The 214,561-nt window shown below is 43.7% G+C and overlaps 32 protein-coding genes and 1 long non-coding RNA gene across 63 annotated transcripts; 12 read left to right on the top strand and 21 right to left on the bottom strand.

Annotated features, from left to right (window-relative positions):
* Window positions 1-1,282: 1,282 nt before the first annotated feature.
* On the top strand, window positions 1,283-27,705 carry LOC6605097 (serine-rich adhesin for platelets). Of its 10 annotated transcripts, XM_032717297.1 has the most exons (14): window positions 1,284-1,580; window positions 8,234-8,788; window positions 11,266-11,512; window positions 11,797-12,045; window positions 12,124-12,367; window positions 12,483-13,432; window positions 13,490-14,423; window positions 22,413-22,827; window positions 23,447-23,614; window positions 24,390-24,542; window positions 24,697-24,734; window positions 25,654-25,675; window positions 25,964-25,972; window positions 26,423-26,516. In XM_032717297.1, the coding sequence occupies exons 2-14, from the start codon at window positions 8,291-8,293 to the stop codon at window positions 26,426-26,428; spliced, it is 3,933 nt and encodes a 1,310-aa protein (XP_032573188.1). In that variant the 5' UTR covers window positions 1,284-1,580; window positions 8,234-8,290; the 3' UTR covers window positions 26,429-26,516. The 10 variants fall into 10 exon arrangements, with proteins under 10 accessions (XP_032573191.1, XP_032573188.1, XP_032573189.1 ...); XM_032717298.1 differs by lacking the exon at window positions 25,964-25,972; XM_002029902.2 differs by lacking the exons at window positions 1,284-1,580; window positions 8,234-8,788 and adding an exon at window positions 9,881-10,743 and having other exon boundaries at window positions 23,447-23,599.
* A 107-nt stretch (window positions 27,706-27,812) lies between these two features.
* LOC6605095 (insulin-like growth factor-binding protein complex acid labile subunit) lies at window positions 27,813-30,547 on the top strand. Its single transcript, XM_002029900.2, has 3 exons — window positions 27,813-28,130; window positions 28,334-28,740; window positions 29,216-30,547. Exons 1-3 carry the CDS (start codon window positions 27,914-27,916, stop codon window positions 30,248-30,250), a joined length of 1,659 nt encoding a protein of 552 aa, XP_002029936.1. The 5' UTR covers window positions 27,813-27,913; the 3' UTR covers window positions 30,251-30,547.
* Window positions 30,391-31,670, bottom strand: LOC6605094 (ATP synthase subunit b, mitochondrial). The gene is made up of 3 exons (XM_002029899.2): window positions 31,557-31,670; window positions 31,012-31,340; window positions 30,391-30,931 (listed from the first exon to the last, which is right to left on the bottom strand). The coding sequence occupies exons 1-3, from the start codon at window positions 31,582-31,584 to the stop codon at window positions 30,557-30,559; spliced, it is 732 nt and encodes a 243-aa protein (XP_002029935.1). The 5' UTR covers window positions 31,585-31,670; the 3' UTR covers window positions 30,391-30,556.
* Window positions 31,671-31,998: 328 nt separating this feature from the next.
* On the bottom strand, window positions 31,999-34,668 carry LOC6605093 (N-alpha-acetyltransferase 60). 2 transcript variants are annotated; one of them, XM_002029898.2, is made up of 6 exons: window positions 34,042-34,666; window positions 33,713-33,833; window positions 33,469-33,633; window positions 33,185-33,405; window positions 33,005-33,115; window positions 31,999-32,906 (listed from the first exon to the last, which is right to left on the bottom strand). In XM_002029898.2, the coding sequence occupies exons 1-6, from the start codon at window positions 34,056-34,058 to the stop codon at window positions 32,774-32,776; spliced, it is 768 nt and encodes a 255-aa protein (XP_002029934.1). In that variant the 5' UTR covers window positions 34,059-34,666; the 3' UTR covers window positions 31,999-32,773. The 2 variants fall into 2 exon arrangements, with proteins under 2 accessions (XP_002029934.1, XP_032574733.1); XM_032718842.1 differs by having other exon boundaries at window positions 33,185-33,633; window positions 34,042-34,668.
* A 241-nt stretch (window positions 34,669-34,909) lies between these two features.
* Window positions 34,910-38,183, bottom strand: LOC6605092 (integrator complex subunit 7). Its single transcript, XM_002029897.2, has 2 exons — window positions 36,594-38,183; window positions 34,910-36,538 (listed from the first exon to the last, which is right to left on the bottom strand). Exons 1-2 carry the CDS (start codon window positions 38,061-38,063, stop codon window positions 35,003-35,005), a joined length of 3,006 nt encoding a protein of 1,001 aa, XP_002029933.1. The 5' UTR covers window positions 38,064-38,183; the 3' UTR covers window positions 34,910-35,002.
* Window positions 38,184-38,374: 191 nt separating this feature from the next.
* On the top strand, window positions 38,375-41,156 carry LOC6605091 (nibrin). The gene is made up of 4 exons (XM_032718038.1): window positions 38,375-38,468; window positions 38,533-39,348; window positions 39,406-40,940; window positions 40,997-41,156. The coding sequence occupies exons 1-4, from the start codon at window positions 38,450-38,452 to the stop codon at window positions 41,075-41,077; spliced, it is 2,451 nt and encodes an 816-aa protein (XP_032573929.1). The 5' UTR covers window positions 38,375-38,449; the 3' UTR covers window positions 41,078-41,156.
* LOC6605090 lies at window positions 41,058-42,263 on the bottom strand. Its single transcript, XM_002029895.2, has 2 exons — window positions 42,144-42,263; window positions 41,058-42,076 (listed from the first exon to the last, which is right to left on the bottom strand). The coding sequence occupies exons 1-2, from the start codon at window positions 42,223-42,225 to the stop codon at window positions 41,115-41,117; spliced, it is 1,044 nt and encodes a 347-aa protein (XP_002029931.1). The 5' UTR covers window positions 42,226-42,263; the 3' UTR covers window positions 41,058-41,114.
* A 254-nt stretch (window positions 42,264-42,517) lies between these two features.
* LOC6605089 (triadin) lies at window positions 42,518-43,789 on the top strand. The gene has a single exon (XM_002029894.2). It carries the CDS (start codon window positions 42,593-42,595, stop codon window positions 43,715-43,717), a length of 1,125 nt encoding a protein of 374 aa, XP_002029930.1. The 5' UTR covers window positions 42,518-42,592; the 3' UTR covers window positions 43,718-43,789.
* A 658-nt stretch (window positions 43,790-44,447) lies between these two features.
* LOC6605088 (sialomucin core protein 24) lies at window positions 44,448-47,165 on the bottom strand. The gene is given in 3 exon segments (XM_032719797.1): window positions 44,448-45,815; window positions 46,822-46,943; window positions 47,064-47,165. Coding segments are annotated over 2 exon segments (795 nt in total). The 5' UTR covers window positions 46,895-46,943; window positions 47,064-47,165; the 3' UTR covers window positions 44,448-45,093.
* Window positions 47,166-47,567: 402 nt separating this feature from the next.
* On the top strand, window positions 47,568-50,938 carry LOC6605087 (sorting nexin lst-4). Its single transcript, XM_002029892.2, has 3 exons — window positions 47,568-48,462; window positions 49,222-49,874; window positions 50,337-50,938. Exons 1-3 carry the CDS (start codon window positions 47,710-47,712, stop codon window positions 50,626-50,628), a joined length of 1,698 nt encoding a protein of 565 aa, XP_002029928.1. The 5' UTR covers window positions 47,568-47,709; the 3' UTR covers window positions 50,629-50,938.
* Window positions 50,939-52,280: 1,342 nt separating this feature from the next.
* On the bottom strand, window positions 52,281-56,956 carry LOC6605086. The gene is made up of 2 exons (XM_032719796.1): window positions 52,840-56,956; window positions 52,281-52,760 (listed from the first exon to the last, which is right to left on the bottom strand). Exons 1-2 carry the CDS (start codon window positions 56,550-56,552, stop codon window positions 52,697-52,699), a joined length of 3,777 nt encoding a protein of 1,258 aa, XP_032575687.1. The 5' UTR covers window positions 56,553-56,956; the 3' UTR covers window positions 52,281-52,696.
* A 733-nt stretch (window positions 56,957-57,689) lies between these two features.
* LOC6605085 (uncharacterized protein KIAA1841 homolog) lies at window positions 57,690-60,795 on the top strand. Its single transcript, XM_002029890.2, has 5 exons — window positions 57,690-58,638; window positions 58,704-59,643; window positions 59,704-59,941; window positions 59,995-60,220; window positions 60,281-60,795. The coding sequence occupies exons 1-5, from the start codon at window positions 57,725-57,727 to the stop codon at window positions 60,630-60,632; spliced, it is 2,670 nt and encodes an 889-aa protein (XP_002029926.1). The 5' UTR covers window positions 57,690-57,724; the 3' UTR covers window positions 60,633-60,795.
* A 254-nt stretch (window positions 60,796-61,049) lies between these two features.
* Window positions 61,050-63,007, bottom strand: LOC6605084 (ubiquitin-conjugating enzyme E2-22 kDa). Its single transcript, XM_002029889.2, has 3 exons — window positions 62,591-63,007; window positions 62,221-62,373; window positions 61,050-61,973 (listed from the first exon to the last, which is right to left on the bottom strand). The coding sequence occupies exons 1-3, from the start codon at window positions 62,651-62,653 to the stop codon at window positions 61,590-61,592; spliced, it is 600 nt and encodes a 199-aa protein (XP_002029925.1). The 5' UTR covers window positions 62,654-63,007; the 3' UTR covers window positions 61,050-61,589.
* Window positions 63,008-64,858: 1,851 nt separating this feature from the next.
* LOC6605082 (ribose-phosphate pyrophosphokinase 2) lies at window positions 64,859-77,544 on the top strand. Of its 6 annotated transcripts, none has more exons than XM_032719731.1 (9): window positions 64,859-65,003; window positions 67,085-67,310; window positions 71,935-72,118; window positions 72,794-72,862; window positions 74,856-74,966; window positions 76,303-76,427; window positions 76,492-76,690; window positions 76,754-76,888; window positions 76,963-77,544. In XM_032719731.1, exons 2-9 carry the CDS (start codon window positions 67,093-67,095, stop codon window positions 77,053-77,055), a joined length of 1,134 nt encoding a protein of 377 aa, XP_032575622.1. In that variant the 5' UTR covers window positions 64,859-65,003; window positions 67,085-67,092; the 3' UTR covers window positions 77,056-77,544. The 6 variants fall into 6 exon arrangements, with proteins under 6 accessions (XP_032575622.1, XP_032575621.1, XP_032575623.1 ...); XM_032719730.1 differs by lacking the exon at window positions 64,859-65,003 and adding an exon at window positions 66,149-66,352; XM_032719732.1 differs by lacking the exons at window positions 64,859-65,003; window positions 72,794-72,862 and adding exons at window positions 66,150-66,352; window positions 74,110-74,133 and having other exon boundaries at window positions 74,868-74,966.
* On the bottom strand, window positions 75,114-76,285 carry LOC6605083. Its single transcript, XM_002029888.2, has one exon. It carries the CDS (start codon window positions 76,094-76,096, stop codon window positions 75,281-75,283), a length of 816 nt encoding a protein of 271 aa, XP_002029924.1. The 5' UTR covers window positions 76,097-76,285; the 3' UTR covers window positions 75,114-75,280.
* Window positions 77,545-78,042: 498 nt separating the features above from the next.
* Window positions 78,043-80,439, bottom strand: LOC6605081 (tubulin alpha-4 chain). The gene is made up of 2 exons (XM_002029886.2): window positions 79,991-80,439; window positions 78,043-79,513 (listed from the first exon to the last, which is right to left on the bottom strand). The coding sequence occupies exons 1-2, from the start codon at window positions 79,991-79,993 to the stop codon at window positions 78,128-78,130; spliced, it is 1,389 nt and encodes a 462-aa protein (XP_002029922.1). The 5' UTR covers window positions 79,994-80,439; the 3' UTR covers window positions 78,043-78,127.
* LOC6605080 (metallophosphoesterase domain-containing protein 1) lies at window positions 80,333-82,144 on the bottom strand. Its single transcript, XM_002029885.2, has 2 exons — window positions 81,905-82,144; window positions 80,333-81,471 (listed from the first exon to the last, which is right to left on the bottom strand). Exon 2 carries the CDS (start codon window positions 81,461-81,463, stop codon window positions 80,561-80,563), a length of 903 nt encoding a protein of 300 aa, XP_002029921.1. The 5' UTR covers window positions 81,464-81,471; window positions 81,905-82,144; the 3' UTR covers window positions 80,333-80,560.
* A 136-nt stretch (window positions 82,145-82,280) lies between these two features.
* On the top strand, window positions 82,281-129,330 carry LOC6605074 (protein furry). 10 transcript variants are annotated; one of them, XM_032719726.1, is made up of 29 exons: window positions 82,281-82,592; window positions 89,662-91,256; window positions 91,317-91,657; window positions 91,728-93,115; window positions 93,185-93,416; window positions 93,484-93,666; window positions 95,610-95,753; window positions 96,968-97,135; window positions 97,201-97,350; window positions 97,422-97,591; window positions 97,673-97,827; window positions 97,904-98,014; window positions 98,082-98,236; window positions 100,425-100,588; window positions 117,682-117,801; window positions 117,865-117,998; window positions 118,080-118,178; window positions 118,249-118,383; window positions 118,449-118,620; window positions 118,693-118,798; window positions 118,863-119,198; window positions 123,313-124,891; window positions 124,954-125,460; window positions 125,818-126,444; window positions 127,082-127,129; window positions 127,225-128,184; window positions 128,248-128,493; window positions 128,552-128,918; window positions 128,978-129,330. In XM_032719726.1, exons 1-29 carry the CDS (start codon window positions 82,538-82,540, stop codon window positions 129,160-129,162), a joined length of 10,632 nt encoding a protein of 3,543 aa, XP_032575617.1. In that variant the 5' UTR covers window positions 82,281-82,537; the 3' UTR covers window positions 129,163-129,330. The 10 variants fall into 10 exon arrangements, with proteins under 10 accessions (XP_032575617.1, XP_032575609.1, XP_032575614.1 ...); XM_032719718.1 differs by lacking the exon at window positions 127,082-127,129 and adding an exon at window positions 126,698-126,727 and having other exon boundaries at window positions 128,981-129,162; XM_032719717.1 differs by lacking the exon at window positions 127,082-127,129 and adding an exon at window positions 126,698-126,727 and having other exon boundaries at window positions 82,538-82,592.
* On the bottom strand, window positions 101,861-117,084 carry LOC6605079 (galanin-like G-protein coupled receptor npr-9). Its single transcript, XM_032719729.1, has 7 exons — window positions 115,747-117,084; window positions 110,753-110,895; window positions 110,012-110,238; window positions 109,461-109,582; window positions 107,519-107,637; window positions 107,339-107,409; window positions 101,861-102,493 (listed from the first exon to the last, which is right to left on the bottom strand). The coding sequence occupies exons 1-7, from the start codon at window positions 116,395-116,397 to the stop codon at window positions 102,396-102,398; spliced, it is 1,431 nt and encodes a 476-aa protein (XP_032575620.1). The 5' UTR covers window positions 116,398-117,084; the 3' UTR covers window positions 101,861-102,395.
* LOC6605077 (serine protease 1) lies at window positions 119,279-120,162 on the bottom strand. The gene is given in 2 exon segments (XM_002029882.2): window positions 119,279-119,730; window positions 119,733-120,162. Coding segments are annotated over 2 exon segments (792 nt in total). The 3' UTR covers window positions 119,279-119,368.
* Window positions 121,082-121,935, bottom strand: LOC6605076 (serine protease 1). The gene has a single exon (XM_002029881.2). It carries the CDS (start codon window positions 121,933-121,935, stop codon window positions 121,129-121,131), a length of 807 nt encoding a protein of 268 aa, XP_002029917.1. The 3' UTR covers window positions 121,082-121,128.
* Window positions 122,193-123,031, bottom strand: LOC6605075 (serine protease 1). The gene has a single exon (XM_002029880.2). It carries the CDS (start codon window positions 123,023-123,025, stop codon window positions 122,246-122,248), a length of 780 nt encoding a protein of 259 aa, XP_002029916.1. The 5' UTR covers window positions 123,026-123,031; the 3' UTR covers window positions 122,193-122,245.
* Window positions 129,331-129,365: 35 nt separating the features above from the next.
* Window positions 129,366-131,130, bottom strand: LOC6605073 (peptidyl-prolyl cis-trans isomerase D). The gene is made up of 4 exons (XM_002029878.2): window positions 130,890-131,130; window positions 130,556-130,800; window positions 130,039-130,359; window positions 129,366-129,969 (listed from the first exon to the last, which is right to left on the bottom strand). Exons 1-4 carry the CDS (start codon window positions 130,969-130,971, stop codon window positions 129,466-129,468), a joined length of 1,152 nt encoding a protein of 383 aa, XP_002029914.1. The 5' UTR covers window positions 130,972-131,130; the 3' UTR covers window positions 129,366-129,465.
* Window positions 131,131-131,771: 641 nt separating this feature from the next.
* LOC6605072 (odorant receptor 67b) lies at window positions 131,772-133,646 on the top strand. The gene is made up of 10 exons (XM_002029877.2): window positions 131,772-131,937; window positions 131,998-132,097; window positions 132,160-132,298; window positions 132,359-132,553; window positions 132,620-132,724; window positions 132,779-132,947; window positions 132,999-133,104; window positions 133,166-133,267; window positions 133,322-133,477; window positions 133,530-133,646. The coding sequence occupies exons 1-10, from the start codon at window positions 131,801-131,803 to the stop codon at window positions 133,584-133,586; spliced, it is 1,266 nt and encodes a 421-aa protein (XP_002029913.1). The 5' UTR covers window positions 131,772-131,800; the 3' UTR covers window positions 133,587-133,646.
* On the bottom strand, window positions 133,627-136,743 carry LOC6605071 (probable RNA-binding protein 19). Its single transcript, XM_002029876.2, has 4 exons — window positions 136,591-136,743; window positions 134,286-136,540; window positions 134,105-134,227; window positions 133,627-134,043 (listed from the first exon to the last, which is right to left on the bottom strand). Exons 1-4 carry the CDS (start codon window positions 136,624-136,626, stop codon window positions 133,704-133,706), a joined length of 2,754 nt encoding a protein of 917 aa, XP_002029912.1. The 5' UTR covers window positions 136,627-136,743; the 3' UTR covers window positions 133,627-133,703.
* Window positions 136,744-136,971: 228 nt separating this feature from the next.
* Window positions 136,972-145,840, bottom strand: LOC6605070 (laminin subunit gamma-1). Its single transcript, XM_002029875.2, has 10 exons — window positions 145,777-145,840; window positions 143,426-143,814; window positions 142,977-143,110; window positions 142,784-142,911; window positions 142,101-142,715; window positions 141,269-141,680; window positions 138,617-141,202; window positions 138,222-138,558; window positions 137,864-138,164; window positions 136,972-137,802 (listed from the first exon to the last, which is right to left on the bottom strand). The coding sequence occupies exons 2-10, from the start codon at window positions 143,618-143,620 to the stop codon at window positions 137,591-137,593; spliced, it is 4,920 nt and encodes a 1,639-aa protein (XP_002029911.1). The 5' UTR covers window positions 143,621-143,814; window positions 145,777-145,840; the 3' UTR covers window positions 136,972-137,590.
* A 914-nt stretch (window positions 145,841-146,754) lies between these two features.
* Window positions 146,755-163,151, bottom strand: LOC6605068. The gene is made up of 19 exons (XM_002029873.2): window positions 162,578-163,151; window positions 156,734-156,870; window positions 156,621-156,661; window positions 156,056-156,346; window positions 155,700-155,827; window positions 155,305-155,409; window positions 154,787-154,975; window positions 154,578-154,708; window positions 154,217-154,327; window positions 153,527-153,621; window positions 153,367-153,463; window positions 153,213-153,305; window positions 152,895-153,050; window positions 150,892-152,830; window positions 149,408-149,512; window positions 149,154-149,335; window positions 148,915-149,091; window positions 148,538-148,860; window positions 146,755-148,467 (listed from the first exon to the last, which is right to left on the bottom strand). Exons 1-19 carry the CDS (start codon window positions 162,806-162,808, stop codon window positions 146,900-146,902), a joined length of 6,099 nt encoding a protein of 2,032 aa, XP_002029909.2. The 5' UTR covers window positions 162,809-163,151; the 3' UTR covers window positions 146,755-146,899.
* Window positions 158,131-159,198, bottom strand: LOC6621479 (MORN repeat-containing protein 5). Its single transcript, XM_002045590.2, has one exon. The coding sequence runs from the start codon at window positions 159,082-159,084 to the stop codon at window positions 158,218-158,220; it is 867 nt and encodes a 288-aa protein (XP_002045626.2). The 5' UTR covers window positions 159,085-159,198; the 3' UTR covers window positions 158,131-158,217.
* LOC6605065 (serine protease 1) lies at window positions 159,375-160,185 on the top strand. The gene has a single exon (XM_002029870.2). It carries the CDS (start codon window positions 159,378-159,380, stop codon window positions 160,134-160,136), a length of 759 nt encoding a protein of 252 aa, XP_002029906.1. The 5' UTR covers window positions 159,375-159,377; the 3' UTR covers window positions 160,137-160,185.
* Window positions 160,316-162,169, bottom strand: LOC6605061. Its single transcript, XM_032717293.1, has one exon. It carries the CDS (start codon window positions 161,588-161,590, stop codon window positions 160,451-160,453), a length of 1,140 nt encoding a protein of 379 aa, XP_032573184.1. The 5' UTR covers window positions 161,591-162,169; the 3' UTR covers window positions 160,316-160,450.
* An 846-nt stretch (window positions 163,152-163,997) lies between the features above and the next one.
* LOC6605057 (capon-like protein) lies at window positions 163,998-207,951 on the bottom strand. 6 transcript variants are annotated; one of them, XM_032717292.1, is made up of 10 exons: window positions 207,706-207,951; window positions 201,596-202,232; window positions 179,811-179,882; window positions 179,136-179,231; window positions 178,909-179,076; window positions 172,208-172,412; window positions 169,320-169,426; window positions 168,400-168,570; window positions 168,200-168,322; window positions 163,998-165,746 (listed from the first exon to the last, which is right to left on the bottom strand). In XM_032717292.1, the coding sequence occupies exons 2-10, from the start codon at window positions 201,695-201,697 to the stop codon at window positions 165,474-165,476; spliced, it is 1,317 nt and encodes a 438-aa protein (XP_032573183.1). In that variant the 5' UTR covers window positions 201,698-202,232; window positions 207,706-207,951; the 3' UTR covers window positions 163,998-165,473. The 6 variants fall into 6 exon arrangements, with proteins under 6 accessions (XP_032573183.1, XP_032573182.1, XP_002029898.2 ...); XM_002029862.2 differs by lacking the exon at window positions 163,998-165,746 and adding an exon at window positions 166,197-167,955; XM_032717290.1 differs by lacking the exon at window positions 163,998-165,746 and adding an exon at window positions 166,197-167,955 and having other exon boundaries at window positions 207,545-207,938.
* On the top strand, window positions 191,224-192,176 carry LOC116800894. Of its 2 annotated transcripts, none has more exons than XR_004361655.1 (3): window positions 191,224-191,305; window positions 191,369-191,693; window positions 191,764-192,176. It is a non-coding gene; the product is annotated as an uncharacterized LOC116800894 (long non-coding RNA). The 2 variants fall into 2 exon arrangements; XR_004361656.1 differs by having other exon boundaries at window positions 191,224-191,337; window positions 191,392-191,693.
* Window positions 207,952-211,170: 3,219 nt separating the features above from the next.
* Window positions 211,171-212,901, top strand: LOC6605056. The gene has a single exon (XM_032717967.1). It carries the CDS (start codon window positions 211,171-211,173, stop codon window positions 212,899-212,901), a length of 1,731 nt encoding a protein of 576 aa, XP_032573858.1.
* The last annotated feature ends 1,660 nt before the right edge of the window (window positions 212,902-214,561 follow it).

Raw genomic sequence — 214,561 nt, 5'->3', positions numbered from 1 at the left:
AATTGCAGATAAAGAAAACGTAAACCCTTCTGATATGCATTAAATCATTTAAATATTAAATGATATTGTTAATATCCAACCATAATACCTTTTAAGCTTATTAAATTTATTATTAAGCATATTATTGGATTTTTTTTGCAGTTTTTTAAAGAAAAGAAAAAGATTATTAATATTTATTTATCTACAAGTATATGGTATATAGTATATATCTTTTAATAAAGTGTACTAGTTCAACTCATTGAGTTAATTCTTCCCTAGGCTCTAATTATGAAGTACACTTAAATCAATAATGTTGCAGTACAACTACAAATATTGGCCATTATGATATTTTCTCCGCCTGCAGGCACCACAAACACAAACGCAACGCGGCGCCTTTGAAAGATGAGCGAAAATGGATCTAGTAGTAATAGGAGAGTGTGGTGAACGGTGAATGGGGCAGTGAATGGTGGGTGGTGCCTCGTTGGGCGCGGTGGGTGGCTGGGCGGAGAAAGTTGACTGGAGAGATGGGTGGTGTGTGAAGAGCCACATGGCCGGCAACTCGTGCACTTTAGTTTTTGGCTTGCAAGTGTTGTTCCTATTTTTTTATGACACTTGACGCTTAGCCAAGCCATTCGGTGGGTGGTTCGTCGGATCCCATTCTGCTTGGTGGGTGGTGGGTGGTGGGTGGTGGGTGGTGGGTGGTGGGTGGTGGTGTGGGTCGGTTGTTATGGGCTGGTGCCGAACCCCTGAGCTGCTGGTTGGCAACGTTTTCCGTCATTGTTCGGTTTCCTTTTTGCACCTTTTGCCTGCACGGTGACTTCATACGGTTTGCCTTTTCCTGCATTGATAAGAAAGTGCTTTTTAATAGCCCTACACTCGGATATTTGTACACAAAGGGAAAAGGTGTATAGACTGCGGTGTCAAAGGGCGGATTTGATTGAATTTGATTGTGCATATGAAATGGCAATGGAGTTGCATTGTTCGGTGTCTTAGCTACTCGAATTTTGTAATTAAAAAGAGCAAGGATTTCCCTTATAAGGGAGTTTAATTGAAACATATATTTCGGTGCTTACTTATATGGCTTTATGGCTAATAGTAAGTATTTTCCTGAACGCATAAACAATGGTCTGTGAATCACAATTTATTCACTTTGTTTTTCTCTCAGCACCAGAAACTGTGGAGCTGAAAGCCCAGCTGGTTGGTTGGTTGGTAAGAGAGCGAGCTTTTCTAACGATCGCAGCTTTGTAGATTTAGATTCTTGGCTGCTCGGGTCTCGGTCTCGAGTCTTGTGCGTAGTCCGCAGTCAGTCGCTTTCGACGCTTTTGGCTATTAATAACAACAGCAAATATGACGCGACTCTCATGACTGGCAGTGTAGTTATGACCAGAAAAAAAGGGAAAAACTAATCGCAAAATTCAAGGTCGCGCTGTGAAGTAACAAAGAAAACCAACAGGTGGTAGTTAACTAATACTGTGCCAAAGTGTCAAATCAAGTGCCCCGCAATACTACAAAGTGCTCTCGAGAATTTCAATTTAATTACGAGCTCCACGGGCTCCAAAACACATATATGTATGTGTGCACAGCGATAAGATAAGGCAAAGGTGGGTCTGCGGGTGAAAAATGGCAATTTGCATGCCGAGACAAATCTGCGGCTGAAACTGACACTCTAACTAACCCAAAAACACACAGCGAAACTAAGCTATCGATGTACAAAAGTACACTGGAAATAGCGCGCGAATTCAGTATTTCCATTCAAACAGTGGGCTATTTTCTTATTTGTGAGGTAAATTTCTATTATAAGCGGAGTGGGTCAATGCAAAGATAAGCGAATGAAATTCCTCATCGATGCCCCATTTTTTTAGCTGTGCAGTTACCATTCACTTGAATACTTTCGTGTTCCTCTCGAATGGTGGTGCATGCATATTAGATATCTGGTAACAGATTCGAGCCACCACAAATCCGCACATGCTTCTTGTTGGCCCATGGGCCTGGGCGCAAAGTCAATGAGCGTGGCATAATTGTTTAAACAAGAACAACTGGCGGAGTGCTTCTGGGCATACAAATCGATTGCCATGGCAAATATCAAGCATACGAACCGTGCGCCCACTGCGCTAGCTTCCTGCTAATGCCAAAATGTGTGCAAAACGAATATAATGTATAATTAAAACTAATTTGATGACACTCACACTCGTCTCTCGAAAGACGAACTTAACCGGGCCCAAATGGCAGAAGGGGGATTCCTGCCAATTGCGTAATTATTATGTGCACAACACATATGGCTCGTTACACTGACGATGAGTTGTTGTATGTGCGTCGTCTTCGTCGCTCTGTGTTTATATAAAAAGAGTTTTTTAAGTACGCAAATTGACAAACAAACGCAGGCGAAGACGACGGCAAAGGCAACAATTTGCAATTACCGGGCCTCGAATTAAAGCCCATTGTACCACCAAAAAACCGAACCCCACCAACAACGCAATGAAATACAAACTGCACGCTCTGTTGATGGCTTTAATCGGGAGCGAGAGGACAGCAAAAGCTGTAAGCCATGTTAATAAAGACTAAATAATAATTAAGTGGCGAGCATTTTGGTTGCCTTGGATATGAGTGGAAATGCTCGAAATGCTTGAAATGGCCAAAATGCCCATTGCCAGACTGCATTTATGACCCGGTCACTTAATCACTGCATGCAAATAAGCCCAAGACGAACTTATCCTCAACTCTGTTCAACCCACAACTTCAACCCCCTACCAAAACACTCACCATAATCCCATCCAAAACTTTCCACCCACACCAACGACCTTGCCACATCACTTAAAGGCTTAAACCTTTGGCTTCTCATATTCAGTTCACGTATCGCCTTATTTCGAAAGTCTTTAGTCGCCTGCAGGCCATCTTCTACTCGCTGCTGATTCAAGTTTGCTCGAACAATTTTCGGTGAATATCAAATAAAGTCCAGCAGTCAGTTGCCAATGTCCGGTAATCAGTCCCCGAAATCTAAAGGCATAAAATCATATGCATATAGGAGCCAAGCTAATTATTAGCATACTAGCAGGCAATTTTCGAATGTGCAGAGAATTTAATTAATTTAAACGAAAGGCCTTCCAGCGTTTTACGCTCACGAAACATTCTGCAATAATATTTAATGATCGGTGACTGATTAGACTTCAGCATTGCATTTATTTAAATGAAACTGTGCACTACTATATATTTCTGGCTTAATTAAGATCATTTCAAATTTTTAAAAGAAAAATACTAAGTAATAAACACTTTTCTAGCCCTTTCCAATGTGGAACAATAAACTATCAAATTTTTCCAAACTCAAAACAAAATGTTCTTGGACATCAAAAATCGTAAATTAAATTAAATATTGATTATGAATTTGTTTAAATTTTTTAAAGTTTTTTGATTCCCTCTAGAATAGAATATAATTTATTGTTAAAAACCTTCGCCTTTCATTACTTTTTTTATAGCGAATGCATTGAGCGAAGAACGGATTGCGTCAATCCAACGAATTCAAGCCCATCGAGAATACTAGAATAATTGATCCCCCCTTGATTCTTTGTCATTAGTCCTTTGAGGCTCAGGATTCAGGACCAATCAATGTCAATTCCGCCCGATGTCATCCAGGTACAGCACAGTGGCTCAATAAATGTGCCCGGTGATTTCACTCATCTATGCAAAACAATCTTTTGCACGCAATTCATGCCGCCAAAGCCAGCCAGCTGCATTCAGCCGCCTTTCAAAGGCCAAAACCAGGCTAAAAAGTGTAGAGCAAGGGGGGCTGATGTTCGGCTGTAATTCATTCATATGCATTCACTATGTGGCACTCATCAACATTCGGTTCACACATGCTGGGGAATATGGGCTTCCGGATGGGGCCAGAACCAGATGTTGCCTAGCGCCCTGTTCTCCAAATTTTTCGAATCACTCGCTCCTGCTGCATTGCGCATACGCCGCGTGTGCAGCACGGGGTTTTTGAAAATTTCCAAAGGGGCAACGAATGGGGGCTCAGTGCCCTTCTTTCCCATTAATGTGCTTATTTCCCCACTTGCCGAACTATGGATTCCGCTTCTTTGGCAAGTTTTGCATTGGCAAACGCTTCCTTTGCTCCAACTCCTGTTGCATGCTCGCTGCGAAAATAATATTAAAATTTATGATGACAAACTTTCAACGCCAGCTGCAAAGATTTGCAAAGCCCGAAAAAAGAAATGAAAATAGAAAAAAAAAAGAAAAACGTAACGAAACGTAACCGACAGGCGCTAGCATAAAAAATACCAGAGCTTCTAGGATGCCCAAAAAATGCTACGACCAAACATACATTTTTTATTAATACATATTCCTATGCATATATGTATATATATATACATATATTTATGTGCGAGCTATATAGATGTATGCATGCATATATTTTCTACGTTTGACAATTCATGGGAGAGTATCGGTTTATATCGAGGCAAGCGGACGCTTTCAATATTCGCCCAGCTTTGAGCTTACTTTTTCCATTTCCCAGTGTCATTTTTGAAAAATTGATTTATGGCCAATAGTGAATGGGCAAAGGGGGGTTAAAAGGGGGCTGGGGTTGTTCGCAAAAAACCTATCAAGTGTCTACTGCCGCTCCTCCTTCGCTATGTTTGCTTTGGTTTCGGCCATACATTTTTCCGCTGAAGGCTTTTGAGCCATCGACAGCCGCAGCCAAAGTTGCTCAATAACCAAGCATATAGATCAGTTTTTAACAATCCACTGTCCCCTGGTATTGCTTTAAGTCATTTTCACTGCGTGCTTTTCTTTTTTTTTCCACTTGCTCGGTCGATAAATTGCTGAATTGTTCGTTTGGCGGTGAGCGTTGCATGCACAACTTTTTTGGTTCTTAAATAAAATGAAATAAATAAATTGTCTTTTCGATGAGAAAAGACGCAGCGAAACCATTTTAAGCATAACAATTTCCTTCGAATTTTCCAATTTTTAAACCAATTTTTCGGCATACATTTTGGCTTGAACTACGCTCCTGATTTCCATTGAAATGTTTGCCAGCAGACAAAATGAGCCGTCAATTAAAACGTTTCACACAAAAACTGGCGAAAACAAGAGTTGGCGGTCGCTCAAAAAAGGGTTGAATGAAAATTGCTCATTTTTGCGCATTTCAAATGGAAATTATTTCGCCTTCGCCGCTGTTGAATGCAAAATTGCCAGCTGGATTTTGCCTCCAATGCCGCAGACAGTTATAGTGTTTTACTGTAGTGCGTTGTAATTAAGCGTTGACTTGTTCAATTACCAAAATGCAATTGCTTTCGGCGGCAGAAAAGCCGCAAATGTCCGCGTGAATTGCCAGAAGTTTTACGGTGACCAGGAGGCCAACAGGACAAAAGGACGAATGGACGTCAGAACGACAGGACGAACTTCCTGAACGTATCTGGCACCTGTAGCGACTTGTATCCGCGTCAATTTGCATTAATGGCGTGGAAAAGGGGGCGGGCCGACAGGCGGGGCGTGGCAAAAAAGAGCGTTGCATGCTAAAATAAGTTGGCCTTCTTCTTGTTTGCCGCTGTCAGCGTTGCACAGAAAAAAGAAAGGAATAAAGAGAAAAGCAAGTTTTTGTTTGCATTAAAATTGTCAGCGGTGGCAACTTTGGTGAGGTTTCGTTTTAATCATGGCACAAAACTTTGCCCCCGCCAGCGGAACTTACTGGATAGAAGATCCTCCCTTTCTCTTCCCATTTGCAACGCATGTTGCCACCAAACATACCATTCCAAGTCCTTACACACTTTTACAAATTGGGTTTTAAGGAAGCGCCACAAAACAAAGGACATTTGGCGAATGTAAATAGTTTAATTCTTGCAATGTCCTTTGGCGTAATGCGTACTCAGTTTTTAATTAAATGAAAGGCTTAAATTTAAATTCTTTGACCCCTTCACTTCATTTTATTATAGTTTTTAGTACCACATCTCTTTGACACCAATAATTCTTAATTTTTTAAAGCAAAGCCGCACCTTAATCCCCGCCAAGGAGCTCGTAATCCCCTTTCTTGTGATCCACCACCATTCCACTCCGTGTATTTTTTCGTTGCCTGGTTGCACAATTAAAATGCATGGACCATTGCGAACCGAAGTGTTGTAAGCGAGCAGCTGTTGCATGCCACATCGATTCGAAATGGGCAATGGTTATGCTTATGCATGAGCCACGCCTGCTGGTGGGGCGAGCGGTGTGAGGAGTAGGGTAGGCGAAACCGATGGCACATCCGCAGGATATCCTTGCGACCCAGAAGGGAAAATGCCAACCCATTTGGCCAATCTTGGGCATTACTTGAGGTCGCTCGCTGCAGTCTATTTGGCCAACAATCGGAGTTATTTATGAGCATAATTACCTGCGCTGCAGCCATTTGCATATGCGTCCAATATCTTGTGGATCTCGTCTCGTCGGGATTTATCCCTCGCGCATACAAAATGTTGCATTAGGAGCGTAACCAAAACCAAAACAGTTACAAGCTAACAGCACCTGATTTTCCTTTTCCTTTGCCTTTGGCTTATTAAATGGAAGAGTAACAAGTGAAAACTCGCACAAAACAAACTGCAAAATTGCCTCATTATGTGAAAAGGCAGCAAATAAAAGTTGGCAGTTAGCACAAAAGAGCCACGTTGCTTTCAGTTGGTTGGGGTTGGAGGTGGGCGTTTTTGGCGGGGGAGGGAGGCGTGGCACTGAAAATTTATGCAGCACAAAGCCGTGGCAAATGTAAGTAAGCCAAACGACATAAGCAGGCATAAACACAGCTGGATCGACTAAAAATGTTGTAAAACACAGCAGATGGAATACTCTACCAAATGGAGATTTCGTAAAAAATATCTCTCTTTTTTCTTTTGAGTTCTTTTTTATGTTATTAGCTAACTTCACTTCAATTTTTCTATTCAGTAAAACCTTTTGTATTATAAGGTTTCATAAATTCTGTTTAAGTAAACAATAAACTTAAATTTACTTTGAGTAAATGCATTTAACATCCAAAAACATCGCTCTATATATACATATAAGTATGTCCCCCGGGTCACGTGATGATGATGATTGTTTTGGTCATGGATTTCTTAAAGAACTACTTTTATGACGAAGCCATAGAGGCGAAGTCCATTCGCACGTAAAATATATTTACCTACCAAATAAGCCCTGTCACTCAGATGGCATTGGCAAAATGCATTTCCTGCTTAAATTCATTATTGAACAAATGGTGTTATCGAGTGGTGGCGAAGCCGGCGACCTAGTGGATATGGCTCGAACCGGCGCGAAGGACCAAAGGCACAAAGGGCAGCCCCATTGAGTGCACCGACGCGTCGACGGCTCCCGGTGGGTGTAAATTTTGTTATGCGGCAAATACGCCATAAAGCTACGGAGCAGTAGCTCCAGGATGAGGACCAGGATAAACACGAGGAAGAGGATAACCAGGGGGTAGGGGGTTGGTGAGATCCCTGCTTGCAGCCCAGGTCTTCAGTTTTCCCAAAGGCTGCCTGCATTTGCGTGAATACGTATGCCTTTTCCCTCTGTTAACCGTCCCTATGTTTTACTCCCCTCATTCGCACAGTGCATTCGGAGGTATGAAAGAAGTTTGGGTCCGTGCCCGGATCCCGGATCCTGGGGTTCGTCCGTTCCCACTCGTCCGTGTTGTGCATGTGCGGCACTCTAATAAAATTTAATAAAAAACGTGCAGCGCGGCATAATGCAATGGCAATGGACTAGCCCAAGGGGTTTGGTGTTCGGGGCACCGGTTTGTTATTGGGTTTGGGGTTTCGTTGGGGCAGTTGTGGGGGGTGTTGTTTGGTGGCTTGGCGGTACAGGTGTATCATTACCAGCACGCCAACCGCAAGCCAGACAAGCTCACAGCATATCAATATGCCGTGCGGGGAGATTCTTATGACCAACCTACTCATTTGAATCTTCTCATGAACTCATTTCTATGTGGAAAAAAAACCAAGTCTTTTATTGAATTTTCATGCAATTTCATCCAATTCAATAGTATACCTTAAAGGAAAGATATTGTATCTAAAATATAACATAATAATAAACCTTTAAATCGTACACTTCAGAAACATAAAGGGTTTCTATTGATTTGATTGACATTTTACTTCAATCTTTGACCCATTTAAGCAAGAGCTATTGTTTTTCATTATTCAATTGTCAGTATGATAAGGAAATGACAGAAGTTATTACGACTTGAGAAGCCCCAAATCGCTGACGCATTTTGGTAATATTATGTTGTTATTTTTTCTTTTTGCAGTTCGAAGAGAAGGAGAATTTCGCGAAGCAGGAGGAGCACAAGACCACAAAAGATGCCATGGGCAAGTGTGTCTCCCGGCAGTCGGCTCCGCTCCACGAACTCGCATCCCCAGGCGCGCAGCATCATCAATCTGTATTGACAATCGCACTGTCCCACGAAGATTTGGCCCAGGCACACAAAATCTGGCAACGGTTGACAGGGAGTAATGAATACATTGCAGCCGGGCCAACCTCCCAGCAGGAGGAGGAACCCTTTTATTACACTATAAGCCGGCAAAGGCAACCGGAGCAGCAGCAACAGCGGGAGCAGGAGCTGGAGCAGGCCGTGTTGCACATCGAGTCCCTTTACAATGATGCCGCCATCGCCCCAGCGGAACCAGTGACATCAGCCAGCGAACCGGAGTACTCCACTTGCCAGGAATTCCTGCTGCACGAACTGCTGCAGGTCATCGAGGAGCATGCAGCCACCACCTCCGCGGCCAACCACATCCTGAATCAGTCCCGAATCAGGCCAGAACCTCAATTACCCGTCGAGAACAACGGCTGGCTGGCGTTGGTGAGTAATATTGATAAATGTTTACAACTCACTTGAGGCTTCTGGCGAAGCACCATCAATGAGTTGCGTGCTCCGGGCGGCAAAAGTTGATTCTGGCGAAAAGGTGGTGCCACCGATTGTGGGTCAACAATCTATTCTGCTGCCAGACTATTGTCAGTCTCGATAGCCATTGTTTCGGGACGAAAGTGAAATAGGATTGCTGTGGGATGTTCTAAAATAAACATAACGAAATCCAAACTCAAATGGTAGTGTAAAGAAAATATTCACTACTAAAAGTTTTGCTTAATATATAACTTTATCTACCTATTTTCTGACTAAACATGTAACAAACTCAATTATAAGGAGTCAGTACATTTTGTATGCATATATAAAACTCAATGTAATGAGGACATTTAGGTTTAACAACCCAAGGCCTCGATTCACTTTCTCGAAACACTTGCCACCGCCTTTCCCTTCGAATTTTTGGCTTACATATTCATATTCCTTTTCTCCCAAGGCTTATTACAAGGTAATTTAACATAAACAAGCTAGTAGGTGAGAGAGGAGGAAATGGCTGTCAGAAATGGCCCCCTCGCCACATATCATCTTTCATACTTAAACGAAGCACTTTATCCCTTCCTTCCCATCAGCAATTGACCTTAACCAAATTTTATTTTACTTCGCTAATGTCTCAGGGGGCTTATTACACCTGAATTTTACATGATTCACTAAATACACGTATGAAAGAAAGGAAAATCAAGCCTAAACAACATTGTCACAATTTAAAATATTAAATGTAAAGACATATTATCCTTATGCACTTAATTGATAACATGTGCTGTATTCAACGCTGTATTTACCATATTTGTTTACTGAAAAGGATTACTATTTAAGGTTAAATTATACCTTTTTCTAAAAAATTCTGAACGAGTTTTGTAATTGTTTTCTATGTTTAATATTTTAGGAATTGTAAAAGTGTCATTACAGTATCTCTTGTACATAAATTTTGGTTCTGTTCCCGACTAAGCACTATATCAGCCGCTAGGTGGCGCTATAGTAAACCACCCCCGATTTTCGACGATTTTCTGCGAACAGCCACTTGTTTTTCCTTTCTCCGCGCATGAGCGAACACTGGGAAACTCTCTCCGACTCTCTGTCTATTTTCCATTTTCACCCCCTGTGGTCAAGCTGAAAAGAGTATAACGACCAGACCCACCACAAGAACGTAGGGAAACCCAATTGCTCCGTGAGAATTTTCAGCTCGCCATTCAATTTTCCGTTTGCCGTGCTTTCGCAAGTGAAAATTCGTCGCCACTCTGCCGCAGCAGAAAAAACCTCAGCAAAACTATATAGAAAAAAAAAAACAGCAAAACTAACAACAAAATCAGGAAAACAATAGCAAATAGAAACGTGTCATTCAATTGCGAAAAACGTTTGCATAACGTGAGGCGTTGAAAAGTGCGAGCAATCTGCGAAAGATTTTTCCAGCAAACCGTTTGGATTTTCAAGGACCCCCGTGTGGGTGTACCACTGGCAGGTACTCGTTGTGTATCTGTGTGTGCGGATCAAGTGCAATTATAAATGGCGTAATGTGTGCGCCGTGGTGGCCGTGTCATGAACATAGCCGAACCAGTGCATCCTAGAGTGGACCTATACTGTACCAGGATCAAGACGACTCCGCGGGGGCGCAGCAAACGGACGGAGGCTCGCCGGAAAAGCGAGTTCCTTCGCCGACAACACGCAAAATGGATGAATGCGACAACCCAGTCGTCGTCTCACTAGGAAAACTCGCATCGCAGCAGCTGAACGAGGGGGTCGCCGAGCCGAGCGCGGAAAATTCGGATCAGGAGCAGGCACTTTGTGACTACAAAGAGCCGAACATCGATGATAAGGAAGCACTCCTCGAGCAGGACCTTCACAAATCATCAGTCGAGGAGGACGCAGCCAACGACGCGGAAGTCGAGGCAGTCATCATGGTACCGCAAGAAAATATACAATTTTGAATAGCCATTCGGAGATTAGTTATGTAGAAAAATTGGCTTTTTAGAAAAACACACACATCGCAATAATATCTCATAGATAGTTCCTTGTTTCGGATAAAGTATCTCGTTAAAGTTTCTTTCTGTCTTCGTATAACTATTGTGTTAAATTTGATTGCCAAGTTAAATTAAGTGAATCCTACGTAAATTCTCGTATTTCTCGATACAAGCCATTCAAATACATCTCGTATATAGGCTACCATATTGATAATAATCATGATTCCATGAAAAGTATCTCGCAGATATGTAGTTATTGTTCGTAGAACCGAGTGACTCATGTAGTTAGCTAATAGTTGTGTATGCTATTGTGTGTTATCTCTTGTTAGGGAAGTCCTCGAGGCTCCTTTGTTTCCATGTGCCTCTCATCTGTGCTGACCCGATTTGCAAATGTGTTTCGCTTTCATCCTAATCGCTTTTCCTCTAACCCCTTTGCCTCCTCCATTTTTTCCGTGTTCCCAGGGACAGGCGGAGAGCAAGAAGCAGGGCAGCAAGTCGGGTCGCCGCCAGCACAATGGCAACGGAAATAGTAATGGCAATCCCACGGAGGCGATGGAACAGAATCAGACGGTGCACACCAAAGGCACCGCCATGTCCTTTGGCTTCCGCAAAAAGCTCAATGGGACGCCCAAGAAGTTCAAGAAACTCCTGGAAGGCGGCGACAAAAGCGCAACTCGCACAGACACAAAGGATGACAACGGAAATGCAGGTGGGTGGCGTGCACCATTTTCTTGGTAATAATAATTGCACATATTACTAACCGGGTGGTTAAATACCATTGTGACTTAGCCACCCTTATTTTATAAAAGAGCATTTGGTTTATTTTCTCTAATTGGGGAAAGTGTAGAAGCTAAGGCCTTGTTAAATGACAAAAAAAAGCGACCAAGCATTATGTCTTTTTAATTTGGCGACAATTTGGACAATTTAACAATGGGTTGACATGCCAACAATTCATCGGAATCGTCTCCTTTCTACTCCTCTTCCTTGCACCAGCTGTTCCCATTCACTTCGAGAAAGTAGGCGCCGCCGCTGTCCAGAAAGCTGGGACTTTGGCGACAGGTGCGGCCGGCGGACGTTTCGGTTATCGTGGGGCGGTGCCACGCCCCTCCTCTGCAGGCTTCACTGCGCCCAGTGAAGATTCCGAATCGGAATCGATGGCCAATGCCCAGAACAATATCAACAACAACAATAACAATAATAATGGACGTGGAGCGGAGAATGGTCCGGTGTTGGTGAGCAATTGTGAGTATCTGCTGGTTGCAAAAATAAAATAGAACTTTCATCCAATCAAATACGAAACTACATTCGATTTTTCCGCAGTGAAACGCCGCTCCAAGAGCGCACACGCCGGACGATCCGGCGATGGGGAGCCCAAAATAGCCCAGCCCAAGACGCTGACGTTCAACCTGAATCAGAACACCACCATCGAGTACCAGCGGCGTCAGTTCTTCGGCGAGATCGCGGACGAAACGTCGGGTTCCGGATCCGGATCGGGAACGGGATCGAGAGCCATGCAGCCGAGATATAACTACAACAACCTGGCCAGCATGCATGCCAATGTCATGTGAGTAACCCGGATACAGGATATACCTCATATATTCGAATGATTCTAGAAAACAAAAAAAAAGTAACTGGAAGCCTATGTAAGGAGAATAAACCAATTTTCTGTACTTTTCCAGAGTTCGCCCCACACCGCGACCCACTCCAGCCAGCTATGCCAAGTTCACCCTGCAGACAGTGAGCCTGCCCAGGCCGGAGTACCCGGTGGCCATCAGTTTGACAGCCACCACACCAACCACGCCCAGCAGCAGTGTGCAGTCACCCGTGCCCGCCCATTCGACAGGTGCCAGGGCCAAGGACATTTCGACCAGTTCCAGGCAACATCCTTTGACTTCAGTCCATGTCCAACCACAGTCGCGTCATCTTGACCAGAAGAGCGTGAAGCAGCTAACGAATAACTCCACGCGACGAGGATTCTCGGGAAGCAGGGAGATTAGCGCCGATTCTGGGATAGCCAGCATGGACATGGCTTTGGACAGCAGTTCGGGCAGCTCGGTGGGTTCCAAGCGGAGTCGAAGCAGGCCAAGAAACCTGAAGATGGTGATGAGTGGACGGCACACTTTTGAGGTGCGCGATGCGGATGATCCGCCATCCAGTGAGTCCAACTCGTTTGTGGAACCGTTGGCATTGCCAAAGTTACCCACTGATGGCAGTCAGAGTATTCCACTGCCATTACTGGGCTTGGTGCGATCCAATACGGTGTTGAGTCGGGAGTCTTACGAGCGACGTCAGGCGGAAACTCCAGGTTCCCAGGATCAGCAGGAATCGGAAAAACCCAAGACCAGCGGCTCCGATGAAAGCGAGAGTGTGGATGAAGAGAAACTTTACTTGGATTCGTCCACCTCCGAAAAGAGTGCCAAACATCAGAGCCAATCGTCAGTGGCCTCCACTTGGCGTCACCAGGCGGGTGAATCTCTGGCCGCCCAGGATTGCAGCAGCATGAGCATGAGCATCAGTAGCGACACCCATGCCCCCGAAAATCCACGCGATAATGACAAGGAGGAGGACATGTCCTTGGGCCTGGATGAGATCAGTCTGATCAACACTGACATGCAGTTTAGCACAATCTGTAAGTGTTTCGTTTGGTTCTTGGCTTTATTTTTGAATAACCTTTAATCCTTACCAGCTTCAATGACGGAAACTCCACCCAAAGTGGGTCAGGAGTCCCTGCTCAATCTCCACCTGGTGGACAATCGGGAGGCAGGCACCTCGCGTCCGCGCTCCTTCAACAATGCTCTTAATGAATCCAAGTTTGCCGAGCTGGCTCTGGCCAGTAGTAGTTGCCTCCTGTTGGATGATGAGACATCGCCCACAGATAGTTTGGTCAGCAGCACCGAGGATTCCGAGGAGGCGGGTGGCAAGTTGCAAAAGCACAAGCTCAATGAGGAGCGTCAGCAGAAGGATATCGATGACATCGACATAGATGATATTTCACCGGTTCTAGAACTGGATCTGGATCCTCCAGGTGGACGAAGTCCCATTTCACCCGGCACTCCCACTCATGCATCTCATTCCCTTTCTTTGGGTTCGGATTGTGGAAATCTCATAGATGATGAGATTGCCGATCAGCCAGCTCTGCTGTGCAACAGTGAGGCCCATGAGGTGGCCACCGATACGCCCACATTGATGGAAACCCTCACCCACACGCAAACAGGATCCCTGAGATCCTTGAAGAGTCAGTCGAAGGCACGTACCGCTTTGCAGCAGGCCATCGAGTTGAGTTTGCGGACTCCGGCAGCGGTGCGAAAGGCAGTTATGGATCGAGCCGAATCCTTGGATACTCTATCGCCCTGCGAATCCATTTGCTCCGATGACCTGATGATGGACTTCGATATGAACAGCAGCGTGGACTCCATCGATCACATGGCCAATTCAACGGGACGCAGTCGCAGTGGCTCGGATCTTCACAAGATTGGTGGTCAGGAAATCGATCCCATGCAGGCGGAAACTGAGGCGGAACTTCTATCCGAGTTGGAGCGCAGGGGCAGTGATGTGATGAAGGAGCTCAATACTTTGCTGCGAGGAAGGAGGCAGCGCGGAGGACCAAGGGAGAGGATTAGGTGAGTTCTGACTTAAGTTTAATAGCTAGAATGGTTCTATATTGGGATTACTTCATTAATCAAGGAGTAATCAAACCTAAAGTGCATCTTAAAATGTTCGAAGTGAACCATTTCGAGAAATGGGTCAAAAAGGTCGAGAGTTTATACCATATAATATATATTTCAAATGACCTCTCGTAACTCAGTATCTGAACTACAAATTGACCTGAAAATGTGGTTTCACGCTCTCAGAAACCAATCCTGCCACACCGAATTTCTATCTGATAAAAGCATTTCAGTTTTTTGGAATAATTTCCATTTTCCCCTGCCTATGCAAAGCTAATTGAATTGGCTGCATCGGGTCAGAAATGCGCTGGCGGTATCGCTTTGAATTGCCTTTGATTTGGTTTTATTAGCTCTTCAGTTGGCAGTTGGCCAGCGAATGTTGGAATATTATTAAGTGCATTTTCCCGGTAGTTCCCCCTCCTCCCCTCCCAACACAATTTCACTCGAGGTGCTGCAAATCAATCAGCAGCCTCTCCCCTTTTTTAGCGCAGGTTGCCTCTCTCTTTTTGGCTGCCCGACAAATTTCCGCCGGCCGGTAAGTGATTACTCAAGTTAGCCCTAGAAAGGCAGAGATATACGACTAACTTCGAAGTAGCACATAAATTAAATCAAAATTAAAAGAAATCTTAAAAATAGTTTCAAATTTTACAATAACTTTTTTCGTTTTAAATTCCATTAAATCAATTAAATAAATATGCAAGTATATAAGTAGAAACTTCCTACACTTTTAAAAATATAGTAACCATTAAATCACCTGCTCCAACCTGGTGTTAATGTAATTTAACATGCAAATCCAGAAACATTCAACCATTGATTTAACGACCAAAACAAACAGAGAGCGAATCCGACGTGTTTGCCTGTTTGTCTACTCGGATGTGTTTGCCAAAAGGGCACTCTGGGGTTAATCAAATGCAATTTACTTTGGCCAGCTCACAGCTTTGGCATGGCACGCCCTTATCCCCCCTTCCCCCCTTGGGGACTGCCCCCTTTTATTTTAAGGGTAAATGGAAATCGAAATGGAAATTGAAATTAGCCCAAAATTAGACAGACATCAGTGGGAAAAAGGACAGGTTGGAACTCACAGGTTCGCCTTTATGTTTGCTGAAGTTGCCAAAGGTTACGCTGCTCCGTTGGCGTCTCCATCATCCCACTCGACATTCCCATTGCAGTTTCCGTACCGTTGTTGGTTCCAATTGCCGTGTTTTAGCGCCGGCTACCAGAAAGAGAAGGGGCTATCCATTGGGGCATGTTTATGGGCCAAAAAGTGCTGCAGCCAGCAACTGCAACAACTGCAACTCTTCGTGGGCCTGGTGCATTCTGGGCGAAGCCAAAGACGCGACCAAACGGCAACGGCACTTGGCATTTCCAATTGTCTATGCCTCCCCCCCATCACCACATTCCCATTTCACTGCACTGGCAAAATATTAAATCTATTAAAATATAAATATTGTTGCATGCACGAAGCATTAATACATACATTAATACATTGTATGCATACCTTCTATACCACGCACAACTTTTTCTTTTAATATTTTTCTTCTATTTAATTTTCTTCTCTTAATAATCCAAAGTTAGTTAAGTTAGTTTAAACTATATGTCAATGTCTAAGATTGTTTTCAATTCAAAGCTAAACGAATCAGCTATTTTTAGTTCAAAGAGCTATTGTTAACTTTTTGTTCTCCGTGTGGCGTTCCCGTCTCCATCTATGCGAGCTCCAGACTGGGTCTTGGCTTTCTGGCCAAATCGTGGTCGTAGTTAAGATAACATTTTGACTTTGGCCAGAGACTTGATGGCGAGTGCCGCATTCTTTTGTCATGGCAACGAACCAGCGCAACAGTCACAACAGCAAACAGCAAAAAACAGCAATTCCAGCAACAACAACCGGCAACGGCACGACATCCACATCGATGGAGTTGTTTTCTGGCTCTAACCAAAAGTTGGGAAAAACTTTATTGCTAGGAAAAATCAATTGTCTGGCTAAAAGGCTGGTTAATATGTATATGTGTGTATGTGGTATGTGAACCTGTTTCGCAGCCAACAGCCAAATAACTGCAAAACGCCGCTGGCCATGGCTAAATGTGTGGCTGCGGTTTAACCTGTCACTCGATGGATCCAATAGATGCGCCTGCGTCGGGACATTGGCTTTCCTTTTACTTCAGTCTCCAGCCGACATTAGAAGGCCAATTTCGAAGTAGCCAGCTGCAGATACTTGCAGATAAAAAAAAAAAAACAACAAACCAATCACATGCAAAACCGCACTTGTGGATTAACCTTGAGACTGGCTTAGCCGCTTGGCCAGTGCATGAGTCATTACCTCCATCGCCTGCTCCCTGCCCTTCCAGCATCCAAGAAAGTGCTGAATAAGCCCACTCAATCTGAGTTATTATGGCCTCTCAGTCAATCCGCTCACGCGGATGCAACAAGAGCCCCATTGTGATCCCCAATCTAGAGATACCGGGCGCATAAATATTATGGCTGCTGATGCCGCTGTTGCTCTGCCTCCTTCCTTTCTTTCTACATTTTTCATTCAGCTAACATCGTCTAACGGCTGTGCCACACACTCTAAGAACATTAACAAAAGCGGCCCATACCCACACGGTCAACTCTTTCGGCCCACCAGCAACATTCTTAACACTCGCTCATGTTGCTATTGCAGGCGGCGATGTTGCTAATATTGCTAGTTGATGTTGCTGGTGCTGTTGTTGCTGGCGGAAACGGTGGGAAAACGGAACATTGGTAACAACAGCTAACAATTACAGTGGGGTTCATAACAGAAATGTTATTGATTGTTAAAGTTTGCAAGAAGTTCCGATTAATTAATTGATTTATGTTTCCATATCAAAATAAATAACGTAAAATAAGAAGAAATTAAAAGTAAATAGCCTTAGAAAGATTTAGTAACTAAAAGCTCAATTTGTATTTGTCTTTAATTGCTAAGATCAGGAAACTCTTGGTTGCGACTTCCTCTTTAGCCCCTTGAGTTATTTTCCTTTTAAGGAAGTAACGTACTTTGGCTGACATGAAATCTTTCAGCCCACTGTCGCGTTCCATTGCCATATAATACCACTCCATTGCCACTTGAGCGGTGGCTCCAACTTCGATTTCGGCTCCAGTATTAAACAAGATCTCAAAGCGTGCGGTTCGGTGCGGTTTATGAGTACTGTGCGGCCAGCTGTGCGAAATAATAAATTATATTCGTAATCCCATATCATTCCATCAGCAATATCGGTTTGAAAAAGCGCCGCCAATAAAGGCAATTGTAAATTGGTAAATTGTGCAAGAGCCGTTGTTCAAAAAGCGCGTGGGAGTTATTGCGTAGACCCATTTAATTGCGTTGTTAATAACCGAAACAAAACCAAAAATCCAAAAAAAAAAAAGGCTATAATAACCAAAAGCAAGAGCCAGTGACCGCAGGCAGTCGTCGCCTCGAGTGATACGCACTGTTGCCTCTTCCATGCCACAGATACATCTACTGCCTACCCATCCAAAGCTACAGACTCGGATACAGATACAGATTCAGCTGCAGATTCAGATACATATAGGCGGTCCAACGCCGACGCCAGCGAAAAACAACCAGCATTCATAACAAAAGACACGCCGCGGGCACAAGTGTCAATGAAACGAGCGTTTTGCCTGGGATACTTTTGGCATTTGGCCTAGACCCGCAGATTCGAGTGAGTAAAAAAGAGGTACGGTGGAGCTCCGATATCATGACCCTAAATAAACAAAGTATTTCCTAGTAATGGAAAAGTTCTACTGAATTGTCACCTATATTTTATTATTATTATTATCTACCAGTAGATAACAATATCAATATGTGTAGTGAGTATGATGGTTTCAGTTACTGTATTTCAACTGTCGCTGAGAACCGAAGTATGTACAATAAGTATTAACGAATGTGGCAGGGCTAACAATGGCATACAGAAGCTACCAAAAGCCCAGAAACCTTAGCCAAGTGGTAGCCAAAGTGGGTGATGATTTCCGCTGTTAGCTTTGCGTAATTCGATATGCAACCAGGGGGCAAAAAAAAAAAGTAAAACAAAAACTGTAGGGAAGGGGTAGGCCCAACACAATGGGGCTAAAAAAGTGTGTCACATGCAAATGCAGGCAACGTTTGGAAAATCTTTTGGAATTTGATGCCATAAAAGTAACAATTACAGATATCAGGCACATAAAGAAGAAAAAAAGGGGGCAAGATGCGGGGTTTCGGGGGTCGAGGTGCCCCCTTTTCTGTCTTTCCAGCCACTTCAAGTTCAGTTGCATTTGCGACGCGTTCAGGTTTTGGTTACGGATACGAGTACGGGTTCCCATCTCCATCGCATCGCATCGTCATCGCCATGCATAATTCAACAGAATGTTTGCCACACAAACTACGGACATAACATACCATCGAGTGCAAATACAGATACAGATAACTCGGCTGCTGCTCCAGCCTACCATCCTATCTACCTGTCTGCCTCGAAAGTGCTCCCCAACTCCAAATTCCCCAGTCCCAAACACACACTCTGGGCATATCCCCATCTTAACCATCGTTGATCATCATCCTCGACTCACACACTTGAAAAAAATAACTAGAATTGTTATACTAAGAACAACAGGGGATTCAATAACATTGAACATCTTGAAGATAATGCATTCAAGTTCATAGTTTGAAGACTTGGGAAAAACAGATGCTGTATTTAAGAAAGTTCTATTACCCAAAAGTATTGTCATTAGAATAAATTTGATCAGCAGTATTGACCTTTTAAAGAGGGCATACGTGAGTTAAACTTTCAAAAATAGACGAACTGTCCTTAACTGATCTTAAATGGTAATCTTCCAACCAAGATCTAGTATTTCTCTGCGTGGAGAACGGAGAACCCTGCGCAGATACACACCGGATTCTCATCAGAGGCGGTCGTGTGAGAATGTTGGTTATTTCTTTATTTTTTATGGCCATTACCATTACTTGCGTGGATGGCAGCTCGCGCCCTCCCTCTTCAGGCCTCTAATGAAGCTGCCTTTCCATTTCCACTTCCCCTTCCTATGTGTATGTACGTATATAAGGATGGGTACCATACCATACCATACCATACCATACCATACCATCTATGTGCAGCTCCAAAAGGTCTGCGACTCTATGACAAATGACGTTTTGCCGCACAAATTGATAAGTACCGTTGGGAAGTGAAGTTCGAGTAGTGCATGTCAACGCCTCAGCTCCGTGGATCGCTTTATGACTATGATTATGATTACTTGTCATTGTTGGATGTCGACTGTTAACTGATGCAGCTAGCCAAGTGAGCCAACTGAGCCAAGTTAGCCATGTTAGCCAAGCGACAGTTGCCGTTGGCAGTGGCGCGTGTGCAGCCACAAATGAGGCACATTTGTAATAAATGTGTAGAAAGGTAGCTGAAAAGCAGGTGCGTAGCCATGGGGCTATTTTCAGGGGTTCGCTGCTCAGTTCTGTGGAAGACCTTATCGCCAGAAAAGAGAATTATGTGCTTAAATATTCAGCACGTAATGTTATTAAGTAGTATACGAAAAGCTATCTAGATCTTATTTACAAATTTCGTGGTAAGTGAGTTACTTCAACATTCACATGTATTTAAGAGCTATCAAAGGTACTATATAATTATCTTACGTTTTATTTATAGCTTTAATTGCTAGTCTAATTTTTATATTTACCAGCAAACTTCCTTGGATTGAATATTCCAGCATTGGCAATATCTCCAAATGAATCAGTTGATTAATGGTCTATATATATCGTTACCCCCTTCACTGCTCCCCTGTTGTTATTTCCTTATATGAACATACATATAACTCCATTTGCTGCACTTGTTGCAATGACAGGCATTTTGTCGTCTGACAATCGGTTTGTTTTTACTTTATTTTTTTTTGTTTAGAGTTCGAAATATCCGGCAGTGCCGTCTGTGGAGTTTTGCTGAATTGAGTTGTGCAAAGTACTCGTATTGTTTTGATTTCGGTGAATCTCTTCAGACCTCAATTCTGCATTCATATTCATATTCATACTCGTAGTACAAAAACCGCATAAAGTTGGCGTGCAAAACTCACAAAACATGTGGAATTTAGTGGCTGGTGTGTGTGGGATTTTGGAAAGTGTATTTTGTGTGTTTTATGATTTGGACATAATGTACACTTTAATTGCTTTTTTGTTTGGAAACACACGAGTGAGTTCATTTGAACTCTTGCTTGATTTTGCAAATGTACCGAAACTGTTTATTAACTACAACAGCTATTGGCATTTAAAGTGTTTTTAATTTACGCAAACTAATGGCATTAGGCCAATAAGCAATTGTGGTTGAACTAATAAATAAAAGTCATAAAACTTAGTTAGAATATGTGTATAAATCGGTTTCCTTTCAATTAGATAGTATTTGATATAGTATCTTACCTGATGCAATTCAAAACCATCGCAGCGGGAAATTTGCTTTTAATTAAAATGAAAAAGTGCTGAGAGCCTTCATAAAAAATGCCGACAAACTCCATCATCTAGCGGTGAAAATAGAAGGGCTCCACGGAACAATAAAAGATGCTTTCGTACTTTCATCGCCGCTCTAGATGAGCTGAAAATTGTTCACAGTCCATTTCGTGCGATTCGCGATCATCTTAATGTGGCCATAAACAAAGTTCACCGATTCAAAATATTCAAATTGCGCTGTGCCAGTTCCCTGGGGGCCAATTACTCTTGGATCTTCAGTTAGCCACGTGAACTCGGCTAATTAAGTTAGTGCAAACGAAAGTCTCACAGATTCCGTGGGATGCTCATATTAATTTTTATTGTCGTAATGGATCCACCAAACTAATATATAGTTATAATTGCTGGTTTTAAAGGCAGTATAGCTATTAACCTTCTCACATACTCGTACAAGCGTTTATAATCGAATGAGCTAACCAATTTTGAATGATTTTTCCTTTTGTTTGGCTTTTTGTTACCGTTTTCAACAGTTTGTTTAAATTATGCCGTGAAACTTTTGAAACTGCGCATGTGTAAGAGCTGCCCACCATCCCCCCTTTGCCCCCCCCCCCCCCCCTGCACTTTTTGGGCGTCTGCAACACGCAACAGTTGACTTTCACCAGCTGAAAGGCAGACGCGTCTGTGGATTTATTTCCAGCATTCATGTCGTGCAGGTTACCTCGCCACCTGACCCCCAATCCCCCATTCCCCCCTGCCCATCCCAGCGATCCAAACCATCTTAATGACCCATTGACAACTGTGGAGCCGAGCATTACTCCTTGGGCCAGGCCCTAATCAATGGCATTTCACTTTCATTGCGACCGCGTTAATTGAAGCTGGCTAAATAATTGCAAAACTCACCCCCAAGACTGATCTTACACTTGACAAATTAATTGCTAACAAAGCATTTAATTAAATAAATGTTACCAATTCTATACAATTCTATACATTACAATATTAATTACATGAAAAGTTTTAGAAGTTTGCTTCATTTGAAAACTAAGCCACAAGTTCTATTATATATATAGCATTTGATTTATCGAACTATATACCGACTTTGCCAAGTGTATTGGGGTCTGGTCTACAAACTCTCCACACAGCTGTTGGTGGTCTGCGCATGTCGCGATTGTGTCATTCCCGCAGAGCAACAACATGGGGCACTAGAATCCAAAGATATTCGATTTGTCAGCTTGGACGATGTCGGAGGCGGATTCCGCCAGCAAGTGCTCGCCCAGTGGAGTGCGAAGGGTTCGGACGGATCTGAAGACGTCGGAGAATCGATTCCTGGGCAGCCAGCAGCGGACCAGCTCACCCATGACCATCAAGCAGCGACACATCCACTACCACTATGCCACCTTTATGGCCAGCAGTGCGCCGCAGGCCCACGAAACATATCACAGGCACTCTATTGGATACTACCTATAAATAATTACTATGATATTGGTTTTACTGCTCAATTAATTAATAATGATGATACTTTTTTTCAGCGCCCAATTGCCTGCGCGTGCCACCAGATTGCTGAACCGCTCACGTCTGCAGGACCAACAGCTCGCCGGCAACGATTCGGATAACAGCTTGAGGTCATCCCACAGCGGCGGAGCTTCGGCGGCGGCCAGGAAGCGCAGCACGGCCAACTCAAGGACCTCGTCGGGCTCCACGGCCAGCCTGCCCCGTCAGCGTCACCTGCAGCAGCAGCATCTGGGATTGGGTGGCGGAGCAGGAGGTGGAGGTGGAGGTGGTGGAGCCACTGCGTCCGGTACATCCACCCAGAGGTGCGGGGGAGAGCTGCACAGCTCGTCGGACGATCTAATGTTGTATGACAAGTCCTTCCGCAATGCGATGATCCAGGATGTGCTGCAGTTCAAGAAGCAGCTGCTCCGACTGCGGCGAATACTCCAGGAGGTATGTTGGGGCTATATATAAACATTATGTATGATTAAATTGCTAAACAAATGGGGAGAAACAATAAACTTCACTCAACATGATAACAGAAAATCTGAAAATAATGCCAGTATGTCTCAATAACTTTCAAATGTTAATTTTAAACATAAGTTTATGCGTTCTTTTTCAAAATTTATATCTAAGATTTATTAAAAATCTGTTCAATGAGCCATAATTATTTTAGTAAATTTCAATTGTTCCTGAATTTATGTAAATATAGATAACATCTTTATCTTTCAATCTTTTCTTACTTCATGTAGATATTATAATTCAATCTTTCCCGACTTCCTGTAGAAACAGATAACATCTTTAAGTTATTATATCTAAATTACTTAGCTTAGGTACATTCATAGTTTTTCCTTTAAATTGCACTTTTCTTTTCCGCACATTTCCATGGCACACCCATCATAATCATCCACACTCACCATTCACTTGCACACCAAAGCCCCAAAAGGAGCCAGATTTTGATTTGAAGCTGGTACGTCGCTGACTCCATTTAGTTGTGCCCAAGGCAATATTTGCGTGGGAGGATTAGTGATGAGTGGAAAGTAACCTACTGGTTTTCATTGCCTCTCCCCAGACGGAAACGCTCAATCCCTTCGAGAACGACAACGTCCAGCTGTTCGCCGCCTGCGGATTGGATAGCAAGCAGCTGAATGACATCGATCTGGCCAGCCTGACCTCGTCCACGACGGAGGATCCGCTCCAGGAGCTATCGGATCTACGTAGACAGGTGGTTTACCTTCAGGTATTTGCACGTTTTTTGCATTTCGTTTGCTCGTTAAGCCGGGGGAACACGAAAACTGGGTCTCACAAATCGATCCGATCCAATTCGATCCGATGGATATCGATACGATTCGAAGCAGGACAAGAATTTTCTATCGCATTTTTACTATCTCGCTGTTGTTCTTTAATCTTTATTACATACACGGAATCTTACTCCGTGTAGCATGTTAAATACCCAATCATGAGAATACTATAACCATGCTTATTGTATATCTATCTTCAAATACAACATATACATTTTATATAAATACAGTCATAGTTTCGTGTTGATATTGCACTTTTACTTGATACCGAACACAGATCATACAAAAATCCTATAAATGAAAAGATCTTTCTTTCTTAGTATCAAAGGAGCAGAAGATTTAAATATTTAATCTGCTCCTTTGAATAGTACACTCCTTTATATACATTGTTAATAGCTGTTTAGTTTAACTATATGCTTTGATTCAGACAAAAAAATTGGCTTCTGAGTAAACCAAAAGAAGAAGCTCTTACATAAACTAATCAAAGCATGACAGTCTTCAAAGCCAAAAACTAAGCCAAGTTAGCATTTTGCCAACCTGCATATACATATATATATATATAGATATGATTTTCACACTCTCTGGCTTAGATACGTATAACCACTAGTGACCTTTCATGGCTCGCTCCACAAGAGTGAACTGACATTTACTGATCTCTGCCTCTCCATCTTACCTCCCAATCCAATTCCCCTGTCCAATCGCCTGCTCATCCAGGGTCAAGTGGACGATCGTGATCGCACCATTCGCCTGCAGCGCGATCTCATCGAGCAACTGGAGGCCGAGAAGAGGCAGAAGGCTTCGCATGGACCTGGATCTGGCGGGGATCAGGCCAAGGAGCTCATCAGCATGGCCACCCAAACGGAGCGGGTAAGTTTGGCCAACGCCACCGTGTAATATATACATACATATCATATGTGTTTGCACAACATTGACTAACCGAAGGCTATCGTCAATTGCAATTACAATTACGAATACAATTTCAACTTCAATTTCAATTCCAATTCCGATTCCACTTTCACAGACACGACCACTTGCCATTGGTGCGGAGGGTTTGTCCAGGTAGGCAAACTTTCATGTTTCAATTTCGATTTCGGCCATATATGTACTTACTGCATTATTTACCTGTTTCGCTATTATTTCGTTACTGCATTTTATTGTGTTTCGGTCATTTGGTGTAATACTTGTAATTTTTGGGGGCTTTTCATCAACCGCAGCTGCTTGGCCGCAAACTAACAAAACTAATACAAAACGCTGCCGCCTGTTGCAGCTCGTTAATGTTGCAAGTGCACTTGGGGAAAAGTTGAAAGAAGTTAAATAACATCTTGTTATTACAAAGTAAACAAAAGAAAGTAATATTTAATAATGTTAACTTTAAATGGGATAAGCAGCGCAGCAACATATGTTGATAAATCTTAAAACTGTTAACTATAAATGTGCAACAATCTACAAGCTGTCAATGCAAAAGATACTTCTTTTATTTTATTTCCAGTAAATTGATATTTCATTCTATTAACTTAAATATATTTATTTTTATTTTTGAATAAGTTAAAATCAATTAAGTTTGATTTTTTGCGTGTAGTTGCTGCTGTTCAGTTGGTGTTGCAAGTTGCAAGCTGCCGTTGCTAGTTGCTGCTGGAATCGGTTTCGGCTGGCTTCACGCTCCGCTGGCATGCAAATCAGTTGGCCACTTTTTGCGGCTCTTGACGTTAATGGCAGCAAATTGCAATTGGAGCAGTCTAATTAGGGCCGATTCTGCAGTAGCTGCAGCTGAAAGCTGCAAATCTTCAACATCGAACGTGGCAGCAACAGGAGGCGGTATTACCATTTTGTTCAACTCTAACTAACAATAGACCAGATCTCGCCCCGATTAACCCATCTGAAAAATTCTTTCTTTCCCACTCGCAATGCTCCCATGGAATTTACAAACATATACACTGAAACAAACACCTTTTTCCACTCTAACCATTCCGCTATTTAGACTACAATTTGGGGAGCAACAGGTACTATTTTGTGATTTCATCCTAGCCATCATTGTGCTGTGTGCCATCAATCTTATATGTATACTACACCTAAGCTACAACTGTATAGATAATTGTAATTCGTGCACTTGAGAAACTAACCCAATGCCCAAAAGCATCCACTAACTACCATCAAATGATACCCAACTAAGCTTTAATCTATCTAAGATAACCGAGTTACTAAGCTTAGCTTTAAGAACGTTACTAATTTGTCACTGAAAATTTAACACTGTTTGTGAAACGTTTTAATTGCATGCGGCAATTAAATAGAGTCCCAAGGTAATGCAAACTAAAAAATAAATAAACCACACGTCGAGAAGATGGGTTGGGTCGAAAGAAAAATGTAACCTCGATGATTCAGATGAGTCATGAATCATAATGAATCATGAATCATAAGTAAGCACAGTTGTTACCCCAAAACGGGATTTTGTGTAAATATAAGCCAATGCAGTCTAGAATATATTTAAAATTCCAATTAAAAAGTTGAAATAAAAAACAACCTGTTAGCAACTATATCTTTTAGTAAATCCAAGTACAGATATTTCTAAATATTAAAATAAAACTTGTTTTAAAATTTGTAGAAAATTAAAAGCAGTTTAAATAGGTTTCCTTCCCATCTTCTCAACATTACTAATTTTTTTTGGCATGGAAAAAAGGCTAATGGTTCCTCTCTAGAAAGTAAACTATTATCCTGGAACTGCCCACTAATCCCCATCTCTCTGTCCGCAGAAGTAAGCCCGAATATACCAGTTATACCACGCACTTTCCGATGCTCCACTTGCACGATTCCACGCTGGCAGCCACCACGATAATCCGTCATCACCAGAGCAACCACCACCAGCATGAGCAGCTCCAGCAGCAGCAGCAGCCGGAGAAATCCTGTCCAGCTCTTAGCCAGACCCGCCGGCACACCATTATCTCCACCACGCTGACCAACTACAATCAGCAGCTGGCGGCGGCATTTCCCGATGCCACGCGACGCTCCTCCATCGGCTGGGATACCACAGCGACCACGCCAACGCCGCATGGCAACGCCTCCAAGCCGGTGAGGATTACGCTGATCGGCGAGGCACTGCCGCTGCAGAGCAAGTCATCAACCGGTTCGCTATGCTCGTCATCATCATCGTCGTCGTCCAACTCATCATCAACATCCTTGTTGGCCCAAAATGCCAATGTGGTCAAGATGCGCTATCCCAATGGCTGTCAGAGTGTCAAGAACGGATCGAGTGCCCATTATCAGCCGTTGTACAACAGCAACAAGATGACAAGCCCAACCGTAACTATAGTCTGATTTGGATACCAGTTTTCAGTTTACAGTTATCGAACCCACAACTAATTTGTCTTCTGACTGGCGCTCCACATGGAAGCACAGAATTCATAATTGTGAAAATAGACCTAGTACAAGATCTTAATTATTGTAAGCGCCAATGTATTTGCATCTTAGCCAAGAGAAGAGCCCCGGAAAAGCAGTTTAGTAAAATATTTTCGTATTAAGCATACGTACTTTAAATATCTCCATATAAGTAATATGTGTATGTCCATTGCTTCAATATAATGTTAAACTTAAATTTAATCGTCTTTCTGCTGGCTTAGTTTTGGCTTCCAAATGAAACTTTGTTAGCCAGATAAACATACATTTAATAACCGCCAATCTGAGCATTTTCAAGAGCCTCCAAACGGAATAATACCCATTAGCACAAGGGCTATATACTCTTTGCATATGTATAATCTAAAGTAGATCCTAGTTAATTTTCCATTGTTACTTGTTTTTGCCTAAGTTTTAGTCTAAGCTAGTGAGTTTTTCTTGTTTCAATATTCCCATAATTTGTACAATATGTCTAATATGTCCAATCTCGCTAAAGAGGAGCAACATTGATAAGAGCAAAACAGAATATTTTTTCTCCAAGAGCACAATAATGGTCAAGTAATAACCGATATTATATAACGCATACTGTATGTAAACCACTATTAAAGTTATAGAATGTACCTATCAATAGAGAAAGATAAACTAGCGTGTGTGCGTGTGTTTGTGTTTGATTTGGAGGCATTTCACAGCTGTTGAGTGGATGGCCCTCTGCTCGAGATCCCATTGATGACGCCCCAAACCGGCTTGGAGCCCACTACCTCCGCCTCCACCTCCATCCAAACTGGATTTGCATTTCCATTCGCATTCTGCGGCTGTTCGCGGATCCTCAGTTGAGAACGAACTCTGGAGCAGGAATGTCGCCAACTGCCAACTGGGTTCTGTCGCTTTTGCTGTGCCTTCTCTGCGTGGGATTCCCCATCCTGCATGGCGCCGATCTCTGCCAGCCCATCGGCTGGCGCAACTTCCAGTGCAACGAAGTCGCCTCGCTGCAGGATCTGGTGGACCTGGGCGCCGAAAACTGGCATACTCTATCCATACGGAATGTGCAAACGGAACTGGAGGTGGGATCAGGTGAGGTCGGAAAAGAGGGCTAGGTTTCACTAAGGGTTTAGTCGGGATAATTAATGATGAAGCAATAATGGAACATAACTTAAGCTCTTCATCTTCACAAAGCGCAACATAATTGCTATTCCTATAAATAGTTGCTTCCATGAAAGCCAAACCAGTTTGGATTTTCCATATCATGGACTTCCTTTACTAATAAACCATTTTAGGCGAAAATGCCGATCACTTGGCCAACTTACTAGACCTGGATCTGACTGGAGCGGCTCCGATAAATGTGCATACCAGCGGCTTTTCCATTCTGCCCAATCTGCGGCAACTGAATCTCAGTGGCTGCGGTCTCGTTGACATCCGGGGAAATCACTTTGCGCCTGAGTCAGCGCTCCAGCGGATCGATTTTAGTCACAATCAAATGGAGCTTCTGGATCGCGACTTTTTTGGCAATCTGAGAAAATTGATTTATGCGAATTTTTCGCACAATGCACTCAAGCAATGCGATCTGCCGCACATGCCACTGCTAAATCGACTGGAATTGGGGCACAATCGATTGGTGAATGCCACTTTCGGAGTTTGTCCACAGTTGCAGGAGTTGATTTTGAATGACAATCAACTGACGCAGGTGAGTAGAACCCTTACTAAGGAATTAAGTAATTCAAAACTTGAATTAGCATTGATAATATAATCTTCTATATATGGAAGCCATCGGCATCTTTTGATCAGCTCAGCTTCATTTTGAACTTTCCATTTGACCGCATCGAACTTTAATAATGTTAATGTGTACTTAGTTGGATTGGCATATCAATTTGTTAAATTGGTCATGGTGATCTGTGGCATTTTGATCGAGTTGTAAAATGACAGTTGCATATGGGTTATAAAATTTAAAATTTAAAAGTCATATTTGAAAACAGTAGCATTTAAAAGGCAATGAGAAAATCGATTCTAATTTTAAAGCTGATCAAAATATTTGCCAACCTCTTTTCTCACACGGCGGAAATTGTTTTGTAAACAAAGTTTAATGATTTTTAAACTGAGAAAAAAAATGTAAACTTTCTATGAGTTGATAATAAGAAATTTTCAATTTTTCTTCCTGTCAGTTGGACGTGAATGCCTTTCGTGGACTCCATGGTCTGCTGGAGCTGCAGCTCAGCGGGAATAGATTGAGCTCCATTGGCCTGGAAACCTTTCAGCCGCTCGCCCAGCTGCGAAGGTTGAACCTTTCCCAAAACACCCTCGATGCACTGCGTCCAAATGTGTTTGGAGCTGTTCAGAACTTTGTGTTGCATCTGCAGCAGCTGGATTTGTCCGGCAATCGCATCCGCCTGCTGTTCGACAACCAGTTCCGAGTGCTGGCCAGACTGCAGATGCTGGATGTGTCCAGGAACAGCATCGCCAGCCTCAGTCCCGGTCACTTTGTGGGCTTGGGCTCACTAAGGAAGCTGTTTCTGCAGTACAATGCTATATTGGAAATCAAGCCGGCCACCTTTGCCGCCCTGCTGAGCCTGGACACCTTGGATCTGTCGTACAATAACCTGGAATTCCTGGAGGAACAGATCTTTGGAGGCAACACCTTGCCGCGCATGCGAAGGCTCAACCTGAATGGCAATCGTATGAAGCATCTGCATCCACTGGCTTTCTCATCGTTGCCATTTTTGGAATACCTAAAACTGGGTCACAACGAACTGAAATCCTTGGACGTGCGCATGTTTGCACCCATGCGGCGTCTTCAGAAGCTCCACTTGGGTCACAATCTGCTGGAGGAGATCAACCTCGATGTGCTGGAGAGCCTGAGTAGCGTGCAGGAGATCCTAGTGGACAACAATCGCCTTACCTTTCTGTCCAAGGTGAATGTGAGCTTCCCGAACCTTAAACGCGTGTCTATCGAGGGTAATCCCTGGCAGTGTCCTTGCTTCGTGAAGCTCCAACGCTGGCTGGCCACCAGAGATGTGGTATATCTGCGCGATAACACGGGCTACTACAAGGGCGAACGACCCCTGTGCATAGTGACCAATGTGGACTACTGCATCCAGAATTTGCAGGCGGTACGCCGCCTGGGAATTTTGGGCGATTTCCAGGGGGAGCAGGTGGAGGCGGATGCTTTCGACGACGATGCCAGTGCAGCTCAAGACTGATAGTTATGTTTGCTACCATTTACTCGTAGTCTTAATCAAAACTATTTACCTAGACTAAATAAAACCGTGCCAAAGTGGGAAAACCCTAAAAGATACCACTTTGTTTGCCCTAGGATATGCCAGCAAAACGCTCTTAAATTTAAATACGAACACTTTAAATATAACACCAAATTGCACAAAAGATCTTTTCAGACACGGACATTTTGAAGATATATTGGATCGATTTATCATCTTTCGGGCATATTCATGGTTCCGGTGTCTCGAATGGGTTTTAATTTACAAATAAACAACTAAAACTCGAATCGTTTAGGCAGACTTGACGCGCAGGGCCAGAGCGCTCAGATCGGCGATGCACTTGTTGAGAGTCTCCTTCTCCTGCTGGGGCGAGATGCTGGCCAGCACGTTGGTGGTGATCCAGTTGACCATGTGCTTCTGGCTAAGGCGACGCTCGACGTGGCGGCACTCCACCTGGTAGTCGAGACGGCGCTTCACCTCCGAGTACACATTCATGGCGCGCTCACGGAACGCGGCCTCCAGCTGCAATGCAATGTTCTCCTTCTTGGCCTCCATCAGCAGCAGGGCACCGTCGGCGCGCCACTGCTCCTTCTTCTCGGCCTCGATGGCGTCGGAGAGGACCTTCAGCTCAGCCTCGCGTCCCTCCTTCCACTCAGATTCGATTTTCTGCGGCAGAGATAAGTTAAATTAGCGGTTGGGTTTTGGGTATATATGTATCCCATGATGATAATCCAGCTAATACTCACATCGATCTCGCCATCAGCCCACTTGGCGATGACCGGGCCGAGCTTCTTGACGGCAATGACGGCCATGATGCCGAGCGACAGACCGCTGTAGTACTCGTGCTCCATGACGTAGATCTCCTTGGAGCAGAGATAGGTGATCAGACCCACGCCGAAGGTGTAGGGTCCGGTGACACCGGTCTTGTTGTAGAAGAACTGGAACCACTCCTCGGGCAGGAATCCCAGACGGACCTTGCCGGGATGCTCGGGGCGCTGGCGGCGCTCGATGGCTCCGCCAGGAGCGGCAGCAGCGGCTGCAGACCGGGTGGCGGCCACGGTCAAGGGGCGCTGGGCTGTAAGTGCAGTTCACCATTTAGTTGTACGCTACATTTTAGTTGCAAAAAATATCCATTGCGAATGGGTGGTGATTACATAAACCACGATGTCCGACGACTTTGCAATGCCGTAACAATTTTCACGGTCATTCGCGGCCGGAGATTCACTTGCCCACCTCGATATTTGCGACCACGGATTAGCTTGGCAGCTATTGGCACGGTTTGCGGGTTTACCTGTTAGAAGAGCGGCTCTCGAGAACATTTTCCAGGCAGTTGCGACGAATTTATGCTACTAAATTCACCCGAAATTGTCAGTTCACAATAGTGACAGGTTAGGAGAGCGTTGCCAGATCAACCGCTTGTCAGCCCGGTTTTACAACACTGGCGATGTGTGCCCCATATTTAAACTTTTCAAAATAAAAATTTATTTTTTTGAAATTGTATGTTTATAACTTTTATTTGTATTTTCAACTTCTTTTAAACTTATTTTTATGATATTAATTTTATATATAATCGAGTGTTTGGCAGTATTAAACCATTGTAAACCACTGTTTACATATTTAAAAGTCGAAGTTGGAATATAAAAAGCTTAAGTAGAATAAGTTAAAAATTAAACAGCCAAATTGTATAGCCATTTTACAATGCTTAAGATTAAAACGGAAAAAATACCTCGTCATAACTTTACAAGTTTTTATTTTAAAAAATATTATAATTTGCTAGATAAATTGTGCCTAAAGTAATCAGATTTAGTTGCGAAACAATATGCATTAAAATACTTTTACAAAATACTATAGAAACAGCGAACGGGGCTTGAATTTAAATGGTTGGTTTGGGTCTTCAACTGGATAGATATTCTTGCCATTTAACATTAATTTGTTTCTCAGTTCAAAGCTATTTACGTGCAGATTTCATAAATTAAGCATTAAAGCATGAGCATCTTTGTTGTTTGACTTCGCTAAACTAAATGACTGTCTTGTGCGTGGAACTTAAAACTTAGGAAAAACATACACACAGGCTACATTCAAAAGAAAGGGGGGCTAATTCCAAATCACTCGGTTACAGCTCGATTCAAACAAAACATTATACGACTATTTACAGCAGTGGTGAACAGATAGATATCTTTTAAAACGTAATAATACACTTAGCGAACTATGTTACAACTTTCAACTTATGCCTTTGATGTTGTTCTTTGCTAGATCTTCTCCTTCTCCTTCTCGTCTCACATTTTCTCTATTAGCTTCCGTATAAAATTCTGCGGAGGTGTTGCCTAACATTTATAATGAAGGTGTGTCTGTCTGTGGTGGTGATTGGGTGCCATAGTACATATAAATGTTTGTGTTTCTGTTTATGCTCGACGGGATGACATAATGCGGCGGACACACTCATCATCGCCCTCAAAGTGCTCGTGTGTCTAGGAAGCACTGGCCAGTGCTGTGTGCTGCGGTCGAGATTCACTCGATGAAGTTGAAGCGAGTGAGCAGCCTGTGGTAGAACCACCGCACCACCTGCTGGACTCGTCCGGCCAGCCAGGCGCACAGGCTGCTGGTGTGGCGCACCTTCGACGCGTAGTGCTTGATGTGATCTGTGCAGTAGAGAGTTAAGAGGGCAACCAAAAGTACAGCGAAATCATAGAGAGAAAAGCGATACAGCCTAGGGCGTATAGATATTTTGAAAAAGGATATAATAGTGTCCAGGGTGGATGGCCGCCGTTAATGTAGTTCACATAGGTGAATCCGTCCTTGCCCTTGCCCCGTATATTGTAGTAGTAGGGCAGGAATGAGTGAAGCGTAAATCTAAAAAGACAAAAACAGTTTGCACACTATTAATAGAACAAGGCCACGACGACAGAGGTGGTTGAATACCTTCTCTTCTCGTAGAAAAATATGGCAGGTTGATTGGTGGTCAGCGTGTGCAGGAAGATCGCCTTCACCGAATGCCGCTCGGCCGTCGTCAGGTGGTTCATTAGCGCGTCCAGCAGCAGCGATCCGATGCCATTGCGTCGATGCGAACGATGGACGCCCAGCGACAGTATATACCCGACATCGGCGGAACGACCCATCGAGTCCGGCAGGATGCCCTTGTCCTGCATGGGAAAACCGCTCAGCCTGGTGTACAACTCATCACTATCACTCATATTGGCTATTACCTCCTTGTTCACATTTCGATAGGGTTTGATTTCGGCAACGATTAAACCAATTATGGCCAGATTATATACAGCTGCCAGCGCAAAGAAGCGCGTGCTTGAGGTAATATCCTCATACCATGATAGTGGATAGTCGATTGGAAACCATTCTTGGCACAGCTGTCGCACCTACACACACACGATCATCACATGGAGATGCAAATGTGGGGGGATTATCTGCATTAGCTGATGAACTTCATTCACTCACCTCCGTCAGGTCGTCGGGTACCAGGAACCTTAGCTGCACATCGTTAATCGAGCACAGCGGTACGTGTTCGCAGTCCACACGCGTACTCTCGCTACTGGGCGGCGCACTGTGTTTGTTGTAGCTGCAATGGTATGATAATGTTTCATGATCCTCATGTATTAGTCAAGCCACAAGGCGGCGAAACATCGAGTTCCCTTGCATAATACCGCCGAATCGCCGTCAATAGATAAACAAAAGCCGCCCATTGACGGGGCTCCGGTGTCCGCATAAGCAGGAAATCCGTGTGCAGCCCGACTGATAACCAAATAGTTATATGTACGTATACTCACAGTGTGAATTGTGCCATCCTATTGCAAGGGGGGGTGCTGCTGCTGCTGCTGCTGCTGTTGATGGTGCTCGTGCTCCTCCGTTCCCACTGCCACTGCTGCTGCTGCTCTGTCCAATTAGAGCAATTATGTCCATTTATTGCAGCACCACCGCCACCGCCGTTGCCGCCTGAACAGGTTAAGCGCGGAATCTTGACCAACGGAGCCTTCTCCTCCGGGTGAGTGATTCGTATTTCGTATTCGTTTTCGGTTTGGTGCGTGTTTTTGGGTGTGCGCTCAATTGGCTTTAATTAACATTTACATTGAGCTGGAGCATAGAGCTTGGAGCACGGAGAGTGGGGCAGCCGGATCATGTAGGAACCACTTGTTCTCGCTGGTGTGCGGGTGCTCCGCTGATTTTGATTTTGGTTTTGAACTGGACTTTTGGGTCTCAAGTGGAATCGGTGGATCTTTGGGGGGATGGGAGAATCCCTTATAACGCTGGCCAGGTGGTGCTGATGCACTGGTGGTGTCGGTGTCGCATGCCGCTGCTGCTGCCCGCTGGTCACAATTCAGTTGGCCCGCGATGATTCCTCATTTGTCCTAATTTATTCTCCAAGTCAAAAAGAATTAATGAAAACAAATCAGCAGTAGTGAGACCGCACTTGGGCCTTTCAAACATACCACGCGATGGAGGTGGACCCACCTGTTTCGATAGTATCGATACATTGTCTAATTCGAAGTGCATTTAACACTCCAATTGGATTTTAATGTTCATGTTTTTCAAATATAAAATTATTTTTAATTTTAATTTAATTTATTTATTCGCTGATATATATTAAAAAAAATTGACATTGAAGAAAACACCATTTCTTGATCAAATACGTATATTTTCATTTTTAATTCATTTCGGATGTTATGCTTAAACTAATAATATTTTTTTAAATATTTAACCTTAAGACATATAAAAACCCGCATCTATGGTTCAAAACCTCCTCGTCTGTCCCACCGCCTGAGAAGTGCTCGGCGCTGGAGCGCCCTGCTTGCTAGGATCCTCCAGCACCCGCACAACCATCGAGGATTTGGGGCCAGTGCACCAGGTAATACCATTCTCGTCTACCACGAATGTTTCCAGCGTCACCTGGAAGTGCCCGCCATTGGAGATGGGCAACAGGAAGCTGCCGGAGAGGAAATCGCGCTGGGGCTTTACAATCTGATTAAGGGTCACAGTATCGTTGGCGCCCTGCTTGGGCAGCTCTTGCGAGGATCGCGGTGGCGGCGTTATTAGCTGTGAGGTGAGGCTCAATTGAACGGACTCCACGCGGCGGAAGTGTTTCTTCTGCTTGCTGAAGTGCTGCAGGACACCCTCGACCTTTATCACCAGATTACTGCCCGACTGGACATTCACAGGTTCGGTGGCGCTCCTTGGCTGCGGACTCACCGATAGCTTGATCTGTGTGGACTGCAGGATCTGGAAGAAGTAGCGCGGCAGGCAGAGAGGTGTCTTCGTTATGATCTCGATCTGCGCAATGATGACATCCAAATGCCGGTTACTAATGGTCTTGGCATTGGCCGGCTCTTGTGGAAGGTTTTTCTGCATCTGTTCCATGCGCTGGCAACTGGCGGCGAAGTAGCGTGTCTCCGGGTGATCGCCTGTGGTTAGAAATACAGGGGGTTCCGGAGGTGTGGCGTAGCAAATCGACTCGATGATGTGGGCGAAAAGAGCGCACTGAAATTCAGCCACCTCCAGAAACTCCAGCGTCACGTGATCCGCATCGAATGAGGACTTGTACAGCCTAGCGTAAGTTTCCTCGCAGGCCTTTAGTGCCTTCACCAGCTTGCGCAACTGGTTCGTGACATGACCAAACTTCTGCAGATAGTCGCGCGAGTTCTGGGCCAAACTGCCAGCTATTGCCGGTGGCGGCACAATCACCTGGGCATTCTTTACGGTCACAGCCAGGTGAAGGGTCTGCAGGAATTGCGCCCTTATCTTCAAATACTCTAACTGAAAGGTACACGGATGCTGGGGCGAGGAACCGGCTCGCAGGCTAGCCAGCGCTTGCTGATATAGATTGCTAGCCGTTTCCAAGCGCTTCATCAGCGTCATTAAAGGATCCGGTGCCACCTTTGGTGCATAATTGTCCCGCATGTAGGCGTATTCCAAGCCATAGTTAAGAATGCACTCCGCCTGCGAGATCTGCGACAGTGCCACCAGGAAATAGTGCATATGATCGCTGATCACAATCTGGGAGACCTTGGTATAAATGTGAGCAGCCACATAGTGGTGACCATAGCGACTAGCGGTGCGTGCAATCCTATACAGCGTCCAGCAGTTAAGCCTACCGAGGCACTTCTCAAAGCACTGAACAACCTTTTGCGGCAGGTAACAGCCCATGGTGGTTTGGAGCACCAGAGAACTCAGGATCTCCACGCTGCGCAACTGCTCTTCGCAGTTCTCCTGGTCGATAATGGTGTTCAGCTTGTGCAGAATGAGCGGCAAACGAGCTAGCATGGGATTTACCTGTGATTAGAGACAATTAGAAATTGTTGCATAGATGTATTAATGCAGTAGATACCTTGGGCGGGGGCAACTCATCGATGTCCATCGCGTTGTCGTCTCCTATCAAATCTTCTGCGGTGGAAAAGGCGTACTTACGCAGCTGAAAGTGCTCACAGAGACCCGCCAGTGCCTCGCACATAAGTTCCGCATTCGCTGGCGGATAGGCACCCTTATCGCCCAGGGTACTGGTCACGATCCCGATGAAGGATGTTCCAAATTCAGCGTTGGCTTTAGTGATCCTTATACCGTATGTCAGCACCCTACGCAGATCGCGGGTGCACTCCGCCCGCTTGGCCGTGCAAAGGAGCAGTCCTTCCATGTGCAGGTTGACCATATGAAGAATATCGTCCACCTGCTCGCCGCTGCCCTTCTTTTTAAGGCCAAATGCCACTAGAACCGACAAAACTGCCATGGCCTGAGTGGCGGTGGTGTAGTCGTCCAGCTTGCTAATGCACTGGATGCACAGACGGAGCAGGGCTACGCGATGCTCGCGAAGCAGCTGCTGGCAGGTAAGCGGGCACTCGCTTAGCTTCAGTAGGATTGAGAGGAAGAGGAACTGCTCCTTGGAATTGGTACACAATTCGAAACGATCAATGAGCGCTTTGATGGCTGGCTTGGGCCAGGCATGAACGCTTTGGCGTCCGGCCAACTCGTTGAAAGATCGCAGCACCTGTATGCGCACGGGTGTTCTTAAGTCCTGCATGAAATCCAGCAGAACATCCAGCTGGCCGGGCACTCCCACCAGCGTTCGTGATGACAATTGAGTGAGCGTGTCTATGATGGCCACCACGAAGCTCTGGGCTGGATATTTTGGCAGCAGATCCATGCACAGTCTGCTGACCAGTGAGGCTGTGGTAGCCTCGTGATGCATGTGTCGCAACACGGGAATCAGGAGCAGCTTCATTGGCACCGGCACCTGAAGCGATTCGATCATGTCCGAAATCTTGGCGCACATGCTGATGGCAAAGGAACTGGACTGGGCGGCAAAGCAGCTGCTAGCATAGATAGCAGCCTCCACCTCGATGGTATCGTGGCTATCCAGAGCACGTCGAATGGCATGATGAACCTGTTGCTTCTCGGGAATCACACGGGAAACGGCGCCCAAGGTGCGGAGGAGGAGAGCACGCGCCACCGGATCGTTGGAGTGCATCACCACAAAGATACAGCGCACAAAGCTGTCAATGTTGAGGATCTTGTCCAGATGATTCTCGCTCTGCTGGCAAACACGAAGCACCCAGAAGCGCAGTAGATTCGATCCGCTGACAAAGTAATCGGCCAGCTTGATGAACGACGAGTTGATGAGAATGGGAAACGGATACTTCTCGAAGAGGCGCGGAAAGCGGACGACCGCCTCGCACTGGATTCCTTGCTTGGTGCTCCGCAGCCCCTTGTCCAGTTCCATGAGCACCGCATTCGAGTCGTGCTCATTTTCGTTAAGGAAGCTCTCATTGAAGGTGCTGACGCGGGTGCCGGTCAGGTGAGCCATGGTTACAGGTGTCCTCACTCACATTTATCGCAGATAAATAGTGTTTATTGAGTTTTTCATTAGCAAAACGACACAAAAACAAACCGGCTGCAAATGCTTCTTCTTGCTAATTTGTCGTTCTTAGGAAACTACGGTATCATTGCAGCGATAACTGGTCACTTAACAGTAAAAAAACGATTGAATCCAAAGTCTATAAGTTCATTCTCGACCGTTAATAAAAATCAATTTGAGAAACAACTATTAACTTAGAAAATTATGTACATTCCATTATTAATTGTAGCCTAGCCAATTATTCTCGCTCCTTCTTTGTCTCTGTGTAGTTAGTTTGCACATCTGCTAAGGTCACACTGCTCGTGATTTGTTGAATTTGTGAATGTTTTGAAATTATGTTTGTTTTGACTAAAGGCACGTAAAATGGTCTAAAGCACAGAGATTATTAGTTTATTAACTTTTAAAATACCCTTTATAGATGACGAAAAGCTTGTGTTGTTTCCTGGTAAAAAGGTGTACACCATTGGTCGCCTGGCCACGGATTTAATTGTTGCGCAGGACCTCAGTATAAGTCGCAATCATGCCCAGCTGCTCATCCAAACGCAAGCGGATGGCGATGACTCCCTGCATATCGAGGACCTTGGCTCCAGATATGGCACCTTCATTTTCCCTAAGAATTCCCAAAAGCCGCGCAAGGTGCCTGCCAAAACATCGACTCCATTGCCTGTGGGCACACGCTTGCGATTTGGCGCAAACATGAGCATTTGGCAGGTAACCCAACTGAAGTTGGTCACAACTGTCTCCGCATTGACGCGTCCCGAGGTCCAGGAGCTCACGAAGATGCTTGAACCCATGGGCGGCACGGTCACATCGAACTGGACCGACGAGTGCTCCCATCTCACCATGAACGAAGTTTCGGTGACCGTGAAACTACTGCACGCTATGCTCGAGAATAAGCCGATTGTGACATTCCCCTACTGGCGAAAGATGCTGCAGGCAGCGCAGAGCATCCATGTCAAGGAGGGATGGCCACAGCCGGAGGATTACCAGCCCACCAACATAGATGTCACCTGGCGTCCCGAGCGTACCCGTCTCTTCGCCGGCAAGACATTCGTCTTCATGAATCGCAAACACTTTGATATGTACGGATCAGTGGTGCAGAAGGCTGGAGCCACATGCAAGGACATCAATTCGGGTGTCCGCAAAACATTCCTAACAAAAAGTGATGTGATAGTCATACAGTATGTGCCTTCATCGCAGTCCCAGGCCACTGAATCAATCAATAGTATACAAGGTAGGTGTAAATATACTGCCACATCACATTATAAATATATATAATTCTTATTTTTAGATATTCTGGAGCAGAATGGTCGACGTATTATCCAGGAGTACGAGATTGGCATGGCACTAATACATTGCTCTATAACAGAGTTCTGCAACCCAACGCACAAGTTCATCTCCGATTCATTGCCCACCACGGAGTCTGTAACTTCCTCGATGGCCTTTAACTCTTCGATCATAGTGCCCAACACGGAACGCGACTCGGCGCAATCCAATGCCACGCCCATTTCCGAACTGGTGGTGCCAGAGTCAATTGAATGTGAAATGGAACCAAATGCATCTAAGCCTAATTCAGAGCCCCAAGCTTCCTTGCGTAAGCGGAGTCATGCCTCAACAGTTGACTCCTCGGATGAGGAGAAGAAATCAACATTGTCTAAGCGAGCTAAATCGGAGATCGCTACGAAACTGACCATGAAATCAAAGAATGCCATATTGTTGGACTCGTCTTTGGAAGAAGATGTGACACCAGCTCCGGCGTTTGCTCCAGGTCAACGCGTAACAAGTCGGAGCAAAGCCATCGCTGAGGAGAAATCCGTACATCCATCTGTTCCAGCTGCGAGTAAACACATAACACGAAAGACCAAACAGGTTTTTTGTGTCGACTCATCGGATGAGGAGAACGAAAATGCTCGAGAATCAAAAGAAACGCCAGCTCCAACTATCCCTTCGCTGGCGAAGAAGAAAACGGAAGCACCAGCTGCCACCAGGATTTCACCACGACTCAATGGGAAATCATTGGCCACAAATATTACCAACCAACAGGCTGACAAACATGCAGTGCCTCAAAAACGTCCTGTTTTATCGGTGACCTCGTGTGACGAAGAAGATGAAGGGGACCTATTTCAATTCCGTAAATCTCCACAGAAGCAAACAGAGTCTGTGGTTCAGCCAAGGTCCGCAAGCAAAAGCCAAGCACCTGCCAGAATCAGTGTAGTTGACTTTCTAGAGAAATCACAGGCACAAGAACCAGCTCCAGTGCCACCCCAATTGGAGTCTCAATCCCAGACACAACCGCGCAAGCGTTTACGCCTTGAGCTGCTAAACGAAAGCGACAGCGATGATTGTGATAATCTTTTTAACTTTGCAGACAGCAAAAAGAAACGAAAGACGCAAGAGGTTCAGAAAAATGATGACTCCACCGATGGCTTGTTTAACTTCAACTCTGAAAGACCGTCTGATCATGATGACGAGGATTCCCGGTTAACCGAACCCTTTGTACCCGAAACAGAAAGCAAGAAGCAATCCAAGTACATAGTGGCACCGCGTAGAGATAGGCCCAAGAAAGTGGACATCAGTGGTTGGTTATCGTGTAGCAGGCTAAACGATGATATCAAATCCGAAATAGATGCGGACTCAGTTAAGATGGAAACCTCTATTAAGGCGGATCCAGATGAGGAGCAATGGCTGGCCGCCATGAAAGACAGCATTGAGGTGCGCATGTGCAACTTAAACATTGTCATTCGCTCCCAGGAGGAAGTGGATGCTTCTCTTGAGGATTCTGTGAACAAGCATGGCGGCCGCAAGAACTTTAAGAAGTTTGTTAAGGTGAGTCTCGAATTAACAAATATTTAAACGATTTAATAATTGTGTACCTCTGTTAGACCAAAAATCCCCATCCCCAAAAGCGAATTGTGGCGCTTAAGAGTCTTCGGCTGGCTGATGGTATGGTAACCTGTGTTTAATGTCGTGCCCAAACGTAATTAATCGTCGCTTGTGAAGTTACTTTATTTTGTTAACAATAAACCTGCGAAATATGCTCAACGCCTTTTCGGGCTCCTTGGACAACTTGCGCTGGAACAGCGTTTGTGCGGCCAGCCACTCGTGCTTGGCAATCTTTCGGGTAAAACAACTTTCTGGAGGAGGATTCAGTTTCCTAGCTTGCGACTCGCGTTCAATGAACTTCTGTGCATCCGCCACCGTAGCCAGAACGTCTTCATTGAATGTGGGTTTCTTTGCATCTTGAACGGGTGTTCCCTTCCTGGCAATTATGGTGCCCACATCAGATTTGGCCACCAGTTTGGCTTTTTCCACTTTGGTGACGACCTTTTTCGGTTTCAGGACTATGTCTGGTGTTTCGTCTTTCTGCGTTTGGTTATTAGTTCTCATTGGAGGTTCTAATCTGGCAGGAAGCTCTTGATTATCCGCCAGAAACTTGTGCTTCTGCACCTGCGGATAGTTGGCAACCTGAGGGCGCAGCTTGTTGTAAAGTGTGGCACTTTTGCCGGCCTGCAAGGAGCTCAGCTTGCTTAACTTGGCAATGGCAGCGATTAGCAGTGTGGTGAATTCCATGAAGAAGTTGTTGCGCAGGAGTTGAGTGAAGTATGCGGCTGCACTGAGGCAGCATTCCCTGATCCGCTCGTGCAGATGATAGAAGCCCAGGAGACGCACCAAAATAAACTCAAAGCTACTTCGCGTGGGCATGGCTCCACCCAAGTCCTCATCGCACACATCCGGCAGCGCACCGCGAAAGTTTTCCAGATCTCTGGCCAAATCCAGGCGCAGCAGGCGGCACAGAGCCGCATTAAGTTTGCAGACGGAACGAAACCCGGGCATATTTCGGAAGGAGTTCTTCCGGCGTGCCATTAGTCGTCCAATTAATGCCGCCGTCTCCTCGAAATCCTTGGCATCCGGTTCGGACAACTGTTGCAGGAACCTGTTGATGACCACGAACACATTTTTTGCTGTTTGGAAGGAGAAGAGATCCATTGTTTTTGTGATTGTTTCCACTTGCCAAGGGTATCAACATACCGAAACTCGTATCCTTCACTAGCAGCGTCACCAACGGAGGTTGTTTCAATTTAAAGTCATTCCAAAAGAATTCATTTTCCATTTTCCTGTTGCGGTTTGAAAATTCTAAATAAAAGAAACTGTCCGTCAGAGCTGTTTGTTTTTTTATAGCTAGATTTTGTTGTATCGGAATTAGACGAAGTCCATAGCGCCAATACAAAGTATCGGTATATATTTATGGTATATATAGGCTATGCTATATATTTTGCAACTTAATTCCATAAAAACTTTATATTTTCATTAATTATTTTATTATATATACACTTTCGTTTGGATTTTGGTAACCAGATTGTCATCACTAATTCTAGCTGTGATTAGTTGGGCCTTAGTTTTTTTTAAGATCTGGTCACACCGCCGTTCACACGTGCAAGTTGAATTCCAAAGGAAAACATTTAATTTTCCGGTAAAACATGAAGATAAAGCAGGTGGAAAGTGCATCCGAGGAGGAGGAAGTGCAGTTCGAAGACTCCGAGGCTTCCGACGAGGAGGAGCTGCAGGCAGAGGACTCCGACGAGGAGCAGCGGCAGGCGGAGGACTCCGAGGACGAAGATTCCGATGGATCCGAACTGGATCTGGACGCCAGTGACACCGAATCCGATGAAGATGATGGTGAGGAGGAAGATACAATCAAACCACAGCCCAAAAGCCGTGCCGAGATTATCGAAGAGAACATCCACACCAAGTACGAGCAGTTAAAGGGCACCCGGCTGTATGTCCGGTTTCCACAAAAACTGCCCCTGGATGTGGAGGAATTCAATGCCAAGGTGAAGGCTCTGCATCCACTGGTTCTGAAGTCCACAAAGCCGCGTCAGAAGCATGCACGTTTCTGCCTCGTCAATTTCAAGTCGAAGGAAGATCGCGACCAGGCTTTTAAGGATATCAAAGCTTCCATCAAAACGGATGAGAAGCACAAGGGTTTATTCGTATCCCTGCCTAAAACGGATTCCGATGATTTTGTCAACGAGCTGGTGACCCGCAAGCAGACATCCATCGTGAACAAACGCACCAAGGCCCTGATGAAGCGTGCTACTAAGAAGGTCCTCACCAAGGGTACCTTTACATCGTCCGTGGTCATTACAAATCTGCCAAAGACCAGTTCGTTGGCCCAGGTGCGCCAGCTGTTCAACGACCAGGCAGTGGACATTCAAATACGACCGGGCAAGGGTAAATTCCGAGACTACAGCACGGCGACCGTAACCCTGCCAACGACCCACGATGCACGCAAGGCCATCAAGGAGAAGCACAGCCTGGCGGGCACGCCACTGGTGTTGCGCTTCAACACTCAGAAGAAGCGGAGCTCTAAGAATAAGCTCAAGCAGAAGGCCGAGAAAGGGAAACCCCCAGAGAAGAAAACACTAAGTCAGAAGCAAAACGCTAAGAACTCCAAGGCGGAAAAAGGGGAAGCAGCTATAATTAAGAAACCAGAAGTAAATACTAAGCAACAGCCGAAGGAAAACCTGAAAAGAAAGTCGCCCAAGGAGAAAACACCTAATATTAAGACACCCAAGAAGTTAAAGAAACTAACCGCAGAATAGTGTAGTTAATGTTTGCTAATTTAAATAAAATTCCCCCTTTTGATTGACCATTAATTAGGTGTAAAAAACAAATATGAAACGTGTTTCAATCGTAGATTCTAGTTTACAGTGGTAGTTAATACCGTAAAAAATGCAGTTTAAATTTTTGAAATATTTATTATCGTACACGATATACAGACATAGATATTTATATATATATATAGATATATATATAATTTTTAGTAAGCCGGCTGAGTGATTTACTGGATATACATTGATTGGTTACTTTAGCTTATATACTTATGAGATTTTCCTGTGCAAAGAGTGTTCGTTCATTCGCGTAAACTTGACGGGCTTATGTGATCGATTTTTAGCTTCAAATGTGTATTAATCCAACAGCAAGCGCGGTAGGGTTAGGTAAACGTAATTCATATGTATAGTTTCCATTCTAGTACAAAATATTCAACATTTGCGTGTATGCATTAACATGGGGCTTCCATCAAATCTCGAATAGAAATCTACTACAGCAGTATACAAACGTGTGTTTACATTTGTTTATATCGCATATAAACGCATATCAACCGTGCACCGCACTCCGTAAATCCTGTTGCTGTGCATCGTTAGTCGCTATATTGATTTTTTGATACTACGGACCCCGGGAATGGCGGGGTGAGCAGAATCGATAGAACAAGTGGGCAAAGACCGGAGAAAAAAATGCACATTAAATGAGAAAATTGAAACGCGTTTCCCATTGTGTTTAGCTCGGTTTTAGGTAGTACATATGTATTCTTAGTTCCTAGAATGAATAGATTTTAGTTATTCAAAAATTGTGTAAATATAATAAAAATTTATATTTCCTTTTCGTTAGCTCCCTATGAATTACAGAAACAAAGCCGTCGCCAGCCGCTTTCCACTTTCTGATCTCTTCACTTTCTCGCTATCAAGCAGTCTCACATATTTGCTGTTATTTGTGTTTACTCCTCTCGTCTCGTTTCGTTTCGATCTCATAACTCATTTCTCGGTTCATGGTCGCCCTGGGAAGACCCTGTGACAGGCTCCTCGGACTCCTCTTATAAGGCGTTGAACATCCGCTCAAGTTGCTGATAAACGTACCCTTACATATTGGATGCAATGCATTGAAGGAAAAATATTTGCTTTGTTTTCACATTTTCTGTATGACTGAGATAAGGGAAGTGATTCAAGAATGTAGAGCCTGCTCCTACTATCTGGGCCCGCATTAAATCCGCTCAGGGGGTTATCGTTTCAATTTAAGAACTGACTTTACTTGACTGCCGTTTGTATCTCTGTGTGTGTGTTTTGTTGGGGAATCGGGGTATAGGGCATCTCTTTGGATATTAATTATATTGGGTAATATGGTGTGGCTCCCCGCGTTTAAATTACGTGTGCAGCAACCGATCTCGGGCCGATGGCGAGCAGTTTTGTGGAGCTGCAGCCGCACCACCACCACTGCCACCCATGTGGGCGGGCGGTGGTGGTGGCGGCTGCGTTGGCGGCGACCTTAGCGGTATCGAAGGCTGGACAAACCGCACGCGCTCCGCATCCGTGGATGCGGCACTGCTGCTGGCCGCCGCAGCTCCGGCTGCCGCATTGAAGGCCGACGTAAAGGCGGTGGCGGCTCAAAGGGTGTGGTAGTTGCGCTCGTTGCGGGCCTTGTAGAACTTGTAGGCCACCAAGCCGATGGCCAGCAGGCCCAGAGTCAGCACAATCCCGCCAATGAACGAGGATCCATCGAAATGGCCGCAGGGCACGGGCTTCGGCGCCGGCGTGGTTGATGTGTGTGGCGGCGGCGTAGTTGTGGTCGAGTTCGGAGACGGAGTGGTCGTAGTTGTAGTTCCAGACGTGGTGGTGGTCGTTGCCGGAGTGGTGCTGCTGGTGGTGGTGGTGCTGGCCGGAGTGGTGCTGCTGGTGGTGGTGGTGCTGGCTGGAGTAGTCGTGGTCTTCTCAGTCGATGTGGTAATTGGTGGCGTCGCCGTGGTCTTCTCAGTTGTGGTGCTCGCTGTTGAGGTCGACGGTGGCGTCACAGTGGTGGTGGTGTCCGGCGGAGTGGTGGTGTTCTTGGAATCCTGGGTGGTGCTGTTCGCTGGAGACGGTGTGGTCACTGCTAAGGCAAATAAAAAGAGTAATAGCTTATAGTTTTTGATAAGTTCGTAAAACTATTTCACATCAGAAAGATTCTAGTGTAGTAAATATAATAATAATGAAATCAATGAATGGTTTTTTTTATTAGTCACCCTTTTTTGAAACGTTGATATAATTCTTATTTCAGAATGAATATATCGTAAAAATATATTTTTATGTAAGTACATCGCCTATCAAGGTCTCAAAAAAAAAAAAACAGGGCTTGTGTAAGTAATCAGCAACGAATATTATAGATAAAAACTTATGCGTCACCCCAAAATGTTCAAACAAAATAGGAAAACGTAACAAAACAAATTGATTTGGTTCGAAAAATAAAGATTACTATATTCAAAATAAGCTGCATTTAGGTGCTATTTATTTTTATGCCATAATGGAATTTAAGGAATGGAAATTTAAGAAATCTGAAAAGGTAAATATTGTTTGTCAACAAAATATGGTCCAAATCTCTTAAAATCCCAAGATATGTACAAATATTTTCGTATGGTAATTACAACTTTTCATGAAATTGAAAAGCAGAAAACGATTTAAATAAATGCTTGCGAACAAAATATGGTTACAACTCGGTAAATACATATTTACCAAAATGTGCACAAATATTAACGTATGGTAATGTGACAATTTATGGAAGTGACTTTCGTCAATCTGAAGTTTCTTATTTTGTAAAGCTGCAGATTCGCCAGTTCTCATGCGGAGAACATTGCCCCAAAGTCGGAGTAAGAGAAAATGGCCGGAGAATTGATATTCAATATAGGAATTGGCATTTAAAAAACCCCCACATCCACACACTTAAACACATCCATGCACACACACATGCCCGCACACCGCACACACACACATGCGAGGGGTTTGCGCACACGTACGCATGCACATGCAAGCGTGTGTGTGTGTGGTGCATAATTGAGAAATGAGTGTTCGGTGTGTCTTCAATTCGATTTTAATTCGGTGTAATTTGATCAAAGACTCACCTTCGTCGCACAAATTCGCGGAGAAGAGGCCCACAAAGAGGCACAAGATTAGGAATTTCGCCTGCCGATTCATTGTGGTCGTTAAACTCGAACTGAATACTCCAACGATAAAGTCAGCAAATCTGCAAGTATGTGGCCCGGGGGGAAAGAAAAGACGTTTGCCAAGTGGTTGGGGATTAACAGATACCGCTGGAGTCAGTATTGCACAACTGGCGATGTCGCCGAGCTCCGATTTCGCTCACCCACAAATTAAAGCAAGGCGCAATTAAGGAATGAATAACACGGCACGAAGACCAGATTCTTTTATGCCAACTCGATACTTCGATGCATCCCGATACATCGACAGCTGAGCCGTGCTTTGCAGCCCTGGCACTCGGCACTTATCAGTAGGAGGGCTCCTCTGCTTTTTAAGTATGAGCGTAATGTAGTTGAAACGCCTTGCATTTGCTGCAATATAAAATTATGCTCATATATTTGTCCTCTTATTAAGATAAATCTATGTAAGCATAGGTAATTTTTCACAGTTAAATCTTTCTTGAAAACGCAATAACTCATTAATTTAATTTGCTCGACTAAAATGTACTATTTATATTATTTTATTTTAACGAGTATATATATTATTATTCTTTCAAATTGAAGAGTACCTCTGTTCCAAATGTAGAAATCAGGTGTGTTGGGGGAATACCACTAATAAATTAGCTGCATCATCATTTTGTCTTGTTGCTGCAGAACGAAGAAGACGTCAGTGTCAGTATAATTTCGTAATCCGAAGAACGGTAACACCTTACACTTGGTGAATCAGAATCAGTGGATATTTTTTGTCTGTTTATGGCCCCTGTGGAGACGGGACTCGAATTAGCGTAAAGGAACGACCAGGAGAGCACCAAGATGACCTCGTACGTGCGCGCCATGTACGACTTTACCGGGGAGCCGGGCTCCTCGGAGCTCTCCATCGCGACGGGCGACGTGCTCTCGGTGACCCGGAGCGACGTGGGTGAAGGCTGGTGGGAGGGCAAGAATGCCCGTGGCCAGATTGGCCTCTTCCCGGCTGCGTACGTGGAGGTGATGTCGGCGGCCGAAGCCCAGAAGCTGAGCGCCAGTGGAACGACTTCGGTGCCACAGGTTCCGGATCCCTTCGCCTCGCCCCCTTTGCCGCGTTACGATCAGACGGCGGATGATGATGGCAGCAACTGGGATGATGAGGACGATTGGAGCGACGACAATGACACGTACTCGGAAATTGGTCCAGGTGGCCAGAAGTCTGCGGGACAGTCGGCTCGCGCTGGCGGGTTGTCGCATTCCACCAGTGACTACGATAACAAACACCTGCCCATCGCGCCCAACGATGACACCCAATCGCTGGCCTCCGTGGCTGGTGGGACTGGTGCTGCTGGCACCGTCAAGAAGGGCATGTTCGCCAAAAGTTCCGATTCGTATATACTCGGCTTGTCCAGCACCAAGGAGAAGATACCCGAATGCGAGATGGCCTACATTACACAGGTGGAGGACTCGATCTACCAGTGGACGCAGAACCATTCGCCCTACTCCGTTGTGGTGGCCAGCCCCAAAAAGGAGTCCAAATTCAAGGGGATGAAGACGTTCATCGCCTACCAACTGACGCCTAGCTTCAACAACATATCCGTAAGTTGGCCACCCCTGATATCGCCGTGATTAACAACACAATACGATAAAGCTCCGACCGTTGGCGCATGAGTGTGTAACTACGGGTGCAATATTTTGTTGATAATATGTGTCTGTGCTGTGTTCGCTACCCTCTGCCAAGGGTAATTTGGGCTGGGTCATGTGCTCACGAGCAGATGGAAAGAAAGACCAGATCCTTTGTTTATCGAAACTCCGCACTAATTGCCGGCCAACATTTTCCAACTGAGTTGACCCAAAAGTGACCTTTTTGCTGAGAAAATTGAAATGCAGAGTATATATACTTCTTTAATTGGTTTGTTTTAAATTGAAGACTCTGAAAATAACCTAGATTTAAATTTATATTTGTTAAAGGTTTACTACCATTGAAAGCTATAGTTTATTTTAATTTTTATTAACTACTTTAATAGTACTTTATTATTTACAATAATAAGAAGCATAAATGCCCGACATTACTCTTTAACTGAAATCAAAGCTCTTTGTAAAGTTCTTTCAGTCCATTAAAACAGACATACAAATAGGTAGGGCATTACAGAGTCGTAAAATCACTTAAAATTCTTCTTTGTGGGGGCAATTCTGACCAACTGGTAGCCAACGGCACTGCGATGATTGCTTCTGCTTGCGAACCGCCGCGGGGAATGACTCAGCAACGAGCTCTGACCCCCCGAGCTCCGGGCTCCTCTTTGCGTGTCCCAATCAGAATTAATTGGTCATATCTAATCTGGGTTTCCCTTTCGTTAGGTGTCGCGTCGCTACAAGCACTTCGACTGGCTGCACGAACGTTTGGTGGACAAGTTTTGCCTGATTCCGGTGCCACCGCTGCCGGACAAGCAGATTTCCGGCCGCTATGAGGAGCAATTCGTGGAGCATCGACGTGTGCAGCTGCAGGAATTCGTCGACTGGGTGTGCCGCCATCCGGTGATCTCCAAATGCGAGGTCTGGTATCATTTCCTCACCTGTCGCGACGAGAAGATTTGGAAGTCGGGCAAACGCAAGGCGGAACGGGATCCCTACATGGGCGTCAACTACTGCCTGGCCATCTCGCCGCCGGACAAGAACCTGCTGCACTCCAAGGTGGACGCACAGGTTGAGCTGGGCACCCAGTTCATACACAGTATGGACGTGGCCGTACGCAACCTGAACAATATATCCAACGACATGGCCAAGCGCTCCATGTCGCAGAGTAAAAAGGAGTTCCAGCGCATCGGCGACGGACTCTCCGACCTGGCCAAGGCATTGGCCATTGACGAGCGGCGTGCGCCCACCCGGAACGCGGTTCCGCTCTCCGAGAGCGTCGGCCGCATCGGTGGCATCTTTATCGGTATTGGACAGGCCTTTGGCGACCAGCCAAAGCATGATTGGATTCCCCTTTCGGATCGTCTGCACATCTACAGGTGGGTTGACGTCTCTACAAAGTGATGGGAAGCATAGCACATTTCGTTTCATTCAGCGCTAATTGATTAGCTGACTGAAAATGGGAATTCCACGAAATGTGTCATTTCTATAGTAGAAGTTACAATCGGTACATATATGGCTGAATTACTCACAATTAAAAATCTTCGATTGATTAGTTTCTTGTATATTGTTTTTAAGGTATCAAGTTTATTTATAATGAACTCAAATTGTTTACTTTGAAGCAATGAATCAATGTATAGTTTCGCGAGAAAAATCGATTGGTGGCCAATAGTTTATTTTAGATTATTGTGGTTCTTACGCAGACTGATCTTTAGTTTAGCACGATATACATACGAATATATATATATAACTTCTAGAAAATGTAGTAACTTCCCGTCGCTTTTTGTTTATAGAACGATCTAGAAGCATTATCTAATTTATATTCCCTCTTTTCCCAATAGGGGCGTTCTCAACTGCTTTCCGGACATCTTCTCCACGCACAAGGGTGCCATACAGAAGCGAAAGGATTGCGAGAAATTGGCCGGCGAGGGCAGGATGAATAATCCCCAGCTGCACGACGTTAATCGGCGCACAGATGTCGTCTCCTACACGGTGCTGGCCGAGCTGACCCACTTTAAGAGCGAGCGGGATACGCATTTGAAGCATACGCTTAAGAATTTCATTGCCGAGCAGATTAAGTTCTACCAGGGCGTTGTGGCGCGTCTGCAGGAGGCCAGCCGTCAGATCGAGTAGATTGGCCACTGGCCCATGGACGACGACTCATCGCTGAAGGGATCGACGGCTGGGAGCACAAAGAAACAAAGTAACCGCACCGGGCACACACTTCCATATAGCTGAAAACATTCGCACGCGCGCATTTCAAATGCCTTTAAAAGGAACTCTTACTTTAAGCGTGGTTCTAACTAAATGTTAAACAGAAAAAATATTACATAATGTTGTTTGTAAGTGAAAAAGTTGCGTATTTATACAAAAATTAACTTTTATATGCCTATTATACACGGAACTTGAGATGCAAATATAACTATATTTATACAGAACTGCATCATCCGCGTTATCATCATATTTGGAAGATCCAACCAAACCCGCTGAATTAAAAGTCTCGATGGCGATTTGCTATTCTGTTGCCTTTATCAGCGAAATTCTCTAAAAGGGTTCTCTTTATTTGTCCATTTTCATGTTCATGCTTTTGCTTTGCCATTTTCGCGTTAATAAGTTTTGTGATTCTTGTGTTTGGTTTTTTTGTATCTAGAACATAAGTGTTAGATTGCACATGTTAGGGATGATGATTTCATAAATAATCAGCGTAATAACTAGTAAAAACAAAAAGAAACACATTTCGGAATGGATACAAAATCGTTGGTTGTTTGCCTTTTAGCCCTGCGGTTTGTTTTCGTTTGATTTTAGGTGAGGTCATAGGTGAAGGTGAAGGGTCCAAGGATTGTCCTGGCATTTTTCGGGGATAGTCGGATGTGGGGTTCCTGGGATGGGAGTCGGGTTGTGGGGGGATCACTAAGTGTAATACATCTAGATAAAAACGCTATATACAGACACACGAGTTAATAATAATAATAATATAACGCAGCTTGAGATAATAATAATAATAATAGATTTTGGTTAACAATAATACAATAATTAGGTTTTTTTTTTGCTTTTGCCTTCCGCTTTCGCGCTCTACATTATTTTTTGTTTACTTGTCGTGTTTTTTTTGTTTTTGCTTTTTGTTTTCTTTTCATATTTTTTGTGTTTTTCTTTTTTGTTAACAAACTACCAATAACAAATTTTTACTAATTCAATTTAAGTTTTTTATGTTTTCTGCTCTCCGCTTGTGTTTACCTCCTTGTTTGTTGTTTATAAATTATTGTTGTTTGCGTTCCGGTTACCTTGTTGTTGCTGTTCCTGTGTATTAAACTAAAGGAAAATCATGGTTTATCCTTTACCAATTCCTGGCGGTAAAACGGCCTATACGATGCCTCTAAATATATAGTTATTATTACACGCAAGTGTTACATATGCCTATATGTTTATGTTAATGCGCTAAAGTGTTTAGCGCTCCGGTTAGCTGAACCGTGAACCCACCGGACGACTCCTAGCCATAGTCTCCGCCGAAGCGTCCGTGCTTATTGCTACCGTTGCTGCTCTGGACCGCTGCCGCCGCCGCCGCCGCTTGGGCGGCCTTCTCCGCTAGCAGCGCCGCCTTCTGCTGCATGTAGGGATTGAAGTGTTGCATGTACATGGAGGCAGCGGCTGCCGCCGCATAGTTGTTGGCATAGTTGTTGCTCCTTTGGTTGCTGCTGCCGTTGTTGCCGCTCCATTGATGCTGCTGCTGCTGCTGGAGCTGCTTCTGTTGCTGCTGTTGGTGTTGCTGATGCTGATGTTGCTGCTGTTGATTTTGCTGATGCTGTTGCTGTTGATGCTGCTGCTGTTGGTGGTGATGTTGCTGGTGCTGCTGCCAATAGCTCTGCTCCGTCATGTAATTGCCGGCATCGCTATCCTTTTGATAGAGATATGAATTCAGCAGGGATTCGCGTGCGGCGGCAGCGGCTGCCATGTGATTGTTCTGGAACATATTCTCCATGGCCGCCGCCGTTGGATAACAAAATTTATTGCTACTATTGTTGCTGTGGTTTTGATTGTTGGCTGCTGGAAGATGTGGTTGCTGCTGTTGCTGCTGCTGCTGTTGCTTGGCCGAGCCGTGATAGTTGCTGTAGTCTTGCTGCTGCTGCTGCTGATGCTGCTCCTCGTAGCTGGCCGTCCTTGTTCCCGATCCAGGTGCTGGCTCCTTTTGAGCCCGGCTTGACTGTCATTCACCTGACGCCGTCACCGTGGTCCACTGCCACGGGCTATTGTAGCCCTGTTTGGGATTGCTGGACGGTAACAAATATGGATTAACATGAGCAAAGTGGGAAGTTGATATAATCCCATAAGTTTAGGAACATCACTCACCTTCCGAAGAGAGGATGCCACAGTGCCGAGTTGGCATCCATGCCGGCTGCTGCCGCCGCATCTGCGAGATTTTGCTGGTGCTGTTGCTGCTGGACGTCCTGCGTGAGCATATTGCCCCGCTTGCGCTGCTGCTGTGCGGCGGCGGCTGGGTGCATCTGCTGCTTGGCCTGCTCGAGGGGATTGTAGGTGACGCAGGCTTTACTGGAGCGTAGTGTGCGTCCCGTACCTGCGTCACCCTTGGCCTGATCTGGAACGGCCTTGTGCATGGAGGGACGCCCTCGCATTCCGTCGAAGGGCACATTGAGTAGTGGAACCACGTTCGCCTCCGGTTCCAGCAGATTCGAGAGGGATTTTATGGTCAGTCTGGGTTTGTGCTCCGCCTGAGCTGGTGCCGGAGGCGCAGCGGTGGCCAACGGTGCAGGCGCAGCGGCGGGTGGTGGCGGACAAGGAGTTGTACCTGGAGCATCGAATGAAGGCTTGGATTTGGTGAAATTGCTAATGGACTCCGCTTCTGTTTCCCTTCTGGGTCGCTTGTGCTCCTGGTGATGATGATGATTTGAGGTGGCTGCAGCTGCCGATGATGTGGATGATGCCTCCTTGGCCGCCTCCCAGTTGAGGAACTGCGGCAATTGCGGCTGCAGCAGCTTTTGCATGAGAGCCAGCTCTACGGGATTGGTGAAGCCATTAAAGGAATTTGGTCCGCTGGCTGTACTTTGAGGAAGAGGCGGAGGTGGAGGCGGAGCTGCTACAGGAGGCGGCACGGGAGTGGTAACCTTGGGCTGTGGCTGCTCTTCCGTCGACTTTTGTTTCATACAATGCTTGTACAGCTCGTCAAGATGCTGCAATCCAAATTGGTTGTTGTACAGCGGCAGGAGATTGCTCATAAACTTTCTTTGTAGTCCTAGCGGATCTTTGATCGTTTTAAAGAACTCCTGCGACAACTGGCCGAAATAGGGTAGCCACAGCATCTGTTGGAGTAGCGCCAGTGTGGTGGCATTCAGATCCGTCGAGAGACTGGAATCCGCCGGAGATGGTGGTGTTGGAGCCACCGGGGCAACTGGAGGCGGTTTGGGTTGAACAGGCACAGGTTTGGGTTGTATCTGCTTGGGACTGGGACTTCTCGCTTTGCTTGGCACCACGATCACTGGATCCGGGTCTTTTGTCACCTTGGCCGCCTGCTCCGATTCCGTTTTGAGGATAGCCTCCAACTGCTCCATGGTCACTACCAGAATGTTCGGATTCTGGATGATCTCCGGATAGGCAAAGGCCTCGGGAAGACGCAACTCGGGCCTGGTGGTCAACAGCAATGGAATCTCTCTGGCCGGTGAGGCCAAAACCGCTCCGAGGCGATCCTTTGGCACGAGTATCGGGTCTGGGACCTTCCACTGCGGATTGCTGATCAGCATTTTCAGTTGGGTAAGTGGATCCGGATCCTTGTCCATCTTAATGCTGGCCTTGGGTCGCTTCTTCAGCGGCTGGCTGGAATCCTCCTCCTCCTCGTCGTCGATAACGACCGTTTCGAGTTTGCCATCGCGGCCAGCTTTGCCTAGATCCATGGGCTCCGCCTGTTGGGGATTGTTGTTAAGCTTGAGGAACTGCTCCAGAATGAGATTTTTAATTGTTTCCGACGTCGTCTCCACCTCAGCAGGTATGGAGTTGGCCGGCAGCTGGAGTTCCCGCTCCGGTGACTTGAGTATATCCGAACTTGAGGTCACCGCACACTGACTACGTGATTCTGATGGTGGACACACCTCCTCGCGTTTCTTGTAGCTCAAATCCTTAGGCGTCTCCTCGACTACGATGGATTTTTCCATTTCCTTTTCAGGCGTCGGTGTGGGCGTAGGCGTTTGGGTCATTTCCACCGTGGCTGGAGTGGGCGGTTGTGGTTCCGGCTCGGTGGCCACAGCTTCATGCTGCTTCTCGAACGCCTCGATGCCCAGGAAGAGCTCTCCGTTCAGGCCCTCGATCTCACCCGCCTCGTTGAAGGACAAACACTTGGGCGCATCGTCGTTGTCCATGTTGAGTATGCTGGGCAGGTCCTTGTCGAGATCGGGCACACAAAATGAGCTCAGTCCGTCGCCGGAGGATGAGGAGTTCGGCGGATTGGTTCCGTTGCCAGGGCGTGTCTCCTGGACGAGATTGTCCTCGCAACTTCGCTTGACCAGCGAGTCGAGCAGATCCGCTCCACTGCTGCCGTTTTCACTACTGCAATTTTGTAGCAGATCATCGGCATCGTCCAGCAGATCCTTAAGATTCTTAGTATTAGCATCGAAACATTCCACTGCATCGTTTCCACCCAGTGGCTTGTCCTCCGCCTCCTCGGGCAGGACATCCTCCTCAGGCAGTTGAACCAGGGCAAGATCTCCTTTCGGCAGAAACAGACCCGTCTTGGGACACAGCTGCATTTGCAGCGGCGAGGGCGTGGAGCTCTGATATGTGGGCGTATTGGTCTTGGTAGCCTTGGTGGAGGCATTCGTCTCCTCACTGTCCAGCAGCCCATCGAAGCAGGGCGTGGGCGCCATCTCCGGCTCCTGGGCAGGTGGCATCACCACAACATCTTCGAGTACAGTGGCTAAGTGGCCGTTCTGTTGCTGCGCAGCATCACTTTCCTGTCCCTCTTCCTCCTCCTTCTCCTCCTCCTCTTCGATCTCGTCCGGCAGTTGCGTGGCACTTTCATCCCAATCCTGCAACAAAGTCTGCCCAATGGAGGGCAACTGCTGCTCCGGCTGATCCTGCTCTCGCTCGTGATCCTCTGCCGGTTCCAACTCCTGCTCCTGGTGCTGTTGCTCCTCCTCCTCCAAACGCTGCAGATGCTGCTCGCGCTTGACCTTCATCAGTGGGGCGGCGGAGCCGTGGAAGAATTTGACTATCCTAGTTGAGGAAGCATCTGTGCGCGGCATAGAGCGCCAGCCATTGGTCGTCTTGGTCAGACGAATCCTATTCCGCTTGTCGTAGTCCTCGCAGCGCACCTCCACGATTCGGGTATCGTCCTGTTTGACCCACAGGAAGATGGGATTGACGCTGGGCGTCGTGGGCGAAGTGGCGGGTGCGGCAGCGGACTTGGGTATTGGTAGTGAAGCAGGAGTGACTGCTGACACCACCTCCGTTTCCTTCTCCTGAACAGATGGAGCCTTGGGCTTGGGACTAATCCGCTTGGGCGCCACCACATTGGATGCAGTGGCTGTGGATGTGACGTGTGTTTTGGTTTCCAATTTAACGGCCGCCGTTCGCGGCAAGGATTTGGCTAACGTCGGCTCCTCCGGCAGCGGAGGATTGAGCGTGGCTATTTGCGGAGGAATTGGGGGATTCAGTGCGGGAATGGGTATGATAGCAGGGGCAGCAGCCGCTACAACGGCTTCCGAACTGCACTTTGGTTCCGTTTTAATGTCGCGCAGCACATTCTTATTGATGCGCGGCGTATTGGCCACCTTCAGGTGTCCGAACTTTTGCTTGGCCCTTGTGGCCTTGCCCCGTGCTCCCTTCCCTCGTCGCCGGGTGGTCTGCTCCTCGAAGACCAGGAATATATCACGGGCCACTCTCCGGCGCTCCGATTTTCGGTGGCAAACCGGCGGAGCGGCCTCCAGTTCCTGCTTGATGATGCCCTCGTTATTGTTGTTGTTGTTGCTGTGGTTATTGTTGTTATTCGCACTCGCCTCCGGCTCATCCTGGCTAGCAGTAGCGCATTCACTTGGCCTGCAAGTGTTCCGGGGCATTTTACGGCCGTATCCGCTAGTGGTCCGTGATCCGTACTCCCAGATCCCTGGTCATTTTCCCATCATCGCTGGCTAGTCCACACTCGTCGCTCTTTTTTTCTTTTTTGGCCTTTTGCTACTGCCCCCCGTATCCGGATTTTTCGCTCTCGCCTCCCCCGCCCCCTGCCCAGTTCTGATTGGGAGCAGCGTTCTGATTGGACAGCGGCCCAGGTAAAAGCCTTCGCTTTGGGGCTTCTATCTTCAGTCCGTTTGCATTGCCGCCGCACTTGTGCCGCTCCAGAGTTTCTAATTCAGTTGACCGTGCTATTTAACCGCATTCAGAATTAACTGCCCTGCTGCACTGTGTGTTTTACGTTGACAAAATCAATGAATTTTTGTATGTATATGTTTTGGTTTGCTTTCGATATTTCGATATAGTTTTCTAAGCAATCGCCAGCGCTTTATGACGGTAATCGTATGAGCGTAATCGAAAATTGGGGCTGCAATCGGAAATTTCCCCAAATACCGATAGTAGTAACGGTCATATTTTTAAAAATATTCGAAATACGAAGTTCTCTAAATTTAAATTTAAATTTAAAGAATGCTTAAATTGCGGATTAAATGAATATAACGTATATATATATATAGAACGAATAATTTAAAAAGTTACTTTAAGAAGAAATATGTGTTTTTTACTAACCAAAACAAATATTTTATTACTTTCCTGCTCGACTTGCCAATATGCCCTGTACAACACTGATATTTGCTTAACGGGAAATTGTTAAGCTTATAGAAGGAAATTCAAACAACAAAAACTAACGACATCGCCAAGTTTGTTTATTTTTTTAAATATAAATAAAAATAAAAGTTATAAGAGTTTAAATTCATTTTATACTTTATATAAGAGTTTGTTGTTTTATTGTTGGTTTATTCTTTATGATTTCCGAAATATGCGTATAATGTTTCATTTGTTTTAACATGAAATATCATTCGAATAAGTAATATTTAGGAAACATAATATATTTATTAAATGTGCATGTAATCTTAAATGCCTGGACAGCTTGAAAAATCAATTGGGGTCACCAGTTGCATTGTTTTTTCCGCTTTTCATTTAAGTAACTTCCTTGTTACTACGAGCAACGAAACAATAAATCAATAATGACCAATATCCTTTGATTTGTGCATTGGCCAGGATGCAGAAATCCGGCTCCGACGAGGGAGCCTCGGCTGCTGGCCAGCCTGAGGAGAAGCCAGCGGCTCCCTCCCAGAAATCCATTGATTCCGGCAATGGCGCCGAGTTTCAAATCAGTTTGAACGAGTTTCTAGAGTTTCTAAAACTATCCTGTCATGTGAACGATATGATTGCGAAGGCCGACATGGGAAAACTACACAATAGGGAGCCGATACCGCCGATGGAGGGCAGTGCGGTGTCAACCAAGAGAACTAACAAGAAGGACGAGTTCGACTTTGCCGAACTGGCGGACAATCCACTGGTCAACGAGCTCCTGGGACTGAGACGACCCTCGCGGAGCTCCACCGAGAGTCGCTCCAGCTTGCTCCAGGATGCGAAATGCAGTACATTGCGCTCGGGGCACAGCCACCACAGCCGCTCTTCCCGTCCAGAGTCGACCTATAGGGGATTGCATCCCAAGCTTGGCGAGCAACTGGATGCGGCCATTAATGAGGGTGTTCTGGACTCTGTTCTGTCATTTATATGCCCGGTTCCCATGCCCACGCAACTCCAGAATGGCAAAACCAAGTCCAAGCAGCTGCAGCCTCCGAAAGAGCTTCTCATCCAGACATCGGCCACTATCACTCCCTATCCGAATCCCATTCCATCGGCAGCTCCTCTCACCTCAGGAGCATCGAAATCCATGATGGAGATAGGCCACTCACATGGGCCTCTGCCGGCAGCCACTCCCTCGGCTCCTTGCCTGCAGCAGGCTAATCCCAGAGGAGATGCTCTACATTCGGATCAGATCACCAACAGCATGGTGCGCGCCATGATTAAGGAGCCGATTCCAAAGCCTGGTGCAATGAACGCCGGCAGACGCAAGTCTCTGCTGCTGGTCAAGGATAGCAAACATGCCAGGCAGGAGCGTAAGGAGTAAGTACCATATATTTACAGAGGGAATTCTTAGGTATTCATATATATCTCAAATTGTTTGACAGGCCGGAAGTGGTGATCCACGTCTGCGACGAGGTGAAGAACACCTCGAAGGATTTCACCTGCCCGCAGCATTTGCTGGTGACCAAAATGGGTTACTTTGCGGACGTGACTGCGGGTCAGAGATTGGAGGAGATGGACATATCGGTGCACTGCGACATCCTGATCTTCGACTGGCTGATGAAGTGGATCAAGCACAGTGCCCAGAGCCAGGATCTTCCGGTTCCCACCCAGAGCACTGGTCCCCAGTTGGATGGCAATAATGTGGTGCCCATTCTGGTGTCGGCCAGCTTTCTCCAGATGGAACCTCTACTCCTTGAGTGTTTGGCCTTTTGTCACGCCCATCTCAGCGAAGTTGTACGAACGTCCACGAATCTGTCCTGTCTGAATGACGCATTGGTCAGTCGACTGGCGGCCATGTTCACGAATCTGGAGCTGGAGATGGTCAGGGATAAAAAGGAGCGAGTGACACCGCGTCTGTGGACCAAATTGATTCAGTCCCTCTGCGAACCGGATCCGGAAGCCCTAAGGGGACACTTCTACAGCATGTCCGGTCTGTTCCGCTGCTCCAAATGCTTCAATTGCGTGACCAACACTATGAAATCCTATGTGAGCTGTGTGCCCAGCAACATTCGTCTGAATCGCTGGGGCCAATTGATGAGCCACCACGTGCGGGACAACAACTGGGATCTTAATGTCTACATCGTTCAGCTGTTCAAGGAGCTCAAGTCCTGGCGCAAGGTGTACTGGAAGTTATGGGGTCACTGCCACTACCTGTACTGCTGCACGTGCGAGGCTCATTTTCCGGTCTATCAGATGCACTGGTGCCGCTTCCATCCGGAGGCACCCAACTTCCTGGGTCCCGTGGGCAATGCCGGACCCGCCGGCCGCTTCTCCTGCTGCGGTCAGCAGGCCTTCCGCTATGAAACGCTGCCGGGACCAAATGTATGTAAACCTATTTCCAGAAACATCTACTACTGCATTGAGTAATCGGTACTTTTTTAGGGTTGCCAGTTCCGCGAGCACAGTGTCCTGGTGGAGACGGATAGAGAGCGTGCCATCCTGGCCATTGCCCAGTTGGTGGGCGAGAACTACGCCTTGTGCGAGCAGCCACCATTGAGGATTCAGGAACTGGCCGCCGCCGGCGAGATCAGTCCCAGCTGGCAGGGTATCTCCCTAACGCCACAGAGATGTCGCCAGGGACTTTTGCCCCAACTCTGCATGGATAGTGTGCTCAAGAGAGGTGGGTATGTGTGCTTGAAGGTAATGTGCTCTGTACTCAACCCGGCTCCATAGTGACCAACCATCGTGTGAGCCGTCGGATGCGAGGATCTCGCTACCAAATGGACACCAGCACCGAATCCGAGACGACTTCCACCAGCGAGGATGATGCTCGATGCCTGCGGCCACGCATGCGTAACGTTCACGATGACGACGAAGACTACAGTACGAGTAGCGATGGCTGCGAGTCGGAGCACCGTCCTCCACCAAGGAAAACTAGAGGCAAAAAATCACGAAAGCGGTAGGCATTGTGAAATATTAAATGTATATAATATAATAAGTATCTGAACTGTTTGGCCAGTCCCACCGATGTGTCGGGTCGTTTTTGGTCCGGCGAGTTGTCGGCGCGCAGCAACCAGGATCATCAGCGCGACTTCGAGGAGAAGATCATGAAGCAGGTCGCCAATTATGTGACCAAAAAGACCGGAACGGATCAGTGCCTGGTGCAGAATGCCCAACCGCTTGGTGGCTCCTACGTGCGACTCGAGTCCGAATGGAAGGAGATGCTTAAGCAGCGCCACACCCATCACACGATCCAGGGAACCAATGCCACTGGCCCATCCGTGCCCCAAAGCAGCAGCAGCTGCCTGGGATCGGCACTTGCAACTGGTGGCTCCTCCGTGTCCGTCATGTCCAAGCAAAAGCACAAGTAGAAATTCGTGTTATATTATTCGCTAGCATCCATCGTAGACCAAATATTTAGTCACAGATTCTTAGTCAAATATTTAGTGCAAACCATTAATAGTCACATTGAAATGTAGAAAAATTAAATGAATATGTAGCAGAATATATATATAAATGATTATATCTCGATAATATCGATGGGTTCTATGTTTCTTTCACGTTGTATGCAATTATTTGGTTTGTAAATTACCAAGAATTTGGATTTTATTTAAATTTTGGCATTAGACAGAGCCTTAAAAATGGGATTAAACAAGAATTATAGTAATATACATTACATATCTCAATCAAGCTAGGATAAATTACATTTTCCATTCTTCAGTCTAAGCATGTTTTACAAAAATCTATTTTAAGTTTGCAGCCTCTTCTTCACAAACCGAAATCATAACTTCTCATTAGACATTTATCAATATTTTTATTTATTTATTTATTTATTAACTTAACGCAATTTACAAAGACTTCGATTTGTTATACACTCCTCGCTTTCACATTTATTTTGTTTTTTAAATCATTTTTGTTTGTGTTTTAGTTTAAGCTTGAAATGGAAAACAACAGTACTGTTTAAGAAAGAGCCTGCAAGTAAATGCGACTGCACGTAAATTAATGAAACAGAACCTGGGTTCAATTACATAACACCACATGCGTGATGGGACGCGGGCATGGCCTTTGGCTCAACCTTCTGGTGACCCACCCTGCGACAAAGATGTGCACATTAATCATAATAAAATTAGAGAACAGATCAGGGAATTATTATAACTACAGGGCAATGTAATTTCGTGGATAAGATTTACGAAAATAGATTGATTGGTGCGTGAGTGAACAAGAATTTAGCGTGATTGCCGTTCTGAAGGATTGATGCTGAAGTTGGCCGGTGTTCTTGGTGTTGCCACCGCCGCGAATGGTACTGATGCTAGTGCGGCTGGGACAAGCTAACTGAACAGGCCATCGGTGGCCTTCCCCAAATTCCAGTTTTCCTTGGAGAGCACGGCGCGCGCCTCATGCTCGTCGATGCCCATGTCCCTGAGACGTTGGATCTTTGAATCACAATCGGGAAAGGTGTGCGGTCCGCCCGCATACGCGTTGGTCCAGTGCTTGGCCGTAAGCAGGAACAGATCGTACTTGTCCTTAAACTGAGAGGCCACCACTGCGTCCTGCGGATCGTCCGGCTCTGCGGCGGCCAGGAGCGCCTGCAGCGACAGCAACACGGTGCGCAGTGTCATCGCTGCAGCCCAGTTGTCCTTTAATATGTCCAAGCAAATCGCGCCCGTAACCGACGAAATATTCGGGTGCCAGATGCGCGTTATGAAGCGTACCTGCGAATAAGTTGCAATTTATTTAGGTTTTAATTACAAGTTATATGTTCTGATTGCGCCTTTCAGAATTCAAGTTAGCATTGTGGATTCATAGAAGTGTCACTTTCTAAGAAGTGAAGCCATTAGATATGATTTTTGAGAGCTGAGTGTACTCATGTAAGAGTTGTTTATTTCTAAGCTCACACTTACATCACATATTCTTTCGATTTTTTAAAGTTGCACTAAATCTTACATGGCTATTACATACCTTTGGTGGATTGAAGGGATATGTCTCGGGCACCTTGATCTCCAGGACGAACTTGCCGCCCTCGTAGGGCGTGTCAGGCGGACCGGCGATCTCGCCGCGCAGCTCCGTCCAACTGTCATTGACCAGTTCGATTTTGATGGAACACTGGACGATCTGTCAGGGATTACAAGCCAAATTAACAAATCAGTGGGGCCAATGTTTACATTTCACAAAGAAAACGGAGCCAATAAGCGCGCCAAAAACGACACCAAAGTCCGCGCACATCCTTCCCCATCTCCTGCACCATCACCAGGGGCGGTGGTGCAGCTGGCGTTGCCGAGGTGGCGTTTGAGTGTCCTTCAGTCCCTCAACCTTGGTGCTCGGGACTCACCTCCTCGCTGCGCATCACCTCCTTGAACTCCCGCTTGATCCGCGACACTGCCATGTTCGCCATGATGTTTCCTCCGTTTCTCGGACTCTCCTTTCTGCTCTCTCCCTGTTCACTGTTCGCCGTTCTCCTTTCTCCGTCTCTCCTCTTCACCACGCTCTTCTTGCTGTGTTCTGTTCTGCCTCTGTTTTTATTGTTGCCCCCGTGCAATTTTGGATTTTGTGTTGTGCGTTGCGTAAATTACGCCTGTCTGCTGGCCTACAAGGTAGCTCCTTACGATCGCTTTTCGTTTATGTCGAAGCAACGAGCTCGACCAGCGCACGGAAAATAAAAAACTTAATATTCCAATTTCAACGAAACTGACTTTTTTACAGCGCTCAGCACGTCTATTTTGCCAGTGCTATTTTTTTTTTTTTGTTTTTCCGCAGTGTGACCGCCGCGCTGCACTTGGACAATTCTTAAAGCTCGCCTATCGATTGACGTATCGATAGGGCTGCGGGGAAATAGCGCGAAAGCTTCTATCGAATTTTACAGTTCGAATATTCAAATGTTTAGCAAATAAATGTCATTTTGTTATGAAACCTTAATAATAATTAATAGAAGTAGGTACTGAGTTTGTACGACTTGCTGCGAGCCGAGACCATTGTAAAGGTACTCACCATTAAATCGAGACCCTCCGACCCTTTCGTCACTAAAACCTATAACCTGACTGAACTTATCAATGCTCCTAATTTTCGACGTTTCGTTACTATGGGTACTTCTGTGAGCTGAAATCAGAAGGAGGAAGCTTCTTCTTAACATTGGTCCTTCAAAAATGTTCACTGGATGACATGATGACTTTGTTTTCCTGAAGGCGACATGTCAGAATCTGGGAATCTTAACCGACATAGTTTCCTAGCTCGTTTCCGAAATTCAAATTAAAAAAAATGAAATCAAAATCTACATAGAAATAACCATATTTACAAACTACTTTCCTAATAAGTGCAGTTTATTCCAAGCCTTATACACGAAGTACTCTGTCTTGCCGCTTTTTTGATAAAATCTATTTACGTTACAATTATTGGCTGAATTAATTCCAGAGTTGGTTCTTGTGCCATTTGATAAAACAGCCGCAGCTTTTTAATGGCACACGTCAAAGGTTATTTTCCATTGCGTCTCTGATCTTGAACACTGAATACATGGCCTTATTATATAATCGAAGTTCTTTTGACCTCAGTAATATGGTTCCATTACGCTCGCCCGCCTTGTCTGCGGTCGGAAATTTGAAACTCGTTTTGCGCCCCATAAACAAAAACAAGAAGTTTATTCTTCTAAGGCGTAGGCCTCTCTTGGCAACAGTCCAAAAATAATAGACAAGCATTAATTATGCGCCATACGATCTTGTGTTTATAATGGGTATACTTGGAAAAGGGGTATATTAATATATTGACATTGCAATTTCTAACCAAACCCGAGAGAACTTTACTTAAAATAAATGTCTGATAAACTATAAGTATAAGCTGATAAACTATTAAGTTGATTACATTTTAAGTAAACTCTCATTAATACGTTAAATATTAACAATATAAACATATTATCAATACAATTATATGGTATATTTCATACCTGAAAAACCATTTAAGACGCCATTCTCTTTTACTGCTCAAATTCACGTTTCGCACAGCTCAAATGGCGATCGAGAAAAAAACGTGTCAGCAAAAGCGTGTGGGGAAGTTTTAAGAGCCAACGCCACAACAGTTTTCGGATAAGAAAAATACCCAATAAACTAATAAATAAACCGGAGACTAATTAAAACGGAAGAGCTTCTGGCTTCTCCAACTCTTTGGACACACGTGTTTGTGCTCCCCTTTTGCGCCGCTCTTTCGCCACAAAACAAAACGAGTGACCGACACAAACAAACATGCCGGTTCTCTTTCACTCTCCTCGATACACCCTTTCAAAGCATATTATGACTGTGTGAAGAGGGATGCTTTTCCTACCCCATAAGATCAACATTCACATGTGTACAAATATTTAAATGTTTGAGCCTGGAACAATTGAAAATATTTCATGTTTAAGGTTCAAACAACATTGTCAAAACTCAATTTCAGAATAAGGTTATTAAAAGATACATTTATTGTCTTGTAACGTAAGGGTATCCATACTTCATCTTGATTAAGTCAACATTCCTCTGCGTTATCTCTTGCTCTCTCGCACCAAACAACTCCATAAACAGATACTCAACTTCCCTCGCTCAAATTCAATTCAAAAGCGTTCTGATTCATTCAGCTTTTGCATTTTCTGAGAAGCGGCTGCATCCAAGTGGAATCACAAACTACAAGTTTTTTCTACAAACGTGTCCAAACCGCATCGTTCAGTGATTAATAGTTTGTAGTTTTAAAGTAATTGCGACACTTTGCTACCTCACATGTTTTAAGTAAGTCCAGTATGTTGCACTATTCGATTTGGAGGGTGTGTGCCTTTGTTTTCCTCTCGACTCAAAACGTGCGTCGCATTCGGCACGTGGTTTTTGCCTCATCAACCCGCGATCCCCGGCTCCATAAATCATGTACTTGCAATGCCATTTGCGTCAGTTTTTAGGGATAAAACACGGAGAAGAGTACGTCAGCATTTGGCATTAGTTCATTTATATTTAGCCATGGGCACGAAAATAACAATTTAACAAATCGCAGTGTTTTTCTGCCGCGTTCGTTTGTTCAGCATCCCAGGTACAGTTGCACAAACAACAAGAAAACATCTCGGGGGCAACAAAAGCAAAGACGAGCCCCCGTAAAATAAAGAAGCAAGAACTGTACCTCGGATTTGAGATCTAGAAAACAAAACATTTCTGCTAGTATGTACAAAGTACATAGCAGAGATATTTGCAGAGCAACAATTATCCAGAACCAATTGAAAGCGGCACACAGCACAGATACACAGACAAAAAATAAATTTCTAAGTATGTGCACAAAAAGAGTCGCATACATTTAGGTATTTAAAAGTGGAAAACTCAGCATTAAATGTTTATTATTGTCTCAGATATTAAAGGTTTTTTTTTTATGTTACTATGAATAGGAAAATATATTGACAGTTTTATGGGGCCTTGGAAATTTATTAACCATTAAAATATATTTGAAACAATTTTATTGTATATCTATGAGTTCTTAAGAAATTATTGAGTTGTGCAAACGTAATGACACGAAACCCCAAATTTTGTATTACTTTAGAAATAGAAAATGAGGTCTGTGATTATTTTATAAAAAAATTCTTATCATTGAAATTTTCGCTCTATGTGACGTTTTACATATGTAAAATTGCAATATGACGTATTAAAAAGGCTATGGAAATTGCCTATCGAAAACAGCTGATTCCGAAAAAGAGAGGAAAAGCGCGTACCGAAAGCTTTTCCTTGTGGCATCAACTGAAATGCGCATCATCCCATCCTTGGCGCTCTCTTGTGCTCTCTCGTGAAATATGGGTGTGAGTGTGTGTGGGCACCCGGTGCGTATGTGTAATAGACGCATACGCCATGCTGTACGGCGCTCAGTTTCATTCGCTCGCTCAATTTCGCCAGATGCGGCGCTCTGCGGCTGCTAATCCCAATCTTCCATTGTCGCTGAAACAGTGCACTTTTCACCTAACCTGGCGCAAAACAGCTGAGTGCGCCTTGTTATTAAACGGGTTGTTCAATCAATTAGTCGACGCCTACCTGTCGCAGAACCTTCATCACGGGATTTGCTTTGTGAATAATGCCCGATAAGAAATGCACGGAAAACGAGCAGAATGGTGCGTAGGTTATATTCTAGAATTCACATTCCTTTCATTTCCGTCCGCGCGTGTGTGTGTGTGGTGCTAGGTTTTCATGGCCAACTGGGGGGACATCCGTGGAACAGCTGCTTGCCTCAGCCTTAAAAGCTTTACTTTTGGCGCGCGCCTGTTGGCATGACAGCATATTTTTTATGTTAAAAAAACATTCATAGATTGTACGGGGGTGATAACAAGCTGTTTATCTATCGAATATAATCAGTGTTAATTTCCAATTTATATTTATTCCTTTTCATGTTCATATGAAAATTTAATAGCATACTGAGCCAAAATATTGAATATATAAAATTATTTGCAATGGAATTCGCTATTTGAAATAATATAATATGTATTTAAATTGATGTATCTATTTAAAAGTGCAATCACATTAACTTACATATTTGCATAAAGAAAACACACACATCTTAATTTAAAATTATAAAAACCTATCGAACCGCTTTAGCAGTCCGGAATCGAAATCGATAGCTTTCCAGTTCCCTGGAGAACGCGTAGAAAAATCACATGGTTTGGATGGGGATGGGGGATAATTGGGGTGGCTTTACAGAAAGAGCGAACGAAAGAGAGCGCGGTGCGCAGCAAAAAGCTTCGTTGCTCTCTTTTACGCTCTTGCTTTCACACCGATAAGGCGGCGAGGTCGACGTCGCTGCCCGCGTTTTGGCGAAAAAAATTTATAATAAAAACTTCTACTCATAGATTGTGTGATGCCAGTTCGCTCTGCTAATCCGATACGCGCTAGAAGTTTGATCCGAGACAATTTGGAGAAACAGGCTGGTTGTCTAAATTTAATCCACTCCAGAATGCCGAACATCAAAGTGTTTTCGGGCACCTCGCATCCGGATTTGGCCCAGCGGATCGTTGATCGCCTGGGAATCGATCTCGGCAAGGTGGTTACGAAGAAGTTCAGCAACTTGGAGACCTGGTGAGTAGTCCTGCAGGAGAATTTCCTTCGCAAATTGCGTGTGTGACCACCAACAAGTGTTTAACGGCAACGGACAAATGTGTTTTTAAATTGTGCTAATTCAGTTTGACGAAAAAGTGTTTGGTCTGCAAACACATGTGCTCAAAAGGTCCTTGACATTCGCTGAAGGTTGCTGGCGTTTCGCTGCCACAATCAACAATGGGAATCTATGGGAATTTGTGATTACCTAAAACTGAATGATTTTTCCCGAATTTTGTGGCCTGCCTTTGGCTTGATTTCTTTTTATTTTTATTGATTTAACAAGTGGACTGTACACCGTCTTTGTCGCGATAGCCGTGCGTGTGTGTGTTTAGTGGCGTTGTGCTGGTATGAGTGAGAGTAACACACACACCAACATACATCCACGTAAAGCTTGGCCAATGTCGCGTGCAATTTTCACAAAATTTAAATTGAATTTTTAAAAATCTTTTTAGACAAGAAATTCGCAAAGAAACCGAAAATGATTTTCATTTTATATTTTTAATTAAATTAGCAGATGTGTGTGCGTGCGTGTGTATGTCTAGACTTGCGGCTTGCACGCTTTTTGCTTCCCTCTCTCTCTCGCACGCACTCACACAGGCGCAAAACCAGCCAGTCAGCTGCTGATGCAACAACAACAACAAATAATAAATAAAGGCGCCCATAGTTTGTACCCCACCCACCAGCAAGCACCCTTTTCAGTTTATTCGGTGTCAATTTTCCTTCGGTTTTTTCCAATTTTAATAAAATTAAACAAAAGCCACATAAGCAAACAATTAGAGGAGGTGAAAAGGTGAAAGAAACAAACGAGGCAAACGGAAGAAAACCAAAACGAAAATAGAGGTTATAATACGCGCTAAGCTTTCTGACATGATACGCGCTCCGTCGGTGTGCGTGTGTTTTTGTTATGCTCGCACTCACTCGCACGCACACCAAGGTACGCGGCAGCGGAAAGAACCAAAGGCGGACCAGAGTAGAGGCTAGGATGCCCTGTAAAAGGTAATAGGAGTCGTGTCAACTTACAATTGTTTACAGTCTGATTTGTTATAGTTGGATGTTTTATTATCTTAAGAATCAGTTGAAGAAAGTATATACAAATTAAATTTAATAGTTAGGCATAGTCTTTATCTCTAAAAATTCATTATTTTCGAGGCTCTAGCTTTTAACTTTCTATTAATTCTCTATCACCGAAAGTTGAGACCCAGTTTGGCTTACTCGCTTTCATAGCCGACATACACGACTAAGGGAGGGTACCAACTGCCTGTGAGTAGAGAACCACAACACGACTCTGTCACGTTTTTCATTTGCTTACTGAACGGAGAGTGGGAGAACGCTCTCTTAAGGTGAGAGCGAAAGGGGAACTTGAACGCCACATCAAGAGTCGGCAGACGTCGACTGCGGCAGCGACGCCCCCGCATGGTGTGCATTTGGGCTCTCTTCGGAGCCCATTCTCCCGCTCACTCTCTTACTCTCCGACGAAGTGTCAGAACCCCACGTGTGCATAGTGGTTGTTGCTCCACTGTTGTTGTTTCTGCAATATTTCTGTTTGCACTTGTCGGCTTTGTTTTTGTTGTCCATCCCATTTTATCACTCTCTGGCATTCTCTAGAAACAGCGGCCAGAAAATCATTTTGACCGTTAAATGCGCTCTTTTTGCTCCAATTTACACTAGGTGTTGTTGTTATTGTTGCGGCTGGTGTAACGGTTGAACTTTTGCTTTTTTCATACTTTGTCTTGATTGCTTTTGTTGATAATAGCGAACGCAGGGCGTTGATGATAATGATTCAGTTGATGTAGTTCTACTTGCTATTGTTGTTGTGTTTGGTGGGGCGACTGGGCTAGAGATCAAGTTTTTAGTCTAGATTGTGCTCCATTGAAGGGCGCCAAGATGACATCAGGAAAGTTTAAACGAATGAGAGGTAATATTAAGACTGACACCAATTTCTTTTTGCCTAATTCGCTGATAATGGAAGATAAGAGCATAACAAGAGAAGAGAGAAATAGAGAAAAATACGATTTAAAAACTATAAAAACTGGCGATACCAGTTTATTTGGGAAACACGTGATTGTTCTTTATAGTTTTTTATATATTGTTCTTCATAATAAGAGTTTCTTTTTTAATAATTTTATTGCAATCCTCAAACAATTATGTAATCAATACAGAGGTCATAAAGTATACAAAGTATTATGACCGCCACCTAAGAAAACCCCCAAACGACCTTCGCCACAGGCCAAGAACAATTTCAGTGGCAGTTCATAATAATTTTTCAATAACCCCAAAGTGGGGCTCCAATTTCCAATTTCGAAGGTTTTGCCACACGCAATTCTAAACTGTTCTATACACCACCCCCTCCCTTGAAGCCACCCAACCACCCACTGAAAATGTCAATTACTAATCGTTTTTTTTTTGACTCTAAAGTTTGATCGATAAGGAATTTGCGTGTTTGTCTTGTGAGGTCGTTGGGCATCAGCGAGCTTTTGAAAGGAAGGGGCCCGAGTTAATAGTGATAAGGAGCGTATAAATCAAGTGGAACCAACAGAAACTAAGCGAAAGCGATTTAGATTCCGCCCAGCCTGAGATAAGCTTAGTGGGAGACAATTGGCAACAGTTTTTTTTGTACCTACAGTAAGGCTTCTATATATAGCACGATGCTTAGTAGTAAACTAAACTACATTTTCAGAAAATATGATCTTTGAAACATAGTAATTAATCTAGATAAGTCAACGTTTTCAATTATGTTAAATCTTCGAAATCCGTACGATAAGCGAAGAATAAAAGCGAAAAAGCATGTTCTAATCAAACACCTAGGAAAATAAACAAAATACGAAAAAGTGTGAAACTGGTGATTTCGATTAGAGAAGTACGACTGTTTTTCGTTTTCATGTTTTTTTCTTTTTTTTGTTGTTGTCTTTTTCGTTTTACATTATCACATGAGTCTGTCTGACTTGCGGACGAGGAAAGAGATAAAAATACGTAAAAAACAAAGGAAAATGAAATGAATTCTAGCTGAAATTCTATTTGACGGTCGTCCAAAGAAACAGCTGCTGGCTGAACTTTTGCTAGTAGTTGTTTGCAATGCGGCGGTTTTTCTGGCCCATTGCCAACTGTCTTGCCCAGCACACCTTTTTTCTACCACCACCCCCTCCCCTTTGATTTTTCCCAAGATTTCCCGGCATGCTAACAATGTCACGGCGGCTGGCGGTGAAAGTGTTTTCCTACAGCCCCGGCAATCTATTCAAAAATGCATGATTTAATGCCAAAATGCATCCGGCCAAGGTTGATGAAACCGCCGCATTTAGCCGGTCCACATTGATCTTCTTGATCAGAGTCGAGATAAGGAATACATATGTATGTACTATAATAATATCAATCAATATACCACCCAAAAAAGCCGGTCAATGGTGTGTTTTATGATAACCAAATGCAGAAATAGGTTATACTATAGTATACTACAAAAACGTGTCACGCGATTGACGACAGACTTCATCAATTTGTTTATGACAAAAGATAAACCCGAACTATTGGACAAATTAATTACTTGGCCACATTGGCACAGGTCGTTCAATCGATAGTCCGCCATGTAATTGAATTAACCTTCTCGCTGGTAAAACAAAAGCCAAAATAACCATGAGAATGCGAAAAAAATGGGCGTACAAGCCGAGAATCAGTTGAAACTGTGTTTTATTGACTGCAATTGATTGTTTATTTAATTTAATTTTTTTTGTACTGGGCATAGATTTTGTTCGAATGGAGCTGGAAAAGTTCTCTGTGGAAGTTGTTATTGAAATTTAAAACGAAATTTAATATTACTACGGTTGCTTGGACATCTAATACACCTTATTGACGTATGTTTATGTTTTGCGTTTGTTTTCTATATAATATTTCCGCCTTTAAAACGCTGACTGAACCATCAAGGGTATCGAGAATCTATAGTCCAAGTTGCTAACTGAGCTTCACAAACGCTAACCGAAACTGAAACCGAAACGAAACGAAACAAAACAAAACAAAACGAAGTGTAAACAAAATAATAAACGAAACAGCGTCAGTGGCCATTGCAAATATTGCGCATACGCCATGTGATGTGTGTGTGTGTGTGGGAGAGAGAGAATTAGAGAAGTTTTTGATTAGATTGCCTTGCCTTGCAGTTTCTTTTCGGCTTCGTCAAAGGTCAACAATTGGGGGGAGATTATCAATAGTTTTGGGGGAGGGTGTGTGCATACTGAAAAGGATACTTTTAGAACTAGTGAAATTGAGACGTGTTGAGAAGTGCGAGACAAACAATGGAAATTTCCGCACACTGAAGGACTGACGGCGACTATAGACATACATACATATCTATGTACATATACCATAAATGCTACAAGGTTGTTTGCAAAGGAATTTTGGTTATTACTTAACGATTTTTGATTGAAATCTGATTGAACTTGAGCTCTCTACTTTAATGAAGCACACATCTATTTCCCTTCGATTGCAGTGATATTTTTAGATAATGCTAGTCAATGTTTTTTTCCGATCAATCTATCCATTTGCTTGCTGACATTTTCCCACAGTGCACCATCCCCACATGCAGCCTATCAACTGACCCCCGCTCTCTGTTTTCTTGCAGTGTGGAAATTGGGGAATCGGTGCGCGGCGAGGATGTGTACATCGTGCAGTCGGGATCCGGCGAGATCAACGATAACTTGATGGAGCTGCTGATCATGATCAATGCGTGCAAAATCGCCTCAGCCTCTCGTGTTACAGCTGTGATTCCATGCTTTCCATATGCCCGCCAAGACAAAAAAGACAAGGTAGGTTTGCCTCAACACGATCCGGCCGCCGAAAATTACACGGTACTATTCTGGGGATACCCACTATTCGGATCCCGCGTGCAAAGAAAAGCAACGAAAACGTTTAATTAATTCTTGATTAATAATCTGACCATAAGTTCAACGCAAAGCCCACACACTGTTTCGATTGGGGAAAAGTGGAAACGAAAATGCGTAAACTTTTCCCCCGAATGTTTTTCCCAAAACTTTGGCTCGATTGTTGAGTGCTATACACATACATATGTATATATATATATATATATAACCGATCTATTTATCCTATATATATACTTCTGTTTTTCTGTGTGTGACTGTGTGTTTCTAATGCATTTTGTTAAGCGATTTGAATTTCTTTTTCAAAAAACTGTTTGCAACGAAGCTAAGCTGCAGAGAACTTATGTAAAAATACATGCACGCAATTGGAAAATGTGAAAAATTTAAAAAAAATTTAAAAAAAACCCTTCCGTCTTATTTTGCTTTATTTTCCTGCCGTTTGTAATTAAATACTATATTTATTTTTTTATTATTACGCAATGCTCGCTCTCTCTTTCTCGCCAACCTGCAACTATCTCCCTCTACGCGTGTGTGTGTGCCTTGGTGTATTTCTCTCTCTTTCTCCGTTTTTCTATCGATCTCTGTCTCTCTTTCCCCGTGAAGTTGGCAGGCAGTGAGGATAATGCGGAAAGCAAGAAACTAGCCAAGAAAAACTACGATTGGAAATTTAGGGTATTTACCTTGTAACTTTTCAATAACTAAACGATAACTCACCCGATTCACACTTTATTTTCTTCTCTCTATATATACATATATATTTAAATCTAATGGGAAATTCTTTATTAATTTTCTTTGGATCCAAAAACGAAACACTTAAAACCTGGAAGGGAATATTCAAAACGGGCAATCTCATCCTCAGAAACTCATAACTCACGATGGAAATTTTTTGGCGTCCGGCTTAACAAGTTTCACGTTTTTCTCGGAAACAGTCGCTTTTTTTCTAATTTGCATGTCCTTCCCCTTCTCCTATATCCTCCTAAATCCCCATATACCCGCTAATAAACTAATAAAGATATTCTTGGCTAACCCGCACAAAAAAAAAAAAAAATCGGTGAAAATGCAATGACTTTTATTGGAGATAATACGAAAAAAAAATCATTGAAAATTTTCCACATACTTACGTTGCCTCTGTTTGTTTTGTTTCGGCGGCTCTTCATTGCAACAAAAATAAAAAATACTAAATATGATATATAAAATTTACATTAATTAATCTATTTTTAATAACGAACCTCTAATAAATATTTTTGTTTGTGCTGTTGTTTCGACTGCCTGTTTGTTTGTTTGTCTTGATTGTTGTGATCTTGCACTTTTGTTCTTGTTGTTCTTATCGGCCCTGACAACAGCCTCCTTTTCGGGGGCTTGAAAAATAATGTTTTCCATTCCACTTGATTAAGTTTTTCCGTTGCTAGATAATACCCTGTGACGTCATTCGATCGGATCGACAGTGGGGGGTATATATACTGTATATAGACAATGAACTCCGCGGGTCAAACGCGCGAAATGCACAAATATTTTGTTCAATTCTGTAATCTGTAAACGAATGAGTTCCTTGACGTTCAAGATAATCAGTTGAAATGGAAGGAAAATATATATAAATATATTTATAGTATTATTTTGAAAATGTGTACTTGAATTGGCATTGCAACTTTTGAATTTAAATTGAGTCACAACCCCCTCCCCACCAAACAAAACCCCCCTTGACTAACAAAATACGGATTACGACTTTGTTAACTTTAATATACAGGGTGTATCCACAACCCGATTGCACCTTAATTTTAATTTTAAACTCTAAATTATTCTGAACTTTTTGTGTTTTCTTCTTTTTTTCTTTTTATACTCTTTGTCTCTCTCTCTCTCTTGCATCAAATTACCCAAAAATGTATAAAAACAAACCAAAATTTCAATTCTGTTGAACTTAGGAGTTTTCAGCCAAACAATATACTGTGAGTAGTTCGGTTAGTTCCTGTATCCCAGGCATTATTATTTTTAATCTTGCTGCGGAACTGAACTAAAAACCCAAAAATAAAAAACATTTTGCTTTAGAATTATTATTGTCTTAAGCCTTTTGCTTTGTTGCGTTCATTGATGTTTTCCCCTTGAGTTGATGAAACCAGACGACGCGATACAAACCTAAACTTCTATATTGTATATTCCACCGCTGTTTTGCATGCCGATATGTTTGTTGCTCCCCGAATATTAATAACACCAAAAACAAATGAGAAAAGCGAAAAAGAGAAAATTATTTGAAAATTGTTCAATTTTCTTTGCACTTGTTTGCTGCGTATTAACCGATCTATCTGTACATCTGTATCTCGAAATCTAAATCAATCAATATATATACAATGTCATCTATATCGATTGGATCAGAAATTCATTATTTCCCGGGGTCTGCTGCACCGAATCACATTTGTGTCCTTTGTGTTGTCGCAACTGAATTCTCGATTCTGTCCATGAATTATGTATCTTCCTTCATATGCAATCTATTGGAACGATAACCTCTTTGTTGATTTCTGTCTCTATACATATGTGTTGTTCGGTCCATGTTCGGTTTTGATTTCCATGATTTACTACTACCTATTACTCCTCATAATGCCTAGCCTTAAGACTTGAACTTGACTACTAGTTGCGCTAATGGAAACCTCTCCTTGCATCTCTTTCTACGCTGGCCAATGCACAGAGTCGTGCGCCCATCTCGGCCAAATTGGTGGCCAACATGCTGTCCGTTGCTGGAGCGGATCACATCATCACCATGGATCTGCACGCCTCACAGATTCAAGTAAGTCAGCCCATCAAGCATATATATTTGTATATATATTCAGCACAATATTTGTATATTTATCTTTGATATTAGAGCGATTTCTTATCGCGCCTCGATTTGTATATCAGTCAATTAATTACGATAAAGAAAATGTGATTTTCCTTCTGAACGACGTAACAATTTTTGTTTATTTGAGTGAAGCCAAAGAATTAGTTTTTTTAAGGGGTGTAAAATAAATTACAAAATATACAGTACAGATATATCCAATAACATCAAAAATAAGCTATAATCTCGCCGGATCCTCGGGGAACCGACGAATATCCATCCGTTGGCTAATAGCTGTCGAATTCATAGCAGGGTTCAGCGGCGTTGTCACAACGGGATTGGAGCTCTGTGTCATCATCGGTCTCGTTGAGCGTGTGTGGCACGGAAAGAATGCTCACGGACAGTTTGGCCATTTGGTGGAGTAGCACATCAATACGCTCATTCTTGGCGTCAATTGTGTTCTGCAGGTGGTTGGTCTTCTGGACAATGGAGTTGATGTAGCGCGTCTTCTCGGCACTCTCCCTAACAGCCTTGGCATAGTGTTCGTACGCGACAACTTTCTTAGATACCTTCTTCATCTGTCCATTGACCATGACATTCATGTCCATGGTCAGCACCTGGGGTGGCGTATCTACCGAGGGGGGGCGCTCGATCACTTGGGTGAGGGATCGGTTGAGAGTGCGTTCCACGGATTTCTTGTTAGCCAACTTTTTGATCAACACGCTATTCTGGGAGCTCGTTGGCGATACACTCAGCCGGGGTCTTGGTCTGGGGCTACCGCACTTGGTCACCGCGATCAGTTCGTGGAACAGTGATTCTATGGCTCCTGGTGCCGCGGACGCCAGCTGCTCCAGCTCCGAACGTGGCAAATTGATGCCCAACTTCTTCAGCACCTTCTGATTGAAGGTCTGCCAGCTCTGGAGTTTCAGCACCACGCTGCTCTTGGGCGTATAGTTGTGCAGATCCACCAGACGAGGATGACTGCGCTTGACAATCTTGGCCACCGGCAAGACATCGGAGAACGCACGACGAGCTTTCAGATCCAGGATAATGCGCTGCTCCTTTAGCCACTGGTTCAGTTCATTCTCCTGCTCGTTCTCCATACTTAGCAAGTGATTTGGGGTTTTCTATGTTTCGGATTTTACCTGCTTTTTAATTTCTGTTGTAAATTTATTTGGGCAAGACAAGCTTCCATATATGTTTCAGATAATAATGCTTGATAGATATACAATGACTGGCAGCTATGTCCACTGGCAATGACTACTGGATGGCTAAACTAAAACTTATTCGAAAAATTCTCCATTCACAGGGCTTCTTTGATATACCAGTTGATAATCTCTATGCCGAGCCGGCGGTACTCAAGTGGATCAAGGAGAACATTCCCGAGTGGAAGAACTCGATCATTGTGTCGCCCGATGCTGGCGGTGCCAAGCGGTTAGTTGCAGTCTTTAATCCATATGTGTAATAGATTATATTGTTATTAATATTTCACGTTTAGTGTCACCTCAATTGCCGATCGCCTCAATGTGGAGTTCGCTCTGATACACAAGGAGCGCAAGAAGGCCAACGAAGTGGCCTCCATGGTACTGGTGGGTGATGTCAAGGACAAGATTGCCATTCTGGTCGACGACATGGCCGACACATGCGGCACCATTGTCCATGCCGCCGATCGCCTGGTGGAGGCGGGAGCCACCAAGGTGGGTTTACTCGATTTTTGATTAATTTCCGTGTATTTATTGATTTATTTTGGATTTAATCAGGTATATGCCATTCTGACGCATGGCATTTTCTCGGGTCCGGCGATCTCGCGGATCAACAATGCCTGTTTCGAGGCGGTGGTGGTGACCAACACCATACCGCAGGATGGACACATGCGGGACTGTCCCAAAATCCAGGTGGGTTACCAACTATTGCTTCTTTTGGTGTAAATTTAATTTGGTTTAATGGTTTTATATCTTTTGTTTATCAGTGCATTGATGTCTCGATGATGTTCGCCGAGGCCGTCAGACGGACACACAACGGCGAGAGTGTCTCGTATCTCTTCTCAAATGTTCCATACTAAACAACAAACAAACAAACAAGCAAACAATCGGCAGAAAAACCAGCAAACGTTTGATAAAACAGCAACCAGAACACCGTTAGCAAGCCACAGCAAAATGAAAAGAGGAAAAAAACAACTTTAATAGCAATTTGTAATGCAATTCAACAAACACAACAATTCGAAAACACATATTTTGCCATCATCATCGTTATATATTTTTTATGGATTAACTATTGTAATTAAAGTAAATGCAAACTCAGTAGATGGGAAATCGTCATTGTGTAATTATACTAAATAGGAGCATAAAGATTAACACTAAACACCACTAAAACAATCCAAAAAGTAAACAAATGCAATGCCTTTCCTTTTGTATAGTAAGTTCTTTGTTTAAACAAACTTTTGCCGTTTTCTGATTTTACAAGTTAACACGAACGATAAATTCCCAGTTGATTGGTGTAAACATTGGCCTGCTCTTAGAGAGAAATTTAGAATTGTAGATTAACACCGTAGAAGATATACACCCAAAACACACACACACTCACACAAACACACCCCCGCATATACACCCGCACACCACACAACAAAAAATTGTAATTTTACACTGTGCAACTACTTTTTGATGATTCTTTATTGTAAGCTCATGAAGAAAAAAAACGCAAAATACTTGCAAGTTCAAAACAAAATCTAGTAAAATTAAGTAAAAAAAAAAATACAATTGAAAAGAACATAGCAAATAGGCGTTAAAAAACAATAAACAACCAAACAAACAACTAAAAAAACTAAAGAAAAAATACAAAAAAATATTACAGAAAACTAATGCAAGAATGTGTTTTTACTGGATTTATGGAAGGATTTGATATTTTAAAACACCTTTTTGATGATTGGATAGATTTTTTTGGGACTATAAGATAATTGTTATAGGATAGTTTACTTTTACTTTAACTGCTTAAGCAGAAATTCAGGTTGTTAAGCCATATCCTCAACCCTTGCCCAAAAAAACTCATAATGATTCAAACTCTTGGTTAATTTATTTACACATAATTATTGGATATTGTAGTGACTGCAGTCTGGCCGGGATTGTTGGAATGTGGGCTTAGAACTCATCGAAGTCCTCGTCGCCGCCCTCCTCGGCATTGTCCAGACCGACCTCCTCGAAGTCGCGTTCCAGGACGGCGATATTCTCGCGCGCCTCCGTGAACTCGCCCTCCTCCATGCCCTCGCCCACGTACCAATGGACGAAGGCTCGCTTCTTGAACATCAGATCGAACTTGTAGGAGAGATTGGAGAAGGCCACCGAGATGGCGGTGGTGTTGGACAGCATGCAGCAGGCCCTCGAGGTCTTGGCCAAATCTCCATCCGGCACAAAGGCGGGCTTCTCGTAGTTGATGCCAATCTTGAAACCAGTGGGGCACCAGTCCACGAATTGAATGTGCCGCTTGGACTTGATGGCCGAGACAGCGGCATTCACATCCTTGGGCACCACATCCCCCCTGTACAGCATGCAGCAGGCCATGAATTTGCCCGCACGAGGATCACACTTGACCATCATGTTGGAGGACTCGAAACAGGCATTGGTCAAAGTGGTAATCGCATGCTGTTCGTGGGCCGATCTCTCGGCGGACATGAGTGGGGCATAGGCCACCAGGGGAAAGTGGATTCTGGGGAAGGGCACCAGATTTGTCTGGAACTCATTCAGATCCACGTTCATGGAGCCACTGAAACGCAGAGAAGCCGTTGTGGAGCTCACTATTTGGGCGATCAAACGATTCAGATTCCTATAGGCGGGCCTGTCCACACCCAAGCTATTGTTACATATATCGTAGATGGCCTCGTTGTCCACCATGAACACACAGTCCGAGTGATCCATGGTGGAGTGGGTGGTCAGCAGGGCGTTGTATGGCTCCACCACGGCGGTGGAGACCTTGGGCGATGGATAGACGGCAAAGTCCAGCTTGCACTTCTTGCTGTAATCGGTGGACAAGCGCTCCACCAACAGGGATGTGAATCCCGAACCAGTTCCTCCGCCCAACGAGTGGAAGATGAGGAATCCCTGCAAGCTGTCGCACTGCTCTGCGATCTTCTGCAGCCGTGAGGTCACCCTATCGATCACCTCCTTGCCAATGGAGTAACGACCTCGGGCATAGTTATTGGCCGCATCTTCCTTTCCAGAAATCAGTTGCTCCGGATGATAGAGCTCCCTCATGCAGCCATTCCGCACATCATCGATGACCGTCGGTTCCAGATCGACGAAAATCGAGCGTGGCACTTGTTTCCCATTGCCGGTCTCCGTGAAGAAGGTCCTAGCATCGTTGGCCGAGGTGTCGTGACCCACACTGGCACTGCTGCCGCTGGCCGTCAGCTCCTCCTTGGTCTTAAGGCTGCCGTCCAGGTTGATACCGTGCTCCAGCAGGTACAGCTCCCAGCAGGCATTGCCGATCTGGATGCCGCACTGGCCAATCTGGATGGAGACTACTTCGCGCTGGCGGGGGAAACAATAAAAGTGGTGAGCTGGACAAGAGAAGGCGCCATTGTTTAAGGTTAGGTTAGGTCCTCCCTTTCTATTTTACTTCTTAAATACATTACTCACTAAAACTAATATCAAAAACAATATTATATGACGAAAAAGTAATACTCTTTTTTCCTTGGAACATTTCATTAGTTTTAAAGAAAAAGTTCAAATCAAAGATTCTTTATAAATTTTGATTGTCTGTTATATTATTTATATAAGAAATATATTTTAGAACAATTCTAAGATCTTACTATTTTTCAAGAATTTGTAGGCAGTTTTTTTTTTTTTAAAATCCGAAATCAGTATAAAATATGATGCTATTCATTTCGCAATTAACTTTTTTTCATGTTCACTTCCCACATCTCTTCATTTCACATCTTTTCTGATTTTAAATTTCACTTCCCGCTTTTCGCAACTCTTAAACTAATTAGTTTTTCTTCTTCTCACCATTTTATTCGTTTTTTTGCTGCACAAAAATTGGGAGTATACAAATTAAAATCTACTGCGGGACCTTTTTTTTTTATATTTTTTTGGTCGCCACGCGAAAAGTGCAGCCTCAGGTTAGTTGGTTCGCTGATTGGGGAGTCACTGGAAAAGCGCCGTTACAGGGCGCGAAAGAGGAATGTCAAATTGGGAGACAGGGCTGCTAGCAATAATCATTCCAAGGTTTTTCCAAACCATTTCTGGCGGCTTATCGATACTAATTTGAAAATATATGTATGTTTGCTTTACCTTGACTTAAATAATTATTATAAAATATATAAAATCTTATTAAAATTCTTTAAAAGCTTAGGTGTCTTCAAAACTTGTTTATTTTTTTTAATGTTATATATTGACAAATGCACTCTACTTGAATAAATATTTTATGGCATCTTTCTGTAAAGAGGATTTATTTCGTGCGAATTGAATTCTACCTCTCTAGACACCTATAATTGTGCTTTAAAATTTTAACTTAACATAAAGTGGGACGAAAATAAATTCATTGAACCTGACAAAATAAATAATCATCTAGGCATGCTAATCCTTGCGAAATCCGGGGGGCAGCGTCACATCGAAAACGATGGGAGCATTGTTGGGTAGGTAGTTGATGTCACACGTTGAGGCATTCACAAAGATGATCCTGCCATCGCTTGTGATGCCGTAGCCTTCGTGTACATGTCCAAAGACGTGGTATTTCGGGCGCACTCGTTGCTGCACTGTGCTGAGTAGCTCCACACAACCGGCTCGTACGCCGGAACAGCAGAGATCGCCGTGACCCACGGGCGGCGTATGGGTGACCAGAATATCGATGCCTTCCGGTATTTGATTCCACTTATCCAAACAGGCAGTTCCACGAGGAACATTAAAGGCCCAGCGACAGAATTCCGGTTGCCATGGCGATCCATAAATTTGAATGCCCCAAATCTCGAGCAGTTCATCCTCCAGATACCGACAGTTGGTCAGAACATCACGGACATTCTGCGTTTGCACGGCGCTCTCCAAGTTCTCCTTGGCATTGCCCAAAGTGGGCAGATCATCGAGGATGGACATGCCCGTGTGTTTGCTGCTCGAAGCATGACTTTTGCTCTTCTGGAAAGGATGGGTAAAGGTTCTGTCGAAGCTGAGCTCATGATTGCCAGCAATCACGATCTTATGGCGATGGGGCAGTGCTCCAATCCAGGTGTTGAACTCCTCCACCTCCTCCAGTTGGCCGCATTTGGTGAAATCGCCGGCATGAATGAATATATCGCCATCTGGTATATCGAACTTGATGTAGGGCGTCAAGGAGTGCGTGTCGGACATGCAAACCACTCGAGCTTTGTTGGGCGCCACCGTGGTGGTCGGTGGCTTCATCGTCACCTTGATCACGCGCTGCGTTTTGCTAATCTCCCTCCAAGCGGCCGTGGGGTCCTGGCTCAGCGGATGCACTGGCACTTCCATTTTGATATCTGCAATGGTATATGAGGATTACTATGTATTTTCTTATGGAGAACTGGTTTGTTTACGTATATTTTATCAAGGTATTTAAGCACAGATACTAAATCTTTTGTTCCAGATACTAAGAGCTATGCATAAGACGTGGCCAAGAATGTTATATTACTAAGACAGTTCTTTAATTTTAAAGTACTGGGAAGCATGTGTTTTTCGTATGATTCATAAATTTCATATTTTAAAATTTTATTCAATGCAGTACATTTGTTTAAAGAGGACAGACACTTGAAAGAGATTTAATAAGTGTGGTAGTTATGCCAATATAATTGGCGTACTTTCCAGTTTAGGAAGCGTTTGTAACTATATCTAAAAAGTAGAGTTTAAAGTCACAACTAATACAGGTAACAAGTTCATTTGTCAAAATCAATAGTGTTCATTCCTTTTACTTACTATTATTTATGAACTTTCCTAGTGATTGTTCCTTTTTAGCTTCTTTGCGCCTCGTCGACTTCTGATTGTTTTGCCATTGTGTTAGGCCTTAACCACACGTTGCAATCGCCGGCGACATGGTCGAGCCCTGATTAGCGCGCGTTTATTTATGTTTAGTCAAGTATTTGCAGATAAATGCGATACTAATTTGATAATACCAATCAAAATACAAGAAATTGAGAATTCACGCGTGACGTCATTGCCGGGGCAAACAGCTGAGCGCCGATAGCGCAACGTAACAAAACGTAACGTACAATCGCCTATCGATTGGCAAGTTTCTAAGGTAGCCCTGGTCAAAACAAAAATCAGCTGCTTCATAATTTTCTGCTTCTTCGCTACGCGTAAATTTTCTTCCAACATTTGCAATGAAAAACGTTCTTAAAATTGCCTAAATCAAATTGGAAATAGTGTTTTTTTCTTGTGCCCTTGTGCCAAAGTATGATAGAAGTGTTCTTTGAGTGTTCAAAAACGTGAAACGTGATTAAAAGCTGAAATTCCACGCTGGGCAAGCAAAAAATGGCCGCAGCTGCAACTTTTGCAGACGCGTATTGTTTTTAGCCATCAATTTTTAATTAAGAAGTGTATTGGATTGCGATGGATCAATTGGAGCTGCAGGACGATTTGTTTGCCTTGGAAGCAGGTGTTGCAGGTGAGTTTTTTCGCAATTGGCGTCTTGTTTTAGTTTTCAGCTGCATAAGTAGCTATTTTTGGGATTTAAACAGCCTTCTGCGTGATTTTCTCAATTTTCCCTTTTGCATCGCGCAACTTTTGCGTTTAACTGCACTTGTTCCTAGTTTTTTGCTTTTGTTGCTAATTGCACACGCCCACTAATTGTTTGCCTGTGTGCGCTGTTGTGTGTGTGTGTGTTATCTCACTGCATTTCACTCACTGCCTCGCCTTCTTTGTTCTCTCCCGCCCCTCCCACTCACACCTTCACACACTATACCTCTTTTGCATCTGTTTATCCGTTATCCATTTGTTTGTTTGCTTTGTCTTCCTCATTTGTTAAGTGATGATTCACTTTGATTGCCGGCCATCCACACGCACTCGCCATCTCTCTCTCGCCGACTCTCTTTCTCCTGCTCGCACTTGCACACCTAATCAAATTGAACAATTTATGGTTTTGATTTACTGTACCACAGTGGAGCAAGTCCTTAGTGCACAGGAAACGGTTTGTTTACTTTGAAAAACTTCTATCCTAAGGGCTCCTAAGTGTTTATATGTACGATATCTTCACAGAGAGTCGCCGGTGTGTTTGGACGTCTATGAAAATATTTACCTCTTCTCTCGATTTAGATCAAAGTGAGATTTTCATTCTAATTTTGGGTTCTTTGTTTACACTTGGGTATCGCAAATTTTGCAACAAAGGAATATACCGCTACATATGAATGTGTTTGCTTGGCTTCAATCTGAGAACTTAAATGTTTGCTTTGCGAATTCGTCGCTAGGGAACCATTAGTTTAATGGGGAGCACTTAAGAAGAAATTATATTATATACATACATATAAACATATGTACATATATACAAAAGTATGTAGTTACGTCAAAAAAAAATTGAACTTAAATAAGTTTAAAATTTAATGAATATATGCTAATATATACCCAAGATAATGAACACAAGCTGTGCAATAAATAATCCAGTATTTGCCTGAAACAAATAAGTCCTTGCCCATCGTTGACATAATGCAGTTTACGTATCTTTGTCTTCTTTAATTTATGGACACAACGTTTTCCCTTTTTCCTTATACTTTTATTTTTTGGCGCACAGCAATTTTTCATTATATTCCGAGATTGATTTACCGCCGATTTAAGTACGGTACGCGATCCGATTTGGCCCTATCTCAATGTTTTCCCCGAAAACAAACCCGCCAACTCACTTCTACGCTTTTCATTCACAATCGCAATCAAAAAAACAAAAAGGCGGGAAAAACAGAGTGCCAAATAAACCTTGATAATGACATTCAGCGCCGAAAGAGGAAGAAAAGCAAAACAAACGTCTGGCGTCAATGGGTGTGTTGGGCTTTTATTTCCATTTGGTTTTGCTGCTCTTTCAGCAGCAGCAGCACCACCACCACTACCATCGCTACCACCATCAGCACCACCTGGCAGTTATCCAACGGATTTTGTAGCGCAGTGTGGCAAAATTAGAAAATTCCGCCAGCCATCCAAAGTCAAATGTCGAGTCGTCGTTACCATCACCTGTGCGAAATTGCATAAGTTCGGGCTCCAAACGCTCGTACATCAGCCCATTTTCATTCTCATTCTCATTTGTTTGCCCGCCGTCGAGGCACAAAGTACCGAAACCAGAGGGAAAACACACTAGTCTGTTTCAAAATCCGAGTGTGCGGGGAAATAGGTTTATATAGCCGACTTGGGGCCAACAAAAATCAAGTGCGTTCTCAATTATTTTTTAGCGGGTGTAAAGTGCGTTCCGGTCGCGTGTTTGTTTGGTTTGCCTTCTCGAATCGCGTGCCAGTCCATCATTTTGGTAGTGGCAACTCCTAGTTATGCGGTGGGCGTGATGTAATTCGCCAATTGCAATAAAAGCAGTTAACTAATTCAGCTAACCAATATTGTACAAATGGAAAGTGCCCGTGCTTGTGGGCCAATGTGCTAATTTTTCGTACATATGGCAAACAATCTGGGCGCGTTCATAATCAATTTAACTGTTTGTCGTTATAAAATGCTTCACTCGGCATTGTTTTTTTTATTATGTTTGCTTATTTACTTTTTTATACAAGTTGGTGAAATCAATTTGCACAAAGTTTGTTTAGCAATTCGCCAAGGCAGTTGGTCATTTTCATAAAGGAAAATCAGAAGGGAGAATTATACAAAGTCTATCTTTAGAAACTATGACATTTCAAGTCAATTATTTAGGTTTGAAGTTCCTTAATTAAGTTTGCAAATTGTTCAAAACTTTGATTCGAACATTAGAATTTTAGGGAATCAATAAAACTTTGGATTATCGTAAGATAAAGCTCGACTTTTTATTTTCTGACTAGACTTCATTAGGTTATTTAAAATCAAGATCTAATAAAATAAGTAAAACATAATGTAACTTTAAAATATATTGCGCTTGGAAATGTGTTTCCATTGATTTTGTGTTTTCAACTTGTATTGATACATCTTTTCAAATAATTTACCCAGTCAACTGGATTCCCAATTTCTAATCCCTTCAAGCAAGTGGAGCGCACTTGCATTGAATTGAATTACCGCGGTTTTCCACACGGAATTCGGGTTAAGGACGTCCTGTGAAGTGTTGTAGTTGGAGCTCAGCTTCAGCCTTGGCTCTCTGCGGGATTTCCACGTCGCCGAGGGCGGAAAGTTTTCCACTTAGCACTTCTCTGCGGGAAGGCGCGGCCCAGGTTACCGCCAGTAAATTGAAGCTAATGCAACAGATATATTATATATATGTATATATATCCATCCACTAGCTGTGCTAATCAGCTAGAATCCGCAAAGAGAGAACGCAAATAGGTAAACAAACAAATGGTTTTCATCGTCTTCCATTTGGTACAACGCGGCGTATGAGTGTTGTTGTTTTGAAAGCAACTCAGCTGATTTTTGATTTCGCCGCAGTAGCCAAACAGCTGTTCCGTTCGCTCCAAACTCTCTCTCTTTCTCTCTCTCCCTCTCTCTCGCAATTGTTAATCATAATTTTAAATAGACAATAATCGTTTGTTTTGATTTCGAGCTTCCAATTTGCGAGCGTGCGCGAGTTGCTCACATTTTGTTGATTTTTGTACAGTATTATTTCTCTGCTGCCATTGACGTCGCGCTCGCTCTTTTTTTTTGTATTTGTTTTTGTTTTTTTTTTTCCGTTTAGCCCGTCCGTTTTTTTCGGTTCGTTTTCGCCGCAGTCGAAATTCGTCGTCGTCGCCGTCGTTTGCCTCGCATTTTGCACTTTGCGGTCCGTTCGAAATTTTTATTTTGGATTTAACGCGAGCTACCCGTCTATATATAACACTATATATAATATCCGTCTATATGTGCCACCATATCGAAATCGGTTCTATTTATCGGCACATACAAATAATCACATTCGGATGGCCAACGTAATTTGACATCGGCCAATAAATAAACTAATAAAGTACAAAAAGGTGTACAAGTTTGCAAAACGCTGAGCTCATTATTTCTGGCTAATTAGCATACAAATCGTAGAGAGAGGCTCTAAGAGGCGGCTGTAAATGTTAATAAACAAAAAAAAAAATATGTTTCTTCCATTGGGAAAATGAGTGTTGGTTGATTGCTAATCGTTAATTCCTTAGCAATTTATAGTGCAATAAACATAAATCCTGACCCAGTGACATAGTTGAAATCACCTTATCAGCAGCACCGTTTTTAATCGAATCTAAAACAATCGGACACGGTAGCAAACAACAATTGAAGCAACAATTAATAAATATTATTTGTAAACTGTGTGGAAGCAAAAATCACGTGCCTCTAATTGCAATACTTGTTCGCGTTAATTAGTGTTAAATACACTCGCTATCGCATTTGTGTTTTTTTTCTTAGCCGGGCAGAACAATTGTAAATCTGCCCGAGTATCATTTTCCCAGCTGCGATTCCCTGACAAATTTATGCTCCACTTTCATGTTATGGAATTTTCAATGGACTCCAAAAAAACTAAAAGGTACTTATACATACATACATGGCGATTTGAAAGTTCAAAACATCCAATATTCAAGCACTGAAAAAAAGGCGATAAGCATTTGGAAACGGTTTGGTTTGGTCACCAACCAAATATCCAGGAAATATTTGGTTTACAGACGATAAAAATAAGTTGCGATAAACAATTTTGAAGGTTTTGAGTTCAAGTTTATGTGAACAAATATTAAAGAACCACATGAGTTTACATGATTTTGCTATATGGAGTTATCTTATCGGGCTTATTACGAAATTCGTATAATGTTCATTGTTTTCGCTATCACTTGCTGCACAGATAATCGAATTTAAAAAAATAAAAACTTCAAGAAAGCAAACTGAAAAAAAGGTTCAAGGGCGAAAGTTGATGGATTAATGGCGAAGATAAGATAAATGTTTGAAAATCAATAACAAGTTGATGTGCGATTTCAAAGATAGCAATCGGTGGATTCTAGCAAACACACTTTTTTATAAACAACAAACGATTCGATATATTTAAATATACAGCTTGACTTTCCGCCAAATTCTTTAAATATTTTTCTGCAACGCCAATATTTTGAATTATCATCCCACACTTCTCGACTACTTTACTTATTCATTTAGCGCGTTTGCCAAAAATATTTGTTTATTATTGTTAACTCGCAATTGTTTTTCGTCAATTTCTTTGTTATCATTAACAATGATTTTAAAGAAATGCTTGATTACCTATCGATTTAACATAAATAAATGGATTTGATTGGGGTTATCTGCATTTTTATTATTGTTTTCTAAACGTTCTTTTTCTACATTTTTTATAAATAATCAGAGCAATTTTCAAAAACGAAAACACCAAGCGAAAATCTATTGGTGCCTGAAAATGCTCAACAGAGAAATAAAAAAGCTACTAAAAATAATTCCATGCGCTAAACTATAAATATTTTTTCCAACGAAATTGAATTGGATAATAGCATATGAAAATAAAACATTAAAGAAGACTACTTGTAGTTTGAATGTTTTACTGTTTTCTAAGAAAATAGAATATGTTAAAATGAAAATTAGGTAAATGGAACTCCATAGAAACATGTTGAAGATTCTGTACTTGCTATCATTCAAATTCCATAAAACAGTGTCTAATGAGTATCTGACAGTCGAACCCCCAGATTACTTGCCTCAGTTTCTTGCCTCCGCTGCAGTTTTTGAATATTTTACGTTTTATTTGGATTTGAGTTTGGCCCAGTGCGATGGATTAATCGTCTGGCAGAGATATTTGTTCGGGTTCGTCGAACATCTTATAAGTGGCATGGAATCGTGTTATTCGCGTGTGTTCTTGCTGCCCTCATATGACACATCCAGGGAGCTTTTATAAGACGTACGATTCGTTCGGGAAGACGATTTGGGTGAGCGTGTTAATATGGCATTAATAATACGTACATATATGTATGTGTATCTGTGTACATATGTTTTCGCATTTTTTAGTTGAGATTTCCTTGTGATGTTTTCTATTTTCTTCGCATACATGTGTTTAGTGAAATGTCAAACATATTCCAACCCATTACTTATTCCGCTTGGCTTGGACTTGGTTGTCTTTTGGGGGAACTTTCCTTGCCGGAGATTTCACGGCTTTTCGCTACAAAGTTTGGGATCAACCTTTGCTTGTCCCCCAGTGAGCCTTGTACTTCAACTTTATCAATTATTTACAAAAACCTTTACCCTGAACTTTACCAGACCTTCGGTGGCAGCTCAAAACAGCTGACTTCTTTGGTGCATGACACACGGCACATCGTTTGGATTACATTTGGTATTTGATATATATTATTCACCTGGTGCCATCCAATAATGTTATACTTGACTTGGTCATAAAGGACTATTGATTGAGTCTATTGATTGAGTTCGATTTTAAAGGAATTCTGGCCAGAAATAAGTCACGATAATTGATCTGAATAATAGAACGAGGTGTCGTTTTGCTAGGCAATTGAGGGATAACCTTTGTTTGTTTGATGCCAGCTTTCAGTTTTGAGTGTTCATATTCTTAATGACTTAACATTTGTCATCAATTTATTTGATAATTATGCTTACGTAGAAGGAGAATCTGAATCACTTTAACTTTTATAGTGTTGCTTTCCTTTCAGAGAGCGATAAATATAAAGTTGACCTCCCCAGATATTTGCAATTCAAATTCATTTCGACTTCGTAGTATCTTCAATTCAAGCCATATTACACATTCCCATCAGTTTCCTTAGTTAGAATTCGGTTTCGGCTCTTATCATCGTGTCAGTAAATAGATATGAGTTGCCAGAAGTAAAGCAAATCATCAATTGTAATTATTATTTTGCATATACCACAGAGTGTGTTTCATTTCGACAGATGGCCGATGGTATGCCATTCATCAGACCATGTGGCAGTATTAAGTTTACAGTGCTTTCCTGGCAATTAAGATATAAAACCGAAATATTGAATGATAACCAACCGACACGATTCAGTTCCCAAGTTCAAGTCCCCAAGTCCAGAATTATTGGGACCATAAAGGGAGCTCGTTTTGGTTTCTCTAACCAATTTGAGTTTTTCGGGGCGTGTTCTTGCCACACCCCCACACTTGATGATGATTAAATTGTTGATGGTTGCTGATGATAATTTCTATTTACAGATTTCGCTTTATAGGCGTGTCCTAGAACCAAGGTTGGGTAAAAAACTAAAATAACTTATCACAAATCAAAGATTCATACAGCATATATCGCGTATACGCAAGTTTTAGAATGCCAAAACAATTAATAAATGTCACATCATAGCTGACTTAGCGCTGATATCTCTACTTTACTATCTACAAAAGTGTACAATTTTAGGTTTTTGATTAAATTAAAAATATGAAATGTTATTATTTGTATAATTTATTAGTAAAATTAAATATTAAAATGTTATTAAACTTTTTGTTCCCATAAACGTGCTTATTTTATGATTTTTGCACACAGAGTGAATCATTTTTGTTTCTTGTCCAGCTATCTACACATGTAATTCTATACCTATAAATAACTGATAAGTGTAATCCGCTTAATCGTAAAACCGATAATGATAATGTGTTTCGTTCTTTTTTTAACCAGGCACAAATCAAAACCCAAATGAGCAGCACCTGAGCGATCCAGCTGCCTCGCCCTCCACCGCCAGTCCAGCCAACAACAGCAACAACAACGCAGCAGCTGGAGCGGCGACAACATCAACAGCCACTGTGAGCACTGCGGTGGGTGGAGCAGGCGGAGCGGGAGCGGGAGTGGTAGTGGGCGTGGTAACACCAACAAAGAGCCCACAGCGTAATGCTTTCCAGGAAGATGCTTATCAGGCGAACCTGGCTGGCGGCGATAGCGTCGATAACATTGAATCAGCTCAATTGGATGGTGGAAATCCGAGTGGTGGATCGCCCGGCCAGCGTCACTCGATAAACTCGGCGGAATACACATCCACGCCGAAGACGACTCGCAGTGGTCCGAATGGTAGCAACACGGCCAGTGGAACAACGTCGCCCATTAATTACCAGCTGCCCGGCGATGACTATCCGTATGGCATAGAGTATGAGTCACAGCAACTGCTATACCAACAGCAACAGCAGCAGCAGCAACAACAGTCGCAACAACAACAGCAGCAGGAACAACAATTGCCACTAGGCGATGTGGAGCAATCGTCAGCGGTAACATACCAAAGTTTGCCGGCCAGTCGCCAGAGTTACGCTTCACCGCCAGCTCTGATTATTCCTCAGCGGCAGTCGCTGCTACCCTGGGGAGCTCATTCCAGGAGTTCGATCATCAACGTCCTGCCCAGTTACACGCAAGCCGAGATGCATGCCTTGGCCGCCAGGGTGGCCAGCGTGGAAACCTCCGCTCCACGGCCTGGTGAGATCGTGATGCGCAATCTGTTCAGTGACTTTACAGCGCAAGCTGAGAAGAAGATCGAGCTGGTGATGCTGGAGAGTGCCGACAAGAATCTATCGAAGCTGCTGCAGCGCGGCGAGGATCAGCAATTCGATCAGTTGCTATCTGCTCTGGGCTCAGTGGCCGAGCACTGCCTGCCATCGTTGCTGCACACCTTGCTGGCCTGGCATCGTCGCCAGTTGTCCGACATGGAGATCAAGAATGATCTCAAGAAACCAGCACCGAGTGGCAGTAGCTCGCAGGCGGCAACCAATAAGCCCACCGTCGATCTGGACTTTCAGCTGCAGCGTAGGGAAGCGGCTGTGGAGTTCATTTTCTGTCTGGCTCTCATCGAGATACTCAAACAGTTGCCGTATCATCCGGGCCACGAGGATTTGGTGCGCAGCATCGAGAATCTGGCCTTTAAGCACTTCAAGTACAAGGATGGACTGCAAAACAATCCGAATGCCCTTAATATCCACATGATTGCGGATCTGTATGCAGAGGTTATCGGTGTACTGGCTCAAAGTCGATTTGCATCGGTGCGCAAGCGTTTCATGAGCGAGCTGAAGGAGCTGCGTGGCAAGGAGGTGTCACCCACGACCACGCAGAGCATCATTAGTCTGCTGATGGGAATGAAGTTCTTCCGGGTCAAGATGGTGCCCATTGAGGAGTTTGAGGCGTCCTTTCAGTTTATGCACGAGTGCGGCCAGTACTTCTTGGAAGTCAAGGATAAGGATATCAAGCATGCGTTGGCCGGACTGTTCGTGGAGATCCTGGTGCCTGTGGCGGCGGTGAGTAACAATACCAATTGCCTCTTAAGTCATTGAAGTAATATATTCATTTTTTCACAGGCCGTTAAAAACGAGGTGAATGTTCCGTGCGTTAAGAACTTTGTGGAGCTGCTCTATGTGCAGACCTTGGATGCTTCCACCAAGTCTAAGCATCGATTGGCCCTATTCCCGCTGGTTACCTGCTTGCTCTGCGTCTCCCAAAAGACATTCTTCCTGACCAACTGGCATTACTTCCTCGCCATGTGCTTGAGTAATTTGAAAAACCGCGATGCCAAAATGAGCCGCGTCGCCCTTGAGTCACTGTTTCGCCTACTGTGGGTCTACATGATCCGCATCAAGTGTGAGTCCAACTCGGCCACTCACTCCCGCCTCCAGAGCATTGTTAACTCCCTGTTTCCCAAGTGAGTAATGAATTCAAAACCATGCGAGGGAATATTGCTTATCCACACCAACTTGTTACTTTTTTTACAGGGGCTCCAAAGGAGTTGTGCCACGTGACACTCCCCTGAACATCTTTGTAAAGATCATCCAGTTTATCGCCCAGGAGCGTCTGGACTTTGCCATGCGCGAAATCGTGTACGATCTGCTGTGCGTAGGTCGTTCGATTAAGCTTATCCTGAATCCGGAACGCATGAGCATCGGACTGCGAGCCTTCTTGGTCGTCGCCGATTCACTGCAGCAGAAGGCTGGTGAACCACCGATGCCCAGGACGGTGCCAGTCCTGCCATCTGGTAACACACTGCGAGTGAAGAAGACGTTCAACAAGATGTATGTTTTGTTAACGGATGATACCGCCAAAAGTATTGGAATGTCTACGTACTTCCCGCATGTGCGCAGAGTTTTTGTGGATATTTTGAGAGCTTTGGATGTTCACTACGGTCGTCCCCTGATGATGACCAATACGCAGAACCAGAACAAGGAGCCGGACGAGATGTTGTCTGGCGAAAGAAAGCCTCGCATCGATCTCTTCCGAACGTGTGTGGCCGCCGTACCGCGATTGATACCCGATACGATGACCCCTCATGAGCTTGTGGACATGCTCTCCAGACTGTCGGTCCACATGGATGAGGAGTTGAGAATTCTAACCCACCAGTCGCTTACGACTTTGGTCATAGATTTCCCGGATTGGCGTCAGGATGTCGTGCACGGTTACACTCAGTTTCTGGTGCGCGACGTCACCGACACCTATCCGCAGCTGCTGGAGAACTGCACGCGCATCCTCTTCACTTTCCTCAACATCTGGCGGTGTGCCACAAATGTGAATGGGAATAACACCACAAGTGCACCTAGTGGAGCAACCAACGTGGTCAATACGTCACAAGCCAAAATGACTACGGCCACCACAACGACAACAGTGGTGCAGGCTACAGTGGTTCAGGTCACATCAGCGCCGGCCAAGGACACCGCCAGCAGTCAGTTGTCCAAGCAGCAGCATTTGAATACAGCCAGTAGTGCTGCATCCAGCATAACTACCTCAAGCGGAATGTCCAGTATCACGCAACACACCGTGCTGAACATGGCCAGCGATGTGGGCAAGAAGAATGAAATTCCTCTGGCCACCACTCTGCATTTTGTGGAGGGCTTTGCCCTTGTGCTACTCTGCAACTATCGCACGTATCTGCGCAAGCTGGCCGCGTTGATCCTCAAGGAAGTAAAGAATCTGATGCGGGCATTGGGTATCCCTGAAACGGAGCCGCCGCTCATTGATGTCATGGATCGTTGTGTGCCTGGCATCATTGAGAAGTGCCTGCCACAGCTGCCTCAGACGGAGAAGACGGCTATTCTGAATGCCAATTGCATTGATCTGCAGTGGATAGCTGAAAGATCGAGTGGAGTGTGGCTAGCAGGACTGACAGATGGTAGGCAGTTGTTCAAAACCATTTTAAACGAATATAAAAACATAATTCTTTTCATGCTTCTTCTTACAGACACCTCGAAGTCTTCTACGTCCACGCTCAACCTCTCGCAGTCCAGTTCAACACCGAATGCCTCGGCAACGGCGGCCAGCTCTCCGCAGCCTCCGTTCGATCCCTGGGCCACCTGTTTGTTTGGATTGCTGGAACGACAGAATGTCCTGCAACAGTGCCCATCGGCTGTAGCGCAGGCCTGGCCAATTTGCTTCACGCGCCTGAATGCGCTGTACAGTGTCATTGATCCCACGTAAGTTCCATGGGGTTTCACTAGAATCTATATTATTAATCATATTTAAATATATCCCGTAATGCAGCCCCGTGAGTGACAATCGAGCTTCGTTGCTGCGAAGTTCGGCGCCAACGAAGAAAGTGCCCACCGAGAGCCAGAAGGATTCGTACTTGCGTCTTTGGAGGAATCAGGTGGCCTGTGCCATGCGACTAGTGCCCCAGATTCCCAGTGTCGCCGTTCGATGTGCATCACCTGACTTGAGTTTGAGGTGAGTGACGAAACGCATTGCATTTGTAAGCCATGTTCACACAGATGAACAAATAACTGCCAAATTGAAATGAAATCGATTTATGCCAAGCCATTGAAACTTGCCGTAAGCTGATGTGATAAGCCTGTGAAAAGGGTTAACAATTTGTGTGTGTTATTTTTCTCTGTGCATCTATTGTGTCCCCTCACTAACAACCGCCCAAAGCTCAGAACAAACAAGACACTTCATTACTTCTGTTTGACTAACACTTCGCATTCAATTACATTCGGCACGGTTTGCATGTAGTGATTATACATCCGTGTACTACAGTTGACCTGTACTTTGTTATTAAAAGTGCGTGTGAAATTGTAATCAAGTTGGAAATTCATTATATATTTTGTTTTCTTGTTCAAACCAATTTTCATTGGAGTGGGTTTTGTGTTTTAAGTTGCTGTGTGTCAAGCAAAAAGACAGAACCGCATGTGTTTGTATTTTGATATTTGAAAATGGGGTTTGTCTTAACTCCATTTGCATATAGATGGTGAATGCAAATCGGTTTAATATGTGATTATCAATAATTGGTTCATTCACGTAACTCACACCGCTTGTTGTATGTTTAGCTGGTTTGTTTTACACGCATGCACTCGATTGGATTCTTCAGCAGTCACCCATAAGTTTATATTTGGTTAATTGAACTAAACTCCATGTACCAGCCTGCATAAGCACAAACAACAGCAGGGCTCTTTTGTCAATATTTGTTCATGCCATCGTGCGTTCATTAGCTTGTTTATTATTTCAGAGCCAAATTTAATGGGTTGGATTTGGTATGCTAGCTGAATACTCACATTTAATCACAGTTTTGCACACAAATGATCCCGAAATTAGATTACTTTAATGGATCTACAAAAATTTGGTTGATTACGATGCACAAAATTGAAGTCTGGTCACCGAAAACACATGTACTAAAGCTGGGATTCCGAGAAATAGAACCGTAAAGTTTAAAAAAATGTCTGATTGCCATTTTTTTAGGCTATTGACAGGCTAACAGATTCTTGGTAATTAAATTTTGTCGTGATTAGTTCTCAATTGTGCATTGTTGTTATCAACAATATTTGCTGGATCCCCTTCAAGTATTTTTTTACATTCAGCAATCGAACTGAAAATAAGCTGCTTGTAAATAAAATTCTTCTGATAAAAAAGGAGATTTAGTAAGAAAAACATACTATTCAAGAGCATTATATTTTTGCTATATTGATAAAAATCGATTTAGAATGATACTTTACTGAAAATTTAGCAACAGAGTTTCGTAAAATTTCATAAAAAGTGTATGTGCATGTTAAGTGTGTCAGTCTATTTGTTGTCATTATAAATTTATAATTTCCAGCAATTAGATGGGTTTTCAAAGGAAAGTTTTTATTGAATTTTTATTATATGTTATTCTGCACATCAAACCGTTTTTTCATAGTGATAAATCATTGAAATTCGTTTCCACGGACTGTTCGTAGAATTCCTAACTAGATTCAATTCAATTAAATGCGAAATATTGCAACCCACAACACACACACATCGCATTTCCATCGCATCAGTGTGTAAATGTTGGTCGACGGAAAATGTCAATAAAAAGGGGTATTTCAAAAAAGTCCACCACTATTTACTCCACGCCCACACTCCAATCCGGCCATCCACCCACCTGTTCACCACATTGCACCTGTGTCCCAGTGAATGTTAAAGTCCATGTCCGCACCAAGCGAACATCCCACGGGAGCTGGGCAAACAGATTGGTCAGCATTATGCCAATATGATATATCTCTGTGCAAGTGCGTACATAAAACATTGACCACATCAATCTCGAAATCGAACCATCCAACAGTCACCATGACCAGCCGTTCAGTATCGCAACCACACCGGCTGTTTATACATATATGTATCAATATCAATATATATATATGGATTGTAATTTATAGTTTACAAGATCAGTCGGACTCGCGTTCGCTGTCCGATTCCCTGGACAATATACCATCCAATGTGTTTGGGCCCGAGGGAATCGTCACGCGTTTCACGCTGCCACTCTCCTATGGACGCAAAGAGGCGCGCCAAAAGCGACTTGGGTAAAGCAAACTACTTACAGCCAAAACCAAAAACCAAAAACCAAAATCCAAATCAAAACTTTAACCAAAAACCTAAACCAAATCAAACTTAAACCTAAACCAATACCGAGTAATAATGAAACAAAATACTACCTGCAAAACTCGATTTACATAACTTTTTGTACAAATAGCTATGAGCGTATTCTGTATGCAAACTGAGTATATTCCTATGTTTATTATATTTTTGTTGCTTGTTATTTGTGTGTGTGTGTGTAGCTTTGGCATGTTATTAAAAATGTCTTAAATTAGCTCGAAAAGTTTTTATCCTTTGTATTCGCACTCTTGAGTTTGAAACGTTTTATGTTACACTTTTCAAATAGCCAAAATGGGCTTGTTTCTTTTTGTTAAAAGGTATAACTAGTTTCTGTTCAATCTGAAAACTATCCCAAATTAGCAAACATCCTGCTTCATTTCTAGTAAAATTTTTGCATATTTATATATATTATTTATATATTCTAAATGCAAATCTATTTATTTAAGACTGATTTTCAGAGATATTTTCCTATTTTCATCTGGTTATCATTGAGATGTTTCCATTCAATTTGGCAAAGAGTTTGCTGATCGCCTTCTATCGTTTTTTTTTCTGCCACGCCCCCTATTTGCAGTGTGCTGAAAATAATTTGAAGACAAGCTTGTTTATTTTTCATATAGCGCATGTCAGCCAGTTGCCCACAATTCCCAAAACCCAACGAAACCCGCAAAAGCTTCGTGTTCGCTTTTCAGCAGTAGCAGCAGCAGCAAAAAATTATATAAAATTATTGTTTGCTTGCTATCATTTATTATTATTCGTCCTGACCACGCCCACCCCCCCAGCAAGAAAAGGAAAAGGCGAAATTCAGGGCGACAAAAAAGCTGGGGTTTTAATTGAAAGATGATTTCGAGTTTAAAATTCATAATGTTTATCGTTGCAACGTAGAAACAGAGGGTCCCCGAATGAGATATATATATATTTGAAAAACGTCCTGGAATTTGAATTTGTCAAGTGAGCGAGTTTTCACAGATTCAGCACCGCGTAGCAGTTTAAATCGCAGTAAACTTTATGGACTCTCGCTAAACGATGACCTTGCCAAGGCAGCACAAGCACCCACCGCCAGATAGGAACATTAACAGAAATTACTGCCCCGGAGCGCTCGCTGTTCGACACTAAAATCCATGGCCATAAATTTGTTTTACAGCTCATCGCCGGACTCCCTGAACGCCGATCGCAGTGACAAATCAGCGATGGGCAGCGCATCCCCCCAAGCGCTCTACAAACTGGTGGTGCCGCTCCTCCGGTGCGAGGTCGTCGATGTGCGAGATGCCGCCGTAAATGCCTTGGGTCTGATAAACCACGATGCGCTCAAGTAAGTCTCAACCAAGTCTATATCCAACTTGATTCAACTGACAAAGTGCGTGTGCATTCTGGCAGGGATTTGATGGAGGAGCTGGTGGTGTACATCCGTGAGGCGGTGGACTGCAAGCAGGAGAACATGCGCAGGCGGCGGCGACGCGATGCCCTGCGTCTGCAGGTGGTGCGAGTGCTGGAGAAGATTGCCGAGAACGGAACGTTCGGTGTGAGGTAAGGAATTTCTAAGCACAATGATCAATATGAATATTAATGGCCACAACGTTTCCATCATCCATTTGCAGCACCTGTGTGCTGGAACGCGACACGATGTCGCTGCATCCCACCTTTGTGCTTTATATCTCGGGCGCCATGGGCTATCTAACGTCTGAGACGGACAAGGATAATCTCAGCATTCGCGAGGTGAAGGCCCACTTTTGCAATTTCATACGCAAAATGATTAAGAACTTCCCACGTAAGTCGACAAAGTGCTGCTCGAAGAGCTGTCATCTCCATCCATCTGCTCAAACTAATGGCCTGTTCGTTCTGCTTTCAGTCGAGGCCTGTGCCACGCTACTCTCCCGGGTCCTGAAGCGTAATCTGTTCAATTTATTTGCCGCCTGGTGCGGCAGCTTCTCTAAGCCACTTGGGTACACCATGCAGAGCGACCATACGCTCGAGGAGGAGAAGCTGCAGTTCAGCGCCCTGCAGGCAAGTTAAATACATATTCCTGATTTTAAAGCCATTAGGGAGTAACGTTCTAAATGACTTACCTTTCCCGCTTTAGGCCATGTCCGCTCTGCTCTGTTGCGGTCAGATCTTCAATCCATCGTATCTACAAGATGATAGCATCATTTACAAGTGGCTGGACATGCTGCTGACCTCCAAGAACGAAAAGGTAACGCGTCACCCACTTGACCCCCAACCACTTGAACTACAATTAACACTGAGGCCATTTCACACAGATTTACCAGCTGGCGAGGGATACGGTCGTTCTGTTGCTGGAGTCCAATCCGGATATCGGACAACTATTGGAATGGGTCATAGACCGGTGTTATACATCGACACCACGTGAGGCAGATGCCTGTTTCCTGGCCCTGGCCTCGATCTTTAGCGCCAAGTAAGTGAAAGGAAATAGCACTTTAAATATGGGCATACGGATGCCGCTTAAGCGCTGCGTAATCGCCTTACTTGTGCCCTTTAATTTGTTTCCACTTGTTCGACAGCCAAGTACATTACACTCCGGATTGGGGTGATAAAGGACTTGAACACCGATTTAACTGGCACTCTTAAGTAGCATTTCACGTGTCTGCCCACAATGGCAACTCTTTAAACTTATGCGCACACATGAGTGGTTGACAGCCTATTTGTTCAGGCCAAGTTCGTTTTTTGTGTTTCGTTTCCTCTGCCAGTTGTTTCTTTTGTATACATATGTATAGTACATATAATATTTTGCTTTGGCCATTATGGCAGCGAACTGTGGCGTTTCCTGTACACATCGCTAGATAAACAGTTGAGGCCATGAAGCATAGCATACATGGCTCATTGCATTTAGTGCAAGTGCAACTGTGGGTGGACAAATGTGTCGAAAGCGATTTCCTTTACTGGTTTTTAAGCTCCATAAAAAGAAAAATATTTTCAGCGCCAAAGGATGCATCAAAAAACACTTACAAATCATTATTTAATTTGGACTAACTATTCAACTATGTCAACTATTCAAAGCCATGCAGTTTTTGAGTTCATTGCCACAATTAAATCATATTAAAAAGCAGACATTTTTAATATGTATGCTGTCTGAACATTGTAAAAAAACAATGCATACATGTTGCTACATAATTTGCGTTTGTTTGCTCGGTCTTAATAGAAACTAATTAGCTATTCTAGAAACTAAACCGACTGTCTAACCGCAGTTAAAGCCGTTTTCATTCGCAATTTGCCGACATTTGTCGATGTCGCAGGCACTGGAGACGGTTTTACATAGTAACGAGGGAACACCAGATTGCGGTTTATCCCGATGGGTGGGTGGCTGGTGTGTGATATTTTGCGGTTCCCCCAAAACCGAAGGACAAAACGAGAGCAGAAGCATCTCGACCACTTTGGATGAACACACGCGCTGCAAAGATGTTTGTCGGCTGGACAGCGTCTTATTGCAGTTGCGTTTCAAATGGTGCTCCGTTGCACATACCCTGTAATCGCAGATTGCAGTTGTAGGTTGGGTCGCTAGTCATTTAAGAGCTTATCATTCTTAGTTTTAGAACTTTTTTCTGCAAGCCTTTTTAAATAACTAGACTAGGATAAGTATAAGTGCACATACAGGGTAATTCCTAGTCGCATCACACTGCTTTTGGGTCTACCTGTTTGTTCTAGTGTGGTTCAGCCACATGCAGCATCTGGCCAGCGCGTGGCATGCTCAACTTTATTTTCCGCTTGTCCAGATTTTTTGTGGCACTTGGCTGTTGGCATGCTGTTGGCATGCTGTTGGCACATCGATGCGAATACCATTTTAGTGTTAATGGGTGGTGTGATAAATTCTTTAAATTCTTTAACTTCCATGAAAGATTTAAAGGCGTCGAAGCAATCGAAATAGCTTGGCTCACGCATGATTGATAGTATCTAAACTGTTTTGCGCTTCCTTCGCTTGACTATGGCAGGCAATTTGCGCCTCGGAATTCGCATTATTTGAATAGCCCGCCATTTATCCTTGAACTTTGATCTTTACGGCCATACAAAGCCATAGACTACTATATGTACATATAAGTTGTGCACTTCCCTTTATTTTTTCGCTCAAGCCGAACTTAAACCACAACATACTTTGTAGCGACCAGGCCTGGTGTCTTGTATTTGTGGGGATGCAAAGCGAAAATCGATTTGCGTAAATTATTCAATTCAGTGCAGAAGTGAAGTGGGTTGGACGCGGGTGGTGGCTCTGGTCCGAAGGTGTTATTCCATTATTCCACACCCGCCCTGGGGGGCTAAAAATTAACGTATGGGTGCATGTGTGTGCAGACAAGAGAGTTTGAAAGTGGGCTACGACATTTTAATGGATCTGTCGGGATTTTGGATGGGGTGATGGCTTTTCTGGTCGGTCGGTTACCAGGTACCTGGTATTGGTGCCTGGTACCTAGTGCCGGCTGCAGGTGGAAGGGAGCTCAACAACTGTTGATTTCTGGCATGTGTGCCGAGCTGAACCATTCCGGCATTGTGTTGAGCAGAGCGAACCGCATAACCACAAGCCAACAACCTCATTAGGTTACTTTGTAAGCCGTATTAAAGTCCTTTCACCGCCTTTCCCTCCACTCTAATTACAGGGAATACCCGTGCGACCATTACACATCCGTGATAACCGTGACGCTCCTGATGACGGGCTGTCCTCGAGTGGAGGTGCATGCCACGGCGTTGCAACTGCTGCAGATCCTGGACAAGCGATTCTTCGGCAGCGTGATGGGCACTTTGCACAGTGACAGCGATAAAGGTATGAGATTTTCCTACTAAAGCGACAAGCAAAACGGTCTGATGGCAATAAAATGAAAATTAAGTGACAAGGTGTACTTTTTAGTGGTATACTGAAGTCTCCATGCTGCAATTCTATATCATATAGATTTGTTTTGAGCTAGAATTAATATTAGACAAATTTAAGCTATAGGACAAGGCGATGAAAATGAAGGTTTTTCAGTCCTTACATCTTGCTTTAATATTATTCTTATTTACTTTAAGTACTTGTTACTTAACTTTGGGTTTCAAATGTAAAAAGGCTTAAATTTCTTTAAAATCAAAATTTTATGTATATATTTAGTCATAGTTTTCACTATTTCCCAGCGACTAAGCTTCTTATGAAATGACGAAAACAAACTGAAACTTTGAATGTAAAATTGGGGTTTTCTCCTTTCAGTACGATTCCTTTCATTTTTATTCGTTAAGTTTCGCATTGTGGCAAGTGCTGTTTATTCGCCTTGTTTGTTGGTGCTTATATTTTGCATTTTAATTTTATATATGTATAAAAGGTGCGTACAAAGCACGGGAGTGCCTGTAGAATTTTTTATTGCATTACATAAGAAGATTTAACAAGCTTTGTATTCGATGTCTTCTGATTCCCTCGAAGTTTGTTTACATTTAACGATGGAACATTGGAATTTTCCACTCCTGCGTATCTCCTTTTTGTATCCCAAATGCTTTTGGCTAATCTCTGTGGATATTCGTTCATAAAATTGAGCCTGCACCATTGTTTTCCACTTCTTAGAAGGTTTTTTAGGAGGCAGCTAGATCCCACTAGATGTATAATTAGCCCAATTTCAGTGTTTGCACTTGTACATTTTCAGTTGCTTTTTATTATTTTTTGTAAATTTCGTTGTTGAAGGACTTTATTTTTTTTTGTAAAGTTCGTTATTGAAGGACTTTAAGATGTTGACTGAAAAACCTTGTTCGTCCACGTGAAAACAACGTTTGACCTTTTTTCTGCCTTTGCACTAAGCTGATGAAGTTTGGGTTGCCTCTTTTGTCCAGGATGCTGCAATAGAAGCTTAGTCCTGTAATGCTGAAAATATAATAATAAATCCATGGTATTTGGTCAGCATACGTAACTGAAATTGCCTTAGCTCAGGGATTGCGAACATGCAGTTGCTTTAAGCTGCCAAAAATTGCACAAACCTGTATTTATCTCCTTTAAAGTTGCTGCAAATAACTATAAGTCATCTGAAATTGTTATGCTAAAATGGAGAAAGCAATCCAATCAGAAGCCACTGCCGAATTTTCATTTAACGAAATTAACATTTATTACATGAATACATTTTCGCGTTTGGTTGGTTAGACAGGTATACGTTTTTATTAATCTAATCTATTGGGTTCAAATTGTGTTTCTGTGGTTAGGTTTCAATTACGTTTTGCGTGCGGATTTGAATTCGATTTTGGGGTTCGTTATAATAGCTTCTTAAATATGCGTATACATTGGAAAGCAAAACAAAAGTTAATTATTCTATTACTATATGGTTAGCTAAACACTTAAATCAATCGAAGTCGGCGGCTACGTTCTTAATTTTGATTTCTTTGATTTTTGTTTGATTCCGCTTGGCCTTGACAAACATCACAAAATAAAGGTTTCGCCTGCGCTCCATTCCATTTCGTAAAGTAATTTTTACGTTCTTTGTGCTCTTATTTCATATTATGTTTGCTGAAATCTAATTAAAAACAAAATTCCGGCTCATCCCGCGGCGTATTTCTCAATTTCACTTCATTCATTGGCCTTTGCAGCGCCTCTAAGTTAATTTTCCCGTAAGTTCAGCCATTCACTTGAGTGGATGCAACTCGTGCATTTCGTTCCAACAATGTTGCGTCATCATCCGACGTCGTGTGGATGTGCCAGTATTGCGACAGTATTCAGAAACTGAAAGGAAAAGCAAAACAGTTTGGTTAATTATATGGTAAAAATAAAAAAACATTTAATTAAGTCTCTTTTGATTGCGTACTGCCATATCGGCGATTCATTACGTTAATTTCTAAATGCAATTTTAATGGTTATAATTAACCATAATTAACCGGGATTCTTTTGCGAAACTAACACCACACTAAAAAGGTTAAGAGTGCAATTAGTATCAATAAAATGTTCGTTCATTATCCCTTATAATTACATTTATTTAGGTCACTTTAAGTAAAATAAAATATAAAAGCTCTATTTGCCTTCAATTCAGCAGAAAAAGTCCATTAATGGATTATGTGCCGTAAATAAACATTGAAAGTCAAAAATAAACATTATTAAAGCCAGATAAATCATTAGGGCATTAATTGTTAGACTAAATCCTTATTTGCTCATGTATTTTTGGTGACATTTGTGCGTCCTTTTTCCAAACTGTCATTCACCTGCACTTTTGGATTTACGTTGATTTCGTTCGTATCAAAATCCCAGCAGGGCGCACAAAAGTAGACTATAAATTTGGTACTTTGGGGTTTTCAATGGCTGTTTAACCGGGCTTTTTGGCTTATTTGGGACAGAATTTATTGGTATACCAGTGGAAGCAAATGTGAGCAGTCGAACACTGAACAAATCGGATTTAAAACCCACTGAAAGCACAACGAATCAAAAGTATTCATAAGCGTTTTGTTAGCTGTGTTGCAGCATATTCAAATTCACTTGTTTTCGTCCGTTTTTGTTCTCAACATATTGTGTTTCATGGCAATCTGAGCTAATCAATCATTCCTGTTCGAAAGCAAACAACGCCCGCAAAAAGTGCCAATAAACGGAGAACACTTTTCAATGGAAATCATGTTTGTGTCTGTCTTGTTTGCATTTGGTGCTTTATGATCTTAGCTTTTGGGTAATTATGGCATATCCTTTGGCAGCAATTGTATATTCGTGGCTCATTTGAATTCACCACAAAATTAAACTTTCATTCATCCGCCTGACATTCGACACACTTTGTGTCCCTTTAATTATTTAAAATGTCTCTCCGGGAAAGTCAACAAACAAGATGTATAAATAGCAATCTTCTGCCACTTGAGCTTCCTTGAGTAAAATTCCATCCCTCCATGGCGTTTTGCCTCAAAATTTTTGTTGATTGCCATGTGTGGTTACTTGCGGCCTGGCAAGATTAATGATGACGTGCTTCGACTGTCCTTGAAGCCGTCGGCTTTTGTGTGACTACTGTTTTTTCTTTTATATACCGCTTCTTTTAAGTTATTAAATAAATTATACAGTCACACACAGAAGATCATACGCATCTCGTCATCGCACAAGTCTTTCCACCATTTTTATCAAACGGAAGCCATTGAAATCCTAAGTGAATTGTCGTGTTGTTTTGTCAATGAATAGTCTCTGGTTCGGTGAAATTTGTAAGTAAGTATGCTTACGAGTCGAGGAGTTCAAGGCTGCGTTCGCCTATCCACTTACTATTCAACCCACAACTGTTATTTCCTGGCCAAACTCATGCTTCATCTGCGATAAATCATTATAAATGAGTCGTCTAACACAATATTTGCTAGAGCGATATATGTCAAGCGTTCGACAATTTTTCCAGCTGAAGATCTAGTTAAATAATTCTCAGAATATTAATAACGTTTTCTTAAGTACTTAAAATAGAAGTGTGCTCAACACTATTAAGACGTGCAATCTAAATCACCTTTATCTGCGATAAATACATGAGTCTTCTTACACAATATTTGCTAAAGCGATATGTCAAGTGTCAACTACTGTCGACAGTTTTTCCAGCTGAAGATATAGTTAAATAATTCGCAGGATATTAGGAACTTTTTCTTAGGAACTTAAAATGAAATTGTGTCCAACACCTTTAAGACTTGCAATCTAAACCACCTTAAGTCAACGAAGGTGGAGCATGTCTAGTTGCCTCTTTTCTATGCTTGACTAGCGAGTGGCACTGTCTTCTCCAGAGAAAAGCACTGATTGACTCGCCAAGGAAAGGACTGGAGGGCATAGGGATTGGCTTCCACCGCGAGGCATCCTGAGGAGGATGCGTGACTGGATAGGTTGGTAATTTATGGCCAATAAGCAACGCCTAAATGAGGGAGCGGGGCGGGTCCCGAGAGGAGCGGCAATTGCCATTGCATTCAGCGCACGTACCACGTTGCGTATGAGTAATGCCGCGCGAAAAGGAAAATATATTTGCGAAACTTAACTATACCACTTGCCGCAGGCCATGATTAGGCGCGAATAGATGGGTGGTAATTTAATGTGCGAACGCCACGCTTTTCTCATCAATTTCCGATGTTTGATTTTCGGATTTTTTTGACCGGATTTCGATTTCAACGAGAGCATTTCGAAAACGTTAAGTCGATCCATCAGAGTGCATTGAGATACTTCAGTATTCGATTTTACTGTTTTGCTAAATGTTTTATCATTTGTTAATCAAACTGGCATCTTGAAGATACAAACTTTTACACATTAAGAAACCCAGGAAATATAGAAAGTTGCAGAGTACAAACAGTAAATAGTAATCATTTTGGTACATCTCGCTCATTGCGACATTGTTAAATGTAAATTCAATTGTTGCAAATGTGAAAATCCTTCCCCTTTTACCCACTGGACACGCAAACAAAACAAGGACACCTCGAGTATTTGCATGGTGTAAACATTTGCATGGAACACACTTTCTTATCCTGTTTGATCCTTTTTAGCTCGCAGCTTCCGCCAAAGAATCCTTGCTGTAGCTCTGCTGCTGCCTTTCACTTTTCCCCAGTTTTCATTTTCATTTACATATGAATTTCACTCCAACCAAGGCCCTTTTTTTCTCATCGCCGCGTTGACTGGATGGCACAGTTTGTGAAACTGACTTGCGTTTTCCGGTTACTATATTTCCCGCTTTTAACGAATTGGCCAACACTTTTAATTAACAAGTGAAAAAGTGGAAAACCATACTTTAAAATAAATATGCACCTTGACATTTTTATGACTTTTCGCATACACCACCCCAGAGAGCTGAAGAAAAATAGCTCTTCAAAAATGAACTCGGCTTTAGTAAGATATTAAAAATGAATGACCCCAAAGGTGAGCTGCAAAATCGTAAAACTAAATTTTACGACTGGTGAATGAATGATGGTTGAATCGAAATGGGGGGTGAATATTTGCTGACCCGGTGGAAAACTCAAAACAAGTCATATAAAACTGAATTTAAATTTATATTCAATTTATATTAGGCCGAACTACATTGTTGGCAAAGTTTTTTCGAATCAATACCCACTTTTAAATAAAATGCATGAATTATTTTCAAACAAAGTTAATTTGGTTAAAGTCTGTGGTCAAGGTGCAAGTCAAGGCCTAACTATATTTTTACATAAATTTGTGGCAAAATGGCTTTCAGTTTGCTGACCAGGAGGCATACGTTAAAGTTTTCATTGAATGCATGAGAAACTTTCCTCGAGCGGAATGGAAAATCACTTGCCCCAGTTGCATGTCTGCCAAATTGCATTCGCAAAAAGTGAGCAATTAAAATGCTATTTGCATTCATAACCTTAAGTTCTGCATCTCTTCTCTAAATGATGGGGAATTGACCCAGAAGTGATGCTGTTCTATCTGAGTTAGTTATGCTGAAAGTAGTATATACCCTATAATCCTTTTTCACTCCCGATTACCGCTTACATCCTTCATTTCTTGACCCTCTTTTTCTTTGGTTTTCCCCCGTTGACATTGCTCACCGCTCTTCATTAACAGAAGGCATGGCATTAGCTGCGGATTTGGTTTTTCCCCCACTGCTGGTGCGTTTATAGGATAAGTTTTCCACGTCTCTGGAGAAGGTACGACAGCAACAAAACAACAATTAGTGTGCCGGTCTTTCGGGTAGAGGGAAAATTTAATTCCCAAGAAGAAAGTGTTTTAGCCGCTTAAATCCATACAAATCTCTGCTACAGACACATCCAGCCGTTTTGTGCCTGGCTGAGCTGAGTTTATCTGGGCTTTTGTCAAGCCAGCAGAAAAAGTGTAAAAAATGTTTATTCTGCCACTGGGTAAGTTCGTTGTCACAGACTCTTCTAATCAGCAAACTCGTCTCTAAAAAAACCTATATCTATATCTATATCTAACTTCATTCCACCAAATTAGGAGCAACTTAAATTGCTTTAAAGCATTGAGTGCAACACGTTTCCGAACATTTTTCCCCAAGTGCAGATGTCAAGCGCAGCTGTGGAAAACCACAGACTTGTTTGGCGTTTTGTACACGATTTAACCAGCCTTAAGTATGCACTGAAGTAAAGTTTGTTATATTATTTCATGCAGGAAGGAACCATTTAAGTTGCAAACTTGTAATCCTAAACTTCTTCTGACTGCGGGGCATTTTCTGTGCAATTTTCTCGGGCAAGCGTCTTTGTGCCATCAAAATTATTGTTTTAAATGCTTTCTTTTAAATTTAATATCTCTTGCTGCGAGAATCGTATGCAATTGATACTTAATCCTATTGCTTATGCATGAAGAAAGCTTGTGGGTAAACCAATTGTACTCATACGAAATGTAATCGCAGTTAAGTATGACGTAATTTGACACAAATCCCACTAAACTCGTATGTCTGAAATCATTTGAATATGAGTAGAACATGATCTTCCAAAAATGAACGAATCTCAGTTAGAGATTTAATAAGGAACCTTGCGAGGAGGAATGTCCCTGAATATTAAGTGTGCCTTGCACATCAAATCAAATGTTTAAGCACATAAAATCCCATTTGTCATATATGAGATTTTCTCATTTGAATGCAATATGTGATGTGCCCTTATCCCAAATTCACCCACTCACCTGTCACTTGGGTGTTTCCCGCCTCCCGTTGAGCGGATGAAACCCTTCGGAAAATACTCAATACGGCTTTGCTGTAAAATTCGATGAAAATGCAAAAGAAGAAAATGTTATGTATTTAAATGCTGATAAAAGCCGTCTCCATAAACATGCGTCATTTGGGGTAATTTGCGCATTACTTACCGGAAATTCTGTCCACTGACGCAGTAAAGCACGAAATTGATGCCAAAATTGGTGATGAAGAAAGCGTGAAAAATATATTGCAAAGCAATTGTGGAATTCTCGTTTCGGGCCGACTCCGTCTGCAAAATGATGGAAGAATAACGAAAATGGTAATAGCATCAATATGAATATGTCGTCTGCCAGTTATTAACTTATACGTTGTCCTGGTAACTCCTGACTTTATCTAATTCGGATAGGCAATACTGCTGCAAAATTTTGCATAACTCACTAATGGCTAAATAATTTCAGGAATTAGCAATTTATCTCATTTATTATGTGTAATGAGCACGTGCTCGTCGTTGTTGACCCCATTGAAATCGAAGGAAATGTCCAAATAATAATGTCTGTCGTCCCTCCGTTTCCGCTCAAATAATTTCATGTCTCAATCAATATTTGATTTTGCGGCGTTTTAAAAATTGATATGTGAATTGGGGAGAAAAAAATCAATACTATGGAATACTATCTATGTGTCCATTATGATTCCTTAATGCCTCTTACAAAAGTCTGAGATTTTCGTATAAGTTATTTAAATGGCATTGATATTTTTTTTTTGAGGGGCATACTCTCAGCTCCGACGATTTGTTTTGCATACAAATAAAATGTGTCAAAGCTGCGACAGTTGACGACATGTATTCAATTTGGCGTAATTTGGAATGACAGCGTTTTGCAGAATGCTTTGATATATTTTTTTAGAGCCAAATAGAGCATAATTTCAGCAACGAAAGAGTAATTTACTGCTGACAAACACACAATATTAAAGAGCAACACCCTTAAAGTTCTTGTGTATTGATTTGAATTTAATTAACATTTATGCAGTTCGGAAGAGCTTAAATACTTCATTTACGAAGTTCATCTCATTTTCAGAAGTCAGCTTAATTGAAATGGTAATTTCAATTGAATTGTGTTGGCATTTGTGCAGTTTTCCTTTGTGGAAATGATATCATATAGTAATTATCGCCTATTTTGACACGAAACTGATTTTATTTTTATGATTTGCCTCCGAAGTGCACAAACTAATTAAAGCATAATTAACACCTATGTATGAGCCTTTCACCATGCCAACCGGTCTGTGCTCACCTGGCGAGGACATTAAAATGTTTTGCCTTTTGATGTAAGCAATTCTTGGATTTAACACTACAGTTGAGCTAAGTGGGCGAAATGGCAAAGGACCTCAGTGGGTTGAAGCAGTTGCCCCCACCCCCGCCATACTCATACTAAACTACAACTAAGTAAAATAGTTTATAGTTGTCATGACAACAATTCGACTGTTGTTCTGGCCGTCTCAGATATGAGCAGGGGTCGGAAATTGATCCGAGCTTCACCGCCATCTCTCGCATTTGTGGCCAGATAATTAGCAGCAGACAGCTGACGTCCAACTTATAATACTACTTGCTGCGCATTGTTTTGGCCGGGCAATAAGCATACCTGCACTGAGAGAAAGTACCACCTAATTGGATAACATTGGTAAAAAAACCAAGTGACGAAAAAAACCTCTAACTTAAAATGCTAGTGATTAGATAGTGATACTAAAACATATATTTCTTTCTTGTGAATTATTTAATGGCTGATTCTAATCTTTCGTTAACATAGATATGCTAATCTACCCTTTGCCCACCCTATGGTGCGTTTCGTCACTATGCAACTACTTATATTTTGAATATAAGTGGAACCATTGTTTTCGGTGTACATTTGCCTAGTTTACTCATCCCACACCACAATCAGTATCTGGCCAACGGCTGCTAATACAATTATCTGGGTCAACCCAAAGTAGTGTTCCATCATTGTGCCGGCAAAACAATGCATGTGTGCTATCTTTGTGGCCCGATATAATGATGGCGGAGATATTCAAGCAGACTGATTGCGATGGGCCGAGAAGAGCTGGCACTATGTTTGCATCACTTACCTCCCAATAGGCCTCGATGCGCAGCAGGCAGCTCGGTAAATTGAGGAAAACAAAAACCGTCGAGACAATTAGCAGCATTTTGGTTACCTTGAGCTGCGATGAGTTTTGCACCTTGCGACGGGCTATGAAAAAGAAAAATAACAAGCGAAAAGAGTTAATCTGTTAATCTGAGACAAGCTTCACACTCCCGTAGACTTTATAATTAGTTGGAAATTATATGTAATAGTTGGCAAATTGTTTGACAATTTGTCAGTGTCGCATAAACTTGACTAAGAGTGCAGCTGTCAGAAAGTTTCGCATACATTTTTCCACCAGCAGCTTTCAATGTCTTTTGTTTTGTCATTTTTAATGTCAGACCCGGCAGTGCCTGCAAAATGGCTTCAAACAAATTCACAATTTGCCGAGCCAACTTAAATGGCTTAAGTAAAAGTTTTAGCTCTTTAGCCGGAGCCAAGTTGCCGGCAAATGTCAGCAGGACGACGGGAGTTCCTTAGTGAATGTCAGGTGCACCGAAGCCTCTGACATTTTCCGAACCATCCGAGGACTCTTACCTGGTTTCTGTGTAATCTCACAATGGTGTTGGCAATTGTTTATTTGATGCTGCGACTGCTGTTGCTGCTCCTGATCATCCGGCTGCCTGTTGGCCACATTATGCTGTCCACTTGGATGCGTTCCCGTCGACTTCTGGCGCTTCAGCGATGCCGAAAGGCGGTACGATGCCACTGCAGATGAGGCGCCGCCCGATGAGTTCGTTGGCATGCTGTTCGTTTGGGGCTTCCTGAATAACAAACAGCCAAACAAAATTGCATTAGGAAATTCTGACAGACGGAAAGAGCATAAAGTTACTTTCTACATTGTTCGGGTTTTCAAAGAAGTAAAGTATATAATAACTATGACAATCCTTAGGTAACTTCATGAATCTGTCAGTTTTACGAATTAGAGTTTTAATATTGGGAATCGTAACTTCGAACTTTGATTTGTGTTTGAATATTTCTTTAATTCCCTATAAATAATCATGTCTACCTAAAAATTTTATCAAACCAATATATACGAATTGAATTAACTTTTTGCAGCTTGTTAAAATTTTAAATTAAATTAAATGAATCCTTTCTGCCGCAATGTAATATAGACACATACATATGTAGCACTTTTAATGCAATTGCAGAAGCAATTGAAGAAACGCTATTTTGTTTCCCTTTTTTTCCCACGGACTTGTCATAAAATCCCCCCAATGGCAACTTATGTCAATGGTCAATGAGTCGAGAGGCGATTATCCAGTGGTCACTACTCACATCTTGTGCATGGTCAGCGTTCGGCGAACGGTGGCGAACTTCCACACCGTGCAACCCGTACAGGTGTTCAGAACGGCGATGGTGGTGAAGGGCACCGCGTAGACGACTATGGAGTCCCAGTAGTTGAAGAGGGCCAGTTGTTCCTGCGAATGAGAGGGGTATTTTTTTTAATTATTATTATTATCATCGTCGCTCGATGTGGTTGCAATTTGATTGGTTTTTGTGGCTTAGCCAACGTGGCGTATACGCAAACCGTACACTAAATCGAGTATACGCCACGGGTACGTAATTTGACCTTGCCACACCCACTAGCTTTAATCGTATTGCGACCAAATTAAAGTTTTGGTCGGGATTTTTTCTAAGCGCCAACATAGTTCTTTTGCATCGGCTGAAATAAATTCAATTTAGAAATAGAAATCGTATTTGCGTGTGTCACAGAGCATGTGGAAAGTTAGTTGGTGTTTTTTTTTTGCAAATCGAAATACCCATTGGATTTAAGCAAAATCGCGAGTGCAAGTTAAAACCACATTTCCTCGAAAATATCCTGTTTCAATTTGCATAGTTCGCTGGCGGAGAAACCTAACAGAATTATTTCAAGTTGAGCCGATAAGTTTCAGCTCCAAACAACAAGAAGAGTTTGACCTTTTGCCCCGTTTTTAATCTCCGCTTTTCCCGGGCTCTCTCGTTTGAAAGGGGTCAACTATTTTCACATCGTCTTGTGCATTTATTTTTCACTTTTCACTTTCCCCGGGGGTGAAAGCTTACGAAGCAGGCAAATTCCTGGCCGCCTGCATATTTTCATGTCCGAAATGTTCAATCTGAAATGTTCCAGGACGCTCGAATTAATTTCCCCCAAACACAGATGTGGCTGGCCATTTGGCTTGGCTAATTTTTGGCCCAAGCAATTCCATTTGTTTCAATCACAATTAACCAGAAATGGAAGTCCATAAGCGCATTACCATCCATTAAGGACTATCCAACTGTTCACCCGTATTTCCCTAATCAAAGCAGCTGCTAGTCGAGCTATTCAAGTTCAAATACTTTAAAGAACTGGTGGAGTTCCCATTCTAGATGGATGGCAGCATCATCAGTGGGCTTTGTCCTAATTCCAAGCGGCTCCTCATCAATATGTACTGCAGAAACCATTGCAATTATGCTAATCACCTACTGACAAAATCGAAATGGCTCATCAACTAATTTAATTCCTAAAGCGAGTATAAAACTTTTTGATCTTTAATACACAGAACAGATTCACAAAAATGTTCGCAATATAAAATTTAAATATATTTCGCCAACGGCGCACATCTTTTGCTTACAGGGTATGTAGTGTTTTGATTACATTTTCCTTCTTTTTCTTCATTGGTTTTAAACCCGAAATGTTCAATGTATCCCTTCTTTAATTGTTCTGTAAATTTAATTCGTTTTTTTTTTTATATTTTGTGCGAGTTAAAACCATCATCTATTTATCGTTCATTTTATTTGTCGACTGGCCATTTGATTCAGGGCCTTTTGGGCAGTAAACACCTTGGAAAACACTCTGGAAAATCCCCCAATGGCTGTCATAATCGTAAAAGCTGACCTGCTTGACCAAACCATTCAATCTATTTACTTTTCTATTTGCTTTTTTGGGAAGGGCATCCCAGTTAGTTTTTTTTTTCTTGTTTTTTGGGCGCCGGTGTGTGTCAAGTGGATCAAAGTGTAATAGCTCGTAAATTTTCAATCAACCAACGATGATGAGGATGTCTGCCCTTTGAGGTTCCTAATACACGAAATTTTGTTGTGGGAGTATAATTAATCTTGAAGAAAATGTAATTCTTTCTTTATTGTTATCCTTTTAATAGTACAGAATTTTGCAATTTCGATACATATGTATTGAAATGGATTGGGGAAAATGGAATATTATACGGATTTTGAAAAGAAAAGTTTGCAAAGCAGTGCAAATCTGATTCAAACTCGTTTCTAAGAAAATGTTAAATATATGAATATCTTGCAGTTCGAATGCAAATTGGTCTAAGCTATATCCGGAGTTAAATGTTACCCATGCCCCTGGGCAACCCAGTGGCCACTTCCTATTCAATTCCATGAATATTTTATTTGTGCTCTATCTTTGGTCACTTCCTGTGGCCTTTATTTTGCCACATCGAGATTTTCATGAGCTTAGTTGATTTCCATTTGGCATCACATCTGCTAGCCTAGTCGCATCACACATCAAAGGCACACATCCTTATTGATGTCTGCCGGGTATGGCATCGATTTTTATTATCAAAAGGCTTAAATCAAATACCATTTTAGTAGTAATGTGGACATTTTCAATTTGCTAACTTTAATTGGGATTGCCATTTTCCGCGAACGCTGAAAATTAGGCAACGCTTCTTTTGTTATTCGGCTATTCATCGACTTGCGGAGCTTCCCGAGGAGCATCTGGTCGGAGATTCCAGGGAGGAATCTCTCTCTGCTGCTCGCCTCTTCCTCGGCCGAAAGGCTATTACAGAATGATTTGTTTCCTTCAATATACCTACTGGCAAGTGCAAACCGTCTATTTACAGCTTAGAACCGATGTCTGTTTCAAAATTTATGTGGCCCCCTGTGTTCCCGTTTGGCAATATTGTTCACCGCACGTTGCAGCTTCCATGTGGCCACCCATTCATACTGCCCCCCACTCACATGCGAATCATTGGGTGCTTCCAGCCAGCACATGGTTGCTCATGGAATTCGTGCATATTTTCCTGCCCGCTAGACTTGTGCCATCTATTGACTGGCTTTAGAGTCGTGGGTTCCATCGCTCAAACGGAATTGTTGTCAAACGAAATTGCTGACAATTCATGAATACACTCAGAGATATTTTTATCAATATATGTAGGTAATGTATAGGTAATGCAATATGTTGAAAAACTACTGATTGTTTAAATGATTTAATCAAAAAGGTTGATGAGAATAGCAGCTTTATGTTTCTGTAAGCCTTTACAGTATGTTTTTTTCAAGATTATCTATTTGTTTTAAGTAGGTGTTTTTCTCAGTGCAACCTGTGCTGATTCAAAGCGCATATTGCCATTTGAGTTTAGAGAGAGCTACGCCCGCTCAACTCATCCATCAAACTAGCAATCGAATCGGGGAATAAACGTAGGCGCGACACTTAACGCTTCATTGGGGCCAATTTGGCTAATAGGCCGCCTGGCTGGCTGAATGGCTGGCTGGCTGACTGGATGGTCGAATGCCTGGCTGAGTTTCACTTTGTATCCTGGAGATCCTGGCCTTCTTTTTGCATTGCACTGCGTTTGCCTACGCATAGTGAAAAATTTGCATTGAATTTCAGGCCTCAAAAGCGAGTGCCGCCAAGGCAAAGGTAAACAGGTGGCAAAGCGAATGAAATTTGAGATTTATTGGGCCTTGAGAATTGGAATTGTCATCCTTTGGACGCAGTGGACACACCCAGTGGGTCGTCGTTTCGTTCACGTGCCAGGCGGTTCTCCTATATATTTTATTCGTCCTGTTTGTGCTGCGGGCCCAGAAGAAATATTTGTCTTGGCTTACGGGTCGGTGAAATGCCCTTTTGTTTTTTAGTCATCCTTGTTTACCCAACATTTTGAACGAAAGTGAAAATTTTCCCTTAAATTTTGCAACGCAGTTGACGTTATGGATTTCGCAAATAGGCTGAAATTCGATCAGCGTTAATCCGCAGGACTTATAAATGGAAAGTTTTTTGATTTTCTAGAATGCAAAATGGAATGTACAATAAGATACAAATGGCTTTCATTCCAGTCTGATTTATTTTCTCTATAAGAGAATTTGTATCTTCGACTTTTCCGCAATTCATATCTGGCTGAAACGTTTTGACATTTTTGGCTTTTCGCTGTTATTCTTTTTTTAGGACCGTTCTTTTAACCCGTTTGTTAGCCAATTTGTGGGGCCTTTTCTATTTCGCCAATGAATGCCTAATTTGCCCGGTTAACCCACACAGCGGTTGGCTATTCGTCTTTCGGGACCCAATTAATTGATTAATTGCTCTAGCTTTGGCCAAATTAGTGGGCACTTCGTCTTGCGGACCGGCGCATGATCGGCATATCTTGGCGGTATTTATTGCGCCTAATTGACAGAGTGTCAATACCAAGTCGAGGAAAAGTGACGAAGGATTCGAAAGAGCTCCGGAGCTCTCAAGTCGAAGTTTGCCCGGAAAACATCTGTAAATGCCTTTGACAGATTCTTCAGATTATCCCTTGTCCCTTAAACTTCTAGTTATTATTTTCCCGGAAAACTTGCACTCACCCAACTCGAATGCTTTAAAGTTCTTTTTTGTTGAATATTTGACAACAATGTAGCTGGCCATTTGGCAAAGCGAAACCTCCAACGCCACTCACATTTGAACTCCAATACATGTGTAGACTAATGGCAGACAAAAAAAAATACAAATACCAGGATTCCCACGTGTGGGTTACCTTTGGAAAAGCCAAAAGCCAAATATTGGTGCGGGAAATGGTAGATAAATTTCCGTTGTGTCGCTGGTTACTAGTGGCAACCCATATGAAATATTCAGGAAACTGTAAGAATGCGTTAGATGAAGTCTGAATTTCGATGCATGACAGCATGAAATTGCTACAACCTGAAAAGTTTTCGCTTTGATTCAGAAATTGCCCGAATCGTTTAAATAACTTTTCAAATACAAATACAATGTGGAGCTATGTGTATGTTTACACCATTTAAGTGGTTAGTGCCTTGTGGCAGTCGCATATTTTATTACTTGCTTCCACTTTAAACTATTGCTTAGTAAACAAATTTCCATTTGTATGGACTGCATTCATATATTGCTGAAAGCTTTTTAAAGAATATACATGTTTTTTATACACCTAAGGGGGTCTATGTTAATAACCGAAAATATTTGTTTACAAAATCAGCAAATTGAGATAAATTTCACATTTTGTGGGTAAATGGGTATGCACAACGTACAGTATAAATTACGCATAACAACAGACTAATTTCAAATTTCTGAGCACACTCACTTTGTATTCCGAGTTGAGATCGCAAATGGTCGTGTTTAGTTTGGGCACAAACACCGGCTTGGCAATCACTATATAGGGCAGACAGTGCAGACATCCCACGAGGGTCAGACAAAACAGAACGATCTTGGCACGGCGCACGGTGCACATGGTCTGGCGCTTCAGTGGATAGATGACGGCAATGAAGCGCTCCACGGTGAAGGCCACCACAAACCAGACGGAACAGAAGCTGGCCAGGTAGCTGAAGAACGTGAAGAACTGGCAGAAGTAGTTTCGATTATAGATATCCACATCGAGGAAGTTCAGCCACTGGGCGAAGAGTCCGGCCAGGAAGCAGGTGTCGCTGACAGCCAGAGCGGCCAGGTAAAAGCTGGAGGATAACTTTCTCAACTTGGTCCTAAAGAAGACAAACACGGAGAGGATATTGCCAATGCTGCCCGTGCAGCAAACCACTGGTATATAGTACTGGTGCACAAAGTGCCCAATAAAGAAGGCTATCCTTAGCATCTCCTCATCCTCGCCAGCTGAATCATTCGCGTACATCTCCGTTGTATTGTACTCCGTGACATTGGATTCGCCCAAAGTTGGACTAAAATCTGCTTCTGTAGTGGAAGTTATGTTGCCACTACTGCTGGTCATATACTCCATATCCATATTTAAAGTTGCAATAGTCCTTTGAAGTTGATTTTATTTTCAGATATTTCCAGAACAGTTTGTATTCCACTTGGACACTTTCATTACTGCACTGCCCTATTTATTTTGCTTTTAATTGAAGAAGGTCAAAGGCAAAAACTATTTGCATTTCCTCTGACATATGTTTGTCCATTGCAATTGAAAGATTCTTTTTTGATTGGCCAATCAAACTATTTCACTTGGCACTTTCACACGAATTGCTGTTTCCGCTTAACTTAATCTTAATTAAGAATTTTTAACTTTCAAACTTTGTGCCAAACTTTTCTTTCGGCAAACTGGTTGAAACTCCCGATTGCAAACAAAGAAGAAACGCCAGGTAAAATCATAAAAAAAAAACTTTTGCCACACACAAAAAGTTCTTGTTTTCCTCAAAAAACTTCTGAGGGTTCTTGTTTTCACAAAGCACAATTTATTTGCAGTCTAGTTTTATTTTTGAATTGAATTTTTTTTGCGCAAGCCATATAGATTCTTCGATATTTTTTCAATTAATTGATAATTCTCGGAATCGAATGCGTGTGTTTATATTCGGAATTCGCTGCCTTTAATTGATTAAGAAATAGTTTTTTGCTTATTCCGCCGGTTTTCAAACGCTCTGTTGAACTTGGCGGCCAATTGATTGGGCTGTTGATTCCTTGCCGGTTCGTCTCACCAGCAGGACAATGAGCGCGCAACTAAGCCGAGACAATGAACGTGGCAGCCTTTTAAACTGCTTTCAATTGACTCTTGGAAGGCGCCAAGTGAAAGCTTTTTAACCCGGCCACTGCGCCGGCGCGGATTCATTCATAAAATTAACAGGTGACAAGGTCAGGGTTGGCAGGAACAGCAGCAGTAGCAGAAGCGGCAACAAGTGGTAGTTTGTGCCGTCCAAGGATTAGCCCAGCAGGATTCGCAGGAGGAGAACGGCGCCACTAGGTGGTAGACAATGGGCCGCTAAACAGCCATTGTGACGCGCAATTCTTGTGGTCACATTGTCACTGGGCGGTAATGAAAACAATAACAAGCCGCCGATGTCGCGTCTTTTCCAGTTGCCGGAAAAGCTCTTTTCAGTGGCATTGGAAAATGGCCAACGCCATTACCGGAGGTTATACTTATTCCCACCTAGTTGCCTTTTGGCTGTGCTGCAGTCAGGAGCTCCGAAATGGCCACGCAGCCTGGGGCATTGCATCCTGGTTGGGCTTTAAAATTACGCAAAATTTTACGAGGTTTACTGCTGAATTAACTCGTCGTTTTCTTTCCCATTTTCAGAGGATGATAAGGTGGGCACCTTGGACGTCTTGCTGAGCAGCGCTTACTGTCGATCCCAGCGCTTTCTGTCGAAACAACTGGCGCAGCTACGACCGGAACTTACCATGTCCATATTTTCTGGTGAGTATTTCATCACTGTGTCTAAATTTATCAATTTATATTGGGATATATATTGGGATACAGAAATCACCCATCGATTCCAAAGCGCACGGGAGGATGTGCGTGCCCTGCTGCTACAGTGTCTCCTTCCCTGGCTGCAAAACATGGAGCTGGTGGCCACAAGTGTGCCGCCCGCCACGCCCCTTTCCTACATTATGGTAAGCGAAGCATGAAATGGTTTTCCCTTTTTGAAAACCGGAGACGGATTCAAACCTTTGCTTCTTTATATCCTTTGGCAGTATTTTCCGGATTCAGGGACGCGAGGACGACGCGAGGGCACCGGTTCAACGGAGGCAACGGAAATGATTCTGAACAATCTCTTCTACATCACAGCCAAGGTATGGTGATACACTGCTCATATCCACGGCACAGCGGATGGACTTTAATCTTTAATTGTTTCCACTGCAGTTCTCCGACGCCCATCCACGCGACATCGAGGAGCTGTGGGGCACACTTTGCCAGTTCTGGCCGAACAATCTGAAGGTTATCCTGCGCTACTTGGTAATCATGAGTGGCATGGCACCCACTGAACTGCTGCCCTATGTAAGTGCCGTACTTCAACTGCAACCAAAAGTATATCTAATGTTTTTGAAAACTCCTTTAATCAGGCCAAGCGAGTGGCACTTTATCTAGTGCGGAGCTGTCCGGATCGGTTGCTGGATGAGCTCATGGCCGAGCTGCAGACGGTGGAGACGCTCAACTGTCTGATTGAGCGCACGGAGACGCCACCTTTCTACCGATTGACCAGCATGCGAAAGGCATCCAGTCACAGTGCCGATGGTAGGTCCTATAATTGGCCTCTCGAGAACCTAAAACTTAAATTTTGAATTTAAATTGATCATTTTGTGGCAGGCCAAGCTGCAGGTGGCATTAATGACTCCAGGATTCAGGACCTGGCTGTCGAAAAGGGCACAATTCACACCAAGCGGCACAGCGGAGAGGATCCCATAAAAATAGGGTAAGTTCATTTGATTATTTTTCATTTTATATGGAATTAATATATAAATATTCAATTCCCGCAGAACCTGCAAATCCGACAGCGGTATTAGAGCCTACACACAAGCAGCCGCAGCTGCTGCCGCCGCTGCAGTTACTTCCGGATCAAGTGGCAATCGTCCACCTCGAGGCGCCGATAAGATTCGCGCCGCATCGGGTCCTTCCATACTTCCTCGCCCAGAGGATATTCTGATCAACGATCCGGAGTTGCGGCAGGAGGAAAATGTAGAGCTGCGCGGTACATCGGATGCTGCGCCAAACGGCCATCCACATCCACTCCCAATGCCAGAATATGGAGGATACTTTGCTCCACTAACTGAATTTCTACCCGATGTTAGTTTGCCGATAAGTGGATTCCACCGGTAAGTTATTCTGTTTTTTTTTTTTTAATTTAAATACTTTTGCACAAATACTAAAACCTTTTCAATTGATAGTCAAGAAGTTTGGTTTGCAGTTTTCGAATGAATTTATTTAGAAAAGCAAAGGCTTTGCTGAAGAAACCTCAACATTGTCATTACTGTTCCAAAGCCATTTAGTAGGAGATGCCAGTGTGGTCGCGGATCCATCCCAGGTAGTCCGAGACGCGGGTGTAGCCAGAGGGTCCGTTGTGGCAGCTGACGGAGGCAAAGGTGATCACACCGACGAGACGAGCATTGTCGTGTGTAACCAGGGGGCCACCGGAGTCACCTCCGCACACGGACTTTCCGTCGGCGTGACGGGTGCACATGTCGGTACCGGCAACCGAGCCGTAGGCCTGCTCGCACTCGCTGTTGCTGATGTTCTGCACATCGACGCACTGCAGCCAGTCAGCCAGGTTTCCGTTGTCCATACCACCCCATCCGCAAGCGACGCACCAGGTGTCCTGGTAGCGGTCGTTCTGCTCGTTCATGCTTACAGAGGGATCTTGTTGATCAGTCCATTGAAGTCGACATGGGGAGTGCGGATCAGACCAATGTCTCGGCCGCCCTGGGAAGGCCAGTCGGGGTGGCTGATGAAGTTGTCACGGCGGACGGTCTGTCTGAAGGCACCGTTCCAGCCCCAGTTGGATCCGTAGTGGATCTCCACGTAGTCTCCGGTCAAGCAATGGGCGGCAGTTAGGATCCAGTCGTTGGCAATGATGGTACCAGCACCAACGGCACCACTGTTGCTTCCATCGGTACGGATGAACAGGCCCACAATGTAGGGAGCCTTGCCCTCGGGAGCTGGGTAGCCATTGACAATGCGACCCTTGGGTCCCTGGGACAGGAGGCTGGTGCGGTTGAGACCGGTCGGGAAGGCGGCCACCAGGGCCAAAGCCGCGGAGAGAGTTAGCAGGAACAGTTTCATGGCTGCGATGAAACTTATTCTTCTGGTCGAGGCAACCTGCTTTTATACGATTTTTAGACAATATTTATTGATAAGGCTTCCTATTATCAATCAACAATGAAATCGTATCCCACCCATACTTAGAGGATCCATTCATGCCTTGCACTTGAGTTCGTAGTGTCCGTTTCTAATCATTTGTTATGGAATTAGCATCTCGGGGGGGATTGGACCACTTCACATCACAGCTATCGGTACAAGTAGGAAATGCAAAATATACTGGGAGCCAAAGTGCCTCGTAAATCTATTCTACCTCTTATGAAGCAGGTATAGATAAGAGTATGAGCTGATCTATAAATTAGGCCGTGAAAGAACTCAATTGTCGTGACACGTAACTAATATAGTAGACATTCGCTAGCCAGGAACGCAGACAAAAAATAACAAAACAAGCCGTATATTTCCCTTATTTTGATAGTAAATTCGACAGATTTAAAAAAAATGGGGGTTTTGTTAGCTTTGTTATCTTAGACTCCATATGGTTATCTTACTTGGCTCCAATAATCACACTTCTTATTGCCAACTACTTATATTTTACTTAATTTATTTTATTAGAAAGGTACTTCATTATAAGGGCCCCTTGAATAGTACTTTAAGGCGTGTGAAAGAAGTCTTTTGTTGACAACAAATATTGGGATGCTAAAAATAAACATATTAAAATACTCTTTTACAACTGGTGTACGGGGCACCGTATACGGATAAATTTGTCAGGAGCACCTGGCTTGGGGCAACTTGATTGTGCAAATGGTATCCTTGGTCGGGGCATCGGACCACCATGTACACAATGTACACAATAGCTTCTATAAATAATATAGACCTCAGTTGATACTGAACTTAAAACTAATATATGCTTCATTGTCACATTTTAAAGAGTGAAGTACAGTTGTATTTTATATAAAGATTTTATTGAAATATAAAGGATTTATTAAGAGTTTAGTAGGAGATGCCGGTGTGGTCACGGATCCATCCCAGGTAGTCGGTGACGCGGGTGTAGCCGGAGGGGCCGCTGTGGCAGTCCACCGAGCCAAAGGTAATCACTCCCACGAGACGGGCGTTGTCATGGGTGACAAGGGGACCACCGGAGTCGCCTCCGCAAGAGGATTTGCCATTGGTGCGGCGCGTGCACATGTCCGTGCTGGCCACGGTGCCGTAGGACTGCTCGCACTCGCTGTTGCTGATGATCTGGACGTCCATGCACTGCAGCCAGTCGGCCAGGTTGCCATTGTCCATGCCGCCCCATCCGCAGGCCACGCACCAGGTGTCCACGAAGCGGTTGCCCTCCTCGCTGAAGCTTGGCAGGGCGACCTTGTTGATCAAGTTGGTGAAGCCCACGGAGGGAGTGCGGATCAGACCGATGTCACGACCGCCCTCAGCGGGCCAGTTTGGATGGCTGATGAAGTTGGCACGGCGGACGGATTGCCTGAAGGCTCCGTTCCAGCCCCAGTTGGATCCGTAGTGGATCTCCACGTAGTCGGTGGTCAGACAGTGAGCGGCGGTCAGGATCCAGTCGCTGGCGATGATGGTTCCAGCTCCAACCGCGGCACTGTTGCTGCCATCGGTGCGGATCAGCAGTCCTACAATGTAGGGAGCCTTGCCCTCGGTCGCTGGGTAACCGTTGACGATGCGACCCTCGGGACCCTCGGAAATGGTCACCTGGGGCAGAAGACTGGTGCGGTTGAAGCCTGGGGAGGCGGCGACCACGGCTAGGGCCACGGAGAGTGTAAGTAGGAACAGCTTCATGGCTCGGATGAAACTTAGAAGTCAGCACAGACCACCGCGTTTTTATATACGACTTGGTAGCCTTATCGATGACGGATTTGTTCATTGTCTTTGTGTTAACCGTATCACGGATACTCATAGCCGCAAACGCAATACAAGTTTAATTTTAATCAACTCAAGAACTTTTCTACTCGATAACCATTAATAAATCATTAACTAAACTTAACTAAATTTAATTCAATCTAAAGTTTGAATATAGTAAAGTAAACCCCATTTTCTGCTCAATGTGGATATATATTTACATAGGTTCATCATCGGTCGATTCTCCTCGTTAGTAATAGGCAATTCCCGACTTCTCTCGAATCCAGTCCAAGTGATCGGAGACACGGGTGTAGCCCGATGGTCCAGACTTGCAGCCGATGGATGCAAAGGTGATAACGCCCACTTGAATGGGATTGTCGTGGGTGACCAGTGCTCCGCCGGAGTCGCCGCCGCACACGGACTTGCCATCGGTGGCCCGGGTGCACATATCAGTGCTGGCCACCGATCCGTATGACCTGGCGCATTCTCCGTTGCTAATGACTTGCACGTCCATGCACTGCAGCCAGTCGGCCAATCCTCCATTGGACATTCCTCCCCAGCCGCAGGCCACGCACCACCAGTTCTCGAAACGCTCACCTTTTTGGCTGAACTTGGGTAGCGAAACTTTGTTTATCAGATTGGTGAAGCTGACGTACGGTGTGCGAATGAGTCCGATGTCGTGACCAGCGGTATTGGGATATCCTGGATGGCGAAAGAAGTTATTCTTGTTCACCGTATGCTGGAGCTGACCGTTCCAGGCACGATTCGAGCCGTAGTGTATGGTCACGGAATCGGTGGTCAGGCAATGGGCAGCGGTCAGGACCCAATTGTTTCCAATTACGGAACCTCCGCCCACGGCTCCATTGTTCATACGCAGGCCCACAGAATACGGTGCCTTGCCTTCGTAGGCCGGATAGCCATTTACGATGATGTCCTGGAGACCCCCACCATGATGAGCCGTTCGACTGCGATTCCTGTGGGCACAGGCGGTGGCAACAAACAATAGAAACAATACCAGCTTTTTTGTCATGCTTAAAATTAAATCTATATGGCAATGGCTTCTGCTTTTTATAGAAGAAATGGTTGCACGTGTTATTTACGGCTGGGGGTAATTAGTCTCCAGTCCATCGTGTGTTATTTGTGCTTTCGACACTTGATGAGTGTGGGTATTAGCTCAGATATACTTTGTCAATGGCAATACATTTTTATTTTCAAACCCATATTGCCTAAATTCAATTAACGCTGCGGAGTTTCTAATTCCGACATATAATGTGGCCATAGTATATACATCAGTTTTAATGCTGGTTTCACTTGCAGATGCAATGTGGCCGTTATGCTGCTCACCGACATTGTAGTGGACGGCATTCCGGGCATCGACTGGACCCTTCACTTGCCTCTGATGCTGCACATCCTTTTCCTGGGACTGGACCACACTCGCATCATTGTGCGGGAGCACTGCAAACAGCTGTGCGTCAATCTGCTGATCGTGCTGGCGGAGCACAATGATCACCTGACGGTGGCCCGCATCCTGTTGAACAGCGAAACGAGTAAACTGGACCTGGGACTCACGGTGCCAGCGCTGCCCGTGATCGACAATAACTTTACGGAGCTCCATCAGCAATTCGATAGCTATCTGCTGCACGTGAGTCCCCAGGCGGCAGCCTATGCCCTGCAGCACAATCACTCCAGCTCCACGATCATAGCGGCGCATCAGCAGAATTTATCACAAACGCCGCAGAGTCAGCAGCCGACGGGTTCGCAAAATGGTCAGACTACGACGCCTCCTGGCTTGACTGCTACTCCAGCTGCCATGCAAATAAATCCGAATAACTCGGAGAATTCGGAGGTGCCGCTGATCCATCCTTATGAGCATGCTCCTCCACAACCGGGTCCCAGTATGCCCATTGCCCATGTGATCAAGAGCCTGCTGAAGTTCCTTGCCCAGGACACGTGTCAGCCACTGTGGAACTATGAGGATATTACGGCCAAGGTGTGGGCAGTAAAATCTGCAGAGCAATTGAGCTGCTTCCTCAAGCACATGGTCAAGGTGTTTGCAGACAGTTATCCCCAAGCTCGCATCGCCGAGCGCTGGGCGCAGACTGCCCTCCAGTTGGGTTTATCCTGCTCATCGCGTCATTATGCCGGTCGATGTCTGCAGATCTTCCGGGCTTTGAATGTGCCCATCAATTCGAGAATGCTATCGGATATTCTCTCCAGACTGGTGGAAACCGTGGCGGAGCAGGGTGAGGATATGCAGGGATATGTAACGGAGTTGCTTCTAACTCTAGAGGCTGCAGTGGATAGCTTGGATTCGGACTTCCGACCCCTGGATGTGATGAAGGATATATTCAAGAGCACACCGAATCTGAACAACAAGGATGGAGGACCGAACTCAATTCTGCCCGGCAAGAAATCGCCATCGGGAATGACGCCACAATCATCGAACTACTCGATTCCCAGTCATGGAAGGAGCACCAGTTACTCGGTGTCCTATTGCGGACGAAAGGCAAACAATTCACCCTGTGACAAGCAGGTGGAGCTAAGGAATCGATCTTCTGGAATCGATCTAGAGCGCAGCGTCGTCTGCAAGTTCGGCGTTGGCGGCGGAGGAGCTGGATCAGCGCTTTCCCGTTCCCGGAGCGCCCAGAGTCTGAAGATGCTGGGTGATACGGCCACGCAGGATGATAAGATGACCATTCTGGCGCAACTGTTTTGGCTCTCTGTTTCTCTGCTGGAATCGGACTACGAACATGAGTTCATGCTGGCACTCCGTCTGCTGACCAGGGTATTGCACCGACTTCCATTAGATCGGCCAGATGCACGGGATAAGGTGGAGAAGTTGCAGCAACAGTTGAAGTGGACTGCCTATCCGGGTGTTCATGCCCTCCTTTTGAAGGTATGTTTCTGAGTTCCCTCAATAATTACTAATATTTATTAATGTTTTCATCCATTTTTTAGGGCTGCACACACAGTGCCACGTATGAACCCACTATTACCCTGCTGTCCCAATTCGCACCGTTGCTGACCCTTCCCGTTTGTGATCCCACCCAAAGCTGCGCCTTCCCAATGAATGTAATCGCCCTGCTGCCCTACATGTTGCTGCACTACGAGGATGCCAATGAAATTTGCATCCGCAGTGCAGAAAACATTGCTCAGGTTTCAACGGAGTTGGGCGCAAAGCTGGAGAACCTGGGCACTGTTATGACACTCTACAGCCGAAAGACCTTCTGCAAGGAGTCGTTTCAGTGGACCAAGTGTGTGGTCAAGTACCTTCATGACACCTATGCGCACATGGGCCTCCACATGGTGGCGTTTCTCATCGAGGTCCTGGAAAAGGGGCCGCAGCAAGTGCAGGTGCCCGTATTGAATGTTATCCACTGCATGCTGCACTACGTGGATTTGTCGGCGCCGCAGGCTCAGAGTATAAATGCCGACTTGCTGAGGGCGATTGGAAAATATCTGGATGTAAGTAGAATATATGTATATGTGTATCTGGGGATTTTCCTCGTCAGTGCAAACAAAAAATCAATCTGAAACATAAACCCTTCATTAAAAGTAAAGCTATCTCGTTGAAACTTTAAACCAGTTCATAGTATTATTATGTCATAAATCTGCCAAATGATAAGTGCATTTTGTTTATTGTAATTATTTTGTCTTTATGGGCCAACATCTAATCTAAATAACCGAGCGAGCTTCTAATTTAGATTATTGTTGGTGGGCACTGAAATAATTTTTAAAAAGAAAGCATGGTTTGATCAACCAACATTATTTATTACAATATTTAGCAAAATCAAAAATACTGAATTCTTTTAATACTTTTAGACGGCTTACTGGAAGGACTCGCTGAAAATCCTGAAGCTGATCGTGACCCGGAGCTCGTCCCTGCAGGTAGTGCCACCCAGCGACGGCAGCAGCGCCGGCTTATCGTTCTCTTTCTATGGCGCATATCCGGACTCGGATATGTTCTGTAAAAAGGAACTGGCCGGTCGCACTATGGAGTTTACGTTCGACGTTTCGCAAACACCACTAATCGGTCGGCGCATCCTGTTGAAGACGGAGGAGCCGGTGGCCGGTGGAGCCGTCTCCACCACGGGCAGCTCCTCGCTGAACTCCACTCTGACAAATGCCACCACTGTGACGGTGGCGCCCAGTGCTGCCCAGCAGCAAACCAATGTCCAGATGCAACAGCAGCGTGCCAACACCAATGTGGCGGCACTGGCAGCCGCAGCAGCTGCCCAACACCAACAGCAGCAGCATGCCATCGGAGCTGGCAGCAGCGTGGTCGGAACACCCAACTCGCCGCGACGGAGTGCCAGCCTGTCGCCGGCGGATACGGTGCCACTGAGCGGATGGAAGCGACCCTGGATGTCTCAGTGTCGAGTGCGTGAGTGTCTGGTCAATCTGCTGACCACCTGCGGTCAGCGCGTTGGCCTGCCCAAGTCGCCATCGGTAAGTGTTGCCCAGGATCCAAACAGCCGACCGCTTGTACATAGCCAGGTGCATGCCTTAGGCTCCCCTAGAGCTCCCCTCTTCTCATGCATTTTTGCAATTATCAATTGTGCAATTATTACCTCTAACTCTTTTTCTTTCATGTAAACAATACCAAATACCAATACCAAATCCAATACCAAACCAAAAACAAACTAACACGCATTATCATCATTAACCAATCAATCTGATACCAAAATCGAAAAATATCTAGGATGATTTCATAAACTCAATTTGCTCAAAGGTAAAGGACACGTTTCTATGTGCCGCGTCTAGTTTTGCTTTGTGTGATTTTAGTTCTCGCATGTGGTAGTTATACATAAAATTTTTTATCATTTTGAATTTGATATTTTTAGTTCTATTGAAATATTAAGCAAGCAATATGTTTTCTATGTTCATATCAAGTTCTTTTTGATATGAAAATTACCAAGATTATTGATCATCGTTTTTTGTTTTGTCCTGTGTTCCATTCCACACAATCGAGTCACACAAAAATACCGTAATTTTGCTTTTCTATTCCGTTGTTCCGTTCGCATGTGGCATGTTTTGTTTCAAACTGTACTTTTCGTTTATATACTCTTTATCTAAACACATTTAGTCGTTGAGCACGTCACTACTAACCGGATCGATTGCGACCAGACAAAGCGTAAGCTTTATCTCAATTACTCTTCTATACTATTCATCTAAATGTTAATCGTTATCTTTTGTGAACTTAACTAATCGCTTAAACTGTACATATAGGTGATCTTCAGCCAATCCTCGGATCTGATGGAGCGCCAGTCTTCGGCCGCATCGTCTACGGAAGAAACTTCCGGTCCTCAGGGTGACCTGAGCAGCGGTTCGAGGCGCGACGATGGTCAGCCCGATTTCACCGTCTTCAAGGACTTTGATTTCTTGGAGTACGAGGACAGTATTGCCGGCGAATCCACGGACAACTTCAACTGGGGAGTTCGTCGTCATCAGCTCTTCGAGGGCGATGAGGATCGCTTGAATTGCGGCAGTGGCATTGGTGGCTCCATTAAAGGAGGTCACTCATCCGCCTTTGAGGACAGCTTCAGTGATAAGACTCCCATTTTGAGTAAGAGGAAACGACAGATTGCGGACGATTCATCCGACGAAGAGGCTGAATCGGAGTCGCCTTTGGACGAGGATCATCGTCAGTCGTTCCTGAAGTCCGGGTACAGTGCTGTGCCCCCCACATCATTAAGTCTTCGAGAGCGCAGGCGACGCAACTCGGTGTCGCGAAGCGATACCAGTGGATCCAGTGCTGGGGATTTAGGTGACCTAACACCCTGTAATGCCTCGCCACATCTACCGGGCATCATTCGATTCTCCGCCGCCATTCATGATGAGGCGGAGGAGAACTGGCGTCGCCAGGTGCAGGCTTTGTTGGTCAATCAGCCATCGGCCCACACCTCGGAACTACTGCAGCAGCTATACAGACTGATCAAGGAACTTACTTTCAAAACGGTCAACATTTCCAAGGAGGCGAAGAAGTTCTTTACCGGCATTGGCTCACAACTGGGCAACAGGATCTCTCTTTTCACGGATTTGCTCAGTTCTCGTGCTGATCCTCCTCAGGTTTGGTGCAGCGATCTGCAGGCAACCTCACCCAAGCTCTTTGAGACGTTGCGTTTCAATGTTTTGGAGGTGCAGGAGCATCTGGAAACCTTCTTCGATCGTAAAGATCAGGTTTTGGAGGTATAACCATACTCATTTATGGAATGGGATGACATTTATTTAACGAAATTGTCTTGATCTTAGTGTTTGGATGCAGTGAAGACAAGTTGCAAACTGTCGCTCTTCAACGAGGCGGATGTGGCTGCTTCTGGGCTGGAGTTGCCAAGCACCTCCAGTATAGTCTATATGCCCTTCGATCCAGCTTCCACTGAGGTGGTCCTCGACTTGGGCCGCTCGCTTTACAAACTGATGTTCCAACTGTTGCTGCTCATCGAATCAAATCATAAGATATCCTCGAATGTTGTTAATCATTTCCGTATGAACGAAGACGTGAGTGAAAAGACTGAATTTGATTGAGAACCAGTTGTAATAACGAATCCAATTGCAGATGCACGACATATCCGATCTCTATGCCCTGGTTCGCGATGCCTTGGTGCGCTATATCAGCGAGGCCGAACTGGATTGCTTGGAGTCATCCACTTCGACGGAAGGCGAGCATACGCCAACGCCTTCGCCTGGCTTGCCTATGACCCCAGAGGAATTCGAGGCTGCCCTTACCGAGCACATCGATCTGCAGCGCTGGCCCAGCGCCATTGCTCATGTGCGACAGTATCGACGGATTTCAACGCTCAACGCTAGTGGTTATCAAAACGTTACCATATTTAGCTATAACAGCGGGGACAATCGGCAGAAATGGGATGAAATGTCCGTGATACTAAATGCTTATGCGCATGGTATTATGAAGGATCGCACAGGTATGCTAATAAGACAAAGATACAAGTGCTCCGTAACTAAAACCTTTTTACTCTTTCAGCAGAAGCCTTTATAGTATCCAAATCCGACTCGGAGCTGTTCGAGATCTATGCCATTCTGTCGGAAAACTTGTATCATGTATCCAGCGCTCTGACTAACATGGAGATCAGCATGAAGAGCTACTCGGCAGGCAGCGCATCGGGCAATTCGCATCGCAGCGAACAGGACATTGTGACAAATCTTTAAAATAATCTGTAAACTAAGCTAATCGCAGAAGTAAGCTCCCTTTTATATGTAATCTTTTAGTGCGTAGGCTGCATATTAGACACTGCGGTGTACGTAAGCGATCATTATTGTGTACGAACAAATGTAAGTTAGGTACGATTCAATATATTTATCAATTACAGCCCAATACGCCTATCCTTTCCATTTAAACGAAAACTAGCGCATTACCTTCTTGTGGTAAACCACTGACTTGGTAAATCCAACATTTATTTATTAATAAGTATTTACATTTAAGAAGCCATGAAAATGGTGACTGGCTGCCAGCTAGGCAAATAGATTTTTAAGGGCATTTCGTTGTTGTCGGTTGTACTGGGCCAGGAGCTGCTTGGTGCTGTTCAGTTCATTTAGGATCTGTTTATTCTCCGGCAGGAGATTGTGAGCCGTTTTCAAATCGTTAATGGCCTCCTCGTAGTTGCGCAATCCGCGTTGCGCCTGGGCGCGTCGATAGAAAGCCTTGCTACATTTCGGATCTCGGCGAATGGCTTCATTGCAAACTTCTCTAGCGCTCGTATAGTTGCCAATTTTTAGGTCCACAGCGGCTGCATTAATGTTGTTTACCACGGAGAAGCCGTCGACCTTGAGCAGATCCTCATCGACAAGGTGTTTTTTGAGGGGATTCAGTTGCTGCCAGCCGAACTGTCTGCTCAGGTAATGATAGTAGCGATTCGCCTTGCGATATTTTGCCCGCGCTTCGTGATAGCGGCCAAGCTGATAGAAGTGATTGCCCGATTGGCGAATGCCCGTGAGAAGCTCCACCGCCCCATCACCCTGTTGCACAATAAGCAGTGTTATTGGGTCAGTGCTAAAGTTATGACGGAATATATAACCATAACTCACTGTGAACTTGTCAAGCTTGCGCGGCCAGTCTTGGGGATAGGCAGGCAACTTGTCCGCCGTCTCGTCGTTGCACTCGATGCCCCAGTCCTCGTTGTGACCTATCTCTCCGCAGTCCCGTATCACGATCACCGCCGTCGGATCGCCTTCGTCATTGCAGTTTTGTTCCATTTCAGCTACAATACCCAAGCCACGTAAGACGCGACCTACGACTACGTTTGTTCCATTCAGATTCTCACAGCCCGCGGCCGAAATGAAAAACTGCGAGTTGTTGGAGTTCGGCTTGCCGTAGTTGGCCATGCTGACCACGCCCTCTTCGCTGTGCTGTGGAAGATTATAGGTTATATGATTTGGTTATAAGAGATATGCATGCATGTTTCCAGCTTAATGTCAAAAGATTTAGATCTTATAACAAGTGTTTAACTATTAAAGAAAATAGATTTATGCATTTATGGGTTGTTCTATTGGAATTAAGAATCTAGAGATATCCGTGACCTCTTTTTTGTAAAATGGAACTTACTGAGAGTTCAAAGTTCTCGTCATCGAAAACTGGTCCGTAGATGCTCTCGCCGCTGCTTCCATCGTTCTTGACCACATCCCCGCTCTGGACGACGAAGACTCGCTTGATCTTGTGGAACTTTGTGCCCTTGTAGTGGAGCGGTTTGCCCAGAGTACCGATACCACATTCGCCCGTGCACAGGGCACGGAAATTTTCCGCTGTCTTCGGCACAACATCCTTGCGCAGTTCAATTATCATGCGACCCGCTGTGACAATATATATGTACGTGTGAGTAGCAGATTCAACTAGTTGGTTGGCATGGCAATGGCCTCAATCTCGGTCAGATTCCACTCACCATCCTCCTTGCCAATGGAAATGTCCAGGTAGACCAGTGGATTTGTTGATTTCACCGGACGGATCAGCTTGCGTTCCTCCATTTTAGCCCTTAGGGGCGGGCCTTCGCTAATGTGACTTATCACTGCCCGCCAAGTACTCCAGACTAGTCCAAACTGATATTATCGCCCGATTTCTGAGTTGCGAATAAAATTGTTTACCTTATTTCGCAGTGTGACTGTGTGGGGATAACGGCAAAACACCTGCAACTCGCAGTAGACAACGAATGCAAGACAATCCATGTAAATTTATTTATTCGAGTCGAATGTATAATTTAAAGTAACGGACACAATTTTCAAAAATAAATGCAAGATTCTACACGGCACACAAGCAGGAAACATATTTTTGTAACAATATTTGAGTAAATTCAACGACATTACAGAGGTTAAGGTAATATTATATTCCCTTTAGCATATTGTTGCAAAGTTAACCAGAAAAACGTATTGTTTGAGCTTTTATTAACGTGTTTAATAATATATATATACGCAAACTTAGAAAAGTAAGGGATTAAGCGATTTCTTTAAATTTAAAGATGTATTAAAAATCAAGGCGATGTTTCCGCTTACTCGATATTGCTAACACTAATACCAATAGTGTTCGACTTTAATTTCATTATTAGCCTTTTTTGAGGCCTTTGTAGCCATGGACCTTCGATGAGTTCTAAATTTTTAATGCTTTTGAGTAACGCCCATCCAATTTGTATAATTATTTGTGTCTCCTATCGAGTTGCACAATAACCACAACGTATAGCAAATTATTTGGAAGGAACCATATAATTTGGGAAGCCTAATTGAGACCCGAAAGCCATTGCAAATGCATAAAAAGCGTATGATACGAGTTCTCTTCAAACAGTACAGTATTCATCAATACGGAATGGAGGACCAACTGGATCATGAGCTGGAGCGGATCGACAAGCTGCCAAAGCTGGGACTTCTGTGGGTGGAGTACAGTGCCTATGCACTGGGTGTTAATATTGCACCGAGGAAGCGTAGCTCCAAATACTGTCGATTGTATGGTTTACCCTACTATATAACTATATTTTTTGGTAAATTAGGGTCTTTCTTATCCAGAACTCGCATTGCGGTATTGATTGTTAACTTAAGCATCATCTACAGTCTGGTCGCCTTCATTATGGAGAACTATATGATCTCCTTCGAGACATACGTTGAGGTTTGGTTTACTGTGGCTTATACTTAATCTGCGTACCTCTAATCCATTGTATTTTATATTAGGCTGTTTTACTTACCTTTCAATTAAGCGTTGGTGTGGTCAAGATGTTTCACTTTCAGAGCAAAGTGGAATCGTGTTCCCAACTAGTGTTTTCTACAGAGACTGGTGAGGTATTAAAGTCACTGGGTCTTTTCAATTTGGGTAAGACAGTAGAATCAATGATATCTGTTCTTTAATATGTTTCGAACATTTCAAAAACAGAATTGCCGAGAAAAAAGGAACTGCTGAGCTCAGTTAGTTTGATTTTGCTTAACAATTGGATGATCATCGATCGTCAGGTGATGTTCTTCTTCAAGATCGTTTGCATGCCGGTTCTATACTATTGTGTTCGACCATATTTTCAATATATCTTCGATTGCTATATCAAGGATAAGGATACATGTGAAATGACCTTAAGTAAGTGACTATATTACTGCTTTAGCTACTATTTGAACGTTCTGATTTTATTAATTTATATTACAGCTTACCCGGCAATTGTGCCTTATTTGCAATTGGGAAAATATGAATTTCCCTCCTATGTGATTCGCTTCTTTTTACTTCAATCTGGTCCGCTTTGGTGCTTCTTTGGTGAGTCTTCGAAGTTATTTACTTAAATAATAATTGAACCACTTTTTCCATTAGCCGTTTTTGGTTTTAACAGCCTTTTCGTGGTCCTTACCAGATATGAGTCTGGTCTGATAAAAGTCCTAAGATTTCTGGTCCAAAATTCCACCTCGGATATCCTGGTTCCCAAGGACCAAAGAGTTAAATATCTTCAATGTTGCGTAAGACTTTTTGCTCGCATATCCAGGTAAGAGGATAGACTGTTTAAAACTAACACTTCTAACCACTTTTCATTTAGCCATCACAATCAAATTGAAAACCTCTTTAAGTATATCATCCTGGTTCAGTGCTCCGTGAGCAGTATTTTGATCTGCATGCTGCTCTACAAGATTAGCACAGTTTTGGCAAGTTGATTGATAAACTTTATGGTGTATACATCTATTAACATAAAAATTGTTTCTTTAGGAAGTTGGCTGGGTGTGGATGGGCATGATTATGGTCTACTTTGTGACCATAGCTCTGGAGATCACTCTGTACAACGTGAGTGCACAGAAGGTGGAGAGCCAGGTATATTATATTGTATAATTTTAATGTTTATGCAAGGAATTATTGTATTTTTAGAGTGAACTGCTGTTTCATGATTGGTACAACTGTAGTTGGTATAATGAGTCCAGGGAATTTAAGTTCATGATCAAAATGATGCTGCTTTTTTCACGTCGAACTTTTGTTTTAAGCGTTGGTGGGTTTACAAGTCTATCCCACAAATTCCTAGTGCAGGTATTACATTAAAATTAAATTAATTATTAAATTATTAAGATTCCACTTTCAGGTCTTTCGGTTGAGCGCAAACTTCTTTCTGCTCCTGCGCAACATGAACAACAAATAGGTTGCAAAGCATAGTTATTGCAGTTATTAAAACAGAGTCGTACAGTTTTGTTCATAAAAATAACAATTTCTATTTATTATATCGTGATCGTGATACACTTTCAAGCTACGTCGAGGACTATTGCTCCTCCTCTTCGTCGTCATCTTGATTTGGCTGCACACTGCCTTCTACATCGAAGAACGATTTTCTACTGCGTTTGGCCGCAGTGGCTGCTTGACTGCCATCGAATTTGGCCGCCGTCCGCTTGCGAAGCTCCTCCACGTCCTGATTGTCGTCATTAGCGCTCCACTCAAGCACCAAACGACGACCGTAAAGATGCGTACTGGCGCTTAGGGCGTCGAAGGCGCGTTTGGCCTCCGCCTTGGACATGTAGTCAACAAAACCGAAACCACGATGCGCATCCTCGCCCGTGGTCGCCTTTTTAGGAATACGTAAGGATCGCAGTTCGCCAAAAGCCCTGAAAGCACGTATTAGCAATAGCATTAGAATTTTTCCTAACAGGTATGACCTATACGTACTTTAATATATCTCGAACCTCGCGGTATTGTGCCTGGAAGGGAATATTTCGCACCAGGATTTTGGTTCCCGTTTGCTTCTTCTGTGAGGCCAGTCGACGTTGTGCACCATCATTATCTTGGGTCCTGTAAAAGATTATAGCATTAGCAAACTAAAAGTATCCTCTTATGTTCCGCGGCTTACTTGAGCACCCGATCGCTGCGCTTCAGTTCGACGGGATTACCATCTATGTGGGTGAGCTGCAAGTTCTTGAGAGCATGCTCTGCCACTGACGACTTCTTGAACTGAATGAAGCCGTAGCCTAGGGACTTGAATTCCCGGGGATTCTCGGGATCCCTTCGTTTAGCAATTTCAACAGTGTGAATGCTACCCAAATGGCGGAAGTGTTTCTCCACAGTTTCCTGTACTGTCTTAAAGTTAAGGTTCCGTAGAAATAGTGTTGTGTTCGGTTCGGGTTCATCATCGGCATCCTCTGCCCTAGAATCCTCCTCCTCAGCTTTCACATCATTTACAATCGGTTTCTCCTCCGGCTTTGCCTCCTCTGGTTTCGGTTCCGATTTAGGAATCACTGGCTCTCCACTAAGCGTCTTGGAAAAGACCTGTTCGGGAGCCCACTCCAAATAGAGTGGGGCATTCTTGAATTTGCTGTAGGCCAACTTTTTGAAAGCTTGCCTCGCTTCCAAAGGATCACAGTACTCAATAAGTGCCGTAACCCCACTGGGAGGTAGCACAATTCTGCCAATTGGGCCAAATCGACTAAAGATGGGGGTTATCTCTGAAATCTCTGTGGCTGCCGGAAGATTTTTGGCCAGTATAACAGTGTTGGAGCGTTTCTTTGCGGGCTCATCAAAAGCATCAAGGCGAACGCCTTCTTCCTCCAGAAAGCGCTTCATCTCGATGACGACTTGGGTTTCTCCCAAAGCCAAGCGCACGGCGGCACTACTGCCACCATCGCTTGTGTCCAGGATGCGTTCCTTTGAGGTCTTGAATTGCTTGGCGAGAATTTCTGCAACAGCATTGGCACCCAGAAACAATGTGTTCCAGCCAATTGGTTTTTGGGCGTTCTTCTTGAGTTTCAAGGCCTTCTTCTCTTTGAATGACAGACTGGCATCGTTTTCATCTAAATCCTCTTTCGGATTCTTTTCGATGTCCTTGCTGGGCAGAAGGTGCAATAGACGGCCATGGAAATCAGTGCCATCGAGGGTGTTGAAAGCCTTTAATGCGTGCTCCGGCATCATGTACGTAACTGTGCCAAAGCCTTTGATTTTCCGTGTGAGCTTGTCGAGGGGCAGGTTTACCTCCACCACGGGACCGAACTGCTCGAAAAGCTTGCGCAGATCCTCTTCGGTAGTAGTGTAGGCTAGATTCCGAAAGAATATCCTCCCGGACTCGGATATGTCATCTTCTTTGGATAAACTGTCCTGCTGATGCTTCCACTTCGCATTGCCCGCATCGACGGCGGCTGGTGCCAATGGTTGTCCACTCTTGCTCGCTTTGGTCACCTTGTTCTTCTCGGTAAAGTCGGAGAAGAATACTTGCTTGCCCTTGATGAAACTCTTGTTTTTAAGCATTCCCTTGGCCATGTCTTTCTCAGTTTTGAAACCTACGTAGCAGAAGCCGTGAACTTTGCTGGGAAGTCGAACGGAGTACGGTTTCAGGGGCTTGAAAAACTTTAGCACCTCCTGGCGCTTGGTGTTGTATGGTACATTGTGTATTTTGATGGTGAACAGCTCCAAATTTGATTTATCCGCCTTGGCTTTGGGTTTCTTTGCGGTAGGTTCGCCGGATGTGGTTGCCATCAGGGATTTCATATACTCCAGATCGCTGATGGGCTTTTCGGCTAATTTATCGGTGTCTTCTTCCTCATCTGCCTCATCGTTTGAGCTATCCTCATCTCCTGCATCCGCATCCACACCACTGTCATCTCTGCCAACTCGAGATTCTTTCTGTTCTTCTTCATCCTCTTCGTCGTCGTCCTTGTTTTTATTTATTCCCAAATCGTTTCCCCACAGGGTTCGCGACTTGTCATGCGCCTCTAGAAACTCTTGGAATTCCGGATCGTCCTTGTGTCTGCTTAAAATTTGGTCCACCTTGTCAACTTTCTCTTTCTTCTTCTTTTTCTCAGACTCCTTGGCCTTGTCCGCCGCCTCCCTTTCTTTCTCCTTCAATTTGTCTAGGTTCTTCTTGCTGTCCTTGGCGTACTTGCTCCAAGATTGTGGCTTATCTTCGCTGCCCAAGGCAGCACAGGATTCGACGCGCACCCGGCTGGTCTGTATGCATGTGTTGTCAAAGTGCCGGATGGCCGACTGGGCCTCCTCCTCGGTGCTGTAACCCACGAAGCAGAATTGCCGGAATTTTCCATCGGGCGTGTATTTTAATTGCAGATCCGTAATCGTGCCCTGGGCACCAAAAATCTGACGCAGTTTGTCCTCGGTAATCTACAATTTCAGTTAAGATAGATGCTTTTTCTGCCAGACTACATACTCACATGCTTGGGGAGCTGTTTGACTATAATTCGTGACATGTTTTGTAGCTAATTTGCCGTGCTGCAGCTAAAAATTCATTAAGAACACTTTTGTTTACAAACAAATTGAAACAACACGTGCATTAGATATGCAAAAAGAACGATAGTAGCCTCAATGCTATCGGCTATTGGTCGTCGATATTTTGTATGTTATCGAGAAGTATATCGTTCTATCGGTTTGTTTACTTTACTTTTTACATGTATACATTAAAATTTAAATAATTTCAAAAGCTCTGTTTTGATTAAAATGGATAATGGCGAATTAACTCTTATTGAAAGAAATTAGTGCAAAATAATGTTTATTATTCTAACTTCGACTTCAAAAAGTATGTTCGCCGGGCATCCTTATATTTTCCCAGTTCCAGTTTAATGGTGGATTTTTACAAACTTACAACAACGTTGGAAAAGTTATATTTTGAAAGGAAACTCTTTAAGCGACTTATACACAAAGATACATGGTAATTGTATTGGCACATTAAACGTAGATGACAAATATGTTAATATATAAGTGTTTAGAATAGACTTCAGGTGGAGCTACGGGAGAGATATAGATATGCGATTGGATTGTCGGATGGTGGGAGTACAAGGTCTTGTGTGTTTCGTTTAGTGTCTCATTTTTTTTTAACATATAATACAGTCCGTGGCTGGCTTGAAACTGGTGAAGCACAGTTGATTCTCGATGTAGTCATCATCCATCCCCTTGTATCCGTTGTATAATTATAGTATATGGCATACAGTAGGCGAACGATGATGCGTTAAAGCTTAACGTTGCTCAGTTGGTCTCCTTTGTGGATCCTTGGGCTGGGTCACTAAACAGAATATTTCGGCTAAGGCACTAAAATTACATAATTTCATTCAACGTCTACGTTCTATCATAAATCTGATTTGTTCGTCTCGTCTCTGATCTTCGTTCTTAGTTAAAATTGAAGTAGTTGTTATGGGAAGTGGGATTGTTCGTAGAGCTCTAGGGTTCCAGGCGATTGCGACTGAAGCAGCTATCGGGCAGAGCCTTGGAAATAAGTCCAATATTCTGGACTTCATCCTTGAGTTCCCTCAGCTCGGCATCGTACTTGTCGATCAGATTCTTCTGAATAGTGCGCTGTTCCCGGTACTTTTCGATGCGTCCCGTCAGGTTGACGCGATTGATCTCACCCTCCACAGTGGCCAAACGATTCTCTGCGGGATTAAGAAGATTACTCATAAGTAAATTCAGATTAGGGAGGTTTTTCTTTCTTACCCAATTTATCCAAATCGCCCGTGTTGATGTCCTTCAGGTTCTCCAGCTCATCCTTGATGGCCGTCAGGTCGGCATTGGCCTTCTCGATCTGCTTCTGGGCCTCCTGGGTATCGGCCTTGGCCTGACCCACCTTTCGCTTGGCGTCGTCCACCAGATTGTCGTCCTTGGTCGAGCTCTCCTCCAGCTTGAATATGTCCATTTCGGTGAGTTTCACGCGATGATTCAGTTGGTCGGCCTCTTCGCGCAGATTGCGGGCAGCTACCTTGGTCTCATTGGCCTTGCGGCGGATCAGCTCAGCATCCTGTCAAGAAATTGCACGAATTTAGTAAGGATAATAGGGTGTGCCTGAATGAATTACCTTGGAAGCCTGTTCGGCATACTTCAGCTGCGCCTCCTGGGCATTCTTCTTGGCCTCGTTGGCATTCTTATTGGCGCCATCGAGAGCCTCCTCCGCCTGGCTGATCAGGCTCTCCGCATTCTGGATCTCCTTCTCGATGTTGGGCACCGTCTGCAGGGCTTTCTCCGCACTCTCCGAAGTGCGCTGAACATCTGACTGGAAGCCGGCCAACTTCTCGTAGGTATTGTTTGCCTCTTTTAGGGTATTGTCACCTTGTTCCACTGCCTTGGTAGCCTTGTCGAGGGCAGCCTTGGCTCGCTCTAGCAGCTCGATGTCCTCCAGTTGCTGCTGTTCAGCTCTGAAATTATAGAACAAGTTAGCGAAGAATTAATAAGGATTAGGCGTGGTGCACCCACCTCTTTAGCAGCGCCTCCGTCAGTTCCTGTTCCGTTTCGAAATCCGCAAAGAGCTCGCCGTTGCTGTTTGACAATTCAGTAATCTGCTTGAGTAGCTCATCCGCTCGTTCATTGGCGGCCACTGCATCCTTCTTCAACTGACTGATATCGATTTCCGGTTGAGTCTGACGATTCACATCATTGAGCAGGGTCAATGCTGTATCGTAGACCTCGTTGGCTTTGCGAAGAGCCTCCTTGGAGGTCTGCACTACGCTGCCCAGGGATTGCTTCACATGACTCAGCTCCACCCCAACATCCGACTGCAGCTCGGTGCCGATCTTTAGCTGCAAGTCGACGGCACTCTTGGCCAGCTGATGGGCCTTCTCCACCGCATCCTTGGCATCCTTGGCGTTCTTCAAATCGAATTGGGCCTCCGACTCCAGTTTGTCGGCCAGGGCACGAGCCTCCCGCGAGATGTCCGAGATCTGTTCCGATTGCTGTCCAAATTCCACAGACTTCTCCTTGGCCCGCGCCAAAGCCTGGGCACCTTCGTCATTCAGGAGGTCGAGGGCCAGCTGCAGTTCCTTCTTGGCGTTCTCGGTGATCTGGTCCAGAATGGTATAGTTCTGGCGCGCCCTGTCGATCTCCGCATTGGCATCAGTCTGGAACTTATCCGCGCTCACCAGATGCTCCCTTACGCTGTCCAGGTGCTTGTGAAGATCATCGATGACCTCTGCGTATGTCTGACCACCATCACCGGAATTATCGCGGGCATCCTGGGCCAAGACAGCCACCTTCTCTTGCACCGCCTTCAACTTCGCCTCGAACTCATCGTCATTGGTCACCGGCGTGCGAGCAATCTCGTCCAGCGTTTGACTGAGATTGAACAACTTGGCACGATGCAAATCGGCGGCATCTTGCACGAGGTTGTAGCAATCGGGGCAATCGATGCAACCCCGATGCCTGTCGTATTTGTTCTCCTTGCAGCGATCGCAACGACGTCCTTCCACGTTATCATTGCAAGGACACTGGCCATTCTGGTCGCACTGGAATCCCTTGGAGCCGCTCTCGTCGCATTCGCATGGCTTGCAGCCCTCGCTGGAGAATCCGTAGAAATAGTTCTCGCACTGATCGCATCGCTGACCCATCACACCTGGTCGGCAGTGACACTGGCCAGAGTAGCGATCACAGGTGGAGTTGTAGCTGCCCACCGGATCGCACAGGCAGTTCTCGCAGCCATTGCCCGATCGGATGTTGAAGTAGCCCGGCTGGCACTCTCCGCAATCCCTTCCAATCACATTCGGCTTGCACTGGCACTGACCAGTGACTTGGTCGCATCGAGTGATACTCTGTTCATCCTGCTCGGTTCCAGCCTCGTAGCAACTGCAGCGATCACAGCGTCCATGTGGCAAGGCCAGAGGATCACCAAAGTGTCCGGACAAACACTGATCACAGTGCTCTCCGGCTGTATTGTGAATGCACTTTAAGCACTCGCCCGTAGTCCGGTTGCAATTGCCCACGGCATTGGGATCCACGTTGCCATTGCAGTCACAGCTCTTGCAGGTCTGCACCTCACCCAGGAGACCCGTGGGATCTCCAAAGAAGCCATCGCTACACTGCTCGCAACGGGAACCGAAGTAACCTTTCGGGCACTCCGTACAGATGACCGTATCTTCGTTGATCTGCAGGCATGCACCATCATTGGGACAGGGGCAACGCTTGCAGTCGTTGGGAGTTCCGCCCAGGGCATTTCCGTAGAATCCCTTGGCACACTGATCGCAGTTATCGCCGTGGGTGTTGTGCTGACAGATGCACCTGCCCGTCTCCGAGTCACAGATGTCCGCATGACCATGGCAATCGCAGGGGATGCAGGGCATGAAGGGACCGCCGCGAGCGGGACTGTGGCGATAGCCTGGAGCACAGGACTCACAGAACTGACCCAGGTAACCCTCCGGACAGGTACACTGCTCGATCCAGGTGGCCGGGTGGCCGGCGGCTCCACGATGTGCCGTCTGCAGCTCGACATCGTCCAGGATGGCCTCACCCTGCACCGAGTACGTGGCCCTGATCTTAATGGCCGTCAGATTAGACAGAATCGAAAGGAATCCTCGAGCCGACTGGCTTGGTTGCCACTGGTAGTCATGATGTTCGTGCAGCCGGAAGGTGTACTCCTTGACACCCTGGTCGGGTATTCCATTGCCCTGGGCGAAGATGGGCAGCGAGATACGGCTTCCAGCACCCTCCAAAATCACATCACTGACTCCGGTATTGGCCACCTGACCAACTAGCTGGAGCTTGAATTTCAGATCCCTGTTGTAGGAGGCACGCTGATCGCCAAGGAAGCGATCCGGTGCCTGGAAGTACACATGCTCATTGCCCTGGGCGGTGGTTCCAATGCTCCGGCTGTACTGGTTGTACTTGATGTCCACCTCGCGTTGGTTCAAATCGGCAGCCGTCCAGCGTTCCTTGAATTTGTTGAAATTCGAGGTGACCGAAACAATGGAGTATCCTGGGGCAGTCATGCACTCGGAGGTGTGGCCATAGCAGAAGCAGGGTGTGCATCCAAATCGATTGGTCTTGTCCAGATTGAAAAAGCCCGGTTTGCATCTATTTAAGAAATTAAAAGTTTAGTCGAGATAGTAAGCTGGGATTCTCTATGGCTGATGAACTCACTCATTGCAGCGTCTGCCCTCCACATTCTCCTTGCAGAAGCAGATTCCAGTCTCCGTATCGCAGGCGGGCGTATTCTGATGGGATCCCCCAGTGTCGCAGCCGCACTGCTGGCATCCATGGGGTCCGAATTGGTAGTAGTTGTTGTCGCAGCGATCGCACATGTCGCCGGTCACACCCGGCTTGCACTGGCACTTGCCCTGGCTGTTGCACTGCAGCGATCTGGAGCCCACGGGATCGCAGGCGCAGTTGACGCAGTAGCCATCGTCGCGCATATAAAAGTTCTCCTTGCAGCGTTCGCAGTTGGGTCCATCGCGATTCTCTCGGCAATCCAGACAGTGACCTCCATGACCCGTCCGGTTGAACAGATTCGCGTCGAAGAAGCACTTGTCCGCCAATCCATTGCAGTTGCAAGCTAAGAATTACAATATAATTTAGTGCATTTCCTTTATCTCGTCTATTATAACTATTTATACAGTTGATCTGGTACCAATTTGGCACTTCTGGCCCTATAAGATTGGTCTCCAAACTGTAATCATGCGACCAGCCTTGGACAAAAGGCAGCACCAAAAAGATGACCGCTGGCAAGCTAGGCACAAACATGACTGATGGATGGACTGTCTTCGTTTCTCTTAAACAAAACTGCCTCTAACGGCAAAGTGGTCTGTCCTTATAAAGAAGGTCTAGACTGGATGCAGTGTCCAGCTAATTGAAAACCAGAAAGACCCTCTCCCCCACCTCGCTGAAAGTGCAGTTGGGTAAAACTAGTTTGACAAATGTAGTTCCTTGTTATGAAAGAGTATTTTTGCTGGGTCAGCAATCGAATTGCACCCACCTTTGCACTCGTTGACCTCTGTTGAGGTGGACCTCTTCCACTTGAGGTCGTTGTAGAGCGGCAGACAGCGATCGCAATCGGGTCCATCGGTGTTGTGCCGGCACTCGCAGACCAGAGTCCTCTCGCCATGCATTCCCGTTCTCGGGACACACTTGCTGGCATGTCCATTGCACTTGCAACGCGCACCCACGGCAATGTCGCTGATGGCATAAAAGTACGACTTGAGCACCTGGGAATCACCGAAGAGTTCGTCACCGAAGGTGTTCAGTCGGTCCAGCGTGATACGGATATCCGTGGCCGTGACCCACTCCTGCAGCTCTCCGCTGCGCTCGAAATTGATGCCACTGGGGCGACCCTCCAGCGTGGAGAAGGCAATCTCACCGTCCCTCAACGGCGAGATATCACTGTACTCGCTGGTACACAGAGCATGGGCCTCGCCCTCACCCTTGCGAATGGTTCGCGAATCTGGCAGGGAGTAAGTGTCGCGACAGGTGGCACTGTAGAACTGGTACGGAATCCAGGGTCCACTCTCCGAGGTCCTCTTGTAAATCGTAAAGGATTCGGGTCGTGGTGAGCGGAAGAGAATGCGCACGTAGGTGATGTCATAGGATTTTCCTGCGTTTCAGAAGATGTACACATATTAAAAAAATATTGTTTTCAAACTCATCATCTATTATGCTTACCAAGGTGCAAAGTCAGATTCACATAGTTCGGGTGCTGAATGCCCTCGAACATGGTCTCCGACTGCCACCAGGTTGGACTTTGTGGATCATGCAAATCCGTCAAGAAGGATGGATTATGATCATTGTACCTTTACAGAAATATTTTGTATTAATTATTGATATAGGTATTTTGTATGTTTTTTTTTTTACTTACTTGCAAAATTCGCAGTTTTTGTGATTTTGGTTCATGGTTTGTATGCAGAAGTGGTTGTCGTTCTGCTCACCACAGGTATTAGTTGACTCAATTTGCAGTTGATAGGCAGCATTGATAAATTCTGGCAGACATTTCTAAGGAGTAAATAAGCAATAATAATAATAATAAAATATATAATTACTCACACAGTTGAAAGTTTACTAAATAAAGTCATACTATTCATTAAAATTATTCTGTTTTGACTACTGCAATTGATAGATTCCCAGAACTTCCCCCGATTTCTTTCCTTCCTACGAAACTGTCGCTTAATTACTCAATTAGTTGGCATCTCTCACTCGAATTGACCCAGCCCAAAAGCTGAATGCCCGACTACTAATTCTAAATTCTTCTCAATTGGTTTGTGGACAAACAATGAGGGTAAACAGTGGCTCCGAGTGCCAGTCCCTTACCTGCGGTCTGCCGTATGGATCGTAGCACTCCAGGGCCGGCATGAAGGTGGTTCCGCGCAGTTCGTGACCTCCGGCGGAGTTGATGGGCGGACGCTGGGCGCCCAGGATGGCGGTGGAACAGCTGGCGAACAGGACTCCGATCAGCAGGAGACGAGCCGTGGAGGAGCCACTGTGGCTCCACCGGCTGCGCTTCATGGTGGGTTCGGTTTTGGGTGGCTCGTTGGGCTACAGGTGGGCTTGGGTGGCACTAGGACGAGTGGAGAAGTTCCAAAGTCTGTGTGGCTATCTGGACTAATGGGTTGTTCCTTTGAGGTTGTACTTTGGTGTCTCGCTCGTCAATTCATTACGAAATCCTATTCCTGTTGGTGGTGCCTGAGCGACTTCATATGCTGGAAAATGCACGAGATTATGAATCAGTCTAGATATACCAAATCGCAGAACATGTGTGCCACATATTGTTCCATGTTCCGGGGCCGATTTTTAATTAGTTCGCCGAGCAAATCGCTTGAAAAATAAACTTTAGTGGCCAGGCCGGCAATGAGTTCATTTGCTTTTCGTGTAAACAAAAAGAGAACTGCAAATGAAAATTTTAAACAACAAGCAGAGACATAAATAAACGCTCGAGCATGAGCTCCAGTCGAGTGAAGTATATGTGCTTGTACTGCCCACCATGTGTATCTTTGCTATTCGGGAACTTGAAGTAATTCTATGCGATGATTTCATCTACTCCTCAACTCATTCTCATTCTCAATTTTGAGCTGCAACCGCCACAATTAATAATGAGGTTTTTAGTTCTTAGTATGTACGTATGAGCACTGCACTAGTTGCAAGGTTGGATTAATTGAGATTCTGCATATCCAAGCTCTAAGATTCTGTGTGTGTCTTTTCTATGAATTCAGTTAAGTAGAGGCACTAATTAGCAAATATTTGCCCAGTATTTGCGGCAAGATGATATCACATCCTCTGAAAACGAATGCAATATGAGAGCAGACTCAAAGATTCCCTTGGATACAGGAAAATACCAGTTCTCGTGGGTGAGATGCGGAATTCAAGTTCTATTCCAAAAGCATTGTCTGCTCGAAATCACAATCTGAATCAGGGTTTCGATTCGTTTTATTTTTAAACACCGAAACACGAACAGTACACAGCCAAGATTTTTTTTGAGTTTTATTAATTGTTTGCACATAATAAGTCGTATGTTTATCAATGGCACCCATTTATTTCCCGCTTTCGTTGAATGGTCTGCCTTATCAGCCGTTGGGCTCTTTACGGTTCGAAAACTATACGAAATCTGTTGTCAGGACGGCCGACTTTCAGATGAACCCTTTGCGCAGAGTTCAGTTCAGTCCATCCAATCACATAACACTGATACTGGAACTATACACCCCATACACACACACACACACACCACATACTATATATGGTCGGAACGAACATCCGCTCCATTCAGATTTCAGATCCCATATTATGCTGCACATAACGGGAGTATTGTATATAGACTGGGTCTTGAGCCGAGACGAGATACGCGCCTATGAACACGAACACGAGTTCCTTTGGCGATAAGAATTTGGGGCTACGAACTAGCTGATATCACACTCTATATAAAGACTATAGCCCAAGTCGTGGTTTTCTTATGTCTGAACTGCGGTTTTTGTTTGCACCTTTTGGCCTGTATCTTTATTGCTTGGTTTGTTTTTATCCACTGGTTCATCGGCACAACACACGCACACTCACATTCACACACACACGCACAGAGCAGCAGGTAGAGGGAAATCGGAGGAAAGCACTCAAAAACCGCTCAGATACTTTTTCGAACTCCGTTTCGTATCTCACGGATGCACAGAGGGCGCAGCAACTGCGTTATTTTCGTTTATTTATCGGCTATATTTATATGGTAGATACATTTTCCGCTGCGACCGTTCGTCGAGTAACACATGGCACTATTCGGCGATTTTCCAAAATATATTTCTCTACTATTAATATTCCATATTCCATTTTAATATTAACTGCAGTTTTTCAAACTTGAGTGCACACTTCGCTGCCAAGTTGCATTTCTGCTGACTGGCGTTTTGAACTGGGATTGTGTTGCCTCGTTTTACGTGTAATTGTATCGGCACCTCGAAGGCAAGAACCTCACGGGGAAACACTCCGTCACATGCGAGATACTTTTTATGTTTCATTTTTTTTTTTGATCTAGGTGGGGGCTTTTCTTTGCCTTTTCTTAACTGACTGGCAGCAACAACAAGTCGAAACAACGAAAAAACAAATATTGGGTGACCGAGAAGACTTGAGACACGAGTGGATGTGGTTTCGGTTCCACCAGATGCAGTAGCTCCACCAGCACCACTTACTTCGTCGCTCAGAAGACGCAGGCAACCGTTAACGAGGACGTCCAATGCTCAACTGACTCTCGAGGAATGAATGCGAAGCCCAACGATCTTCGCTCGTTGAGTGAAACTCTGTACTCAGCGCTCAGTATCTGTATCTGTATGTTGTGATTGTGTATTGTATCTGAAACTGTGAGAGGGCGGTCGGATCTGGTTGGAGTACTTGCGGCCGGGAGTTGGACTATTCAAAGCTCTCCAGTTGCGATGATCTTCCTTATGGAAGTGGTGCGCTTTAATTGCCTGACTCTTTCGTACGATTTCCAGTAATTGCTCATTTCGGCGCGCAAATATTTAAACAGCAGTCTGCTCGAAAGATTCTTCTCTGCATAATTGCCTCGATTTTCGGCTGGGAGTGGAGGCTGTGAGAGCTGGACTCTCTGCTCTACTTTCCGCTTACTTTGTAGTTATTGGAGTTAGCAGGTTATCGCTGGCACAGCTGATAAGGAGGTTAATGTACCACAAACGTCGCCGCACTTTCGGTTTCATTGAAGAAGCATTCAAATTTAAGTTTATGATCATTTTTAAACAATTTAACCAACTATTATGTGTTTGGGATAAGCAATTTAAATTCAGCTAGTACTAAAATTTTTGTTTTGTAATTTATACATGTTATTTTCACTTTCGAATGATAAAAAATTTCACATTAACGTCAGTATATATCTGTAATTATGGTATTAAATTTGTAATTATTGTTTTAATTATAATTTTTTTTGGAAAGAGACTTAAATTTTTCTGTTAAAATTCCTTGAATTTAAAATTCGATATGAGTGGCGCCCCAAACGTGTGGCCACCTTTAGAACTGCTGTCGTACTGCTTGCAACCACTGCTTGCGATGGTGTTTTCCAGTACTGAACTTGGCGCGTAATTTAATTTCTAGTGTAGGGAATATGTTTTCTAGCCCTAACAATTAAATAAAATACATATTTAAATTAAGTGCAATATAGAGTGGTTTATTGTTATTTATTATTTTTCTTTTTATATTCTGAAGAACAAGATTCAAGCTAAATATTAAGGGAAGTAGGAAGAATGCTAATATGCTTATTCAAGAAGACAATCTGGTGTTCAAGGCACTTCTTCGCTAGGTACATCATTTCTCCTGCTCGTTCTCAATGTCAATCTTTATAATGTTGACCGTGGGCTCCGGGGAAGCACTTCGCTGCTCGGGAAGTCCATTTTGTGGAGCAGCTGCGTGCACAATGCACTCATCGCTGCCGGTGGTGCTTATAGTAATTGTGGGTATATTATCCGACCAAATGGAGCTCTGTGAATCCTGCCTCATCGTGCGACGGCGATGGGAATCGCTGCGTTTGGGAAATGTAATAGGACCGGCTGTGTCCAGTTCCTCCAGGTCATCCATGGTGGCCGTTGGAGCAGTGGCCGATGTGGGCACAGCTGGAGGCTTGGGTGGCTTGGTAGGCGGACGAGAGGATGTGCTGCTGCCAAAGTGTAGTGGTGCACTGGGCGTGGGAGATTCAGGTTCCGGAGTAGGTGGCATTTCCAAGGCAGTCGAACTGGACACGCTGGACAATACTGATGGTGGTGGTGGCGGTGTGTACGCCAAGTAGGTGGGCGTTGTGGGACCCGGCGACTCATCCGAGCCCGGCTGCTCCACATCGTCCTTTTTGAGATTGACGGCCTCACGAACCAGGGCCAAAAGGTTGCCGATCTTCTTGCGACCCTGCCGGGAAAGCACGGACAATTGCCGCTGGTGGTGACCCAGACCCTGGCTGGGCGTGGGTGAGGGCAGACTCCTATACTGCTCCTCAGTACCAGATGGCTCGTTGTTCAGGTACTCTGCGGCTGGAGTTGCCGGCACATCCGAACTCCTTTCCACACTCCGCTCGTCGAACTTGAACACCTCGGGCTCCGGCTTGGCGGCAGCCACATTATTTGACTTGAATTTGTGCTTACGGAACTTGAACTTGCCCAAACTTCCACCGCCACTGCCACTCTCCTTGGGTGTCGGCAAGGGTTTATCTTCCACCTCCTGCGGCGGGGGTTTTTTTTCATCAACTATGTGGAATTTGCTTTTGGCCAGCGTGGGAGTTTCGGGTGTGGATTCCTCGGGCGCCTGTTCCACGGGCTCTGCTGGCGAGATGGGTGTCTGTGGTGCTTCGGGGGTAGTGGGTGGTTCGTCTCCCTCCGCCTGCTCCTTGTGGCGTCTCAGCAAACTGGCGCGGCGCTCGCTGACAATCCTTGAATTTGTATCCGGATCATGTTCATTGTCCTTGGGCGATTCATAGGGCGGCGGCTGCTGCTGCTGTGGCGGCTGTCTGTGCCTGGTGTCCTTTTTATCCTTCATGCTGCCCTTATCCTTGCGCTCATGTTTCTCCACTTTGAAGCGGCTCTTTGGATGGGTCTCCTTTATGGGAAAATTGGCAGTTCCAGAGGAGCTTGTTCCGGCCACAATGGAGCCCGCCCGTGCCCGCTCCTGCTTGGCAATCTGCACGATGTCCACCAGCGATGGTTTGCGGGTACGCCGGATTTGCTGCAATCGCGACAGGCCGAACCGCTTGTCCTTGGCCTCCTCGTCGTGGGGCAGGGAATCCTGGTGCTCGCTGTCCGTGTCATCGTCGTCGCGCCGCACAAACGAATCCTCATCCGACGTGGCGGATCCCTTGCGCAACGCCTTCTTCATGATGCGTGAGATTAGTTCTAAATGCAGGGAATGAGGTAGCGAACTAAATGAGTTGTGAACTTAAATCTCTCACTTGACATGGCTTACCTTTCCGGGCTTGATTTTTGTACTCCTCCGTATCGAAATCGGGTGGTTGGGTGGGTGTTACCGGAGAGCTGGCCTCGAGGACTTTGCGCCAGCGATTTGTCAGCGTGGTGGCCGTTGGTTCCGCCTGCTTGACCTCCGGCACCTTAAAGATCTTCTTGCGCTCCTCCTCGCGTTCCTTCTGGAGTTGGGTGCGCAAATCCTGGTTGGCTTCGCGGAGGGCGCCAGTTAGCGAAACCAGGTAGTATATAATGAGGATAAGAAGCAGAAGCAATGGAATCACAGTGCTCGAGGAGGTTAGATAGTCCAGGGGTTCGTGGAGTTGTCTGGAAAGTTTTAAATCAAGATAAAAATCCGTTTCATTCGGTTCAAAAACTTACTTTGGCAGAGCATTCCTGGTGGTGTTCGTAATGAACTCAGCTATCCTGTTGTACTCCGAGAAGGGTCCACAATGCCAGGAAGGGCGCAGCCACACAATCGCATAGCCAACGGGCAGGACACAAAGGAACAGCATGGTCAACAGCAGCGATAGGTAGAAGTTGTTCGACTTGGAGGCCCTGATTACGGATTACGGATTACGGATTACAACAAGTTCCCATCACCAGATGAGACCACTTACTTGAACACCACCTCGTGCGGCACATTGCAGGTGAGCACTATCCACGAACGGAAGTACATCATGATCATCAATTTGACCAGGTTGATGAGCACCAGGCCCGGCGAGAAGAATATGCCCATCCACACTTGGCCCTGGTTATTAATCAACGTCAGGATGTTCTCGGCTATCTTGAAGTCACCGTACTGCGAAACGACAACAAAGCCTCACATTAGTCACCACGGACACCCGAAAACCGGATGACGTCGTCTGCTCACCTGGGGAAAGGTCTTCTCCATGTCCCAGCACCAGTTTTGATTGACATACCGGACGAAGAGGGCGCGCAGAAAGTCGATGCACAGCGGCGCCACAATGGACATCAGCTTTTTGGATTGAATTGGTTTCGTGGTGGAAAGAGATAAGGTTGGGAAGTGGGGTTTAATAAGCGCATTGTAATGAACTCGGTAACCGGATGATTGCGCTTAAAAGTTGACACACGTAATCCGGATCGTTGCATCTCTGTTGTTGTGCCGCCTTCAATCCTAGTTTACGGCTGAATTTACCGTTTCGATTCTGTGGTCGAAATTCATGCACGGACACGTGCCCCAAACTCGAATGAGATGGAGATGTAGATGTGGAGGTGGATGTGCACTCTGGTTGGGCATCCCAGTCCAAAACCCAAGCCGCACATGACCAAACTCAATTTCCTATCGCCCCAGCATTTTGTTATGCGTAAAGCATAAATGCGTTTAAGCCCGGCCCGTAACTTGCCTAATTTATGTGCTTAAATCGTTTAATAGAGATTATGTACGCCATGTTTGGGGGGGTAGCATAATCAAATCGGGCACGGGACCCATGTCTACTATTTTTTTTTGTGTTTTTGGGACTTTCGAACGGCGGCCCACACACTCAGTTTACAAGAATGTCGGACAAATGTTAAGTACGAAATAAAAGGGCAAGTAATCCCATGGATTGAGATGTCTACTACCAATAGGGTTATTGACTTTGTTGGGATATCTACACCGTATGCTTATCTTAAAAGTGCCTGGCTGACCTTGAAAACTTTAGCAATTCCATGAATTTGTTTACGATTAGACTAAAAGTTCACGGCCCAATGGGATGCCAATCGACACTCGACGTGGCAAATGGCCAAATAAAAGTTGCCATTCGACGAGCCGAAAGTTCACAATCATGCTTATGGCTTATGTAAATTTTTTGACTGGAAATCGAAGAGCGAGTCCCCAGTTACCAAGTTTCTGTTCCGGTTCCTGTTCCGGCCACCAGCTGAGTTTCGCATCAATAGGGAAAAGGACTCCCGAGAGCGATTATTATGATAAAATGCCTTTCGCATTGCTGCTATTTTGCTTTTTCTTTCCCAAATCGTTTGGCCTTTTAAGTCAAGTGGATTTTGGTTTTGCTAGACGAGCGCAAAAATTTGATTTTCAAAATTCCCTTGGCCCCCTCAAAGCGAAGGATACAAAAAATGAAAAAATAGGAAGACAAAGAGTACTCAAGTGCAAAGGCGGAAGACAAATTTTGCGTTAAATTTTCCGGATAATTTAGCTAAACGGGCTTTCACGCCCACAAAGCTTCGAGCGCAACTCCCATTTGAGTTCAATCATATATAAGTCTAAATAGATTCTGATACAGAAGCACTGGCTTCCGAGCTGGCAGGCCAGGGAAATTGATAGCAGCAGCTCATGGTGATAAATTTCATTTTGAACTGCTGAGTGAAAAGGGGAACCCCCGCAACCGCACTCACCCCATCGAAAACGATGACTTTGGAGAGCTCCTGGCCCAAGGAGGTCTCCCAGCACATGGTCGTCAGATTGGTTTGTATTTGCTTAATCGCCAGCTGCACTTCCTTCAGACGCTTCTGCTTCCGCTCCAGCGGAGTGAGCTTCACGGTGGTTAGCTGCTTGGAGTCGCTGCTCTGGGTGGTGCTATCCGGACTTTCGGTGGTGCTGCCAAAGAAGTCATCACCCTTGGGGCAAATGGTAATCACACACTCCTCCAGGAATTCGCTGTCTCCATCGTAGTAGATGGTACTCCCCATTTCCGATATGTCCACATAGCCCACATAGTAGGGCCTATTTTCCGATCCCTCCGTGGTGGTGTATTCATATTCTTCGGTGGTGCTACTACTGCTATCGAAGGCGTTGGTGGTGCTCTCCGGACTCGATGACTCAGTGGAACTCTCCGTTGTGGAGGATTCCTCATCGGTGGTGCTCGTAAGTTCAGTAGTCGTTGTTCGATATCTCCACCTGGGTCTTCTTGTGGTTGTCGTGGTCGTGCTGGTGGTTGACGTACTTGTGGTTGTAGTAATCCTGCTCCTAAGTCGTCTGAGGGTTTCCCACTCCTCCTTGGTTAGAATTCTACTGTGAACTCTTCTTGTTGTGGTGGTTCTCGGTGTGGTTTGCCTGTTGGATGCCCAATTAAATGGCCACCGACTGGGTGTGGCATTCACCGATTCAGTGGTTTCTCGTGGTTGTCCAGCTGAGACAGCGGATTCATTGCGATGTCGCCTGCTGTACTTGCTGGTAAAGAATGGTGATTCGGCCAATGCTCTTTTCCTGCGTCCTTTCGTCTCATTTTCATCGAGCTGCTCCAACACTTTGGCCAATGGATCGTCTGCCTGATCCGTGCTTTCCTGTTCGTCGAAATCTTCAATTTCCGACGGTTCTGAGGAGTAATCCGTTATTTCGGAATAGCTATTATAATCCGGAGCGTCTGATGTGGAATCGCTGCCATAGTCGTAGGAGCCTTCATCGTCTCCGGTGGTGTAGATGAAGTTATCCTCTCCCTGGGGTTTCTCCGTGGTTGTAGTTAGCTTGGTGGTGCTGCTCAGTGGTAAATTAGTGGTATTAGAAGTGGCTGGTATTGTGCTCAAAGTTGCAGAATTCGTTGTTGAGTTGGGTATTTCAGTATTAATAGGTTTTTCCGGGGGTTTTGTAGTATCTGGTGTTGTACTATTTATTTCGGGAGTGGTGATCTTCAGTGTGGTTGTGGTTGGTGCTTCTTCTGTGGTTGTGGTGGCTCTTTCTGTTGTTGTGGTTGCCTCAGTGGTTGTTGTCGAGGGCGGTAAAGTTGTCCAAGGTGATGTCGTTGTAGTTGTCGGCGACGTTGCCTCTGTGGAAGTCCAAATACTTGAAGTTGTCGGCGTTGTGGTGGCTAATGTGGAGGGCAATGTAGTAGGCAATGTTGTAGGTAATGTAGTGGGTAATGTGGTGGGTAATGTGGTGGGCAATGTGGTGGGCAATGAGGTTGGCAAAGTTGGTGGCACCATGGCTGGTGTTGTCAGGTTGAGAACCATTAGAGTTGTGGCCAAGTGCTTGCCACTGATGATGTTGCGCCGCAGCTTTGAGCATTTTACAGTCATGTTATAGCACTTGAGACGCTGCACGGTTGAAGAGATTAGGGCGGCAGCCGCTGTGGTCGAAAAGAGGCCACCAGCATCCTCACCCCAAGTTGCCGTTGAGGTGGAGTCATCGAACAGCCCATCCGACGTACTTTCACCATACAGCGAAGTCGTGGGGGTCATGGCCCTTAGAGCCTCAATCGAACTAAGTAGATTCTTCAGCTCCATGGTGTTTGTTTCGTTCTCCAATTTCAGCATCTGCAGCGGCTTCTCCTTGCTGTTGATCTTGTAGATGAAGGAGAACATCAGCGAGTACAAGTTCAACATGTTCAGGATCATAATGCTGCAAAGTGAGGGCATTTCAGTTATATCCAATTATTTATCATTAGCTCTGGTTTTTTCATTACCGAGCCAATTGCAAACGCAGCTGCTGCCTGGGATGCCAGTTCTCGAACAGACCCAGTGCCTCGAATATCATGGGCAGGAAGAAGGAGAGCAGGGTCATGGTCACGTTCACCGCATTGCGACTCAGCCAGTTGTCATGCTTGGCCAAATCCTCAGAGCTGTAAATAAAAAGTATTACAGAAGAAACCAATTTTGAAATAATTCATATAAATTTTTAATTTCTCATTAAAAAAGCTAGCGAAGAACTTAAATATTTATCAAAGAATTTAAATCAGTATTTTTCGGTGCATACTCCATCTCCATTTCCCCAATCCACTTACTGATTAACCAGCAACACCACCGTAGCGCCCGACAAGCCCAGCAGTCCCATCACCAGGATATTGACCAGTATCCTCTGGAGTATGACCCGCCAGCTGAAAGGACATGGCGTATCGATTATGGTAAGTAAATAGCTTCAGTTTGGCAGCGACTTACTTGCGATTATCCTTCTTTTTCTCCGCCTCCTCCAGCAGTGCCTCCTTGAAGCCCACGACCACGGATGCGATGCGATTGTGCGCCGTTTCCGCGTGTCCTGTGGGAGATGCAAAACTTGTGATGATGGCAGCTCGTTGCTTAACCAAGGCCGCCCACTTACCAATCATAAAGTCCCAGCCGGTAAAGAGTTTCCACGAGAAGACACACTCGTCGTCCTTCGAGGAAAGTTTCGAGTTGCGCGAGTTTTCCGCCATTCTGTCGATGGATCGAAAGTGGGAATTCAGCCATAATTTGTTCTGAAATCCCCGCAATTCCCATTTTGAATCCCGGATAGCATTGCGATTGAATTAATCCACGCACGTTGAGCACGTGACCCGCAAAAGTGGCTATATGGAAAGGTCAGTGCCGGCTGCTCACTGTTGACATTGCTGCTTTGTTCAATTACGAAATCAACATAATGCCGACAAAGCCATTAAAGCGTGTCAGACGCCCAATGCTCAAAATGGCGTTTTGCCGTTTCCGTTTCCTGCCCCCTCACCCCTCACTGCCCGCCCCCTTCGAGGCACGTGCTCGGTTGTGTGCGTGCGTAAATCATAATGGCCAATGCTTTCTCCTTTGATTATTTTGAGGCGTCGAAACTTTTTCAGGCCCGCAGACACGGCCAAGAGTTGTATTATTTAATCAGAGCTTCAGTTTTGTTTAATTAATTAACGAGCAGTCTGACATTTAGTTTGCGTTTTGCGGCTTCGATGACCAAGTATTTAATGAAGTGCCTACCCAACACGCTGGGAACCATATCCATACCCATGACCCCTTGACCCCTATTTCCTTTTGCTCCCACCATACTCACTTCCTCAACGTGGCCACAAAGCTGTAGATGTAGACCAGAACGGCGGTAAGGAAATAGGCTAAGGGAAGCTTATATCCGGACGTGCTAATGCCGGATGTGCTTGAATAGTATCTGGGGGATAGGAAAACAAGAGAAGGGATGATATGGGGATATTGCCAGCAATTAATAGAGCTCTCTTTCTCCAAATTAAGAAGTACAAATAAATATTTATTTAAGCACATAATCTTCTTCTAGAGTTATGTTCTTTTAAAAAAACAAATACGATTTATGTGTCCGTATTAAAGGAATTATTATTGATTTATTTTTAAGCAGACTGACTTGAAAGAGAAGCCACATCCAACCAATAAGGAGTCTGTCTTACCCATAAAACATAGGTGAATATTTCAGGTATCCCTCGAACTCCCAGAACGTGAAAAGATTGCCGGCCACCCGAGCCTCCGGGTCGGACATCCTTTTCCTGGGATCCGTTTCGCCGTGCTTTGTGGCAAAGTACTGGAACAAAGCCAAACGGAAACATAATTGTGTGTAAAGTGTGTGGCAAACGAATTGGCTACTTCTGAGGACACTCACCTCGGGCCCAATGACGAAGGCGACCAGCGGAATGGCAATCATGATATTGACCCACATAAGCCATCGCAGGAATGTAAAGTAGGAGGCTACGCCGGAGCCGAAGTGCGATTCGATTTCCTTGATGCGCAGCTCCCAGGGAATGAGGACGGTAAGGAAGCTGGCCGTCTCCCGTTTCCAGTGTCGCCATCGCTGCAGAAAATGTCGGATGCAAGAAAGGATTTATTTCTAGAAAGGAAGGGCCGTCGGCAAGTTCGCATTTTAATTGGTCTCCCAGCACAGCGAGAATGCCATGGGGCTCACATAGCTCGGTGAACTATGCGAACAGCGTGGATTTATTGAATGTCCGTCCCGACCGGAAAATGGCCCATAAATTGTGTAAACATAAATATTTTTTTGCATGGCTTGGGGTACTTTCGCCTTGGGCCCGTTGCATTTCGCATTCTGCAGGCGTTTCCGGCGAGGGGGAAACCAAAAAAAAAAAAAAAAAGAAAAAAGAAGGGGGTTACAAAATCACTTACTGCCGCCATTAAAATTTTAAACCTCGCCCACAAGTCTCGGGTGCTGCGTGACATGGCGAAGCGCTCCTGGAGCGCGCCCTCGTGGCGTGCCACATATGTTTTGGCCTGTCAACACATCCAAGGAGCCGCAGGATCCGCAAAGTCCAAACATCATTAAAAATTCCAGGGTGTAGCGAGCGATGGGAGATAAAGAGTGTTTGTTTGTGTGTGAATGAAATCGAAAAGTTTGGCTCAGCATTTGATGAGTGTTCGGGGAGGTTTGCAAGGATGGAAGGAAGGATAGGCGGTCGTAACATTTTCAACGACCTGACAAGCGGCGTGAAAACGAACGCGCCCAGTTTTTGGGCAAAGCCTCCATCCAATACCACTCCCATCGGAAAACCATGGACACCCACCTGCCGCACCAACTTGAGCTTCTTGCGGATGGGCCATGGCTGTAGCTTCACCGACTGTATGACCTCCTTGTGCAGGCGGATGTTCTCAAAGATTTGCTCTTGCGTGGACTCCTGATTGGTGCCCTCCTCTGCAAAGTAAAACGAAAGTCAAAGCGAGGCAAACAGATTACACATACGCCCCGTATGCCACGCCATCAAAACGGTCCGCACGTAGCATGAAAAATTACAGAAAACAGGCCCCCAGACGTTGATTAGCTTGCCACTTGAGGATGACCGAAAAGGACCGGGGAGCAGTCCGCTCGTTAACTAAACGAAATCTGCTCTGGACACTTATGGGCCACGGACCACAGACTTGCCTGAACTTGTCGTATAGACACTGGAGCGTCGCCGCTCCACACTGTCCAGGACGTGATCCATGGGACTGGATGCACGTCGCGAACTCCGACTGCCACGTTTGCCCCGATAGCCGCGCACACTGGCACGTCTCTGCATTATTGCCGATACGGAAATTGTGTAGCTCTCCTCATCGTCAATGTCGCCACCGCCGCCATCCTCGTCGAATCCGATTCCAGGCGGACGCTGTTGGGCAAAGTGGGGCTCCTGGTGGCAGCTCTCGGCGTCGCTGCTCTGGTTTTGCAATGGGAAATCTGGAGTGGCAGTGGGGTTTGGTCATTAGGTGGTTACTTTATATTAAACGCAGACAGAAAAGATTATTCTGCATTTAACTGCTAACCAAAATGTTTAAATGCTTTTATTTAGATAACAAAATTTAATCCAAAATATTTGAAAATGTGCGGCAAATAAAGTCAATATTGTTAAAAATCAAATCAATATATTTTTGCTTAAATCAAAATGAACAAGCGGATATAACAAACTATTGTTTGATTTGTTATGTATATTTAATTTGATAGATGTACGCACCGTTCAGTTCGTAGGATCTGTGGTCCTCCTGTGACGCAGCTCTTTAAAGGAATTTAATAGAAACGCAGATACCGATATAGAGATGGTCTGAGGTATCGCTTTAAAGGACTCACCTTCTGCCTCGCTGTCCTTTGTAGAATTCCCTCTTGGCATCGGCGCTGCTCTGCATTTGCCAGCCACCTCTATCCAAGTCGCATGGCGGTGCCCAGGTCACAGAGAGTTGATGAGGCGATGTGACTCCCGAGTTGTTCTACAAATGGATGGGCAGGAGCTTAACTCAACTAATTTTCAAGTGCTGTACCGGGACAGCTAATTACTCAAATCACACTGGTACTCTTTGCGTGCGGAGTGACCTTCTCTGTTAAGTGCTTATTTATTAATTCCACTGCTGTACAATTTATGTGTTACATCTCTTCTGGTGCCCTCAAAGAAAATCCCTTTAATGGACAAGCTAGCACTTTTTGCTACCGATTTAGCCAGTTATAAGCCGAAGCGCTTTGGAGCAGCCTTGTGCGCAGACTGAACGGCTTAGCTGGCTGGCAGGGCTAGCCAGGCACAAAATGACCATCATCCAAAGGGACGGCGACCACGAAGACCTCACACAGACAGGTGAAACTTAAATTTTTCTAATAATGAATGAATATGAATGAAGAACGAACCACCAACACCGCCCCGACCAGCCCAATGGGCAACTTATCAAAGCCAAAACGTGCCCAAAACCCACACAAGCGCATACACTCTAAAGGAATTTACATGGACATGCGCCAGGACATTGGCTGGACTAGGTGGCTGGAGGGGATCGGGAGTCCGGGTCCGAGTGGCTGACTTCCTCGCCCTGTTGGAACGAAGACGAATGAGTGTAAAAATCGCCAACGGCATGTGATAACAACGCCGTATCCGGGCGTAACCAGACAGGACTTCGAATGTCCATTTAGATGGCGCTTCTGTGTATGTGATATTGAGTCACCTTGTATTCTTGGCCGGCCATGTAAATGAAAATCAAACATGCAAGGGTTGATAAAGAAAATCGCGAAATTCTAGGGTATTCCCGGGCTTTATCCACTTGCCTGTTTTCCCCCATTTTCCTGTGTTAGCTTGTGTGCTTTTCTGGGGGAGCGCCCACTATTGAAATATATGTTTTGGCGCTCTCCACTGTGTTCTCTGTGTTTTGCCTTTCACTTTCTCTGATTTCACTTTCGTTCCTTTTAATTAAATGGATTTCTCGGCCGGCTTTAATTAACATCAAATTTATCTTTACGCCCCCGTACACGTGTAGCATAATGTTCGGCGATTATGGGTTCATTACCCGCTGTGCCGGTGGCCTAGGCCTAAATTTTTACAATTTTTCCTTTAGCCTTTGAGCTAAAGGTTCAATGCCGCCGTGGACCCGATGACCTAGTAAAAAGAAAGAAATGGAAAGCACACGCCTTTAGGCCTAAGTGGATTTCCATGTTCGCTTGCAGTTTTCGCGATTTGGCCATAAATCTAGAGCTCCTCCTTGGTCACAGAATGTGGGTCAACCAACGATTTACAATATATTAATTTAAGTCCACATCGAAAAGTAGAAGCAAAAGTAACAAAAAATTCTAAGGATCAATTAGTTGATGCGACACACGCTGCTCTCGCTCTTCGCTCTTGTCCATTTGCCATGGAACTCCTCATGACGCAACCGCATGGCCTGAACCTCCGACGACATGGAATCCGTGGTGCTGGCCAGATGTAGACGCTCCGAAGCGAAGCTATCCAAGCTGGTGGAGTGCTTACAAGGGTGGATTTTGGTCATAAACTGCTTTTGTCTGCAGCCTGCATTCTCCTGATTGTTCCGGATGATCTCACGGGCAAAACGGGCCAATACCTTTTGTTTTTGATGACGCTTGCTGAGTGGTCCATGGGCACAGTTCTCCCGGATCCAGCGACGAGCTTCCCGACATCCTAGATATATACTCTGGTTGCTAAACGTCTTTGTGTCTAACATAAAGCCACGATTGCCCAGCAGTCCGAAGCCCAGATCGAAAATGTTGCGACCCAGGTTGAGAGGATTTGGTCCGTCCTTGGACTGGAATTTATTAGGACCGACGGCATCTATAGGCCCCTTGGTCTCCTGGTAGAATCGGCGATCCTGCGGTGTGCAATAAGTCCAGGGCTTGAAACTCATCGTGTAATGATCTTTCATCACAAAGTCCACGGGCAGACTATCATTGAAGTTGACTTGATCGATCGAGACCAGTCTGCCATTGTGATGGGTAACTTGATAGGTAACACCCAAGGAATCAGGAATTTGTATGGTGCCTTTTCCGTGGAAACGATTGTTGAGAAACTCTCCCGTGTAGCGTGTCCCATCCGGATAAATGTAGACACCCATCTCCTGCATGCCCAACTCATCACTAGGACCAACGTATCTGGATCCAGTCAACAGAATATCCACCTGTGTAATGCTTGAAGATTTCGTTGTCTTCTGCTCCATGATTTTTAGAAATCTTCTTTACACTGTATACCAAAATTAACAATTTTAAAGTTGTGTAAATGTTCGTTGAAATGTGTGTTCAAATAATTTACTATTTTATTTGAGATAACAAGTTTTGCCGAACTAATATGATGCCACTAATGGCAATTTACATAAATAATTACAAGAACCTTTAATGAGTAACGCCCCTCAAGGTAATCAAAGAAATTTCACTAATGTTCTACTAATTACCCAGTGAATATCTATATAAACCAGTTAGTTGTGCTAGGCAGTAACAACCTTCTTTTGGAATCATGAAGCTATTGGTAGTTTTCTTGGGTCTAACTCTCGTCGCAGCAGGAAGTGCTAAGGGGGATTCCGAGGATCCTGATCACATTATAACCAATGGAAGCCCCGCGTATGAAGGTCAGGCTCCCTATGTGGTGGGCATGGCATTTGGGCAGAGCAACATCTGGTGCAGTGGCACTATTATAGGCGACACCTGGATCCTCACATCCGCTCAATGTCTAACGGGCAGTTCCGGAGTGACCATTTACTTTGGAGCCACCCGGCTTAGTCAGGCCCAGTTCACGGTGACAGTGGGAACTAGCGAGTACGTTACGGGTAATCAACATCTTGCCCTGGTTCGAGTTCCTCGAGTCGGATTCAGCAACCGGGTCAACCGGGTAGCCCTTCCATCACTGAGAAATCGATCCCAGCGCTACGAGAACTGGTGGGCAAATGTCTGTGGATGGGGATTGACCACCTTCAGCAATGGACTCACCGATGCGCTGCAGTGCGTCGACCTTCAGATAATGTCCAACAACGAGTGTGTCGCCTTCTACGGATCCCCCACCGTCTCCGACCAGATCCTGTGCACCCGTACACCCAGCGGCAGATCCACTTGCTTTGGCGATGCCGGCAGCCCCCTGATCACCAAACAGGATTCCACCGTGGTAGGCATTTCCGCTTTCGTAGCCTCCAACGGGTGCACCTTGGGATTGCCCGCTGGATTTGCTAGGATCACCAGCGCACTGGATTGGATCCATCAAAGGACTGGAATCGCATACTAATGGGTCAAATAGTCGCAACATTTAATAAAAAATGTCCTATACCTGCATAGATATTTTATCTTTTGTACTAAAAAAAAATTGGCTTATATACAGCAAATTCCAGTGGGTTGTACTTTATACTATTGCAAAATATAGTCAAAATCCTGATTGACCATTAAGCTATTAACAAATACTACGAGTATTATAAGAAACTTTAAAAACGTTGAATTTTATTTTACAGATTACAAAGTTATTGCATTCATTTTTCTATCTGCGCTCTTAAGCCTAAAATTTAAATTGAAAAAAAAACATATTAAAGACTTTGATCCGCGGTTCTACAACTCAAATATGGACCGGGTCATGTCCATGTAGCTATTGCGGCGTATAAGATTAGATTGCACCACATTTATGTTGTCCGCCGTCCGTTTCCGCATCATGTTGTTGGCCGAGCGGTATGATTCCTCAAAGTTGAGGACCAGTTCATCCTCGCCAAAGCTGTCCGTCTGGCAGCTGGATGGTCCACCCGACTGCGGATTGCGCACATCCGAGGTGCTCGACCATCGGCGTGGTCTCTTCACCGTCTCCATTTTGGCGCAAGGATGCACGCGCTGGAACTCCATTTGATCCTTCTGCCGTTTATCCAGCATCGCGGCATAGGCACGCACACACATTTCCGTGTCCCAGGCGGGATCGTCGGGGGGCATGGGACGTCTGGGAATGTTCTCCAGCGGCTCATTCGGCTGTCCACGCTTCTTGGTCAACTTGTGGAAGTATCGCTCACGATCCACTTGTCCATTGGGTGCATAAATGGCCGTGCTTCGCAACTGGGCGCGTTCCGTTGCCAAATTGTTGGCTATAATGCGGCGACAAAAGTCGGAAGGTGGCTCAATTATGCGCGAGGTTCTAGCCTTCCTGCAATTCCTCTTGATCCAATCCTTATCTTGCGGGCAGCTCACGTACATGAACTGGTGGAGCGGACTTGGTCGGTCCGTCAACCAGCAGGTCTTACTGTTGAACAGACCCTCCTCCACATCATAGCAGTGCTCGGGAATATTCCTGGGCTGCATTTTGGATGTTAGAAAGGCGGTGGGACCCACCGGCTGTTGGCCATAACGACGCTCGGCATGATAACGCCGATCCTTGGGCGTCAGGTAATCCCATTCATCGCACTGCAAGACCATGCCATTAAAACTGCCCTCCACATGCAGGCCGTCGGAAAACCACATGTCCTCCACTGACACCAGGCGACCGTGCTCGAACTCACCCTTAACCGTAAAGCGGTACGGCTGGGCCAGTCGCAAGTGACCATAGCCGTGGAACTGACCCTGATGGAACCTGCCCCGATACTCGCTCCCATCCGGATAGCGGTAGCTCCCAAATCCGTCCATCACATTCACCAATCTATCCCAGGCGCCCTCATAACTGCTGCGCGTGATGAAGTGCCTCTGCTGGGCCTCCGCGTTCAGCTGCGACATTTCCTACACTTGTTTTTGTTTCTCTGTTTTTGGGTGTGGGGACGAATTTTGTGTGTGTAGTCGAAGCAACCAAACAAACTCGAACGTGCCAACTGACAAACTTCTGACCCACTTGGAATGGCCTGGCTTGTTGAGATTACGCATCAGCTTTATGACTAAATAAATGTTAGCCCCACTCGACCCCCGATCCCTCATCACATCCTCCTCCACTGACCAAGCCCCGAGTCCAGGGTGTGCCCATCCTCATCCACTCGGTTTTGGTCAATGTCGCATGTCTGGCCTAATGAACACTGGGATACCCTCGTGTGGCAATGGGAAGTTTGCTGTGCTACTTGCTAGCTACCTGCTGCCTAAGTAGCCAAGTGATTTAACTTGTTTATTAACTCCCATAAAGTAGAGACCTCCGGTGATCTGAGATTTTGCATGCATTTTGTAGAGTGAGTTTGCCAAATTATACTAATGAGCTTTAAAGTTAGACCAGGAAAACCACACATGAAATGCGTTCAGTTCATTAGCAATGCTTACAACTTAGAGCCGATAAGAGTCGAGGCTAGGTTAAGCAACAGAAAGCCAGTACTTAAGTTATACAAATGTACAGAATTTTTAAACTTAATTAATTAATTGAAAATTCAATTTTAGCAGGCTCAAAACCAATGCTTTTTTCTAAGTTTTTTTTTTTTAGTAAAAATACTAAGCGTATTCCACTTCTGCATTGACCTAAGAATAGCTCAACCTGTCCACCGATGGTTGTAAAACAAAATGATTTTAACAGCCAACCGGGTCGAGCTGCATTGCTTAACCTGGCCAGCAGCAAAAGCCAGTTAAGTGCGATTGGTGTTTATGGCTATTGGCTGTGGCGGCGGCACTTTCTGTGCTCACCTGACCTCCTCGTCCGCTCTCGGATATAGCCATTCCGTACAACATGTCGTTGTTGGCCAGGCCAAATCGTAAGCACTCCCGAATGGGCCGTAAATCATGCTCACTTACCTCACTGTTGGCGCCAGTGGCCACGTTGCTGGTGTTCCCATTGCTGCTGCTGCTGCCCACGCATCGGAAATCGACGGAACCACCTGATGAGCGTCGCGGTTTGCCGATGTCCAGTCGCAGGATACCCGGCTTGGGTCGTCGTGGCGCCGGGGCCGGTGGACTCCGCAAGGATTCCCCATTGCTTAGCCCCGAAGCCCCGGCTGCAGCTGCTGGTTCCTCGTCGTTCTGCATGGCCAAAATGGAGCACACACTCACGTTGCGAATCGCGATTATTCACCGCGCACACACGACCGCCGTGCAGCGCCAACGCGGACTGACTACATCCGTGTCCTGGCCAGGACTTTGAAGCAACAATTACGCGCGCAGCCACGGGCGCTGGAAATAAAATGTGAATTAAACGCGCCACCCACGCGATAAGTGACAATGAATGTGCCATGTGCCATGTGGCATGTGAGTGTGCGGTGTCCGTTTCCCTGACTCCTGCGAGTCCAGCGAGTCCTGCTAGTTTGGCCACAGGATGACGATGACGTTGGACAGGACACGCGGCACTTTCAACTGCTTCTCCTGGCTGTCACCGCCGACTGCTCGGTCTCACATGACACAAAGTGAACTTCCTGCTTTCAGGGTCACATCGCGGCCTACCTCTGTGTAATTATGTCTGCCGCTGCCCCAAAAAATGTCAACAGCTCGGCCCCGAAAACACAAAATATCGCATGTCGCATTCGCCATGTGAGCGGGAACAAAGGCCATTTTTCATTTTGACTTATACTTTCACTTTTCATTTTCATACATTTTTGCGCCTTCCATTAGTGCGCTGCGTTGGCTAGTGTCCTTAATTATGAGCGCTCAAAAGGTGCCTTCACTTTGTTTTCTAAATGTGATACTGCGTACTTGGTAAGATGGTTCTTTTTCCTAATCATCAAAATTCAAGTTTCAAACACAAGTTTTATGGCCGTTTTATTTATACATTTATTATTTTTAAGCTTGATATGATCTTAAGCTTCATCAATTGCCAGCAATGAATGACTTTACGTTACCAACGACTTTTCTCTTGGAAGGACAACTACCCATAAATACCGACGAAAGCTGGCAATATATGTTTATCCCAGTGGGTGGTATTGCCAAGTCGAGCCCATGCTAGCTTGCGTAGATGATATCTCCTCCGCGCCCCGCCCACTTGGCCAGAATGCGCTTGTTAGTCGGCACAGCCGTTCCACACGAGCCAAGCCCTCCTGCTGCGAACTGGGCTCCTCCGGCGCCATGTCCTGGCACATCCTTGTCTGCTGGCCCCGCTGATATGCAATGCCTTTCTATTACATGCAAAGCGCGTTAAATTAATTGAACTGTAAAGTGTCAGCAGCAGCAGCAGTGGAAGTGGAAGTGGCAGGAGGACCTGGATAAGGACATGTTGCCCAGCATGTTGCATTTAATTTTTATTATTTTCACTTCATTCTATTGAGTTGAACCAGAGCAACTTATATTTATTCAACTTGGTTAAGGGCTAGGCTAAAGTAGCTTATAAAAACTTTTCCTATTTGTCGCAATTGTTTGCGGAATGCATGGATGTACGAGTATGTGTGATGTGTGCGTGTGTTTCTGTGTCCTGTTTTTATGCTTAGTACAAATTTCAGTTTCAGTCTCAAAAATCGTTTTGCATAAATTAACTAAAACCATTTTACGTAAATTAATTTGTGTTTTTGTTCTGGCTTCTATAAATTTCGTACCTATATTGCGAAAATGTCATAAAATCGTTAGGAAAATCGACTTTTCATTGTAATGCCGCGCAATAAACGGAAGAGCTACCAAATAATGCAATAAAAACTCGACTGAGTTTGATGATGATTGAAAACCATTTGGCCGGCTTTAACTCCACTCAAATTTGAATTGCATAATTTCGTTCACCCCGATGATTGTCAGTGTCCCGCAGATATCTCTGCATATTCAACTATCCCTATCTGGCTATACTATCCCTACTTAACTCATCAAGGGCGAAGTGCAATCAGTACAACACCTTCGCAGCTACCCACCTAAGTAGTATGTGTCTAGCTACCCTACGAACCCCGCTTTTTATAGCCAACAAATCCCCATAAATTTTGAGTAAATTGCTTATCCGCCGCGTATGCCGCAAGTTCGGTTTGCACTTCCCTCAGCAGCTGACTTAAATTTATAGAGTTACCCAAATAAAAAACGAGGGAAAAAACGGCAAGGAAGGGACTGCCAAGCGTAAAAGTAGAATCGATTTATGCATAAAAACGGTGAAGCTGGCTGAAATTTATGAATATCAAACATTTGATCTTTTTGGTACTGCCTGCACCGGAAAAGCTCCTTCCTGCGCTTTCTGTTTTTCCCGTTTTCACCGCTTTTTCTGTTGAATCAGCTGCTGTGGTACTGGCCCTTGTTTGCTTAGCTTAATAACCAGTTTTTCTCGTACACGAAAAGTTGGTCAAGTTAATGCTCTTTTGGCTTTTGGCAGTAGGTGTGTGTGTGTGTGTATGTATGGTTACCTACGTGACGTATGATTAATGTGCGTGGCTTGTTCGCCTAATGAATTGGCCACAAGATTCTCACCGTGCTTTCTTACTGGCCCAAATACTTCTATTCAGTTAATACTTAAATACACATTGAGCTTACGTTTTATGCTCGCTAATTGACTTATGTCCTATGCCTGTTGCATGGCATCTCAATGAGCATGTCGTTACGTTCCGTTCCGTTTTGTTTCTTTCCGCTTCGTTTGGGTTAATTTGGTCCTTTAGTCTATTGGTTTTCATACTAGCTAGCTATGCCTACGCAGAAATTTATCAAAGCTACACTTAGGGCTATGCTAAAAACTCACTTAACAGCTAATAAACGCACACATTACGCGAATCCGAGGACGATGATGTGAACAAGGACCTCCTCAGAACGTTGTCACTTTGCCCAGCCGCATGCCGAGCAATTTACGACGCTTTTTGGCGCTCAGCTTTGTCCAAATGGTGCTGCTGCCCTCCACCAGCAGGAACTCATCGCATAAATCATCCGTCTCCTTGGCGATGCCGCCGTAGAAATGATCCTCCTGATACTTCTCCGAACGCGAATCGCCGGAAACGAAGCCGCTCTCAGGACGGGACAGGGATGCGGTGTGCCAGGGTAGTTGCTGGAACCATCGGGCCACTTTCGCCGTCGACGATAGCTGCGGGAAATGGGAAATGGAAAATCGGTGGGTGTGGTAGCGTTAAGCGTGGTGGGGCAAATACGTTAAAGTCAGTGTGTAAATTTATGCAAATGAGTTATGTGCGCAAATTGCTGCCCACCAGCGAAATCCGTAGGCAACTGGGACAGAGTAAAAAACTAGGAAGAAATTCAACGAAAGCCAACTGCCGAGTAGAGTGAAAAATGGCGACACTTGTTTTTGCTTCTGTTCCTTGGGCCATGGCATCGTTTTTCATTTATCCAGGGAGGGAAATTCATATACTGACCGTCCCACGGGGCGGATGCTTAATGCGCTTAAAAGTGTGCTGCATGTTTTTGTGTCGGAAAAGTCATTAGGGAAATTGCCCAGTCTGGCGTTAACTTTCAATTATCAACGACAATATATAGAGTATGCATATACATATAAGCGAATCGAAACAATCGCCAAGGGTTTTTACATAATTATGCGATTTTTATTATTATTTCTGGTTGTTTGCCGTTCATTTTTGCCGCCTATATTCCATATTCAAAGGAATATTTGAAATTGTAATTTACACATAACTCTCCAGCCTGGCAACTAATTATTGCATTCCCCATGATTATTGCATTTTTGCGAATAAAGACTATGCGGGTCACGCATGAATTGAATAAAAATACAACAATTTACAAAAATAACAGTATCGAACTTAATCAGTTTAGACTAGACTCATTAGCTTAATCACTAGGTATAGATATAGTTGTTCATTTAGGGGAGAGAAAATACTTTCAAACGATTATTGCGAACTTGAGTAAGTTTCTTCGTTGCTGATATGCTAAGATTATGTTTCACAAATCCTTTTACTTAAGGTTTATCGCTGCTGGCCCGGAAGCTAACCAAACTTTCGAGTATTATAAACTTTCGACTTTGGCACAGTTTGAGCTAGAAGATATTGCTAAATAGATATACATGTATATATTACACTTAAACGGACGTTGAGCTGGGCAAATAATTGGCACACTAAACGCCAGCGATGCGTTCTGCTAGGACACCTAAAATGCAAAACTAAAGTAGGCTTCCTTTTCTCCTAAATTAATACTGTTGCACCCACTCATTCACTCGATCCTCATGCACGCCCACTCCCACTCTTCGTATCCTTTAGCCTATGACCTGGTCCAGTGGGAGTTTCGAAGCCCTGCTCCTATTTGGTGGTGTGCCTGGCCCAGGTGGTCCTCTGCACCTGGCTCATCATCTGGCTGCGATTGGGCACCTTCTCGCTGGTGCTGCGCGTGATGAAACTAGGCGTGGCCGATAGCTTTCTTTGGTGGCCCGCCTCATCGGTGACCCTCAGCAAAACCGTATTGAATCGCGTTTCCCGACTGCAGCTACTATTGCTATTGCTATTATTGTTGTGGTTCTGGTTGCCATTGCTGCTCCCAGGACTAATGTTGTTATTGCTGCTCCTCAAACGTGGCGAGGATGGGGAGTCCAGAGTGGAGGAGCTACGACTGGTATCCCGCGTGCTGGTCGAGCCTCCACAGGCCAGTCCAGCCAGATTGCCATTGGACACCGCCGCCTTGAGTTGCTCCTCCAGATTATTCAGATTCTGCTCGATACTCAGGCGTATATCCTCGTTCAAGGACGAACTCCCGGCGAAGGAATTCCGATTCATGGTGCCCAACGGTGAGGGCGTCAGTGTTCCCGTGGCCGCCGGTGAGGTGAGGAAATTGAAACCTCCGGCTCCGCCAGCATTGTTGTTTGGCGTGGCCGGTGTGCAGGACAAGGGATTCACATAGAAGAAGGAGTTGTGCGCCGAGGCCGAAGGCGTTGGCTGGCTCTGACCAGGATTGGCATTTAAGTTCAGCGCCTGCAGGCGATTCAGCAGCTCCTGATTCACCTGGAACAGATCCTTGGACAAGGCGTCCTGCTGCTGTTGTTGCTGCTGCTGTTGCAGCTGATTGCTGATGCTCTGCAGCGCACTCATCGACGGATACGGACTACTGCCCCCCGCAGCGGGAGGGGGCGTGGCCGCAGACGGTGCCGCCTGCGTTTGTTGTTGCTGCTGCTGCTGCAGATTCTGGAGGTGCTGACTTTGCTGATTCAGGCCACTCAGCTGGTGACTCAGCGAGGTCAACTGCTGATTGATGCTGCCAAGATTGCTGATCTGTTGGTTGATCGTGGCCAGATTGTTGTTGTTGCTGGTGGCCTGCAGCAGCATTTGTAGATGCGATTGCTACACGAGGGAAAGGGTGAAAGGTCAAGGGACATTAAGTTCTTGAGTTCTCTCTCAATCAATCAACAACAACGACAACGAGAACGCACAACAAAAACGGGGCAACTATTGATAAACACTCGTGCAAAAACAAACGGCAGCCAAGAAAAACAGAAACAAAACTCATGCAAAAAGGCCGCACAGTTTGAAAAGGCTCGAAATGAGCGCAAATTTACGATCGCATAATAATCGGTATAATCCTCACCTGTGGCGCCATTCCGATGTTGGCCGACGTGAGTCCGGCTGTCTGCTGCTCGTTGTAGGCCCCCAAGGAGGCCAGGTGCTCCAGGAGCTCGCGGTTCTGCTGCAGCAATTGTTGCGTGCGCGCCTAAAGGATTACATACATCAGTGGTTAGTTTGAAAGCCCATTAGGGACGACAGTTTTCCCATCGGTAGGAAACCCACCTGTGCCTCGATGCGCGCATTGGTCTCCGAGATGAGCTGCTCCCGCACCAGCATCAGTTGGCCCAGAGCCTGGCGCGTCTGCAGAGCCTGTGCCTCCAGCTGGTCCTTCAGCTGGGTGATCTCAGAGCGCGGCGAGGAAGGTGAGCCTGGCGACTTGTCGTCCACATCGCACTATTGGAAGCGGAAGTTAAAATATTTATAATATTTATATATAGAATATATTAAATTTTTATACTATATCCTGCTTTATGCACAATGCTTTAGTCAAAAACAAAATATTTTAAAACAAGGTCAGGGACTCTATTAAATATTAATGTCTTCTATGTATTACGAGAGTTCAAAGAAAATGTGTTTTGCAAAATATGATAAACAAGCTTGGTATGTTCTTTGAAATGTTATGACTTTTCTACACCGTTTCAATTAATAGTCTAGTTTCACTGTATAATTATTAAGCCATCAAAAATGGCATGTTTGTCGCATGTTTCTTTTATAACCATAAGAACATGTGATCATTTCACTGAAAAATGCTATTAAATTGACACTTATAATTGTAAAACTGTGCTATTTACAAGCAAGATTCCTTTTCTTTTTATTCCCAGTCTAGCCTTGACAGTTCTTGGGGGCAACGAAAAGTTATTGAATCTGAATTTTGTTGTAGCTACAGCTTGTTTACCCCCCACTTCTGGTCGAGTTGGTTAGGTAAACAAAGGGGAAATATTATTTTATACATTATGACCTAAACAGAAATGCCAGCCAGCAATGGGCCACATTGTATTTGATTTCATTTCGAAGATTTCGCCTCATTAAAATTCACAATTGCCGGCATTTTAATTGCCCTGCCAGGATATGGCAGTGATTTCGCTTATTATTAGCGGTCCATTGACCACAATTATTATAATGGACATACATAAGTTACTCACCAGCAGGCTGTTCGATTTGCGTAGAGTCGAATGCGATGGCATTATATCCAAGTGGTTCGGCCGCTGCGGTTGCGTGTGGTTCAGATCGGGCGTTATGGCCAAGTGCTCTAAAAATAGTGAAATAATTAGATTTACGAACTGAATAGCTGCTGGCTGGATGATGGCTGGCTGGTTGGTTCGTTTGTTGAGCAAGTGTGCTGTGTAAGACCGTGCTCAATCGACCTCCAATTGGTCAAGGTCGCGGGACACCCACACGGCCCACCTGGTGGTCTAGTGCCCCACGATCCGCTCTGGCGGCCACTTTCGCGCTTAATTTCCCCTTAATTACAGCGTCTAGAGTTCGATATTTGTTTTGATTATGCTCTGGCTGTATCAAATAAATAATGATACAATTATCTAGTTGCTTGTGCATTCGTTACGAATGCCATAATGATGATGATCTTGAATAGAGACGATGGGGCGTGCGAAGTTCACTTCTGTTTTCGGCTGCCATTTGAGTTTGATTTGTTGGCAAATATTTAAGAAATTTCTTCTCAGAAATCGGAGATCGGGCGCCATAAATTCATATAAAGCTTGGTAGCTATAGGTATATACGGCAAAATATTCGTTTCGCACCTGGGGCACGTGTTAATTGCCGATGAATTGCTACAAGTGCTGTAAAAATCCTTCACAGCATGTAAATTAATTTGCTGTTCCGCATGATTTTCACCCGCCAAGCATTTTGGCAAATAATTGTTGGAATTCGCCAGCCTCGATTCCTGCTCATATCGAACAAGGATTCTGCTCGGAAAAACACATGTTGTCTCGTCTAAATTTAAACACTATCTATTGTCGAATTTTTACAACCCAAATGACCCATTTCGTGGAACACATCATACTCAATTAGAGAGCTCTTGCCAAAACAGCTGCAAAACGATTCCGTGACATGGAACAACAATTAGTAATACAAAATGTGCAGCTCTTACTTATTCTACAGTCTGATGTGTTTTGGATATACTATTTTTGCAAATCGTGCGGCCAAAGACAATAAATGGGGTGTTGATTGATGTAATGGCGTACTTATTACACATACGACCTGTGGTCGCGGCAGGCCAAAAACAATATACAAATTTTAATAATTTTGTTTTGAGGTATATACAACGATTTCTGTCTGTTTAAAGTTTTTCGGAACTGTATAGATAAATAAATAAAATTTACAAAGCTGGCAGGAGCCTATACAGATAAATCCTCATCATTGGGCGCAATAACTTCTGAGGGTAAGGAAAAAGCTTTTTTAAGATATTTATATATATTTATGAGACGGAGATGTCATTTAACTATAAGATACTTCTTCTCGCTTAAAATTTCTTGAAAAATGCAGTTTTAGTTTATAAATATTTTCAATCAAGTTTGCTGTGGGAAATTTCTTAACCCAGCATCTCAAGCATCTTTGCTAGGCTGTTGAACTTTGAACTTGGCTGATCAAATCTTTCTAATCTCAACAGAATGTCGCCCAGACATAGACAAACACCCGCGTTCATTATTTCAGTGTCGCGTCGCTGGTTCAGCTACTTAAAAGTCAGCCAACGCTGGCGGGAAAATTACTATATAGAGAAAATTACAAGACCTCAGATGGGATGGTGGCTGAGATATTGAAATAAATAAATTATTTTTGGCACACGACTGCAGGGCACGCCCACACACACAGGCACACACTTTTGGCCACCAAGTGAATGTTTCGTGGTCTCGAGTGTCGCCTGGTAACAAATTCGGTTTCAGTTTTTCCGAATTGAATGGTGATGCCATGGTTATGATGAGAGTATTAGCAAATAATCCATCTCCGATAAGTAGCTACCTTTGGCTCGTTTTCCCACTTGGGTGTTATTTATATTTATATTCTCGGAATTTTCATGATGTCGCTGGATGGTTTTAGACAAAAGATTGCAAAAAGAATTGCTTTTCTCGTGAGGTTTTCAATATTATTTTATTTTTTCCCTCTTATTTTTGGCAGCAGCAACGCGTTGATGACGTCAAACTACGCCTTGCCAGTGTAAGAGTGTTCGCTGGGGGGAGGGGTGAAAATGGAAGGGGGGAAGGGGAAGGAGGCAGGTTGGTCGGCAAGATGGAAAACGGCACGAATATTATTGAAAATTGAAGCAATATGTGGAAATTGCTTAACAGCGTCGAAGTGTATGTCGAAAGCTGCTGCTTCTGTTCTCGGTACTTTTATTCTTATTTTCACTTGCTATTATTTTTAAATATTTTCATCTCATATGCGCAGTCATATTTCGTAGTGAACTTTTTACTTTAGCAGTTGTCTGTTCAGTGTGGATACTGATGTATTTACACATTATACATATATCATGTGTGCAGTTGCAATTTGTATATTTACGGAAATAAGGAGAAGAAAACACAGCAAAATGTAAAGCCAAATAAAAAAGATTGTGTGAGCACCCTACCTGAAATACTGAAATAATAAACTAAAACTTAGTAAATTATATCTGATAATCTGGCCGAAGTAATGGCACTTTAAGGTGCTTCCTATTCCGATTAATTTTAAAGACTTAACCGGAAAAATCGCTGCTTTCCCCTTCTGACAATCTCCTCGGAGAATAAAATGCAATTTAAATGCAAATGCCTGGCTCGCCGCATCGAACTGAATTCGAAATTAAAGAGCAGACATTTGCATGGGAATGCAAAAATGAATAGGAAACTAATGCGACCAGCGTCCAGACTCCAGAGATTCACCCAGGAAGCTGGCAGCCGACTGCGACGACAGCCAGAGCTTTTCATTTATTTATTGGCCAGTCAACGAACCATTTTCGCCCCCCATTTTTCACCCAACCGCTGTTTTTTTTTTTTCTTCTCTTTTCCATTTTACACCGAATGAATTTTCCGCCGATACTCACCTTTCTTGGGCGTCTCGTTGTCGCCGCCACCGCGTTCACCATCCTCGGATAGCTGCTGCTCGCTGATCTGCTCCACGTCCAGCAGCTCCGATGAGGATATATCGGAGCGTTCGTCATTGGGTTCCAGGGAATTCTTATGAAGATTAAATTTGTGGCACACTTCAAAGGCTTGTCCCACGGTGCGAACGATGCGCATCGCCTGAGACTGTAAAAGACGTAGTCATGGTAAGAAAGGAGATTAATTTAATTGCATTATGGATACCACACAGAGTGGCGGCGCCACTAAGATATAACAATCCCACCCAGCCAACTCCCCACCGATGATTCCCCCCACTGACAGCAATTAAGAAGCTACTGCACATTACGCATACGCCCCGTTGTTGCATTGAACCCACCTCCGGATCGCTGGTCGCACAGCCGCAGGAAATTGCATCCTTTGTGCGATTATTGCATAAATTATCACAGTGCGCTATCGCTAAGCCCCCTCTGCTTCGCTCCAAGGGGGAGCTGCGACGCCTCTGTCTCTCCTGCCGCTGTTCGCTGAGTATGAGTGGTAGTATTTGGTCGCCGGCAATAATGGGCTCCCGGAACGATAGCTTCTTGCGCGGCTTATCGGTTTTGGGGCGCTCCAACATAATGCTGCCATTAGGATTGCCCCCTCCACCGCCGCCGCTGCTCAGGCTGGAGCTGCTCTGCTGATCGCTGAGACTCTTGCGCCGCTGCAGCTGATGACGCTGCTCGGATCGCTGGTGGAGGAGATGTGCCCGTCGGAGCGCCTCCGGCGATGCTTCATAGTGATCGCCGGGTAATCTCTTAAACTTCAGTCGCGCCTTCAGAACATCTCCATTCGATTGGGCAGCAGTGGATGTGGAATTGCTGGCCTTGTGACTGGCCTTGGCCACGGGCTGCTCCTTCTTTATAATGTACACCGTGTTCTCATCGTCATTGAAGAGTATGTGCTTGGGCTTGTGGTCTATGTAGGTGTCATCTATGAAACGTGGTGGCTGACTCACAGGACCTCCTCCCGTCGCAGGAGCCATCTCCCGCTCCACACAGCCAATAAGTTCTCGAATATCCAAGCTTTTGTTGCGCGACAGGTGCTTCTGTTTCTTTTTGTGCGAAGGAACGGGAGATTGCGGTGGCTTATCCTTAAGCTGCAAATTCTTATCTCCCACCAGGATATCACGGATGAGACCACCGCCACTGCGGAAGATGTTCTTGTGATAGTGCACCTCCGACGATTTCTCAGCAGGGGGGACCGTGGAAACAGAGGCCTGCTGCTCCGCCGGCTGACTTTGAACCTTGGTCATGTTGACCTTGCTGCGACTTCGCGTCCAGGGCAGGAAATCAAAGGCCTTGGTTATGGGACTACGTGGAACGTGGGCGGAGCTGTCCGGATGGCGCTGCTTGTGCGGAGCAGCCATGGCGAGGGTCTTCTCGTGCTTCATGGCCACAACAGGCAGCTGGACAGAGTTCGGTGATCCGCGAAAAGTATCCGCAATCCGCAAGGTCGTTAGCTCGCCAATTTGTCACTGTTCACACTAAGTTCAATGCTGTACTTTCTTCACTGTTTTCAATCGTCCAATTAGTTGGCTATTAATTTCATAATTGCTTAGGGTTCTGCGGCTGCCTCCCTTGATCCAGGTTATTCACACACCGCCGATGCGCCATTTTTCACACCTGCCAGGTGCTATATGCATTGTTTATGTTTCTCTTTCGCCTTCAGGCTGTTGTTTTTGATGCCGTTTCTTTTGCGTGTTCATTTATTTGTGTATTGAATTATTTGCAACTTTTCATGTTGCCTACATATCGGCAAAAATAAATACATATTATTTTTTTGGTTATTTTGCCGAATATTTCTGCCGCGTGCACGCCAGCGATTTTTCGTTTCAGAACACCACCCCCTCCAAAAAAATACAAAAACTGTCAATCTGATTTGGGTATTGTTATGGTTAGTCAGCGGGCGAATTTTATGTCAATCAACAAGCGAATGACTTGCAGCGGTTTGCTGTCAAGTGAATCAGTGCCCAGTTGCAGTTTCATAAGCATCGAACTTTGAAGGTTGATATAAGCAACATTTTTAAAGATTTATTTTAAAAAACAAGACACTCCATCATACCTATTAGTTAACAAATTTAAATTTACTTTAAAATAGTAAAATATTTTCTACATATGTTTCTACATATATTCGATAAATCTCTTTACTTTAACCTATATTTTTATAACATAACATAACAACATAACAAATTGAATCAACAATATGTAAAAGAAACAGCCCATCAGTCACAAAACATTTTGCCAACATTTTCCATTACTAATTAAGGCTGAGCTGCCGAATAAGTTTGTGGTTTCGCCTTTCAGGAGAATCCCGGCCAGAACTTGGCCACCACTCGAGCACTTTGAAGGGCTACTTCAGTGGCGGCAGGTTGAGCACTCGCCCGAACGACATTAACAACACATCAATTTGAATTATTTTGACAAGGAGTGACAGCACTTGTTGCGCAAGTTGGCAAACAAGTGAAGCGAAGCATGCTTACAACACGTTCAATATTTGGGTATTGGTAGGATACAAAACCAACTCGGCCATTTAACAGAGCTCTCAAGCTCTCAATCGCCTCACTTGGCCGCTTTAGCAGCCAGTTGAACGTTCCGTTCCAGCATTGCACATACGCCACGTGCGCCATGGAAATCCGTCTTAACGAAGGTGCCAACTGATTGTCTATCTCGACTGAATCACTAAATCCACACACACACACATATATCTCCCTCGCGTGGCTTGTGCAATTTCGCATAAATCAAATTGAAAACTATAAAAAGTAAACGGATAAAGTGTGTGGCAATTTACATTCGTTACAGCGAAACCAGAATGAGAACTTAAATAAATATGAACTAGCGAAGAAGAAAATTGCGTGTCATTTTCGTGGAAAACTACTTGAAAATTTATGGCGTTAAGAATGACTTTGGTTAGCTCTCGTTTTATGTATTTATTTGAATTTTAATTTCCATTTTACCCAGCACAGCAATCAAATCACTGGCACTGCCATTGCCAGTTTGTTTGTTTTTCCCGGGCTCGTTCGCCTGTCATAAGGGAAAATTTTTACAGAGAATATCTTTGTGCCTGGCCTTGCTTTTTAGCACCGCTTTTAATGGCATTGCCATTGCCTCCGGACTGCCCTGATATCCCCGTGCCATCTGGCCAGTGTTTACTGTGGCCATAAGTCGCCGGTGGTCACGCTGCTGGACTCACAGCATTCGGAGGCAACCACAGAAGCCACTTCCGCAGCTGCAGTTGACCACAGTTGGCCACAGTTTACCACAGGGAAAACTGCAGCTCGTAAATTCTGCACATTGTCACGTGGTCCAGATGGGTGGGCATGTTGCTACTACCCCTCTGCTAATGAAGTACTCATTAGTCATGCAGGGGCTGTGGCACTTGAAAATTCAACTTACACACCGACGAGTACAAACGGTACGAAAATACCCAAAGAATATAAACTTAAGTATTTATAATTCGGCACTCGAACAAAGCGAGAAACACCTGCACACCGCACAGCCTGCGTCTTTTGCACTCCTCGTTGTTCGATTTTAGAAATACTTTAAAGTAGGCTATTAAAATAATGAATCTATTTTGGCTTTAAATGCAAAAAAATAAAACCAAACGAAGCGAAACGAAACGAAACAAAACAAAGGAAAGCGAGTCGAATGTCGATGGGGGCAGCCATTTTTGGGAATATGAAAATCGAAAGAAGGAAAAATGAAATAAATGAAATAATAAGGCACGTTGTGGTTTCCCCGAGACAATGGCTTTGCCAAATCCAACAGACAACAGGTAAATTAAAAATATTTCACCATTTTCTATGAACTATTCGAAACAAAACTTGAGAACAAAGTTATGTTTATGAAAATTCCCTTTATATTTCGTGTTTATTTGGGAATTTTCAGCTGTCAAATTAGCTCTAGCTTGTTTATTATACTAATAGGAAATATAGATATAAGTAAATAATCTGTGGAGCGAAAGGAATCGTAAATATTTCAGCCATAATATCACGTGTGCGTTCGAGTTATTGGCCATAATTCTATTTATTTATACCAGCCCCCTAATTTCCGTGGACTACCTGTAGTGCGAGTAGCTCATTAACAACTAATATGCATAAAAATTGAGTTTTTGGAGAAGTGTACGTCACTGAGCTAAGTTTGCTCAAGAATGAATGAATATACTCGTAATGAATATACTCAAGAAAGAATATTTAAACTAATGATTTTTTTTTCACAATCTTGTAGCCTGGTACTAAAATCGTATCACTGCCCGCACTTTGCTAACTTTTTCGAGTGGCTTGAGTTGCGGCTTTCCGCTGGCAATTAATTTTCCAGTCAATTTTCTGCTCTCGTGGCTCATTATTCAATCCTTAGCATTGTTTAAAAGTATTATGTTTGTGCTTTTCCTGGCCACAAGCACCATTTAATGGCGTCAGCAGTCGAAAAATCGCATGACAAAACACTTTTGTGACTTGATTCCTGGGAACGATTATTTCCTATCACATTTTGAAACATTTCATTTCTCGCCCCACTGGGAATGATGATTTATGGTTGCGTTTAAATATTTTCCTTAATCTGTGACATTGCCAGAATTTATTAATTTCATTGGCATCAGGCGATGTTGAGTTTTTTTTTTTATTGAAGGGGATGTTGTTTTTCAGGTGGCAGAAATATTCTTATAAATTTAATTAAACTTATTTTCTTTTCTTTTTATTATTATTTTCATTTTTAGCACGTTTCACTTCACGAACACTCACGCACTTATTGCATAATTTGGTATATTTTGTCTGTGATCAAACGTTTTGTGAATCGCCGCACGTCTGCAAAGGGGCGTCGTCTAGAACGCACTGGACAAAGACCGAAATGGGAGAGGAGATGGCCGATCGATGTGGATATATAGATCGCATTGTAGCCGGCTAAATGGAAAAGCTTTTCCCGCTAAGCTTTTCCGCTCAGCTGTTGGCCACATCTACATGGCTACATGCTGCTTTTGTTTTGGTTTTTCTTTGCCGTTCCAACGAAGCCATATAGCGAACCGATCGGCGAAACCCCCTAAGGCCGGTCCAACTCGGCGTATGCGTGATTGCAGGCAACGCTGTGACGCCACTGCTTTGTGTTTCGCGGAAGTAAACAAAGCGGTATCTTTCACTTGTTTCGGCCATTTTCCGTTTTGGCCATTCCAGCTTAGCCATTAATCATATACCTTTTATCGCTTTATCTGCCCGAGTTTGTGTTGTATTCAGCTTCCAAATTGGGTTGCACTTGGCTGTAACTTGTACAACAAATGCCTGGATGATACTTGTATAGCCAATGCCTGTCTCAGGTGCAACGAAGCTTTCCTCTGACGGACACGGCGTATGCGCGATTTTCGACACGTGCAGTCGTCGTGTAGATGATGATAATGCCGCTGTACACATATGCTTACTACCCTTCTACCTCTGGCCTTAATTTCTTGTGTGTCACTTGTCAGACATTTTGAGAAACCAAAAATACATCGACTTCGACATCGACATCGACTAATTAGAAAGGAAAAAATAGAAATGCCAACTTGACATTGTCTACCGACTAAAGTTGAAGGCCAGACGATTCTTTTTTGCGTGCTTCGTGCTCTTTAATCATAAATTTGCTTCGTGCTTCGTGCTTCGTGCTCTTTAATCATAAATTTGGTAGATATCTGACTTGGAATTAATCAAGAGACCGCATTCGGACCGAAATCAAAGCAAATGCATTTCCCCCAGGCGACCACAAAGTAAAATCTGATGAATGGGGGGCGATGTCGCCGCGCAAATGGCCGAATCTCTGCCGATCCACTGGCCATAGACATAGCCATATAACACGGAAATGGATGCGCCGGCTGGCCAGCAGACTGACGGACAGTTGCGACTTACTTTTCGCCGGGCTGGTTTAGATCCCAATGCGCTGTAATGGCCAATGAAAAATTGGTCTAGACTCGGCCAAATTGACAATGAAAAATAACCATGGAATGATTGGTTCGATAAATAGAACCGAATGCGAGAAGTGATGGCGAAAGTGACACAAATAGTTATAAGCAAACAAAATGGTATAAAATTAAGATTTAAAATTTGAATAACTTGCACATTTTTAATTAAGTAAAAATGAAAATTTACAACGATAAATTTTGATTATTAAATATTCAAAAGTTTTAATGAATTTTACTATTTATTAGCTCAAAGTTTATTCACACATCATAATGTGCTATATTTTTGTATCTTTAAAAAAAAATGAATTTTAATTAGCCTGCTTCCGAAAAATTCGTGTTCCCAGTATTTTTCCACCCACTTTTAGTCACTACCAATTAATGGAAACTAGATCAAATAGGACGCAATTTTAGCACATCTAATAAACTGCACTTTGCTCTTTATAGCGTGCATTTTTTTTTGTTTATTTGCTAGTTGTTTTCGTTTCGGTTTTCCCATGCTGGATACTAGCCAAAAAGCTGCATGCCACTAGACAGTTCGCACTAGAGCAGGGTTCCTATTTTTAGAGATTCCATGGATGGCGATGCGGGATGCAGTGCGAATGGTAATCGTAATGTCAAGTAAGTCACATGTAGTCCGCGAATTGTGCGATTTGCGGACATAAACATTTCATTGGTCGGGCTAAAAGGAAAAGCCTAGGGCAAACATTCGAATCTGGAAACTCACCTTTTTGTGACTTTTGAAGACGGAACACTTGAACGTATCCGTGCTGGCATCGCGCGCTATGTAGCTGAATATCTTGAGATCGCTGCTGTCGTGGGACACGTAGAATATTCTATAGATGGGATGATTGAGCAACTCGATGTCCTCGGGGTCATTGGTCCAGTTCTTTTTCTAAACAACAAGTAGTTCATTTATACCAAACAAATATATGTAGTTAGGCATTGACTTACTTTTCGACGACGCTTTTTGAGCACAACGCGCACGCCATTTACTGATATGTGAATGGTGACCTTTCGCTTCTTCAGATTCTGCACTTTGCACTCGTACTGTGGGGTAGAAAAAAAAACAGTATAAGTTTTCCGCCGAAGTGGGGCCACGTAATTCCAGAATTTTCAATTAACATTTGACTGCCTGTGACGGCTCGCCTAATGGCACAGACATGACAATAACAAGCGCCAAATTTACCACGTCTTCCCTGCTCCACTTCTCCATTCTCCATCCAAAAGAAGGGAAAACGCGGCTAACTCGGTTTAAGCCAGGGCACGCACGACTTCTTGGAGCGATGGAAAAGGGAAAGAATAAACAAGCCTCGTTACTTTTTATGCTACTAGAATGGTTTTTTCTCTTCGAGCCAGCTTCCTTCTGCCTTTTGGCCATATGTACATATATGTGTAACTGTAATCAAAGTATGTGGCGCTGGCAAACGCAAAGTGTTGCCTGTTTTTTCGGGAATTGGGAGATGGTAAAATGTGAAACCTTTAAAACCGCCTGCAGCCCGGATAAAAAGTTTCTTTAATTGGCAGCCGGAGATGCGAATATCCTACGCTCGGAAATCTGTTAACTTTTCCACTCGCCACGCTTCCAAAATTCATTTGCGTGCCACGCGGCGTATGCGTAATACTCACCCTTATGCGTCGCATGGCCTGAACAATCTCGGCTCGAGTGTTCGGTCGTGGCACCTCTTCCCAGCCAACGAACTGCAATGGAAATAAAGGATATTTGTTATTGTTGAATGCTCAAACAATGGCCACAAAGGATTTTCCTGTTTGCCCAACAGCCAAAGTGACAGGCTTTAAACAAGTTAATTAATTAAATTGTAAACCTCTTAAAATTCCCCCAAAAAAATATATAACACAAAATTGCAGCAATAAAATAATTTATATATAGTATAATGTATATATTGTATAACCGCAAGCGATTCTGTTGCCAACAGCCTCGACACAGTAAGCTGCATTCCTATTTTTAGTTGGTTCAATTTTCTAAATTTAAGCGACGATCTGCCCTTTGCCAAGTTTTACATCGGCCACGATCCATCAATTTGTTTTTCATTTCGCTGTCACTCAACCATATGGTTATAAACTTGGTGGATTTGTGCAAATTTATGGCCAAAAACTGAATGCAAACAGCGGTGACAGCAATTGTTTGAAAATAAAAATTGCAATTTTAATGCAAAATTTTTGTGTTGTTTGCGCTCGGGTATTTGTTTTACGGCGAATGCAGCTCAAGGATAACAAATGCGTAGATATGGACCTAGATTTGCGAATTTTATTACAGTGACAACAACAATTTAAATGCGAAATGACATGACAACAACCACGTCCAGCCAGCAGAGTGAAAGAGACGCTGAATTTGCCATCGTCGACTGACAGTGACAAAATGTGCATGAGATAGCAGTCACGCCCCCAACGCCTACTATTCCATCAGATATATGCAAACACACACACACTACACATATTTGAACAACAGAAATAAGTATATAGTGAAGAGGGTTCATTTTTCGCCTCGCCGAATGTCCTTATGCAGACATCTTTTGGAATATTTCACGATAATAGAAGGTTTCTATTTATGGCAGCCAGCATATGTCTATTCTCCATGATCTATGTCAAGTTATGGTAAACAAATCGAAAATTTTTGCGCCACATTGCGATGAATTTCTGCGAATGCTAATTCGCCGGATGATTAATGTTCTGTTCTGTGGATATAAGGGATATGGCGTGTGCCGAATCCATACTTTTTCGGGCTAATCCAAAAATAGCACTAGTCAAATTTTGATATTCGGCAGAAAATAGATTTACGCACATTAATTGAGAAAATTATTAGAGAAACATCAACTGAGCTAGGTAATGCCAGTGCTAATTGATTTCCACCTACGCCCTGACGAACGCCATGTGCCCTAAAAGTCTGGAAGGCAGTTTATTAGTCAGTAAAGGCGAATGTTTACTTCGCCCAACTAGACTTATGATTATGCAGATGCTAAGAAATATATTTTTAAAATACTCGCTGGCTGAAGTTCATATATCCAAGCATGGCAGGACATATAAATAGATATTTGCATGCCATTGCCATTCAAAGGGTTATGAAACGAGGCTTTAAACTCCCCACAAAAGCCCATAAAAGCCATTTTCAAAGCGGAAAGCAGCCGAAGATGGAGCTGAAAACAAGGAAAATGGTATGGGGGAAAAAAAAGCAGAAACGAAACTCTCACTCTCGCCCACAAATATTTGGATTGCATTAAATTCATGCAAACACAAAGGATCAAGGATATACAGAGCGCTTATCCTCTCCAGCTAGACAAATCCCCGCGCAAATAAAATAAAGAAAACCAACTTCAGACTCGGAAAAGCGTTTCGCTCACTCTTTTTTGCCTATCTTTTCCTATTGCCTTTCACCCCACATCGCCATTTTCCTTTCAGTTTTCCCCGCCCAGCGCCATTCGCATCCTTTTTTTCACTTAAAAACCATTCCAGTGCGACGGCTCTATGCAAATAGCCGCTGGACTTTGTTCGTCGCTTCGTTTAAATTCATTTACTTTGATTAAAACCCCGGCCAAGAGTGGACCCTTTCGTCCTGCAAAGTAGTAAACTTTTATACATCTTTGCGTCTGACTAGACGCCTTTGCTCCCAGCCGAGTTCATACTTTTTTAAGGCCATAACTTTACCTTCGTAAACAACAAAAGATATGGATTCGTTTTAACTGTTTTCACCGTTACAAATTTCATAGTTAGTGCTTAATGGATATGATTTTGAAAGATTTTTGTTAGTTATCTAATTTTAGAGAACAATTGCTTTAATACATTCACATATACATACTTGTTTATTTAATGATATTCCGTTTTATTACCCATTTATTGCTATAACAAATAATTGTTTGGTTTTCTTTTTCTGTGTATACAATTTAAGGTTTCAAAGGTTCATGACCCGCATTACGTTTATTGGTGAATATTGTAGATTCTGTTTTGATTATGAGTTTTGCGAAACAACTCACGTTTTTTCTTCCACTTTCTATGGCGTTTTCACCATCCATTAATTGCGAGCAATGAAATCGATTTTCCCCACTTCCAGTTCTATTTCCATACATTTGTTTATTTACACTTGATCGTTCGGGCGAAAGATAAGTTAAAAGTCAAAAGCTGGCCACGTCTGTTTGCCCTCTCCGTGTGACGTCAGTGCGAAACAGTCGAAATGCTCAAGGTGTCCTGAGATATTACCTGCCATTTGTTCGGACAAAAAAGCAATTAAGCTGCTCTTACAGTCACCCCATAAATCCCGACTAAGATCATCAAGAAATTGAATGTTGAATTAAGAGATTTGAAGGGGGCGCAACACAAAAAATTAGATGGGTTTCAAATGGGTTGAGGAGCACGTTTAGCCGATGGCCAACGACAAACAGATTAGAACAGCTTAGTTGGCCGGCAAAAAAAAAAATATATGCAAAAAAAATGAATAAAAGAAAGCCCCTTGGCGATGCATAAAAAATGTGAAAAACTCTGGAAAAGGATTTGGTTTTTGGCTTGCCTTTCAGCCATACGCCAGCGTTTCGGTCATGGCTAATGGCGCTTTAGGCCGGACCAGCTTTCATGTTCGGCTTCCACTGCCCCTTTTGCTCTTTTGGATTTGCCTTTCAACAATGCGAAACATTTGTTTGCACAGCTGTGCCGGGTACGACGGGAAAAGCGTTGAAAACATAATTTTTCCCGGTTTATTTACCCAAAAAAAAAAAAATAAAACCAAATGAAATATAAAAAAACATTTATGTGTACACGCAACCCCTGACCCTGGTGCCACATTTTTTGTCGCAATGCTGCAGGGTGCAACCAATTGCTTTTTCTTGTTTTAATGCTAATTCACTAAAGGGGTATTATGTTTCGATATATACCAGAGATTAAACTTAAAATTGTACTTAAAATCTAAATCATTTGATTGTGCTAGATAAAGTAGGATGCAATCAAAATCAAATCTTATTAAGTATTATCAGCAATATCTCAAAGATGATATGTATAATACCAACAATTTATTTACTTTACACTGTACTTTACACTGTACTTTACACTTGTGTATTTTTAAAGCCTATTTTTGGGCAGTCAATGCCATTAAAAGCTTTCGCTGCTAACACCTCTTTGTGGGTGGAATTTTTAATGTGTAGTAATAAATTATGAAATGTGAAAAGTACATTTCAGTAACCCCATGCACATATTCACTTACACACTTTCATGTTTAACATTTGCTTTACACTTGTGTTGATGTGCAAAAAAAATATTGCATTGTTTTCAGGGCACACAAGCAAATGAGAACATGGGGAAAAATGTGAAATAACGAGAAAACTGCGGAAAAGCTCTTGCTCTTTTCCCGAATCTCTTTCGCCACTAATTCGACATGTGTAGGAAATTCAAATATTAATTAGGAAAATAGAACGAAAAATTAAAAGCGAGATGATATGTTGAAGCCTCAACGAAAATAGATCAAGTCGTATGGTATTTATAAGTAGTAAATTCAGGCTGTTTATTGAAACATTTAATTGGCCACTTTGCGAACTCTTCACTGGAAATTCGTTTTAAAATTGTTGATTGAGAATTTGATGTCTTCATTTGTTTATCGATGATGCGGCATGGGTAAAAAGCATGTGTGTAGAGGAATTTCTTTGGTGAATGTTTTTCATTTTGTGTGCAGGCTAAATAAAGTCTGCCTTGGCCTTGGTTTAATAGCCTGGGATTTTGAGTTCTTTAATTGAAGCAATGATAAAGTGAAGTGTGTTTTAAATTAAAATATTTAGCACGAACAGTAGCTAAAGTTTAAGCTCCTTAAATTGCATAGAGTACAAAACTGCACAAAAAATATATGTACAAAATCCCTTTTTAGTGCCTGAGTACAACGCACAGTCTTAAAGAAAAGCTTGCGTAAAACATTTAAAAACAAGCTCAACAGGACGAACTTAAACCTGAAACTGCAGGGATGAAGTGGGAAAGCAGCCCCAAGAATTTTCGCTAATAATGTTAATTCCATTGCCACCTTCTGCACCGCCCAACTCCCAGTGAAAACCACCGCAGATAATCAGCATCTCCTGGCTGTTGTACTTCCTCCTGGCTTTTGTTTTGCTTTCATCTCGGGTTTTAGTTTTCTGCTGTCTCGGCCATCCTGTCTTCAGTCCTGTTCCTTCCTTCCTTCTGTTGCGCAACTTAACTTCCGTTTGGGTTTCCCGCCCAATAACCAACAGGCAAACCAAACCACCCATCACCCTCGTTTCAGGCCATTTCATTAGCATCATCCAGCCAGGAGGAGCCAACTTAATGAGATGGCGGGCAAAACTTTGAGCTGTCTTTTTGGTTTTTGTTATGCATAACTTTGGGCATTTGGCTTGTGCTTAATTTAAAACAATTATTTGACGAGCTGTAAGTGGCCAGGGCCGCAGGCCAACTTGGCTCAAACCGAATCAAAGGTTGGTCGAAAGCGAAATGCAAGTCTTCTCTCCACTCATCTCCAAATTGCAGTTGGCCAAAATGCAAATGCAAATCGTTTGGCCAATAACACGCCCATCCCTATTATATCTCAACTATGATAATTTGCTGGCCGTTAAGCCAGCGGGAAAATGCGCAGCTCGAATGCAAACTGCAAACAAATGAGTTTGTCTGGTCGAATAAATCATGTCGTGGGATTTGGGGTTGCAGCTGGAAATGGAAGTGTGCCCCCCTTTATCAGCTACTCGAAACTAAAGTGCAAAGTCAGGCTGCCTAAGTGGCGTGAAGTGAAATGCTTTCTTTTATCCAACACTCGCGGCAACAAGTTAAGTGCAAGTTAAATCAACATCTGAATTTCCACCGTGCTAAAAACACCGGAAAGAAGAAGAAGCTCGCTAGGTGCAAATGAAATGAGCAAAAAAGTGCACTGCGAGAAAATCATAATCAAATCTTAAACTGCAAAATGTAACTCTATGTCTAGATATAATACTTATTTCTTATTTAAACAGTTAAAGAATTTATGAATATCATGCTCATTTTTGCAATTATTGAAGCGTTTTAAACTGTCAATTTTATACCTGTACTTAAACTCTATGAGGAGTGTTCTTCCAATTTATTCTCTCCATTTGGCCATAAACCTGCATGTGAGGAGTCTCACCATCGCGATGGCTAATAAAAAACCAAAGACTTGCTGTCTGTGGGTCTGCATTTGCATAAGCCGGCTTTGGTGGGGTCTTTGATTGGCCCCAGCCAGGGAGTGCGATTGGATATGTAGGCATTACTCACCTAATCCATCAATGACTAGCCCATGTAATAGTCAGTTTCCGGTGGAAAAAAAAGATACAAATTATGCTTTCTGTTTCGTGCACTTCACACTCCACAGACATAAAACTCTAAGCTAATAATAAACGATGCGAAAGAAATGGAAAAGCAAAGAAAAAACCATAAACTATTATCTGAGCTGTGATAATAAAAAAAAAATATGAGTTGGGGGAACTTTAGTTGCATTCTTTGTTTGTTCTTTGTTACGACTTTCGCCTCACTTCATTAACTCCCCTCGCTCAATTGTGGAGTATCAAGTTTTATTGGCCCCATAGTTCAGGTTCAGTTCGGTTCACTTCGGTTCAGTTTATATCGGCCCTATGGAAAAGTAAAAGTTTCTGTTGGCTGCTGTCCAGCGGTGACCCATATATATCTATCTATATGGTATGTAGTATCCCACAGATATTCGGGTTCTTTTTAAACAAAGCGAATCGAAACGGAATGCATTATGCAAATGCAGCTGCCACACCACGCCAGCATGCAAGAAATGCATCATGAGGCGAGAGTATTTATATTATGATGAGGCAACCATGTCGGGATCTATCTGACCCCGATCCCTCCGGAGATACATACGTGTGTGGGTGTTGTGGGTAAGTGAAATGTTTTGTTCGAGCATAGTCGGGGAATACAACAACCGACATGCCACACAGACAGTGGACATGCCTTGTTCTCCACATGTAATTGCAAATCAAATGAGCCGGGATTAGACAAGCGTATCGTGCTGGGATACGGAACATCTCCGTCTTCTTGATTTATATGTGCCCTGGTTTTGGCATACTTCAGCTGGAATAACATCGCCGCAAAGTTTCCGCCAAAAGTTTCAGTTCTGTTTTCTCAAAGAGAGAAAGTGAGTGCAGGAACCACGGTGGCGGCAAAGTTTACTAGTCAAAGGTAAAATCAATAAACGAGTTACCATTTGGACAGTGAACACCGTACACAACAACCACCCTCTTCGACTTGGCCATAAACAATTGGGGGTACCGAGTACTGAGGGCGACAAAGCGCACACAAGTGGAACAATAATAACAAAGCAGAAAATCAATTGGAAGTACTTAGGCAAACAATGGACCAAAGTAATGAAAGAACAGACCAGTGGCCAAAAAAAAAGCAGAAGGAGAACAATAAAGGCCTCTGCTCCATCCCCTTGATTCTTATTTTGTAACAATCCAATTTAGCACAAGGCGATTATTTTGATACCAATATTAGGAGTAGTAAACAATAGTAAACAATACCTTTAATTACATTTAATACAAAGATATATTTTAGAAAAATTAATCTCTTACTTGTAATCTTTTAATAAATCAAATATAAATGAAATTTCATCTGCCAAACTGTTAAATTTATTTTGATTTATAATTTATTTTTCTGCAAAGCCGCAGTGTTTGCACACGAAGTGGCCTAAATCACATTTAATATTAAATGATAATAATTTGATAATATAGTTTCGTATTATATCAAGCCACAAACAGTTTAAAAATTGTTTTTTTAGTAATGGGAAACTTTGAATAGAATCTCCAAAGAGGAGAGTTTTGTGGGATGAAAATAAAGCCAAAGCGCAAACAGAAATGAAAATAAATAAATTGCGTGCCTTACACAAACGCACAAGTGGACGGCAAATGGGCAAAGAGCACGGGGCGTATGAGTAATGCGTCACAGCAGCTAAACGAGCGGAAGCGTTTAATTAGCAGCTTTAATAATTCAATCAGCGTTATATGCTCCCTCAGCCCCCCCCCCCTCGTCTTTGATCCCCCGCCCCCACTGTGCGTGTATGCTGACCGCTAATTTTTATACAGCAATTTAACCATGTTATTGTTGTTATTATTTCCGTTTCTCTCCTCTGCCTTTTATTCGGCTGGTGTAAATTTCACAAACAATTGCTAAACAGACTTAAACGCTTGGCGCCTCCAATTATTCCCATCTCAATTTCCATGGATTTACTCCGGCCGGTCACACATTTTATTGAACAACCTTATTATTGGGCAGATGTGGCGGGCAATTGGGTCTTTGGGTGGTTGCTTACTTGCGGTGCCCTTTGAAATAAATTGTGTGGCTTTTTGGGGGTTGGTTTTTTAGCCGTTTGGGGGCTTGGGGGTTTCGGTTGGAGCTGTGTTGGTTTCTGTTTGGCCACCTGCTGGGTGGTTGCCAGGGCTTAAACACAGCCACTGTGGGGTTAATGAACTCCATTTAATTGGGTTACCGCTTACCGGTTAGTGGTTAGCTCAACCAAAAAATACTGCTTACAAAATGCAAATTAGTCGGTACATTATTGGTTTTATGTTTCTGGGAAACAGCTCCTCCTGTTCGTCCTGTTGGCCATTTTAAAGCGTCAAAATTGCAAATCCCCATCGCACGTACATATATGGCTAAAATTGCATCGCAATTTCAGCAATGCCAATGGACAACAGAGCCGGAGGCGAAGCGATGGGAGTGTTTGCCGCGACTGCTTAATGAAAAAGTAGCCAGGGCAGCCAGCAAAAACAGGCAAAGGCAATGGCAAGACCTGGTCAATTGCCATTGATGTCCAAGAACAGACAAACATACAGCCAACTAGAGAGCTACACTCAGCGATAAAGTGGTACAAAAGTTAATAAATATAAAGTACCATGCTTGGCATACAATAGAACGTTCGCCAAATTCAGTCATTGTAAATATTCTATACTAAATACGAAAAATAGTTATATATCTTAATGGTACATTCTAAGAAACTTCAACTTATTTTTTCACGTGTACACAAACACCGTCGGAATAGACAGACATCCAGAAATAGCTAGACGCAGTCGCAGTTGGAGGCTGTGTAAAAAGCATCAAAGCCAGCGCCAAATGTTGACTCTAGCCTGCAACATGGCCATGTCCAATGTGCGTGCATCTTGGCTTTTTCTACTACCTGCAACCGACTGACTTTAGCCCACTCCCAGGCCATTCAATCCATGGCCAAATCGCCGCCGCAGCTGAGCTTTGATTTGATGACCGTGTGTCCCATGTTCGCTTTCTGTTTCGCCTCCAACTCCAACTCCATCTTCATCTCCATTTCCATCGAGCATTTCACTTTGTGTCGCCTGCAAGCGAGTGAAATCCAGAAACTTGGCCTCCGCGTCTGGCAATCGGCGGATCAGCCTAAATGACTGCATCCGCCGTGCGAGAATAGAATCTGCTATGAAGTAATTTCATGCCATTGCAGATATCTAAGCTAAACTGGACCGCAATTATAATCAATTCTAGCTCGGATCACGCAAAGAAAAATAGAGCTTCCATATCCATGAACTAATAAAACAAGCTTAATCTTGATTCTTAGGAATTTTAAATAAATTAGTTTATTTATCACAGAATATCATATCATTTATTTCTTAAAATGCATACCATTTTTGTACATTAAACCAATAACATTCTAATTCAATTTCGGCTTTCATTATATTGTATTTTCCCCTGTGCCAACCTCTGGACTCGAGTGTAAAACTAATTTCAGCAACGACGCCCAAATGATAGCACACACAAACAGCACCGATGCGGATCCAGTTTCATTATTGTTCCGAGTCAGAAGCGTCAATTGCCTAACTAGAACAATAGCATCTGTGGTGCATCAGGCACAGAAGCTCTTGTGCAGTTGCCTTTCCCATTAGACCAGAGCAAATATAATTACCAAGGCTAACTGGGGCAACAAAAATGCCAGGAAAATGCTAGGAGGAGCCCGGAAAAGCCGTGCTAGCCGAGCCGGCCGAGCTTTGGAGCGCATAAATGCATGTTAAAGTCAATTTATGCAGGCCAGACAATGCAGCTTAGATCCTCTTGGCATCCACTTTTGTGCCAGGTACAGATTGCCAACAAACACGTCCGGCTAGCACACATTCCCCAAGGGGCCAGGACACGTGCTTGTTAGCGTAATATGAACACCCCATTGCCCGTTTGAATATGTTAAGTGCCAGCCGGGATGACGGTGCGTATGAGCGATATATGCATTCCAACAGCTAGCCAACAATGGAATGCAATTTGCCATACCAATCCCAGCCTGGCAATTAATTTTGACTTTAGACTCCCTATGGCAGCTAAGAAACAAAAAAAAAACAAAAGAAAGTCGACGAAGCGAACCGAAAAATCTATGACAAATGGCCCGAACATATATCCACTCCCAAAGACAGCAGTTGCAAGACGAATGTGCAGCTTTTTCACAAATTTGACAGCCGCCGACAGTTGAAGGCAACTCTTCGGGGCGCACTTCAATTTTCCATCACATTTTGGGCTCAATGGTGTGAAGAAAAGCGTTTTTCAGCGGGAAAGTTTTGGGAAAAATTCTGCTGCCAACTAAAATTTTCCACTTCAATTGCCAGTTGCCGCTATTCAACTTTAATTTAAGTAATATGAAAAGGGAGACAAAAATCAATATGCCTAACGTGTGGCCGTCGGCGGAAATGTTTCGAGTCGTAAAAGAAATATATTAAAACGAGCAATGTATTATTACTATTTTTTGGGGACAATGCCTAATGGCACGCAACTTGGGAGTTATGAAAAAAACGGGTGTGGACAAACGAAAATGGGAAAACATTAGGCAAAGTTCGGGGGAAAACCAAAAAAAAATAGGAAAGAAAATGCAGTTGCGATATCTGCCTCCCTGTAGCGATCTGTTAATGATACTTTCCCGGTGAAAATCGCGAGAAAAATGGCAAAGAAACGAAACGAACTCGAAACGAGGACACGCACATTATATAGCAATTTGTGTGCTCGCTCTGGCAACAAAAAAGCAAGTAAACTTCGCCCGACTTTCGCAACTGAAAGGCAAAAAGTTAAAAGCAATTTGGATTTTGGATTGGGGGCCAGTTTTTTTAGCCACCTCACGCAACTTGAATTCCCCCATAAGGACATTGCAACAATTGTTCGCCAGTTGTTCGTGAGAAAAGCCAATGTCAAGGTGTACGGAACGATTTTCTATTAATACCTGTCGACGCGCTATTTATTTTCGATTTAGTTTCCGAATGCTGGCATTGTGCATTCGATTCGATTGTTTACTACTGCTCATTAATAATTTATAAGACATACCTCAACGGAATGCCATGATTCACGATCCAAAATGGCTAAAAACTTTTGCTGCTGCCTCAAAGTTCTTTGCTAATTCGATTCTTCTATTACACGAGCTAAATTGTTTGAGAGCTAGCTCGTCGACGAATGCCTCACTTTGCCAATTTTTTAATTAAATTTTTGTCGACCTACGGAAAAGCGTTGTCAGTTTGGCTCACATTGGTTCACATTCCCTTTTGCCGGGCTGCAGCCATTTCCAAATGTCTGTTCATTCCTTTTAATTGACAAAATTGATTAAAATGTTGCTTAACATTTTGCACCAAACTGACATTTATCTTAATTGCTGGGAAAATGTCGTTTGGAAAATAGAAAAACGCCCGAAACGGAGTCCAATGAAATCGGGCACGGATCCGAAAGATGGAGCTCTTAATTAGATAATGGTTGTCGGGGCAGTTTGTAAATTGAATTTGCTGGAGATAAATGGAGCGCAAAGTGAGATGTCAGTATTAAAAAGCAATTCTATATGAAGCAAACAAGTGAAATAAACCCAGTTTTTTCGCCTTTTTTAGCAATATTTTTCACGCTTTATTCGCTGTGAGTTTTATGACCTGGCCCACCCGGAATACGCAAACTCTTTCGCAACAATTTTTATGGCATTTCAAACAGTACGCATACGCAACGTTGTCCATGGTTTTAGTGGCCAGCGCTTTATTTTTATCAACGAATTTCAAAGATTTTTGTGTCATTGCCAAAAAATATGATTTAGTTCCCAGTATTTATTTATCTTTCACTGCTGTCAGTGGGAGACTGCTGACACGCAATCCACGCCCATCCGATATGTAGGTGTCATTTGTTTATAAAGTACATATATGTATGTATATCTTAAATATTTCATTTAAAAGCATATTAAAGCATAGTTCAAAAGCTATTGAGCGCACTGGCCGGGCAATATGTGGCCACCACTTCCGCTGGATGTCAAGCATATGGCAGACAAATGTTCCTCTCGACCAATGTAGTCTTTGGCCCTTGGGCTCCACTGCATTGCACTTGACACGCTTCCAAGGAGCATTCGTAAGGACTTTGGACACTTTCCAAGGCAACGGAAGAAAGCGACTGCAATGGACTTTGCGCCAAATCCTGAGAGATTGCGAGTGTGACTGGCATTTTTATAGGCTGCAGTTGAATTATCGACACATTTTCTACAAACCACTTCTGCCAAGCATTCTTGTAAGCTATTGACTTTTCCAATTCCGAGTGCCGCACTCATTTAACTAATCAAAAGTAATTTTAATCAAAGGGAAACCTTCGCCGCAGGCCAGGCACAGATAACGTGGAGAGCAGCAGACAGAGCGAAAGCAATTAAAGCCACGTGCAAAGTTTACCTAAGGATCCCGGGCAAAACTTCTTCTAGGCGCCAAGGTGGGTGACTTCAAGAAGGATTGCTGCTCGATTTTTTTCCTTATTTGCCTGGGCAAAGATCAGAGGGAAAGTCCTGGCGCCCCAGCGAAAGTGGCCCGGGGACTTGGATTGCCAATCGTTGGGAGTAGATTGGTGTGGGGATGCTGGGTTAAGCAAACTTAATTAATACGGAAATACGCAGCTGATTGAAGGCGTGCACAGAGAGATAATGTGGTCATGAATAAGCATTGGAGTCACCAAATCGTATATCAATAAGTCAAGAATTACATAGAAACATATAAATTGTAGAAAAAACATTTGATTTTGTGCCATTTTTGATTTTGTCTATCAAACTAACTTTAAATTTCTTATGGATAATAATTTCTTTTATTTCATATTAATTCCCTAAATTTATTTCCAGTGCAACCATGCCTTGTGTGTGTTAGACATGGTCCTGCGTCGTGCACTGAATCGAAACTCATTAAAAACTTTCACTGTGGTTTCATTAAAGGCAGCAGCTGCCACGCCCCCGCACGCACTCACGCCCACTTTCGCTTCCTGATTGTCTTCTATTAATATGTCAAGAGCTGGGCAAGAACACACACATTGTGCCGACAAATAAATTTGAATAATTAAAAGGCCCACAGAGAAATAAAAACGCCAAGGAGGTGTGTAAAGAATGAAAGCTGAAATAGATGCGAAACAGCTGTCCTTTTATTTTTGCCAAATGCCAGGACAATCTGTTGGTGGTGCCCCCAGAGAGAGAGGGATCCCCTTGATTATTTGGCAAGGGGTAAAGAAGAATGGAGAGGGAAGAAAGCCAGTGGCACAGACAAATAAAACAGAGATAATCGGCATGGCAAAGTGCACCCACCCACGCACAATAGACCAAAGCGACAGCTTGACAAACTAATAACAAAAGGCAAGCCCGGCTGACAAACGCACTCGTCTGTTGGCCAAGTTGGGCACAAAAAAGAGCTGGCCAAGATCCCAGCTGCCAGATAGCCAGCAACCCAGCTACCCAGCTACCCAGATGCCAGATGCGCGCAGACCCAGGGACATTCGAGAGCCGGAGGCCAGGAAAAGTACTCCTTAGCCCCGGGGCTTTTGGTTAGCTCATTAAAAATGAGAGCCACTGTTTTCGTATGCCAACAAGTGCCAAAGTCACAATTTTAATTTAGCCTAGACAAGGACAAGGGAATCCCCCACTATTTGTCATGGTCAGGAGTGGGTTAGTAGCCGCTGTTCTGTTGTCCTGGTTCTCTCTGCTGTTTGCATAATCCCACTCAAGTGGCCCACTCATCCATCCAAAGAGCACCCACCCACATTACCAGCCAATTATGAGGCGGCTTACGGCCCACACCCAAAAAAAAAAGTTCACAACTTTAAGCGACAGCTGACAAAATGTATTTTAATTAAAATTCAAAGAAAAGCCCAGCACAGCGTCCCAGAGTTCTGGCAAAACGCAAATTTAATTGAGCGCAGCCAGGACAAGGCAGGATACATTTTCTTCACGCCCTATAAACTTGCAAACAAGCTGATTCCGCTCTAGTTCGCATTCGCATTAAGGAATATAACCAGTAGGCCAAGCAAGTTCTTAAAGATCAACAAAGACTTCCGAAAATAGGTATTAAGGGCAATAAATTAGTGTCAAATTAATTTGCGAACCTTTTTCAAATAATACGATTTCTGAGAAGTTTACAAATTAAAGCATCTTTAATAAATTGCTAAAGGTTAAGCTTGAGATATGCAATAAAACTTTTAAAACTAAGCTGATATGTTTCCAATAACCATATTGATCTTACGCTGAACTGAAAAACCTATTTAAAAGCATCAAGAAAAAAGGCGAAATCTTTTAAAGTATTTTGTGGGGAATAATTTTCGACGAGAATGCAAATGAATTGTTGGCTAATTGAAAAAGCTTTCAGCACGCGCGCTTCGCTCGCTGAAAAGGTCAAAAGAGCGGCGCGTTAAAGAATACACAAACATTGCGTATACGCGGTGTGGGTCGCACGCCTTTTTCCTATTTGCAACAATTAGGCGCCAATCGCGGGCAATTATTAATTTGGCTTGGCTTTCAATTAAGCAATTTGGCGCCGCACCCTCTAAAAAACCCCCTTTCACCCACCGCCACCCACTAAAATGTTGATTGTTCCACAAGTTGATTTTTGGGTGGTTTTTGGTATGGGAAAAGTTGGCGGAACAAAAGGCGGAAGACGCATTGAAAATTGGTCCATTTATGGTTCCACATGTGTGTGTGCGCAAAATTTCTTAAATTTTACGATAGGAAGGCGGCAAGAGCTAAAAATGCCAAAAGTGCTGCACCCTCCACCGCCAAAAACTTTTATGCTAATTTCCACCCACCGAAAAGGGGGGAGGCAGAAGTTGGGCAGGATTGGCGCTGGATTCAGCATCAAGTGGAAAACTTTCACAGTATCCCAACACGGTCGACACAGTGTCGAAGAAATGTTTGTTTAGAATTTGGCAGAGCGTTATTTATGGCCCAATAACTTTTAACTTCACATGCGGCCCCCTTCTCGGCTGGAAATGCAAATTAGTTGCCATTTGGCCAAGACTCACGTAGAGTCGGCTCGCACAATGGGGCCAAATAAATTTAATTGAAAAGCCAGTCGGCCAGGCGCTTCGTGAGGCAGGGGGAGGTGTGGTCCAGCTGGGCAGGTAAAATCGTTTTCCTCAAAGAATGTCAATCGAATCGAACGACCACAGAAACAGTCAAAGTGTTTAATTAATGCCTAAATAATTGACAGCAACCATCTTTTGGCAAGCATTTTCTGTATTAATGTTAAAACGACGACAACCTCCTCCATTTTCCTTTTTCCTCTGAAGTGGCCATTCCGAAGGTTAAGGCTACGCCCACGCACTCAGCTGAACATTTTCATCTAGGGTACACAATTAATTTTCCAACAAGAATGTATAGGAATACATGGAAACATTTATATATTATGAAACTCAATAGATTTGTTTTTACGAAGTGGTCGATTTTTGTTCATTGCCCTTTTTAATATGTTTTAAATAAACACAAAGGCTGTTCTGCGAAACAATTATCTCAACAGAAATGTATTTTGAAAATCGTGTTCTTGTTGGCACAAATTAATTTTACAACCATGAACAAAAATCAAACGCAAAAACATATATATATTTCGTTGGAAAATTAGCATGGGTATAAAATAGATCTTGCATAGATAATATAATATAAGTTAATAAGTTAAATTATTATTTTATATTATAACACTATATTTGATTGAACTCAGCTGTAGATATAAATAAAAATCTCCCAAGAAGCGCACATTTTGTTATCCAAACACAATTGTACCTAATTATTGGCCATAAAGCTGATTTAAGCAGTTGACTGGCGTGCCACAAAAAAGCCATCCAGCGGTGCCCTTCTATTTTAATCCGCAATCCTCCATCGCTGCACTCCATCCACCAACCTCCATCGCTGCCCCATGACGCCAGTCTCTTTTTGTGGGTCTATGGCGGCAATGTCAAAGGTCGCTGTGAATGGTGGCACATAATTGCACTTGACAGCAAAACGACAGCAAAGGCAAGAGCAGTAGCTGTAGTAGCTGTATCTGTATCTGCTGCAGTAGCAGGAACAGTCGACAGTCGCTGAGATAAGGAAAAGCCAAAGCCCAGGGAAAACTGTGAAAGATCGCATAGCGAAATGAATTCAATTGCAGTTTTTCCGATGGCAGCAGCTCTCGTTGGGTTGTCACTGATTAGACTGTGGAGTAGGGAAGCTCCCAGCTCCCGGCGCTTTTGATGCAGCGGCACAGATAATTTTCCATCTTTTTTTTTATTTTTTTGCAAGAATGAATGAAACGTGAGCGGCGGTAGTTAACGAGTCTCGGCTGCAACCCTTTTTCGATTTGCTTCTGGTCGGAATGGGAAAATTGGCAGAAAATGATCGGAGATCGCTTGTCATTACCGAAAAACAAAGATGGAAGAAGTGGCACAGGCGAGTCCCGCATTTGGGATACCCTGTTCCCAATACTTAACATATAAATATAATTAATTATGGTTAATTAAAGTATGCGCATTATACATTCACTGGATTAATTAAAAGATCGAGCTTGAATATCGCAGATAAAAAAGCGGTAACAACTCATGACTCACCCAATATACCCTTTGTTGCACAGAGTACTGGGGCATCATAATATTGAACCCAGGCCGCATTCGATTGTGCTGCTTCATTTGCTTTGTTTGGGCCACGGCCAAGCCCAGTTGGTCAGTAAACAGCAAACAGCAAACAGCTGTCAGCAGCTTGGGAAAGGGTCGGTGTTCGATGTTTGGTGGTTATGGGCCTGGTCTAGAAAACGCTTGGAAAGAGCGTGCCACGGCAGCTGGCGTTGCAACTTCCGCCATTGAGCGCTTCGCTAGGCACCCGCAACATCGCTGGCCGGGCCAACAGTTTGCACATTTGCGTGTGCTACCAATTTTGGCCAGAAACAGGGATGGCTGTCTAGTTGGGAGTGGGTGAGAAAGCATTTTCCTCGACGGCGGCTGCTAGAGCCTGTGCGCCTGTGCCTGACTCATTGGCAGTCATTGGAACTCGTTTGCCTCAGCTGCGCCAGGTGTAATTGCGAAATTCGAGCCAATTTGCAACAGAAAATTGTGTAATAGATAATAAATGAGCTGAGTGGAGTAGAGCATGTGCAGCATTCATGGCCCAACGATCAGCGTTGTCGATTGGCCACCGCTGAATGAATGAATCATCATCATCATCAATGAGCTGGCAAGCGACACCCTAGATAAGCCAAACCAAAGTCCGCAAGTCCGGACAAGTAATGGCCACTTAATCCTTGACGACCAGCATTAATGTGGCACTTGACACACATTAAACGCGAATACAGCCGCAGAATTATGGCCCAAAGAAGCTCAAGTAGGTGGCCAATAATGTCCCCATCCTACTGGCGGTGCTAAGCCAAAGTGGAGTAACCCAAAAGCAGAACGGTTGTATGGGGGGCAGAACAAGAAAAATCGATTAGCTCAGCCAAGCAATCAGTTCAGAAATGAGCGGAATGAATCTGTAATAATCAAACAGAATTGGAAGAGGAATTGGCTAAAGAAGAGAGAACAAAAAAAATGGAGAGGTATCACGACTTGGCCCCACACCCCATCGAATTCAAATGAATCCCCCAGTCAGTCGTTGATTCCACCAAATGGAAACCATTTCCGCACACTCACACACTCATACTCACACTCACATCGATGAATATCCTTTTAGAGGGGCGCCAGAATCAAGCCATAAAAGCATTTAGCCGATAATTTGCAATGAATATGATAAACCCAAAGCCATTTGTTGGGCGAAAGGAAAATTACATTTTCCGCCATTGGCCTTTATTATTTTTATAGCACTTTTAAGTAACTGAAGGAAAATATTGAATTTTTTTTATTATTGGACTCCAGCCGCAAATCGATGCAGAGCAGAGAGAAGCGGGTATGGCATTAAAAATTTATTGTGCTCCATACACCGTATGCATAAAGTCCAATTTCGATGGCGACAGCTTGTTTGTTTGCATTATGCGGATGTTATAGGCAACCGCCAAATGCATTTTGCCACCACAAGAATAATCAGAAATCCAGGGATCGGGAGCTGGAAACTGGATGGAGACCAGACATATGTTGACGATGCCATACGGGGATGCCATTTTCCGCAGATGAGCTGCGAATTGAGCAAAAGTGCTGGCCATAAAATCGGTGCTGCGGTGAGGCGTGTTAATTATCTCATGTAAACCCGAACCAAATTGGCGAATGGCGCAATGCCAGCGAAGGAAAATCCAGCGCTAGAACAAATGTTTATCAAGATATTAACGAGCAAGTTGAACTTTACACAAAAGGTTAAGCAAACACGAGAACGGAAATGGAAAAAAAAAACTCTCTGAAATCTATGAAAAGAACTCTTTAAGAAGGCACATAAAAGGCAAACTTCTGGTGCGAAAAGGACTCTCGAATTTTATTTGCATTTTATGACTCATTTTTCACGCCCTCCTCGGAGGGCCTGCTGGTGTCAGTTGCGGCTGATAAAAGCCAGGACCAGTAGCAGGACGACCAGGACCCAAGTTAAATTGCAGGCCGCATAATCCTTTTTGGGCCGTCGTCCCTTTTGTCGCTGCCAATATAATTTATATGTAGGAGAAATGCTTTTGAAATGCCCACGGCCTCAACGGAAATGCCAGATAATTGAAATTGATATATGACGAGGCACCGGCAAGCGGAGTATCTGTCCTCATGTTTCCAGAGCTTCTAAAAACAAAACGAGGTCTGCCTTCGCAGATAAACAGAGCAAGAGCAGCAAGAACAGCGGGTGGATGGGACTATATTGCGTATACGCCCTGTCTGTACGGCATTCATAATTTTGCGTACACATGGAAAATGGGTAAACACAACACGAAGCGAAAGGAAAACTGAGGAAAATCCAAGGCACACACACACACACATTCGTAGCACGTGGACCACTGGCATGTGTGGCCGTCTCCATTTTATTTGTTTTTTAATATTTTTATGTGCCCCGTATTCGCCAGTATTTTTCTTTTCTTTCGATTTATTTTTCGGCGCGATTTTCCTTGGTTTTTGTTCGGTAAAAGTGGAACATATGCGCTTCACCTTCGCCTTAATTAATATTATTTTGTAAATAATAATTAATTTTACCTCGAGCGTAGCTATTTTCATTCCGAAAATAAAAATAATTTCCCATCGTGGAAAATGAAAGATGAACATGATTTCATAGTTTATATTTTCCGAGAGACCGTTCCGCGCGATGAGAGAAATGATAATTAACATGATTTCTATATGGACCGGAAATTGAATTTTCTGGAATGGATATCGAGTCTGAATTCTCACTTCTTTCTGTTATTTTAAGCAGCTTCAAGTGAGGAAATGTCAGTTGCCTGCTCCTTTTCAGATAAATAAATAAATAAATAAGAATTTTTGGCCAACATTTAAACCCCTTAGGATTTGATCCAAACCATCAGCGTTATTCCACTTTGCTCAAATAATTGATGAACCAAAGGGCCATAAATTCCCCATACGCATGTCGGAAGTTGTTGAGCTCAAATAAATCGACTTGAATCGGATGCAATCGTATAAATATTTCATAGGACAGCAGTATTGGCCAAAATCACGGGCAAAAATCCGTGTTAAGCATACGCCGTGTTGCCAGGCGCCAAACAAACAAACAAACCGAAAAAAAAAATACATATAAAAGTGCGAGAAAAACAAAATTTCGGGCGCCGGTCGTTTTGTGCGTGTGAGAAAATAATTTATACACCTTTTGAAAGATTTATGCAGCATGGCTCTGGGGCTCCGGCAAAAATCGCGAAATCAAAGCGTGAAATTCAATTAATCTAAGCAGTAAAGTCGATGGCGAAATCCCAGAAATCCCCATACGATATTCCAGGGCTTCAGGACACTCTATTCGTTAGCACTCGTTAGTTGGCTCTTGGTGATTCATAACTCGCATAATTCGCACTGGACACTCTGACAGATGAATCAGATGAAGTTTCGCCGCTGACACAGCACAAAAACACATATATATTTTTTTTTTTGGTCTTTTGGAAACTGCAGTGGGTTGGGCTCTTTTGGGTTGTTCATCTTATTTGGGTTAGCCATCGAGTGTATATGGCAAATCGCTAACGGTAACGGGTATATTCACCGTTTGGGCCAAAAGCGAGTCCCAGCCAAAAGCCAAAACAAACAAACAAACAAACGACGATGCCAAAACAAAACTGAAGCTGCAGCCGAAGCAAAAGCAAAATAACAAACAAAGCGAAAACTGCAAAAGCGTAACAGAGTGCACAACTTTTTTTTTAGACTTTTTCTCGATGTTTTTGCTTATGGAAAAATGCAAATAATAGTGGAGTTTTTCTTTTCTGGATGGTGGAAGTTGAGCGACGGCAGGGAACTAAGAGCACGTGCATGAAAATGCAAAGAAAAACCAGCTTTACACAAGAAAAATATTCCATTGTTAATGTTACTCATACTTTTGGGCATTATAGTTGACTTTGAGTGGGATATTTTCATACAATAGCTTGGAAGCAAGAACTTCCTGACATATTTTCCAAATTCATCATAAGCTTACAGCACATAAACATATGTATCAGTATCATTTAATTTATTTAGTGCCATAAGTTAAACTTAAATACCCATTTTTCAGTGTATCACTTCAACAGTTGTCAAAGCATAAATGTTTGCTGTAATTTTGAGCTACCTCCGCCTTTCGGAACGTAAAATCGAGTGGATTTAATTGGCACTGCAACTGCAACTGCTGCACAACTCCAAGTGCAATGCCATGCCACACAAACAAAATTATGCAAAATACCAGGCTCACTGCCGCTTTGATAACGAACCAATTGTTGCCTGGGATACGTGAGAATGATGCGACTAATGTTGCAGATGATTTGCATACAAGGTTTGGCCAAAGTCAATGGCCGAACGAACAAAAGGCCCTCATGACATGAACTTGCCACATCTCCCCATCTCACACAAATTTTCCCTGGGCAATGTAACCACCTTTCACTGGGGCGCCCAAGCTCATCAATCTTGCAGGCAAAATTAATTGAAATTTTGGTCAACCGCATGTAGCTGATCGAATCAAAGGCAAAATCAAAAGAACAATAATAGCAATAATAACAATAACAACAATAACAACAGCAACAGGAGCAGCTGGGCATGCAAACAATTTCCACACATTGAACAAAAATAATAAACAAAAGAGGATAGCAAAACATCGAAGGCAGAAAAAACGCACACAAAACTAAACAAATGCTCAGAATGCGATGCTGTATAATTGAACACGATACCCAGACAATCGTACACAAATGGAAATTTTGTTTACAATTTTTACCCCCCTTATATAGTTGTATATACACATATATATATATATGTATATATGTGTATGTTAGTATTTATAACAAAAACAAACCAGTGCTGTAATTGTGACAGTTGACTAACTCTTTGCGTGGAAAACTCTTTATTGCCGCTTCCGTCAACCGCAGCAGCATTGAAAAATGCTGAATATAAATTAAACCAACTACACTACAAAAGCAAAATATGGCAAACAAATTTAATTGCATTTACAAATTGTGTAGAGCAGTTTGATCGCTCAAATGTCACAGTCGTAAAATTGGAAATTCGAGATGTTTGAATGATTTGTTTGAATTGTATCTCTTCGCAAATTTGGAAGACTAATGCAGCGGAGATTCCGATTTACACAATGCGAATTTCACAGAAGTATGTAAACAATTCTGTGGAAGAAGATCCCAGACAAACAAGCAAATATATATATTCAGAAATCTAAAAACATGCAAGTGAATAATATTTAGCCAAAAGTAATTCCACAATAAATAATTTCGAATGAGATACTTCATTTAACTCAAATCTGGTTGGTAAATATTATGAATATTTGGTAAGCAGCGAAATTTAACTATAAATAAATGAAATAAGTATGTAAATGATAGTAAGCAAACCCCGTTATCGAAAACTTGTGCCATGTATCACTTAAAAATATATACTCTTGTGTAGAAAGTGCTTTAAAAGTTACTGATCTGTTTTAAATTTGTGCGCTTTCCAAGCTGTCAGTGGTTAAAACTATGCATATAGTTAATTTATTGAAAAATAAAAACACTCCGAAAAGCGATAGATCTCTTTTTAAAGTAATGCTTCTATAGACAAGGAGCCCAACCCAAAAATAAATAGATTCCATGACTCACCTTGGCCTGAAATGTGATGCCGTGGAAGAAGGCCTGCTCGGCGTGCAGCGGCACCCGCAGATCCTGGTCATCCTGGACCAGATCGTACGGCGTCGACGGCATTCTCAGATAGTTCAATAGCACCGATTCGGACCACTTGTAGTATCATGAAATGGTTTTCATCTTCCTCGTGCTACGCTTTTGCAGCTGATGGCGCAATTGCCATAAAACGCCACTTGGCCGACGCTTTGGCTGCTGATTTTGGCTGCTTGGATGCTGTTGCTGTTGATGGCCCTGTATCTGAATCTTTGTCGGCTGATTCAGATTCAGATTCAGATTCGGATTCGGATTCTGGTTCGGATTCAGATTCAGATTCGTATGCTGCTGGCTGCTTCCGAGTTGGCTCATGCAAATTGTGGTGGGGCGACGAGCGCTCAGTGATTGATTTGCTATTGCTATGGCTCTGTGCTGTTGGCCAAAACCCTCCGAGTACCCGAACCGCCTCTTGGCCAAGTTGAGCGCTCTTGCTTAATCTCAATTTATGAGCTTGCGGTTACTGTGATGCTGCTGGCAAATTGAATTGCGTCAGTTGGATTCTTTGGCCGTACTGCTGCTTTTACGTTGTATTATGAAATCGACAGAGACTGCTGCGGTGTATCTGCAAGTGGAAAGAAAACAGATACAATATCCGTGATGAAGAGGTAGAAAAGTAGAAAGGCATTATTGGAGCCCGACTCTGCTGTAATCAAACGACGCCTAATCGCTGTGACTTCGTCTATCCATCGATCTGTCTATTAAAGTGAGTCATTAACTGAATGGTTTGAGTCAGCATCGGGTTCGCTGGAAAGCAACAGCATGCTAATCACGAGCTTTAATTGACTCACTCACTAGTCGAGCTCGTGGTGCGATGACACCGTTCCGAATCGAATTTTGAATTGGTCTTTCGATTCGCATTGGAACTTGGACGCCAGCCCACCTACCTACACACACGTGTCGCATTCGAGCTTTGAATTCGTAATTCGATTTGCTGCTCAGGAAATGTCTGCACTTTAATTCAGCTCGGCCGATGAAATACAATATTGCTTATTTTCACATGGTTATTGTGAGACGCGTCAATAAAGTTCATAAAGTTAATTCAAACAGACAACTACAGTAATACGACCCTATGATTAAATTTATTTTTCTATTTCCGAAGATTTAAGACATGGCTATTTTAGGTGGTCTATAAGAAAAGGTTATTTATAGTGACTTGCTAGGTATAAATATGTTAACAGTTTGCACCTTTCACTATATTAAGTGCCCACTGTAAGCAAACACAGTCAAACTGTAAGCTCAACTAGTGATTTTTTGCTGCTTTGGTCTCTTTGTTCGTCTCTTTAATGTGACGTATGAGTTTACAGAGAGTCTGCACTTTAATTAGACATTAAACATTTATATTCACAACTTCGCTGGCATTTTGTTAGTCTTTTTGTTATAGTTTTAAATCAATATTAAACAAAAGCCGGCGGGGTAATTCCGTTTTAATTATTCAGTGTTGTCAGACCAAACATATTAAATTCGGTTCGTTAAATCTTTGTTGAAATTTGATAGTTAAGCTGCTTAATGTATACTATTTTATTTTGCTTTTATTATAAACTTAAATGTAGCGTTTAATTTTTTTCTGTACATTTTCTTATTTCTATTCTTTCACTCTTACAAATGATTTTATAATTAGTTCTATAAATTGGCATCGCGATGACCCCGTTAATTTTGCATAGATTTAAATTGTGCTTTTTGATGATTCAAATTGTCAAAAATCACAAAAATATTGCTATTTGAAATTATGAATAAAACGGATTAAAATAATATTTCATTTTTGATACAGATCAACACTTAGTTAAGATTTATTTGCTCTATAGTCACAGCTGTCATTTTAGTGAGTGTTTAATATTTTCGATTTTCTCATGGCCCGATTGAGCCGCTTAATAAGTTTATAAGCATCAACAAAAGTTTGAACTTAACGTCAACAGCTGGTTAGCATCCCCGTCTCTTTCCCACCTCCTCTCCTTGTCTCTTTCACCCCGCTGTCTTGTGCTCTTTGTGCCGTCTTTGTCTTTTGGAGCCTCCCAGTTGGCGGAGTCAGTTGAAAGCCGGGCCAGAGGGTCACGGACGTTTACGCGTGTAAATGACAAGGCAGCCAAAGCGCAGCTCCAATAACAACAAAAAGCATCGGAAACAACTACAAAAAAATTACAACAAAAGTGGCAACAAAAACAAGGGGCCCAGAGATGACTTTTGTTGTTGCCTCGTTTGTTTATCTGGCTCCTTTTTTTTATTTTTTTTTATTTTTGCAAAGTCTCGAATTGCTTGGCAATGTCTTCTCTCCAGTGAATAAATATGCTGAGCCAACTTTTTAAACCCATGCCCCATCTCTTTCACTTTGCACATTGCCTCTTTGTCTCGCATTAAGTTATCAATTTGGGTGTCGATTGAGTTCAAATTGCCAGCAGCTGATACCGCCGAGACCCACTCCATCCACTCCGATATCGGATTGGATTGGAATCGAATGGAGGGCATTGGGTTGAGGCTGGCCGCCAGTTGACACTTTTCGGGGAGCGACATAAATCAGCTTTGTTTTGAGGTCAGCCTGCATTCAGGCGGGGATTAGGAAGGTGCAGACGCTTGACCCGTGGAGTTTAGCCTAATGGGGCTTCTGTTTGGCAATTGTTTGAGTTCAGATTGTTGATGGCTTGAAAGGTGAATATGTTGAGGAATTTCTATGTTATTTCTAGGAGTTTTTTCAGCAAGTACATCTGCTGATTTGTTATTATAAAACAAACCTATTTTTTGTACTCAACGGGCTTACAAACACTTATCTCAAGTTTATTCAAGTAGAATAGAGCTTTCCAGAAAATTTACAAATTTCCTTTGAAGTTCTTTACCTCCCATTATATTTCTACTTCCAAGCCCTTTGCCTTGCTCCATATAATTCCTTGCCTTCCTCCGACTTAAAGTTCAATGTTCGTTCGCCCACAGGCATATATCATCGTGTTAGGAGCTAGATATATGTGTGTACGTAGCTACCTTAGCTCCTCCGCCATTTTGTGGCCAAACACACACAGATACACACTCCTACTTATATGGACAATAAGGTTCAAGTACCTCAAGAAAGCGGGCTGCACATGCGTCGTACTAGACAAAAAGCCAGCCAGCACTTAAGTTGCCCAGCACTTAGCACCCACCTCCGTCAGTGCCACGCCCCTGCCGCCCACTGGTGGTGCAAGCAACAAACTCGAACCTCCATGCTACGCACGTCGCTCTTCGGATTCTTCTACCTTCTATCTTCTGGCGAACGAGCAGCTATCGGTTTCGCATTGTTCGGCGACTCGTGCTTCTTGGCACTGCACTTAGAAAAACAGGAGGGTGTTTCTTATAAAAGCTTCAAATTAAACAAAAGTAAATATTCTGCTAAATTAAAGTAAAGTATATAGATATGTTTAACCGAAGATCATTGAAATACTTTCTCAACATTTGTTGTCAAGTGCAACAACTTCTGCCAACTCCGATTTATTCTTGCGCCCGCGCAGCAACAACAAATGCAACTGCAACATCTACTGCCACTGCAACTGCAACGCGTCTGCGCAGCCAGCTGAAAATAAAATGGAAAAAAACTCGAATCGGCTGCAAGTGAATGACTTGGCGAGCCCTGAAAGGCGTGCTTCTTGGAAAAGAAGCAATCGAGAGCCGAGAACCGGTTTTGGACTGGGAGCCGTATTCCGATTCGGAGTCAAAGTCTTGGTAACTTACACGCTCACTTCCTTTCCGGTTCTTGCAATATATGTACGAGTTATAAATATATACGTACGTACCAATATCTGAGCAGATATTGGCCAAAAAGCGAGTGCAAGCGGGATGGCCAGCAAACAAAGCCCCACTGCAGTCAGCTGCAATTTGTGGCCGTTTTTCAAGTTTTGCACTCGAACTTGCAATTACGTAGCAGCGAATGAAGCGAATCGCTTGCCAGCTTTTGTCATGCCCCAAACGAATCGAAAAGAAAAAAAAAAAATGTAAAAAGATATTTACTGCGCAGTCGCAGCCTCCGCGGTTGCAGTTGCACTTGCCGCAAGCAGTTGTTGCCGAGCGGATTATGCAAGAAAAAACGAAACTGGTCGCGGACTGATTGGTATTTTGAGTATTTTTTTCGGGAAAACTTGAAAGCAAAAATTGCCAAGTTCCCGTGCTGGTGGCTCCCTGTTTGTTATTTTCTTTAATAAACAGATGAACAACGGCAATTAAACAGATACCGATGGCTAAGAAAAGCCAGCTGCGTTGTCTCCGTTTTGGCCAAGAAAGTCCGGCTGCGAAGGCATCAATCTTGTTTTCGATTTCACAGAAACTAACTGCCTGCCGGAGACGGGGCAAAAAAAAAAGGCAACTTGCTTCGCCTTAGAAACTCGGAAGATGGCCAGAAGATCCCGATCTGCCGACTGGATTGTTCTGTTCTGTGTGTCTCGCCATTGTCGTTTTGGCCACATACATGTACACACATATATTTATGAGGCAGACATCCCAGACATCTGGGGAAGAAGCAGAGCAGTCGGCTGGGCGATGCAAAACTTTTTGCCTGTGTATCTATAAGATACATTTTGTTCAAAGAGCGAATGGACGTGTGTGCGTGTGTGTGTGTGTATGTTTGTTGAGCGCCTATAAATAGCAGCAGGCGGCCACTCAGCCAACCCCACCCCCTTCCGCAACGCACCTCAACAAAATTTTTTGGTCTAAACCAAAAAAAAAAATATTCAAACATAAATCTGTTGGGCAAAACAGCGATTGCCAAATCAACTGGGAATGGCAGGGCTAGAATTGAATTTTTACTTTTTTCGGGAAATTCATTCACTTTGGGGATCATTAGCTAAGCGTTTTAAGCCCCAAGATACCATAAAATATAGCTCTAAAGACTTGGACTAACCTTGAAACCGAACTTTGCCACAGTAAGCATATTTTAAACTAAAAGATATTAATGATCAAACAAAGAGAGAAGAGAGCAGACAATCGAAATGTTGGTGGGTCAGTTATCAGCAATTTTGTCATTGCCCTGAAATTTATCGTTTATTATGCGTCTGCCTCGCCGGTTTCCGTGTCAGTATGCATTCGTGTGTATCTTGCAGATGCATTTCACCAGAATCAGAATGCTGCGTTGTAAGCGGCAATCAAACAGTACCGAAAAAAAATGTATATAATTTATATGCATATGTATTGCTGTTATTGTTGGGCAATAAATTATAAAAATAATAAACACGCTGGTGGCCGTATTCCGCGTCTCATTTTGGCACACATTCAACTAATATCTCGCCAGATCTGCACTGCAGCCCAAAATGTATCTAGAACGCAAAGCGTCGCGTAATCAGTTTTTTAGCTGCGACCTGCGAAAAATTCTCATCTTCACTAGTTTTTTTCAGAGTCTAAGCGAAAAACTTTCCATTTATTTGGCGGCGTGGGTGGTTCGAATAGTTCTCAAATGTCATCGGAAAGTGGGGACTCACCGCTATAACTTCTTTTTTTTTTTTTTTTGTTTATTCGGGTATTTAGTTTCACAGATACCACACGCACAAACAAGCACACAGTGAACACCTACGGGTAGTTAACAGGTCTCGGCTCGTCTTCGGTTCTTTTATATTTTTTCTTAATCCCGCTTGGTGATTTCGAAAATTAACTGCCAATTCTCGGAAGACGAGGCTTTTCTACCTATCCAAAGCTCTCAGCTGAATGTTAATAAACACAGCGTTGTTTGAGTTTGGTTTTTTCTTTCTATTTTTTTAGTGCGAGAGTTGGCGCCGACTTGTTGCTATGTTTGTTTGTGGAAGATTTTTTTTCTACCACGGGAATGAATATTAAATAACTTTTTTGCCAGTCTGCTGCTTTACACTGTTTATACCCTTTTTATTTTTTTTTTTTTTTTTGCAAATCACCGTTTATTTTATGCTTGCTTACTTTCAAAACGGAAATGGTTAGATTATGATCGGGTAGAACTTCACTTTCGTCACGAACATAAAAAATGCCAGTGCAGAATTGAATTGGGAATGCCGTAAAACCCGTTTTCGAGAATGCAGCGCACGATAAATATGGATATAAGAATACCAATAGCTTAGTACCTTATGTATTTTGGATGGGGGGGTGGGCTATGTATGTTGTTGAATTTTAAATATTAACGGATATTGACTCGAATTACGTGCGTGTGCAACGACGAAACCGATATGCGACCGTTACTTTTGGATTTTTTCGAAAATACAACCGGTATTCAGAACTTTTCACGCATTTCGAAGCGACGTCAGACAAACGATGACGTTGCGTATACGTATACGCTGGTGTCTGACCACAAAGAACGCCGAACAACAACTGCGGCAGTTCGGCCGTTTCGTTTAGCAGAAAAGCACTCTGGCGTATACAGGGTGCTTTTCCGGAAAACCAGTTTTCGTCGCTCTCTTAGCCAACGCTCTTAGTTTGCGCTCGGCAATGCTCGCTCTCTGCGGTAACGAAAAGCGAAAGCCGTTGGCCAATCAAATCGACTCAAATACACGTGCTCGCTGATGATTTTCTGCGGAGTGGGCGTAAGGGGCTAGTGAAGTGCGAGGGGGAGCATGGCCCAGCGTTTTGGCCAAGTTTCTCTGTTTTGGTTTTTGTGCGGCCTGAGTCTGTGGCTCTCTTCCAGTCGCCTTGTGAAGATGTGAAGACAGCCACAGGGTAAACATGGTCAAACATTGTCAAACATTGCCGAGCACACAAGGGCTTTTATTGAGGATTGGGCAAACATGGGAAAAGGATTTAAAATTGAAACACCAACTTTATAAAAATCTAATTGCATTATTGAAATAAGATATTGAAGCAAGCAAACTAAACTAACAAGTAGTTCGCAGTAAGAAATACTACATCTTCTTCATTTAGGCAAATAGTTATTCAGAAAACAATTTAAAAGAATTTTGTATATAGAACTTCCTTCTTTGAACCTTAGGTTATTTACACTGAAACCAAAAACCAAACGTTATGATATGATATTCAAATATAAAATTCGTTTAATTTTATTGAATCTTTAAAGCCAAAAAATACATATACAAACCCTTCCTAACTAGTATATACCAACAAATTGCCATTCTTAGCACAAACGTTTATCAGCAAAGTCCACCGGGACCCTCTAAATTGTCCCGAATCAAGGTTGACAACTAAATTCTCGGCATACCGAGAGTAACCTAATATATCGGTGGTTTTGGAGACAGCCACAACCTGAGCTTGTTGACAACTCAGTTGGCATATCAGCGAGTATTCACGCATAATTCGTCCTTTTCCAGCGGATCCTGTGCGTGCGGTTGTGCTCGTGTGGGTGTAGAAATTGTATTCATGGGAAAATATGCAAAAGCATGAAGCCGCAATCATATGAAGGACTAAAGCTGAGGAGACCGCAGAAAGGATGACAAACAAGGGCAAACTCGAAAAGGATGCGGCCCGGTTGTCAGGCAAACGACACGGAACGCAGACAGATGAAGCAAGGATACGGATGCCTCCATACTTCTGCCAGTTAGCCGCATTAGATGCCAGGATGTGCCAGGATACGGAATGCGGTCAAGGATTCGAGCGCGACTTGGCCGAGATGCACAGAGAAAATGCATTCGAACTGGGCAAATATTTGCAGTATTTTAATTACTTTTTTGTCCAGAGTTTTCTGCAACAGTGGCACAGGAATAGAGATTGGAAATTAAAACAGGCGAGGAACAAGTTCAAATGGCTGTCGCCGTATTCAGATACCAAAACCCTCAACCACCCCCTCCACCCTCCCTTCACCACTTTTTTAATTAAAAAAAGCGCACAACTGAAAATGGCGCCCGCAAAACGGCGAACAATTTCGCACAGCTTAACGTGGCCAACTTTTGCGGGCTGGCCAAACTTTAAAATGCTCCCGAGTCACAGATTTGTTAAAGCCATTTCCCGAAAGCCGTTCAATCATGGAAAGTTTTCCCCCTGTGGCCTGTGTCAATTTTCACTTAACACATTGTCGAAAAATCTTAAGCAACCCTACTTAGGCAATCCCATCAACAAGGATACGGCTTCGGGTTTCAAGTGGTTACGAATACAACAAAAATAAAAACTTTACCATTTTCCCGCCCACCTTTTTGGCCAACTTTTCAAGGATGAAGCATCGAGTGAGCAGGTTTAAAGCCAAATCAATTAATAACTTTTCCCAACGCACACACATCTTTTGCCATTCGAGCAGCGCCTAAAAGCACGCTCATTATTTTCTGCATAAATTATATTACGATATGGAGGCGAAAGCCATTTGACATAAATATTTACTGCACATGTTGTGCGATGAACAAGATGAGCAGAAACGAGGCGAACTTGATAAGCTTCAGGATGAAACCAATAAATTTATTGTCGCACAGAGTCCTGGGTTTGGCAGCTGCTTTTTTTTGGGGGGGGAGGCTCTCGTCCTTTGTGTTAACGCTTCGTTAAGTCTGCGTTAATTTATGTGGGCGTGGCTGCCTGTAGGCCAGAAGCCAAAATGACTTTGATAAACCAAATTGTCTAGCGCTAGCCTCCTGGGGAAAAGTTGTAGGCCGTTAAATCCGTCTTAGCCGGAGAAATCAATCAGCAAAGCAAATAAATACAATTAATGTTACATTACGCATACGCCGTGTTGCACGGCTACAGAAATATCCTTGAGTCCTCCGTAAAGGAGGTCGTGTGTTAAAATTTATGCCAAGCAACAATTCATCGCAACTTTATGCATGTCAACGATGACGACTCCGAGGAGCAGGAAATGAAAGGCTCGTCTCGACTTTATGCAAAAGCACGAAATAAGAGCAGACGAGTGAAATATGAATAAAAAAGGGAAAATCAAATATGCACTCGCGTGAAAATTAATGCGACACGCTCCTCAAGCAGCTCGCACTTGACTCGCTCAGCGCATTTCCCACTCCACACTCGCATTTTCCCACATTTAACTTGCTTAATTGAGGGAAAAGTAGGAGCATAATGAAGAAGCCAGCAGGCGGAAGTGGTAAGAACTTGTTGAAAACTTGATGAACAGTTTAGAGTTATGGCTTGTGGCTTGGCTAAAGTTAAAACAATACATAATACAAGCCAAGCAATTAGTAATTTTGCAAGAGGTATCAATCGGCAGAATGCAATAAATATTGTTTGCAAACCGCAACCGGTATCAAAATCAATTGCAAACAAGCTTAATGGAGTCAAAAGGATGAAGGTACATCCGTAAATGCAAATTCGCCCGAAAAACAGTGAAGGCAATTTGCCGAAGCAATTAGAAATGTTCAAATATTCCGACCAAGGCACAAATCATTGTGAAATATTCAACCGGAGATGGAAATAATTGACGCCCACTCACCCATATTTCCCCTACCCCCGATTTTCCTCAACTTATAATTGAGCCCGTAAGTAGGCACATTTAAGCCGTAAAACTTAATGCTAATGACGCCCATTTTTCAATGCCCTGCAATCCGTAGTCCATTAGCGAGCCCCCAAATCATTTGTAACCTCCGCTAATTAGCGTTTATTTGAGAGATAATGTCCAACCTGCCCGGTTTGCCAGCCAGCCATTCGGCCAGGATATGTGGCCCATACTGGTTCCAGTTTTGCTGCTCTTCAACGAGACAAGTTGGCTCAACCCAATCCTGGCCAGCATCTACAAGGATAGGCATCATGAAACGGTCCTTCTGCTCCAGCACAGCCAGCATGTCGATGCATCTGGCTTGGAGAGATTTCCCTGGCCGGTTTTCAGTTTCAACGAACAGATGGACTTCTATGTGCGGGAAAACTACAACAGTGAAATGCTCGTCCTTATCTGGCAAACCGGAAATTCGGACTGGGACTTGGATTTGTGGCAGGCTCTCGACCGGAGTCTACTGAATATGAGGAAGGTGAGGGTGTTGCTATTGAGGAAATGGGAGAAAATCCCAACGGCTGACGTTGCCGCTGCCGCTGAGCACCTGCTTTTCCTTCACGTCGCCGTAATTGGACAGGGAAATAGGATATATCGACTGCAGCCCTACGCTCCCCAAAGTTGGCTGCAAGTGGATCCCATCGAATCACCCATCTTCATCAAGGTTCGAAACTATTTTGGCAGATATATAGTAACTCTGCCGGATCAATTTCCACCCCGTTCGATTGTATATCGCAATCCGAAGACAGGTGAACTACAAATGACGGGCTATGTATACAAATTTCTACTGGAATTTATTCGTATTTACAACTTTACGTTTCGCTGGCAAAGACCCATTGTACAAGGTGAGCGAATGAATCTGATTCTTTTGCGGAATATGACCCTCAACGGCACCATTAACTTGGCTATAAGCCTCTGTGGCTTTGAGGCACCCAGTGAGTTGGGTGTTTTCTCGCATGTATACGATATGGAAGACTGGTACATAATGGTTCCGCGGGCCCAGGAAATTTCCATCGCCGATGTGTATGTGGTGATGGTTGGCGGAAAATTCCTAATCGTTTTGATCATCTTCTACTTCATTTTCACCATTTTGGACACTTGTTTTGGACCTGTATTGCTGAAGGAGCGTGTGGATTGGTCGAATCTGCTGCTAAATGAACGTATGATATCGGGAATTATGGGACAGTCATTCAACATGAGGGCGAGGAATACTATTAGTTCCAAGGTCACCAATGCTACACTTTTTCTACTAGGATTGGTTCTGAGTACCTTATATGCAGCTCATCTTAAAACGCTTCTAACCAAGCGACCTACATCGCAACAGATCTCCAACTTTAAGCAGCTTCGGGATTCCCCGGTTACCGTGTTTTTTGAAGAAGCCGAACGTTTTTACCTAAAAAACGCATGGGACCGACCCATTCGCTACATCAAGGATCAGTTGCATTTCAGAGAAACCGTGGAATATAATGCACTGAGAAGCGGCTTGAACAGATCGAATGCCTTCTCCGCTCTGACATCCGAATGGCTGATTGTGGCCAAGAGACAGGAGCTCTTCAAGCAACCGATTTTCACGGTTCAGCCGGAGTTACGGGTCATCCAGACCAGTGTCCTACTATCGCTGGTCATGCAATCGAACTCCATATACGAGGATCATATCAACGATCTGATCCATCGGGTTCAGAGTGCCGGTATCGTGGAATATTGGAAGCAACAAACCCTGCGCGAAATGATCACCATGGGCATGATCTCCCAAAAGGATCCATTTCCATATGTTGCTTTCCGAGAATTCAAAGTTGGCGACCTACTTTGGATTTGGATCTTGTGGGCCAGTTTTTTGTTCATGTCCTCCGTCATATTTCTGTGTGAACTTTTGGTTAATTGCTTTATTAGCAAACCCTAATTAGGAAGTAAACACCCCATTAAAGATTACAATTTATGGCATGCAAACGTTTGATTAATTATAGGTACATGACCTTAAATTAGCCACCTGATTGAACTTTCATTTGTGTGAACTCTAATTGGTTCATTATTCATTTTATACGCCTATGAACAATCGTTTATGTTTATTAATATAATTTGAAATTAAATAAAATATTGCTAAAGAACTATATTATCAGTTTATTTAAATTACTTGGGATAATCTGCAATTTAATAGCTTATATTTGTAAGATTTGCAGAGCTTGTTTAAACATTGGTTTGATATAGCAAGAAATAGGATAGTTAAACACCCCCCTTGACCCGCTGAAACCCCACACCCATGGCCCGCATATTTTCCCAACTAACTAATGGTCTGCAGCACTTTCCCCACGTTGACATAAATCAAACATTTCGTCGGGATTACTTTCAAAAAATGTCACTCCCATGGCTGCCGTTGGCGTTGACGAGGTTTAAGCGTTGGCTTGGTTTTTGTTTTCGACATCGGGCCTCCTCCGTCATTCAATCATCCGGGCTTGGGTTACGGGTAGTACGCCCCCATAATTGACGTTTACGCCGGGCTTATCTTTAAGGGAATACAACCCAGCGAAATGGGGCAGACAAGCTGGATTTTCCGTTTATTGGCAAAGTAACGTGCGCATTATGGATGCCAAACGTGATGTTTATGGTAAAATCAATAGTGCAAGGGCTTTAAGACGAGCATCGTTGGGAAAATTCACAAAATAATGTTGCACCACCATCAAGCTGGCTGGCAGACAATCGAATTATTGATGCACTATAAGCGGCGTAAAATTTTTAATCAAGCCGGACAACAATGTGCCACGTAAACTGATTCCATGCCAACGTAACCCATCCAGGCCCTTGACTAGTTGGAAATTTTCGCGTAATGCAATATGCAAATTAGCGGCTAGCGGGCATCGGACCACGCCCACAGCCCTCGGGGGCGGTCACTCCCCTAATTGAACCGCATTGCGAGGCTAATTGCAACAACGTCAACAGCGACAACAGTCGAATTTCGAAACACACGCACATTTTGTTGCCACTCGCAACGCGCTGCGTTCCTTCCTTTGATTTTCGGTGAAAATCGAGGGACACCAGCATTTTGAACATTGCATTTCAAAGTGGGCGCTGTCGAAAATCTAAAAGAGGAAAATTCCATTCAGACAGCTCATATACGGACTCATTTGTGGGATTTAAATGGGGATTTTCAAACCAAACTACAAACCATTTATATTTTTTGCTAGAATATATTTGAAATCTTCAATATGGAGTAACACTATAAAACCAGAATAAAAATCCAAACATCAAATTATAACCTTAATTTAATAAAATTATTTCTTTATCCCACGAAACTCCTACTATACCCTTTAGTCCACTTAACCAAAACATTACATTTCAATTAATTATGTACGGCGGAAAAAAACAATTGTTAATTGTAATTATTCAAGCCACAAAGTGGCCCAAGCGTTAAATTCATACTGTTTTCATCCGGAAATCTCCAGTGCAGCGCATTTGGGTGTTGACCAAATCGATGTGGAACAGACCACATGCCACATTAATTGAAAGTACCCGGGAAATATTTAAAATAATTTAAATGGATTCATTTAAGTGAAATGCAAGTGCTT

The sequence above is a fragment of the Drosophila sechellia genome, chromosome 3L (assembly GCF_004382195.2).
Source record: "Drosophila sechellia strain sech25 chromosome 3L, ASM438219v1, whole genome shotgun sequence".
Classification (NCBI taxonomy): domain Eukaryota; kingdom Metazoa; phylum Arthropoda; class Insecta; order Diptera; family Drosophilidae; genus Drosophila; species Drosophila sechellia.
Note: the sequence above shows the minus strand (reverse complement) of the source record. Positions and strands in the feature narration are given on the sequence as shown.

Excerpts from the sequence above, each read along its gene's own strand:
- LOC6605074 (XM_032719726.1), top strand. The coding sequence starts at position 82,538 with ATGGATCAATTGGAGCTGCAGGACGATTTGTTTGCCTTGGAAGCAGGT. Across the intron at positions 82,593-89,661 it reads CTTGGAAGCAGGTGTTGCAG|GCACAAATCAAAACCCAAAT; the intron begins GTGAGTTTTTTC and ends TTTTTTAACCAG. Across the intron at positions 100,589-117,681 it reads GCACAGTGACAGCGATAAAG|AGGATGATAAGGTGGGCACC; the intron begins GTATGAGATTTT and ends TCCCATTTTCAG.
- LOC6605092 (XM_002029897.2), bottom strand. The coding sequence starts at position 38,063 with ATGGCTCACCTGACCGGCACCCGCGTCAGCACCTTCAATGAGAGCTTC. Across the intron at positions 36,539-36,593 it reads ATGAGTTGCCCCCGCCCAAG|GTAAATCCCATGCTAGCTCG; the intron begins GTATCTACTGCA and ends CTCTAATCACAG.
- LOC6605071 (XM_002029876.2), bottom strand. The coding sequence starts at position 136,626 with ATGTCACGAATTATAGTCAAACAGCTCCCCAAGCAT. Across the intron at positions 136,541-136,590 it reads TCAAACAGCTCCCCAAGCAT|ATTACCGAGGACAAACTGCG; the intron begins GTGAGTATGTAG and ends CTGAAATTGTAG. Across the intron at positions 134,044-134,104 it reads GAGGTTCGAGATATATTAAA|GGCTTTTGGCGAACTGCGAT; the intron begins GTACGTATAGGT and ends ACGTGCTTTCAG.
- LOC6605093 (XM_032718842.1), bottom strand. Across the intron at positions 33,634-33,712 it reads TACCCGACGACCTGACGGAG|GTGCGACAGCTGTGCCAAGA; the intron begins GTGAGTGAATGA and ends GTGTGTGTGTAG. Across the intron at positions 33,116-33,184 it reads TTTTTCTACGAGAAGAGAAG|ATTTACGCTTCACTCATTCC; the intron begins GTATTCAACCAC and ends TTGTCTTTTTAG.
- LOC6605082 (XM_032719730.1), top strand. The coding sequence starts at position 66,316 with ATGCCCGATAAGAAATGCACGGAAAACGAGCAGAATG. Across the intron at positions 74,967-76,302 it reads TGCACGCCTCACAGATTCAA|GGCTTCTTTGATATACCAGT; the intron begins GTAAGTCAGCCC and ends CTCCATTCACAG. Across the intron at positions 76,889-76,962 it reads GGGACTGTCCCAAAATCCAG|TGCATTGATGTCTCGATGAT; the intron begins GTGGGTTACCAA and ends TTTGTTTATCAG.
- LOC6605057 (XM_032717289.1), bottom strand. The coding sequence starts at position 173,655 with ATGAAGCACGAGAAGACCCTCGCCATGGCTGCTCCGCACAAGCAGCGC. Across the intron at positions 169,427-172,207 it reads CAACGAGACGCCCAAGAAAG|AGCACTTGGCCATAACGCCC; the intron begins GTGAGTATCGGC and ends CACTATTTTTAG. Across the intron at positions 167,956-168,199 it reads ACATCGGAATGGCGCCACAG|CAATCGCATCTACAAATGCT; the intron begins GTGAGGATTATA and ends TCCCTCGTGTAG.
- LOC6621479 (XM_002045590.2), bottom strand. The coding sequence starts at position 159,084 with ATGGAGCAGAAGACAACGAAATCTTCAAGCATTACACAGGTGGATATT.
- LOC6605091 (XM_032718038.1), top strand. Across the intron at positions 39,349-39,405 it reads ATCAATCAATAGTATACAAG|ATATTCTGGAGCAGAATGGT; the intron begins GTAGGTGTAAAT and ends TCTTATTTTTAG. Across the intron at positions 40,941-40,996 it reads ACTTTAAGAAGTTTGTTAAG|ACCAAAAATCCCCATCCCCA; the intron begins GTGAGTCTCGAA and ends TACCTCTGTTAG.
- LOC6605087 (XM_002029892.2), top strand. The coding sequence starts at position 47,710 with ATGACCTCGTACGTGCGCGCCATGTACGACTTTACCGGGGAGCCGGGC. Across the intron at positions 48,463-49,221 it reads CTAGCTTCAACAACATATCC|GTGTCGCGTCGCTACAAGCA; the intron begins GTAAGTTGGCCA and ends CCCTTTCGTTAG. Across the intron at positions 49,875-50,336 it reads GATCGTCTGCACATCTACAG|GGGCGTTCTCAACTGCTTTC; the intron begins GTGGGTTGACGT and ends TTTTCCCAATAG.
- LOC6605095 (XM_002029900.2), top strand. The coding sequence starts at position 27,914 with ATGTCGCCAACTGCCAACTGGGTTCTGTCGCTTTTGCTGTGCCTTCTC. Across the intron at positions 28,131-28,333 it reads GGAACTGGAGGTGGGATCAG|GCGAAAATGCCGATCACTTG; the intron begins GTGAGGTCGGAA and ends AAACCATTTTAG. Across the intron at positions 28,741-29,215 it reads ATGACAATCAACTGACGCAG|TTGGACGTGAATGCCTTTCG; the intron begins GTGAGTAGAACC and ends TCTTCCTGTCAG.
- LOC6605089 (XM_002029894.2), top strand. The coding sequence starts at position 42,593 with ATGAAGATAAAGCAGGTGGAAAGTGCATCCGAGGAGGAGGAAGTGCAG.
- LOC6605072 (XM_002029877.2), top strand. The coding sequence starts at position 131,801 with ATGGAGGACCAACTGGATCATGAGCTGGAGCGGATCGACAAGCTGCCA. Across the intron at positions 132,299-132,358 it reads ACTGGGTCTTTTCAATTTGG|AATTGCCGAGAAAAAAGGAA; the intron begins GTAAGACAGTAG and ends TTTCAAAAACAG. Across the intron at positions 132,725-132,778 it reads TCCGCTTTGGTGCTTCTTTG|CCGTTTTTGGTTTTAACAGC; the intron begins GTGAGTCTTCGA and ends TTTTTCCATTAG.
- LOC6605068 (XM_002029873.2), bottom strand. The coding sequence starts at position 162,808 with ATGCAGAACGACGAGGAACCAGCAGCTGCAGCCGGGGCTTCGGGGCTA. Across the intron at positions 155,410-155,699 it reads AGCTCAAGTTGGTGCGGCAG|GCCAAAACATATGTGGCACG; the intron begins GTGGGTGTCCAT and ends ATGTGTTGACAG. Across the intron at positions 153,306-153,366 it reads AAAAAGAAGGATAATCGCAA|CTGGCGGGTCATACTCCAGA; the intron begins GTAAGTCGCTGC and ends ATGTCCTTTCAG.
- LOC6605083 (XM_002029888.2), bottom strand. The coding sequence starts at position 76,096 with ATGGAGAACGAGCAGGAGAATGAACTGAACCAGTGGCTAAAGGAGCAG.
- LOC6605075 (XM_002029880.2), bottom strand. The coding sequence starts at position 123,025 with ATGACAAAAAAGCTGGTATTGTTTCTATTGTTTGTTGCCACCGCCTGT.
- LOC6605065 (XM_002029870.2), top strand. The coding sequence starts at position 159,378 with ATGAAGCTATTGGTAGTTTTCTTGGGTCTAACTCTCGTCGCAGCAGGA.
- LOC6605094 (XM_002029899.2), bottom strand. The coding sequence starts at position 31,584 with ATGTTCTCGAGAGCCGCTCTTCTAACAG. Across the intron at positions 31,341-31,556 it reads GAGAGCCGCTCTTCTAACAG|CCCAGCGCCCCTTGACCGTG; the intron begins GTAAACCCGCAA and ends CTGCACTTACAG. Across the intron at positions 30,932-31,011 it reads GGGCTGATGGCGAGATCGAT|AAAATCGAATCTGAGTGGAA; the intron begins GTGAGTATTAGC and ends TCTCTGCCGCAG.
- LOC6605085 (XM_002029890.2), top strand. The coding sequence starts at position 57,725 with ATGCAGAAATCCGGCTCCGACGAGGGAGCCTCGGCTGCTGGCCAGCCT. Across the intron at positions 59,942-59,994 it reads GGATAGTGTGCTCAAGAGAG|TGACCAACCATCGTGTGAGC; the intron begins GTGGGTATGTGT and ends CCGGCTCCATAG. Across the intron at positions 60,221-60,280 it reads GGCAAAAAATCACGAAAGCG|TCCCACCGATGTGTCGGGTC; the intron begins GTAGGCATTGTG and ends CTGTTTGGCCAG.
- LOC6605084 (XM_002029889.2), bottom strand. The coding sequence starts at position 62,653 with ATGGCGAACATGGCAGTGTCGCGGATCAAGCGGGAGTTCAAGGAGGTG. Across the intron at positions 62,374-62,590 it reads AGGTGATGCGCAGCGAGGAG|ATCGTCCAGTGTTCCATCAA; the intron begins GTGAGTCCCGAG and ends AATCCCTGACAG. Across the intron at positions 61,974-62,220 it reads ATCCCTTCAATCCACCAAAG|GTACGCTTCATAACGCGCAT; the intron begins GTATGTAATAGC and ends ACTTATTCGCAG.
- LOC6605080 (XM_002029885.2), bottom strand. The coding sequence starts at position 81,463 with ATGGAAGTGCCAGTGCATCCGCTGAGCCAGGACCCCACGGCCGCTTGG.
- LOC6605061 (XM_032717293.1), bottom strand. The coding sequence starts at position 161,590 with ATGTCGCAGCTGAACGCGGAGGCCCAGCAGAGGCACTTCATCACGCGC.
- LOC6605076 (XM_002029881.2), bottom strand. The coding sequence starts at position 121,935 with ATGAAGCTGTTCCTACTTACACTCTCCGTGGCCCTAGCCGTGGTCGCC.
- LOC6605073 (XM_002029878.2), bottom strand. The coding sequence starts at position 130,971 with ATGGAGGAACGCAAGCTGATCCGTCCGGTGAAATCAACAAATCCACTG. Across the intron at positions 130,801-130,889 it reads TTCCATTGGCAAGGAGGATG|CGGGTCGCATGATAATTGAA; the intron begins GTGAGTGGAATC and ends ATATTGTCACAG. Across the intron at positions 130,360-130,555 it reads ACGAGAACTTTGAACTCTCA|CACAGCGAAGAGGGCGTGGT; the intron begins GTAAGTTCCATT and ends AATCTTCCACAG.
- LOC6605086 (XM_032719796.1), bottom strand. The coding sequence starts at position 56,552 with ATGCCCCGGAACACTTGCAGGCCAAGTGAATGCGCTACTGCTAGCCAG. Across the intron at positions 52,761-52,839 it reads TGGCATCCTCTCTTCGGAAG|CAATCCCAAACAGGGCTACA; the intron begins GTGAGTGATGTT and ends GTTACCGTCCAG.
- LOC6605056 (XM_032717967.1), top strand. The coding sequence starts at position 211,171 with ATGTGGCCCATACTGGTTCCAGTTTTGCTGCTCTTCAACGAGACAAGT.
- LOC6605079 (XM_032719729.1), bottom strand. The coding sequence starts at position 116,397 with ATGGATATGGAGTATATGACCAGCAGTAGTGGCAACATAACTTCCACT. Across the intron at positions 110,239-110,752 it reads ACGCTGACCATGCACAAGAT|GAAGCCCCAAACGAACAGCA; the intron begins GTGAGTAGTGAC and ends TTTGTTATTCAG. Across the intron at positions 102,494-107,338 it reads GGGAAACACCCAAGTGACAG|TTTCTGAATACTGTCGCAAT; the intron begins GTGAGTGGGTGA and ends TTTTCCTTTCAG.
- LOC6605070 (XM_002029875.2), bottom strand. The coding sequence starts at position 143,620 with ATGAAGCGCAGCCGGTGGAGCCACAGTGGCTCCTCCACGGCTCGTCTC. Across the intron at positions 142,716-142,783 it reads GAATCTGACTTTGCACCTTG|GAAAATCCTATGACATCACC; the intron begins GTAAGCATAATA and ends TCTGAAACGCAG. Across the intron at positions 141,203-141,268 it reads GAGGGCAGACGCTGCAATGA|ATGCAAACCGGGCTTTTTCA; the intron begins GTGAGTTCATCA and ends TTTCTTAAATAG.
- LOC6605090 (XM_002029895.2), bottom strand. The coding sequence starts at position 42,225 with ATGGAAAATGAATTCTTTTGGAATGACTTTAAATTGAAACAACCTCCG. Across the intron at positions 42,077-42,143 it reads AGTGAAGGATACGAGTTTCG|CAAAAAATGTGTTCGTGGTC; the intron begins GTATGTTGATAC and ends CCTTCCAAACAG.
- LOC6605097 (XM_032717294.1), top strand. The coding sequence starts at position 8,291 with ATGGGCAAGTGTGTCTCCCGGCAGTCGGCTCCGCTCCACGAACTCGCA. Across the intron at positions 13,433-13,489 it reads CATGCAGTTTAGCACAATCT|CTTCAATGACGGAAACTCCA; the intron begins GTAAGTGTTTCG and ends AATCCTTACCAG. Across the intron at positions 24,735-26,422 it reads GGTGCGGAGGGTTTGTCCAG|AAGTAAGCCCGAATATACCA; the intron begins GTAGGCAAACTT and ends CTCTGTCCGCAG.